Raw genomic sequence first — 288,358 nt, 5'->3', positions numbered from 1 at the left:
TGCAATTTCTGTGTTAATTCGTCATTGTGAGGGATCGACAGATGCAATAAAGAAGGAATAGTGCGTCCGAAAAGATTTACTCGCCTTCCAATATAAGATCCTGTCGTTGCCATAGAAACGTTCCTCGATTTAGAAAGAGAAGGCATAGAACCTATAGTATTTCATAGCGACGCAATGTATGTGTTAATTCGTCATTGTGAGGGATCGACGGATGCAATAAAGAACGAATAGTACATCCGAAAAGAGACAATCGCCTCCCAATAGAAGATCCTGTCGCTGCTTTAGAGACGTTCCACGATTTAGAAAGAGAAGGCATAGAACCTATACTATTTCATAGCGACGCAATTTCTGATTTAATTCGTCATTGTGAGGGATCGACATATGCAATAAAGAAGGAATAGTGCATCTGGAAAGAGATACTCGCCTCCCAATAGAAGATCTTGTCGTTGCCATAAAAACGTTGTTCGATTTAGAAAGAGAAGGCATAGAACCTACAGCATTTCATAGCGACGCAATTTCTGTGTTAATTCGTCATTGTGAGAGATCGACGGTTGCAAAAAAGAAGGAATAGTGCATCCAAAAACACATACTCGCCTCCCTATAGAAGATCCAATCCTTGCCATAGAAACGTTCCTCGATTTAGAAAGAGAAGTTATAGAACCTATAGTATTTCACAGCGACGCAATTTCTGTGTTAATACCACATTGTGACTGATCAACGGATGCAATAAAAAGGGAATACTGCATCCGAAAAGAGATACTCGCCTCCCAATATAAGATCCTGTCGTTGCCATAGAAACGTTCCTCGATTTAGAAAGAGAAGACATAGAACCAATAGTATTTCATAGCGACGCAATTTCAGTGATAATTCGTCATTGTGAGGGAATGACGGATGCAATAAAGAAGGAATAGTGCATCCGGAAAGAGATACTCGCCTCCCAATATAAGATCCGTTCGTTGCCATAGAAACGTTATTCGATTTAGAAAGCGAATGCAAAGAACCTATAGTATTGCATATTGACGCAATGTATGTGTTAATTAGTCATTGTGAGGGATCGACGGATGCAATAAAGAAGGAATATTGCATCCGAAAAGAGATACTCGCCTCCCAATATAAGGTCCTGTCGTTGCCATAGAAACGATCCTCGATATAGAAAGAGAAGGCATAGAACCTATAGTATTTCCTAGCGACGCAATTTCTGTGTTAATACGTCATTGTGTGGGATCGACGGATGCAATATAGAAGGAATAGTGCATCCGAAAAGAGAAACTCGCTTCCCAATATAAGATCCGGTCGCTGGCATAGAAATGTTACTCGATTTAGAAAGAGAAGGTATAGAACCTACAGTATGTCACTGCGACGCAATTTCTGTGTTAATTCGTTATTGTGAGGGATCGACAGATCCAATAAAGAAGGAATAGTGCATCCGAAAAGAGATACTCGTCTCCCAATGGAAGATCTTGTCGTTGCCATAGAAACATTCCTCGATTTAGTAAGAGAAGGCATAGAATGAATGGTAATTCATAGCGACGCAATTTCTGTGTTAATTCGTCATTGTGAATATGGACGGATGCAATAAATATGGAAGGTGCATCCGGAAAGGGATACTCACCTCCCAAAATAAGATCTACATCTACATCTACATCTACATCCATACTCCGCAAGCCACCTGACGGTGTGTGGCGGAGGGTACCTTCAGTACCTCTATCGGTTCTCCCTTCTATTCCAGTCTCGTATTGTTCGTGGACAGAAGGATTGTCGGTATGCCTCTGTGTGGGCTCTAATCTCTCTGATTTTATCCTCATGGTCTCTTCGCGAGATATACGTAGGAGGGAGCAATATACTGCTTGACTCTTCGGTGAAGGTAAGTTCTCGAAACTTTGACAAAAGCCCGTACTGAGCTACTGAGCGTCTCTCCTGCAGAGTCTTCCACTGGAGTTTATCTATCATCTCCGTAACGCTTTCGCGATTACTAAATGATCCTGTAACGAAGCGCGCTGCTCTCCGTTGGATCTTCTCTATGTCTTGTATCAACCCTATCTGGTACGGATCCCACACTGCTGAGCAGTATTCAAGCAGTGGGCGAACAAGCGTACTGTAACCTACTTCCTTTGTTTTCGGATTGCATTTCCTTAGGATTCTTCCAATGAATCTCAGTCTGGCATCTGCTTTACCGACAATCAACATTATATGATCATTCCATTTTAAATCACTCCTAATGCGTACTCCCAGATAATTTATGGTATTAACTGCTTCCAGTTGCTGACCTGCTATTTTGTAGCTAAATGATAAAGGATCTATCTTTCTGTGTATTCGCAGCACATTACACTTGTCTACATTGAGATTCAGTTGCCATTCCCTGCACCATGCGTCAATTCGCTGCAGATCCTCCTGCATTTCAGTACAATTTTCCATTGTTACAACCTCTCGATACACCACAGCATCATCTGCAAAAAGCCTCAGTGAACTTCCGATGTCATCCACCAGGTCATTTATGTATATTGTGAATAGCAACGGTCCTATGACACTCCCCTGCGGCACACCTGAAATTACTCTTACTTCGGAAGACTTCTCTCCATTGAGAATAACATGCTGCGTCCTGTTATCTAGGAACTCCTCAATCCAATCACACAATTGGTCTGATAGTCCATATGCTCTTACTTTGTTCAATAAACGACTGTGGGGAACTGTATCGAACGCCTTGCGGAAGTCAAGAAACACGGCATCTACCTGTGAACCCGTGTCTATGGCCCTCTGAGTCTCGTGGACGAATAGCGCGAGCTGGGTTTCACATGACCGTCTTTTTCGAAACCCATGCTGATTGCTACAGAGTAGATTTCTAGTCTCCAGAAAAGTCATTATACTCGAACACAATACGTGTTCCAAAATTCTACAACTGATCGACGTTAGAGATATAGGTCTATAGTTCTGCACATCTGTTCGACGCCCCTTCTTGAAAACTGGGATGACCTGTGCCCTTTTCCAATCCTTTGGAACGCTACGCTCTTCTAGAGACCTACGGTACACCGCTGCAAGAAGGGGGGCAAGTTCCTTCGCGTACTCTGTGTAAAATTGAACTGGTATCCCATCAGGTCCAGAGGCCTTTCCTCTTTTGAGCGATTTTAATTGTTTCTCTATCCCTCTGTCGTCTATTTCGATATCTACCATTTTGTCATCTGTGCGACAATCTAGAGAAGGAACTGCAGTGCAATCTTCCTCTATGAAACAACTTTGGAAAAAGACATTTAGTATTTCGGCCTTTAGTCTGTCATCCTCTGTTTCAGTACCATTTTGGTCACAGAGTGTCTGGACATTTTGTTTTGATCCACCTACCGCTTTGACATAAGACCAAAATTTCTTAGGATTTTCTGCCAAGTCAGTACATAGAACTTTACTTTCGAATTCATTGAACGCCTCTCGCATAGCTCTCTTCACACTACATTTCGCTTCGCGTAATTTTTGTTTGTCTGCAAGGCTTTGGCTATGTTTATGTTTGCTGTGAAGTTCCCTTTGCTTCCGCAGCAGTTTTCTAACTCGGTTGTTGAACCACGGTGGCTCTTTTCCATCTCTTACGATCTTGCTTGGCACATACTCATCTAACGCATATTGTACGATGGTTTTGAACTTTGTCCACTGATCCTCAACACTATCAGTACTTGAGACAAAACTTTTGTGTTGAGCCAACAGGTACTCTGAAATCTGCTTTTTGTCACTTTTTCTAAACAGAAAACTCTTCCTACCCTTTTTAATATTCCTATTTACGGCTGAAATCATCGATGAGGTACCACTTTATGATCACTGATTCCCTGATTTGCGTTAACTTTTTCAAATAGTTCGGGTCTGTTTGTCACCAGAAGGTCTAATATGTTATCGCCACGAGTCGGTTCTCTGGTTAACTGCTCAAGGTAGTTTTCAGATAAAGCACTTAAAAAAATTTCACTGGATTCTTTGTCCCTGCCACCCGTTATGAACATCTGAGTCTCCCAGTCTATATCCTGTCGTTGCCACAGAAATGTTCCTAAATTTAAAAAGAGAAGGCATAGAACAAATAGTATTTCATAGCGACGCAATTTTAGTGATAATACGTCATTGTGAGGGAATGACGGATGCAATAAAGAAGGAATTGTGCATCCGAAAAGAGATACTCGCCTCCCAATATAAGATCTGTTCGTTGCCATAGAAACGTTATACGATTTAGAAAGCGAATGCATAGAACCTATAGTATTGCATAGTGACGCAATGTATGTGTTAGTTCGTCATTGTGAGGGATCGACGGATGCAATAAAGAAGGAATAGTGCATCGGAAAAGAGATACTCGCCTCCCAATATAAGATGCGGACGTTGCCATAGAAAGGTTCATCGATTTAGAAAGGGAAGGCATATAACCTATAGTATTTCATAGCGACGCAATGTATGTGTTAATTCGACATTGTTAGGGATCGACGGATGCAATAAAGAGGGAATATTGCATCCGAAAAGAGATACTCGCCTCCCAATAGAATAACCTGTCGTTGCCATAGTAACGTTCCTCGATTTAGAAAGAGAAGGCATAGAACCTATAGTATTTCATATCGACGCAATTTCTGTGTTAATTCGTCATTGTGAGGGAACGACGGAAGCAATAAAGACGGAATAGTGCATCCGAAAAGAGATACTCGCCTCCCAATATAAGATCCTGTCGTTGCCATAGAAACGTTCCTCGATTTAGAAAGAGAAGGCATAGAACCAATAGTATTTTATAGCGACTCAATTTCTGTGTTAATTCGTCATTGTGAGGGACCGACGGATGCAATAAAGAGGGAATAATGCATCCGAAAAGAGATACTCGCCTCCCAATAGAATAACCTGTCGTTGCCATAGTAACGTTCCTCGATTTAGAAAGAGAAGGCAGTGAACCTATAGTATTTCATAGCAACGGAATTTCTGTGTTAATTCGTCATTGTGAGGGATCGACGGATGCAATAAAGAACGAATAGTACATCCTCCCAACAGAAGACCCTGTCGTGCCATAGAGACGTTCCACGATTTAGGAAGAGAAGGCATAGAAGCTATACTATTTCATAGCGATGCAATTTCTGAATTAATTCGTCATTGTGAGGGATCGACATATGCAATAGAGAAGGAATAGAGCCTCCAGAAAGCCATACTCACCTCCCAATGGAAGATCCTGTCGTTGCCATAGTAACGTACCTTGATTTAGAAGGAGAAGTCATAGAACCTATAGTATTTCATGACGACGCAATTTCAGTGTTAATTCGTCATTGTGAGGGATCGACGGATGCAATAAAGAAGGAATAATGCACCATAAAAGACATACTCGTCTTCCAATATAAGATCCTGTCGTTGCCATAGAAACGTTCCTCGATTTAGAAAGAGAAGGCATATAACCTATAGTATTTCATAGCGACGCAATGTATGTGTTAATTCGACATTGTGAGGGATCGACGGATGCAATAAAGAGGGAATATTGCATCCGAAAAGATATACTCGCCTCCCAATAGAATAACCTGTCGTTGCCATAGTAACGTTCCTCAATTTAGAAAGAGAAGGCATAGAACCTATAGTATTTCATATCGACGCAATTTCTGTGTTAATTCGTCATTGTGAGGGAACGACGGATGCAATAAAGAAGGAATAGTGCAACCGAAAACAGATACCCGCCTCCCAATATAAGATCCTGTCGTTGCCATAGAAACGTTCCTCGATTTAGAAAGAGAAGGCATAGAACCTATAGTATTTTATAGCGACTCAATTTCTGTGTTAATTCGTCATTGTGAGGGATCGACGGTTGCAATAAAGAAGGAATAGTGCCTCCGGAAAGAGATACTCGCCTCCCAATAGAAGATCCTGTCGTTGTCATAGAAACGTTCCTCGATTTAGAAGAACCTGACGTTGCCATAGAAACGTTCCTCGATTTAGAAAGAGAAGGCATAGAACCCATAGTATTTCATAGCAACGCAATTTCAGTGATAATACGTCATTGTGAGGGAATGACGGATGCAATAAAGAAGGAATAGTGCATCCGAAAAGAGATACTCGCCTCCCAATATAAGATCCGTTCGTTGCCATAGAAACGTTATTCGATTATAAAGCGAATGCATAGAACCTATAGTTTTGCATAGCGACGCAATGTATGTGTTAATTCGTCATTGTGAGGGATCGACGGATGCAATAAAGAAGGAATATTGCATCCGAAAAGAGATACTCGCCTTCCAATAGATCAACCTGTCGTTGCCACAGTAACGTTCCTGGATTTTGGAAGCCAAGGCATGGAACCTATAGTATTTCATAGCGACGCCATTTCTGTATTAATTCGTCACTGTGAGGGATCGAGGGATGCAATAAAGAAGGAATAGCGCATCCAAAAAGAGATGCTCGCCTCCCAATAGAAGATCCTGTCGTTGTCATAGAAACGTTCCTCGATTTAGAAACAGAAGGCATAGAACCTATAGTATTTCATAGCGACGTAATTTCTGTGTTAATTCGTCATTGTGACGTATCGACGGATGCAATAAAGATGGAATAGTGCATCCGAAAAGAGATACTCGCCTCCCAATAGAAGATCCTGTTGTTGCCATAGAAACGTTTCTCGTTATAGAAAGAGAAGGATAGACCCTATAGTGTTTCATATCTACGCAATATCTGTGTTAATTCGTCATTGTGAGGTATCGATGGATCCAATAAAGAAGGAATAGTGCTTCCGAAAAGAGATACTCGCCTCCCAATATAAGATCCTGTCGTTGCCATAGAAACGTTCGTGGCTTTTGGAAGCGAAGGCATGGAACCTATAGTATTTCATAGCGACGCAATTTCTGTATTAAATCGTCACTGTGAGGGATCGAGGGATGCAATAAAGAAGGAATAGTGCATCCAAAAAGAGATGCACGCCACCTAATAGAAGAACCTGTCTTTGCCATAGAAACGTTCCTCGATTTAGAAAGAGAAGGCATAGAACCTATAGTATTTCAATGCGACGCAATTTCTGTGTTAATGCGTCATTGTGAAGGATCGACGGATGCAATAAAGAAGGAATAGCGCATCCGAAAAGAGATACTCGCCTCCGAATGGAAGATCTTGTCGTTGCCAGAGAAACATTCCTCGATTTAGAAAGAGAAGGCATAGAACGTATGGTAATTCATAGCGACGCAATTTCTGTGTTAATTCGTAATTGTGAAGGATCGACGGATGCATTAAAGATGGATGGTGCATCCGGAAAAGGATACTAACCTCCCAAAATAAGATCTTGTAGTTGCCAGAGAAATGTTCCTAGATTTAAAAGGAGAAGGCATAGAACCTGTAGTATTTAATAGCGACACAATTTCTATGTTAATTCGTCATTGTGAGGGATCGACGGATGCAATAAAAAACGAATAGTGCATCCGAAAAGAGATACTCGCCCACCAGTAGAAGATCCTATCGTTGCCATAGAAACGTTCCTCGATTTAGGAAGAGAAGGAATGGAACCTATAGTATTTCATAGCGACGCCATTTCTGTGTTAATTCGTCATTGTTTGGGATCGACGGTTGCAAAAAAGAAGGAATAGGGCATCCGAAAAGAGATACTCGCCTCCCTATAGAAGATCCTGTCCTTGCCATAGAAACGTTCCTCGATTTAGAAAGAAAATTCATTGAACCTATAGTATTTCATAGCGACTCAATTTCTGTGTTAATACCATACTGTGAGGGATCAACGGATGCAATAAAAAGGGAATACTGCATCCGAAAAGAGATACTCGCCTCCCAATAGAAGAATCTGTCGTTGCCATAGTAACGTTCCTCGATTTGGAGAGAGATGGCATAGAAGGTATAGTAGTATGTCATTGCGACGCAATTTCTGTGTTAATTCGTCATTGTGAGGGATCGAAGGATGCTATAAAGAAGGGATATGCATCCGAAATAGATAATCGCCTCCCAATATAAGATCCAGTTGTTGCCATAGAAACGTTCCTCGATTTAGAAAGAGAAGACATACAACCTATAGTATTTCACAGCGACGCAATTTCTGTGTTAATTCGTAATTGTGGATGATCGACGGATGCAATAAAGAAGGAATAGCGCATCCGAAAAGAGATACTCGCCTCCCACTATAAGATTCTGTCGTTGCCATAGAAACGTTCCTCGATTTAGAAAGAGAAGGCATAAAAAATATAGTATTTCATAGCGACGTAATTTCTGTGTTAATTCGTCATTGTGAGGGATCGACGGATGCAATAAAGAAGGAATAGTGCATCCGAAAAGAGATACTCGCCTCCCAGTAGAAGGTCCTATCGTTGCCTTAGAAACGTTCCACGATTTAGGAAGAGACGGAATGGAACCAATAGTATCACATAGCGATGCCATTTCTGTGTTAATTCGTCATTGTGAGGGATCGAAGGATGCTATAAAGAAGGGATATGCATCCGAAATAGGTACTCGCCTCGCAATATAAGATCCTGTCGTTGCCATAGAAACGTTCCTCGATTTAGAAAGAGAACGCAATTTCTGTGTTAAATCCTCATTTTGAGGGATCGATGGATGCAATAAAGAATAAATAGTGCTTCAGAAAAGAGATACTCGCTTCCCAATAAAAGATCCTGTCGTTGCCATAGAACCGTTCCTCAATTTAGAAGGAGAAGGCATAGAACCCATACTATTTCACAGCGACGCAATGTCTGTGTAAATTCATCATTGTGAGGGATCAACGGATGCAATAAAGAAGGATTAGTGAATCCGAAAAGATAAACTCGCCTCCTAATATAAGATCCTGTCGTTGCCATAGAAACTTTCCTCGATTTAGAAATGAAGGCATAGAACCTATAGTATTTCATAGCGATGCAATTTCTGTGTTAATTCGTCATTGTGAGGGATCGACGGATGCAATAAAGAAGGAATGGGGCATCCGAAAAGAGATACTCGCCTCCCTATATAAGATCCTGTCGTTGCCATAGAAACGTACCTCGATTAAGAAAGAGAAGGCATAGAACCTACAGTATTTCATAACGACGCAATTTCTGTGTTAATTCGTCATTGTGAGGGATCGACGGCTGCAATAAAGAAGGAATGGTGCATCCGAGAAGAGATACTCGACTCCAAATAGAAGAACCTGTCGTTATCATATAAACGTTCCTCGATTTAGGAAGTGAAGGCATGGTACCTATAGTATTTCATAGCGACGCAATATCTGTGTTAATTCGTAATTGTGAGGGATCGACGGATGCTATAAAGAAGGAATAGTGCATCCGAAAAGAGATACTCGCCTCCCAATATAAGATCCTGTCGTTGCCATAGAAACGTTCCTCGATGTAGAAAGACAAGCCATAGAACCCACAGTATTTCATAGCGACGCAATTGCTGTGTTAATTTGTAATTGTGGTGGATCGACAGATGCAATAAAGAAGGAATAGTGCATCCGAAAAGGGATACCCGCCTCCCAATAAAAAATCCTTTTGTTGCCATAGAAACGTTGATCGTTTTAGAAAGCGAAGGCATAGACCCTATAGTATTTCATAGCGACGCATTTTCTGTTTTAATTCGTCATTGTGAGGGATCTACGCATGCAATAAAGAAGGAATAGTGCATCCGAAAAGAGATACTCGCATCCCAATATAAGATCCTGTCGTTGCCATAGAAACGTTTCTCGAGTAAGAAAGAGAAGGCATAGAACTTATAGTATTTCATAGCGACGCAATTTCTGTGTTAATTCTTCATTGTGAGGGATCGACGGATGCAATAAAGAAGGAATAGTGCACCCGAAATGAGATACTCGCCTCCCAATAGAAGATCCTATCATTGCAATAGAAACGTTCCTCGATTTAGAAAGAGAAGTCATAGAACCTATAGTATTTCACAGCGACGCAATTTCTGTGATAATTTGTCATTGTGAGGGATCGACGGATGCAATAAAGAAGGAATAGTGCATCCGAAAAGAGATACTCGCCCTCCAATATAAGATCCTGTCGTTGCCATAGAAACGTTCCTCGATTTAGAAAGAGAAGGCATAGAACCTACAGTATTTCATAGCGACGCAATTTCTGTGTTAATTCCATATTGTGAGGGATCGACAGATGCAATAAAGAAGGAATAGTGCATCCAAAAGAGATACGCGCCTCCCAATAGAAGATCCTGTCTTTGGCATAGAAACGTATCTCGATTTAGAAAGAGAAGGCATAGAACCTATAGTATTTCATTGCCACGCAATTTCTGTGTTAATTCGTCATTGTGATGGATCTACGAGTGAAATAAAGACGGAATAGTGCATCCGAAAAGAGATACTAGCCTGCCAATAGAAGATCCTGTCGTTGCCATAGAAACGTTCTCGATTTAGAAAGAGAAGGCATAGACCTATAGTATTTCATTGCGACGCAATTTCTGTGTTAATCCGTCATTATGAGGGATCGACGGATGCAATAAAGGAGGAATAGTGACTCCGGTAAGAGATACTCGCCTCCCAATAGAAGATCCTGTCGTTGGCATAGAAACGTTCCTCGATTTAGAAAGAGAGGGCATAGAACCTATAGTATTTCATAGCGACGCAATTTCTGTGTTATCTCGTCATTGTGAGGGATCGACGGATGCAATAAAGAAGGAATAGTGCATACAAAAATAGACACTCGCCTGCCAATATAAGATATTGTCGCTGCCATAGAAACGTTCCTCGATGTAGAAAGACAAGGCACAGAACCCATAGTATTTCACAGCGACGCAATTTATGTCTTAATTCGTCATTGTGAGGAATCGACGGGTGCAATAAAGAAAGAATAGTGCACCCGAAAAGAAACACTCGCCTCCCAATAGAAGATCCTGTCGTTGCCATTGAAACGTTCCTCGACTTAGAAAGAAAAGCCATAGAACCTATAGTATTTCAAAGCGACGAAATTTCTGTGTTAATTCGTCATTGTGAGGGATCGACGGATGCAATAAAGAAGTAATAGTGCATCCGAAAAGAGATACTCGCCTCCCAATATAAGATCCTGTCGTTGCCATAGAAACGTTCCTCGATTTAGAAAGAGAATGCATAGATCCTATAGTATTTCATAGCGACGCCATTTCTGTGTTAATTCGTCATTGTGAGGGATCGACGGATGCCATGCAATTGAGAAGGAATTGTGCACCCGAAAAGAGATACTCGCCTCCCAATAGAAGATCCTGTCGTTGCCATAGAAACGTTCCTCGAATTAGGAAGAGAAATTATGGAACCTATAGTATTTCATAGCGACGCAATTTCTGTGTTAATTCGTCATTGTGAGTGATCGACGGATGCAATAAAGGAAGACTATTTCTTCCGAAAAGAGATACTCGCCTCCTAATATAAGATCCTACCGTTGCCATAGAAACGTTCCTCGATTTAGAAAGAGAAGGCATAGAACCTATAGTATTTCATAGCGACGCAATTTATGTCTTAATTTGTCATTGTGAGGGATCGACGGATGCAATAAAGAAGGAATAGTGCATCCGAAAAAAGACACTTGCCTCCCAATAGAAGATCCTGTCGTTGCCATAGAAACGTTCCTCGATTTAGAAAGAGAAGGCATAGAACCTACAGTATTTCATAGCGACGCAATTTCTGTGTTAATTCGTCATTGCGAGGGATCGACGGATGCAATAAAGAAGGAATAGTGCATCCGAAAAGAGATACTCGCCTCCCAATAGAAGATACTGTCGTTGCCATAGAAACGTACCTCGTTTTAGAAAGAGAAGGCATAGAACCTATAGTATTTCATAGCGACGCAATTTCTGTGTTAATTCATCATTGTGAGGGATCGACGGATGCAATAATGATGGAATAGTGCATCCGAAAAGAGATACTCGCCCTCCAATATAAGATCCTGTCGTTGCCATAGAAACGTTCCTCGATTTAGGAAGAGAAGCTGTAGAACCTATAGTATTTCGTAGCGCCGCAATTTCTGTGTTAATTCGAAATTGTGAGGGTTCGACGGATGCAATAAAGAAGGAATAGTTCATCCGAGAAGAGATACTCGCCTCCCAATAGAAGATCCTGACGTTGAAAAAGAAACGTTCCTCGATTTAGAAAGAGGAGGCATAGAACCCATAGTATTTCATAGCGACGCAATTTATGTCTTAATTTGTCATTGTGAGAGATCGACGGATGCAATAAAGAAGGAATAGTGCATCCGAAAAAAGATACTTGCCTCCCAATAGAAGATCCTGTCGTTGCCATAGAAACGTTCCTCGATTTAGAAAGAGCAGGCAGAGAACCCATAGTATTTCATAGCGACGCAATTTCTGTGTTAATTCGTCATTGTGAGGGATCGACGAATGCAATAAATAATGAATATTGCATCCGAAAAGAGATACTCGCCTGCCAATAGAAGATCCTGACGTTGAAATAGAAACGTTCCTCGATTTAGAAAGAGGAGGCATAGAACCCATAGTATTTCATAGCGACGCAATTTCTGTGTTAATTCGTCATTGTGAGGGATCGACGGATACAATAAAGAAGGAATAGTGAATCCGGAAAGAGATACTCGCCTCCCAATAGAAAATCCTGTTGTTGCCATAAAAACGTTCCTCGATTGAGAAAGAGAAGGCATAGAACTTATAGGATCTTATAGCGACGCAAATTCTGTGTTATTTCGTCATTGTGAGGGATCGACGAATGAAATAAAGAGGGAATAGTGCCTCCGAAAAGAGATACTCTCCTCCCAATAGAGGATCCTGTCGTTGCCATACAAACGTTCCTCGATTTAGAAAGAGTAGGCATAGAACCTATAGTATTTCATAGCGACGCAATTTCTGTGTTAATTCGTCATTGTGAGGGATCGACGGATGCAATAAAGAAGGAATTGTGCACCCGAAAAGAAATACTAGCCTCCCATCCTGTCGTTGCCATAAAAACGTTCCTCGATTTAGAAAGAGAAGACATGGAACCCGTATTATTTCAAAGCGACGCAATTTGTGTGTTAATTCGTCATTGTCAGGGATCTACGGATGCAATAAAGAAGGAATAGTGCACCCGAAAAAAGATACTCGCCTCCCAATATAAGATCCCGCCGTTGCCATAGAAACGTTCCTCGATTTAGAAAGAGAAGGCATAGAACCTATAGTATTTCATAGCGACGCAATTTCTGTGTTAATTCGTCATTGTAAGGGATCGACGGATGCAATAAAGAAGGAATAGTGCATCCGAAAAGAGATACTCGCCTCCCAATATAAGATTTGTTCGTTGCAATAGAAACGTTCCTCGATGTAGAAAGCCAAGGCATAGAACCTATAATATTTCATAGCGACGCAATTTATGTCTTAATTTGTCATTGTGAGGGATCGACGGATGCAATAAATAAGGAATAGTGCATCCGAAAAGAGATACTTGCCTACCAATAGAAGATCTTCTCGTTGCCATTGAAAAGTTCCTTGATTTAGATAGAGAAGGCATTGAACCTATAGTATTTCATAGCGACGCAATTTCTGTGTTAATTCGTCATAGAGAGGGATCGAGGATGCAATAAGGAAGGAATAGTGCATCTGAAAGGAGTTACTCGCCTCCCAATACAAGATCCTGTCGTTGCCATTGAAAAGTTCCTTGATTTAGATATGAAGGCATAGAACCTATAGTATTTCATAGCGACGCAATTTCTGTGTTAATTCGTCATTGCGAGGGATCGACGGATGCAATAAAGAAGGAATAGAGCATCTGAAAAGAGATACTCGCTTCCCAATAGAAGATACTGTCGTTGCCATAGAAACGTACCTCGTTTTAGAAAGAGAAGGCATAGAACCTATAGTATTTCATAGCGACGCAATTTCTGTGTTAATTCATCATTGTGAGGGATCGACGGATGCAATAAAGAAGCAGTAGTGCATCCGAAAAGAGATACTCGCCCTCCAATATAGGATCCTGTCGTTGCCATTGAAAAGTTCCTTGATTTAGATATGAAGGCATAGAACCTATAGTATTTCATAGCGACGCAATTTCTGTGTTAATTCGTCATTGCGAGGGATCGACGGATGCAATAAAGAAGAAATAGAGCATCTGAAAAGAGATATTCGCTTCCCAATAGAAGATCCTGACGTTGCCATAAAACGTACCTCGATTTAGAAAAAGAAGGCATAGAACCTATAGTATTTCATAGCGACGCAATTTCTGTGTTAACTCGTCATTGTGAGGGATCGGCAGATGCAATAAAGAAGTATTAGTGCTTCCGAAAAGATTTACTCGCCTTCCAATATAAGATCCTGTCGTTGCCATAGAAACGTTCCTCGATTTAGTAAGAGAAGGCATAGAACCTATAGTATTTCATAGCGACGCAATGTATGTGTTAATTCGTCATTGTGAGGGATCGATGGATGCAATAAAGAGGGAATAATGCATCCGAAAGAGATACTCGCCTCCCAATAGAATAACCTGTCGTTGCCATAGTAACGTTCCTCGATTTAGAAAGAGAAGGCAGTGAACCTGTAGTATTTCATAGCAACGGAATTTCTGTGTTAATTCGTCATTGTGAGGGATCGACGGATGCAATAAAGAACGAATAGTACATCCGAAAAGAGACAATCGCCTCCCAATAGAAGATCCTGTCGTTGCCATAGAGACGTTCCACGATTTAGAAAGAGAAGGCATAGAGAACCTATACTATTTCATAGCGATGCAATTTCTGAATTAATTCGTCATTGTGATGGATCGACATATGCAATAAAGATGGAATAGTGCATCCGAAAAGAGATACTCGCCTCCCAATAGAAGATCCTGTTGTTGCCATAGAAACGTTTCTCGTTATAGAAAGAGAAGGAATAGACCCTATAGTGTTTCATAGCGACGCAATATCTGTGTTAATTCGTCATTGTGAGGTATCGATGGATGCAATAAAGAAGGAATAGTGCTTCCGAAAAGAGATACTCGCCTCCCATTAGCAGATCCTGTCGTTGCCATAGAAACGTTTCTCGATTTAGGATGAGAAGGCATGGAACCTATAGTATTTCATAGCGACGCCAATTCTGTGTCAATTCGTCATTGTGAGGGATCGACGGTTGTAAAAAGAAGGAATAGTGCATCCAAAAAGAGATACTCGCCTCCCAATAGAAGGTCCTGTCGTTGCCATAGAAGCGTTCCTCGATTTTGGAAGAGAAGGCATGGAACCTATAGTATTACATAGCGACGCCATTTCTGTGTTTATTCGTCACTGTGAGGGATCGAGGGATGCAATAAAGAAGGAATAGCGCATCCAAAAAGAGATGCTCGCCACCTTATAGAAGAACCTGTCGTTGCCATAGAAACGTTCCTCGATTTAGAAAGAGAAGGCATAGAACCCATAGTATTTCATAGCGACGCAATTTCAGTGATAATACGTCATTGTGAGGGAATGACGGATGCAATAAAGAAGGAATAGTGCATCCGAAAAGAGATACTCGCCTCCCAATATAAGATCCGTTCGTTGCCATAGAAACGTTATTCGATTATAAAGCGAATGCATAGAACCTATAGTATTGCATAGCGACGCAATGTATGTGTTAATTCGTCATTGTGAGGGATCGACAGATGCAATAAAGAAGGAATATTGCATCCGAAAAGAGATACTCGCCTCCCAATAGAGGAACCTGTCGTTGCCATATTTATTTATTTATTTTATTTATGCATTTATTTTACCTGGCATGATTAGGGCCTCCAGGCCCTCTCTTACACCTAACCAGGCATACTCAGATTCAACAAATTTCAGTTTCTACAGAACATTAAGGACTTATAACATGTTATACAGTATTAATGTTACAGAAAAAATTAGAGATTATAGAAGTACTACAATGATAATTATAACAATCAAAAAGTAATTATAATAATCAAGAATAATAATAATAGTAATGACTATGTATAGGAAAGTGAACATATTTTTTCTTTTATGAATGTCAGTCCTATTGCTAGTTGGGAATTTTCTCGTTATATTCTTGCAGCTTGTGAGTTATTCTCATCAAGCAGAGACATAAGACGATAGAATGGGGTGAAAGAGATATAGAAAAGGTAGATAAGTTAGAGGAGGAGAAATAGAATGGTAAAATTCGAAGCTATGATGGAGAGGAGAAAGAAAAAGATGAGAGGGGCACGACAATGGTGGCTATACCGTCCCTAATATGTAAGTCTTGAGTTCCCTCTTGTATGTTAAGCGGTTCTGGATAAGACGCAGATCACAGGGGAGCGCGTTCCATAGTCGTATGGCTGAGATGGAGAATGACACAGAGAAAGATTTTGTGTTATGTAAAGGTACAGCCAAGATGCTAGATGTATCCGATCTGGTATTGCGGTTGTGGAATGATGATAGGTGTTTAATGTGAGAAGATAAGTATTGGGGGCACCAGTGGCTAAGAAATCGTTGAAGTAAGCACATCGTGTGGAGATCGCGTGCCTTATGTGGGCGTATCCAACCTAGCTGGGAGTATGAAGGACTGATATGATCATACAACCGTATATTGCATACGTATCTAACGCAAGCATTCATCACTAGCTCGAGGCATCTCGAATTTTCACTATTTGTGCCGTGTTGAACTACATCACAGTAGTAAAGATTAGGCAAGACTAGTGTTTGGACTAATTTTTGTTTAACATGGGTTGGAAATATTTTTCTAAATTTTTGAATTGCATGTAGGGAGGAGAGCGATTTCCGGCAAGCTGTGACTGTTTGTTCTTTCCAGTTTAGGTGTTCATCCAAGATTATTCCAAGGTCTTTTACTGTTTTTTGGTATGGTAGTTGGGTACCATTGAGGAGTATTTGAGGGACTGTTTCGCGAAAGTACCGACTGATTAACTTTGGATGAGATATAAGTATGACCTGGGATTTCTTGGGGTTTAGTTTCAGACCTAGGTTCTGTGCCCATCGAGAAACAGAGCAAAGATCTGCGTTCATACTCGCTACTGCGTCAGCAATGTTCTTGGGGCTTGCACTTATGTACAGTTGGATGTCGTCGGCATATAGATGGTAGTTGCAGGAGTGAATCACTGAAGAAATATCATTAATGTGCAGTGAGAAGAGTAATGGACCAAGGACGGAGCCTTGGGGAACTCCAGAGCGCACGTTTTTCCATGAAGACTTTTCCGACCCACAAATGACTTGTTGACTTCTGTTTTTGAGGTAGCTGTCGAACCAGTGTACAGCGCTGTTTGAGAAATTCAGCTGTTTCATTTTAATTAGTAATATATCAAAGTCAACTGTATCAAAAGCCTTGCTAAAGTCAAGCAGTGTTAGGATGGTAGCTTCACGTCTGTCCATAGCATGTTTAATGTCATCAGTTACTTTGATTAATGCAGTTGCTGTACTATGGTGCTTTCGAAAGCCAGACTGATATTTGTTGTGGATGTTATGAGTTTTGAGGTAATCCGTCAGCTGTTCATGGACGATGTATTCTAGGGCTTTAGATATTGCAGGTAGTATGCTGATCGGCCTGTAATCACCTGGCGACTTAGGGTTGTCAGTCTTGGGTATAGGTTGAATTAAACTTTGCTTCCACTCAGTAGGATATGTACTACTGACAAGAGACAGGTTGAAGATGTCTGTGATAACTGGAGTAATAGTGTCTACGACGTTCTTAATCATGCCAATGCTCACTCCATCATTTCCTACTGCCTCGGAAGAGATTCTCATAATTGCCTTGTGTACTGTGCCAGTAGTTACATGTTTTAGGTAAAATATCTTGGGGCTGGTAATTTGTCGCTGCGTGGCAGTTTATAGCTGTTGAGAAGAAATCATTGAATTCTTCTGCAGACGCTTGATAAACAGCGTCAGATCTTCGCTTCCCTATACCGAAACTGCGCAGCTTTTTCCACAGTGCAGCAGGTTTTGTTATACCGCATACGACAGAGCGGGCATGTCTGATTTTGGCATTCCTCACGCTTTGCTTGGTTCTATTTCGGAGTTTCCTATAAGCTTCGTACACCTCGGGAGTTGGGTTACGCTTGAAGGCCCTATGTGCAGCATCACGTTTATTCATTAACTGGCGTAATGCAGTGGTGAGCCACGGAGCGGGAGCTCTCTTTACCTTGACAATGCGTTGAGGAGCATGTTTATCATACAGTGTAATAATTTTGCGACATAATTCCCGAATTTTTCCGTCTAAAGTCGGTTCATTGCTTATATCATGCCAAGGGATGTCTGAGCAATCCTTTTGAAGAGCGTCATGGTTAACATTTTTTAGGTTTCTGTAGGTTACCATGTGAGATTTTTCTTTGGTGGTATGCACTGACTAATTTAAGAATATCACGTAGTGAGCAGAGAGTCCTGGAGCGGATGTCTGATTGGCGCGAATTATTTTATCTGGTCGCTTTGTTGCTATTATATCTATGAGTGTATGGCTGTGTGGCGTGTGATGAGTTGGGTCCAGCGGTGTTAAACTCATATCATTGGAGTGGAACAGTCTCTTTAGTTTTTCTGCAGAGGGAGATCTTAACTGTAAGTCGATGTTTGTGTCGCCCATAATGATTATGTGTTCATACAGTGTCACGAGCGAGGACAGGGCAGACTGAAAGGAGGACATAGCACTGACGTTTGGAGGTTTATAGATTACTCCAATTAGCAGTTTCTGATTTGATGTGTTTATTTCGAAAAACAAGAACTCTGCTTCTCCTTCGCCCTTTGCATCCGATGTGCATAGTACAGTAGGTCTGAGATCAGAGCGAACATAGGCACCCACACCACCTCCCCGTCGTGTTTCACGATCTGCTCTTAGGAGAGAGTAACCATTGATTCGGATAGCGTCAGAAGAAATGTTTGGTTTCAACCAAGTTTCAGAGACGAGGATAACATATCACAGCGATTGGCAGAACAGGTCACAGAACTCGTCGAAGTGAGCCGTTAGCGACTGCACGTTCGCGTGGGCCACAAAGAGCTCGTCGCCGGAACCGGTCCGTCCCATTGTGGCCGCCTGTAGGACCGAGCGCGCTCCGTCTACCTGCTGGCCGGAAGAGGGACAAAAGCTGGATTTCGCGGGGGAAGACATATTTACAGGTGTGTCCAAGGTCGTGACTGACTCAAGCGTCTGTGAGCTAAAGGTGAAAGACAAGCTGGAGGTATCGGAGAAAGGAGCAAAAAGAAAGATGGAAAGTGGCAGTAGTGGTTACGAAAAAGATAATAGTAGTAGTAGTGGTAGTGACGAGGATGAAAATGACAGATACAGAAAGGCGGTTTTAAAGAGATTCCTGCTAATGGACAATGATAATTCCCGTTTGACTGATAATATGAATATGCATGAGAACTTATGATAGTAACGTTCCTCGATTTAGAAAGAGATGGCATAGAACCTATAGTATTTCATAGCGACGCAATTTCTGTATTAAATCGTCACTGTGAGGGATCGAAGGATGCAATAAAGAAGGAATAGTGCATCCAAAAAGAGATGCTCGCCACCTAATAGAAGAACCTGTCGTTGCCATAGAAACGTTCCTTGATTTAGAAAGAGAAGGCATAGAACCTATAGTATTTCACAGCGACGCATTTTCTGTGTTAATTCGTCATTGTGAAGGATCGACGGATGCAATAAAGAAGGAATAGTGCATCCGAAAAGAGATACTCGCCTCCCAATGGAAGATCTTGTCGTTGCCAGAGAAACATTCCTCGATTTAGAAAGAGAAGGCATAGAACGTATGGTAATTCATAGCGACGCAATTTCTGTGTTAATTCGTCATTGTGAAGAATCGACGGATGCATTAAAGATGGATGGTGCATCCGGAAAAGGATACTCACCTCCCAAAATAACATCCTGTCGTTGCCACAGAAATGTTCCTAGATTTAAAAAGAGAAGGCATAGAACCTGTAGTATTTCATAGCGACACGATTTCTATGTTAATTCGTCATTGTGAGGGATCGACGGATGCAATAAAAAACGAATAGTTCATCCGAAAAGAGATACTCGCCTCCCAGTAGAAGATCCTATCGTTGCCATAGAAACGTTCCTCGATTTAGGAAGAGAAGGCATGGAACCTATAGTATTTCATAGCGACGCCATTTCTGTGTTAATTCGTCATTGTGAGGGATCGACGGTTGCAAAAAAGAAGGAACAGTGCATCCGAAAAGAGATACTCGCCTCCCTATAGAAGATCCTGTCCTTGCCATAGAAACATTCCTCGATTTAGAAAGAGAAGTCATAGAACCTATAGTATTTCATAGCGACGCAATTTCTGTGTTAATACCATACTGTGAGGTATCAATGGATGCAATAAAAAGGGAATACTGCATCCGAAAAGAGATACTCGCCTCCCAATAGAAGAATCTGTCGTTGCCATAGTAACGTTCCTCGATTTGGAAAGAGATGGCATAGAACGTATAGTATGTCATTGCGACGCAATTTCTGTGTTAATTCCTCATTGTGCGGGATCTAAGGATGCTATAAAGAAGGGATACGCATCCGAAATAGATACTCGCCTCCCAATATAAGATCCAGTCGTTGCCATAGAAACGTTCCTCGATTTAGAAAGAGAAGACATACAACCTATAGTATTTCATAGCGACGCAATTTCTGTGTCAATTCGTAATTGTGGTTGATCGACGGATGCAATAAAGAAGGAATAGCGCATCCGAAAAGAGATACTCGCCTCCCACTACAAGATTCTGTCGTTGCCATAGAAACGTCCCACGATTTAGAAAGAGAAGGCATAGAAAATATAGTATTTCATAGCAACGCCATTTCTGTGTTAATTCGTCATTGTGAGGGATCGACGGATGCAATAAAGAAGGAATAGTGCATCCGAAATGAGATAGTCGCCTCCCAAAGGAAGATCCTGTCGTTGCCATAGAAACTTTCCTCGATTTAGAAAGAGAAGGCATAGAACCTATAGTATTTCATAGCGACGTAATTTCTGTGTTAATTCGTCATTGTGAGGGATCGACGGATGCAATAAAGAAGGAATAGTGCACCCGAAAAGAGATACTTGCCTCCCAATAGAAGATCCTGTCGTTGCCATAGAAACATTCCTTGATTTAGAAAGAGAAGACATAGAACCTATAGTATATCACAGCGACGCAATTTCAGTGTTAATTCGTCATTGTGAGGGATCGATGGATGCAACAAAGAATGAATAGTGCATCCGAAAAGAGATACTCGCCTCCCAATTAAAGATCCTGTCGTTGCCATTGAAACGTTCCTCGATTTAGGAAGAGAAGGTTAAGAATTTATAGTATATCATAGCGACGCAATTTCTGTGTTAATTGGTCATTGTGAGGGATCGATGGATGCAATAAAGAATGAATAGTGCTTCAGAAAAGAGATACTCGGCTCCCAATAAAAGATCCTGTCGTTGCCATAGAAACGTTCCTCGATTTAGAAAGAGAAGGTATAGTACCTATAGTATTTCACAGCGACGCAATTTCTGTGTTAATTCGTCATTGTGAGGGATCAACGGATGCAATAAACAAGGAATAGTGAATCCGAAAAGATATACTCGCCTCCTAATATAAGATCCTGTCGTTGCCATAGAAACTTTCCTCGATTTAGAATGAGAAGGCAAAGAACCTATAGTATTTCATAGCGACGCAATTTCTGTGTTAATTCGTCATTGTGAGGGATCGACGGATGCAATAAAGAAGGAATAGTGCATCCGAAAATAGATATTCGCCTCCCAATGGAAGATCTTGTCGTTGCCATAGAAACATTCCTCGATTTAGAAAGAGAAGGCATAGAACGTATGGTAATTTATAGCGACGCAATTTCTGTGTTGATTCGTCATTGTAAAGGATCGACGGATGCATTAAAGATGGATGGTGCTTCCGGAAAAGGATACTCACCTCCAAAAATAAGATCCTGTCGTTGCCACAGAAATGTTCATAGATTTAAAAAGGGAAGGCATAGAGCCTATAGTATTTCATAGCGACGCAATTTCTGTGTCAATTCGTAATTGTGGTTGATCGACGGATGCAATAAAGAAGGAATAGCGCATCCGAAAAGAGATACTCGCCTCCCACTACAAGATTCTGTCGTTGCCATAGAAACGTCCCACGATTTAGAAAGAGAAGGCATATAAAATATAGTATTTCATAGCAACGCCATTTCTGTGTTAATTCGTCATTGTGAGGGATCGACGGATGCAATAAAGAAGGAATAGTGCATCCGAAATGAGATAGTCGCCTCCCAAAGGAAGATCCTGTCGTTGCCATAGAAACTTTCCTCGATTCAGAAAGAGAAGGCATAGAACCTATAGTATTTCATAGCGACGTAATTTCTGTGTTAATTCGTCACTGTGAGGGATCGACGGATGCAATAAAGAAGGAATAGTGCACCCGAAAAGAGATACTTGCCTCCAAATAGAAGATCCTGTCGTTGCCATAGAAACATTCCTTGATTTAGAAAGAGAAGACATAGAACCTATAGTATATCACAGCGACACAATTTCAGTGTTAATTCGTCATTGTGAGGGATCGATGGATGCAATAAAGAATGAATAGTGCATCCGAAAAGAGATACTCGCATCCCAATTAAAGATCCTGTCGTTGCCATTGAAACGTTCCTCGATTTAGGAAGAGAAGGTTAAGAATTTATAGTATATCATAGCGACGCAATTTCTGTGTTAATTGGTCATTGTGAGGGATCGATGGATGCAATAAAGAATGAATAGTGCTTCAGAAAAGAGATACTCGGCACCCAATAAAAGATCCTGTCGTTGCCATAGAAACGTTCCTCGATTTAGAAAGAGAAGGTATAGTACCTATAGTATTTCACAGCGACGCAATTTCTGTGTTAATTCGTCATTGTGAGGGATCAACGGATGCAATAAACAAGGAATAGTGAATCCGAAAAGATAAACTCGCCTCCTAATATAAGATCCTGTCGTTGCCATAGATACTTTCCTCGATTTAGAAATGAAGGCATAGAACCTATAGTATTTCATAGCGACGCAATTTCTGTGTTAATTCGTCATTGTGAGGGATCGACGGATGCAATAAAGAAGGAATGGGGAATCCGAAAAGAGATACTCGCCTCCCTATATAAGAATCTGTTGTTGCCATAGAAACGTACCTCGATTAAGAAAGAGAAGGCATAGAACCTACAGTAATTCATAACGACGCAATTTCTGTGTTAATTCGTCATTGTGAGGGATCGACGGCTGCAAATTAGAAGGAATAGTGCACCCGAAAAGAGATACTCGCCTCCCAATAGAAGATCCTGTCGTTGCCATTGAAACGTTCCTGGATTTAGAAACAGAAGCCATAGAACCTATAGTATTTCACAGCGACGCAATTTCTGTGTTAATTTGTCATTGTGAGGGATCACCGGATGCAATAAAGAAGGAATAGTGCATCCGAAAACAGATACTCGCCTCCCAATAGATGATCCCATCGTTGCCATAGAAACGTTCCTCGATTTAGAAAGAGAAGGCATAGAACCTATAGTATTTCATTGCGACGCAATTTCTGTGTTAATTGGTCATTGTGAGGGAACAATGGATGCAATAAAGAATGAATAGTGCATCCGAAAAGAGATACTCGCCTCCCAATAAAAGATCGTCTAGTTGCCATAGAAACGTTCCTCGATTTAGGAAGAGAAGGTTTGGAACCTATAATATTTCATAGCGACGCAATTTCTGTGTTAAATCGTCATTGTGAGGGATCGACGGATGCAATAAAGAAGGAATTGTGCATCTTAAAGGAGTTACTCGCCTCTCAATACAAGATCCTGTCGTTGCCATAGAAACTACCCTCGATGTAGAAAGAGATGGCATAGAACTTATAGTATTACATAGCGACGCAATTTCTGTTTAATTTGTCATTGTGAGGGATCGACGGATGCAATAAAGGAAGAATAGTGCATCCGAAGTGAGATACTCGCTTCCCAATATAAGATCGCGTCGTTGCTATAGAAACGTTCCTCGATTTAGAAAGAGAAGGCATAGAACTTATAGTATTTCACAGCGACGCAATTTCTGTGTTAATTCGACAGTGTGAGGGATCGACGGATGCAACAATGAAGGAATAGTGCACCCGAAAAGAGATACTTGCCTCCCAACAGAAGCTCCTGTCGTTGCCATAGAAACTTTCCTCGATTTAGATAGATAAGGCATAGAACCTATAGTATTTAATAGCGACGCAATTTCTGTGTTAATTCGTCATTGTGAGGGATCGACGGCTGCAATAAAGAAGGAATGGTGCATCCGAGAAGAGATACACGACTCCAAATAGAAGAACCGGTCGTTACCATATAAACGTTCCTCGATTTAGGAAGTGAAGGCATGGTACCCATAGTATTTCATAGCGACGCAATATCTGTGTTAATTCGTCATTGTGAGGGATCGACGGATGCTATAAAGAAGGAATAGTGCATCCGAAAAGAGATACTCGCCTCCCAATATAAGATCCTGTCGTTGCCATAGAAACGTTCTTCAATGTAGAAAGAGAAGGCATAGAACCTAGAGTATTTCATAGCGACGCAATTTCTGTGTTAATTCGTAATTGTGGTGGATCGACAGATGAAATAAAGAAGGAATAGTAAATCCGAAAAGGGATACCCGCCTCCCAATAGAAGATCCTTTTGTTGCCATAGAAACGTTGATCGTTTTAGAAAGAGAAGGCATAGTCCCTATAGTATTTCATAACGACGCATTTTCTGTTTTAATTCGTCATTGTGAGAGATCTACGGATGCAATAAAGAAGGAATAGTGCATCCGAAAACAGATACTCGCCTCCCAATATAAGATCCTGTCTTTGCCATAGAAACGTTTCTCGATTTAGAAAGAGAAGACATACAACCTATAGTATTTCATAGCGACGCAATTTCTGTGTTAATTCCTCATTTTGAGGGATCGATGGATGCAATAAAGAATGAATAGTGCTTCACAAAAGAGATACTCGCCTCCCAATAAAAGATCCTGTCGTTGCCATAGAACCGTTCCTCAATTTAGAAGGAGAAGGCATAGAACCTATAGTATTTCACAGCGACGCTATTTCTGTGGTAATTCGTCATTGTGAGGGATCGACGGATGCAATAAAGAAGGAATAGAGCCCCCGAAATGAGATACACGCCTCCCAATAGAAGATCCTATCATTGCAATAGAAACGTTCCTCGATTTAGGAAGAGAAGGAATGGAACCTATAGTGTTTCATAGCGATGCAATTTCTGTGTTAATTCGTCATTGTGAGGGATCGAAGGATGCTATAAAGATGAGATATGCATCCGAAATAGATACTCGTCTCCCAATATAAGATCCTGTCGTTGCCATAGAAACGTTCCTCGATTTAGAAAGAGAAGACATACAACCTATAGTATTTCATAGCGACGCAATTTCTGTGTTAATTCCTCATTTTGAGGGATCGATGGATGCAATAAAGAATGAATAGTGCTTCAGAAAAGAGATACTCGCCTCCCAATTGAAGCTCCTTTCGTTGCCATAGAACCGTTCCTCAATTTAGAAGGAGAAGGCATAGAACCTATAGTATTTCACAGCGACGCTATTTCTGTGTTAATTCGTCATTGTGAGGGATCGACGGATGCAATAAAGAAGGAACAGTGCACCCGAAGTGAGATACTCGCCTCCCAATAGAAGATCCTATCATTGCAATAGAAACGTTCCTCGATTTAGAAAGAGAAGTCATAGAACCTATAATATTTCACAGCGACGCAATTTCTGTGTTAATTTGTCATTGTGAGGGATCGCCGGATGCAATAAAGAAGGAATAGTGCATCCGAAAAGAGATACTCGCCTCCCAATAGAAGACCCCATCGTTGCCATAGAAACTTTCCTCGATTTGGAAAGACAAGGCATAGAACCTATAGTATTTCATTGCGACGCAATTTCTGTGTTAATTGGTCCTTGTGAGGGAACAATGGATGCAATAAAGAATGAATAGTGCATCCGAAAAGAGATACTCGCCTCCCAATAAAAGATACTGTCGTTGCCATAGAAACGTTCTTCGATTTAGGAAGAGAAGGTTTGGAACCTATAGTATTTCATAGCGACGCAATTTCTTTGTGTTAAATCGTCATTGTGAGGGATCGACGGATGCAATAAAGAAGGAATTGTGCATCTTAAAGGAGTTACTCGCCTCCCAATACAAGATCCTGTCGTTGCCATAGAAACTATCCTCGATGTAGAAAGAGAAGGCATAGAATCTATAGTATTACATAGCGACGCAATTTCAGTGTTACTTCGTCATTGTGAGGGATCGACGGATGCAATACAGAAGGAATAGGGCATCCGAAAAGAGATACTTGCCTCCCAACAGAAGCTCCTGTCGTTGCCATAGAAACTTTCCTCGATTTAGATATAGAAGCATAGAACTTATAGTATTTCATAGCGACACAATTTCTGTGTTAATTCGTCATTGTGAGGGATCGACGGCTGCAATAAAGAAGGAATGGTGCATCCGAGAAGAGATACTCGACTCCAAAGAAGAACCTGTCGTTACCATATAAACGTTCCTCGATTTAGGAAGTGAAGGCATGGTACCTATAGTATTTCATATCGACGCAATATCTGTGTTAATTCGTCATTGTGAGGGATCGACGGGATGCTATAAAGAAGGAATAGTGCATCCGAAAAGATATACTCGCCTCCCAATATAAGATCCTGTCGTTGCCACAGAAACGTTCCTCGATGTAGAATGAGAACGCATAGAACCTACAGTAATTCATAGCGACGCAATTTCTGTGTTAATTCGTAGTTGTTGTGGATCGACAGATGCAATAAAGAAGGAATAGTGCATCCGAAAAGGGATACCCGCCTCCCAATAAAAGATCCTTTTGTTGCCATAGAAACGTTTATCGTTTTAGAAAGAGAAGGCATAGACCCTATAGTATTTCATAGCGACGCATTTTCTGCTTTAATTTGTCATTGTGAGGGATCAACGGATGCAATAAAGAAGGAATAGTGCATCCGAAAAGAGATACGCGCCTCCCAATAGAAGATCCTGTCGTTGGCATAGAAACGTATCTCGATTTAGAAAGAGAAGGCATAGAACCCATAGTATTTCATTGCGACGCAATTTCTGTGTTAATTCGTCATTGTGAGGGATCTACGAGTGAAATAAAGACGGAATAGTGCATCCGAAAAGAGATACTCGCCTGCCAATAGAAGATGCTGTCGTTGCCATAGAAACGTTCCTCGATTTAGAAAGAGAAGGCATAGACCTATAGTATTTCATAGCGACGCAATTTCTGTGTTAATCCGACATTGCGTAGGATCGACGGATGCAATAAAGAAGGAATAGTGCATCCAAAAATAGATACTCGCCTCCCAATATAAGATCTTGTCGCTGCCATAGAAAATTTCCTTGATGTAGAAAGACAAGGCACAGAATCCATAGTATTTCATAGCGACGCAATTTATGTCTTAATTCGTCATTGTGAGGAATCGACGGGTGCAATAAAGAAGGAATAGTGCACCCGAAAAGAAACACTCGCCTCCCAATATAAGATCCTGTCGTTGCCATAGAAACGTTGCTCGATTTAGAAAGAGAAGGCATAGAACCTATAGTATTTCAAAGTGACGCAATTTCTGTGTTAATTCGTCATTGTGAGGGACCAACGGATGCAATATAGAAGGAATAGTGCATCCGAAAAGAGATACTCGCCTCCCAATATAAGATCCTGTCGTTGCCATAGAAACTTTCTTCGACTTAGAAAGACAAGGCATAGAACCTATAGTATTTCATAGCGACGCAATTTCTGTGTTAATTTGTCATTGTGAGGGATCGAGGGATGCAATAAAGATGAAATAGTGCATCCGAAAAGAGATACTCGCCTCCCAATATAAGATCCTGTCGTTGCCATAGTAACGTTCCTCGATTTAGAAAGAGAATGCATAGATCCTATAGTATTTCATAGGGACGCCATTTCTGCGTTAATTCGAAATTGTGAGGGATCGACGGATGCAATAAAGAAGGAATAGTGAATCCGGAAAGGGATACTCGCCTCCCAATAGAAGATCTAGTTGTTGCCATAAAAACGTTCCTCGATTGAGAAAGAGAAGGCTTAGAACTTATAGGATCTTATAGCGACGCAATTTCTGTGTTAATTAGTCATTGTGAGGGATCGACGAATGCAATAAAGAAGGAATAGTGCATCCGAAAAAAGATACTCGCCTCACAATAGAAGATCCTGTCGTTGCCATAGAAACGTTGCTCGATTTAGAAAGAGAAGGCATAGAACCTATAGTATTTCATAGCGACGCAATTTCTGCGTTAATTCGTCATTGTGAGGGATCGACGGATGCAATAACGGAGGAATAGTGCATCCAAAAGAGATACTCGCCTGCCAATAGAAGATCCTGTCGTTGCCATAGAAACGTTCCTCGATTTAGAAAGAGAAGGCACAGAACCTATAGTATTTCATAGCGACGCAATTTCTGTGTTAATTCATCATTGTGAAGGATCGACGGATGCTATAAAGATGGAATAGTGCCTTCGAAATGAGATACTCGCCTCCCAATAGAGGATCCTGTCGTTGCCATAGAAACGTTCCTCGATTTAGAAAGAGAAGGCATAGAACCTATAGTATTTCATAGCGACACAATGTCTGTGTTAATTCGTCATTGTGAGGGATCGACGGATGCAATAAAGAACGAATAGTGCACCCGAGAAGAGATACTCGCCTCCCAATAGAAGATTCTGTCGTTGCCATAGAAACGTTCCTCGATTTAGAAAAAGAAGGCATAGAACCTATGGTAGTTCATAGCAACGCAATTTCTGCGTTAATTCGTCATTGTGAGGAATCGACGGATGCAATAACGGAGCAATAGTGCATCCGAAAAGACATAGTCGCCTCCCATTAGAAGATCCTGTCGTTGGCATAGAAACGTTCCTCGATTTAGAAAGAGAAGGCATAGAACCTATAGTATTTCATAGCGACGCAATTTCTGTGTTATCTCGTCATTGTGAGGGATCAACGGATGCAATAAAGAAGGAATAGTGCATCCGAAGAGAGATACTCGCCTCCCAATATAAGATCCTGTCGTTACCATATAAACGTTCCTCGATTTAGGACGAGAAGGCATGGAACATATAGTATTTCATAGCGACGCAATTTCTGTGTTATTTCGTCATTGTGAGGGATCGACGGATGCAATAAAGAAGGAATAGTGCACCCGAAAAGAGATACTCGCCTCCCAATAGAAGATTCTGTCGTTGGCATAGAAACGTTCCTCGATTGAGAAAGGGAAGTCATAGAACCTATAGTATTTCACAGCGACGCAATTTCTGTGTCAATTCGTCATTGTGAGTGATCGACGGATGCAATAAAGAAGGAATAGTGCATCCGAAAAGAGATACTCGCCTCCCAATAGAAGAGCCCGCTGTTGCCATAGAAACGTTCTTAGATTTACAAAGAGAATTCGTGGACCGTAAAATATTTCATTGCGACGCAATTTCTGTGTTAATTCGTCATTGTGAGGGATCGACGGATGCAATAAAGAAGGAACAGTGCATTCGAAAAGAGATACTCCCCTCCCAATAGGAGATCCTGTCGTTGCCATAGAAACGTTCCTCGATTTAGTAAGAAAAGGCATAAAACCTATAGTATTTCATAGCGACTCAATTTCTGCGTTAATTCTTAATTGTGGTGGATCGACGGATGCAATAAAGAAGGAATAGTGCATCCGAAAAGAGATACTCGCTTTCCAATGGAAGATCCAGTTGTTGCCATAGAAACGTTTGTCGTTTTCGAAAGAGATGACATAGACCCTATAGTGTTTCATACCGACGCAATTTCTGTGTTAATTCGTCATCGTGAGGTATCGATGGATGCAATAAAGAAGGAATAGTGCATCCGAAAAGAGATACTCGCCTCCCACTATAAGATTATGTCGTTGCCATAGAAACGTTCCTCGATTTAGAAAGAGAAGGCATAGAAAATATAGTATTTCATAGCAACGCAATTTCTGTGTTAATTCGTCATTGTGTGGGATAGACGGATGCCATAAAGACGGAATAGTGCACCCGAAAAGAGATACTGGCCAGCAAAGGAAGATCGTGACGTTGCCATAGAAACGTTCCTCGATTTAGAAAGAGAAGGCAAGGAACCTATAGTATTTCATAGCGACGCAATTTCTGTGTTAATTCGTGATTGTGAGCGATCGACGAATGCAATAAATAATGAATATTGCATCCGAAAAGAGATACTCGCCTCCCAATATAAGATTCGTTCGTTGCAATAGAAACGTTCCTCGATGTAGAAGGAAAGGCATATAACCTATAGTATTTCATAGCGACGCAATTTCTTTGTGTTAAATCGTCATTGTGAGGGATCGACGGATGCAATAAAGAAGGAATTGTGCATCTTAAAGGAGTTACTCGCCTCCCAATACAAGATCATGTCGTTGCCATTGAAAAGTTCCTCGATTTAGATAGAGAAGGCATAGAACATATAGTATTTCATAGCGACGCAATTTCTGTGTTAATTCGTCATTGCGAGGGCTCGACGGATGCAATAAAGAAGGAATAGAGCATCTGAAAAGAGATACTCGCTTCCCAATAGAAGATACTGTCGCTGCCACTCGAAACGTACCTCGTTTTAGAAAGAGAAGGCATAGAACCTATAGTATTTCATAGCGACGCAATTTCTGTGTTAATTCATCATTGTGAGGGATCGACGGATGCAATAAAGAAGGAATAGTGCATCCGAAAAGAGATACTCGCCCTCCAATATAGGATCCTGTCGTTGCCATCGAAACGTTCTTCGATTTAGAAAGAGAAGGCATAGAACCCATAGTATTTCATAGCGACGCAATTTCTGTGATAATTCGTAATTGTGAGGGATCGACGAATGCAATAAAGAAGGAATAGTGCATCCGCAAAGAGATACTCACCTCCCAATAGAAGATCCTGTCGTTGCCATAGAAACGTTCCTCGATTTAGAAAGAGAAGGCAGAGAACCCATAGTATTTCATAGCGACTTAATTTCTGTGTTAATTCGACATTGTGAGGGATCCACGAATGCAATAAAGAAGGAATAGTGCATCCGAAAAGAGATACTCGCCTGCCAATAGAAGATCCTGTCATTGAAATAGAACCGTTCCTCGATTTAGAAAGAGATGGCATAGACCCTATAATATTTCATAGCGACGCAATTTCTGTGTCAATTCGTCATTGTGAGGGATCGACGGATGCAATAAAGAAGGTACAGTGCATTCGAAAAGAGATACTCCCCTCCCAATAGAAGATCCTGTCGTTGCCATAGAAACGTTCCTCGATTTAGTAAGAGAAGGCATAGAAACTATAGTATTTCATAGCGACGCAATTTCTGTGTTAATTTGTCATTGTGAGGGATCGAGGGATGCAATAAAGATGAAATAGTGCATCCGAAAAGAGATACTCGCCTCCCAATATAAGAACCTGTCGTTGCCATAGTAACGTTCCTCGATTTAGAAAGAGAATGCATAGATCCTATAGTATTTCATAGGGACGCCATTTCTGCGTTAATTCGAAATTGTGAGGGATCGACGGATGCAATAAAGAAGGAATAGTGAATCCGGAAAGAGATACTCGCCTCCCAATAGAAGATCTAGTTGTTGCCATAAAAACGTTCCTCGATTGAGAAAGAGAAGGCATAGAACTTATAGGATCTTATAGCGACGCAATTTCTGTGTTAATTAGTCATTGTGAGGGATCGACGAATGCAATAAAGAAGGAATAGTGCATCCGAAAAAAGATACTCGCCTCCCAATAGAAGATCCTGACGTTGCCATAGAAACGTTGCTCGATTTAGAAAGAGAAGGCATAGAACCTATAGTATTTCATAGCGACGCAAATTCTGCGTTAATTCGTCATTGTGAGGGATCGACGGATGCAATAACGGAGGAATAGTGCATCCAAAAGAGATACTCGCCTGCCAATAGAAGATCCTGTCGTTGCCATAGAAACGTTCCTCGATTTAGAAAGAGAAGGCACAGAACCTATAGTATTTCATAGCGACGCAATTTCTGTGTTAATTCGTCATTGTGAAGGATCGACGGATGCTATAAAGAAGGAATAGTGCCTCCGAAATGAGATACTCGCCTCCCAATAGAGGATCCTGTCGTTGCCATAGAAACGTTCCTCGATTTAGAAAGAGAAGGCATAGAACCTATAGTATTTCATAGCGACGCAATTTCTGTGTTATCTCGTCATTGTGAGGGATCAACGGATGCAATAAAGAAGGAATGGTGCATCCGAAGAGAGATACTCGCCTCCCAATTGAAGATCCTGTCGTTACCATATAAACGTTCCTCGATTTAGGACGAGAAGGCATGGAACATATAGTATTTCATAGCGACGCAGTTTCTGTGTTATTTCGTCATTGTGAGGGATCGACGGATGCAATAAAGAGGGAATAGTGCACCCGAAAAGAGATACTCGCCTCCCAATAGAAGATTCTGTCGTTGGCATAGAAACGTTCCTCGATTGAGAAAGGGAAGTCATAGAACCTATAGTATTTCACAGCGACGCAATTTCTGTGTCAATTCGTCATTGTGAGTGATCGACGGATGCAATAAAGAAGGAATAGTGCATCCGAAAAGAGATACTCGCCTCCCAATAGAAGATCCCGCTGTTGCCATAGAAACGGTCTTAGATTTACAAAGAGAAGTCGTGGACCGTAAAATATTTCATTGCGACGCAATTTCTGTGTTAATTCGTCATTGTGAGGGATCGACGGATGCAATAAAGAAGGAACAGTGCATTCGAAAAGAGATACTCCCCTCCCAATAGGAGATCCTGTCGTTGCCATAGAAACGTTACTCGATTTAGTAAGAAAAGGCATAAAACCTATAGTATTTCATAGCGACTCAATTTCTGCGTTAATTCTTAATTGTGGTGGATCGACGGATGCAATAAAGAAGGAATAGTGCATCCGAAAAGAGATACTCGCTTTCCAATGGAAGATCCTGTTGTTGCCATAGAAACGTTTGTCGTTTTCGAAAGAGATGACATAGACCCTATAGTGTTTCATACCGACGCAATTTCTGTGTTAATTCGTCATCGTGAGGTATCGATGGATGCAATAAAGAAGGAATAGTGCATCCGAAAAGAGATACTCGCCTCCCACTATAAGATTATGTCGTTGCCATAGAAACGTTCCTCGATTTAGAAAGAGAAGGCATAGAAAATATAGTATTTCATAGCAACGCAATTTCTGTGTTAATTCGTCATTGTGTGGGATCGACGGATGCCATAAAGACGGAATAGTGCACCCGAAAAGAGATACTGGCCCCCAAAGGAAGATCGTGACGTTGCCATAGAAACGTTCCTCGATTTAGAAAGAGAAGGCATAGAACCTATAGTATTTCATAGCGACGCAATTTCTGTGTTAATTCGTGATTGTGAGCGATCGACGAATGCAATAAATAATGAATATTGCATCCGAAAATAGATACTCGCCTCCCAATATAAGATTCGTTCGTTGCAATAGAAACGTTCCTCGATGTAGAAAGACAAGGCATATAACCTATAATATTTCATAGCGACGCAATTTATGTCTTAATTTGTCATTGTGAGGGATCGACGGATGCAATAAAGAAGGAATAGAGCATCTGAAAAGAGATACTCGCTTCCCGATAGAAGATACTGTCGTTGCCATAGAAATGTACCTCGTTTTAGAAAGAGAAGGCATAGAAAATATAGTATTTCATAGCAACGCAATTTCTGTGTTAATTCGTCATTGCGAGGGATCGACGGATGCAATAAAGAAGCAATAGTGCATCCGAAAAGAGTTACTCGCTTCCCAATAGAAGATACTGTCGTTGCCATAGAAACGTACCTCGTTTTAGAAAGAGAAGGCATAGAACCCATAGTATTTCATAGCGGCGCAATTTCTGTGTTAATTCATCATTGTGAGGGATCGACGGATGCAATAAAGAAGGAATAGTGCATCCGAAAAAAGATACTCGCCCTCCAATATAAGATCCTGTCGTTGCCATAGAAACGTTCCTCGATTTAGGAAGAGAAGGCGTAGAACCTATAGTATTTCATAGCGCCGCAATTTCTGTGTTAATTCGACATTGTGAGGGATCGACGAATGCAATAAATAATGAATATTGCATCCGAAAAGAGATACTCGCCTGCCAATAGAAGATCCTTCGTTGAAATAGAAACGTTCCTCGATTTAGAAAGAGAAGGCATAGACCCTATAGTATTTCATAGCGACCCAATTTCTGTGTTAATTCGTCATTGTGAGGGATCGACGGATGCAATAAAGAAGGAATAGTGCATCCGAAAAGAGATACTCGCCTCCCAATATAAGATTCGTTCGTTGCATTAGAAACGTTCCTCGATGTAGAAAGACAAGTCATATAACCTATAATATTTCATAGCGACGCAATTTATGTCTTAAATTGTCATTGGGAGGGATCGACGGATGCAATAAAGAAGGAATAGTGCTTCCGAAAGGAGATACTTGCCTACCAATAGAAGATCCTGTCGTTGCCATAGTAACGTTCCTCGATTTAGAAAGAGAAGGCAGAGAACCCATAGTATTTCATAGCGACGCAATTTCTTTGTTAATTCGTCACAGTGAGGGATCGAGGATGCAATAAAGAAGGAATAGTGCATCTGAAAGGAGTTACTCGCCTCCCAATACAAGATCATGTCGTTGCCATTGAAAAGTTCCTCGATTTAGATAGAGAAGGCATAGAACATATAGTATTTCATAGCGACGCAATTTCTGTGTTAATTCGTCATTGCGAGGGATCGACGGATGCAATAAAGAAGGAATAGAGCATCTGAAAAGAGATACTCGCTTCCCAATAGAAGATACTGTCGCTGCCATAGAAACGTACCTCGTTTTAGAAAGAGAAGGCATAGAACCTATAGTATTTCATAGCGACGCAATTTCTGTGTTAATTCATCATTGTGAGGGATCGACGGATGCAATAAAGAAGGAATAGTGCATCCAAAAAGAGATACTCGCCCTCCAATATAGGATCCTGTCGTTGCCATAGAAACGTTCTTCGATTTAGAAAGAGAAGGCATAGAACCCATAGTATTTCATAGCGACGCAATTTCTGTGATAATTCGTCATTGTGAGGGATCGACGAATGCAATAAAGAAGGAATAGTGCATCCGAAAAGAGATACTCACCTCCCATTAGAAGATCCTGTCGTTGCCATAGAAACGTTCATCGATTTAGAAAGAGAAGGCAGAGAAACCATAGTATTTCATAGCGACTTAATTTCTGTGTTAATTCATCATTGTGAGGGATCGACGAATGCAATAAAGAAGGAATAGTACATCCGAAAAGAGATACTCGCCTGCCAATAGAAGATCCTGTCATTGAAATAGAACCGTTCCTCGATTTAGAAAGAGATGGCATAGACCCTATAATATTTCATAGCGACGCAATTTCTGTGTCAATTCGTCATTGTGAGGGATCGACGGATGCAATAAAGAAGAAATAGTGAATCCGGAAAGAAATACTCGCCTGCCAATAGAAGATCTAGATGTTGCCATAAAAACGTTCCTCGATTGAGATAGAGAAGGCATGGAACTTATAGGATCTTATAGCGACGCAATTTCTGTGTTAATTCGTCATTGTGAGGGATCGACGAATGCAATAAAGAAGGAATAGTGCATCCGAAAAGAGATACTCGCCTCCCAATAGAAGATCCTGTCGTTGCCATAGAAACGTTCCTCGATTTAGAAAGAGAAGGCATAGAACCTATAGTATTTCATAGCGACACAATTTTTGTGCTAATTCGTCATTGTGAGGGATCGACGGATGCAATAAAGAAGGAATAGTGCACCCGAGAAGAGATACTCGCCTCCCAATAGAAGTTTCTGTCGTTGCCATAGAAACGTTCCACGATTTAGAAAAAGAAGGCATAGAACCTATAGTAGTTCATAGCAACGCAATTTCTGCGTTAATTCGTCATTGTGAGGAATCGACGGATGCAATAACGGAGAAATAGTGCATTCGAAAAGACATAGTCGCCTTCCAAAAGAAGATCCTGTCGTTGGCATAGAAACGTTCCTAGATTTAGAAAGAGAAGGCATAGAACCTATAGTATTTCATAGTGACGCAATTTCGTGTTATCTCGTCATTGTGAGGGATCAACGGATGCAATAAAGAAGGAATGCTGCATCCGAAGTGAGATACTCGCCTCCCAATAGTAGATCCTGTCTTTGCCATATAAACGTTCCTCGATTTAGGAAGAGAAGGCATGGAACATATAGTATTTCATAGCGACGCAATTTCTGTGTTAATTCGTCATTGTGAGTGATCGACGGATGCAATAAAGGAAGAATAGTGCATCCGAAAAGAGACACTTGCCTCCCAATATAAGACTTGTCGTTGCCATAGAAACGTTCCTCGATTTAGAAAGAGAAGGCATAGACCCTATAGTATTTCATAGCGACGCAATTTCTGTGTTAATTCGAAATTGTGGTGGATCGACGGATGCAATAAAGAAGGAATAGTGCATCCGAAAAGGGATACCCGCCTCCCAATAGAAGATGCTGATATTGCCATAGAAACGTTTCTCATTTTAGAAAGAGAAAGCATAGACCCTATAGTATTTCATAGCGACTCAATTTCTGTGTCAATGCGTCATTGTGAGTGATCGACAGATGCAATAAAGAAGGAATAGTGCACCCGAAAAGAGATACTCGCCTCTCAGTAGAAGATCCTGTCGTTGCATAGAAACGTCCTTAGATTTACAAAGAGAAGGCATAGAACATAAAGTATTTCATTGCGACGAAATTTCTGTGTTAATTCGTCATTGTGAGGGATCGACGGATGCTATAAAGAAGGAGTAGTGCATCCGAAAAGAGATACTCCCCTCCCAATAGAAGATCCTGTCGTTGCCATAGAAACGTTCCTCGATGTAGAAAGAGAAGTCATAGAACCTATAGTATTTCACAGCGACGCAATTTCCGTGTCAACTCGTCATTGTGAGTGATCGACGGATGCAATAAAGAAGGAATAGAGCATCCGAAAAGACATACTCCCCTCTTAATAGAAGATCCTGTCGTTGCCATAGAAACGTTCCTCGATTTAGAAAGAGAAGGCATAGAACCTATAGTATTTCATAGCGACGCAATTTCTGTGTTAATTCGTCATTGTGAGGGATCGATTGATTCAATGCAATAATGAAGGAATAGTGCACCCGAAAAGAGATACTCGCCTCCCAATAGAAGATCCTGTCGTCGCCATAGAAACGTTCCTCGATTTAGAAAGATCAGGCATAGAACCTATAGTATATCACAGCGACGCAATTTCTGTGTTAATTCGTCATTGTGAGTGATCGACGGATGCAATAAAGGAAGAATAGTGCATCCGAAAAGAGATACTCGCCTCCCAATATAAGATCCTGTCGTTGCCATAGAAACGTTCCTCGATATAGAAAGAGAAGGCATAGACTCTATAGTATTTCATAGCGACGCAATTTCTGTGTTAATTCGTCATTGTAAGGATCGACGGATGCAATAAAGAAGGAATTGTGCATCCGAAAAGAGATACTCGCCTCCCAATAGAAGATCCCGCTGTTGCCATAGAAACGTTCTTAGATTTACAAAGAGAAGGCATAGACCCTAAAATATTTCATTGCGACGCAATTTCTGCGTTAATTCGTCATTTCGAGGGATCGACGGATGTAATAAAGAAGGTACAGTGCATTCGAAAAGAGATACTCCCCTCCCAATAGAAGATCCTGTCGTTGCCATAGAAACGTTCCTCGATTTAGTAAGAGAAGGCATAGAAACTATAGTATTTCATAGCCACGCAATTTCTGCGTTGATTCTTAATTGTGGTGGATCGACGGATGCAATAAAGAAGGAATAGTGCATCCGAAAAGAGATACTCGGCTCCCAATAGAAGATCCTGTTGTTGCCATAGAAACGTTTCTCGTTTTAGAAAGAGATGACAGACCCAATAGTGTTTCATACCGACGCAATTTCTGTGTTAATTCGTCATTGTCAGGTATCGATGGATGCAATAAAGAAGGAATAGTGCATCCGAAAAGAGATACTCGGCACCCACTCTAAGATTCTGTCGTTGCCATAGATACGTTTCTCGATTTAGAAAGAGAAGGCATAGAAAATATAGTATTTCATAGCAACGCAATTTCTGTGTTAATTCGTCATTGTGTGGGATCGACGGATGCCATAAAGACGGAATAGTGCACCCAAAAAGAGATACTCGCCTCCGAAAGGAAGATCGTGACGTTGCCATAGAAACGTTCCTCGATTTAGAAAGAGAAGGCATAAAACCTATAGTATTTTACAGCGACGCAATTTCTGTGTTGATTCGTCATTGTGAGGGATCAGCGGATGCAATAAAGAAGGCATAGTGCATCCGAAAAGAGATACTCGCCTCCGAATTGAAGCTCCTTTCGTTGCCATAGAAACGTTCCTCGATTTAGAAAGAGAAGGCATAGAACCTTTAGTATTACATTGCGACGCAATTGCAGTGTTATTTCTTCATTGTGCGGGATGGACGGATGCAATAAAGAAGGAATAGGGCATCCGAAAAGAGATACTCCCCTCCCAATAGAAGATCCTGTCGTTGCCATAGAAACGTTCCTCGATGTAGAAAGAGAAGTCATAGAACCTATAGTATTTCACAGCGACGCAATTTTCGTGTCAACTCGTCATTGTGAGTGATCGACGGATGCAATAGAGAAGGAATAGAGCATCCGAAAAGAGATACTCCCCTCTTAATAGAAGATCCTGTCGTTGCCATAGAAACGTTCCTCGATTTAGAAAGAGAAGGCATAGAACCTATAGTATTTCATAGCGACGCAATTTCTGTGTTAATTCGTCATTGTGAGGGATCGATTGATTCAATGCAATAATGAAGGAATAGTGCACCCGAAAAGAGATACTCGCCTCCCAATAGGAGATCCTGTCGTCGCATAGAAACGTTCCTCGATTTAGAAAGATCAGGCATAGAACCTATAGTATATCACAGCGACGCAATTTCTGTGTTAATTCGTCATTGTGAGTGATCGACGGATGCAATAAAGGAAGAATAGTGCATCCGAAAAGAGATACTCGCCTCCCAATATAAGATCCCGGCGTTGCCATAGAAACGTTCCTCGATTTAGATAGAGACGGCATAGAACCTATAGTACTTCATAGCGACGCAATTTCTGTGTTAATTAGTCATTGCGAGGGATCGACGGATGCAATAAAGAAGGAATAGCGCATCCGAAAAGGGATACTCGCTTCCCAATACAAGATACTGTCGTTGCCATAGAAACGTACCTCGTTTTAGAAAGAGACGGCATAGAACCTATAGTATTTAATAGCGACGCAATTTCTGTGTTAATTCATCATTGCGAGGGATAGACGGATGCAATAAAGAAGGAATAGTGAATCCGGTAAGAGTTACTCTCGTCCCAATAGAAGACCCTGTCGTTGGCATAGAAACGTTCCTCGCTTTAGAAAGTGAAGGCATAGAAACTATAGTATTTCATAGCGACGCAATTTCTGAGTTATCTCGTCATTGTGATTGTTCAACGGATGCAATCAAGAAGGAATGGTGCATCCGAAGAGAGATACTCGCCTCCCAATAGTAGATCCTGTCTTTACCATATAAACGTTCCTCGATTTAGGAAGAGAAGGAATGGAACATATAGTATTTCATAGCGACGCAATTTCTGTATTAATTCGTCATTGTGAGTGATCGACGGATACAATAAAGAAGAAATAGTGCATCCGAAAAGAGGCACTCGCCTCCCAATATAAGATCCTGTCGTTGCCATAGAAACGTTCCTCGATTTAGAAAAAGAAGGCATAGAACATATAGTACTTCATAGCTACGCAATTTCTGCGTTAATTCGTCATTGTGAGGGATCGATTGATGCAATGCAATAATGAAGGAATAGTGCACCCGAAAAGAGATACTCGCCTCCCAATACAAGATCCTGTCGTCGCCATAGAAACGTTCCTCGATTTAGAAAGAGAAGGCATAGAACCTATAGTATTTCACAGCGACGCAATTTCTGTGTTAATTCGTCATTGTGAGGGATCGACGGATGCAATAAAGAAGGAATGGTGCACCAGAAAAGAGATACTCGCTTCCAAAATAAGATTCGGACGTTGCAATAGAAACGTACCTCGTTTTAGAAAGAGAAGGCATAGAACCTATAGTATTTCATAGCGACGCAATTTCTGTGTTAATTCAACATTGTGAGGGATCGACGGATGCAATAAAGAAGGAATAGTGCATTTGAAAAGAGATACTCGCCCTCCAATATAAGATCCTGTCGTTGCCATAGAAACGTTCCTCGATTTAGAAAGAGAAAGCATAGAACTTGAGTAATTCATAGCGACGCAATTTCTGTGTTAATTCTTCATTGTGAGTGATCGACGGATGCAATAAAGGGAGAAGAGTGCATCCGAAAAGAGATACTCGCCTCCTAATATAAGATCCCGCCGTTGCCATAGAAACGTTCCTCGATTTAGAAGGAGAAGGCATAGAACCTATAGTATTTCATAGCGACGCAATTTCTGTGTTAATTCGTCATTGTGAGGGATCGACGGATGCAATATAGAAGGAATAGTGCACCAGAAAAGAGATACTCGCCTCCCAATATAAGATCCGGTCGTTGCAATAGAAACGATCCTCGATGTAGAAAGAGAGGGCATAGAACCTATAAAATTTCATAGCGACCCAATTTATGTCTTAATATGTCATTGTGAGGGATCGACGGATGCAATAAAGAAGGAATAGTGAATCCGAAAAGAGATACTCGCCTCCCAATAGAAGATCCTGTCGTTGCGATAGTAACGTTCCTCGATTTAGAAAGAGAAGGCATAGAACCTATGGTAATTCATAGCGACGCAATTTCTGTGTTAATTCGTCATTGTGAACGATCGACGAATGCAATAAAGAAGGAATAGTGCATCCGAAAAGAGATACTCGCCTGCGAATAGAAGATCCTGTTATTGCCATAAAAACGTTCCTCGATTTAGAGGGAGAATGCATTGAACCTATAGTATTTCATAGCGACGCAATTTCTGTGTTAATTCGTCATTGCGAGGGATCGACGGATGCAATAAAGAAGGAATAGTGCATCCCAAAAGAGATACTCGCTTCCCAATAGAAGATACTGTCGTTGCCATAGAAATGTACCTCGTTTAAGAAAGAGAAGGCATAGAACCTATAGTATTTCATAGCGACGCAATTTTTGTGTTAATTCAACATTGTGAGGGACCGACGGATGCAATAAAGAAGGAATAGTGCATTCGAAAAGAGATACCCGCCCTCCAATATAAGATCCTGTCGTTGCCATAGAAACGTTCCTCGATTTAGAAAGAAAAGGCATAGAACCTAGAGTATTTCATAGCGACGCAATTTCTGTGTTAATTCGTCATTGTGAGGGATCGACGGATGCAATAAAGAAGGAATAGTGCATCCGAAAAGAGATACTCGCCTCCCAATAGAAGATCCTGGCGTTGCCATAGAAACGTTCCTCGATTTAGAAAGGGAAGGCAGAGAACCCATAGTATTTCATAGCGACGCAATTTCTGTGTTAATTCGTCATTGTGAGGGATCGACGAATGCAATAAAGAAGGAATAGTGCATCCGAAAAGAGATACTCGCCTGCGAATAGAAGATCCTGTCGTTGAAATAGAAACGTTCCTTGATTTAGAAAGAGAAGGCATAGACCCTACAGTATTTCATAGCGACGCTAATTCTGTGTTAATTCGTCATTGTGAGGGATCGACGGATGCAATAAAGAAGGAATAGTGAATCCGGAAAGAGATACTCCCCTCCCAATAGAAGATCTTGTTGTTGCCATAAAAACGTTCCTCGATTCAGAAAGAGAAGGCATAGAACTTATAGGATCATATAGCAACGCAATTTCTGTGTTATTTCGTCATTGTGAGGGATCGACGGATGCAATAAAGAAGGAATAGTGCATCCGAAAAGAGATACTCGCCTCCAAATAGAAGATTCTGTCGTTGCCATAGAAACGTTCCTCGATTTAGATAGAGGAGGCCTAGAACCTATAGTATTTCATTGCGACGCAATTTCTGTGTTAATTCGTCATTGCGAGACATCGACGGATGCACTAAAGAAGGAATAGTGCATCCGTTAAGAGATATTCGCCTCCCAATAGAAGAACCTTTCGTTGCCATAGAAACGTTCCTCGATTTAGTAAGAGAAGGCATGGAACCTATAGTATCTCATAGCGACGCAATTTCTGTGTTATTCGTCATAGAGAGGGATCGACGGATGCAATAAAGAAGGAATAGTGCATCTGAAAGGGGATACTCGCCTCCCAATATAAGATCCTGTCGTTGCCATGGAAACGTTCCTATATTTAGATAGAGAAGGCATAGAACCTATAGTATTTCATAGCGACGCAAATTCTGTGTTAATTCGTCATTGTGAGGCATCGACGAATGCAATAAAGAAGGAATAGTGCATCCGTAAATAGATATCCGCCTCCCAATATAAGATCCGTTCGTTGCCATAGAAACGTTCCTCGATGTAGAAAGACAATGCACAGAACCTATAGCATTGAATAGCGACGCATGTTATGTCTTAATTCGTCATTGTGAGGAATCGACGGATGCAATAAAGAAGGAATAGTGCACCCGAAAAGAAATACTCGCCTCCCAATATAAGATCCCGTCGTTGCCATAGAAATTTTCCTCGATTTAGAAAGAGAAGGCATAGAACCTATAGTATTTCATAGCGACGCAATTTCTGTGTTAATTCGTCATTGTGAGGGCTCGACGGATGCAATAAAGAAGGAATGGTGCATCCGAAAAGAGATACTCGACTCCCAATAGATGATCCTGTCGTTACCATATAAACGTTCCTCGATTTAGGAAGACAAGGCATCGAACCTATAGTATATCATAGCGACGCAATTTCTGTGTTAATTCGTCATTGTGAGGGATCGACGGATGCAATAAAGAAGAAATAGTGCATCCGAAAAGAGGTACTCGCCTCCCAATATGAGATCCTGTCGTTGCCATAGAAACGTTCCTCGATTTAGAAAGAGAAGGCATAGAACCTATAGTATTTCATAGCGACGCAATTTCTGTGTTAATTCGTCATTGTGAGGAATCGATTGATGCAATGCAATAATGAAGGAATAGTGCACCCGAAAAGAGATACTCGCCTCCCAATAGAAGATCCTGTCGTCGCCATAGAAACGTTCCTCGATTTAGAAAGAGAAGGCATAGAACCCATAGTATTTAACAGCGACGCAATTTCTGTGTTAATTCGTCATTGTGAGTGATCGACGGATGCAATAAAGGAAGAATAGTGCATCCGAAAACAGATACTCGCCTCCTAATATAAGATCCCGCCGTTGCCATAGAAACGTTCCTCGTTTTAGAAGGAGAAGGCAAAGAACCTATAGTATTTCATAGCGACGCAATTTCTGTGTTAATTCGTCATTGTGAGGGGTCGACGGATGCAATAAAGAAGGAATAGTGCATCCGAAAAGAGATACTCGCCTCCCAATATACGATCCGGTCGTTGCAATAGAAACGATCCTCGATGTAGAAAGAGAAGGCATAGAACCTATAAAATTTCATAGCGACGCAATTTATGTCTTAATTTGTCATTGTGGGGGATCGACGGATGCAATAAAGAAGGAATAGTGCATCCGAAAAGAGATATTCGCCTCCCAATAGAAGATCCTGTTGTTGCCATAGTAACGTTCCTCGATTTAGAAAGAGAAGCCATAGAACCTATAGTATTTCATAGCGACGCAATTTCTGTGTTAATTCGTTATTGCGAGGGATCGAGGATGCAATAAACAAGGAACAGTGCATCTGAAAGGAGTTACTCACATCCCAATACATAAACCTGTCGTTACCATAGAAACATTCCTCGATTTAGAAAGAGAAGGCATTGAACCTATAGTATTTCATAGCGACGCAATGTCTGTGTTAATTCGTCATTGCGAGGGATTGACGGATGCAATAAAGAAGGAATAGTGCATCCCAAAAGAGATACTCGCTTCCCAATAGAAGATACTGTCGTTGCCATAGAAACGTACCTCGTTTTAGAAAGAGAAGGCATAGAACCTATAGTATTTCATAGCGACGCAATTTCTGTGTTAATTCGTCATTGCGAGGGATTCACGGATGCAATAAAGAAGGAATAGTGCATCGCAAAAGAGATACTCGCTTCCCAATAGAAGATACTGTCGTTGCCATAGAAACGTACCTCGTTTTAGAAAGAGAAGGCATAGAACCTATAGTATGTCATAGCGACGCAATTTCTGAGTTAATTCAACATTGTGAGGAATCGACGGATGCAATAAAGAAGTAATAGTGCATCCGAAAAGAGATACTCGCCTCCCAATAGAAGATCCTGTCGTTGCCATAGTAACGTTCCTCGACTTAGAAAGAGAAGGCATAGAACCTATAGTATTTCATAGCGACGCAATTTCTGTGTTAATTCGTTATTGCGAGGGATCGAGGATGCAATAAACAAGGAACAGTGCATCTGAAAGGAGTTACTCACCTCCCAATACATAAACCTGTCGTTGCCATAGAAACATTCCTCGATTTAGAAAGAGAAGGCATTGAACCTATAGTATTTCATAGCGACGCAATTTCTGTGTTAATTCGTCATTGCGAGGGATTGACGGATGCAATAAAGAAGGAATAGTGCTTCCCAAAAGAGATACTCGCTTCCCAATAGAAGAAACTGTCGTTGCCATAGAAACGTACCTCGTTTTAGAAAGAGAAGGCATAGAACCTATAGTATTTCATAGCGACGCAATTTCTTTGTTAATTCAACATTGTGAGGAATCGACGGATGCAATAAAGAAGGAATGGTGCATCATAAAAGAGATACTCAACTCCCAATATAAGATCCTGTCATTGCCATAGTAACGTTCCTCGACTTAGAAAGAGACGGCATAGAACCTATAGTATTTCATAGCGACGCAATTTCTGTGTTAATTCGTTATTGCGAGGGATCGAGGATGCAATAAACAAGGAACAGTGCATCTGAAAGGAGTTACTCACCTCCCAATACAAGAACCTGTCGTTGCCATAGAAACGTTCCTCGATTTAGAAAGGGATGACATTGATCCTATAGTATTTCATAGCGACGCAATTTCTGTGTTAATTCGTCATTGCGAGGGATTGACGGATGCAATAAAGAAGGAATAGTGCATCCCAAAAGAGATACTCGCTTCCCAATAGAAGATACTGTCGTTGCCATAGAAACGTACCTCGTTTTAGAAAGAGAAGGCATAGAACCTATAGTATTTCATAGCGACGCAATTTCTGAGATAATTCAACATTGTGAGGAATCGACGGATGAAATAAAGAAGGAATAGTGCATCATAAAAGAGATACTCGCCTCCCAATAGAAGATCCTGCCGTTGCCATAGTAACGTTCCTCGACATAGAAAGAGAAGGCATAGAACATATAGTATTTCATAGCGACGCAATTTCTGTGTTAATTCGTAATTGCGAGGGATCGAGGATGCAATAAACAAGGAAAAGTGCATCTGAAAGGAGTTACTCACCTCCCAATACAAGAACCTGTCGTTGCCATAGAAACGTTCCTCGATTTAGAAAGAGAAGGCATTGAACCTATAGTATATCACAGCGACGCAATTTCTGTGTTATTTCGTCATTGCGAGGGATCGACGGATGCAATAAAGAAGGAATAGTGCATCCCAAAAGAGATACTCGCCTGCGAATAGAAGATCCTGTTATTGCCATAAAAACGTTCCTCGATTTAGAGGGAGAATGCATTGAACCTATAGTATTTCATAGCGACGCAATTTCTGTGTTAATTCGTCATTGCGAGGGATCGACGGATGCAATAAAGAAGGAATAGTGCATCCCAAAAGAGATACTCGCTTCCCAATAGAAGATACTGTCGTTGCCATAGAAATGTACCTCGTTTAAGAAAGAGAAGGCATAGAACCTATAGTATTTCATAGCGACGCAATTTCTGTGTTAATTCAACATTGTGAGGGACCGACGGATGCAATAAAGAAGGAATAGTGCATTCGAAAAGAGATACCCGCCCTCCAATATAAGATCCTGTCGTTGCCATAGAAACGTTCCTCGATTTAGAAAGAAAAGGCATAGAACCTAGAGTATTTCATAGCGACGCAATTTCTGTGTTAATTCGTCATTGTGAGGGATCGACGGATGCAATAAAGAAGGAATACTCGCCTCCCAATAGAAGATCCTGGCGTTGCCATAGAAACGTTCCTCGATTTAGAAAGGGAAGGCAGAGAACCCATAGTATTTCATAGCGACGCAATTTCTGTGTTAATTCGTCATTGTGAGGGATCGACGAATGCAATAAAGAAGGAATAGTGCATCCGAAAAGAGATACTCGCCTGCGAATAGAAGATCCTGTCGTTGAAATAGAAACGTTCCTTGATTTAGAAAGAGAAGGCATAGACCCTATAGTATTTCATAGCGACGCTAATTCTGTGTTAATTCGTCATTGTGAGGGATCGACGGATGCAATAAAGAAGGAATAGTGAATCCGGAAAGAGATACTCCCCTCCCAATAGAAGATCTTGTTGTTGCCATAAAAACGTTCCTCGATTCAGAAAGAGAAGGCATAGAACTTATAGGATCTTATAGCAACGCAATTTCTGTGTTATTTCGTCATTGTGAGGGATCGACGGATGCAATAAAGAAGGAATAGTGCATCCGAAAAGAGATACTCGCCTCCAAATAGAAGATTCTGTCGTTGCCATAGAAACGTTCCTCGATTTAGATAGAGGAGGCCTAGAACCTATAGTATTTCATTGCGACGCAATTTCTGTGTTAATTCGTCATTGCGAGACATCGACGGATGCACTAAAGAAGGAATAGTGCATCCGTTAAGAGATATTCGCCTCCCAATAGAAGAACCTTTCGTTGCCATAGAAACGTTCCTCGATTTAGTAAGAGAAGGCATGGAACCTATAGTATCTCATAGCGACGCAATTTCTGTGTTATTCATCATAGAGAGGGATCGACGGATGCAATAAAGAAGGAATAGTGCATCTGAAAGGGGATACTCGCCCCCCAATATAAGATCCTGTCGTTGCCATGGAAACGTTCCTCTATTTAGATAGAGAAGGCATAGAACCTATAGTATTTCATAGCGACGCAATTTCTGTGTTAATTCGTCATTGTGAGGCATCGACGAATGCAATAAAGAAGGAATAGTGCATCCGTAAATAGATATCCGCCTCCCAATATAAGATCCGTTCGTTGCCATAGAAACGTTCCTCGATGTAGAAAGACAATGCACAGAACCTATAGCATTGAATAGCGACGCATGTTATGTCTTAATTCGTCATTGTGAGGAATCGACGGATGCAATAAAGAAGGAATAGTGCACCCGAAAAGAAATACTCGCCTCCCAATATAAGATCCCGTCGTTGCCATAGAAATTTTCCTCGATTTAGAAAGAGAAGGCATAGAACCTATAGTATTTCATAGCGACGCAATTTCTGTGTTAATTCGTCATTGTGAGGGCTTGACGGATGCAATAAAGAAGGAATGGTGCATCCGAAAAGAGATACTCGATTCCCAATAGATGATCCTGTCGTTACCATATAAACGTTCCTCGATTTAGGAAGACAAGGCATCGAACCTATAGTATATCATAGCGACGCAATTTCTGTGTTAATTCGTCATTGTGAGGGATCGACGGATGCAATAAAGAAGAAATAGTGCATCCGAAAAGAGGTACTCGCCTCCCAATATGAGATCCTGTCGTTGCCATAGAAACGTTCCTCGATTTAGAAAGAGAAGGCATAGAACCTATAGTATTTCATAGCGACGCAATTTCTGTGTTAATTCGTCATTGTGAGGGATCGATTGATGCAATGCAATAATGAAGGAATAGTGCACCCGAAAAGAGATACTCGCCTCCCAATAGAAGATCCTGTCGTCGCCATAGAAACGTTCCTCGATTTAGAAAGAGAAGGCATAGAACCCATAGTATTTAACAGCGACGCAATTTCTGTGTTAATTCGTCATTGTGAGTGATCGACGGATGCAATAAAGGAAGAATAGTGCATCCGAAAACAGATAGTCGCCTCCTAATATAAGATCCCGCCGTTGCCATAGAAACGTTCCTCGTTTTAGAAGGTGAAGGCAAAGAACCTATAGTATTTCATAGCGACGCAATTTCTGTGTTAATTCGTCATTGTGAGGGGTCGACGGATGCAATAAAGAAGGAATAGTGCATCCGAAAAGAGATACTCGCCTCCCAATATACGATCCGGTCGTTGCAATAGAAACGATCCTCGATGTAGAAAGAGAAGGCATAGAACCTATAAAATTTCATAGCGACGCAATTTATGTCTTAATTTGTCATTGTGGGGGATCGACGGTTGCAATAAAGAAGGAATAGTGCATCCGAAAAGAGATATTCGCCTCCCAATAGAAGATCCTGTTGTTGCCATAGTAACGTTCCTCGATTTAGAAAGAGAAGGCATAGAACCTATAGTATTTCATAGCGACGCAATTTCTGTGTTAATTCGTTATTGCGAGGGATCGAGGATGCAATAAACAAGGAACAGTGCATCTGAAAGGAGTTACTCACCTCCCAATACATAAACCTGTCGTTGCCATAGAAACATTCCTCGATTTAGAAAGAGAAGGCATTGAACCTATAGTATTTCATAGCGACGCAATTTCTGTGTTAATTCGTCATTGCGAGGGATTGACGGATGCAATAAAGAAGGAATAGTGCATCCCAAAAGAGATACTCGCTTCCCAATAGAAGATACTGTCGTTGCCATAGAAACGTACCTCGTTTTAGAAAGAGAAGGCATAGAACCTATAGTATTTCATAGCGACGCAATTTCTGTGTTAATTCGTCATTGCGAGGGATTCACGGATGCAATAAAGAAGGAATAGTGCATCGCAAAAGAGATACTCGCTTCCCAATAGAAGATACTGTCGTTGCCATAGAAACGTACCTCGTTTTAGAAAGAGAAGGCATAGAACCTATAGTATGTCATAGCGACGCAATTTCTGAGTTAATTCAACATTGTGAGGAATCGACGGATGCAATAAAGAAGTAATAGTGCATCCGAAAAGAGATACTCGCCTCCCAATAGAAGATCCTGTCGTTGCCATAGTAACGTTCCTCGACTTAGAAAGAGAAGGCATAGAACCTATAGTATTTCATAGCGACGCAATTTCTGTGTTAATTCGTTATTGCGAGGGATCGAGGATGCAATAAACAAGGAACAGTGCATCTGAAAGGAGTTACTCACCTCCCAATACATAAACCTGTCGTTGCCATAGAAACATTCCTCGATTTAGAAAGAGAAGGCATTGAACCTATAGTATTTCATAGCGACGCAATTTCTGTGTTAATTCGTCATTGCGAGGGATTGACGGATGCAATAAAGAAGGAATAGTGCTTCCCAAAAGGGATACCCGCTTCCCAATAGAAGAAACTGTCGTTGCCATAGAAACATACCTCGTTTTAGAAAGAGAAGGCATAGAACCTATAGTATTTCATAGCGACGCAATTTCTTTGTTAATTCAACATTGTGAGGAATCGACGGATGCAATAAAGAAGGAATGGTGCATCATAAAAGAGATACTCAACTCCCAATATAAGATCCTGTCATTGCCATAGTTACGTTCCTCGACTTAGAAAGAGACGGCATAAAACCTATAGTATTTCATAGCGACGCAATTTCTGTGTTAATTCGTTATTGCGAGGGATCGAGGATGCAATAAACAAGGAACAGTGCATCTGAAAGGAGTTACTCACCTCCCAATACAAGAACCTGTCGTTGCCATAGAAACGTTCCTCGATTTAGAAAGGGATGACATTGATCCTATAGTATTTCATAGCGACGCAATTTCTGTGTTAATTCGTCATTGCGAGGGATTGACGGATGCAATAAAGAAGGAATAGTGCATCCCAAAAGAGATACTCGCTTCCCAATAGAAGATACTGTCGTTGCCATAGAAACGTACCTCGTTTTAGAAAGAGAAGGCATAGAACCTATAGTATTTCATAGCGACGCAATTTCTGAGATAATTCAACATTGTGAGGAATCGACGGATGCAATAAAGAAGGAATAGTGCATCATAAAAGAGATACTCGCCTCCCAATAGAAGATCCTGCCGTTGCCATAGTAACGTTCCTCGACATAGAAAGAGAAGGCATAGAACATATAGTATTTCATAGCGACGCAATTTCTGTGTTAATTCGTTATTGCGAGGGATCGAGGATGCAATAAACAAGGAAAAGTGCATCTGAAAGGAGTTACTCACCTCCCAATACAAGAACCTGTCGTTGCCATAGAAACGTTCCTCGATTTAGAAAGAGAAGGCATTGAACCTATAGTATATCACAGCGACGCAATTTCTGTGTTATTTCGTCATTGCGAGGGATCGACGGATGCAATAAAGAAGGAATAGTGCATCCCAAAAGAGATACTCGCCTCCCAATAGAAGATACTGTCGTTGCCATAGAAATGTACTTCGTTTTAGAAAGAGAAGGCATAGAACCTATAATATTTCATAGCGACGCATTTTCTGTGTTAATTCAACATTGTGAGGAATCGACGGATGCCATAAAGAAGGAATAGTGCATTCGAAAAGAGTTACTCGCGCTCCAATATAAGATTCTGTCATTGCCATAGAAACGTTCCTCGATTTCGAAAGAGAAGGCATAGAACCTAGAGCATTTCATAGCGACGCAATTTCTATGTTAATTCGTCATTGTGAGGGATCGACGGATGCAATAACGAAGGAATAGTGCATCCGAAAAGAGATACTCGCCTCCCAATATAAGATCCTGGCGTTGCCATACAAACGTTCCTCGATTTAGAAAGGGAAGGCAGAGAACCCATAGTATTTCATAGCGACGCAATTTCTGTGTTAATTCGTCCTTGTGAACGATCGACGAATGCAATAAAGAAGGAATAGTGCATCCGAAAAGAGATACTCGCCTGCGAATAGAAGATCCTGTCGTTGAAATAGAAACGTTTCTCGATTTAGAAAGAGAAGGCATAGACCCTATAGTATTTCATTGCGACGCAATTTCTGTGTTAATTCGTCATTGCGAGACATCGACGGATGCACTAAAGAAGGAATAGTGCATCCGAAACGAAATATTCGCCTCCCAATAGAAGAACCTTTCGTTGCCATAGAAACGTTCCTCGATTTAGGAAGAGAAGGCATGGAACCTATAGTATCTCATAGTGACGCAATTTCTGTGTTATTCGTCATTGTGAGGGATCGACGGATGCAATAAAGAAGGAATAGTGCATCCGAAAAGAGATACTCGTCTCCCAACAGAAGATCCGGTCGTTGCCACAGAAACGTTCCTCCATTTAGAGAGAGAAGGCATAGAACCAACAGTATTTCATAGCGATGCTATTTCTCCGTTCATTCGTCATTGTGAGGGATCACCGGATGCAATAAAGAAGGAATAGTGCATCCGGAAAGTGATACTCGCCTCCCAATATAAGATCCTGTCGTTGCCATAGAAACGTTCCTCGATTTAGAATGAGAATGCATAGAACCTATAGTATTTCAGCGCGACGCAATTTCTGTGTTAATTCGTCATTGTGAGGGATCGACAGATGCAATAAAGAAGGAATAGTGCATCCGAAAAGAGATACTCGCCTCCCAATAGAAGATCCTGTCGTTGCCATAGAAACGTTCCTCGATTTAGGAAGAGAAGGCATAGAACCTATAGTATTTCATAGCGACGCAATTTCTGTGTTAATTCGTCATTGTGAGGGATCGACGAATGCAATAAAGAAGGAATAGTGCATCCGTAAATAGATATCCGCCTCCCAATATAAGATCCGTTCGTTGCCATAGAAACGTTCCTCGATGTAGAAAGACAATGCACAGAACCTATAGCATTGAATAGCGACGCATGTTATGTCTTAATTCGTCATTGTGAGGAATCGACGGATGCAATAAAGAAGGAATAGTGCACCCGAAAAGAAATACTCGCCTCCCAATATAAGATCCCGTCGTTGCCATAGAAATTTTTCTCGATTTAGAAAGAGAAGGCATAGAACCTATAGTATTTCATAGCGACGCAATTTCTGTGTTAATTCGTCATTGTGAGGGCTCGACGGATGCAATAAAGAAGGAATGGTGCATCCGAAAAGAGATACTTGATTCCCAATAGATGATCCTGTCGTTACCATATAAACGTTCCTCGATTTAGGAAGACAAGGCATCGAACCTATAGTATATCATAGCGACGCAATTTCTGTGTTAATTCGTCATTGTGAGGGATCGACGGATGCAATAAAGAAGAAATAGTGCATCCGAAAAGAGGTACTCGCCTCCCAATATGAGATCCTGTCGTTGCCATAGAAACGTTCCTCGATTTAGAAAGAGAAGGCATAGAACCTGTAGTATTTCATAGCGACGCAATTTCTGTGTTAATTCGTCATTGTGAGGGATCGATTGATGCAATGCAATAATGAAGGAATAGTGCACCCGAAAAGAGATACTCGCCTCCCAATAGAAGATCCTGTCGTCGCCATAGAAACGTTCCTCGATTTAGAAAGAGAAGGCATAGAACCCATAGTATTTAACAGCGACGCAATTTCTGTGTTAATTCATCATTGTGAGTGATCGACGGATGCAATAAAGGAAGAATAGTGCATCCGAAAAGAGATACTCGCCTCCTAATATAAGATCCCGCCGTTGCCATAGAAACGTTCCTCGTTTTAGAAGGAGAAGGCAAAGAACCTATAGTATATCATAGCGACGCAATTTCTGTGTTAATTCGTCATTGTGAGGGGTCGACGGATGCAATAAAGAAGGAATAGTGCATCCGAAAAGAGATACTCGCCTCCCAATACAAGATCCGGTCGTTGCAATAGAAACGATCCTCGATGTAGAAAGAGAAAGCATAGAACCTATAAAATTTCATAGCGACGCAATTTATGTCTTAATTTGTCATTGTGAGGGATAGACGGATGCAATAAAGAAGGAATAGTGCATCCGAAACGTGACACTCGCCTCCCAATAGATATCCTGTCGTTGCCATAGTAACGTTCCTCGATTTAGAATGAGAAGGCATAGAACATATAGTATTTCATAGTGACGCAATTTCTGTGTTAATTCGTCATTGCGAGGGATCGAGGATGCAATAAAGAAGGAACAGTGCATCTGAAAGGTGTTACACTCCTCCCAATAGAAGAACCTGTCGTTGCCATAGAAACGTTCCTCGATTTAGAAAGAGAAGGCATGGAACCTATAGTATTTCATAGCGACGCAATTTCTGTGTTATTTCGTCATTGCGAGGGATCGACGGATGCAATAAAGAAGGAATAGTGCATCCGAAAAGAGATACTCGCTTCCCAATAGAAGATACTGTCGTTGCCATAGAAACGTACCTCGTTTTACAAAGAGAAGGCATAGAACCTATAGTATTTCATAGCGACGCAATTTCTGTGTTAATTCAACATTGTGAAGGATCGACGGATGCAATAAAGAAGGAATAGTGCATCCGAAAAGAGATACTCGCCCTCCAATATAAGATCCTCTCGTTGCAATAGAAACGTTCCTCGATTTAGAAAGAGAAACCATAGAACCTAGAGTATTTCTTAGCGACGCAATTTCTGTGTTAATTCGTCATTGTGAGGGATCGACGGATGCAATAAAGAAGGAATAGTGCATCCGAAAGGAGATACTCGCCTGCCAATAGAAGATCCTGTCGTTGAAATAGAAACGTTCCACGATTTAGAAAGAGAAGGCATAGAACTTATAGTTTCTTATAGCGACGCAATTTCTGTGTTATTTCGTCATTGTGAGGGATCGACGGATGCAATGAAGAAGGAATAGTGCATCCGACAAGAGATACTCGCCTCCTAATAGAAGATCCTGTCGTTGCCATAGAAACGTTCCTCGATTTAGAAAGAGAAGGCATAGAAAATTTAGTATTTCATAGCGTCGCAATTTGTGTGTTAATTCGTCATTTTGAGGGATCGACGGATGCAATAAAGAAGGAATAGTGTATCCGAAAAGAGATACTCGCCTCCAAATAGAAGGTCCTGTCGTTCCCATAGAAACGTTAATAGATTTAGAAAGAGAAGGCATAGAACCTATAGTATTTCATAGCGACGCAATTTCTGTGTTAATTCGTCATTGCGAGGGATCGAGGATGCAATAAGGAAGGAACAGTGCATCTGAAAAGAGTTACTCGCCTCCCAATACAAGAACCTGTCGTTGCCATAGAAACGTTTCTCGATTTAGAAAGAGAAGGCATTGAACCTATAGTATTTCATAGCGACGCAATTTCTGTGTTAATTCGTCATTGCGAGGGATCGACGGATGCAATAAAGAAGGTATAGTGCATCCGAAAAGAGATACTCGCTTCCCAATAGAAGATACTGTCGTTGCCATAGAAACGAACCTCGTTTTAGAAAGAGAAGGCATAGAACCAATAGTATTTCCTAGCGATGCAATTTCTCCGTTCATTCGTCATTGTGAGGGATCACCGGATGCAATAAAGAAGGAATAGTGCATCCGGAAAGTGATACTCGCCTTCCAATATGAGATCCTGTCGTTGCCATAGAAACGTTCCTCGATATAGAATGAGAAGGTATAGATCCTATAGTATTTCATAGCGACGCAATTTCTGTGTTAATTCGTCATTGTGAGGGATCTATGGATGCAATAACGGAGGAATGGTGCATCCGAAAAGAGATACTCGCCTCCCAATAGAAGATCCTGTCATTGCCCTAGAAACGTTCCTCGATTTAAAAATAGAAGGCATAGAACCTATAGTTTTTTATAGCGACGCAATTTCTGTGTTAATTCGTCATTTTGAGGGATCGACGGAAGCAATAAAGAAGGAACAGTGCATCTGAAAGGAGTTACTCGCCTCCCAATATAAGAACCTGTCGTTGCCATAGAAACGTTCCTCGATTTAGGAAGACAAGGCATCGAACCTATAGTATATCATAGGGACGCAATTTCTGTGTTAATTCGTCATTGTGAGGGATCGACGGATGCAATAAAGAAGAAATAGTGCATCCGAAAAGAGGTACTCGCCTCCCAATATGAGATCCTGTCGTTGCCATAGAAACGTTCCTCGATTTAGAAAGAGAAGGCATAGAACCTATAGTATTTCATAGCGACGCAATTTCTGTGTTAATTCGTCATTGTGAGGGATCGATTGATGCAATGCAATAATGAAGGAATAGTGCACCCGAAAAGAGATACTCGCCTCCCAATGGAAGATCCTGTCGTCGCCATAGAAACGTTCCTCGATTTAGAAAGAGAAGGCATAGAACCCATAGTATTTAACAGCGACGCAATTTCTGTGTTAATTCGTCATTGTGAGTGATCGACGGATGCAATAAAGGAAGAATAGTGCATCCGAAAAGAGATACTCGCCTCCTAATATAAAATCCCGCCGTTGCCATAGAAACGTTCCTCGTTTTAGAAGGAGAAGGCAAAGAACCTATAGTATTTCATAGCGACGCAATTTCTGTGTTAATTCGTCATTGTGAGGGGTCGACGGATGCAATAAAGAAGGAATAGTGCATCCGAAAAGAGATACTCGCCTCCCAATATACGATCCGGTCGTTGCAATAGAAACGATCCTCGATGTAGAAAGAGAAGGCATAGAACCTATAAAATTTCATAGCGACGCAATTTATGTCTTAATTTGTCATTGTGGGGGATCGACGGATGCAATAAAGAAGGAATAGTGCATCCGAAAAGAGATATTCGCCTCCCAATAGAAGATCCTGTCGTTGCCATAGTAACGTTCCTCGATTTAGAAAGAGAAGGCATAGAACCTATAGTATCTCATAGCGACGCTATTTCTGTGTTAATTCGCTATTGCGAGGTATCGAGGATGTAATAAACAAGGAACAGTGCATCTGAAAGGAGTTACTCACCTCCCAATACAAGAACCTGTCGTTGCCATAGAAACGTTCCTCGATTTAGAAAGAGAAGGCATTGAACCTATAGTATTTCATAGCGACGCAATGTCTGTGTTAATTCGTCATTGCGAGGGATTCACGGATGCAATGAAGAAGGAATAGTGCATCCCAAAAGAGATACTCGCTTCCCAATAGAAGATACTGTCGTTGCCATAGAAACGTACCTCGTTTTAGAAAGAGAAGGCATAGAACCTATAGTATTTCATAGCGACGCAATTTCTGAGTTAATTCAACATTGTGAGGAATCGACGGATGCAATAAAGAAGTAATAGTGCATCCGAAAAGAGATACTCGCCTCCCAATAGAAGATCCTGTCGTTGCCATAGTAACGTTCCTCGACTTAGAAAGAGAAGGCATAGAACCTATAGTATTTCATAGCGACGCAATTTCTGTGTTAATTCGTCATTGCGAGGGATTGACGGATGCAATAAAGAAGGAATAGTGCATCCCTAAAGAGATACTCGCTTCCCAATAGAAGAAACTGTCGTTGCCATAGAAACGTACCTCGTTTTAGAAAGAGAAGGCATAGAACCTATAGTATTTCATAGCGACGCAATTTCTTTGTTAATTCAACATTGTGAGGAATCGACGGATGCAATATAGAAGGAATGGTGCATCATAAAAGAGATACTCACCTCCCAATAGAAGATCCTGTCGTTGCCATAGTAACGTTCCTCGACTTAGAAAGAGAAGGCATAGAACCTATAGTATTTCATAGCGACGCAATTTCTGTGTTAATTCGTTATTGCGAGGGATCGAGGATGCAATAAACAAGGAACAGTGCATCTGAAAGGAGTTACTCACCTCCCAATACAAGAACCTGTCGTTGCCATAGAAACGTTCCTCGATTTAGAAAGAGAAGGCATTGATCATATAGTATTTCATAGCGACGCAATTTCTGAGTTAATTCAACATTGTGAGGAATCGACGGATGCAATAAAGAAGGAATAGTGCATTCGAAAAGAGTTACTCGCGCTCCAATATAAGATTCTGTCGTTGCCATAGAAACGTTCCTCGATTTAGAAAGAGAAGGCATAGAACCTAGAGCATTTCATACCGACGCAATTTCTGTGTTAATTCGTCATTGCGAGACATCGACGGATGCACTAAAGAAGGAATAGTGCATCCGAAACGAGATATTCGCCTCCCAATAGAAGAACCTTTCGTTGCCATAGAAACGTTCCTCGATTTAGGAAGAGAAGTCATGGAACCTATAGTATCTCATAGTGACGCAATTTCTGTGTTATTCGTCATTGTGAGGGATCGACGGATGCAATAAAGAAGGAATAGTGCATCCGAAAAGAGGTACTCGTCTCCCAACAGAAGATCCGGTCGTTGTCACAGAAACGTTCCTCCATTTAGAGAGAGAAGGCATAGAACCAATAGTATTTCATAGCATGGCAATTTCTCCGTTCATTCGTCATTGTGAGGGATCACCGGATGCAATAAAGAAGGAATAGTGCATCCGGAAAGTGATACTCGCCTCCCAATATAAGATCCTGTCGTTGCCATAGAAACGTTCCTCGATTTAGAATGAGAAGGCATAGACCCTATAGTATTTCAGCGCGACGCAATTTCTGTGTTAATTCGTCATTGTGAGGGATCGACAGATGCAATAAAGAAGGAATAGTGCATCCGAAAAGAGATACTCGCCTCCCAATAGAAGATCCTGTCGTTGCCATAGAAACGTTCCTCGATTTAGAAAGAGAAGGCATAGAACCTATAGTAATTCATAGCGACGCAATTTCTGTGTTAATTCAAAATTGTGATGATCGACGGATGCAATAAAGGAAGAATAGTGCATCCGAAAAGAGATACTCGCCTCCCAATATAAGATCCCTCCGTTGCCATAGAAACGTTCCTCGATTTAGAAAGAGAAGGCATAGAACCTATAGTAATTCATAGCGACGCAATTTCTGTGTTAATTCGTCATTGTGAGGGATCGACGGATGCAATAAAGAAGGAATAGTGCATCCGAAAAGAGATACGCGCCTCCCAATACAAGATCCGGTCGTTGCAATAGAAACGATCCTCGATGTAGAAAGAGAAGGCATAGAACCTATAAAATTTCATAGCGACGCAATTTATGTCTTAATTTGTCATTGTGAGGGATAGACGGATGCAATAAAGAAGGAATAGTGCATCCGAAAAGTGACACTCGCCTCCCAATAGATATCCTGTCGTTGCCATAGTAACGATCCTCGATTTAGAATGAGAAGGCATAGAACCTATAGTATTTCATAGTGACGCAATTTCTGTGTTAATTCGTCATTGCGAGGGATCGAGGATGCAATAAAGAAGGAACAGTGCATCTGAAAGGAGTTACACTCCTCCCAATAGAAGAACCTGTCGTTGCCATAGAAACGTTCCTCGATTTAGAAAGAGAAGGAATAGAACCTATAGTATTTCATAGCGACGCAATTTCTGTGTTATTTCGTAATTGCGAGGGATCGACGGAGGCAATAAAGAAGGAATAGTGCATCCGAAAAGAGATACTCGCTACCCAATAGAAGATACTGTCGTTGCCATAGAAACGTACCTCGTTTTACAAAGAGAAAGCATAGAACCTATAGTATTTCATAGCGACGCAATTTCTGTGTTAATTCAACATTGTGAGGGATCGACGGATGCAATAAAGAAGGAATAGTATATCCGAAAAGAGATACTCGCCTCGAAATAGAAGGTCCTGTCGTTGCCATAGAAACGTTAATAGATTTAGAAAGAGAAGGCATAGAACCTATAGTATTTCATAGCGACGCAATTTCTGTGTTAATTCGTCATTGCGAGGGATCGAGGATGCAATAAGGAAGGAACAGTGCATCTGAAAAGAGTTACTCGCCTCCCAATACAAGAACCTGTCGTTGCCATAGAAACGTTTCTCGATTTAGAAAGAGAAGGCATTGAACCTATAGTATTTCATAGCGACGCAATTTCTGTGTTATTTCGTAATTGCGAGGGATCGACGGAGGCAATAAAGAAGGAATAGTGCATCCGAAAAGAGATACTCGCTACCCAATAGAAGATACTGTCGTTGCCATAGAAACGTACCTCGTTTTACAAAGAGAAAGCATAGAACCTATAGTATTTCATAGCGACGCAATTTCTGTGTTAATTCAACATTGTGAGGGATCGACGGATGCAATAAAGAAGGAATAGTGCATCCGAAAAGAGATACTCGCCCTCCAATATAAGATCCTCTCGTTGCCATAGAAACGTTCCTCGATTTAGAAAGAGAAAGCATAGAACCTAGAGTATTTCTTAGCGACGCAATTTCTGTGTTAATTCGTCATTGTGAGGGATCGACGGATGCAATAAAGAGGGAATAGTGCATCCGAAAGGAGATACTCGCCTGCCAATAGAAGATCCTGTCGTTGAAATAGAAACGTTCCTCGATTTAGAAAGAGAAGGCATAGAACTTATAGTATCTTATAGCGACGCAATTTCTGTGTTATTTCGTCATTGTGAGGGATCGACGGATGCAATGAAGAAGGAATAGTGCATCCTACAAGACATACTCGCCTCCTAATAGAAGATCCTGTCGTTGCCATAGAAACGTTCCTCGATTTAGAAAGAGAAGGCATAGAAAATTTAGTATTTCATAGCGTCGCAATTTGTGTGTTAATTCGTCATTTTGAGGGATCGACGGATGCAATAAAGAAGGAATAGTATATCCGAAAAGAGATACTCGCCTCGAAATAGAAGGTCCTGTCGTTGCCATAGAAACGTTAATAGATTTAGAAAGAGAAGGCATAGAACCTATAGTATTTCATAGCGACGCAATTTCTGTGTTAATTCGTCATTGCGAGGGATCGAGGATGCAATAAGGAAGGAACAGTGCATCTGAAAAGAGTTACTCGCCTCCCAATACAAGAACCTGTCGTTGCCATAGAAACGTTTCTCGATTTAGAAAGAGAAGGCATTGAACCTATAGTATTTCATAGCGACGCAATTTCTGTGTTAATTCGTCATTGCGAGGGATCGACGGATGCAATAAAGAAGGAATAGTGCACCCGAAAAGAGATACTCGCTTCCCAATAGAAGATACTGTCGTTGCCATAGAAACGAACCTCGTTTTAGAAAGAGAAGGCATAGAACCAATAGTATTTCCTAGCGATGCAATTTCTCCGTTCATTCGTCATTGTGAGGGATCACCGGATGCAATAAAGAAGGAATAGTGCATCCGGAAAGTGATACTCGCCTTCCAATATGAGATCCTGTCGTTGCCATAGAAACGTTCCTCGATTTAGAATGAGAAGGCATAGATCCTATAGTATTTTATAGCGACGCAATTTCTACGTTAATTCGTCATTGTGAGGGATCTATGGATGCAATAACGGAGGAATAGTGCATCCGAAAAGAGATACTCACCTCGCAATAGAAGGTCCTGTCATTGCCCTAGAAACGTTCCTCGATTTAAAAAGAGAAGGCATAGAACCTATAGTTTTTTATAGCGACGCATATTCTGTGTTAATTCGTCATTGCGAGGGATCGACGGATGCAAGAAAGAAGGAATAGTGCATCCGAAAAGAGATACTCGCTTCCCAATAGAAGATACTGTCGTTGCCATAGAAACGTACCTCGTTTTAGAAAGATAAGGCATAGAACGTATAGTATTTCATAGCGACGCAATTTCTGTGTTAATTCAACATTGTGAGGGATCGACGGATGCAATAAAGAAGGAATAGTGCATCCCAAAAGAAATACTCGCCCTCCAATATAAGATACTGTCGTTGCCATAGAAACGTTCCTCGATTTAGATAGAGAATTCAGAGAACCCATAGTATTTCATAGCGACGCAATTTCTGTGATAATTCGTCATTGTGAGGGATCGACGAATGCAATAAAGAAGGAATAGTGCATCCGAAAAGAGATACTCGCCTGCCAATAGAAGATCCTCTCGTAGAAATAGAAACGTTCCTCGATTTAGAAAGAGAAGGCATAGACCCTATAGTATTTCATAGCGACGCAATTTCTGACTTAATTCGTCATTGTGAGGGATCGACGGATGCAATGAAGAAGGAATAGTGAATCCGGAAAGAGATACTCGCCTCCGAATAGATTGTTCTGTTGTTGCCATAAAAACGTTCCTCGGTTGAGAAAGAGAAGGCATAGAACTTATTGTATCTCATAGCGTCGCAATTTCTGTGTTATTTCGTCATTGTGAGGGATCGACGGGTGCAATAAAGAAGGAATAGTGCATCTGAAAGGGGATACTCGCCTCCCAATATAAGATCCTGTCGTTGCCATAGAAACGTTCCTCGATTTAGAAAGAGAAGGCATAGAAGCTATAGTATTTATAGCGACACAATTTCTGTGTTAATTCGTCATTGTGAGGGATCGACGGATGCAATAAAGATGGAATAGTGCATCCGAAAAGAGATACTCGCCTCCCAATAGAAGATCCTGTCGTTGCCATAGAAACGTTCCTCGATTTAGAAAGAGGAGGCATAGAACCTATAGATTTTCATTGCGACGCAATTTCTGTGTTAATTCGTCATTGCGTGAGATCGACGGATGCAATAAAAAAGGAATAGAGCATCCGAAAAGAGATACTCGCCTCCCAATAGAAGAACCTGTCGTTGCCATAGAAATGTTCGTCGATTTAGGAAGAGAAGGCATGGAACCTATAGTATCACATAGCGACGCAATTTCTGTGTTATTCGTCATTGTGAGGGATCGACGGATGCAATAAAGAAGGAATAGTGCATCCGAAAAGAGATACTCGCCTCCCAATAGAAGATCCTGTCGTTGCAATTGAAACGTTCCTCGATTTAGAAAGAGGAGGCATAGAACCTATAGAATTTCATTGCGACGCAATTTCTGTGTTAGTTCTTCATTGATTGAGATCGACGGATGCAATAAAAAAAGGAATAGAGCATCCGAAAAGAGATACTCGCCACCCAATAGAAGAACCTGTCGTTGCCATAGAAACGTTCCTCGATTTAGGAAGAGAAGGCATGGAACCTATAGTATCACATAGCGACGCAATTTCTGTGTTATTCGTCATTGTGAGGGATCGACGGATGCAATAAAGAAGGAATAGTGCATCTGAAAGGGGATACTCGCCTCCCAATATAAGATCCTGTCGTTGCCATAGAAACGTTCCTCGATTTAGAAAGAAAGGCATAGAAGCTATAGTATTTAATAGCGACACAATTTCTGTGTTAATTCGTCATTGTGAGGGATCGACGGATGCAATAAAGATGGAATAGTGCACCCGAGAAGAGATACTCGCCTCCCAATAGAAGATCTTGTCGTTGCCATAGAAACGTTGATGGATTTAGGAAAAGAAGGCATAGAACCTATAGTATTTTATAGCGACGCAATTTCTACGTTAATTCGTCATTGTGAGGGATCGACGGATGCAATTAAGGAGGAATGGTGCATCCGAAGAGAGTTACTTGCCTCACAATAGAAGATCCTGTCGTTGCCATAGAAACGTTACTCGATTTAGAAAGAGAAGGCATATAACCTATAGTATTTCATAGCGACGCAATTTCTGTGATAATTCGTCATTGTGAGGGATCGACGGATGCAATAAAGAAGGAATAGTGCATCCGAAAAAGAGATACTCGCATCCCAATAGAAGATCCTGTCGTTCCTCGATTTAGAAAGAGCATGCATAGAACCTATAGTATTTCATAGCGACGAAATTTCTGTGTTAATTCGTCATTGTGAGGGATCGACGGATGCAAAAAAGAAGGAATAGTGCATCCGAAATGAGATACTCGCCTCCCAATAGAAGATCCTGTCGTTGCCATAGAAACGTTCCTCGATGAAGAAAGAGAAGGCATAGAACCTATAGCATTTCATAGCGACGCAATTTCTGTGTGAATTCGTCATTGTGAAGGATCGACGGATGAAATAAAGAAGGATGAGTGCATCCGAAAAGAGATACTCGCCTGCCAATAGAAGATCCTGTCGTTGCCATAGAAACGTTCCTTGATTTAGAAAGAGAATGCATAGAACCTGTAGTATTTCATAGCGTCGCAATTTCTGTGTTAATTCGTCATTGTGAGGGATCGACGGATGCAATAAAGAAGGAATAGTGCATCCGAAATGAGATACTCGCCTCCCAATAGAAGATCCTGTCGTTGCCATAGAAACGTTCCTCGATGAAGAAAGAGAAGGCATAGAACCTATAGCATTTCATAGCGACGCAATTTCTGTGTGAATTCGTCATTGTGAAGGATCGACGGATGAAATAAAGAAGGATGAGTGCATCCGAAAAGAGATACTCTCCTGCCAATAGAAGATCCTGTCGTTGCCATAGAAACGTTCCTTGATTTAGAAAGAGAATGCATAGAACCTGTAGTATTTCATAGCGTCGCAATTTCTGTGTTAATTCGTCATTGTGAGGGATCGACGGATGCAATAAAGAAGGAATAGTGCATCTGAAAACAGATACTCGCCCCCCAATAGAACATCCTTTCGTTGCCATAGAAACGTTCCTCGATTTAGAAAGAGGAGGCATAGAACCTATAGTGTTTCATAGCGACGCATTTTCTGTGTTAATTCACATTGTGAGGGATCGGCGGATGCAATGAAGAAGGAATAGTGCACGCGGATAGAGATATTCGCCTATTAAAAGTAGATCATGTCATTGCCATAGAAACGTTCCTCGATTTGGCAAGAGGATACATAGAACTTATAGTATCTCGTAGCGTCGCAATTTCTGTGTTAATTCACATTGTGAGGGATCGACGGATGCAATAAAGAAGGACTAGTGCACGCGAAAAGAGACGGTTGCAATAAGGAAGGAATAGTGCATCCGAAAAGAGATACACGCATCCCAATAGAAGATCCTGTCGTTGCCATAGAAACGTTCCTCGATTTAGAAAGAGAATGCATAGAACCTATAGTATTTCATAGCGACGCAAAATCTGTGTTAATTCGTCATTGTGAGAGATCGACGGATTCAATAAAGAAGGAATAGTACATCTGAAAAGGGATACTCGCCTCCCAATAGAAAATCCTGTCGTTGCCATAGAAACGTTCCTCGATGAAGAAAGAGAAGGCATAGAAGCTATAGTATTTCATAGCGGGACAATTTCTGTGTTAATTCGTCATTGTGAGGGATCGACGGATGCAATAAAGAAGGAATAGTGCACCCGAGAAGAGATACTCGCCTCCCAATAGAAGATCCTGTCGTTGCCATAGAAATGTTCTTCGATTTAGAAAGAGAAGGCATAGAACCTATAGTATTTCATAGCGACGCAATTTCTGTGTTAATTCGTCATTGTGAGGGATCGACGGATGCAATTAAGAAGGAATGGTGCACCCGAAGAGAGATACTTGCCTCACAGTAGAAGATCCTGTCGTTGACATAGAAACGTTACTCGATTTAGAAAGAGAAGGCATATAACCTATAGTATTTCATAGCGACGCAATTACTGTGATAATTCGTCATTGTGAGGGATCGACGGATGCAATAAAGAAGGAATAGTGCATCCGAGAAGAAATACTCGCGTCCCAATAGAAGATCCTGGCGTTGCCATAGAAACGTCCCTCGATTTAGAATGAGTAGTTATAGTACCTATAGTATTTCATAGCGACACAATTTCTGTGTTAATTCGTCATTGTGAGGGATCGACGGATGCAATAAAGAAGGAATACTGCATCCGAAAAGAGATACTCGCCTCCCAATATAAGATCCTGTCGTTGCCATAGAAACGTTCCTCGATTTAGGAAGGGAACATATGGATCATACAGCATTTCATAGCGACGCAATTTCTGTGTGAATTCGTCATTGTGAAGGATCGACGGATGAAATAAAGAAGGATGAGTGCATCCGAAATGAGATACTCGCCTGCGAATAGAAGATCCTGTCGTTGCCATAGAAACGTCCCTCGATTTAGAAAGAGAAGGCATAGAACCTATAGTATTTCGTAGCGACGCAATTTCTGCGTTAATTCGTCATTGTGAGGGATCGACGGATGCAATAAAGAAGGAATAGTGCATCTGAAAAGACATACTCGACGTCCAAAAAAGATCCTGTCGTTGCCATAGAAATATTCCTCGATTTAGAAAGAGAAGGCAAGGAACCTATAGTATTTCGTAGCGACGTAATGTTGTGTTAATTCGTCATTGTGAGGGATGGACAGATGCAATAAAGAAGGAATAGTGCATCCGAAAGAGATACTCGCCTCCCAATAGAAGATCCTGTCGTTGCCATAGAAACGTTCCTCGATGAAGAAAGAGAAGGCATAGAACCTATAGTATTTCATTGCGACGCAATTTCTGTGTTAATTCGTCATTGTGAGGGATCGACGAATGCAATAAAGAAGGAATAGTGCATCCGGAAAGAAATAGTCGCCTGCGAATGGAAGATCCTGTCGTCGCCATAGGAACGTTCCTCAATTTACATAGAGAATGCATAGAACCTATAGTATTTCATAGCGACGCAATTTCTGTGTTTATTCGTCATTGTGAGGGATCAACGGATGCAATAAAGAAGGAATAGTGTATCCGAAAAGAGATACTCGCCTCCCAACAGAAGATCCTGTCGTTGCCATAGAAACGTTCCTCGATGAAGAAAGAGAAAGCATAGAACCTATAGCATTTCATAGCGACGCAATTTCTGTGTTAATTCGTCATTGTGAGGGATCGACGGATGCAATAAAGAAGGAATAGTGCATCCAGACGGAGATACTCGCCTCTCAATATAAGATCCTGTCGTTGCCATAGAAACGTTCCTCGATTTAGAATGACAAGGCATAGAACTTATAGTATTTCATAGCGACGCAATTTCTGCGTTAATTCGTCATTGTGAGGGATCGACAGATGCAATAAAGAAGGAATAGTGCCTCCGAAAAGAGATACTCGCCTACCAATAGAAGATCCTGTCGTTGCCATAGAAACGTTCCTCGATTTAGAAAGAGAAGGCATAGAACCTATAGTATTTCATTGCGACGCAATTTCTGTGTTAATTCGTCATTGTGAGGGATCGACGAATGCAATAAAGAAGGAATAGTGCATCCGGAAAGAAATAGTCGCCTGCGAATAGAAGATCCTGTCGTCGCCATAGGAACGTTCCTCAATTTACATAGAGAATGCATAGAACCTATAGTATTTCATAGCGACGCAATTTCTGTGTTTATTCGTCATTGTGAGGGATCAACGGATGCAATAAAGAAGGAATAGTGTATCCGAAAAGAGATACTCGCCTCCCAACAGAAGATCCTGTCGTTGCCATAGAAAGGTTCCTCGATTTAGAAAGAGAAGTAATAGAACCTATAGCATTTCATAGCGACGCAATTTCTGTGTCAATTCGTCATTGTGAGGGATCGACGGATGCAATAAAGAAGGAATAGTGCATCCGAAAAGAGATTCTCGCCACCCAATAGAAGATCCTGTCGTTGCCATAGAAACGTTCCTCGATTTAGAAAGAGAAGGCATAGAACCTATGGTATTTCATCGCGACGCAATTTCTGTGTTAATTCGTCATTGTGAGGGATCGACGGATGCAATAAAGGTGGAATAGTGCATCCGAAATGGGATACTCGCCTCCCAATAGAAGATCCTGTCGTTGCCATAGAAAGGTTCCTCGATTTAGAAAGAGAAGTAATAGAACCTATAGCATTTCATAGCGACGCAATTTCTGTGTCAATTCGTCATTGTGAGGGATCGACGGATGCAATAAAGAAGGAATAGTGCATCCGAAAAGAGATTTTCGCCACCCAATAGAAGATCCTGTCGTTGCCATAGAAACGTTCCTCGATTTAGAAAGAGAAGGCATAGAACCTATGGTATTTCATCGCGACGCAATTTCTGTGTTAATTCGTCATTGTGAGGGATCGACGGATGCAATAAAGGTGGAATAGTGCATCCGAAATGGGATACTCGCCTCCCAATAGAAGATCCTGTCGTTGCCATAGAAACGTTCCTCGATGAAGAAAGAGAAGGCATAGAACCTATAGCATTTCATAGCGACGCAATTTCTGTGTCCCTTCGTCATTGTGAAGTTTCGACGGATACAATAAAGAAGGATGAGTGCATCCGAAAACAGATACTCTCCTCCCAATAGAAGATCCTGTCGTTGCCATAGAAACAATCCGTGATTTAGAATGAGAATGCATAGAACCTGTAGTATTTCATAGCGTCGCAATTTCTGTGTTAATTCGTCATTGTGAGGGAACGACGGATGCAATAAAGAAGGAATAGTGCATCTGAAAACAGATACTCGCCCCCCAATAGAAGATCCTTTCGTTGCCATAGAAACGTTCCTCGATTTAGAAAGAGGAGGCATAGAACCTATAGTGTTTCACAGCGACGCAATTTCTGTGATAATTCGTCATTGTGAGGGATCGACAGATGCAATAAAGAAGGAATAGTGCATCCGAAAAGAGATACTCGCATCCCAATAGAAGATCCTGTTGTTGCCATAGAAACGTTCCCCGATTTAGAAAGAGAAGTAATAGAACCTATAGTTTTTCATAGCGACGCAATTTCTGTGTTAATTCGTCATTGTGAGGGATCGACGGATGCAATAAAGGTGGAATAATGCATCCGAAATGAGATACTCGCCTCCCAATAGAAGATCCTGTCGTTGCCATAGAAACGTTCCTCGATGAAGAAAGAGAAGGCATAGAACCTATAGCATTTCATAGCGACGCAATTTCTGTGTCAATTCCTCATTGTGAAGGATCGACGGATGCAATAAACAAGGATTAGTGCATCCGAAAAGAGATACTCACCTCCCAATAGAAGATCCTGTCGTTGCCATAGAAACGTTCCTTGATTTAGAAAGAGAATGCATAGAACCTGTAGTATTTCATAGCGTCGCAATTTCTGTGTTAATTCGTCATTGTGAGGGATCGACGGATGCAATAAAGAAGGAATAGTGCATCTGAAAAAAGATACTCGCCTCCCATTAGAAGGTCCTTTCGTTGCCATAGAAACGTCCCTCGATTTAGAAAGAGGAGGCATAGAACCAATAGTGTTTCATAGCGACACAATTTCTGTGTTAATTCACATTGTGAGGGAGCATCGGATGCAATGAAGAAGGAATAGTGCACGCGGATAGAGATACTCGCCTATTAAAAGTAGATCATGTCACTGCCATAGAAACGTTCCTCGATTTAGAGACAGAAGGCATAGAACCTATAGTATTTCATAGCGACGCAATTTCTGTGTTAATTCGTCATTGTGAGGGATCGACAGATGCAATAAAGAAGGAATAGTGCATCCGAAAAGAGATACTCGCATCCCAATAGAAGATCCTGTCGTTGCCATAGAAACGTTCCTCGATTTAGAAAGAGAGGGCATAGAAAATATAGTATTTCATAACGATGCAATTTCTGTGTTAATTCGTCATTGTGAGGGATCGACGGATGCAATTAAGAAGGAATAGTGCATCCGAAAAGAGATACTTGCCTCACAATAGAAGATCCTGTCGTTGCCATAGAAACGTTACTCGCTTTAGAAAGAGTAGGCATATAACCTATAGTATTTCATAGCGACGCCATTTCTGTGATAATTCGCCATTGTGAGGGATAAACGGATGCAATAAAGAAGGAATAGTGCATCCGAGAATAGATACTCGCGTCCCAATAGAAGATCCTGGCGTTGCCATAGAAACGTTCCTCGATTTAGAAAGAGAAGGCATAGAACCTATAGCATTTCATAGCGACGCAATTTCTGTGTTAATTCGTCATTGTGAGGGATCGACGGATGCAATAAAGAAGGAATAGTGCATCCGATAAGAGATACTCGCCTCCCAATTGAAGATCCTGTCCTTGTCATAGAAACGTTCCCCGATTTAGAAAGAGAAGTCATAGAAACTATAGTATTTCATAGCGACGCAATTTCTGTGTTAATCCGTCATTGTGAGGGATCGACAGATGCAATAAAGAAGGAATAGTGCATCCGAAAACAGATACTCGCCTCCCAATAGAAGATCCTGTCGTTGCCATAGAAACGTTCCTCGATGAACAAAGAGAAGGCATAGAACCTATAGCATTTCATAGTGACGCTATTTCTGTGTTAATTCGTCATTGTGAAGGATCAACGGATGCAATAAAGAAGGATGAGTGCATCCGAAAAGAGATACTCGCCTCCAAATAGAATATCCTGTCGTTGCCATAGAAACGTTCCTTGATTTAGAAAGAGAAGGCATAGAACCTGTAGTATTTCATAGCGTCGCAATTTCTGTGTTAATTCGTCATTGTGAGGGATCGACGGATGCAATAAAGAAGAAATAGTGCATCTGAAAAGAGATACTCGCCTCCCATTAGAAGGTCCTTTCGTTGCCATAGAAACGTCCCTCGATTTAGAAAGAGGAGGCATAGAACCAATAGTGTTTCATAGCGACACAATTTCTGTGTTAATTCACATTGTGAGGGATCGACAGATGCAATAAATAAGGAATAATGCATCCGAAAAAAGATACTCGCCTCCCAATAGAAGATCCTGTCGTTGCCATAGAAACGTTCCTCGATTTAGGAAGGGATCGCATGGAACATACAGTATTTCATAGTGACGCAATTTCGGTGTTAATTAGTCATTGTGAGGGATCGACGGATGCAATAAAGAAGGAATAGTGCATCCGAAAAAAGATACTCGCCTCTCAATAGAAGATCCAGCCGTTGCCATAGAAAGGTTCCACGATTTAGAAAGAGAGCGCATAGAAGCCATAGTATTTCAAAGCGACGCAATTTCTGTGTTAATTTGTCATTGTGAGGCATCGACGGATGCAATAAAGAAGGAATAGTGCATCCGAAAAGACATTCTCGCCACCCAATAGAGGATCCTTTCGTTGCCATAGAAACGTTCTTCGATTTAGAAGGAGGATGCATAGAACGTATAGTGTTTCATAGCGACGCAATTTCTGTGTTAATTCACATTGTGAGGGATCGACGATTGCAATAAAGAAGGAATAGTGCACGCGAAAAGAGATACTCGCCTCTTAATAGTATATCATGTCATTGCCATAGAAACGTTCCTCGATTTAGAATGACAAGACATAGAACTTATACTATTTCATAGCGACGCAATTTCTGCGTTAATTCGTCATTGTGAGGGATCGACAGATGCAATAAAGAAGGAATAGTGCATCCGAAAAAAGATACTCGCCTCCCAATAGAAGATCCTGTCGTTGCCTTAGAAACGTTCCTCGATTTAGAAAGAGAAGGCATAGAACCTATAGTATTTCATAGCGACGCAATTTCTGTGTTAATTCACATTGTGAGGGATCGACGGATGCAATAAAGAAGAACTAGTGCACGCGAAAAGAGATACTCGCCTCTTAATTGTAAATCATGTCGTTGCCATAGAAACGTTACTCGATTTAGAAAGACAATACATAGAGCTTATAGTATTTAATAGCGACGAAATTTCTGCGTTAATTCCTCATTGTGAGGGATCGACGGATGCAATAAGGAAGGAATAGTGCATCCGAAAAGAGATACTCGCCTCCCAATATAAGATCCTGTCGTTGCCATAGAAACGTTACTCGATTTAGGAAGGGAACGCATGAAACATACAGCATTTCAATGCGACGCAATTTCTGTGTTAATTAGTCATTGTGAGGGATCGACAGATGCAATAAAGAAAGAATAATGCATCCGAAAAGAGATACTCGCTTCTCAATAGAAGATCCAGTCGTTGCCATAGAAAGGTTCACCGATTTAGAAAGAGAGCGCATAGAATCCATAGTATTTCAAAGCGACGCAATTTCTGTGTTAATTTGTCATTGTGAGGCATCGAGGGATGCAATAAAGAAGGAATAGTGCATCCGAAAAGACATTCTCGCCACCCAATAGAGGATCCATTCGTTGCCATAGAAACGTTCTTCGATTTAGAAGGAGGATGCATAGAACGTATAGTGTTTCATAGCGACGCAATTTCTGTGTTAATTCACATTGTGAGGGATCGACGGTTGCAATAAAGAAGGAATAGTGCACGCGAAAAGAGATACTCGCCTCTTAATAGTAGATCATGTCATTGCCATAGAAACGTTCCTCGATTTAGAAGGAGGAGGCATAGAACCTATAGTGTTTCACAGCGACGCCATTTCTGCGTTAATTCGTCATTGTGAGGGATCGACAGATGCAATAAAGAAGGAATAGTGCATCCGAAAAAAGATACTCGCCTCCCAATAGAAGATATTGTCGTTGCCTTAGATACGTTCCTCGATTTAGAAAGAGAACGCATAGAACCTATAGTATTTCATAGCGACGCAATTTCTGTGTTAATTCACATTGTGAGGGATCGACGGATGCAATAAAGAAGGACTAGTGCACGCGAAAAGAGATACTCGCCTCTTAATTGTAGATCATGTCGTTGCCATAGAAACGTTACTCGATTTAGAAAGAGAATACATAGAACTTATAGTATTTAATAGCGACGCAATTTCTGCGTTAATTCGTCATTGTGAGGGATCGACGGATGCAATAAGGAAGGAATAGTGCATCCGAAAAGAGATACTCGCCTCCCAATATAAGATCCTGTCGTTGCCATAGAAACGTTACTCGTTTCGAAAGAGAAGGCATAGAACTTATAGTATTTCATAGCGACGCAATTTATGTGTTAATTCGTCATAGTGAGGGACCGAAAGATGCAATAAAGAAGGAATAGTGCATGAGGAAAGAGATACTCAACTCCCAATAGAAAATTCTGTTGTTGCCATAAAAACGTTCCTCGATTTAGAAAGAGAAGGCATAGAACCTATAGTATTTCATAGCGACGCAATTTCTGTGTTAATTAGTCATTGTGAAGGGTCGACGGGTGCAATAAAGAAGGAATAGTGCCTCCGAAAAGAGTTACTCACCTCCCAATTGAAGGTCTTGACGTTGCCATAGAAACGTTCCTCGATTTAGAAAGGGAAAGCATAGAACCTATAGTATTTCATAGCGACGTTATTTCTGTATTAATTCGTACATTTGAGGGATCGACGGTTGTAATACAGAAGGAATAGTGCATCCGAAAAGAGATACTCGCCTCCCAATGGTAGATCCTGTCGTTGCCATAGAAACGTTCCTCGATTTAGAAAGAGAAGGTATAGAACCTACAGTATATCATAGCGACGCAATATCTGTGTTAAATCGTCATTGTGAGGGATCGACGGATGCAATAAAGAGGGAATAGTGCATCCGAAAACAGATATTCGCCTCCCAATAGAGGATCCTGTCGTTGCCATAGAAACGTACTTTGATTTAGAAAGAGAAGGCGTAGAACCTATAGTATTTCATAGCGACGTAATTTCTGAGTTAATTCGTCATTGTGAGGGATCGACGGATGCAATAAAGAAGAAATAGTGCATCCGAAAAGAGATACTCGCCTCCCAATATAAGATCCTGTCGTTGCCATAGTATCGTTCCTCGATTTAGAAAGAGAGGGCATAGAAACCATAGTATTTCACAGCGACGCGATTTCTGTGTTAATTCACATTCTGAGGGATCGACGGTTGCAATAAAGAAGGACTAGTGCACGCGAAAAGAGATACTCGCGTCTTAATTGTAGATCATGTCGTTGCCATAGAAACGTTACTCGATTTAGAAAGAGAATACATAAAACTTATAGTATTTCATAGCGACGCAATTTCTGCGTTAATTCGTCATTGTGAGGGATCGACGGATGCAATAAGGAAGGAATAGTGCATCCGAAAGGAGATACTCGCCTCCGAAAATAAGATCCTGTCGTTGCCATAGAAACGTTACTCGTTTCGAAAGAGAAGGCATAGAACTTATAGTATTTCATAGCGACGCAATTTATGCGTTAATTCGTCATAGTGAGGGACCGAAAGATGCAATAAAGAAGGAATAGTGCATCCGGAAAGAGATACTCAACTCCCAATAGAAAATTCTGTTGTTGCCATAAAAACGTTCCTCGATTTAGAAAGAGAAGGCATAGAACCTATAGTATTTCATAGCTACGCAATTTCTGTGTTAATTAGTCATTGTGAAGGGTCGACGGGTGCAATAAAGAAGGAATAGTGCCTCCGAAAACAGTTACTCACCTCCCAATTGAAGGTCTTGACGTTGCCATAGAAACGTTCCTCGATTTAGAAAGGGAAAGCATAGAACCTATAGTATTTCATAGCGACGTAATTTCTGTATTAATTCGTCCATTTGAGGGATCGACGGTTGTAATACAGAAGGAATAGTGCATCCGAAAAGGGATACTCGCCTCCCAATGGTAGATCCTGTCGTTGCCATAGAAACATTCCTCGATTTAGAAAGAGAAGGCATAGAACCTATAGTATATCATAGCGACGCAATATCTGTGTTAAATGGTCATTGTAAGGGATCGACGGATGCAATAAAGAGGGAATAGTGCATCCGAAAAGAGATATTCGCCTCCCAATAGTTGATCCTGTCGTTGCCTTGGAAACGTTCCTCGATTTAGAAAGAGAAGGCATAGAATATATAGTATTTCATAGCGACGCAATTTCTGTGTTAATTCGTCGTTGTGAGGGTTCGACAGATTCAATAAAAAAGGAATAGTGCATCCGAAAAGAGATACTCGCCTCCCAATAGAAGATCCTCTCGTTGCCATAGAAACGTTCCTCGATTTAGAAAGAGAAGGCATAGAACCTATAGTATTTCATAGCGACATAATTTCTGTGTTAATTCGTCATTGTGAGGGATCGACGGATGCTATAAAGAAGGAATAGTGCAGCGGAAAAGAGATACTCGCCTCCCAATAGAAGATCCTGTCGTTGCCATAGAAACATTCCTAGATTTAGAAAGAGAATGCATAGAACCTGTAGAATTTCATAGCGACGCAATTTCTATGTTAATTCGTCATTGTGAGGGATCGACGGATGCAATAAAGAAGGACTAGTGCATCTGAAAAGAGATACTCGCCTCCCAATAGAAGATCCTTTCGTTGCCATAGAAACGTTCCTCGATCTAGAAAGAGAAGGTATAGAACCTATAGTATTCCATAGCGACGCAATTTCAGTGTTAATTCATCATTGTGAGGGATCGACGGATGCAATAAAGATGGAATAGTGCATTCGAAAGAGATACCCGCCTCCCAATAGAAGTTCCTGTCGTTGCCATAGAAACGTACCGTGATTTAGAAAGAGAAGGCGTAGAACCAATAGTATTTCATAGTGACGTAATTTCTGTGTTAATTCTTCATTGTGAGGGTTCGACGGATGCAATAAAGAAGAAATAGTGCATCTGTAAAGAGATACTCGCCTCCCAATATAAGATCCTGTCGTTGCCATAGAAACGTTCCTCGATTTAGAAAGAGAGGGCATAGAAACCATAGTATTTCATAGCGACGCAATTTCTGTGTTAATTTGTCATTGTGAGGGATCGACGGATGCCATAAGGAAGGAATTGTGCATCCGAAAAGAGATACTCGCCTCCCAATATAAGATCCTGTCGTTGCCATAGAAACGTTCCTCGGTTTAGAAAGATATGGCATAGAACTTGTAGTATTTCATAGCGACGCAATTTCTGTGTTAATTCGTCATTGTGAGAGATCGTAGGATGCAATAAAGAAGGAATAGTGCACGCGAAAAGAGGTACTCACCTCTTAATAGTAGATCATGCCGGTGCCATAGAAACGTTCCTCGATTTAGAAGGAGTAGGCATAGGACCCATAGGATTTCTTAGCGACGCAATTTCTGTGTTAATACTTCATTGTGAGGGTCGACGGATGCAATAAAGAAGGAATAGTGCATCCGAAAAGATATACTCGCCTCCCAATTGAAGATCCTGTCCTTGTCATAGAAACGTTCTTCGATTTAGAAAGAGATGTTGTAGACCTATAGTATTTCATAGCGAAAAAATATCTGTGTAATTCGTCATTGTGAGGGATCGACGGATGCAATAAAGAAGGAATAGTGCATCCGAAAAGAGATACTCGCCACCCAATAGAAGATCCTGTCGTTGCCATAGAAACGTTTCTCGATTTAAAAAGGGAAAGCATAGAATATATAGTATTTCATAGCGACGCAATTTCTGTGTTAATTCGTCATTGTGAGGGAACGATGGATGCAATAAAGATGGAATAGTGCATCCGAAAGGAGATACTCGCCTCCCAATAGAAGTTCCTGTCGTTGCAATAGAAACTATCCTCGATTTAGGAAGAGGAGGCATAGAATCTACAGGATTTCAATGCGACGCAATTTCTGTGTTAATTCGTCATTGTGAGGGATCGACGGATGCAATATAGAAGGAATAGTGCATCCAAAAGGAAATACTCGCCCTCCAAAAAAGATCCTGTCGTTGCCACAGAAACGTTCCTCGATTTAGAAAGAGAAGGCAAAGAACCTATAGTATTTCATAGCGTCGCAATTTAGTGTTAATTCGTCGTTGTGAGGGATCGACGGATGCAATAAAGAAGGAATAGTGCATCCGGAAAGAGATACTCGCCTCCCAATAGAAGATCCCGTTGTTGCCATAAAAACGTACCTCGATTTAGAAATAGAAGGCATAGGACCTATAGCATTTCATAGCGAACCAATTTTTGTGTTAATTCGACATTGTGAGGGATCGACGGATGCAATAAAGAAGAATAGTGCCTGCAAAAAGAGATACTCACCTCCCAATAGAAGGTCCTGTCGTTGCCATAGAAACGTTCCTCGATTTTGAAAGAGAAGGCATAGAACGTGTAGCATTTCATAGCGACGCAATTTCTGTGTTAGTCTATAGTACTTCATAGCGACACAATTTCTGTGTTAATTCATCATTGTGAGGGATCGACGGATGCAATAAAGTAGGAAATGTGCATCCGAAAGGAGATACTCGCCTCCCAATGGAAGATCCTGCCGTTGACATCGAAACGTTCCTCGACATAGGAAGGGAAAGCATGTAACCTCAGGTATTTCATAGCGACGCAATTTCTGTGTTAATTCGTCATTGTGAGGGTTCGACAGATTGAACAAAGAAGGAATAGTGGATCCGAAAAGAGATACTCGCCCCCCAAAAGGAGATCCTGTCGTTGCCATACAAACGTTCCTCGATTTAGAAAGAGAAGTCGTAGAACCTATAGTATTTCAATGCGTCGTAACTTCTGTGTTCATTCGTAATTGTGAGGGATCGACGAATGCAATAAAGAAGGAATAATGCATCCGAAAAGAGATAATCGCCTCCCAATAGAAGATCCTGTTGTTGCCATAAAAACGTTCCTCGAGTTAGAAATAGAAGGCATAGAACCTATAGCATTTCATAACGACGCAATTTTTGTGTTAAATCGTCATTGTGAGGGATCGACAGATGCAATAAAGAAGAATAGTACCTCCGAAAAGAGACACTCACCTGCCAATAGAAGGTCCTGTCGTTGCCATAGAAACGTTCCTTGATTTAGAAAGAGGAGGTATAGAGCCTATAGTATGTCATAGCGACGCAATTTCTGTGTTAATTCGCCATTGTTAGGGATCGACTGATGCAATAAAAAAGGCATAGTGCACCCGAAAAGAGATACTCGCCTCCCAATAGAAGATCCGGTCGTTGCCATACAAACGTTCTTCGATTTAGAAAGAGAATGCATAGAACCTATAGTATTTCATTAGTACGCAATTTCTGAGTTAATTAATCATTGTGAGGGATCGACGGATGCAATAAAGATGGAATAGTGCATCCGAAAAGAGATACTCGCCTCCGAATAGAAGTTCCTGGCGATGCCATAGAAACGATCCTCGATTTAGAAAGAGAATTCGTAGAATCTATAGTACTTCATAGCGACGTAATTTCTGTGTTAATTCGTCATTGTGAGGGATCGACGGATGCAATATAGAAGGAATAGTGCATCCGAAAGGAGATACTCGCCTCCCAATAGAAGGTCCTGTCGTTGCCACAAAAACTTTCCTCGATTTAGAAAGAGAAGGCATAGAACCTATAGTATTTCATAGTCACGCAATATCAGTGTTAATTCGTCATTGTGAGGGATCGACCGATACAATAAAGATGGGAATAGTGCATCCGAAAAGAGATATTCAGCTCCCAATAGAAGATCCTGTCGTTGCCTTAGAAACGTTCCTCGATTTTGAAAGAGAAGGCGTAGAACCTATAGTATTTCATAGCGACGCAATTTCTGTGTTAATACGTCGTTGTGAGGGATCGACGGATGCAATAAAGATGGAATAGTGCATCCGAAAAGAGATTCTCGCCTCCCAACAGCAGATCCTGTGGTTGACATAGAAACGTTCCTCGATTTAGAAAGAGAAATCATAGAACCTATAGTATTTCATAGCGACGCAATTTATGTGTTAATTCGTCATTGTGAAGCTTCGACGGATGCAATAAAGAGGGAATAGTGCATCCGAAAAGAGATACTCGCCTCCCAATAGGAGATTCTGTCGTTGCCATACAAACGTTCCTCGATTTAGAAATAGAAGGCGTAGAACTTATAGTATTTCAATGCGCCGTAATTTCTGTGTTCATTGGTCATTGTGAGTGATCGACGAATGCAATAAAGAAGGAATAGTGCATCCGAAAAGAGATACTCGCCTCCCAATAGAAGATCCTGTTGTTGCCATAAAAACGTTCCTCCATTTTGAAATAGAAGGCATAGAACCTATAGCATTTCATAGCGATGCAATTTTTGTGTTAAATCGTCATTGTGAGGGATCGACGGATGCAATAAAGAAGAATAGTGCCTCCGAAAAGAGATACTCACCTCGCAATAGAAGGTCCTGTCGTTGCCATAGAAACGTTCCTCGATTTAGAAAGAGAAGGCATAGAACCTATAGTATTAAATAGCGACGCTATATCTGTGTTAATTCGTCATAGTGAGGGATCGACGGATGCAATAAAAAAGGCATAGTGCACCCGAAAAGAGATACTCGCCTCCCAATAGAAGATCCTGTCGTAGCCATAGAAACGTTACTCGATTTAGAAAGAGAAGGGATAGAACCTGTAGTATTTCATTCCGGCGCAATTTCTGTGTTCATTCGTCATTGTGAGGGATCGACGAATGCAATAAAGAAGGAATAGTGCATCCGAAAAGAGATACTCGCCTGCGAAGAGAAATCCTGTCGTTGCCATAGAAACGTTCCTCGATTTTGAAAGAGAAGGCATAGAACCTATAGTATTAAATAGCGACGCTATTTCTGTGTTAATTCGTCATAGTGAGGGATCGATTGATGCAATAAAGATGGAATAGTGCATCCGGAAAGAGATACTCGCCTCCCAATAGAAGATCCTGTTGTTGCCATAAAAACGTCCCTCGATTTAGAAATAGAAGGCATATTATCTGTAGCATTTCATAGTGACGCAATTTTTGTGCTAACTCGACATTGTGAGTGATCGACGGATGCAATAAAGAAGAATAGTGCCTCCGAAAAGAGATACTCACCTCCCAATAGAAGGTCCTGTCGTTGCCATAGAATCGTTCCTCGATTTAGAAAGAGAAGGCATAGAACCTGTAGTACGTCATAGCGACCCACTTTCTGTGTTAATTCGTCATTGTGAGGGATCGACGGATGCAATAAAGAAGGAATAGTGCACCCGAAAAGAGATACTCGCCTCCTAATAGAAGATCCTGTCGTTGTCATAGCAACGTTACTCGATTTAGAAAGAGAAGGCATAGAACATATAGCATTTCATAGCGCCGCAATTTCTGTGTTAATTCGTCATTGTGAGGGATCGACGGATGCAATAAAGAAGGAATAGTGCATCCGAAAAGAGATACTCGCCTCCCAATAGAAGATCCTCAAGTTGCCATAGAAACGTTCCTCGATTTAGAAAGGGAAGGCATAGAACCTATAGTATTTCATAGCGACGTAATTTCTGTATTAATTCGTTCATTTGAGGGATCGACGGTTATAATACAGAAGGATAAGTGCATCCGAAAAGATATACTCGCCTCCTAATGGTAGATACTGTCGTTGCCATAGAAACGTTCCTCTATTTAGAAAGAGAAGGCATAGAACCTATAGTATATCATAGCGACGCAATATCTGTGTTAGATCGTCATTGTGAGGGATCGACGGATGCAATAAAGAGGGAATAGTGCATCCGAAAAGAGATATTCGCCTCCCAATAGAGGATCCTGTCGTTGCCTTAGAAACGTTCCCCGATTTAGAAAGAGAAGGCATAGAATATATAGTATTTCATAGCGACGCAATTTCTGTGTTAATTCGTCGTTGTGAGGGTTCGACAGATTCAATAAAGAAGGAATAGTGCATCCGAAAAGAGATACTCGCCTCCCAACAGAAGATCCTCTCGTTGCCATAGAAACGTTCCTCGATTTAGAAAGAGAAGGCATAGAACCTATAGTATTTCATAGCGACGCAATTTCTGTGTTAATTCGTCATTGTGACGGATCGACGGATGCTATAAAGAAGGAATAGTGCAGCGGAAAAGAGATACTCGCCTCCCAATAGAAGATCCTGTCGTTGCCATAGAAACGTACCTTGATTTAGAAAGAGAAGGCGTAGAACCTATAGTATTTCATAGCGACGCAATTTCTGTGTTAATTCTTCATTGTGAGGGATCGACGGATGCAATAAAGAAGAAATAGTGCTTCCGAAAAGAGATACTCGCCTCCCAATATAAGATCCTGTCGCTGCCATAGTATCGTTCCTCGATTTAGAAAGAGAGGGCATAGAAACCATAGTATTTCATACCGACGCAATTTCTGTGTTAATTTGTCATTGTGAGGGATCGACGGATGCCATAAAGAAGGAATTGTGCATCCGAAAAGAGATACTCGCCTGCGAATAGAAGATCCTGTCGTTGCCATAGAAACGTTCCTCGTTTAGAAAGAGAAGGCATAGAACCTATAGTATTACATAGCGACGCAATGTATGTGTTATTTCGTCATAGTGAGGGACCGGCGGATGCAAAAAAGGAGGAATAGTGCATCCGGAAAGAGATACTCGGCTCCCAATATAGGATCCTGTCGTAGCCATAGAAATGTCCCTCGGTTTAGAAAGAGATGGCATAGAACGTATAGTATTTCATAGCGACGCAATTTCTGTGTTAATTCGTCATTGTGAGAGATCGACGGATGCAATAAAGAAGAATAGTGCCTCCAAAAAGAGATACTCACCTCCCAATAGAAGGTCCTGTCGTTGCCATAGAAACGTTCCTCGATTTAGAAGGAGTAGGCATAGGACCCATAGGTCTTCATAGCGACACAATTTCTGTGTTAATTCCTCATTGTGAGGGTCGACGGATGCAATAAAGAAGGAATAGTGCATCCGAAAAGAGATACTCGCCTCCCAATTGAAGATCCTGTCCTTGTCATAGAAACGTTCCTCGATTTAGAAAGAGATGTTGTAGAACCTATGGTATTTCATAGCGAAAAAATTTCTGGGTAATTCGTCATTGTGAGGGATCGACGGATGCAATAAAGAAGGAATAGTGCATCCGAAAAGAGATACTCGCCACCCAAAAGAAGATCCTGTCGTTGCCTTAGAAACGTTCCTCGATTTAGAAAGGGAAAGCATAGAATATATAGTATATCATAGCGCCGCAATTTCTGTGTTAATTCGTCATTGTGAGGGATCGATGGATGCAATAAAGATGGAATAGTTCATCCGAAAGAAGATACTCGCCTCCCAATACAAGTTCCTGTCGTTGCAATAGAAACGATCCTCGATTTAGGAAGAGGAGGCATAGAATCTATAGGATTTCAATGCGACGCAATTTCTGTGTTAATTCGTCATTGTGAGGGATCGACGGATGCAATATAGAAGGAATAGTGCATCCAAAAGGAAATACTCGAACTCCAAAAAAGATCCTGTCGTTGCCACAGAAACGTTCCTCGATTTAGAATGAGAAGGCAAAGAACCTATAGTATTTCATAGCGTCGCAATTTAGTGTTAATTCGTCGTTGTGAGGGATCGACGGATGCAATAAAGAAGGAATAGTGCATCCGGAAAGAGATACTCGCCTCCCAATTTAAGATCCTGTTGTTGCCATAAAAACGTACCTCGATTTAGAAATAGAAGGCATAGGACCTATAGCATTTCATAGCGACCCAATTTTTGTGTTAATTCGACATTGTGAGGGATCGACGGATGCAATAAAGAAGAATAGTGCCTCCAAAAAGAGATACTCACCTCCCAATAGAAGGTCCTGTCGTTGCCATAGAAACGTTCCTCGATTTAGAAAGAGTAGGCATAGAACGTGTAGTATTTCATAGCGACGCAATTTCTGTGTTAATCTATAGTACTTCATAGCGACACAATTTCTGTGTTAATTCGTCATTGTGAGGGATAGACGGATGCAGTAAAGAAGGAATAGTGCACGCGAAAAAAGATACTCGCCTCTTAATAGTAGATCATGTCGTTGCCACAGAAACGTTCCTCGATTTAGAAAGAGAATATAAAGAACCTATAGTATTTCATAGCGACGCAATTTCTGTGTTAATTCGTCATTGTGAAGCATCGACGGATGAAATAAAGAAGGAATAGTGGATCCGAAAAGAGATACTCGCCCCCCAAAGGAGATGCTGTCGTTGCCATAGTAACGTTCCTCGATTTAGAAAGAGAAGGCGTAGAACCTATAGTATTTCATAGAGACGCATTTTCTGTGTTAATTCGTCATTGTGAGGGATCAACGGATGCAATAAAGGAATAATAGTGCATCCGAAAAGAGATACTCGCCTCCAAATAGAAGATCCTGTCATTGCCCTAGAAGCGCTCCTCGATTTACAAAGAGAAGGCATAGAACCTATAGTATTTCATAGCGACGCAATTTCTGTGTTAATTCGTCATTGTAAGGGATCGACGGATGCAATAAAGGAATAATAGTGCATCCGAAAAGAGATACTCGCCTCCGAATAGAAGTTCCTGTCGTTGCCGTAGAAACGATCCTCGATTTAGAAAGAGAAGGCATAGACCCTATACTATTTCATAGCGACGTAATTTCTGTGTTAATTCATCATTGTGAGGGATCGACGGATGCAATATAGAAGGAATAGTGCATCCGAAAAAAGATACTCGCCTCCCAATAGAAGGTCCCGTCGTTGCCACAGAAACGTTCCTTGATTTAGAAAGAGAAGGCATAGAGCCTATAGTATTTCATAGCGACGCAATATCAGTGTTAATTTGCCATTGTGAGGGATCGACGGATGCAATGAAGAGGGAATAGTGCATAAGAAAAGAGATATTCACCTCCCAATAGAAGATCCTGTCGTTGCCTTAGAAACGTTCCTCGATTTAGAAAGAGAAGGCATAGAACCTATAGTATTTCATAGCGACGCAATTTCTGTGTTAATACGTCGTTGCGAGGGATCGACGGATGCAATAAAGATGGAATAGTGCATCCGAAAAGAGATTCTCGCCTCCCAAGAGAAGATCCTGTGGTTGTCATAGAAACGTTCCTCGATTTAGAAAGAGAAATCATAGAACCTATAGTATTTCAAAGCGACGCAATTTCTGTGTTAATTCGTCATTTTGAAGCATCGACGGATGCAATATAGAAGGAATAGTGCATCCGAAAAGAGATACTCGCCTCCCAATAGGAGATCCTGTCGTTGCCATACAATCGTTCCTCGATTTAGAAAGAGAAGGCATAGAACCTATAGTATTTCAATGCGTCGTAATTTCTGTGTTCATTCGTCATTGTGAGGGATCGACGAATGCAATAAAGAAGGAATAGTGCATCCGAAAAGAGATACTCGCCTCCCAATAGAAGATCCTGTTGTTGCCATAAAAACGTTCTTCGATTTAGCAATAGGAGGCATAGAACCAATAGCATTTCGTAGCGACGGAATTTTTGTGTTAAATCGTCATTGTGAGGGGTCGATGATGCAATAAAGAAGAATAGTGTCTCCGAAAAGTGATACTCACCTCCCAATAGAAGGTCCTGTCGTTGCCATAGAAACGTTCCTCGATTTAGAAAGAGAAGGCATAGAACCTATAGTATGTAATAGCGACGCAATTTCTGTGTTAATTCGCCATTGTTAGGGATCGACGGATGCAATAAAAAAGGAATAGTGCACCCGAAAAGAGATACTCGCCTCCCAATAGAAGATCCTCTCGTTGACATAGAAACGGTCTTCGATTTAGAAAGAGAAGGCATAGAACCTATAGTATTTCATAGCGACGCAATTTCTGTGTTAATCTATAGTATTTCATAGCGACACAGTTTCTGTGTTAATTCGTCATTGTGAGGGATCGACGAATGCAATAGAGAAGGAAATGTGCATCCGAAAAGAGATACTCGCCTCCCAATAGAAGATCCTGCCGTTGCCATATAAACGTTCCTCGACTTAGGAAGGGAACGCATGTAGGCTACAGTATATCATAGCGACGGAATTTCTGTGTTAATTCGAGGTTGTGAGGGTTCGACGGATTTAATAAAGAAGGAATAGTGCATCCGAAAAGAGATACTCGCCTCCCAATAGAAGATCCTCTCGTTGCCATAGAAACGTTCCTTGATTTAGAAAGAGAAGGCATAGAACCTGTAGTATTTCATACCGACGCAATTTCTGTGTTAATTCGTCATTGTGAGGGACCGACGGATGCAATGAAGACGGAATAGTGCATCTGAAAAGAGACACTCGCCTGCCAATAGAAGATCCTTTCGTTGGCATAGAAACGATCCTCTATTTACAAAGAGGAGGCATAGAATCCTATAGTGTTTCATAGCGACGCAATTTCTGTGTTAATTCACATTGTGAGGGATCGACGGATGCAATAAAGAAGGAATAGTGTACGCGAAAAGAGATACCCGCCTCTTAATAGTAGATCATGCCGTTGCCATAGAAACGTTCCACGATTTCGAAAGAGAATACATAGAACCTATAGTATTTCACAGCGACGAAATTTCTGAGTTAATTCGTCATTGTGAGGGTTCGACGGATGCAATAAAGATGGAATAGTGCATCCGAAAAGAGATACTCGCCTCCCAATAGAAGATCCTGTTGTTGCCATAAAAACGTTCTTCGATTTAGCAATAGGAGGCATAGAACCAATAGCATTTCGTAGCGACGGAATTTTTGTGTTAAATCGTCATTGTGAGGGGTCGATGGATGCAATAAAGAAGAATAGTGTCTCCGAAAAGTGATACTCACCTCCCAATAGAAGGTCCTGTCGTTGCCATAGAAACGTTCCTCGATTTAGAAAGAGAAGGCATAGAACCTATAGTATGTAATAGCGACGCAATTTCTGTGTTAATTCGCCATTGTTAGGGATCGACGGATGCAATAAAAAAGGAATAGTGCACCCGAAAAGAGATACTCGCCTCCCAATAGAAGATCCTCTCGTTGACATAGAAACGGTCTTCGATTTAGAAAGAGAAGGCATAGAACCTATAGTATTTCATAGTGACGCAATTTCTGTGTTAATCTATAGTATTTCATAGCGACACAGTTTCTGTGTTAATTCGTCATTGAGAGGGATCGACGAATGCAATAGAGAAGGAAATGTGCATCCGAAAAGAGATACTCGCCTCCCAATAGAAGATCCTGCCGTTGCCATATAAACGTTCCTCGACTTAGGAAGGGAACGCATGTAGGCTACAGTATATCATAGCGACGGAATTTCTGTGTTAATTCGAGGTTGTGAGGGTTCGACGGATTTAATAAAGAAGGAATAGTGCATCCGAAAAGAGATACTCGCCTCCCAATAGAAGATCCTCTCGTTGCCATAGAAACGTTCCTTGATTTAGAAAGAGAAGGCATAGAACCTGTAGTATTTCATACCGACGCAATTTCTGTGTTAATTCCCATTGTGAGGGACCGACGGATGCAATGAAGACGGAATAGTGCATCTGAAAAGAGACACTCGCCTGCCAATAGAAGATCCTTTCGTTGGCATAGAAACGATCCTCTATTTACAAAGAGGAGGCATAGAATCCTATAGTGTTTCATAGCGACGCAATTTCTGTGTTAATTCACATTGTGAGGGATCGACGGATGCAATAAAGAAGGAATAGTGTACGCGAAAAGAGATACCCGCCTCTTAATAGTAGATCATGCCGTTGCCATAGAAACGTTCCACGATTTCGAAAGAGAATGCATAGAACCTATAGTATTTCATAGCGACGAAATTTCTGAGTTAATTCGTCATTGTGAGGGTTCGACGGATGCAATAAAGATGGAATAGTGCATCCGAAAAGAGATACTCGCCTCCCAATAGAAGCTCCTGACGTTGCCATAGAATCGATCCTCGATTTAGAAAGAGAAAGCGTAGAAACAATAGTATTTCATAGCGACGTAATTTCTGTGTTAATTCGTCATTGTGAGGGATCGACGGATGCAATAAAGAATGAATAGTGCATCCGAAAAGAGATACTCGCCTCAAAATAGAAGGTCCTGTCGTTGCCATAGAAACGTTCAACGATTTAGAAAGTGAAGGCATAGAACCTATAGTATTTCATAGCGACGCAATTTCTGTGTTAATTCGCCATTGTGAGGGATCGACGGATGCAATAAAAAAGGAATAGAGTACCCGAAAAGAGATACTCGCCTCCCAATAGAAGATCCTGTCGTTGCCATCGAAACGTTCCTTGATTTAGAAAGAGAAGGCATAGAACCTATAGTATTTCATAGCGACGCAATTTCTGTGTTAATTCGTCATTGTGAGGGATCGACGGATGCAATAAAGAAGGAATAGTGCATTCGAAAAGAGATACTCGCCTCCCAATAGAAGATCCTGACCGTTGCCATAGAGTCGTTCCTCGATTTAGGAAGGGAACGCACGGAACCTACAGTATTTCATAGCGACGCAATTTCTGTGTTAATTCGTCGTAGTGAGGGATCGACGGATGCAATAAAGCAGGAATAGTGCTTCCGAAAAGAGATACTCGCCTCTCAATAGAAGATCCAGTTGTTGCCATAGAAACGTTCCTCGATTTAGAAAGAGAGGGCATAGAACCAATAGTATTTCATAGCGACGCAATTTCTGTGTTAATTGGTCCTTGTGAGGGATCGACGTATGCAATTAAGAGGGAATAGTGCCTCCGAAAGAAGATATTTGCCTCACAATAGGAGATCCTGTCGTTGCCATAAAAACGTTACTCGATTTACAAAGAGAAGGCATAGAACCTATAGTATTTCATAGCGACGAAATTTCTGTGATAATTCGTCATTGGGGGGATCGACGGATGCAATAAAGAAGGAATAGTGCATCCGAAAAGAGATACTCGCCTCCCAATAGAAGATGCTGTCGTTGCCATAGAAACGTTATTCGATTCAGAAAGAGAAGTACCTATAATATTTCATAGCGACACAATTACTGTGATAATTCGTCATTGTGAGGGATCGACGGATGCAATAAAGAAGGAATAGTGCATCCGAAAAGAGATACTCGCCTCCCAATAGAAGATCCTGTTGTTGCCATAAAAACGTTCTTCGATTTAGCAATAGGAGGCATAGAACCAATAGCATTTCGTAGCGACGGAATTTTTGTGTTAAATCGTCATTGTGAGGGGTCGATGATGCAATAAAGAAGAATAGTGTCTCCGAAAAGTGATACTCACCTCCCAATAGAAGGTCCTGTCGTTGCCATAGAAACGTTCCTCGATTTAGAAAGAGAAGGCATAGAACCTATAGTATGTAATAGCGACGCAATTTCTGTGTTAATTCGCCATTGTTAGGGATCGACGGATGCAATAAAAAAGGAATAGTGCACCCGAAAAGAGATACTCGCCTCCCAATAGAAGATCCTCTCGTTGACATAGAAACGGTCTTCGATTTAGAAAGAGAAGGCATAGAACCTATAGTATTTCATAGCGACGCAATTTCTGTGTTAATCTATAGTATTTCATAGCGACACAGTTTCTGTGTTAATTCGTCATTGTGAGGGATCGACGAATGCAATAGAGAAGGAAATGTGCATCCGAAAAGAGATACTCGCCTCCCAATAGAAGATCCTGCCGTTGCCATATAAACGTTCCTCGACTTAGGAAGGGAACGCATGTAGGCTACAGTATATCATAGCGACGGAATTTCTGTGTTAATTCGAGGTTGTGAGGGTTCGACGGATTTAATAAAGAAGGAATAGGGCATCCGAAAAGAGATACTCGCCTCCCAATAGAAGATCCTCTCGTTGCCATAGAAACGTTCCTTGATTTAGAAAGAGAAGGCATAGAACCTGTAGTATTTCATACCGACGCAATTTCTGTGTTAATTCGTCATTGTGAGGGACCGACGGATGCAATGAAGACGGAATAGTGCATCTGAAAAGAGACACTCGCCTGCCAATAGAAGATCCTTTCGTTGGCATAGAAACGATCCTCTATTTACAAAGAGGAGGCATAGAATCCTATAGTGTTTCATAGCGACGCAATTTCTGTGTTAATTCACATTGTGAGGGATCGACGGATGCAATAAAGAAGGAATAGTGTACGCGAAAAGAGATACCCGCCTCTTAATAGTAGATCATGCCGTTGCCATAGAAACGTTCCACGATTTCGAAAGAGAATACATAGAACCTATAGTATTTCACAGCGACGAAATTTCTGAGTTAATTCGTCATTGTGAGGGTTCGACGGATGCAATAAAGATGGAATAGTGCATCCGAAAAGAGATACTCGCCTCCCAATAGAAGATCCTGTTGTTGCCATAAAAACGTTTTCGATTTAGCAATAGGAGGCATAGAACCAATAGCATTGCGTAGCGACGGAATTTTTGTGTTAAATCGTCATTGTGAGGGGTCGATGGATGCAATAAAGAAGAATAGTGTCTCCGAAAAGTGATACTCACCTCCCAATAGAAGGTCCTGTCGTTGCCATAGAAACGTTCCTCGATTTAGAAAGAGAAGGCATAGAACCTATAGTATGTAATAGCGACGCAATTTCTGTGTTAATTCGCCATTGTTAGGGATCGACGGATGCAATAAAAAAGGAATAGTGCACCCGAAAAGAGATACTCGCCTCCCAATAGAAGATCCTCTCGTTGACATAGAAACGGTCTTCGATTTAGAAAGAGAAGGCATAGAACCTATAGTATTTCATAGCGACGCAATTTCTGTGTTAATCTATAGTATTTCATAGCGACACAGTTTCTGTGTTAATTCGTCATTGAGAGGGATCGACGAATGCAATAGAGAAGGAAATGTGCATCCGAAAAGAGATACTCGCCTCCCAATAGAAGATCCTGCCGTTGCCATATAAACGTTCCTCGACTTAGGAAGGGAACGCATGTAGGCTACAGTATATCATAGCGACGGAATTTCTGTGTTAATTCGAGGTTGTGAGGGTTCGACGGATTTAATAAAGAAGGAATAGTGCATCCGAAAAGAGATACTCGCCTCCCAATAGAAGATCCTCTCGTTGCCATAGAAACGTTCCTTGATTTAGAAAGAGAAGGCATAGAACCTGTAGTATTTCATACCGACGCAATTTCTGTGTTAATTCCCATTGTGAGGGACCGACGGATGCAATGAAGACGGAATAGTGCATCTGAAAAGAGACACTCGCCTGCCAATAGAAGATCCTTTCGTTGGCATAGAAACGATCCTCTATTTACAAAGAGGAGGCATAGAATCCTATAGTGTTTCATAGCGACGCAATTTCTGTGTTAATTCACATTGTGAGGGATCGACGGATGCAATAAAGAAGGAATAGTGTACGCGAAAAGAGATACCCGCCTCTTAATAGTAGATCATGCCGTTGCCATAGAAACGTTCCACGATTTCGAAAGAGAATGCATAGAACCTATAGTATTTCATAGCGACGAAATTTCTGAGTTAATTCGTCATTGTGAGGGTTCGACGGATGCAATAAAGATGGAATAGTGCATCCGAAAAGAGATACTCGCCTCCCAATAGAAGCTCCTGACGTTGCCATAGAATCGATCCTCGATTTAGAAAGAGAAAGCGTAGAAACAATAGTATTTCATAGCGACGTAATTTCTGTGTTAATTCGTCATTGTGAGGGATCGACGGATGCAATAAAGAATGAATAGTGCATCCGAAAAGAGATACTCGCCTCAAAATAGAAGGTCCTGTCGTTGCCATAGAAACGATCAACAATTTAGAAAGTGAAGGCATAGAACCTATAGTATTTCATAGCGACGCAATTTCTGTGTTAATTCGCCATTGTGAGGGATCGACGGATGCAATAAAAAAGGAATAGAGTACCCGAAAAGAGATACTCGCCTCCCAATAGAAGATCCTGTCGTTGCCATCGAAACGTTCCTTGATTTAGAAAGAGAAGGCATAGAACCTATAGTATTTCATAGCGACGCAATTTCTGTGTTAATTCGTCATTGTGAGGGATCGACGGATGCAATAAAGAAGGAATAGTGCATTCGAAAAGAGATACTCGCCTCCCAATAGAAGATCCTGACCGTTGCCATAGAGTCGTTCCTCGATTTAGGAAGTGAACGCACGGAACCTACAGTATTTCATAGCGACGCAATTTCTGTGTTAATTCGTCGTTGTGAGGGATCGACGGATGCAATAAAGCAGGAATAGTGCTTCCGAAAAGAGATACTCGCCTCTCAATAGAAGATCCAGTTGTTGCCATAGAAACGTTCCTCGATTTAGAAAGAGAGGGCATAGAACCAATAGTATTTCATAGCGACGCAATTTCTGTGTTAATTGGTCCTTGTGAGGGATCGACGTATGCAATTAAGAGGGAATAGTGCCTCCGAAAGAAGATATTTGCCTCACAATAGGAGATCCTGTCGTTGCCATAAAAACGTTACTCGATTTACAAAGAGAAGGCATAGAACCTATAGTATTTCATAGCGACGAAATTTCTGTGATAATTCGTCATTGGGGGGATCGACGGATGCAATAAAGAAGGAATAGTGCATCCGAAAAGAGATACTCGCCTCCCAATAGAAGATGCTGTCGTTGCCATAGAAACGTTATTCGATTCAGAAAGAGAAGTCCCTATAATATTTCATAGCGACACAATTACTGTGATAATTCGTCATTGTGAGGGATCGACGGATGCAATAAAGAAGGAATAGTGCATCCGAAAAGAGATACTCGCCTCCCAATAGAAGATCCTGACCGTTGCCATAGAGACGTTCCTCGATTTAGGAAGGGAACGCACGGAACCTACAGTATTTCATAGCGACGCAATTTCTGTGTTAATTCGTCGTTGTGAGGGATCGACGGATGCAATAAAGCAGGAATAGTGCTTCCGAAAAGAGATACTCGCCTCTCAATAGAAGATCCAGTTGTTGCCATAGAAACGTTCCTCGATTTAGAAAGAGATGGCATAGAACCAATAGTATTTCATAGCGACGCCATTTCTGTGTTAATTGGTCATTGTGAGGGATCGACGTATGCAATTAAGAGGGAATAGTGCATCCGAAAAGAGATATTCGCCCCCCAATAGAAGATCCTGTCGTTGCAATAGAAACGTTACTCGATTTAGAAGGAGAAGCATAGAACCTATAGTATTTCAAAGCGACGCTAAAATTTGTGTTAATTCGTCATTGTGAGGGATCGACGGATGCAATAAGGAAGGAATAGTGCATCCGAAAAGAGGTACCCGCTTCCCAATAGAAGATCCTCTCGCTGCCATAGAAGCGTTCCTCGATTTAGAAAGAGAAGGCATAGAACCTATAGTATTTCATAGCGACGCAATTTCTATGTTAATTCGTCATTGTGAGGGATCGACGGATGCAATAAAGAAGAAATGCTGCATCCGAAAAGAGATACTCAACTCCCAATATAAGATTCTCTCGTTGCCATAGAAACGTTCCTCGATTTAGAAAGAGAAGGCATAGAACCTATAGTATTTCATAGCGACGCAATTTCTATGTTAATTCGTCACTGTGAGGGATCGACGGATGCAATAAAGAAGGAATAGTGCATCCGAAAAGAGATACTGGCCTCGCAATAGAAGATCCTGTCGTTACCATAGAATCGTTCCTCAATTTAGAAGGAGAAGGCATAGAACCTATAGTATTTTTTTTAGCGAAGCAATTTCTGTGTTAATTCGATATTGTGAGGGATCTACGGATGCAATGAAGAAGGAATAGTGCACCCGAAAAGAGATACTCGCCTCCCAATAGAAGGGCCTGTCGTTCCCATAGAAACGTTCCTCGATTTAGATAGAGAAGTCATAGAACCTATAGTACTTCATAGCGACAAAATTGCTGTGTTAATTCGTCACTGTGAGGGATCGACGTATGCAATAGAGAAGGAATAGTGCATCCGAAAAGAGATACTCGCCTCCCAATAGAAGATCCTGTCGTTGCCATAGAAACGTTCCTCGATTTAAAAAGAGAACGCATAGAACCTATAGTATATCATAGCGACGCAATTTCTGTGTTAATTCGTCATTGTGTGAGATCGACGGATGCAATAAAGAAGGAATAGTGCATCCGAAAAGAGATACACGCCTCCCAATTTAACATCCTGTCGTGGCCATAGAAACGTCCCTCGATTTAGAAAGTCAAGGCATAGAGCCTATACTATTTCATAGCGACGCAATTTCTGTGTTAATTCGTCATTGTGAGGGATCGACGGATGCAATAAAGAAGAAATAGTGCATCCGAAAAGAGATACTCGCTTCCCAATAGAAGATCCTGTCGTTCCGATAGAAACGTTCCTCGATTTAGAAAGAGAAGGCATAGAACCTATAGTGTTTCATAGCCACGCTTTTTCTGTGTTAATTCGTCATTGGGAGGGATCGACGGATGCAATAAACAAGGAATAGTGCATCCGAAAAGAGATATTCGCCTCCCAAGACAGGATCCTGTCGTTGCCATAGAAACGTTCCTCGATTTAGAAAGAGAAGGCATAAAACCTATAGTATTTCATAGCGACGAAATTTCTCTGTTGATTCGTCATTGTGAGGGATCGACGGATGCAATAAAGAAGGAATAGTGCATCCGAAAAGAGATACTCACTTCCCAATAGAATCGCCTGTCGTTGCCATAGAAACGTTCCTCGATTTAGGAAGAGATTGGATAGAAACTATAGTATTTCATAGCGACACAAATTCTGTTTTAATTCGTCATTGTGAGGGATCGACGGATGCAATAAAGAAGGAATACTGCATCGAAAAGTGTTACCCGCCTCCCAATGGAAGATCCAGTCGTTGCCACAGAAACGTTCCTCGATTTAGAAAGAGAAGGCATAGAACCTATAGTATTTCATAGCGACGCAATTTCTATGTTAATTCGTTATTGTGAGGGATCGACGGATGCAATAAAGAAGGAATAGCGCATCCGAAAAGAGATACTGGCCTCGCAATAGAAGATCCTGTCGTTACCAGAGAAACGTTCCTCAATTTAGAAGGAGAAGGCATAGAACCTATAGTATTTTTTTTAGCGAAGCAATTTCTGTGTTAATTCGATATTGTGAGGGATCTACGGATGCAATGAAGAAGGAATAGTGCACCCGAAAAGAGATACTCGCCTCCAAATAGAAGATCCTGTCGTTGCCATAGAAACGTTCCTCGATTTAGAAAGAGAAGGCATAGAACGTATAGTATTTCATAGCGACGCAATTTCTGTGTTAATACGTCGTTGTGAGGGATCGACAGATGCGGTATAGAAGGAATACTGCATCCGAAAAGAGATTCACGCCTCCCAATAGAAGGTACTGTCGTTGCCATAGAAACGTTCCTCGATTTAGAAAGAGAAGTCATAGAACCTATAGTATTTCATAGCGATAAAATTGCTGTGTTAATTCGTCACTGTGAGGGATCGACGTACGCAATAGAGAAGGAATAGTGCATCCGAAAAGAGATACTCGCCTCCCAATAGAAGATCCTGTCGTTGCCATAGAAACGTTCCTCGATTTAAAAAGAGAACGCATAGAACCTATAGTATTTCATAGCGACGCAATTTCTGTGTTAATTCGTCATTGTGAGGGATCGACGGATGCAATAAAGAAGGAATAGTGCATCCGAAAAGAGATACTCGCTTCCCAATAGAAGATCCTGTCGTTCCGTTAGAAACGTTCCTCGATTTAGAAAGAGAAGGCATAGAACCTATAGTGTTTCATAGCCACACAATTTCTGTGTTAATTCGTCATTGTGAGGGATCGACGGATGCAATAAAGAAGGAATAGTGCATCCGAAAACAGATATTCGCCTCCCAAGACAAGATCCTGTCGTTGCCATAGAAACGTTCCTCGATTTAGAAAGAGAAGGCATAAAACCTATAGTATTTTATAGCGACGAAATTTCTCTGTTGATTCGTCATTGTGAGGGATCGACGGATGCAATAAAGAAGGAATAGTGCATCCGAAAAGAGATACCCGCCTCCCAATAGAAGGGCCTGTCGTTGCTATAGAAACGTTCCTCGATTTAGAAAGAGAAGGCATTGAACGTATCGTAATTCATAGCGACGGAATTTCTGTGTTAACTCGTCATTGAGAGGGATCGACGGATGCAATAAAGAAGGAATACTGCATCGAAAAGTGTTACCCGCCTCCCAATGGAAGATCCAGTCGTTGCCACAGAAACGTTCCTCGATTTAGAAAGAGAAGGCATAGAACCTATAGTATTTCATAGCGACGCAATTTCTATGTTAATTCGTTATTGTGAGGGATCGACGGATGCAAAAAAGAAGGAATAGTGCATCCGAAAAGAGATACTGGCCTCGCAATAGAAGATCCTGTCGTTACCATAGAAACGTTCCTCAATTTAGAAGGAGAAGGCATAGAACCTATAGTATTTTTTTTATCGAAGCAATTTCTGTGTTAATTCGATATTGTGAGGGATCTACGGATGCAATGAAGAAGGAATAGTGCACCCGAAAAGAGATACTCGCCTCCAAATAGAAGATCCTGTCGTTGCCATAGAAACGTTCCTCCATTTAGAAAGAGAAGGCATAGAACGTATAGTATTTCATAGCGACGCAATTTCTGTGTTAATACGTCGTTGTGAGGGATCGACAGATGCAATAAAGAAGGAGTAGTGCATCCGGAAAGAGATACTCGCCTCCCAAAATATGATCCTGCCGTTGCCATAGAAACGTTATTCGATTTAGAAAGAGAAGGCATAGAACCTATAGTATTTCATAGCGACGCAATTTCTGTTTTAATTCGTCATTGCGAGGGATCGACGGATGCAATAAAGTTGGAACAGTGCATCCGAAAAAGAGATATTCGACTCCCAATAGAAGAACCTGTCGTTGCCATAGAATCGTTCCTCGATTTAGAAATAGAAGGCATAGAACCTATAGTATTTCATAGCCACTCAATTTCTGTGTTAATTCGTCATCGTGAGGGATCGACAGATGCAATAAAGAAGGAATAGTGCATCAGCAAAGAGATATTCGCCTCCCAATAGAAGATCCTGTCGTTGCCATAGAAACGTCACTCGATTTAGAAAGAGAAGGCACAGAACCTATATAATTTCATAGCGACGCAATTTCTGTGTTAATTTGTCATTGTGAGGTGTCGACGGATGCAATAAAGAAGGAATAGTGCATCCGAAAAGAGAAGCTCGCCTCCCAATAGAAGGTCCTGTCGTTGCCATAGAAACGTTCCTCGAATTAAAAAGAGAACGCAATGAAGCTATAGTATTTCATAGCGACGCAATTTCTGTGTTAATTCGTCATTGTGAGGGATCGACGGATGCAATAATGAAGTAATAGTGCATCCGAAATGAGATACTCGCCTCCCAATAGAAGATCCAGTCGTTGCCATAGAAACGTTCCTCGATTTAGGAAGACAAGGCATAGAACCTATAGTATTTCATAGCGACGCAATTTCTGTGTTAATCCGTCATTGTGAGGGATCGACAGATGCAATAAAGAAGGAGTAGTGCATCCGGAAAGAGATACTCGCCTCCCAAAATAAGATGCTGCCGTTGCCATAGAAACGTTATTCGATTTAGAAAGAGAAGGCATAGAACGTATAGTATTTCATAGCGACGCAATTTCTGTTTTAATTCGTCATTGCGAGGGATCGACGGATGCAATAAAGAAGTAATAGTGCATCCGAAATGAGATAGTCGCCTCCCAATAGAAGATCCTGTCGCTGCCATAGTAACGTTCCTCGATTTAGAAAGAGAAGGCATAGAACCTATAGTATTTCATAGCGACGCAATTTCTTTGTTAATTCATCAATGTGGGGGATCGACGGATGCAATAAAGAAGGAATAGTGCATCCGAAAAGAGATACTCGCCTCCCAATAGAAGGACCATCAGACCAATTGTGCGATTGGATTGAAGAGTTCCTAGATAACAGGACGCACACATGTTATTCTCAATGGAGAGAAGTCTTCCGAAGTAAGAGTGGTTTGAGGTGTGCCGCAGGGGAGTGTCATAGGACCATTGCTATTCACAACATACATAAATGACCTGGTGGATTACATCGGAAGTTGACTGAGGCTTTTTGCAGATGATGCAGTGGTGTATCGAGAGGTTGTAACAATGGAAAATTGTACTGCAATGCAGGAGGATCTGCAGCGAATTGACGCATGGTGCAGGGAATGGCAAATGAATCTCAATGTAGACAAGTGTAATGTGCTGCGAATAAACAGAAAGATAGATCCTTTATCATTTAGCTACAAAATAGCAGGTCTGCAACTGGAAGCAGTTAATACCATAAATTATCTGGGAGTACGCAATCGGAGTGATTTAAAATGGAATGATCATATAATGTTGATTGTCGGTAAAGCAGATGCCAGACTGAGATTCATTGGAAGAATCCTAAGGAAATGCAATCCGAAAACAAAGGAAGTAGGTGCCAGTACGCTTGTTCGCCCATTGCTTGAATACTGCTCAGCAGTGTGGGATCCGTACCAGGTAGGGTTGATACAAGACATAGAGAAGATCCAACGGAGAGCAGCGCGCTTCGTTACAGGATCATTTAGTAATCGCGAAAGCGTTACGGAGATGATAGATAAACTCCAGTGGAAGACTCTGCAGGAGAGACGCTCAGTAGCTCGGTACGGGCTTTTGTCAAAGTTTCGAGAACATACCTTCACCGAAGGGTCAAGCAGTATTATGCTCCCTCCTACGTATATCTCGCGAAGAGACCATGAGTATAAACTCAGAGAGATTAGAGCCCACACAGAGGCATACCGACAATCCTTTCCACGAACAATACGAGACTGGAATAGAAGGGAGAACCGATAGAGGTACTGAAGGTACCCTCCGCCACACACCGTCAGGTGGCTTGCGGAGTGTGGATGTAGATGTAGATGTAGATCCAGTCGTTGCATTAGAAACGTTCCTCGATTTAGAAAGAGAAGACATAGAACCTACAGTATTTCATAGCGACGCAATTTCTGGGTTAATTCGTCATTATGAGGGATCGACGGATGCATTAAAGAAGGAATAGTGCATCCGAAAAGAGATACTCGCCTCCCAATATAGGATCCTATCGTTGCCATAGAAACGTTCCTCGATTTAGAAAGAGAAGGCATAAAACCTATAGTATATCATAGCGATGCAATTTCTGTGTTAATTCGTCATCGTGAGGGATCGACAGATGCAATAAAGAAGGAATAGTGTATCCGAAAAGAGATACTCGCCTCCCAATAGAAGATCCTGTCGTTGCCATAGAAACGCTCCTCGATTTAGAAAGAGAAGGCATAGAACCTATAGTATTTCATAGCGACGCAAATTTTTGTGTTAATTCGTCATTGTAAGGGATCGACGGATGCAATAAAGATGGAACAGTGCATCCGAAAAAGAGATACTCGACTCCCAATAGAAGAACCTGTCGTTGCCATAGAATCGTTCCTCGATTTAGAAATAGAAGGCATAGAACCTATAGTATTTCATAGCCACTCAATTTCTGTGTTAATTCGTCATTGTGAGGGATCGACGGATGCAATAAAGAAGGAATAGTGCATCAGCAAAGATATATTCGCCTCCCAATAGAAGATCCTGTCGTTGCCATAGAAACGTCACTCGATTTAGAAAGAGAAGGCATAGAACCTATATAATTTCATAGCGACGCAATTTCTGTGTTAATTTGTCATTGTGAGGTGTCGACGGATGCAATAAAGAAGGAATAGTGCATCCGAAAAGAGAAACTCGCCTCCCAATAGAAGGTCCTGTCGTTGCCATAGAAACATTCCTCGATTTAGGAAGAGAAGGCATAGAACCTATAGTATTTCATAGCGATAAAATTGCTGTGTTAATACGTCATTGTGAGGCATCGACGCATGCAATAAAGAAGGAATAGTGCATCCGAAAAGAGATACTCGCCTCCCAATATAATATGCTGTCACTGCATTGGAAACGTTCCTCGATTTAGAAAGACAAGGCATACAACCTATAGTATTTCATAGCGACGCAATTCCTGTGTTAATTCGTCACTGTGAGGGATCGACGAATGCAATAAAGAAGGAATAGTGCATCCGAAAAGAGATACTCGCCACCCAATAGAAGATCCTGTCGTTGCCATAGAAACGTTCCTCGGTTTAGAAAGAGAAGGCATAGAACCTATAGCATTTCATAGCGACGCAATTTCTGTGTTATTTCGTCATTGTGAGAGATCGACGGATGCAATAAAGAAGGAATAGTGCATCCGAAGTGAGATACACCCCTACCAGTATAACATCCTGTCGTGGCCAGATATACGTTCCTCGATTTAGAAAGAGAAGGCATAGAACCTATAGTATTGTATAGCGACGCAATTTCTGTGTTAATTCGTCATTGTGAGGGATCGACGGATGCAATAAAGAAGGAATTGTGCATCCGAAAAGAGATACTCGCCTCGCAATAGAAGATCCTGTCGTTGCCATAGAAACGTTCCTCGATTTAGAAGGAGAAGCATAGAACCCATAGTATTTCATTGCGAAGCAATTTCTGTGTTAATTCGACATTGTGAGGGATCGACGGATGCAATAAAGAAGGAATAGTGCACCCGAAAAGAGATTTTCGCCTCCCAATAGAAGATCCTGTCGTTGCCATAGAAACATTCCTCGATTTAGAAAGAGAACGCATAGAACCTATAGTATTTCATAACCACGCAATTTCTGTGTTAATTCGTCATTGTGAGGGATCGACGGATGCAATAAAGAATGAATACTGCATCCGAAAAGAGATACTCGCCTCCTAGTAGAAGATCCTGTCGTTGCCATAGAAACGTTCCTCGATTTATAAAGAGAAGGCAAAGAACCTATAGTATTTGATAGCGACGCAATTCCTGTGTTGATTCGTCACTGTGAGGGATCGACGGATGCAAAAAAGAAGGAGTAGTGCATCCGAAAAGAGATACTCGCCTCCCAATAGAAGATCCTGTCGTTGCCATAGACACGTTCCTCGATTTAGAAAGAGAAGGCATAAAACCTATAGTATTTCATAGCGACGCAATTTCTGTGTTAACTCGTCATTGTGAGGGATCGACAGATGCAATAAAGAAGGAATAGTGCGTCCGAAAAGAGATACTCGCCTTCCAACAGAAGATCCTTTCCTTGTCATAGAAACGTTCCTCGATTTAGAAAGAGAAGGTATAGAACCTATAGTATTTCATAGCGACAAAATTTCTGTGTTAATTCGTCATTGTGAGGGATCGACGGATGCATTAAAGAAGGAATAGCGCATCCGGAAAGAGATGCTTGCTTCCCAATAGAAGATCCTGTCGTTCCGATAGAAACGTTCCTCGATTTAGGAAGAGAAGGCATAGAACCTATAGTATTTCATAGCCACGCATTTTCTGTGCTAATTCGTCATTGTGAGGGATCGACGGATGCAATAAAGCAGGAATAGTGCATCCGAAAAGAGATATTCGCCTCCGAATAGAAGATCCTGTCGTTGCCATAGAAACGTTCCTCGATTTAGAAAGAGAAGGCATAAAACCTATAGTATTTCATAGCGACGAAATTTCTCTGTTGATTCGTCATTGTGAGGGATCGACGAATGCAATAAAGAAGGAATAGTGCATCCGAAAAGAGATACTCGCCTCCCAATAGAAGGGCCTGTCGTTGCCATAGAAACGTTCCTCGATTTAGAAAGAGAAGGCATAAAACCTATAGTATTTCATAGCGACGAAATTTCTCTGTTGATTCGTCATTGTGAGGGATCGACGAATGCAATAAAGAAGGAATAGTGCATCCGAAAAGAGATACTCGCCTCCCAATAGAAGGGCCTGTCGTTGCCATAGAAACGTTCCTCGATTTAGAAAGAGAAGTCATAGAACCTATAGTATTTCATAGCGACAAAATTGCTGTGTTAATTCGTCACTGTGAGGGATCGACGGATGCAATAGAGAAGGAATAGTGCATCCGAAAAGAGATACTCGCCTCCCAATAGAAGAACCTGTCGTTGCCATAGAAACGTTCCTCGAATTAAAAAGAGAACGCATAGAAGCTATAGTATTTCATAGCGACGCAATTTCTGTGTTAATTCGTCATTGTGAGGGATCGACGGATGCAATAAAGAAGTAATAGTGCATCCGAAATGAGATACTCGCCTCCCAATAGAAGATCCTGTCGTTGCCATAGAAACGTTCCTCGATTTAGGAAGACAAGGCATAGAACCTATAGTATTTCATAGCGACGCAATTTCTGTGTTAATCCGTCATTGTGAGGGTTCGACGGATGCAATATAGAAGGAATAGTACATCCGAACAGCGATATTTGGCTCCCAATAGAAGGTCCTGTCGTTGCTATAGAAACGTTCCTCGATTTAGAAAGAGAAGGCATAGAACTTGTAGTATCTCATAGCGACGCAATTTCTGTGTTAATTCGTCATTGTGAGGGGTTAACGGATGCAATAAAGAAGGAATAGTGCATCCGAACAGTGATATTCGCCTCCCAATATAAGAACCTGTCGTTGCCATAGAAACGTTCCTCGATTTAGAAAGAGAAGGCATAGAACATATAGTATTTCATAGCGACGCAATTTCTGTGTTAATTCGTCTTTGTGAGCGATCGACGGATGCAATAAAGAGGGAATACTGCATCCGAAAAGAGTTACCCGCCTCCCAATGGAAGATCCAGTCGTTGCCACAGACACGTTCCTCGATTTAGAAAGAGAAGGCATAGAACCCATAGTATGTCATAGCGACGCAATTTCTGTTATAATTCGTCATTGTGAGGGATCGACGGGTGCATTAAAGAAGGAATAGTGCATCCGAAAAGAGATACTCGCCTCCCAATAGAAGGACTATCAGACCAATTGTGCGATTGGATTGAAGAGTTCCTAGATAACAGGACGCATCATGTTATTCCCAATGGAGGGAAGTCTTCCGAAGTAAGAGTGGTTTCAGGTGTGCCGCAGGGGAGTGTCATAGGACCATTGCTATTCACAACATACATAAATGACCTGGTGGATTACATCGGAAGTTGACTGAGGCTTTTTGCAGATGATGCTGTGGTGTATCGAGAGGTTGTAACAATGGAAAATTGTACTGAAATGCAGGAGGATCTGCAGCGAATTGACGCATGGTGCAGGGAATGGCAAATGAATCTCAATGTAGACAAGTGTAATGTGCTGCGAATAAACAGAAAGATAGATCCTTTATCATTTAGCTACAAAATAGCAGGTCTGCAACTGGAAGCAGTTAATACCATAAATTATCTGGGAGTACGCATTAGGAGTGATTTAAAATAGAATGATCATATAATGTTGATTGTCGGTAAAGCAGATGCCAGACTGAGATTCATTGGAAGAATCCTAAGGAAATGCAATCCGAAAACAAAGGAAGTAGGTGCCAGTACGCTTGTTCGCCCATTGCTTGAATACTGCTCAGAAGTGTGGGATCCGTACGAGGTAGTGTTGATACAAGACATAGAGAAGATCCAACGGAGAGCAGCGCGCTTCGTTACAGGATCATTTAGTAATCGCGAAAGCGTTACGGAGATGATAGATAAACTCCAGTGGAAGACTCTGCAGGAGAGACGCTCAGTAGCTCGGTACGGGCTTTTGTCAAAGTTTCGAGAACATACCTTCACCGAAGGGTCAAGCAGTATATTGCTCCCTCCTACGCATATCTCGCGAAGAGACCATGAGTATAAACTCAGAGAGATTAGAGCCCACACAGAGGCATACCGACAATCCTTTCCACGAACAATACGAGACTGGAATAGAAGGGAGAATCGATAGAGGTACTGAAGGTACCCTCCGCCACATACCGTCAGGTGGCTTGCGGAGTGTGGATGTAGATGTAGATGTAGATCCTGTCGTTGCATTAGAAACGTTCCTCGCTTTAGAAAGAGAAGACATAGAACCTACAGTATTTCATAGCGACGCAATTTCTGGGTTAACTCGTCATTGTGAGGGATCGACGGATGCAATAAAGAAGGAATAGTGCATCCGAAAAGAGATACTCGCCTCCCAATATAGGATCCTGTCGTTGCCATAGAAACGTTCCTCGATTTAGAAAGAGAAGGCATAGAACCTATAGTATATCATAGCGACTCAATTTCTGTGTTAATTCTTTATCGTGAGGGATCGACAGATGCAATAAAGAAGGAATAGTGTATCCGAAAAGAGATACTCGCCTCCCAATAGAAGATCCTGTCGTTGCCATAGAAACGTTCTTCGATTTAGAAAGAGAAGGCATAGAACCTATAGTATTTCATAGCGACGCAAATTTTTGTGTTAATTCGTCATTGTGAGGGATCGACGGATGCAATAAAGATGGAACAGTGCATCCGAAAAAGAGATACTCGACTCCCAATAGAAGAACCTGTCGTTGCCATAGAATCGTTCCTCGATTTAGAAATAGAAGGCATAGAACCTATAGTATTTCATTGCCACTCAATTTCTGTGTTAATTCGTCATTGTGAGGGATCGACGGATGCAATAAAGAAGGAATAGTGCATCAGAAAAGAGATATTCGCCTCCCAATAGAAGATCCTGTCGTTGCCATAGAAACGTCACTCGATTTAGAAAGAGAAGGCATAGAACCTATATAATTTCATAGCGACGCAATTTCAGTGTTAATTTGTCATTGTGAGGTGTCGACGGATGCAATAAAGAAGGAATAGTGCATCCGAAAAGAGAAACTCGCCTCCCAATAGAAGGTCCTGTCGTTGCCATAGAAATATTCCTCGATTTAGGAAGAGAAGGCATACAACCTATAGTATTTCATAGCGACGCAATTCCTGTGTTAATTCGTCACTGTGAGGGATCGACGGATGCAATAAAGAAGGAATAGTTCATCCGAAAAGAGATACTCGCCACCCAATAGAAGATCCTGTCGTTGCCATAGAAACGTTCCTCGGTTTAGAAAGAGAAGGCATAGAACCTATAGCATTTCATAGCGACGCAATTTCTGTGTTAATTCGTCATTGTGAGAGATCGACGGATGCAATAAAGAAGGAATAGTGCATCCGAAGTGAGATACACCCCTCCCAGTATAACATCCAGTCGTGGCCATAGATACGTTCCTCGATTTAGAAAGAGAAGGCATAGCACCTATAGTATTGTATAGCGACGCAATTTCTGTGTTAATTCGTCATTGTGAAGGATCGACGGATGCAATAAAGAAGGAATAGTGCATCCGAAAAGAGATACTCGCCTCGCAATAGAAGATCCTGACGTTGCCATAGAAACGTTCCTCGATTTAGAAGGAGAAGCATAGAACCTATAGTATTTCATTGCGAAGCAATTTCTGTGTTAATTCGACATTGTGAGGGATCGACGGATGCAATAAAGAAGGAATAGTGCACCCGAAAAGAGATTTTCGCCTCCCAATAGAAGATCCTGTCGTTGCCATAGAAACATTCCTCGATTTAGAAAGAGAACGCATAGAACCTATAGTATTTCATAGCCACGCAATTTCTGTGTTAATTCGTCATTGTGAGGGATCGACGGATGCAATAAAGAAGGAATACTGCATCCGAAAAGAGATACTCGCCTCCTAATAGAAGATCCTGTCGTTGCCATAGAAACGTTCCTCGATTTATAAAGAGAAGGCTAAGAACCTATAGTATTTGATAGCGACGCAATTCCTGTGTTGATTCGTCACTGTGAGGGATCGACGGATGCAAAAAAGAAGGAGTAGTGCATCCGAAAAGAGATACTCGCCTCCCAATAGAAGATCCTGTCGTTGCCATAGAAACGTTCCTCGATTTAGAAAGAGAAGGTATAGAACCTATAGTATTTCATAGCGACAAAATTTCTGTGTTAATTCGTCATTGTGAGGGATCGACGGATGCAATAAAGAAGGAATAGTGCATCCGAAAAGAGATATTCGCCTCCCAATAGAAGATCCTGTCGTTGCCATAGGAACGTTCCTCGATCTAGAAAGAGAAGGCATAAAACCTATAGTATTTCATAGCGACGAAATTTCTCTGTTGATTCGTCATTGTGAGGGATCGACGGATGCAATAAAGAAGGAATAGTGCATCCGAAAAGAGATACTCGCCTCCCAATAGAAGGGGCTGTCGTTGCCATAGAAACGTTCCTCGATTTAGAAAGAGAAGTCATAGAACCCATAGTATTTCATAGCGACAAAATTGCTGTGTTAATTCATCAATGTGGGGGATCGACGGATGCAATAAAGAATGAATACTGCATCCGAAAAGAGATACTCGCCTCCCAATAGAAGATCCTGTCGTTGCCATAGAAACGTTCCTCGATTTAGGAAGACAAGCATAGAATCTATACTATTTCATAGCGACGCAATTTCTGTGCTAATCCGTCATTGTGAGGGTTCGACGGATGCAGTATAGAAGGAATAGTGCATCCGAAAAGAGATATTCGCCTCCCAATAGAAGATCCTGTCGTTGCCATAGAAACGTTACTCGATTTAGAAAGAGAAAGTATAGAACCTATAGTATTTCATAGCGACAAAATTTCTGTGTTAATTCGTCATTGAGAGGGATCGACGGATGCAATAAAGAAGGAATAGTGCATCCGAAAAGAGATTCTCGCTTCCCAATGGAAGCTCCAGTCGTTGCCATAGAAACGTTCCTCGATTTAGGAAGAGATTGGATAGAAACTATAGTATTTCATAGCGACGCAATTTCTGTGTTAATTCGTCATTGAGAGGGATCGACGGATGCAATAAAGAGGGAATACTGCATCCGAAAAGAGTTACCCGCCTCCCAATGGAAGATCCAGTCGTTGCCACAGACACGTTCCTCGATTTAGAAAGAGAAGGCATAGAACCCATAGTATGTCATAGCGACGCAATTTCTGTTATAATTCGTCATTGTGAGGGATCGACGGGTGCATTAAAGAAGGAATAGTGCATCCGAAAAGAGATACTCGCCTCCCAATAGAAGGACTATCAGACCAATTGTGCGATTGGATTGAAGAGTTCCTAGATAACAGGACGCAGCATGTTATTCTCAATGGAGAGAAGTCTTCCGAAGTAAGAGTGGTTTCAGGTGTGCCGCAGGGGAGTGTCATAGGACCGTTGCTATTCACAACATACATAAATGACCTGGTGGATTACATCGGAAGTTGACTGAGGCTTTTTGCAGATGATGCTGCGGTGTATCGAGAGGTTGAAACAATGGAAAATTGTACTGAAATGCAGGAGGATCTGCAGCGATTTGACGCATGGTGCAGGGAATGGCAAATGAATCTCAATGTAGACAAGTGTAATGTGCTGCGAATAAACAGAAAGATAGATCCTTTATCATTTAGCTACAAAATAGCAGGTCTGCAACTGGAAGCAGTTAATACCATAAATTATCTGGGAGTACGCATTAGGAGTGATTTAAAATGGAATGATCATATAATGTTGATTGTCGGTAAAGCAGATGCCAGACTGAGATTCATTGGAAGAATCCTAAGGAAATGCAATCCGAAAACAAAGGAAGTAGGTGCCAGTACGCTTGTTCGCCCACTGCTTGAATACTGCTCAGCAGTGTGGGATCCGTACCAGATAGGGTTGATACAAGACATAGAGAAGATCCAACGGAGAGCAGCGCGCTTCGTTGCAGGATCCTTTAGTAATCGCGAAAGCGTTACGGAGATGATAGATAAACTCCAGTGGAAGACTCTGCAGGAGAGACGCTCAGTAGCTCGATACAGGCTTTTGTCAAAGTTTCGAGAACATACCTTCACCGAAGGGTCAAGCAATATATTGCTCCCTCCTACGTATATCTCGCGAAGAGGCCATGAGTATAAAATCAGAGAGATTAGAGCCCACACAGAGGCATATCGACAATCCTTTCCACGAACAATACGAGACTGGAATAGAAGGGAGAACCGATAGAGGTACTGAATGTACCCTCCGCCACACACCGTCAGGTGGCTTGCGGAGTGTGGATGTAGATGTAGATGTAGATCCTGTCGTTGCATTAGAAACGTTCCTCGATTTAGAAAGAGAAGACATAGAACCTACAGTATTTCATAGCGACGCAATTTCTGGGTTAATTCGTCATTGTGAGGGATCGACGGATGCAATAAAGAAGGAATAGTGCATACGAAAAGAGATACTCGCCTCCCAATATAGGATCCTGTCGTTGCCATAGAAACGTTCCTCGATTTAGAAAGAGAAGGCATTAAACCTATAGTATTTCATAGCGACGCAATTTCTGTGTTAATTCGTCATCGTGAGGGATCGACAGATGCAATAAAGAAAGAATAGTGTATCCGAAAAGAGATACTCGCCTCCCAGTAGAAGATCCTGTCGTTGCCATAGAAACGTTCATCGATTTAGAAAGAGAAGGCATAGAACCTATAGTATTTCATAGCGACACAATTTCTGTGTTAATTCGTCATTGTGAAGGATCGACGGATGAAATAAAGGAAGAATAGTGCAGCCGAAAAGAGATACTCGCATCCCAATTTAACATCCTGTCGTTGCCATAGAAACGTTCCTCGATTTAGAAAGAGAAGGCATAGAACCTATAGTTTTTCATAGCGACGCAATTTCTGTGTTAATTCGTTAATGTGTGGGATCGACGGATGCAATAAAGAAGGAATAGTGCATCCGAAAAGAGATACTCGCCTCCCAGTAGAGGATCCTGTCGTTGCCATAGAAACGTTCCTCGATTTAGAAGGAGAAGGCATAAAACCTATAGTATTTCATAGCGACGCAATTTCTGTGTTAATTCGTCTTCGTGAGGGATCGACAGATGCAATAAAGAAGGAATAGTGTATCCGAAAGGAGATACTCGCCTCCCAATAGAAGATCCTGTCGTTGCCATAGAAACGATCCTCGATTCAGAAAGAGAAGGCATAGAAAGTACAGTATTTCATAGCGACGCAATTTCTGTGTTAATTCGTCATTGTGAGGGACCGACGGATGCGCTAAAGAAGGAATAGTGCATCCGAAAAGAGATAGTCGCCTCCCAATAGGAGATCTTGTCGTTGCCATAGAATCGCTCCTCGATTTAGAAAGAGAAGACATAGAACCTATAGTATTTAATAGCGACGCTAATTTTTGTGTTAATTCGTCATTGTGAGGGATCGACGGATGCAATAAAGAAGGAATAGTGCATCCAAAAAAGAGATACTCGACTCGCAATAGAAGCTCCTGTCGTTCCCATAGAAACGTTCCTCGATTTAGAAACAGAAGGCATAGAACCTATAGTATTTCATAGCGACGCAATCTCTGTGTTAATTCGTCATTGTGAGGGATCGACGGTTGCTATAGAGAAGGAATAGTGCATCCGAACAGAGATATTCGCCTCCCAATAGAAGATCCTGTCGTTGCTATAGAAACATTCCTCGATTTAGAAAGAGAAAGCATAGAACCTATAGTATTTCATAGCGACGCAATTTCTGTGTTAATTCGTCGTTCTGAGGGATCGACGGATGCAATAAAGAAGTAATACTGTATCCGGAAAGAGATTATCGCCTCCCAACATAGGCTCCAGTCGTAGCCATAGAAACGTTGCTCGATTTAGGAAGAGAAGGCATAGAACCTATAGTATTTCATAGCGACGCAATTTATGTATTAATTCGTCATTATGAGGGATCGACGGATGCAATAAAGAACGAATAGTGCATCCGAAAAGAGATACTCGCCTCTTAATAGAAAATCATGTCGTTGCCATAGAAACGTTCTTCGATTTTGAAAGAGAAGGCATTGAACATATATTATTTCATAGCGACGCAAATTTTTGTGTTAATTCGTCATTGTGAGGGATCGACGGATGCAATAAAGAAGGAATAGTGCATCCGAAAAAGAGATTTTCGCCTCCCAATAGAAGATCCTGTCGTTGCCGTAGAAACGTTCCTCGATTTAGAAAGAGAAGCATACAACATATAGTATTTCTTAGCGACGCAAATTTTTGTGTTAATTCACCATTGTGAGGGATCGACGGATGCAATAAAGAAGGAATAGTGCATTCGAAAAAGAGATATTCGCCTCCCAGTAGAAGATGCTGTCGTTGCCATAAAAACGTTCCTCCATTTAGAAAGAGTAGGCATGAAACCTATAGTATTTCATAGCGTCGCAATTTCTGTGTTAATTCGTCGTAGTGAGGTATCGACGGATGCAATAAAGTAGGAATACTTCATCCGAAATGAGATACTCGCCTCCCAAAATAAGATCCTGTCGTTGCCATGGTAACGGACCTCGATTTTGAAGGAGAAGGCATAGAACCTACAGTATTTCATAGCGACGTAATTTCTGGGTTAATTCGTCATTGTGAGGGATCGACGGATGCAATAAAGAAGGAATAGTGTATCCGAAAAGAGATACTCGCCTCCCAATTGAAGATCCTGTCGTTGCCATGGTAACGGACCTCGATTTTGAAAGAGAAGGCGTAGTACCTACAGTATTTCATAGCGACGCAATTTCTGTGTTAATTCGTCATTGTGAGGGACCGACGGATGCAATAAAGAAGGAATAGTGCATCCGAAAAGAGATAGTCGCCTCCCAATAAGAGATCTTGTCGTTGGCATAGAAACGCTCCTCGATTTAGAAAGAGAAGACATAGAACCTATAGTATTTAATAGCGACGCTAATTTTTGTGTTAATTCGTCATTGTGAGGGATCGACAAATGCAATAAAGAAGGAATAGTGCATCCGAAGAGAAATACTCTCCTCCCAATATAAGATCCTGTCGTTGCCATAGAATCGTTCCTCGATTTAGAAGGAGTAGGCATAGAACCTATAGTATTTCATAGCGACGCAATTTCTGTGTTAATTCGTCATTGTGAGGGATCGACGGTTGCTATAGAGAAGGAATAGTGCATCCGAACAGAGATATTCGCCTCCCAATAGAAGATCCTGTCGTTGCTATAGAAACGTTCCTCGATTTAGAAAGAGAAAGCATAGAACCTATAGTATTTCATAGCGACGCAATTTCTGTGTTAATTCGTCATTGTGAGGGATCGACGGAGGCAATAAAGAAGGAATAGTGCATCCGAAAAAGAGATTTTCGCCTCCCAATAGGAGATCCTGTCGTTGCCGTAGAAACGTTCCTCGATTTAGAAAGAGAAGCATAGAACCTATAGTATTTCATAGCGACGCAATTTCTGTGTTAATTCGTCGTAGTGAGGTATCGACGGATGCAATAAAGTAGGAATAGTTCATCCGAAAAGAGATACTCGCCTCCCAAAATAAGATCCTGTCGTTGCCATAGAAACGTTCCTCGATTTAGAAAGAGAAGGCATAGAACCTGTAGTATTTCAGATGACGCAATTTCTGTGTTAATTCGTCATTGTGAGGGATCGACGGATGCAATAGAGAAGGAATAGTTCATCCGAAAAGAGGTACTCGCCTCCCAACAGAAGATCCTGTCGTTGCCATGGTAACGGACCTCGATTTTGAAAGAGAAGGCATAGAACCTATAGTATTTCACAGTGACGCAATTTCTGTATTAATTCGTCAATGTAAGGGATCAACGGATGCAATAAAGAAGGAATACTGCATTCGAAAATAGATACTCGCCTCGCAATAGAAGATCCTGTCGTTGACATAGAAACGTTCCTCGATTTAGAAAGAGAAGGCATAGAAAGTACAATATTTCATAGCGACGCAATTTCTGTGTTAATTCGTCGTAGTGAGGTATCGACGGATGCAATAAAGTAGGAATAGTTCATCCGAAAAGAGATACTCGCCTCCCAAAATAAGATCCTGTCGTTGCCATAGAAACGTTCCTCGATTTAGAAAGAGAAGGCATAGAACCTGTAGTATTTCAGATGACGCAATTTCTGTGTTAATTCGTCGTAGTGAGGTATCGACGGATGCAATAAAGTAGGAATAGTTCATCCGGAAAGAGATACTCGCCTCCCAAAATAAGATCCTGTCGTTGCCATAGAAACGTCAATCGATTTAGAAAGAGAAGGGATAGAACCTATAGTATTTCATAGCGACGCAATTTCTGTGTTAATTCGTCATTGTGAGGGATCGACGGATGCAATAAAGAAGGAATAGTGCATCCGAAAAGAGATACTTGCCTCCCAATAGAAGATCCTGTCGTTGCCATAGAAACGTTCCTCGATTTAGAAAGAGAAGGCATAGAACCTATAGTACTTAATAGCGACACAATTTCTGTGTTAATTCGTCATTGTGAGGGATCGACGGATGCAATAAAGAAGGAATATCGCATACGAAAGGAGACACCCGCCTCCCAATAGAAGATCCTTTCGTTGCCATAGAAACGTTCCTTGATTTAGAAAGGGAAGGCATAGAACCTGTAGTATGTCATGGCGACGCAATTTCTGTGTTAATTCGTCGTTGTGAGGGATCGACGGATGCAATAAAGAAGTAATACTGCATCCGAAAAGAGATACTCGCCTCCCAATATAGGATCCTGTCGTTGCCATAGAAACGTTGCTCGATTTAGAACGAGAAGGCATAGAACCTATAGTATTTCATAGCGACGCAATTTCTGTGTTAATTCGTCATTGTGAGGGATCGACGGATGCAATAAAGAAGGAATAGTGCATCCGAAAAGAGATACTAGCCTCCCAATAGGAGATCCATTCGTTGCCATAGTAACGCTCCTGTATTTATAAAGAGAAGGCATAGAAACTATAGCATTTAATAGCGAAGCAATTTCTGTGTTAATTCGACATTGTTAGGGCTCGACAGATGCAATAAAGAAGAATAGTGCATCCGACAAGAGATACTCGCCTCTTAATAGGAGATCATGTCGTTGCCATAGAAAAGTTCCTCGATTTAGAAAGAGAAGGCATAGGACATATAGTATTTCATAGCGACGCAAATTTTTGTGTTAATTCGTCATTGTGAGAGATCGCCGGATGCAATAAAGAAGGAATAGTGCATCCGAAAAAGCGATATTCGCCTCCCAATAGAAGATCCTCTCGTTGCTATAGAAACGTTCCTCGATTTAAAAAGAGAAGGCATAGAACCTATAGTATTTCATAGCGACGCAATTTCTGGGTTAATTCGTCATTGTGAGGGATCGACGGATGCAATAAAGAAGGAACAGTCCATCCAAAAAGTGATACACGCCTCCCAATAGAAGATCCTGTCGTTGCCATAGAAACGTTCCTCGATTTAGAAAAAGAAGGCATAGAACATATAGTATGTCTTAGCGACGCAAATTTTTGTGTTAATTCGTCATTGTGACGGTTCGACGGATACAACAAAGAAGGAATAGTGCATCCGAAAAAGAGATACTCGCCACCCAATATAAGATCTTGTCGTTGCCATCGAAACGTTCCTCGATTTAGAAAGAGAAGCATAGAACCTATAGTATTTCATAGCGACGAAATTTCTGTGTTAATTCGTCATTGCTTGGGATCGACGGATGCAATAAAGAAGGAATAGTGCATCCGAAAAGAGATACTCGCCTCCCAATAGGAGATCCATTCGTTGCCATAGAAACGCTCCTGGATTTATAAAGAGAAGGCATAGAATCTATAGTATTTCATAGCGAAGCAATTTCTGTGTTAATTCGTCATTGTGAGGGATCGACAGATGCAATAAAGAAGGAATAGTGCATCCGAAAAGAGATACTCGCCTCTTAATAGAAGATCCTGTCGTTGCCATAGAAACGTTCCTCGATTTAGAAAGAGAAGGCATAAAACATACAGTATGTCTTAGCGACGCAAATTTTTGTGTTAAATCGTCATTGTGAGGGTTCGACGGATGCAACAAAGAAGGAATAGTGCATCCGAAAAAGAGATACTCGCCTCCCAATATAAGATCTTGTCGTTGCCATAGAAACGTTCCTCGATTTAGAAAGAGAAGCATAGAACCTTTTGTATTTCATAGAGACGCAATTTCTGTGTTAACTCGTCATTGTGAGGGATTGACGGATGCAATAAAGAAGGAATAGTGCATCCGAAAAGAGATACTCGCCTCTCAACGGAAGATCCTGTCGTTGCCATAGAAACGTTCCTCGATTTAGTGAGAGTGGTCATAGAACCTATAGTACTTCATAGCGACGCAATTTCTGTGTTAACTCGTCATTGCCAAGGATCGACGGATGCCACAGAAACGTTCCTCGATTTAGAAAGAGAAGGCATAGGACCTATAGTATTTCATAACGACGCAATTTCTGTGTAAATTCGTCATAGTGAGGGATCGACGGATGCAATAAAGTAGGAATAGTTCATCCGAAAAGAGATACTCGCCTCCCAAAATAAGATCCTGTCGTTGCCATAGAACTGTTCCTCGATTTAGAAAGAGAAGGCATAGAACCTGTAGTATATCATAGAGACGCAATTTCTGTGTTAATTCGTCATTGTGAGGGATCGACGGATGCAATAAGGAAGGAATAGTGCATCCGAAAAGAGATACTCGCCTCCCAATTGAGATCCTGTCGTTGCCATGGTAACGGACCTCGATTTTGAAGGAGAAGGGATAGAACCTATAGTATTTCATAGCGAAGCAATTTCTGTGTTAATTCGTCATTGTGAGGGATCGACGGATGCAATAGAGAAGGAATAGTGCATCCGAAAAGAGATACTCGCCTCCCAATTGATGATCCTGTCGTTGCCATGGTAACGGAACTCGATTTTGAAAGAGAAGGCGTAGTACCTACAGTATTTCATAGCGACGCGATTTCTGTGTTAATTCGTCATAGTGAGGGATCGACGGATGCAATAAAGAAGGAATAGTGCATCCGAAAAGAGATATTCGCCTACCAATATAAGATCCTGTGGTTGCCATAGAAACGTTCCTCGATTTAGAAAGAGAAGGCATTGAACCTACAGTATTTCATAGCGACGCAATTTCTGTGGTAATTGGTCATTGTGAGGGATCGACAAATGCAATAAAGAAGGAATAGTGCATCCGAAGAGAAATACTCTCCTCCCAATATAAGATCCTGTCGTTGCCATAGAATCGTTCCTCGATTTAGAAGGAGTAGGCATAGAACCTATAGTATTTCATAGCGACGCAATTTCTGTGTTAATTCGTCATTGTGAGGGATCGACGGTTGCTATAGAGAAGGAATAGTGCATCCGAACAGAGATATTCGCCTCCCAATAGAAGATCCTGTCGTTGCTATAGAAACGTTCCTCGATTTAGAAAGAGAAAGCATAGAACCTATAGTATTTCATAGCGACGCAATTTCTGTGTTAATTCGTCATTGTGAGGGATCGACGGATGCAATAAAGAAGGAATAGTGGATCCGAAAAAAGAGATACTCGACTCGCAATAGAAGATCCTGTCGTTCCCATAGGAACGTTCCTCGATTTAGAAACAGAAGGCATAGAACCTATAGTATTTCATAGCGACGCAATATGTGTGTTAATTCGTCGTAGTGAGGTATCGACGGATGCAATAAAGTAGGAATAGTTCATCCGAAAAGAGATACTCGCCTCCCAAAATAAGATCCTGTCGTTGCCATAGAAACGTTCCTCGATTTAGAAAGAGAAGGCATAGAACCTGTAGTATTTCAGACGACGCAATTTCTGTGTTAATTCGTCATTGTGAGGGATCGACGGATGCAATAGAGAAGGAATAGTTCATCCGAAAAGAGGTACTCGCCTCCCAACAGAAGATCCTGTCGTTGCCATGGTAACGGACCTCGATTTTGAAAGAGAAGGCATAGAACCTATAGTATTTCACAGTGACGCAATTTCTGTATTAATTCGTCAATGTAAGGGATCAACGGATGCAATAAAGAAGGAATACTGCATCCGAAAATAGATACTCGCCTCGCAATAGAAGATCCTGTCGTTGACATAGAAACGTTCCTCGATTTAGAAAGAGAAGGCATAGAAAGTACAATATTTCATAGCGACGCAATTTCTGGGTTAATTCGTCATTGTGAGGGATCGACTAATGCAATAAAGAAGGAATAGTGAATCCGAAAAGAGATACTCGCCTCCCAATAGAAGATCCTGTCGTTGCCATAGAAACGTTTCCCGATTTAGAAAGGGAAGTCATAGAACATATAGTACTTCATCGCGACGCAATTTCTGTGTTTATTCGAAATTGTGAGGGATCGACAGATGCAATAAAGAAGGAATAGTGCATCCGGAAAGAGATACTCGCCTCCCAAAATAAGATCCTGTCGTTGCCATAGAAACGTCAATCGATTTAGAAAGAGAAGGGATAGAACCTATAGTATTTCATAGCGACGCAATTTCTGTGTTAATTCGTCATTGTGAGGGATCGACGGATGCAATAAAGAAGGAATAGTGCATCCGAAAGTAGATACTTGCCTCCCAATAGAAGATCCTGTCGTTGCCATAGAAACGTTCCTCGATTTAGAAAGAGAAGGCATAGAACCTATAGTACTTAATAGCGACACAATTTCTGTGTTAATTCGTCATTGTGAGGGATCGACGGATGCAATAAAGAAGGAATATCGCATACGAAAGGAGATACCCGCCTCCCAATAGAAGATCCTTTCGTTGCCATAGAAACGTTCCTTGATTTAGAAAGGGAAGGCATAGAACCTATAGTATTTCATGGCGACGCAATTTCTGTGTTAATTCGTCGTTGTGAGGGATCGACGGATGCAATAAAGAAGTAATACTGCATCCGAAAAGAGATACTCGCCTCCCAATATAGAATCCTGTCGTTGCCATAGAAACGTTGCTCGATTTAGAACGAGAAGGCATAGAACCTATAGTATTTCATAGCGACGCAATTTCTGTGTTAATTCGTCATTGTGAGGGATCGACGGATGCAATAAAGAAGGAATAGTGCATCCGAAAAGAGATACTAGCCTCCCAATAGGAGATCCATTCGTTGCCATAGTAACGCTCCTGGATTTATAAAGAGAAGGCATAGAAACTATAGCATTTCATAGCGAAGCAATTTCTGTGTTAATTCGACATTGTTAGGGCTCGACAGATGCAATAAAGAAGAATAGTGCATCCGACAAGAGATACTCGCCTCTTAATAGAAGATCATGTCGTTGCCATAGAAAAGTTCCTCGATTTAGAAAGAGAAGGCATAGGACATATAGTATTTCATAGCGACGCAAATTTTTCTGTTAATTCGTCATTGTGAGAGATCGCCGGATGCAATAAAGAAGGAATAATGCATCCGAAAAAGCGATATTCGCCTCCCAATAGAAGATTCAGTCGTTGCCACAGAAACGTTCCTCGATTTAGAAAGAGAAGTCATAGAACCTATAGTATTTCATAGCGGCGCAATTTCTGTGTTCATTCGTCATTGTGAGGGATCGACAGATGCATTAAAGAAGGAATAGTGCATCCGAAAAGAGATACTCGCCTCCCAATAGAAGATCCTGACGTTGCCATAGAAACGTTACTCGATTTTGAAAGAGAAGGCATAGAACTTATAGTATTCCATAGCGTCGCAATTTCTGTGTTAATTCGTCATTGTGAGGGATCGACGGATGCAATAAAGAAGGAATAATGCATCCGAAAAGAGATACTCGCCTCTCAATGGAAGATCCTGTCGTTGCCATAGAAACGTTCCTCGATTTAGTAAGAGAGGGCATAGAACCTATAGTACTTCATAGCGACGCAATTTCTGTGTTAATTCGTCATTGTGAGGGATCGACGGATGAAATAAGGAAGGAATAGTGCATCCGAATGGAGATACTCGCCTCCCAATAGAAGATCATGTCGTTGCCATAGAAACGTTCCTCGATTTAGAAAGAGAATGCATATAACCAATAGTATTTCTAAGCGACGCAATTTCTGTGTTATTTCGTCATTGTGAGGGATCGACAGATGCAATAAAGAAGGAATAGTGCATCCGAAAAGAGATACTCGCCTCCCAATAGAAGATCCTGTCGTTGCCATAGAAACGTTCCTCGATTTAGAAAGATAAGGCACAGAACCTATAGTATTTCATAGCGACACAATTTCTGTGTTAATTCGTCATTGTGAAGGATCGACGGATGCAATAATGAAGTAATAGTGGATCCGGAAATAGATACTCGCCACCCAATATAAGATCCTGTCGTTGCCATAGAAACGTTCCTTGACTTAGAAAGAGAAGGCATAGAATCTATAGTATTTCATAGCGACGCAATTTCTGTGTTAATTCGTCATTGTGAGGGACCGACGGATGCAATAAAGAAGGAATAGTGCATCCGAAAAGAGATAGTCGCCTCCCAATAGGAGATCTTGTCGTTGCCATAGAAACGCTCCTCGATTTAGAAAGAGAAGACATAGAACCTATAGTATTTAATAGCGACGCTAATTTTTGTGTTAATTCGTCATTGTGAGGGATTGACGGATGCAATAAAGAAGGAATAGTGCATCCGAAAAGAGATACTCGCCTCCCAATGTAAGATCCTGTCGTTGCCATAGAAACGTTGCTGTATTTAGAAAGAGAAGGCATAGAACCTATAGTATTTCATAGCGACACAATTTCTGTGTTAATTCGTCATTGTGAGGGGTCGACGGAAGCAATAAAGAAGGAATATCGCATCCGAAAAGAGATACTCGCCTCCCAATAGAAGATCCTGTCGTTGCCATAGAAAAGTTCCTTGATTTAGAAAGAGATGGCATAGAACCTATAGTATTTCATAGCGACGCAATTTTTATGTTAATTCGTCGTTGTGAGGGATCGACGGATGCAATAAAGAAGGAATAGTGCATCCGAACAGAGATGTTCGTCTCCCAATAGAAGATCCTGTCGTTGCTATAGAAACGTTCCTCGATTTAGAAAGAGAAGGCATAGAACCTTTAGTATTTCATAGCGACGCAATTTCTGTGTTAATTCGTCGTTGTGAGGGATCGACGGATGCAATAAAGAAGTAATACTGCATCCGAAAAGAGATACTCGCCTCCCAATATAGGATCCTGTCGTTGCCGTAGAAACGTTGCTCGATTTAGAAAGAGAAGACATAGAACCTATAGTATTTCATAGCGACGCAATTTCTGTGTTAATTCGTCATTGTGAGGGATCGACGGATGCAATAAAGAAGGAATAGTGCATCCGAACAGAGATACTCGCCTCCCAATAGAAGATCCTGTCGTTGCCATGGTAACGGGCCTCGATTTTGAAAGAGAAGGCATAGAACCTATAGTATTTCATAGCGACGCTATTTCTGTGTTAATTCGTCAATGTATAAAATAAATAAAATAAAAAATATTATTTAAATATTAATTTTATTCTATCTGTATGATGGTGATTGTGATTGTAATTGTAATAAATATTTGCTTATTTGGAATGTGGACGTTTAATTATTCGGTATCAGACGCTTGACAATGGCTTTCTCGTAAAGGCAATGTTACTCGTAGTTGACCGCGAAATAAAACTGAAATAATCGGACTTCGTAAATAAATCGTTTCCAAAGACTGCTGCGGTAGGTGCGGACTCATAATCTAAATCTCAATATTTCAATAATTTGCCAGCCATGCCAATACGTCGTACAGAGGTGATTGTCTACTAAACATAAAAAAGTTACACAGTTAGTTAAATCAGATATATTCCATGAATAAGCCTACAGTTCATAATCCTACTTACTTTTATAAATATAAATTCTTTACAGAATCGAGTGCCTAGTCTGGTTGCAACTCGCAGTATTCTTCTATCACATGAAATATGGCGGTGTGCCAGACAATAGAATAAAATACGTGCTTCTCGCACCACTTCTACCAGAGCTCTGTCCTTTCTTAATCAAACATAAGAGTAACGTAATTGTGCTTTTGTTTTATCAGCGACACAGCGCTGCAGTTGTGTGCCATAGGCTTTATTTATTTGTCACTGATTATTTATTTAATTAATATTTCGCGTTTCCGAGGAAACTCACGCTCGGCATGCCAATGTGCCTTAATATTGCCCCCTGAATTGCGAGGCGAAAGGACACACCTGCAGGCGAGCAATTCACCTAAAGGCACAAGAAAATCTAAGTTATCTACAACTATTTACATGACTTACATTGTACACATTATATACAAAATTTGAATGACGCGGGTGCGCCGTAAAAGTTCTTATGTTGGCAGATAGAGTGCGCGCATGCGCAGAAGCGTCTGTGTGACTCCGGCACTGCCGTTATATCGTACAGTTAGATCACGCGGCACAGTATTGCAGTTCATATTGTTCGTGTGCACGCGTTTCTCAGTCGTTGCACAAAGAAAATATACAACCAAGATTACATATGAAGACTACATTCTATGACAGGTAACTTAGTTTTAAATTTACAATATTTGTTATAACATAATACAACTTAGATTGTTGAATGTTCTTAGTTACATAGTATTGTTTTGAAATACTTCAAAGAAAAATGTCCGTATGTTTCAGGTGCGTTGACCTATACACATCGTGTCGTTATTACAGTTCATATTCATCTGCTGCACAATAATTTTTTTTTTTTTACAGGTTAGTATCGTCGTGGTAAAGTTTTTTTTTTGATCACAGTAACATCGTTGTATAACAACGTGATTAATACATAAGCGTGTCCATTTCCCATTTCCATTATAGTCGTTGTGATGCAGTTCGTTGTGACTAAAGGCATTGCTCATTACAGATCAGACGTGACCCGTCGAGTAATTGGTCCACGTGCAGTTCGTTTTTTATTTTTACATTCCGTGGAAGCTTGGTTGCAGAACCTCGGACGGCACATAGCTGGCGTCGATCCTTGGACAGTCCAGGTAAGAGTGTCCGTCACATTTCGAGAACATTTCATTCCCTGAAGTTCCAACCAAAATTCTTCCACCCGTCGTGTTGTTTTCTGGACAGGCACTTTGTGTCCATTTAATCCAGTTAACATCTTGAAGTTAGGTACTGTAGTAATGTCACTAGACGATGCAGGAATTATGCACTTCACATTTTCAGTTTTTTTTTTTTTTTTTGCTGAATATAGCTCACCTAAATGTTCGTAGTTATTAATCAAGGAAATCATTCATCGCGTTTACATAGATACGCTGCATAATGAATGGCATTAACCGTTTCTTTCACATAGGTTTCTGCGTAGTTACAGAGTTAGTAATGTTCGTTAATGTCCGTGAACAGAGGTTCACTATGCAACGTCTTTTTGGCACTCGTTTTGTTCAAATTTTTTACATAGTAACAGTTACATGATACATCAGTTAAAAAAATAAGTAATTATACATACACACGTCACATATTTTCTTAGCATAAACATAATACAGTTGCACATAAACATGTTTGCATCATCATTACATAGCTATAGGTTATTACATTGTGTCACGTGATGTCATCTGAAATTAAGATAGGTTAGACACAACATTCATTACATCAGTAGGCAAGACCAGGCGTTTTCACTACTCAATAAATATTCAAAATAGTAAGAGAGAAAAAATGTTTGATTCCTCGCGTTTTGTGCGTGTGTGTAGAGTGTCTGTGTGGCCTTGACTACTGATAGATGCTTTTCGTGTTGAGAGATGGGCGTCTAATCTATTTCTCAAAGTAAAAGATCGCTTCACAGATGACGTCTGTCGGTTCGTCAGGTGTCATACCAAGTCAGTGGTACCTACAATAACAAATGTTCCGTGAAAAATTAATATATTATTCACTGCTACGTAATCATAAATTTTATTTTGATATTCCGTCTTCCAGGTGGTGGCGCGCGCTGAAAGAAGAGTTCTTCTGCCTTCAACTGCGACTCTGGAACCGCTGAAATGAAAATTTCTACACCACTTATTATCTGTGTTGTAACAACAGAGTTTTTCGAGTTGCTTAGCAATATTTCGATGGGTATGACTTTGACATTATTCAGCATGAAATGCTCTAAGATCTCGGTGTGCGTATAGCCCAATAATTTTGTTAGTTCTACGATGTTGTAACAGATACGCACCAGGATGCGGTATGTTAACAATTATATAAGGTCCTTCATATAGCAGACGCCACTTAGCGTTGCGTCGTTTGAGTGCTACTGATTTATGATGAGTACGAAGTAGTACAAGCATTCCTACCTCGAATTTTTGTTTTCTTTTTATTATGTTTCTGTGATGTTTGTTTCGTATCTGTGCGTGATGTGTCAGCGTAGTCAATACTTCTTTTATTTTTTGTTCAGGTGTGATTTCCTTGTCTGACAACTTAGGTTCTGTTTGCAATTGAACATGATCTCGTTAGGTGTGTAATTTGTATCATAAATATTTAAGTTATTGTGTACGTCTTCGAAAAGACTTAGGTAGGACACCCAATTAGTATGTTTTGATGAAATATAGGTCCTCATGAATCGATTTAATTCTCGGAAAAGTCTCTCAGTCGTGTTACATTGTGGACTTAACCTCGAAATAAATATACTTTTAATGTTATTGTCCTTCAAGAAATTTCTCCATTTGTACCCAGAGTAGTATGCTGCATTATCTGACAGAATTGCTTTAGGTTTTCCCACGTGCGTCAGGTAATCACTTGAGAATCTTCGTATTATAGCACTTGCAGTGGCGGATTTTAAAGCATAAAGTTTGACATGTTTAGAAAATATATCGTAAAAAGCTAAGATATATTTGACGCCTCCAGAGCTTGCTGGATGCGGTCCACTGATGTCAGTACACAGAATTTCCAGGGGTTTACTAGGTAAAATAGAATGTAAATCTGTTTTTGTGGATAAATTCTGAGGTTTTGATTTTTGACATATGACACATGTTTTCAGTTCCCTGTAAATTTTTCTTCTCATATTGCTAAAATAACAGTATGTGCTGAGCTTTGCCAAACACTTTTTCGTCCCATAATGACCCCAAACTAAGTGTGTGTGCCAAATTAAATTACGTTCAGACTCTTTGGGAATGCATACACACCAGTTAGTAGCATTTGGATGTCGGCGGTAAAATAACACATCATTGTGTAACTTGTAATACTTAGTCGAAGGGTGATTGTGTTTTTCTACCAGTAATGTTATTATCTTATACCAGTGAGGGTCAGATTTTTGTAATTTAGCCATGTTTCTGCACATATCAATATAATATTGGTGATACTGCTTGTCTTGCATTAAGAGAATCCTGTAGTCATTTATATTTTCTAAGTCACTGTTGGTATCATTCATACCTTGTGGAAGTCTAGACAAAGCGTCTGCAATGGTGTTGTCCTTACCTTTTATGTACTTAATTTCAAAAGAGTAGTTCTGAAGTGTAACTGCCCATCGTGATAGTCTAGGATGTACAAGTTTACAAGTTAACAAAAATGTCAGGGCCTGGTGATCGATGTAAATTACTGTATGTTTTCCAAATAAATAATAATTGAATTTCTTGAATGCCCATACTATGGAAAGTGTTTCTAACTCAGTAGTGGAGTATGTATGCTCACATTCAGTTAGAGTATGACTTGCAAACCCAATAATTCTTATCTGTTCCTTTTCTTTATTCTTTACAACTTGAAATAAGCAACATCCCAAGCCAGTTCGTGAAGCGTCACAAGTCATACAAAAGTCTAAATTGAAATCTGGATGGCTCAATAAGTTTGCACCCACTAAAGCATGTTTAATTGTATTAAAGTCATTCTGGCACTGTTCCGACCAGATCCAAACTTGATTCTTTCTGAGTAGATTTAGCAGATGTTTACTGTTCAAAAGTGGTTGTGGCAAAAAACGTCTGAAAAATGAACATAGCCCAAGGAATGATTTTAACTGCTTTTTAGTACGAGGGCTAGGAAAGTTTCTGATAGCATCTAATTTACTGGGATCCGGACGTATGCCCTGCGAATTAATGATATGTCCTAAATACTTTATCTCACTGCAACCAAACTTTGATTTTCTAAGATTGGCTGTGACTCCAGCTTGTGCAAATTTTTCTAAAATTCTTTGAAGTGTGTCAACGTGTTCCTTCCAAGACTGTGTAGCTATCAGTATATCATCTACATAGTGTGTGACTGTCTCAACTAAATCATCGCCAAGCACGGTATCCAGGGCTGTAATGAATACCCCAGAGCTGACATTCAGTCCGAAAGGTAGAACACAAAACTGATAGGTTCGCCCCCCGAACATAAATGCAGTATATTTCCGTGAATCAGGAGTGATACCCACCTGCCAAAACGAATTAGCGAGATCTATTGTGGAAAAATATTTTGCATCTAGAAATTTCTGTAATTGCTCTTCTAAATTTTCGGGTTTTGTGTGAACCGGTAAAATTATTTCATTAATTGCTCGTGCGTCTAACACTAACCTAATGCTTCCATTTAATTTTTTGACAACAAGTAGAGGACTACAATAAGGTGAGGTGGATGGTTCAATGACCTTCCAGTCTAACATTTGTTTTAATTCTTGCCACACAGCAGGTCGTTGAGATAACGGTACGTTATATGTCTTGTGGTAGAAGATCTTGTGAGGCTTAACTTCAATCTTGTATACATACGTGTTGATAACACCTAATCGTTTGGTAAAAACTTGTAAATATTTGGATAACACTTCCTGTAGTTTTATACGTTCATGTACACTGAGAGCTGTAGCTTCACTTATCTTATGATCAAGCAATGTTTTCAAGTCCAATAGCTCTGTGTCAGATGAGTGTGTTTGCATATCTTGAATGTCATTGTCAAGTACTAACTGAACCTTGTACCCTGTAAAGTGTTTGTCATGCTTTAGAGTTCTCCTGTCCAAATCAATAATAATTACACTGCCTTTATCATTTAAAATACATTTACCTTTGGAGAAGTCTATAATAGAGTCCTTCTCGCTCATAATATCTATTCCTAATATGCAATTTGTCGCAAGGTTTTGTACAACCAGGAATGGCCATTGTATGGTTCCATTACCTATTTTAATGTTTACAAAAACTTGCTTCGTAACCCTACATGACTTATTACCTAGTGCAGTAGTTATTTTACAGTTTTGGGCAGGAAACTCAGGCACAGGTTCCAATTCACACATCTTTTTATAGAAATTAAAAGACAAAACGCTCACAGCTGCACCTGTATCTAGGATAATAGTAGTTGGAATCCCACCTACTACACAAGTAGTAGATGCTAAAACAATTTCATTTGTGTTTGAACGACATTGTGTACTGTCTTGTAAAAGTTCATCTGATATATTGTTATTGTAGTTTTATCTTATAAATAAAACAGGTAATTTTTGTTTAGAATTATTCGGCATATCATTATTCTGTTGTTCAAGTGTGGTGTCAAATAACTGATTAACATTGCAGTCGCCCCGCAAGAATTCTTCAGCCACGACCTGGGGCATAGAAGTGACTGTTTCTAGTTTGTTGGATTAGCATTTGTACTAGGTACTGACACAGATTGAGGTTGTGCATCAGGTGTCATTTCTATTATATTCACATTCGGATATTGCCTATTATGATCTCCAAACTTTTGCGGTTGTTGTTGCTGTTGCGCATTATAACTTACCTGTCGGTCGTAAGGTATGCTCCAATTTTGTCCTGGTGGCTGCTGTGGTAAAGCAGAGTTTGAATGGAAGTACTGATCGTTACGAGTCCAACCTTGATGCTGTCTTGGCTCGTAGTTATTATTATTTCTATTTCTGTTTGTGTTTTTGTTGTTGCCTTTGTATCCGTTGTTAACGTTGTAGTTATTACCGCGGTGCCTTTTGTATGGATTGCCGCATGAAGTGTTATTACTGTTGTAACTATTGTTTGTATTGGAATACGCGTGTTGATTTTGATTTTCGTATTGAAACGGCATGTGAGTTTGCTGTTTTTGCTGTACCGCGTATCCAACTGTGGGCGCGCCAGAATTGGGTTGGCAAGCCTGCATGTTTTGCATAGCACTAGTGTAAACATTGTAGCTGCTGTTTTGCCGCGCGAAGCGCTGATCTTCAAGTACCATGTCAACCGAATCTAAGGCTGTTAAAAAATAATCTGAATCGTCATCCGGGATATGTAGGAGTTTTTCTTTAATGTTGAAAGGCAATTTGGCCTTCAACGCACGGAGTATATCACGCGTTGCGACTGGTTCGTCTAAAAAGTGTCCCATGTTCAAGTATTTTTCAAAATATCTGCGTAAGTTGCCATTTTTACTGTTAAAAGTTTCAGGTTCTAAAATTTGTCTTCTGAGTCGCTCCTGGACGGATTGCGACCAGAATTAGTTCAGAAAAGCACGCTCAAACTCACTGTACGTGGTACATACGTCAGCTTGACTGTATGCCCAGACAGCTGCATCGCCTTGGATGTAACCGACAATATATGAAATCTTTTTCCGGTCACTCCAAGTGCGTGGAAATGCGTTACTAAAAGATTTAAGAAAAATCACCGGATGAATGGTTCGTTTTTCTGGGATAAAAATCTGAAATTGCCTGTGTTTCATTAAGCTTTCTTCTTCCTTCGTATTGTGATATGGATTTATTCCACTGTAATTACTGGTATGTTCAGCTGGCGAGTAACTACGATAATGTTGCTGTGGTTTACCATGATAATAGCTTGTGTTTGTGTTTGCACATCGTGGTATGTGTTGTAGTCGTGGTGTGTTTTGTTCTTGTGTGTTTGTCGTGTGCGGTATGTGTGTGTCATACTCGAATGTATATTGGTTCCTGAACTGTGCATTTTGACTGATATTTTCGTTACATTCAGACTGTGGTCGATCGGTGAATTGTCTCATGGGTGCAGTGACGGATTGTACTGCGTCACTGATCAGCTGTTTGTTATTAGTAATGTATTGCGCTACGGAGTCGTGCACAATTGTTGGTAAATTTTCACGTAAGCATCTATCAAAATGTTTGTCTTTGTTCACTACCCAATCATGAAATTCTTTATTAATATTTTGAAAATGAGCTGTGGCATCAGATTGTAAGATGTCAGTCAGGTGTTGTTCAACATTGTCAAATTTATTCTGTACGTCAGTAATTCGTTTTTCAAGGTTGTCATGTACTGAAGGATATGTTTGAATTTGTTCAGTAAGAACTTCACACGTGACATTGAGGTTTTTTACTTGTGTCTGTAAAAGTGCTACGTCAGTTGTAGTCTTTTCTTGTCTCGTATTAAGCTGGGAAAATTTAGTACTGAGTTCAGTCATCTGTTTGGTCAGTGTGGCCTCTATAAGTTCCACACGTTTACATAAAGTGTCATTACCTGTCTTGAGTGCTATGAGGTCAGATTTAATTGCGTCATTTTGTGTCTGTAAGGTTGCCATGTTTTCGGCGTTTTGTTTCATTAGCATTTGTAACATGTCGGCAATGTTTACTGTTTGCAAGGTCTGTGCCCCCGTCGCGTCATTAGACGTGACGTCATGCATCAACATGGGCTCTGACTGAGACTTTGAAATTTTTGTAGTGGACGGCCTATTGCCAAAATTTCCGTCAACACTTGCGTCAATGTTTGATAAATCGTCACTACCGGTTGCTGTCGTAAAGTCATTTTCTAACATTTGTCTCTCGTCCGAGTCGGATTGCGTCTGAATAGTACGTCTTTGCTGTTCCATTTTTGCGTATTGATTTCTAGTTATTACCATGCCACACGTGATATATGTTTCAAGAAAATATTTGACACTGATTTTAAAATAAAATGCAGTTGAGCATGAATCGCTCGTAGCAACAATGGCTGTCTGTTAATTTAAAAATATAAATTGAATTTGAGATTATTGGTAATGGCTGCTGTCCATGTTACTACGTATCGTACAGAAGTCGGCCACATTGTACACTCGTGTATTGGTATTGTTGCATACGTTATTGTTTAAGGAAAAGTACTGAGAATGAAATTTATCACTGAAAACTGTTATGCACGAAAGAAACACTACAGAATCTACTGAAAAGCTAATACACTGAATTATACGTCTGGTCAAGCCTGCTAATGCAAAGATGCTGCGTCTTACCTTATTTTGCTGGAGGTTTCATTGCGTCTTCCCGCAAAATTTTAGAATTGCAAAATATCTTCAGATTTTTTGTTATCTCTCATACATTCACGTCCAGGTCCAGAAAGTTGATTTTTCACATGAAACAAAGATAACAATGTAACAAATGACAAAATAACAAGTCCGACATGCAGTCGCCAATATAAAATAAAAAAAATAAAAAATATTATTTAAATATTAATTTTATTCTATCTGTATGATGGTGATTGTGATTGTAATTGTAATAAATATTTGCTTATTTGGAACGTGGACGTTTAATTATTCGGTATCAGACGCTTGACAATGGCTTTCTCGTAAAGGCAATGTTACTCGTAGTTGACCGTGGAATAAAACTGAAATAATCGGACTTCGTAAATAAATCGTTTCCAAAGACTGCTGCGGTAGGTGCGGACTCATAATCTAAATCTCAATATTTCAATAATTTGCCAGCCATGCCAATACGTCGTACAGAGGTGATTGTCTACTAAACATAAAAAAGTTACACAGTTAGTTAAATCAGATATATTCCATGAATAAGCCTACAGTTCATAATCCTACTTACTTTTATAAATATAAATTCTTTACAGAATCGAGTGCCTAGTCTGGTTGCAACTCGCAGTATTCTTCTATCACATGAAATATGGCGGTGTGCCAGACAATAGAATAAAATACGTGCTTCTCGCACCACTTCTACCAGAGCTCTCTCCTTTCTTAATCAAACAAAAGAGTAACGTAATTGTGCTTTTGTTTTATCAGCGACACAGCGCTGCAGTTGTGTGCCATAGGCTTTATTTATTTGTCACTGATTATTTATTTAATTAATATTTCGCGTTTCCGAGGAAACTCACGCTCGGCATGCAAATGTGCCTTTATAAATGTAAGGGATCGACGGATGCAAGAAAGAAGGAATACTGCATCCGAAAAGAGATTCTCGCCTCCCAATAGAGGAACCTGTCGTTGCCATAGAAACGTTCCTCTATTTAGAAAGAGAAGGCATAGAACCTATAGTATTTCATAGCGACGCATTTTCTGTGTTAATTCGTTATTGTGGGGGATCGACGGTTGCAATAATGAAAGAAAAGTGCATCCGAAAAGAGATACTCGCCTCCCAATATAACATCCTGTCGTTCCCATAGAAACGTTCCTCGATATAGAAAGAGAAGGCATAGAAACTATAGTATTTCATAGCGACGCAATTTCTCTGTTAATTCGTCATTGTGAGGGATCGACGGATGCAATAAAGAAGGAATACTCCATCCAGAAAGAGATACTCGCCTCCCAATAGAAGATCCTGTCGTTGCCATAGAAACGTTCCTCGATTTAGAAAGAGAAGGCATAGAACATATAGTATTTCTTAGCGACGCAAATTTTTGTGTTAATTCGTTATTGTGATGGATCGATGGATGCAATAAAGAAGGAATAGTGCAACCGAAAAAGAGATACTCGCCTCCGAATATAAGATCCAGTCGTTGCCATAGAAACGTTCCTCGATTTAGAAAGAGAAGGCATAGAACCTATAGTATTTCATAGCGACGCAATTTCTCTGTTAATTCGTCATTGTGAGGGATCCACGGATGCAATAAAGGAGGAATAGTGCATCAAAAAGTAGATACTCGCCTCCCAATAGATGATCCTATCGTTGCCATAGAAACGTTCCTCGATTTAGAAAGAGAAGGCATAGAGCCTACTGTATTTCATAGCGACGCAATTTCTGTGTTAATTCGACATTGTGAGTGATCGACGGATGCAATATAGAAGGAATAGTGCATCCGAAATGAGATACTCACCTCCCAATATAAGATCCTGTCGTTGCCCTAAAAAAGTTCCTAGATTTAGAAAGAGAAGGCATAAAACCTATAGTATTTCATTGCGACGCATTTTCTGTTTTAATTCGTCATTATGAGGGATCCATGGATGCAATAAAGAAGGAATAGTGCATCCGAAAAGAGATACTCTCCTCCCTGTCGTTGCCATAGAAACGTTCATCGATTTAGAAAGGGAAGTCATAGAGCCTATAGTATTTCATAGCGACGCAATTTCTGTGTTAATTCGTCATTGTGAGGGATCGACAGATGCAATAAAGAAAGAATTGTGCATCCGAAAAAAGATACGCGCCTCCCTATAGAAGGTCCTGTCAGTGCCATAGAAACGTTCCTCGATTTAGAAAGAGAAGTCATGGAACCTATAGTATTTCATAGCGAAGCAATTTCTGTGTTAATTCGTCATTGTGAGGGATCGACGGATGCAATAAAGAAGGAATAGTGCATCCGAAAAGAGATATTCGCCTCCCAATATAAGATCCTGTCGTTGCCATAGAAACGTTCCTCGATTTAGAAAGAGAAGGCATAGAACCTATAGTATTTCATAGCGACGCAATTTCTCTGTTAATTCGTCATTGTGAGGGATCGACGGATGCAATAAAGAAGGAATAGTACATCCGAAAAGAGATACTCGCCTCCCAATAAAATATCCTGTTGTTGCCAGAGAAACGTTCCTCGATTTAGAAAGAGAAGGCATAGAACCTATAGTATATCATAGCGACGCAATTTCTCTGTTAATTCGTCATTGTGAGGGACCGACGGATGCAATAAAGTAGGAATAGTGCATCCAAAAAGAGATACTCGCCTCCCAATAAAATATTCTGTTGTTGCCATAGAAACGTTCCTCTATTTAGAAAGAGAAGGCATAGACCCTATAATATTTCATAGCGACGCAATTTCTTTGTTAATTCGTCATTGTGAGGGATCCACGGATGCAATAAAGGAGGAATAGTGCATCAAAAAGTAGATACTCGCCTCCCAATAGATGATCCTATCGTTGCCATAGAAACATTCCTCGATTTAGAAAGAGAAGGCATAGAACATATAGTATTTCATAGCGACGCAATTTCTGTGTTAATTCGACATTGTGAGTGATCGACGGATGCAATATAGAAGGAATAGTGCATCCGAAATGAGATACTCACCTCCCAATATAAGAGCCTGTCGTTGCCCTAAAAAAGTTCCTAGATTTAGAAAGAGAAGGCATAAAACCTATAGTATTTCATTGCGACGCAATTTCTGTGTTAATTCGTCATTATGAGGGATCCATGGATGCAATAAAGAAGGAATAGTGCATCCGAAAAGAGATACTCTCCTCCATGTCGTTGCCATAGAAACGTTCATCGATTTAGAAAGGGAAGTCATAGAGCCTATAGTATTTCATAGCGACGCAATTTCTGTGTTAATTCGTCATTGTGAGGGATCGACAGATGCAATAAAGAAAGAATAGTGCATCCGAAAAAAGATACGCGCCTCCCTATAGAAGGTCCTGTCGTTGCCATAGAAACGTTCCTCGATTTAGAAAGAGAAGGCATCGAACCTATAGTATTTCATAGCGAAGCAATTTCTGTGTTAATTCGTCATTGTGAGGGATCGACGGATGCAATAAAGAAGGAATAGTGCATCCGAAAAGAGATACTCGCCACCCAATAGAAGATCCTGTCGTTGCCATAGAAACGTTCCTCGATTTAGTAAGAGAGGGCATAGAACCTATAGAACTTCATAGCGACGAAATTTCTGTGTTAATTCGTCATTGTGAGGGATCGACGGATGAAATAAGGAAGGAAAAGTGCATGCGAATGGAGATACTCGCCTCCAAATAGAAGATCATGTCGTTGCCATAGAAACGTTCCTCGATTTAGATAGAGAATGCATTGAACCCGTAGTATTTCATAGCTACGCAATTTCTGTGTTAATTCGTCATTGTGAGGGATCGACGGATGCAATAAAGTAGGATTAGTGCATCCGAAAAGAGATACTTGCCTGCCAACAGAAGATCCTGTCGTTGCCATAGTAACGTTCCTCGATTTTGAAAGAGAAGGCATAGGACCTATAGTATATCATAGCGGCGCAATTTCTGTGTTAATTCGTCAATGTGAGGGATCGACGGATGCAATATAGAAGGAATAGTGCATCCGAAAAGAGATATTCGCCTCCCAATATAAGATCCTGTCGTTGCCATAGAAACGTTCCTCGATTTAGAAAGAGAAGGCATAGAACCTATAGTATTTCATAGCGACGCAATTTCTCTGTTAATTCGTCATTGTGAGGGATCGACGGATGCAATAAAGAAGGAATAGTACATCCGAAAAGAGATACTCGCCTCCCAATAAAATATCCTGTTGTTGCCATAGAAACGTTCCTCGATTTAGAAAGAGAAGGCATAGAACCTATAGTATATCATAGCGACGCAATTTCTCTGTTAATTCGTCATTGTGAGGGACCGACGGATGCAATAAAGTAGGAATAGTGCATCCAAAAAGAGATACTCGCCTCCCAATAAAATATCCTGTTGTTGCCATAGAAACGTTCCTCTATTTAGAAAGAGAAGGCATAGACCCTATAATATTTCATAGCGACGCAATTTCTTTGTTAATTCGTCATTGTGAGGGATCCACGGATGCAATAAAGGAGAAATAGTGCATCAAAAAGTAGATACTCGCCTCCCAATAGATGATCCTATCGTTGCCATAGAAGCATTCCTCGATTTAGAAAGAGAAGACATAGAACATATAGTATTTCATAGCGACGCAGTTTCCGTGTTAATTCGACATTGTGAGTGATCGACGGATGCAATATAGAAGGAATAGTGCATCCGAAATGAGATACTCACCTCCCAATATAAGATCCTGTCGTTGCCCTAAAAAAGTTCCTAGATTTAGAAAGAGAAGGCATAAAACCTATAGTATTTCATTGCGACGCAATTTCTGTGTTAATTCGTCATTATGAGGGATCCATGGATGCAATAAAGAAGGAATAGTGCATCCGAAAAGAGATACTCTCCTCCCTGTCGTTGCCATAGAAACGTTCATCGATTTAGAAAGGGAAGTCATAGAGCCTATAGTATTTCATAGCGACGCATTTTCTGTGTTAATTCGTCATTGTGAGGGATCGACAGATGTAATAAAGAAAGAATAGTGCATCCGAAAAAAGATACGCGCCTCCCTATAGAAGATCCTGTCGTTGCCATAGAAACCTTCCTCGATTTAGAAAGAGAAGGCATAGAGCCTACTGTATTTCATAGCGACGCAATTTCTGTGTTAATCCGTCATTGTGAGGGATCGACAGATGCAATAAATATGGAATAGTGCATCTGAAGAGAAATACTCGCCTCCCAATATAAGATCCTGTCGTTGCCATAGAATCGTTCCTCGATCTAGAAGGAGTAGGCATAGAACCTATAGTATAACATAGCGACGCAATTTCTGTGTTAATTCGTAGTTGCGAGGGATAGACGGATGCAATGAAGGTGGAATAGTGCATCCGAAAAGAGATACTTGCCTCCCAACAGAAGATTCTGTCGTTGCCATAGAAACGTTGCTCGATTTAGAAAGAGAAGGCATAGAACCTATAGCATCTCATAGCGACGCCATTTCTTTGTTAATTCGTCATTGTGAGGGATCGACGGATGCAATAAAGAAGGAATAGTGCATCCGAAAAGAGATACTCGCCACCCAATAGAAGATCCTGTCGTTGCCAAAGAAACGTTCCTCGATTTAGTAAGAGAGGGCATAGAACCTATAGAACTTCATAGCGACGAAATTTCTGTGTTAATTCGTCATTGTGAGGGATCGACGGATGAAATAAGGAAGGAATAGTGCATCCGAATGGAGATACTCGCCTCCCAATAGAAGATCATGTCGTTGCCATAGAAACGTTCCTCGATTTAGATAGAGAATGCATTGAACCCGTAGTATTTCATAGCTACGCAATTTCTGTGTTAATTCGTCATTGTGAGGGATCGACGGATGCAAAAAAGTAGGATTAGTGCAACCGAAAAGAGATACTTGCCTGCCAACAGAAGATCCTGTCGTTGCCATAGTAACGTTCCTCGATTTATAAAGAGAAGGCATAGAACAAATAGTATTTCATAGCGACGCAATTTCTGTGTTAATTCCTCATTGTGAGAGATCGACGGATGCAATAAGGAAGGAATAGTGCTTCCGAAAAGAGATACTCGCCTCCCAATAGAAGATCATTTTGTTGCCATAGAAACGTTCGTGATTTAGAAAGAGAAGGCATAGAAACTATAGTATTTCTTTGCGAAGCAATTTCTGTTTTAATTCGTCATTGTGAGGGATCGACGGATGCAATAATGAAGGAATAGTGCATCCGAAAAGAGATACCCGCCTCCCAATATAAAATCCTGTCGTTGCCATAGAAACGTTCCTCGATTTAGAAAGAGAAGTTATAGAATCTATAGTGTTTCATAGCGACGGAATATCTGTGTTAATTTGTCATTGTGAGGGATCGACGGTTGCAATAAAGAAGGAATAGTGCATCCGTAAAGAGATACTCGCCTCTCAATATAGGATCCTTTCGTTGCCATAGCAACGTTCCTCGATTTAGAAAGAGAAGGCATAGAACCTATAGTATTTCATAGCGACGCAATTTCTGTGTTAATTCGTCATTTTGAGTGATCGACGCATGCAATAAAAAAGGAATAGTGCATCGGAAAAGAGTTACTCGCCTCTTAATATAAGATCATGTCGTTGCCATAGAAACGTTCCTCGATTTAGAAAGAGAAGGCATAGAACCTATAGTTTTTCATAGCGACGCAAATTTTCGTGTTATTTCGTCATTGTGAGGGATCGACGGATGCAATAAAGAAGGAATAGTGCATCCGAAAAAGAGATACTCGACTCCCAATAGAAGATCCTGTCATTGCCATAAAACGTACCTCGATTTAGAAAGAGAAGGCATAGAACCAATAGTATCTCATAGCGACGCAATTTCTGTGTTTATTCGTCACTGTGAGGGATCGACGGATGCAATAAAGAAGGAATATTGCATCCGGAAAGAGATACTTGCCTCCCAAAATAAGATCCTTTCGTTGCCAAAGAATCGTTCCTCGATTTAGATAGAGATGCATTGAACCCGTAGTATTCCATAGCGACGCAATTTCTGTGTTAATTCGTCATTGTGAGGGATCGACGGATGCAATGAAGGTGGAATAGTGCATCCGAAAAGAGATACTTGCCTCCCAATAGAAGATTCTGTCGTTGCCATAGAAACGTTGCTCGATTTCGAAAGAGAAGGCATAGAACCTATAGCATCTCATAGCGCCGCCATTTCTATGTTAATTCGTCATTGTGAGGGATCGACGGATGCAATAAAGAAGGAATAGTGGATCCGAAAAGAGATACTCGCCATCCAATAGAAGATCATGTCGTTGCCATAGAAACGTTCCTCGATTTAGTAAGAGAGGGCATAGAACCTATAGAACTTCATAGCGACGAAATTTCTGTGTTGATTCGTCATTGTGAGGGATCGACGGATGAAATAAGGAAGGAATAGTGCATCCGAAAAGAGATACTCGCCACCCAATAGAAGATCCTGTCGTTGCCATAGAAACGTTCCTCGATTTAGAAAGAGAATGCATAGACCTATAGCTTTTCATAGCGACGCAATTTCTGTGTTAATTCGTCATTGTGAGGGATTGACGGATGCAATAAAAAGGAATAGTGCATCCGAAAAGAGATACTCGCCTCCCAATAGAAGATCCTGTCATTTCCATAGAAACGTTCCTCGATTTAGAAAGAGAAGGCATAGAACAAATAGTATTTCATAGCGACGCAATTTCTGTGTTAATTCGTCATCGTGAGGGATCGACGGATGCAATAAAGAAGGAATAGTGAATCCGAAAAGAGATACTCGCCTCCCAATAGATGTTCCTGTCGTTGCCATAGAAACGTTCCTCGATTTAGAAAGACAAGGCATAGATCCTATAGTATCGCATAGCGACGCAATTTCTGTGTTAATTCGTCATTGTGAGGGATCGACCGATGCAATACAGAAGGAATAGTGCATCCAAGAAGAGATACACGTCTCCCAATAGAAGATCCTGTCGTTGCCATAGAAACGTTCCTCGATTTAGAAAGAGAAAGCATAGAACCTATATTATTTCATAGCGACGCAATTTCTGTGTTAATTCGTCATTGTGAGGGATCCACGGATGCAATAAAGAAGAAATAGTGCATTCGAAAATAGATACTCGCCTCCGAAAAAAAATCCTGTCGTTGCCTAGAAACGTTCGTCAATTTAGAATGAGAAGTCATAGAACCCATAGTATTTCATAGCGACGCAATTTCTGTGTTAATTCGTCAATGTGAGGGATCGACGGATGCAGTAAAGAAGGAATACTGTATCCGAAAAGAGATAGTCGCCTTTCAATAGGAAATTCTGTCGTTGCCATAGAAACGTTCCTCGATTTAGAAAGACAAGGCATAGAACCTATAGTAGTTAATAGTGACGCAATTTCTGTGTTAATTCGTAATTGTGGGGGATCGACGGATGCAATTAAGAAGGAATAGTGCATCCGAAATGTGATACTTGCCTCCCAATATAAGATCCTGTCGTTGCCATAGAAACGTTTCTCGGTTTAGAAAGAGAAGGCATAGAACCTATAGTATTTCATAGCGACGCAATTTCTGTGTTAATTCGTCATTGTGAAGGATCGACAGATGCAATAAAGAAGGAATAGTGCATTCGAAAAGAGATGCTCGCCTCACAATATAAGATCCTGTCGTTGCCATAGAAACGTTCCTCGATTTTGAAAGAGAAGGCATACAACATATAGTATTTAATAGCGACGCAATTTCTGTGTTAATTCGTCATTGTGATCGATCGACGGATGCAAAAGAGAAGGAATAGTGCATCCGAAAAGAGATACTCGCCTCCCAATAGTAGATCCTGTCGTTGCCATAGAAACGTTCTTCGATTTAGAAAGAGAAGGCATAGAACCTATAGTATTTCATAGCGACGCAATTTCTGTGTTAATTCGTCATTGTGAGGGATCGAAGGATGCAATAAAGAAGGAATAGTGCATTCGAAAATAGATACTCGCCTCCCAAAATAAGATCCTGTCGTTGCCATAGAACCGTTCCTCGATTTAGAAAGAGAAGTCATAGAACCCATAGTATTTCATAGCGACGCAATTTCTGTGTTAATTCGTCAATGTGAGGGATCGACGGATGCAAGAAAGAAGGAATACTGTATCCGAAAAGAGATAGTCGTCTTTCAATAGAAAATTCTGTCGTTGCCATAGAAACGTTCCTCGATTTAGAAAGACAAGGCATAGAACCTATAGTATTTAATAGCGACGCAATTACTGTGTTAATTCGTAATTGTGGAGGATCGACGGATGCAATTAAGAAGGAATAGTGCATCCGAAATGAGATTCTCGCCTCCCAATATAAGATCCTGTCGTTGCCATAGAAACGTTTCTCGATTTAGAAAGAGAAGGCATAGAACCTATATTATTTCATAGCGAAGCAATTTCTGTGTTAATTCGTCATTGAGAAGGATCGACGGATGCAATAGCGAAGGAATAGTGCATCCGAAAAGAGATACTCGCATCCCGATATAAGATCCTGTCGTTGCAATAGAAACGTTCCTCGATTTAGAAAGAGACTTCATAGAACCTATAGTATTTCATATCGACGCAATTTATGTGTTAATTCGTCATTGTGTGGGATCGACGGATGCAATAATGAAGGAATAGTGCATCCGAAAAAAGATACGCGCCTCCCAATGGAAGATCCTGTCGTTGCCATAGAAATGTACCTTGATTTTGAAAGAGAAGGCATAGAACCTACAGTATTTCATAGAGACGCAATTTCTGTGTTAATTCGTCATTGTGAGGGATCGACAGATACAATAAAGAAGGAATAGTGCATCCGAAAAGAGATAATCGCCTCCCAATATAAGATCCTGTCGTTGCCATAGAAACGTTCCTCGATTTAGAAGGAGAAGGGATAGAACCTGTAGTATTTCATAGCTACGCAATTTCTGTGTTAATTCGTCATTGTGAGGGATCGACGGATGCAATAAAGAAGGAATAGTGCATCCGAAAGGAGATACTCGTCTCCCAATAGTAGATCCTGTCTTTGCCATAGAAATTTTTCCTCGATTTAGGAATAGAAGGCATAGAACCTATAGTATTTCATAGTGTCGCAATTTCTGTGTTAATTCGTCATTGTGAGGGCTCGACGGATGCAATAAAGAAAGAGTAGTTGCATCCGAAAGGAGATCCTCGCCTCCCAATATAAGATCCTGTCGTTGCCATAGAAACGTTCCTCGATTTAGAAGGAGAAGGGATAGAACCTGTAGTATTTCATAGCTACGCAATTTCTGTGTTCATTCGTCATTGTGAGGGATCGACGGATGCAATAACGAAGGAATAGTGCATCCGAAAAGAGATACTCGCCTCCCAATAGAAGATCCTGTCGTTGCCATAGAAATGTTCCTCGATTTAGAAAGAGAAGGTATAGAAACTATACTATTTCATAGCGACGCAATTTCAGTGTTAATTCGTCATTGTAAGGGATCGACGGATGCAATAAAGAAGGAATAGTGCATTTGAAAAGAAATACTCGCCTCCAAATGTAAGATCCTGTCGTTGCAATAGAAATGTTCCTTGATTTAGAAAGAGAAGGCATACAACCTGTAGCATTTCATAGCGACGCATTTTCTGTGTTAATTCGTCATTGTGAGGGATCGACGGATGGAATAAAGAAGGAATAGTGCATCCGAAAATAGATACTCGCCTACCCAATTGAAGATCCTGTCGTAGACGTAGAAACGTTCCTCGATTTAGAAAGAAAAGGCATAGAACATATAGTATTTCATAGCGACGCAATTTCTGTGTTAATTCGTCATTGTGAGGGATCGACGGATGCAATAAAGAAGGAATAGTGCATTCGAAAAGAGATACTCGCCTCCAAATAGAAGATCCTGTCGTTGTCATAGAAACGTTCCTCGATTTAGAAAGAGAAGTCATAGAACCTATAGTATTTTATAGCTACGCAATTTCTGTGTTTATTCGTGGTTGTAAGGGATCGATGGATGCAATAAAGAAGGAATAGTGCATCTGGAAATAGATAATCGCCTCCCAAAATATAATCCTGTCGTTGCCATAGAAACGTTCCACGATTGAGAAAGAGAAGATATAGAACCTATAGTGTTTCATAGCGACGCAATTACTGTGTCAATTCGTCATTGTGAGGGATCGACGGATGCAATAAAGAAGGAATAGTGCATCCGAAAGGAGAAACTCGCCTCCCAATATAAGATCCTGTCGTTGCCATTGAAACGTTCCTCGATTTAGAAAGAGAAGGCATAGATCCTATAGCATTTCATAGCGACGCAGTTTACTTGTTAATTCGTCATTGTGAGGGATCGACGGATGCAATAAAGAAGGAATAGCGCATCCGAAAAGAGATAATCGCCTCCCAATATAAGATCCTGTCGTTTCCATAGAAACGTACCTCGATTTAGAAAGAGAAGGCATAGGTCCTATAGTATTTCATAGCGACGCAACTTCTGTGTTAATTCGTCATTGTGAGGGATCGACGGATGCAATAAAAGAGAATAGTGCATTCGAAAAGAGATACTCGCCTCCCAATGGAAGATCCTGTCGTTGCCATGGAAACGTTCCTCGATTTAGAAAGAGAAGGCATAGAACCTATAGTATTTCATAGCGACGCAATTTCTGTTTTAATTCGCCATTGTGAGGAATCGACAGATGCAATAAAGTAGGAATAGTGCATCCGAAAAGAGACACTCGCCTCCCAATAGAAGATCCTGTCGTTGCCATAGAAACGTTTCTCGAGTTAGACAGAGAGGCCATAGGACCTATGGTATTTCATAGCGACGCAATTTCTGCGTTACTTCGTTATTGTGAGCGATCGACGGATGCAATAAAGTAGGAATAGAGCATCCGAAAAGAGATACTCGCCTGTCAATAGAAGATCCTGTCGTTGCCATAGAAACTTTCCTCGATTTAGAAAGAGAAGGCATAGAAACTGTAGTATTTCATAGCGACACAATTTCTGTGTTAATTCGTCATTGTGAGGGATCGACGAATGCAATAAAGTAGGAATAGTGCATCCGAAAAGAGATACTCGCCTCGCAATAGAAGATCCTGTCGTTGCCATAGAAACGTTTCTCGATTTAGAAAGAGAGGCCATAGGACCTATGGTATTTCATAGCGACGCAATTTCTGTGTTAATTTGTCATTGTGAGCGATCGACGGATGCAATAAAGAAGGAATAGTGCACCCGAAAAGAGATACTCGCCTCCCAATATAACATCCTGTCGTTGCAGTAGAAACGTTCCTCGATTTAGAAAGAGAAGGCATAGAACCTATAGTAATTCATAGCGACGCAATTTCTGTTTTAATTCGCCATTGTGAGGAATCGACGGATGCAATAAAGAAGGAATAGTGCATCCGAAAAGAGATACACGCCTCCCAATAAAGGATCCTGTCGTTGCCATAGAAACGTTCCTCGATTTAGTAAGAGAAGGCATATAACCTATAGTATTTCGTAGCGACACAATTCCTGTGTTAATTCGCCATAGTGAGGGATCGACGGATGCAATTAATTAGGAATAGTGCATCCGGAAAGAGATACTCGCCTCCCAAAATGAGTTCCTGTCGTTGCCATAGAAACGTTCATCGATTTAGAATGAGAAGGCATAGAACCTATAGTATTTCATGGCGACGCAATTTCATTGTTAATTGGTCAATGTGAGGGATCGTCGGATGCAATAAAGAAGGAATAGTGCATCCGATAAGTGATACTTGCCTCCCAATAGTAGATCCTATCGTTGCCATAGTAACGTTCCTCGATTTAGAAAGAGAAGGCATAGAACGTATAGTATTTCATAGCGACGCAATTTCTGTGTTAATTCGTAAATGTGAACGATCGACGGATGGAATAAAGAAGGAATACTGCATCCGAAAAGAGATACTCGCCTCCCAATATATAATCCTGTCGTTGTGATAGAAATCTTTCTCGATTTAGAAAGAGAAGGCATAGAACCTATAGTATTTCATAGCGACGCAATTTCTGTGTTAATTTGTCATTGTGAGGGATCGACGGATGCAATAAGGAAGGAATAGTGCACCCGAAAAGAGATACTCGCCTCCGAAAATTACATCCTGTCGTTGCAGTAGAAACGTTCCTCGATTTAGAAAGAGAAGTCATAGAACCTATAGTATTTCATAGCGACGCAATTTCTGTGTTAATTGGTCAATGTGAGGGATCGACGGATGCAATAAAGAAGGAATAGCGCATCCGAAAAGAGATACTCACCTCCCAATAGAAGATCCTATCGTTGCCATAGTAACGTTCCTCGATTTAGAAAGAGAAGGCATAGAACCTATAGTATTTCATAGCGACGCAATTTCTGTGTTAATTCGTCATAGTGAGGGATCGACGGATGCAATAAAGTAGGAATAGTGCATCCGAAAAGAGATACTCGCCTCCCAATAGAAGATCCTGTCTTTGTCATAAAAACGTTCCTCGATTTAGAAAGAGAAGGCATAGAACCTATAGTATTTCATAGCGACACAATTCCTGTGTTAACTCGTCATTGTGAAGGATCGACGGATGCAATAAAGAAGGAATAGTGCATCCGGAAAGAGATACTCGACACTCAAAATAAGTTCCTGTCGTTGCCATAGATACGTTCCTCGATTTAGAAAGAGAAGGCATAGAACCTATAGTATTTCATAGCGACGCAATTTCTGTGTTAATTGGTCAATGTGAGGGATCGACGGATGCAATAAAGAAGGAATAGCGCATCCGAAAAGAGATACTCACCTCCCAATAGAAGATCCTATCGTTGCAGTAGAAACGTTCCTCGATTTAGAAAGAGAAGGCATAGAACCTATAGTAATTCATAGCGACGCAATTTCTGTTTTAATTCGCCATTGTGAGGAATCGACGGATGCAATAAAGAAGGAATAGTGCATCCGAAAAGAGATACACGCCTCCCAATAAAGGATCCTGTCGTTGCCATAGAAACGTTCCTCGATTTAGTAAGAGAAGGCATAGAACCTATAGTATTTCGTAGCGACACAATTCCTGTGTTAATTCGCCATAGTGAGGGATCGACGGATGCAATTAATTAGGAATAGTGCATCCGGAAAGAGATACTCGCCTCCCAAAATGAGTTCCTGTCGTTGCCATAGAAACGTTCATCGATTTAGAATGAGAAGGCATAGAACCTATAGTATTTCATGGCGACGCAATTTCATTGTTAATTGGTCAATGTGAGGGATCGTCGGATGCAATAAAGAAGGAATAGTGCATCCGATAAGTGATACTTGCCTCCCAATAGTAGATCCTATCGTTGCCATAGTAACGTTCCTCGATTTAGAAAGAGAAGGCATAGAACGTATAGTATTTCATAGCGACGCAATTTCTGTGTTAATTCGTAAATGTGAACGATCGACGGATGGAATAAAGAAGGAATACTGCATCCGAAAAGAGATACTCGCCTCCCAATATATAATCCTGTCGTTGTGATAGAAATCTTTCTCGATTTAGAAAGAGAAGGCATAGAACCTATAGTATTTCATAGCGACGCAATTTCTGTGTTAATTTGTCATTGTGAGGGATCGACGGATGCAATAAGGAAGGAATAGTGCACCCGAAAAGAGATACTCGCCTCCGAAAATTACATCCTGTCGTTGCAGTAGAAACGTTCCTCGATTTAGAAAGAGAAGTCATAGAACCTATAGTATTTCATAGCGACGCAATTTCTGTGTTAATTGGTCAATGTGAGGGATCGACGGATGCAATAAAGAAGGAATAGCGCATCCGAAAAGAGATACTCACCTCCCAATAGAAGATCCTATCGTTGCCATAGTAACGTTCCTCGATTTAGAAAGAGAAGGCATAGAACCTATAGTATTTCATAGCGACGCAATTTCTGTGTTAATTCGTCATAGTGAGGGATCGACGGATGCAATAAAGTAGGAATAGTGCATCCGAAAAGAGATACTCGCCTCCCAATAGAAGATCCTGTCTTTGCCATAAAAACGTTCCTCGATTTAGAAAGAGAAGGCATAGAACCTATAGTATTTCATAGCGACACAATTCCTGTGTTAACTCGTCATTGTGAAGGATCGACGGATGCAATAAAGAAGGAATAGTGCATCCGGAAAGAGATACTCGACACTCAAAATAAGTTCCTGTCGTTGCCATAGATACGTTCCTCGATTTAGAAAGAGAAGGCATACAACCTATAGTATTTCATAGCGACGCAATTTCTGTGTTAATTGGTCAATGTGAGGGATCGACGGATGCAATAAAGAAGGAATAGCGCATCCGAAAAGAGATACTCACCTCCCAATAGAAGATCCTATCGTTGCCATAGTAACGTTCCTCGATTTAGAAAGAGAAGGCATAGAACCTATAGTATTTCATAGCGACGCAATTTCTGTGTTAAGTCTTCAATGTGAGGGATTGACGAATTCAATAAAGAAGGAATACTGCATCCGAAAAGAGATACACGCCTCCCAATATAAGATCCTGTCGTTGCCATAGAAACGTTGATCGATTTAGAAAGAGAAGGCATAGAACCTATAGTATTTCATAGCGACGCCATTTCTGTGTTAATTTGTCATTGTGAGGGATCGACGGATGCAATAAAGAAGGAATAGTGCATCCGAAAAGAGATACTCACCTCCCAAAATAACGTCCTGTCGTTGCAGTAGATACGTTCCTCGATTTAGAAAGAGAAGGCATAGAACCTAAAGTATTTCATAGCGACGCAATTTCTGTTTTAATTCGCAATTTTGAGGAATCGACGGATGAAATGAGGAAGGAATAGTGCATCCGAAAAGAGATACACGCCTCCCAATAGAAGATCCTGACGTTGCCATAGAAACGTTCCTCGATTTAGAAAGAGAAGGCATAGAACCTATAGTATTTCATAGCGACCCAATTCCTGTGTTAATTCGTCATTGTGAAGGATCGACGGATGCAATAAAGAAGGAATAGTGCATCTGGAAAGAAATACTCGTCTCCCAAAATAAGTTCCTGTCGTTGCCATAGAAACGTTCCTCGATTTAGAAAGAGAAGGCATAGAACCTATAGTGTTTCATAGCGACACAATTCCTGTGTTAATTCGTCATTGTGAAGGATCGACGGATGCAATAGAGAAGGAATAGTTCATCCGAAAAGAAATAGTCGCCTCCCAAAATAAGTTCCTGTCGTTGCCATAGTAACGTTCCTCGATTTAGAAAGAGAAGGCATAGAACGTATAGTATTTCATAGCGACGCTATTTCTGTGTTAAATGGGCAATGTGAGGGATCGACGGATGCTTAAAAGAAGGAATAGTGCATCCGAAAAGAGATACACGCCTCCCAATAGAAGATCCTGTCGTTGCCATAGAAACGTTTCTTGATTTAGAAAGAGAAGCCATAGGACTTATAGTATTTCATAGCGACGCAATTTCTGTTTTAATTCGCCATTGTGAGGAATCGACGGATGTAATAAAGAAGGAATAGTGCATCCGAAAAGAGATACACGCCTCCCAATAGAAGATCCTGTCGTTGCCATAGAAACGTTCCTCGATTTAGTAAGAGAAGGCATAGAACCTATAGTATTTCATAGCGACACATTTCCTGTGTTAATTCGCCATAGTGAGGGATCGACGGATGCAATAAAGAAGGAATAGTGCCTCCGGAAAGAGATACTCGCCTCCCAAAATGAGTTCCTGTCGTTGCCTTAGAAACGTTCATCGATTTAGAAAGAGAAGCCATAGAACCTATAGTATTTCATAGCGACGCAATTTCATAGTTAATTGGTCAATGTGAGGGATCGTCGGATGCAATAAAGAAGGAATAGTGCATCCGATAAGTGATACTTGCCTCCCAATAGAAGATCCTGTCGTTGCCATAGTAACGTTCCTCGATTTAAAAAGAGAAAGCATAGAACGTATAGTATTTCATAGCGACGCAATTTCTGTGTTTATTCGTCAATGTGAACGATCGACGGATGCAATAAAGAAGGAATACTGCATCCGAAAAGAGATACTCGCCTCCCAATATAAGATCCTGTCGTTGCCATAGAAACCTTTCTCGATTTGGAAAGAGAAGGCATAGAACCTATAGTATTTCATAGCGACGCAATTTCTGTTTTAATTCGCCATTCTGAGGAATCGACGGATGCAATAAAGAAGGAATAGTGCATCCGAAAAGAGATACACGCCTCTCAATAGAAGATCCTGTCGTTGCCATAGGAACAATCCTCGATTTAGAAAGAGAAGGCATAGAACCTATAGTATTTCATAGCGACACAATTTCTGTGTTAATTCGTCATAGTGAGGGATCGACGGATGCAATAAAGTAGGAATAGTGCATCCGAAAAGAGATACTCGCCTCCCAATAGAAGATCCTGTCTTTGCCATAGAAACGTTCCTCGATTTATCAAAAAGAGAAGGCATAGAACCTATAGTATTTCATAGCGACGCAATTTCTGTGTTAATTCGTCAATGTGAGGGATTGACGAATTCAATAAAGAAGGAATACTGCATCTGAAAAGAGATACACGCCTCCCAATATAAGATCCTGTCGTTGCCATAGAAACGTTGATCGATTTAGAAAGAAAAGGCATAGAACCTATAGTATTACATAGGGACGCCATTTCTGTGGTAATTTGTCATTGTGAGGGATCGACGGATGCAATAAAGAAGGAATAGTGCATCCGAAAACAGATACTCGCTTCCGAAAATAACATCCTGTCGTTGCAGTGGATACGTTCCTCGATTTAGAAAGAGAAGGCATTGAACCTATAGTATTTCATAGCGACGCAATTTCTGTGTTAATTCGTCAATGTGAGGGATTGACGAATTCAATAAAGAAGGAATACTGCATCCGAAAAGAGATACACGCCTCCCAATATAAGATCCTGTCGTTGCCATAGAAACGTTGATCGATTTAGAAAGAGAAGGCATAGAACCTATAGTATTTTATAGCGACGCCATTTCTGTGTTAATTTGTCATTGTGAGGGATCCACGGATGCAATAAAGAAGGAATAGTGCATCCGAAAAGAGATACTCGCCTCCCAAAATAACATCCTGCCGTTGCAGTAGATACGTTCCTCGATTTAGAAAGAGAAGGCATAGAACCTATAGTATTTCATAGCGACGCAATTTCTGTTTTAATTCGCAATTTTGAGGAATCGACGGATGAAATGCAGAAGGAATAGTGCATCCGAAAAGAGATACACGCCTCCCAATAGAAGATCCTGTCGTTGTCATAGAAACGTTCCTCGATTTAGAAAGAGAAGGCATAGAACCTATAGTATTTCATAGCGACACAATTCCTGTGTTAATTCGTCATTGTGAAGGATCGACGGATGCAATAAAGAAGGAATAGTGCATCCGGAAAGAGATACTCGTCTCCCAAAAGAAGTTCCTGTCGTTGCCATAGAAACGATCCTCGATTTAGAAAGAGATGGGATAGAAAATATAGTATTTCATAACGACACAATTCCTGTGTTAATTCGTCATTGTCAAGGATCGACGGATGCAATAAAGAAGGAATAGTTCATCCGAAAAGAAAAAGTCGCCTCCCAAAATAAGTTCCTGTCGTTGCCATAGTAACGTTCTTCGAATTAGAAAGAGAAGGCATAGAACGTATAGTATTTCATAGCGACGCTATTTCTGTGTTAATTGGGCAATGTGAGGGATCGACGGATGCTTAAAAGACGGAATAGTGCATCTGAAAAGAGATACTCTCCTCCCAATAGAATATCCTGTCGATGCCATAGTAACGTTCCTCGATTTATAAAAAAAGAAGTCAGAGAACCTATAGTATTTCATCGCCATGCAATTTCTGTGTTAATTTGTCAATGTGAGGGATCGAAGGATGCAATAAAGAAGGAATACTGCATCCGAAAATAGATACTCGCCTCCCAATATAAGATCCTGTCGTTGCCATAGAAATGTTTTCTCGATTTAGAAAGAGAAGGCATAGAACCTATAGTATTTCATAGCGACACAATTTCTGTGTTAATTCGTCATTGTGAAGGATCGTCGGATGCAATAAAGAAGTAATAGTGCATCCGGAAAGAGATTCTCGCCTCCCAAAATAACATCCTGTCGTTGCAGTAGAAACGTTCCTCGCTTTGGAAAGAGAAGGCATAGAACCTATAGTATTTCATAGCGACGCAATTTCTGTTTTAATTGGCCGTTGTGAGGAATCGACGGATGCAATAAAGAAGGAATAGTGCATCCGAAAAGATATACACGCCTCCCAATAGAAGATCCTGTCGTTGCCATAGAAACGTTGCTCGATACAGAAAGAGAAGCATAGAACCTATAGTATTTCATAGCGACGCAATTTCTATCATAATTCGTCAATGTGAGGTATCGACGGATGCAATAAATATGGAATACTGCATCATAAAAGAGATACTCGCCTCCCAATATAAGATCCTGTCGTTGCCATAGAAACGTTTCTCGATTTAGAAAGAAAAGCCATAGGACCTATAGTATCTCATAGCGACGCAATTTCTGTGTTAATTTGTCATTGTGAGGGATCGACGGATGCAATAACGAAGGAATAGTGGACCCGAAAAGAGACACTCGCCTCCCAAAATAACATCCTGTCGTTGCAGTAGAAACGTTCCTCGATTTAGAAAGAGAAGGCATAGAACCAATAGTATTTCATAGCGACTTAATTTCTGTTTTAATTCGCCATTGTGAGGAATCGACCGATGCAATAAAGAAGGAATAGTGCATCCGGAAAGAAATACTCGTCTCCCAAAATAAGTTCCTGTCGTTGCCATAGAAACGTTTCTCGATTTAGAAAGAGAAGGCATAGAACCTATAGTATTTCATAGCGACACAATTTCTGTGTTAATTCGTCATTGTGAAGGATCGTCGGATGCAATAAAGAAGGAATAGTGCATCCGGAAAGAGATACTCGCCTCCCAAAATGAGTTCCTGTCGTTGCCTTAGAGACGTTCATCGATTTAGAAAGAGAAGCCATAGAACCTATAGTATTTCATAGCGACGCAATTTCATTGTTAATTGGTCAACGTGAGGGATCGTCGGATGCCATAAAGAAGGAATAGTGCATCCGATAAGTGATACTTGCCTCCCAATAGAAGATCCTGTCGGTACCATAGTAACGTTCCTCGATTTAGAAAGAGAAGGCATAGAACGTATAGTATTTCATAGCGGCGCAATTTCTGTGTTAATTTGTCAATGTGAACGATCGACGGATGCAATAAAGAAGGAATACTGCATCCGAAAAGAGATACTCGCCTCCCAATATAAGATCCTGTCGTTGCCATAGAAACCTTTCTCGATTTAGAAAGAGAAGGCATAGAACCTATAGTATTCCATAGCGACACAATTTCTGTGTTAATTCGTCATAGTGAGGGATCGACGGATGCAATAAAGTAGGAATAGTGCATCCGAAAAGAGATACACGCCTCCCAATAGAAGATCCTGTCGTTGCCATAGGAACAATCCTCGATTTAGAAAGAGAAGGCATAGAACCTATAGTATTTCATAGCGACACAATTTCTGTGTTAATTCGTCATAGTGAGGGATCGACGGATGCAATAAAGTAGGAATAGTGCATCCGAAAAGAGATACTCGCCTCCCAATAGAAGATCCTGTCGTTGCCATAGAAACGTTCCTCGATTTAGAAAGAGAAGGCATAGAACCTATAGTATTTCATTGCGACACAATTCCTGTGTTAACTCTTCATTGTGAAGGATCGACGGATGCAATAAAGAAGGAATAGTGCATCCGGAAAGAGATACTCGACACTCAAAATAAGTCCCTGTCGTTGCCATAGAAACGTTCCTCGATTTAGAAAGAGAAGGCATAGAACCTATAGTATTTCATAGCGACGCAATGTCTGTGTTAATTGGTCAATGTGAGGGATCGACGGATGCAATAAAGAAGGAATAGTGCATCCGAAAAGAGATACACGCCTCCCAATAGAAGATCCTGTCGTTGCCATAGGAACAATCCTCGATTTAGAAAGAGAAGGCATAGAACCTATAGTATTTCATAGCGACACAATTTCTGTGTTAATTCGTCATAGTGAGGGATCGACGGATGCAATAAAGTAGGAATAGTGCATCCGAAAAGAGATACTCGCCTCCCAGTAGAAGATCCTGTCTTTGCCATAGAAACGTTCCTCGATTTAGAAAGAGAAGGCATAGAACCTATAGTATTTCATAGCGACGCAATTTCTGTGTTAATTCGTCAATGTGAGGGATTGACGAATTCAATAAAGAAGGAATACTGCTTCCGAAAACAGATACACGCCTCCCAATATAAGATCCTGTCGTTGCCATAGAAACGTTGATCGATTTAGAAAGAGAAAACATAGAACCTATAGTATTACATAGCGACGCCATTTCTGTGTTAATTTGTCATTGTGAGGGATCGACGGATGCAATAAAGAAGGAATAGTGCATCCGAAAACAGATACCCGCTTCCGAAAATAACATCCTGTCGTTGCAGTAGATACGTTCCTCGATTTAGAAAGAGAAGGCATAGAACCTATAGTATTTTATAGCGACGCCATTTCTGTGTTAATTTGTCATTGTGAGGGATCGACGGATGCAATAAAGAAGGAATAGTGCATCCGAAAAGAGATACTAGCCTCCCAAAATAACATCCTGTCGTTGCAGTAGATACGTTCCTCGATTTAGAAAGAGAAGGCATAGAACCTATAGTATTTCATAGCGACGCAATTTCTGTTTTAATTCGCAATTTTGAGGAATCGACGGATGAAATGCAGAAGGAATAGTGCATCCGAAAAGAGATACACGCCTCCCAATATAAGATCCTGTCGTTGCCATAGAAACGTTGATCGATTTAGAAAGAGAAGGCATAGAACCTATAGTATTTTATAGCGACGCCATTTCTGTGTTAATTTGGCATTGTGAGGGATCGACGGATGCAATAAAGAAGGAATAGTGCATCCGAAAAGAGATACTCGCCTCCCAAAATAACATCCTGTCGTTGCAGTAGATACGTTCCTCGTTTTAGAAAGAGAAGGCATTGAACCTATAGTATTTCATAGCGACGCAATTTCTGTTTTAATTCGCAATTTTGAGGAATCGACGGATGAAATGCAGAAGGAATAGTGCATCCGAAAAGAGATACACGCCTCCCAATAGAAGATCCCGTCGTTGCCATAGAAACGTTCCTCGATTTAGAAAGAAAAGGCATAGAACCTATAGGATTCCATAGCGACACAATTCCTGTGTTAATTCGTCATTGTGAAGGATCGACGGATGCAATAAAGAAGGAATAGTGCATCCGGAAAGAGATACTCGTCTCCCAAAATAAGTTCCTGTCATTGCCATAGAAACGTTCCTCGATTTAGAAAGAGAAGGCATAGAACGTATAGTATTTCATAGCGACGCTATTTCCGTGTTAATTGGGCAATGTGAGGGATCGACGGATGCTTAAAAGACGGAATAGTGCATCTGAAAAGAGATACTCTCCTCCCAATAGAATATCCTGTCGTTGGCATAGTAACGTTCCTCGATTTATAAAAAAAGAAGTCATAGAACCTATAGTATTTCATAGCAATGCAATTTCTTTGTTAATTCGTCAATGTGAGGGATCGACGGATGCAATAAAGAAGGAATACTGCATCCGAAAATAGATACTCGCCTCCCAATATAAGATCCTGTCGTTGCCATAGAAACGTTTTCTCGATTTAGAAAGAGAAGGCATAGAACCTATAGTATTTCATAGCGACACAATTTCTGTGTTAATTCGTCATTGTGAAGGATCGTCGGATGCAATAAAGAAGTAATTGTGCATCCGGAAAGAGATACACGCCTCCCAATAGAAGATCCTGTCGTTGCCATAGGAACAATCCTCGATTTAGAAAGAGAAGGCATAGAACCTATAGTATTTCATAGCGACACAATTTCTGTGTTAATTCGTCATTGTGAGGGATCGACGGATGCAATAAAGTAGGAATAGTGCATCCGAAAACAGATACTCGCCTCCGAAAATAACATCCTGTCGTTGCAGTAGATGCGTTCCTCGATTTAGAAAGAGAAGGCATAGCACCTATAGTATTTCATAGCGACGCAATTTCTGTGTTAATTCGTCATTGTGAGGGATCGACGGATGCAATAAAGAAGGAATAGTGCATCCGAAAACAGATACTCGCCTCCGAAAATAACATCCTGTCGTTGCAGTAGATACGTTCCTCGATTTAGAAAGAGAAGGCATAGAACCTATAGTATTTCATAGCGACGCAATTTCTGTGTTAATTCGTCAATGTAAGGGATTGACGAATTCAATATCGAAGGAATACTGCATCCGAAAAGAGATACACGCCTCCCAATATAAGATCCTGTCGTTGCCATAGAATCGTTGATCGATTTAGAAAGAGAAAACATAGAACCCATAGTATTACATAGCGACGCCATTTATGTGTTAATTTGTCATTGTGAGGGATCGACGGATGCAATAAAGAAGGAATAGTGCATCCGAAAACAGATACTCGCCTCCGAAAATTACATCCTGTCGTTGCAGTAGATACGTTCCTCGATTTAGAAAGAGAAGGCATAGCCACTATAGTATTTCATAGCGACGCAATTTCTGTGTTAATTCGTCAATGTGAGGGATTGACGAATTCAATAAAGAAGGAATACTGCATCCGAAAAGAGATACACGCCTCCCAATATAAGATCCTGTCGTTGCCATAGAAACGTTGATCGATTTAGAAAGAGAAAACATAGAACCCATAGTATTACATAGCGACGCCATTTCTGAGTTAATTTGTCATTGTGAGGGATCGACGGATGCAATAAAGAAGGAATAGTGCATCCGAAAACAGATACTCGCCTCCGAAAATAACATCCTGTCGTTGCAGTAGATACGTTCCTCGATTTAGAAAGAGAAGGCATAGAACCTATAGTATTTCATAGCGACGCAATTTCTGTGGTAATTCGTCAATGTGAGGGATTGACGAATTCAATAAAGAAGGAATACTGCATCCGAAAAGAGATACTCGCCTCCCAATAGAAGATCCTGTCGTTGCCATAGAAACCTTTCTCGATTTAGAAAGAGAAGGCATAGAACCTATAGTATTCCATAGCGACACAATTTCTGTGTTAATTCGTCATAGTGAGGGATCGACGGATGCAATCAAGTAGGAATAGTGCATCCGAAAAGAGATACACGCCTCCCAATAGATGATCCTGTCGTTACCATAGGAACAATCCTCGATTTAGAAAGAGAAGGCATAGAACCTATAGTATTTCATAGCGACACAATTTCTGTGTTAATTCGTCATAGTGAGGGATCGACGGATGCAATAAAGTAGGAATAGTGCATCCGAAAAGAGATACTCGCCTCCCAATAGAAGATCCTGTCGTTGCCATAGAAACGTTCCTCGATTTAGAAAGAGAAGGCATAGAACCTATAGTATTTCATTGCGACACAATTCCTGTGTTAACTCTTCATTGTGAAGGATCGACGGATGCAATAAAGAAGGAATAGTGCATCCGGAAAGAGATACTCGACACTCAAAATAAGTTCCTGTCGTTGCCATAGAAACGTTCCTCGATTTAGAAAGAGAAGGCATAGAACCTATAGTATTTCATAGCGACGCAATGTCTGTGTTAATTGGTCAATGTGAGGGATCGACGGATGCAATAAAGAAGGAATAGTGCATCCGAAAAGAGATACACGCCTCCCAATAGAAGATCCTGTCGTTGCCATAGGAACAATCCTCGATTTAGAAAGAGAAGGCATAGAACCTATAGTATTTCATAGCGACACAATTTCTGTGTTAATTCGTCATAGTGAGGGATCGACGGATGCAATAAAGTAGGAATAGTGCATCCGAAAAGAGATACTCGCCTCCCAGTAGAAGATCCTGTCTTTGCCATAGAAACGTTCCTCGATTTAGAAAGAGAAGGCATAGAACCTATAGTATTTCATAGCGACGCAATTTCTGTGTTAATTCGTCAATGTGAGGGATTGACGAATTCAATAAAGAAGGAATACTGCTTCCGAAAACAGATACACGCCTCCCAATATAAGATCCTGTCGTTGCCATAGAAACGTTGATCGATTTAGAAAGAGAAAACATAGAACCTATAGTATTACATAGCGACGCCATTTCTGTGTTAATTTGTCATTGTGAGGGATCGACGGATGCAATAAAGAAGGAATAGTGCATCCGAAAACAGATACCCGCTTCCGAAAATAACATCCTGTCGTTGCAGTAGATACGTTCCTCGATTTAGAAAGAGAAGGCATAGAACCTATAGTATTTTATAGCGACGCCATTTCTGTGTTAATTTGTCATTGTGAGGGATCGACGGATGCAATAAAGAAGGAATAGTGCATCCGAAAAGAGATACTAGCCTCCCAAAATAACATCCTGTCGTTGCAGTAGATACGTTCCTCGATTTAGAAAGAGAAGGCGTAGAACCTATAGTATTTCATAGCGACGCAATTTCTGTTTTAATTCGCAATTTTGAGGAATCGACGGATGAAATGCAGAAGGAATAGTGCATCCGAAAAGAGATACACGCCTCCCAATATAAGATCCTGTCGTTGCCATAGAAACGTTGATCGATTTAGAAAGAGAAGGCATAGAACCTATAGTATTTTATAGCGACGCCATTTCTGTGTTAATTTGGCATTGTGAGGGATCGACGGATGCAATAAAGAAGGAATAGTGCATCCGAAAAGAGATACTCGCCTCCCAAAATAACATCCTGTCGTTGCAGTAGATACGTTCCTCGTTTTAGAAAGAGAAGGCATTGAACCTATAGTATTTCATAGCGACGCAATTTCTGTTTTAATTCGCAATTTTGAGGAATCGACGGATGAAATGCAGAAGGAATAGTGCATCCGAAAAGAGATACACGCCTCCCAATAGAAGATCCCGTCGTTGCCATAGAAACGTTCCTCGATTTAGAAAGAAAAGGCATAGAACCTATAGGATTCCATAGCGACACAATTCCTGTGTTAATTCGTCATTGTGAAGGATCGACGGATGCAATAAAGAAGGAATAGTGCATCCGGAAAGAGATACTCGTCTCCCAAAATAAGTTCCTGTCATTGCCATAGAAACGTTCCTCGATTTAGAAAGAGAAGGCATAGAACGTATAGTATTTCATAGCGACGCTATTTCCGTGTTAATTGGGCAATGTGAGGGATCGACGGATGCTTGAAAGACGGAATAGTGCATCTGAAAAGAGATACTCTCCTCCCAATAGAATATCCTGTCGTTGCCATAGTAACGTTCCTCGATTTATAAAAAAAGAAGTCATAGAACCAATAGTATTTCATAGCAATGCAATTTCTTTGTTAATTCGTCAATGTGAGGGATCGACGGATGCAATAAAGAAGGAATACTGCATCCGAAAATAGATACTCGCCTCCCAATATAAGATCCTGTCGTTGCCATAGAAACGTTTTCTCGATTTAGAAAGAGAAGGCATAGAACCTATAGTATTTCATAGCGACACAATATCTGTGTTAATTCGTCATTGTGAAGGATCGTCGGATGCAATAAAGAAGTAATTGTGCATCCGGAAAGAGATACACGCCTCCCAATAGAAGATCCTGTCGTTGCCATAGGAACAATCCTCGATTTAGAAAGAGAAGGCATAGAACCTATAGTATTTCATAGCGACACAATTTCTGTGTTAATTCGTCATTGTGAGGGATCGACGGATGCAATAAAGTAGGAAAAGTGCATCCGAAAACAGATACTCGCCTCCGAAAATAACATCCTGTCGTTGCAGTAGATGCGTTCCTCGATTTAGAAAGAGAAGGCATAGCACCTATAGTATTTCATAGCGACGCAATTTCTGTGTTAATTCGTCATTGTGAGGGATCGACGGATGCAATAAAGAAGGAATAGTGCATCCGAAAACAGATACTCGCCTCCGAAAATAACATCCTGTCGTTGCAGTAGATACGTTCCTCGATTTAGAAAGAGAAGGCATAGAACCTATAGTATTTCATAGCGACGCAATTTCTGTGTTAATTCGTCAATGTAAGGGATTGACGAATTCAATATCGAAGGAATACTGCATCCGAAAAGAGATACACGCCTCCCAATATAAGATCCTGTCGTTGCCATAGAATCGTTGATCGATTTAGAAAGAGAAAACATAGAACCCATAGTATTACATAGCGACGCCATTTATGTGTTAATTTGTCATTGTGAGGGATCGACGGATGCAATAAAGAAGGAATAGTGCATCCGAAAACAGATACTCGCCTCCGAAAATAACATCCTGTCGTTGCAGTAGATACGTTCCTCGATTTAGAAAGAGAAGGCATAGCCACTATAGTATTTCATAGCGACGCAATTTCTGTGTTAATTCGTCAATGTGAGGGATTGACGAATTCAATAGAGAAGGAATACTGCATCCGAAAAGAGATACACGCCTCCCAATATAAGATCCTGTCGTTGCCATAGAAACGTTGATCGATTTAGAAAGAGAAAACATAGAACCCATAGTATTACATAGCGACGCCATTTCTGAGTTAATTTGTCATTGTGAGGGATCGACGGATGCAATAAAGAAGGAATAGTGCATCCGAAAACAGATACTCGCCTCCGAAAATAACATCCTGTCGTTGCAGTAGATACGTTCCTCGATTTAGAAAGAGAAGGCATAGAACCTATAGTATTTCATAGCGACGCAATTTCTGTGGTAATTCGTCAATGTGAGGGATTGACGAATTCAATAAAGAAGTAATACTGCATCCGAAAAGAGATACTCGCCTCCCAATAGAAGATCCTGTCTTTGCCATAGAAACGTTGATCGATTTAGAAAGAGAAGGCATAGAACCTATAGTATTTCATAGCGACGCAATTTCTGTGTTAATTCGTCAATGTGAGGGATTGACGAATTCAATAAAGAAGGAATACTGCATCCGAAAAGAGATACACGCCTCCCAATATAAGATCCTGTCGTTGCCATAGAAACGTTGATCGATTTAGAAAGAGAAAAGATAGAACCTATAGTATTACATAGCGACGCCATTTCTGTGTTAATTTGTCATTGTGAGGGATCGACGGATGCAATAAAGAAGGAATAGTGCATCCGAAAACAGATACTCGCCTCCGAAAATAACATCCTGTCGTTGCAGTAGATACGTTCCTCGATTTAGAAAGAGAAGGCATAGAACCTATAGTATTTCATAGCGACGCAATTTCTGTTTTAATTAGCAATTTTGAGGAATCGACGGATGAAATGCAGAAGGAATAGTGCATCCGAAAAGAGATACACGCCTCCCAATAGAAATCCCGTCGTTGCCATAGAAACGTTCCTCGATTTAGAAAGAAAAGGCATAGAACCTATAGTATTCCATAGCGACACAATTCCTGTGTTAATTCGTCATTGTGAAGGATCGACGGATGCAATAAAGAAGGAATAGTGCATCCGGAAAGAGATACTCGTCTCCCAAAATAAGTTCCTGTCGTTGCCATAGAAATGTTCCTCGATTTAGAAAGAGAATGCATAGAACGTATAGTATTTCATAGCGACGCTATTTCTGTGTTAATTGGGCAATGTGAGGGATCGACGGATGCTTGAAAGACGGAATAGTGCATCTGAAAAGAGATACTCTCCTCCCAATAGAATATCCTGTCGTTGCCATAGTAACGTTCCACGATTTATAAAAAAAGAAGTCATAGAACCTATAGTATTTCATAGCCATGCAATTTCTTTGTTAATTCGTCAATGTGAGGGATCGACGGATGCAATAAAGAAGGAATACTGCATCCGAAAATAGATACTCGCCTCCCAATATAAGATCCTGTCGTTGCCATAGAAACGTTTTCTCGATTTAGAAAGAGAAGGCATAGAACCTATAGTATTTCATAGCGACACAATTTCTGTGTTAATTCGTCAATGTGAGGTATCGACGGATGCAATAAATAAGGAATACTGCATCATAAAAGAGATACTCGCCTCCCATTAGGAGATCCTGTCGTTGACATAGAAACGTTTCTCGATTTAGAAAGAGAAGCCATAGGACCTATAGTATTTCATAGCGACGCAATTTCTGTGTTAATTTGTCATTGTGAGGGATCGACGGATGCAATAAGGAAGGAATAGTGCACCCGAAAAGAGATACTCGCCTCCCAAAATTGCATCCTGTCGTTGCAGTAGAAACGTACCTCAGATTTAGAAAGAGAAGGCATAGAACCTATAGTATTTCATAGCTACGCAATTTCTGTTTTAATTCGCCATTGTGAGGAATCGACGGATGCAATAAAGAAGGAATAGTGCATCCGAAAACAGATACTCGCCTCCGAAAATAACATCCTGTCATTGCAGTAGATATGTTCCTCGATTTAGAATGAGAAGGCATAGAACCTATAGTATTTCATAGCGACGCAATTTCTGTGTTAATTCGTCAATGTGAGGGATTGACGAATTCAATAAAGAAGGAATACTGCATCCGAAAAGAGATACACGCCTCCCAATATAAGATCCTGTCGTTGCCATAGAAACGTTGATCGATTTAGAAAGAGAAGGCATAGAACCTATAGTATTTCATAGCGACGCGATTTCTGTGTTAATTCGTCAATGTGAGGGATTGACGAATTCAATAAAGAAGGAATACTGCATCCGAAAAGATATACACGCCTCCCAATAGAAGATCCTGTCGTTGCCATAGGAACAATCCTCGATTTAGAAAGAGAAGGCATAGAACCTATAGTATTTCATAGCGACACAATTTCTGTGTTAATTCGTCATAGTGAGGGATCGACGGATGCAATAAAGTAGGAATAGTGCATCCGAAAAGAGATACTCGCCTCCCAATAGAAGATCCTGTCTTTGCCATAGAAACGTTCCTCGATTTAGAAAGAGAAGGCATAGAACCTATAGTATTTCATAGCGACGCAATTTCTGTGTTAATTCGTCAATGTGAGGGATTGACGAATTCAATAAAGAAGGAATACTGCATCCGAAAAGAGATACACGCCTCCCAATATAAGATCCTGTCGTTGCCATAGAAACGTTGATCGATTTAGAAAGAGAAAACATAGAACCTATAGTATTACATAGCGACGCCATTTCTGTGTTAATTTGTCATTGTGAGGGATCGACGGATGCAATAAAGAAGGAATAGTGCACCCGAAAACAGATACTCGCCACCGAAAATAACATCCTGTCGTTGCAGTAGATACGTTCCTCGATTTAGAAAGAGAAGGCATAGAACCTATAGTATTTCATAGCGACGCAATTTCTGTGTTAATTCGTCAATGTGAGGGATTGACGAATTCAATAAAGAAGGAATACTGCATCCGAAAAGAGATACACGCCTCCCAATATAAGGTCCTGTCGTTGCCATAGAAACGTTGATCGATTTAGAAAGAGAAAACATAGAACCTATAGTATTACATAGCGACGCCATTTCTGTGTTAATTTGTCATTGTGAGGGATCGACGGATGCAATAAAGAAGGAATAGTGCATCCGAAAACAGATACTCGCCTCCGAAAATAACATCCTGTCGTTGCAGTAGATATGTTCCTCGATTTAGAATGAGAACGCATAGAACCTATAGTATTTCATAGCGACGCAATTTCTGTGTTAATTCGTCAATGTGAGGAATTGACGAATTCAATAAAGAAGGAATACTGCATCCGAAAAGAGATACACGCCTCCCAATATAAGATCCTGTCGTTGCCATTGAAACGTTGATCGATTTAGAAAGAGAAGGCATAGAACCTATAGTATTTCATAGCGACACGATTTCTGTGTTAATTCGTCAATGTGAGGGATTGACGAATTCAATAAAGAAGGAATACTGCATCCGAAAAGAGATACACGCCTCCCAAAATAAGATCCTGTCGTTGCCATAGAAACGTTGATCGATTTAGAAAGAGAAAACATAGAACCTATAGTATTACATAGCGACGCCATTTCTGTGTTAATTTGTCATTGTGAGGGATCGACGGATGCAACCAAGAAGGAATAGTGCATCCGAAAACAGACACTCGCCTCCCAATATAAGATCCTGTCGTTGCCATAGAAACGTTTTCTCGATTTAGAAAGAGAAGGCATAGAACCTATAGTATTTCATAGCGACACAATTTCTGTGTTAATTCGTCATTGTGAAGGATCGTTGGATGCAATAAAGAAGTAATAGTGCATCCGGAAAGAGATTCCCGACTCCCAAAATAACATCCTGTCGTTGCAGTAGAAACGTTCCTCGATTTAGAAAGAGAAGGCATAGAACCTATAGTATTTCATAGCGACGCAATTTCTGTTTTAATTGGCCATTGTGAGGAATCGACGGATGCAATAAAGAAGGAATAGTGCATCCGAAAAGATATACACGCCTCCCAATAGAAGATCCTGTCGTTCCCATCGAAACTTTCCTCGATTTAGAAAGAAAAGGCATGGAAACTATAGTATTTCATAGCGACACAATTTCTGTGTTAATTCGTCATAGTGAGGAATCGACCGATGCAATAAAGTAGGAATAGTGCATCCGAAAAGAGATACTCGCCTCCCAATAGAAGATCCTGTCGTTGCCATAGAAACGTTGCTCGATATAGAAAGAGAAGCATAGAACCCATAGTATTTCATAGCGACGCAATTTCTATCTTAATTCGTCAATGTGAGGTATCGACGGATGCAATAAATAAGGAATACTGCATCATAAAAGAGATACTCGCCTCCCATTAGGAGATCCTGTCGTTGACATAGAAACGTTTCTCGATTTAGAAAGAGAAGCCATAGGACCTATAGTATTTCATAGCGACGCAATTTCTGTGTTAATTTGTCATTGTGAGGGATCGACGGATGCAATAAGGAAGGAATAGTGCACCCGAAAAGAGATTCTCGCCTCCCAAAATTGCATCCTGTCGTTGCAGTAGAAACGTACCTCAGATTTAGAAAGAGAAGGCATAGAACCTATAGTATTTCATAGCTACGCAATTTCTGTTTTAATTCGCCATTGTGAGGAATCGACGGATGCAATAAAGAAGGAATAGTGCATCCGAAAACAGATACTCGCCTCCGAAAATAACATCCTGTCATTGCAGTAGATATGTTCCTCGATTTAGAATGAGAAGGCATAGAACCTATAGTATTTCATAGCGACGCAATTTCTGTGTTAATTCGTCAATGTGAGGGATTGACGAATTCAATAAAGAAGGAATACTGCATCCGAAAAGAGATACACGCCTCCCAATATAAGATCCTGTCGTTGCCATAGAAACGTTGATCGATTTAGAAAGAGAAGGCATAGAACCTATAGTATTTCATAGCGACGCGATTTCTGTGTTAATTCGTCAATGTGAGGGATTGACGAATTCAATAAAGAAGGAATACTGCATCCGAAAAGATATACACGCCTCCCAATAGAAGATCCTGTCGTTGCCATCGAAACTTTCCTCGATTTAGAAAGAGAAGGCATGGAAACTATAGTAATTTTTAGCGACACAATTTCTGTGTTAATTTGTCATAGTGAGGGATCGACATATGCAATAAAGTAGGAATAGTGCATCCGAAAAGAGATACTCGCCTCCCAATAGAAGATCCTGTCTTTGCCATAGAAACGTTCCTCGATTTAGAAAGAGAAGGCATAGAACCTGTAGTATTTCATAGCGACGCAATTTCTGTGTTAATTCGTCAATGTGAGGGATTGACGAATTCAATAAAGAAGGAGTACTGCATCCGAAAAGAGATACACGCCTCCCAATATAGGATCCTGTCGTTGCCATAGAAACGTTGATCGATTTAGAAAGAGAAAACATAGAACCTATAGTATTACATAGCGACGCCATTTCTGTGTTAATTTGTCATTGTGAGGGATCGTCGGATGCAATAAAGAAGGAATAGTGCATCCGATAAGTGATACTTGCCTCCCAATAGAAGATCCTGTCGTTGCCATAGTAACGTTCCTCGATTTAGAAAGAGAAGGCATAGTACGTATAGTATTTCATAGCGACGCGATTTCTGTGTTAATTCGTCAATGTGAGGGATTGACGAATTCAATAAAGAAGGAATACTGCATCCGAAAAGAGATACTCGCCTCCCAATATAAGATCCAGTCGTTGCCATAGAAACCTTTCTCGATTTAGAAAGAGAAGGCATAGAACCTATAGCATTTCATAGCGACGCAATTTCTGTGTTAATCTGTCATTGTGAGGGATCGACGGATGCAATAAGGAAGGAATAGTGCACCCGAAAAGAGATACTCGCCTCCCAAAATTACATCCTGTCGTTGCAGTAGAAACGTTCCTCAGATTTAGAAAGAGAAGGCATAGAACCTATAGTATTTCATAGCTACGCAATTTCTGTTTTAATTCGCCATTGTGAGGAATCGACGGATGCAATAAAGAAGGAATAGTGCATCCGAAAAGAGACACTCGCCTCCTATTAGGAGATCCTTTCGTTGCTATAGAAACGTTCTTCGATTTTGAAAGAGAAGGCATAGAACCTATAGTATTTCACAGCGACGCAATTTCTGTGTTAAATCGTCGTTATGTGGGATCGACGGATGCAATAAAGAAGGAAGAGTGCATCCGAAAAGAGATACTCGCCTCCCAATAGTCGATCCTGTCGTTGCCATAGAAACGTTCCTCGATTTAGAAAGAAAAGGCATAGAACGTATAGTATTACATAGCGACGCAATTTCTGTGTTAATTCGTCATTGTGAGGGATCGACGGATGCAATAAAGAAGGAATAGTGCATCCGAAAAGAGATACGCGCCTCCCAATACAAGATCCTGTCGTTGCCACAGAAACATTTATCTATTTAGAAAGAGAAGGCATAGATCCTATAGTATTTCATAGCGACGCAATTTCTGTGTTAATTCGTCATTGTGAGTGATCGACGGATGCAATAAAGAAGGATTAGTGCATCTGAAAAGAGATACTCGCGTCCCAATAGAAGATCCTTCCGTTGCCATGGAAAGGTCCTCGATTTAGAAAGAGAAGGCATAGAACCTATAGTGTTTCATAGCGACGCAGTTTCTTAGTTAATTCGTCGTTGTGAGGATTCGATGGATGAAAAAAACAAGGAATAGTGCATCCGAAAAGAATTACTCGCCTCCCATTAGGAGATCCTGTCGTTGCCATAGAAACGTTACTCGATTTAGAAAGAGAAGGCATAGAACCTATAGTGTTTTATAGCGACGCAGTTTCTTATTTAGATCGCCATTGTAAAGATTCGACGGTTGAAAAAAACAAGGAATAGTGCATCCGGAAAGAGATACCCGCCTCCCAATAGAACATCCTGACGTTGACATAGAAACGTTCCTCGATTTAGTTGGATTAGGCATAGAACCTATAGTATTTCATAGCGACACAATTCCCGTGTTAATTCGTCATAGTGAGGCATCGACGGATTAATAAAGAAGGAATAGTGCATCCGGATAGAGATACTCGCCTCCCAAAATGAATTCCTGTCGTTGCCATAGAAACGTTCATCGATTTAGAAAGAGAAGGCATAGAACCTATAGTATATCATAGCGACGTAATTTCATTGTTAATTGGTCAATGTGAGGGATCGTCGGATGCAATAAAGAAGGAATAGTTTATCCGATAAGTGATGCTTGCCTCCCAATAGAAGATCCTGTCGTTGCCATAGTAACGTTCCTCGATTTAGAAAGAGAAGGCATAGAACGTATAGTATTTCATAGCGACGCAATTTCTGTGTTAATTCGTCAATGTGAACGATCGACGGATGCAATAAAGAAGGAATACTGCATCCGAAAAGAGATACTCGCCTCCCAATATAAGATCCGGTCGTTGCCATAGTAACCTTTCTCGATTTGGAAAGAGAAGGCATAGAACCTATAGTATTTCATAGCGACGCAATTTCTGTGTTAATTTGTCAATGTGAGGGATCGACGGATGCAATAAGGAAGGAATAGTGCACCCGAAAAGAGATACTAGCCTCAGAATAGAAGATCCTCTCGTTGCCATAGTAACGTTCCTCGATTTAGAAAGAGAAGAAATAGAACCTATAGTATTTCATTGCGACGCAATTTCTGTGTTAATTCCTCATTGTGAGGGATCGACTGATTAAAGAAAGAAGGAATAGTGCATCCGAAAAGAGATACACTCCTCCCAATAGAAGAACCTGTCGTTGCCATAGAAACGTTCCTCGATTTAGAAAGAGAAGGCATAGAACCTATAGTATATCATAGCGACGCAATTTCTGTGTTAATTCGTCATTGTGAGTGATCGACGGATGCAATAAAGAAGGAATAGTGCATCTGAAAAGAGATACTCGCCTCCCAATAGAAGATCCTGCCGTTGCCATGGAAAAGTTCCTCGATTTAGAAAGAGAAGGCATAGAACCTACAGTATTTCATAGCGACGCAACTTCTTAGTTAATTCGTCATTGTGAGGATTCGACGGATGAAAAAAACCAGGAATAGTGCATCCGAAAAGAGACACTCGCCTCCCATTAGTAGATCCTTTCGTTGCTATAGAAACGTTCTTCGATTTTGAAAGAGAGGGCATAGAACCTATAGTATCTCATAGCGACGCAGTTTCTGTGTTAATTCGTGATTTTGAGGGATCGACGGGTGCAATTAAGAAGGAGTCATCCAGCGAAAATGAGATACTAGTCTCCCAATAGAAGATCCTGTCGTTGCCATTGAAACGTTCCTCCATTTCGAAAGAGAAGTCATAGAAACTATAGTATTTCACAGCGACGCAATTTCTGTGTTAAATCGTCATTATGTGGGATTGACGGATGCAATAAAGAAGGAAGAGTGCATCCGAAAAGAGATACTCGCCTCCCAATAGTCGATCCTGTCGTTGCAATAGAAACGTTCCTCGATTTAGAAAGAAAATGCATAGAACGTATAGTATTACATAGCGACGCAATTTCTGTGTTAATTCGTCAATTTGAGGGATCGACGGATGCAATAAAGAAGGAATAGTGCATCCGAAAAGAGATACTCGCCTCCCATTAGGAGATGCTGTCGTTGCCATAGAAACGTTCCTCGATATAGAAAGAGAAGGCATAGAACCTATAGTGTTTCATAGCGACGCAGTTTCTTAGTTAGATCGCCATTGTGAGGATTCGACGGTTAAAAAAACAAGGAATAGTGCATCCGAAAAGGGATACCCGCCTACCAATAGAACATCCTGACGTTGACATAGAAACGTTCCTCGATTTAGTTGGAGTAGGCATAGAACCTATAGTATTTCATAGCGACGCAATTTCTGTGTTAATTCGACAATGTTAACGATCGACGGATGCAATAAAGAAGAAATAGTGCATCCGGAAAAAGATACTCGCCTCCCAAAATGAGTTCCTGTCGTTGCCATAGAAAAGTTCATCGAATTAGAAAGAGAAGGCATAGAACCTATAGTATTTCATAGCGACGCAATTTCATTGTTAATTGGTCAATGTGAGGGATCGACGGATGCAATAAAGAAGGTATACTGCATCAGAAAAGAGATACTCGCCTCCCAATAGAAGATCCTGTCGTTGCCATAGAAACGTTTCTCGATTGAGAAAGAGAAGGCATAGAACCTATAGTATTTCATAGCGACGCAATTTATGTGTTAATTTGTCATTGTGAGTGATCGACGGATGCAATAAAGAAGGAATAGTGCATCCGAAAAGAGATACTCGCCTCCCAATAGAAGATCCTCTCGTAGCCATGGAAAAGTTCCTCGATTTAGAAAGAGAACGCATAGAACCTATAAAATTTCATAGCGACGCAATTTCTGTTTTAATTCGCCATTGTGAGGAATCGACGGATGCAATAAAGAAGGAATAGTGCATCCGAAAAGAGATACACGAATCCCAATAGAAGATCCTGTCGTTGTCATAGATAAGTTCCTCGATTTAGAAAGAGAAGGCATAGAACCCATAGTATTACATAGCGACGCAATTTCTGTTTTAATTCGCCATTGTGAGGAATCGACGAATGCTATAAAGAAGGAATAGTGCATCCGAAAAGAGATACACGCCTCCCAGTAGAAGATCCTGCCGTTGCCATGGAAAAGTTCCTCGATTTAGAAAGAGAACGCATAGAACCTATAGTATTTCATAGCGACGCAATTTCTGTTTTAATTCGCCATTGTGAGGAATCGACGGATGCAATAATGAAGGAATAGTGCATCTGAAAAGAGATACTCGCCTCCCAATAGAAGATCCTGCCGTTGCCATGGAAAAGTTCCTCGATTTAGAAAGAGAAGGCATAGAACCTATATTATTTCATAGCGACGCAAATTCTTAGTTAATTCGTCATTGTGAGGATTCGACGGATGAAAAAAATCAGGAATAGTGCATCCGAAAAGAGATACTCGCCTCCCATTAGGAGATCCTGTCGTTGCTATAGAAACGTTCTTCGATTTTGAAAGAGAGGGCATAGAACCTATAGTATCTCATAGCGACGCTGTTTCTGTGTTAATTCGTGATTTTGAAGGATCGACGGGTGCAATTAAGAAGGAATAGACCAGCCAAAATGAGATACTAGCCTCCCAATAGAAGATCTTGTCGTTGCCACTGAAACGTTCCTCGATTTAGAAACAGAAGTCATAGAAACTATAGTATTTCACAGCGACGCAGTTTCTGTGTTAAATCGTCATTATGTGGGATCGACGGATGCAATAAAGAAGGAAGAGTGCATCCGAAAAGAGATACTCGCCTCCCAATAGAACATCCTGTCATTGCGATAATAACGTTCCTTGATTTAGAAAGAGAAAGCATAGAACCTATAGTATTTCATAGATACGAAATTTCTGTATTTATTCGTCAATGTGAGGGATCGACGGATGCAATAAAAAAGGAATACTGCATCTGAAAAGAAATACTCGCCTCCCAAGAGAAGATCCTTTCGTTGCCATAGAAACTTGCCTCGATTGAGAAAGAGAAGGGATAGAACCAATAGCATTTCATAGCGACGCATTTCTGTGTTAATTCGTCATTGTGAGGGATCGACGGATGCAATAAAGAAGGAATAGTGCATCTGAAAAGAGATACTCGCCTCCCAATAGAAGATCCTGCCGTTGCCTTAGAAAAGTTCCTCGACTTAGAAAGAGAAGGCATAGAACCTATAGTATTTCATAGCGACGCAATTTCCGTGTTAATTCGTCATTGTGAGGGATCGACGGATGCAATAAATAAGTAATACTGCATCATAAAAGAGATACTCGCCTCCCAATATAAGATCCTGTCGTTGCCATAGAAACGTTCCTCGATTTAGAAAGAGAGGGCATAGATCCTATAGTGTTTCATAGCGACGCAGTTTCTTAGTTTATTCGTCATTGTGAGGATTGAACGGATGAAAAAAACAAGGAAAAGTGCATCGGAAAAGAGATACTCGACTCCCATTAGGAGATCCTGTCGTTGCCATAGAAACGTTCCTCGATTTTGAAAGAGAGGGCATAGAACCTATACTATCTCATAGCGACGCAATTTCTGTGTTAATTCGTCAATGTGAGGGATCGACGGATGCAATAAAGAAGGAATAGTGCATCTGAAAAGAGATACTCGCCTCCACATATAAGATCCTTTCGTTGCCATAGAAAAGTTCCTCGATTTAGAAAGAGTAGGCATAGAACATATAGTATTCCATAGGGACGCAATTTCTGTGTTAATTCGTCATTGTGAAGGATCGACGGATGCAATAAAGAAGGAATAGTGCATCCGAAAAGAGATACTCGCCTCCAAATAGAAGATCCTGTCGTTGCCATAGAAACGTTCCTCGATTTAGAAAGAGAAGGCTTAGAACCTATAGTATTTCATAGCGACTCAATTTCTGTGTTAATTCGTCATTGTGAGGGATCGACGGATCCGATAATGTAGGAATAGTGCATCCGAAAAGAGATAGTCGCCTCTTAATATAAGATCATGTCGTTGCCATAGAAACGGTCCTCGATTTAGAAAGAGAAGTCATAGAACCTATAGTATTTCATAGCGACACTAATGTTTGTGTTAATTCGTCGTTGTGTGGGATCGACGGATGCCATAAAGATGGTATACTACATCCGAAAATAGATACTTGAATCCCAATAGAAGATCCTGTCGTTGCCATAGAAACGTTCCTTGATTTAGCAAGAGAAGGCATAGACCCTATAGTGTTTCATAGCGACGCAATTTCTTAGTTAATTCGTCATTGTGAGGGATTGACGGATGCAATAAACAAGGAATAGTGCATCCTGAAAGAGATACTCGCTTCCCAATATAAGATCCTGTCGTTGCCAAAGATAAGTTCCTCGATTTAGAAAGAGAAGGCATAGAACCTATAGTATTACATATGGACGCAATTTCTCCGTTAATTCGTCATTGTGGGGGATCGACGGATGCAAATGAAGATGGATTAGTCCATCCATAAAGAGAAACTCGCAACGCAATACCAGATCCTTCCGTTGCCATAGAAACGTTCCTTGATTTAGAAAGAGAAGGCGTAGAACCTATTGTATTTCATAGCGACGCAATTTCCGTGTTAATTCGCCATTGTGAGGGATCGACGGATGCAATAAAGAAGGAATAGTGCATCCGAAAAGAGATACTCGCCTCCCAATAGAGGATCCTGTCGTTGCCATAGAAACGTAACTCGATTTACAAAGAGAAGGCATAGAACCAATAGTATTTCATAGCGACGCAAATTTTTATGTTAATTCTACATTGTGAGGGGTCGACTGTTACAATAAGGAAGCAATAGTGCATCCGAAAAGAGAAACTCGCCTCGCAATAGAAGATCCTGCCGTTGCCATAGAAACGTTTCTCGATTTAGAAAGAGAAGGCATAGAACATATAGTATTTCATAGCTACGCAATTTCTGTGTTAATTCGGCATTGTAAGGGATCGACGGATACAATAAAGAGGGAATAGTGAATCCGGAAAGAGATACTCGTCACCCAATAGAAGATCCTGTCGTTGCCATAGAAACTTTCCTCGATTTAGAAAGAGAAGCCATAGAACCTATAGTATTTCATAGCGACGCAATTTCTGTTTTATTCGTCATTCTGAGTGATCGACGGATGCAATAAAAAAGGAATAGTGCATCCGAAAAGAGATATTCGCCTTCCAATAGAAGATCCTGTCGTTGCCATAGAAACGTTCCTAGACTTAGAAAGAGAAGGCATAGAACCTATAGTATTTCATAGCGACGTAATTTCTGTGTTATTTCGTCGTTGTGAGGGATCGACGGATGCAATAAAGAAGGAATACTGCAACCGAAAAGATACTCGTCTCCCAATATAGGATCCAGTCGTTGCCATAGAAACGTTCCTCGATTTAGAAAGAGAAGGCATAGAACCTATAGTATTTCATAGCGATGCAATTTCTGTGTTAATTCGTCATTGTGAGGGATCGACGGATGCAATAAATAAGGAATAGTGCATCCGAAAAGAGATACTCGCTTCCCAATAGAAGATCCTGTCGTCGCCATAGAAACGTTCCTCGATTCAGAAAGAGTAGGCATAGAACCTATTGTATTTCATAGCGTCGCTATTTATGTGTTTATTCGTCATTGTGAGGGATCGACGGATGCAATAAAGAAGGAATAGTGCATCTGGAAAGAAATACTCGCCTCACAAAATAAGATCCTGTCGTTGCCATAGAAACGTTCCTCGATTTAGAAAGAGAAGCCATAGAAACTATAGTATTTCACAGCGACGCAATTTCTGTGTTAATTCGTCATTGTGAGGGATCGACGGATGCAATAAAGAAGGAATAGTGCTTCCCAAAGGAGATACTCGCCTCCCAATAGTAGTTCCTGTCGTTGCCACAGAAACGTTCCTCGATTTAGAAAGAGAAGGCATAGAACCTATGGTATTTCATAGCAACGCAATTTCTGTGTTAATTCGTCATTGTGAGGGATCGACGGATTCAATAAGGAAGGAATAGTGCATCCGAAAAGGGATACTCGCCTCCCAATAGAAGATCCTTTCGTTGCCGTAGAAACGTTCCTCGATTTAGAAAGAGAAGTCACAGAACCTATAGTATTTCATAGCGACACAAATTTTTGTGTAAATTCGTCATTGTGTGGGATTGACGGATGCCATAAAAGAAAAATAGTGAATTCGAAAAGAGAAACTCGAATCGCAATTGAGGATCCTGTCGTTGCCACAGAAACGTTCCTCGATTTAGAAAGAGAAGGCATAGAACCTATAGTATTTCATAGCAACGCAATTTCTGTGTTAATTCGTCATTGTGAGGGATCGACGGATTCAATAAGGAAGGAATAGTGCATCCGAAAAGGGATACTCGCCTCCCAATAGAAGATCCTGTCGTTGCCGTAGAAACGTTCCTCGATTTAGAAGAGAAGTCACAGAACCTATAGTATTTCATAGCGACACAAATTTTTGTGTAAATTCGTCATTGTGTGGGATTGACGGATGCCATAAAAGAAAAATAGTGAATTCGAAAAGAGAAACTCGCCTCGCAATTGAGGATCCTGTCGTTGACATTGAAACGTTCCTCGATTTAGAAAGAGAAGGCATAGAACCTATAGTATTTCATAGCGACGCAATTTCTGTGTTAATTCCGCATTGTGTGGGATCGACGGATGCAATAAAGAAGGTATACTACATCCGAAAAGAGATACTTGACTCCCAATAGAAGATCCTGTCGTTGCCATTGGAACGTTCCTTGATTTAGCAAGAGAATGCATAGACCCTATAGTGTTCAATAGCGACGCAATTTCTTAGTTAATTCGTCATTGTGAGGGATCGACGGATGCAATAAACAAGAAATAGTGCATCCTAAAAGAGATACTCGCTTCCCAATATAAGATGCTGTCGATGCCAAAAAAAAGTTCCTCGATTTAGAAAGAGAAGGCATAGAACCTATAGTATTACATAGGGACGCAATTCCTCTGTTAATTCGTCATTGTGAGGGATCGACGGATGCAACAAAGAAGGAATAGTCCATCCATAAAGAGAAACTCGCAACGCAATACCAGATCCTGCCGTTGCCATAGAAACGTTTCTCGATTTAGAAAGAGAAGGCGTAAAACCTATAGTATTGAATAGCGACGCAATTTCTGTGTTAATTCGTTATTGTGAGGGATAGACGGATGCAATAATGAAGGAATAGCGCATCCGAAAAGAGATACTCGCCTGCCAATAGAAGATCCTGTCGTTGCTATAGAAACGTTCCTCGATTTAGAAAGAGAAGGCATAGAAACTATAGTATTACATAGGGACGCAATTTCTCTGTTAATTCGCCATTGTGAGGGATCGACGTATGCAATAAAGAAGGAATAGTGCATCCGAAAAGAGATACTCGCCTGGCAATAGAAAATCCTGCCGTTGCCATAGAAACGTTTCTCGATTTAGAAAGTGAAGGCATAGAACATATAGTATTTCATAGCTACGCAATTTCTGTGTTAATTCGGCATTGTAAGGGATCGACGGATACAAAAAAGAGGGAATAGTGAATCCGGAAAGAGATACTCGTCACCCAATAGAAGATCCTGCCGTTGACATAGAAACATTCCTCGATTTAGAAAGAGAAGGAATAGAACCTATAGTATTTCATAGCGATGCACTTTCTGTTTTATTCGTCATTCTGAGGGATCAACGGATGCAATAAAGAAGGAAGAGTGCAACCGAAAAGAGATATTCGCCTTCCAATAGAAGATCCTGTCGTTGCCATAGAAACGTTCCTAGAGTTTCAAAGAGAAGGCATAGGACCTATAGTATTTCATAGCGCCGCAGTTTCCGTGTTATTTCGTCGGTGTGAGGGATCGACGGATGCAATAAAGAAGGAATACTGCATCCGAAAAGATATACACGCCTCCCAATAGAAGATCCTGTCGTTGCCATCGAAACTTTCCTCGATTTAGAAAGAGAAGGCATGGAAACTATAGTAATTTTTAGCGACACAATTTCTGTGTTAATTTGTCATAGTGAGGGATCGACATATGCAATAAAGTAGGAATAGTGCATCCGAAAAGAGATACTCGCCTCCCAATAGAAGATCCTGTCTTTGCCATAGAAACGTTCCTCGATTTAGAAAGAGAAGGCATAGAACCTGTAGTATTTCATAGCGACGCAATTTCTGTGTTAATTCGTCAATGTGAGGGATTGACGAATTCAATAAAGAAGGAGTACTGCATCCGAAAAGAGATACACGCCTCCCAATATAGGATCCTGTCGTTGCCATAGAAACGTTGATCGATTTAGAAAGAGAAAACATAGAACCTATAGTATTACATAGCGACGCCATTTCTGTGTTAATTTGTCATTGTGAGGGATCGTCGGATGCAATAAAGAAGGAATAGTGCATCCGATAAGTGATACTTGCCTCCCAATAGAAGATCCTGTCGTTGCCATAGTAACGTTCCTCGATTTAGAAAGAGAAGGCATAGTACGTATAGTATTTCATAGCGACGCAATTTCTGTGTTAATTCGTCAATGTGAACGATCGACGGATGCAATAAAGAAGGAATAGTGCATCTGAAAAGAGATACTCGCCTCCCAATAGAAGATCCTTCCGTTGCCATGGAAAGGTCCTCGATTTAGAAAGAGAGGGCATAGAACCTATAGTATTTCATAGCGACGCGATTTCTGTGTTAATTCGTCAATGTGAGGGATTGACGAATTCAATAAAGAAGGAATACTGCATCCGAAAAGAGATACTCGCCTCCCAATATAAGATCCAGTCGTTGCCATAGAAACCTTTCTCGATTTAGAAAGAGAAGGCATAGAACCTATAGCATTTCATAGCGACGCAATTTCTGTGTTAATCTGTCATTGTGAGGGATCGACGGATGCAATAAGGAAGGAATAGTGCACCCGAAAAGAGATACTCGCCTCCCAAAATTACATCCTGTCGTTGCAGTAGAAACGTTCCTCAGATTTAGAAAGAGAAGGCATAGAACCTATAGTATTTCATAGCTACGCAATTTCTGTTTTAATTCGCCATTGTGAGGAATCGACGGATGCAATAAAGAAGGAATAGTGCATCCGAAAAGAGACACTCGCCTCCTATTAGGAGATCCTTTCGTTGCTATAGAAACGTTCTTCGATTTTGAAAGAGAAGGCATAGAACCTATAGTATTTCACAGCGACGCAATTTCTGTGTTAAATCGTCGTTATGTGGGATCGACGGATGCAATAAAGAAGGAAGAGTGCATCCGAAAAGAGATACTCGCCTCCCAATAGTCGATCCTGTCGTTGCCATAGAAACGTTCCTCGATTTAGAAAGAAAAGGCATAGAACGTATAGTATTACATAGCGACGCAATTTCTGTGTTAATTCGTCATTGTGAGGGATCGACGGATGCAATAAAGAAGGAATAGTGCATCCGAAAAGAGATACGCGCCTCCCAATACAAGATCCTGTCGTTGTCACAGAAACATTTATCGATTTAGAAAGAGAAGGCATAGATCCTATAGTATTTCATAGCGACGCAATTTCTGTGTTAATTCGTCATTGTGAGTGATCGACGGATGCAATAAAGAAGGATTAGTGCATCTGAAAAGAGATACTCGCGTCCCAATAGAAGATCCTTCCGTTGCCATGGAAAGGTCCTCGATTTAGAAAGAGAAGGCATAGAACCTATAGTGTTTCATAGCGACGCAGTTTCTTAGTTAATTCGTCGTTGTGAGGATTCGATGGATGAAAAAAACAAGGAATAGTGCATCCGAAAAGAATTACTCGCCTCCCATTAGGAGATCCTGTCGTTGCCATAGAAACGTTACTCGATTTAGAAAGAGAAGGCATAGAACCTATAGTGTTTTATAGCGACGCAGTTTCTTATTTAGATCGCCATTGTAAAGATTCGACGGTTGAAAAAAACAAGGAATAGTGCATCCGGAAAGAGATACCCGCCTCCCAATAGAACATCCTGACGTTGACATAGAAACGTTCCTCGATTTAGTTGGATTAGGCATAGAACCTATAGTATTTCATAGCGACACAATTCCCGTGTTAATTCGTCATAGTGAGGCATCGACGGATTAATAAAGAAGGAATAGTGCATCCGGATAGAGATACTCGCCTCCCAAAATGAATTCCTGTCGTTGCCATAGAAACGTTCATCGATTTAGAAAGAGAAGGCATAGAACCTATAGTATATCATAGCGACGTAATTTCATTGTTAATTGGTCAATGTGAGGGATCGTCGGATGCAATAAAGAAGGAATAGTTTATCCGATAAGTGATGCTTGCCTCCCAATAGAAGATCCTGTCGTTGCCATAGTAACGTTCCTCGATTTAGAAAGAGAAGGCATAGAACGTATAGTATTTCATAGCGACGCAATTTCTGTGTTAATTCGTCAATGTGAACGATCGACGGATGCAATAAAGAAGGAATACTGCATCCGAAAAGAGATACTCGCCTCCCAATATAAGATCCGGTCGTTGCCATAGTAACCTTTCTCGATTTGGAAAGAGAAGGCATAGAACCTATAGTATTTCATAGCGACGCAATTTCTGTGTTAATTTGTCAATGTGAGGGATCGACGGATGCAATAAGGAAGGAATAGTGCACCCGAAAAGAGATACTAGCCTCAGAATAGAAGATCCTCTCGGTGCCATAGTAACGTTCCTCGATTTAGAAAGAGAAGAAATAGAACCTATAGTATTTCATTGCGACGCAATTTCTGTGTTAATTCCTCATTGTGAGGGATCGACTGATTAAAGAAAGAAGGAATAGTGCATCCGAAAAGAGATACACTCCTCCCAATAGAAGAACCTGTCGTTGCCATAGAAACGTTCCTCGATTTAGAAAGAGAAGGCATAGAACCTATAGTATATCATAGCGACGCAATTTCTGTGTTAATTCGTCATTGTGAGTGATCGACGGATGCAATAAAGAAGGAATAGTGCATCTGAAAAGAGATACTCGCCTCCCAATAGAAGATCCTGCCGTTGCCATGGAAAAGTTCCTCGATTTAGAAAGAGAAGGCATAGAACCTACAGTATTTCATAGCGACGCAACTTCTTAGTTAATTCGTCATTGTGAGGATTCGACGGATGAAAAAAACCAGGAATAGTGCATCCGAAAAGAGACACTCGCCTCCCATTAGTAGATCCTTTCGTTGCTATAGAAACGTTCTTCGATTTTGAAAGAGAGGGCATAGAACCTATAGTATCTCATAGCGACGCAGTTTCTGTGTTAATTCGTGATTTTGAGGGATCGACGGGTGCAATTAAGAAGGAGTCATCCAGCGAAAATGAGATACTAGTCTCCCAATAGAAGATCCTGTCGTTGCCATTGAAACGTTCCTCGATTTCGAAAGAGAAGTCATAGAAACTATAGTATTTCACAGCGACGCAATTTCTGTGTTAAATCGTCATTATGTGGGATTGACGGATGCAATAAAGAAGGAAGAGTGCATCCGAAAAGAGATACTCGCCTCCCAATAGTCGATCCTGTCGTTGCAATAGAAACGTTCCTCGATTTAGAAAGAAAATGCATAGAACGTATAGTATTACATAGCGACGCAATTTCTGTGTTAATTCGTCAATTTGAGGGATCGACGGATGCAATAAAGAAGGAATAGTGCATCCGAAAAGAGATACTCGCCTCCCATTAGGAGATGCTGTCGTTGCCATAGAAACGTTCCTCGATATAGAAAGAGAAGGCATAGAACCTATAGTGTTTCATAGCGACGCAGTTTCTTAGTTAGATCGCCATTGTGAGGATTCGACGGTTAAAAAAACAAGGAATAGTGCATCCGAAAAGGGATACCCGCCTACCAATAGAACATCCTGACGTTGACATAGAAACGTTCCTCGATTTAGTTGGAGTAGGCATAGAACCTATAGTATTTCATAGCGACGCAATTTCTGTGTTAATTCGACAATGTTAACGATCGACGGATGCAATAAAGAAGAAATAGTGCATCCGGAAAAAGATACTCGCCTCCCAAAATGAGTTCCTGTCGTTGCCATAGAAAAGTTCATCGAATTAGAAAGAGAAGGCATAGAACCTATAGTATTTCATAGCGACGCAATTTCATTGTTAATTGGTCAATGTGAGGGATCGACGGATGCAATAAAGAAGGTATACTGCATCAGAAAAGAGATACTCGCCTCCCAATAGAAGATCCTGTCGTTGCCATAGAAACGTTTCTCGATTGAGAAAGAGAAGGCATAGAACCTATAGTATTTCATAGCGACGCAATTTATGTGTTAATTTGTCATTGTGAGTGATCGACGGATGCAATAAAGAAGGAATAGTGCATCCGAAAAGAGATACTCGCCTCCCAATAGAAGATCCTCTCGTAGCCATGGAAAAGTTCCTCGATTTAGAAAGAGAACGCATAGAACCTATAAAATTTCATAGCGACGCAATTTCTGTTTTAATTCGCCATTGTGAGGAATCGACGGATGCAATAAAGAAGGAATAGTGCATCCGAAAAGAGATACACGAATCCCAATAGAAGATCCTGTCGTTGTCATAGATAAGTTCCTCGATTTAGAAAGAGAAGGCATAGAACCCATAGTATTACATAGCGACGCAATTTCTGTTTTAATTCGCCATTGTGAGGAATCGACGAATGCAATAAAGAAGGAATAGTGCATCCGAAAAGAGATACACGCCTCCCAGTAGAAGATCCTGCCGTTGCCATGGAAAAGTTCCTCGATTTAGAAAGAGAACGCATAGAACCTATAGTATTTCATAGCGACGCAATTTCTGTTTTAATTCGCCATTGTGAGGAATCGACGGATGCAATAATGAAGGAATAGTGCATCTGAAAAGAGATACTCGCCTCCCAATAGAAGATCCTGCCGTTGCCATGGAAAAGTTCCTCGATTTAGAAAGAGAAGGCATAGAACCTATATTATTTCATAGCGACGCAAATTCTTAGTTAATTCGTCATTGTGAGGATTCGACGGATGAAAAAAATCAGGAATAGTGCATCCGAAAAGAGATACTCGCCTCCCATTAGGAGATCCTGTCGTTGCTATAGAAACGTTCTTCGATTTTGAAAGAGAGGGCATAGAACCTATAGTATCTCATAGCGACGCTGTTTCTGTGTTAATTCGTGATTTTGAAGGATCGACGGGTGCAATTAAGAAGGAATAGACCAGCCAAAATGAGATACTAGCCTCCCAATAGAAGATCTTGTCGTTGCCACTGAAACGTTCCTCGATTTAGAAACAGAAGTCATAGAAACTATAGTATTTCACAGCGACGCAGTTTCTGTGTTAAATCGTCATTATGTGGGATCGACGGATGCAATAAAGAAGGAAGAGTGCATCCGAAAAGAGATACTCGCCTCCCAATAGAACATCCTGTCATTGCGATAATAACGTTCCTTGATTTAGAATGAGAAAGCATAGAACCTATAGTATTTCATAGATACGAAATTTCTGTATTTATTCGTCAATGTGAGGGATCGACGGATGCAATAAAAAAGGAATACTGCATCTGAAAAGAAATACTCGCCTCCCAAGAGAAGATCCTTTCGTTGCCATAGAAACTTGCCTCGATTGAGAAAGAGAAGGGATAGAACCAATAGCATTTCATAGCGACGCATTTCTGTGTTAATTCGTCATTGTGAGGGATCGACGGATGCAATAAAGAAGGAATAGTGCATCTGAAAAGAGATACTCGCCTCCCAATAGAAGATCCTGCCGTTGCCTTAGAAAAGTTCCTCGACTTAGAAAGAGAAGGCATAGAACCTATAGTATTTCATAGCGACGCAATTTCCGTGTTAATTCGTCATTGTGAGGGATCGACGGATGCAATAAATAAGTAATACTGCATCATAAAAGAGATACTCGCCTCCCAATATAAGATCCTGTCGTTGCCATAGAAACGTTCCTCGATTTAGAAAGAGAGGGCATAGATCCTATAGTGTTTCATAGCGACGCAGTTTCTTAGTTTATTCGTCATTGTGAGGATTGAACGGATGAAAAAAACAAGGAAAAGTGCATCCGAAAAGAGATACTCGACTCCCATTAGGAGATCCTGTCGTTGCCATAGAAACGTTCCTCGATTTTGAAAGAGAGGGCATAGAACCTATACTATCTCATAGCGACGCAATTTCTGTGTTAATTCGTCAATGTGAGGGATCGACGGATGCAATAAAGAAGGAATAGTGCATCTGAAAAGAGATACTCGCCTCCACATATAAGATCCTTTCGTTGCCATAGAAAAGTTCCTCGATTTAGAAAGAGTAGGCATAGAACATATAGTATTCCATAGGGACGCAATTTCTGTGTTAATTCGTCATTGTGAAGGATCGACGGATGCAATAAAGAAGGAATAGTGCATCCGAAAAGAGATACTCGCCTCCAAATAGAAGATCCTGTCGTTGCCATAGAAACGTTCCTCGATTTAGAAAGAGAAGGCTTAGAACCTATAGTATTTCATAGCGACTCAATTTCTGTGTTAATTCGTCATTGTGAGGGATCGACGGATCCGATAATGTAGGAATAGTGCATCCGAAAAGAGATAGTCGCCTCTTAATATAAGATCATGTCGTTGCCATAGAAACGGTCCTCGATTTAGAAAGAGAAGTCATAGAACCTATAGTATTTCATAGCGACACTAATGTTTGTGTTAATTCGTCGTTGTGTGGGATCGACGGATGCCATAAAGATGGTATACTACATCCGAAAATAGATACTTGAATCCCAATAGAAGATCCTGTCGTTGCCATAGAAACGTTCCTTGATTTAGCAAGAGAAGGCATAGACCCTATAGTGTTTCATAGCGACGCAATTTCTTAGTTAATTCGTCATTGTGAGGGATTGACGGATGCAATAAACAAGGAATAGTGCATCCTGAAAGAGATACTCGCTTCCCAATATAAGATCCTGTCGTTGCCAAAGATAAGTTCCTCGATTTAGAAAGAGAAGGCATAGAACCTATAGTATTACATATGGACGCAATTTCTCCGTTAATTCGTCATTGTGGGGGATCGACGGATGCAAATGAAGATGGATTAGTCCATCCATAAAGAGAAACTCGCAACGCAATACCAGATCCTTCCGTTGCCATAGAAACGTTCCTTGATTTAGAAAGAGAAGGCGTAGAACCTATTGTATTTCATAGCGACGCAATTTCCGTGTTAATTCGCCATTGTGAGGGATCGACGGATGCAATAAAGAAGGAATAGTGCATCCGAAAAGAGATACTCGCCTCCCAATAGAGGATCCTGTCGTTGCCATAGAAACGTTCCTCGATTTACAAAGAGAAGGCATAGAACCAATAGTATTTCATAGCGACGCAAATTTTTATGTTAATTCTACATTGTGAGGGGTCGACTGTTACAATAAGGAAGCAATAGTGCATCCGAAAAGAGAAACTCGCCTCGCAATAGAAGATCCTGCCGTTGCCATAGAAACGTTTCTCGATTTAGAAAGAGAAGGCATAGAACATATAGTATTTCATAGCTACGCAATTTCTGTGTTAATTCGGCATTGTAAGGGATCGACGGATACAATAAAGAGGGAATAGTGAATCCGGAAAGAGATACTCGTCACCCAATAGAAGATCCTGTCGTTGCCATAGAAACATTCCTCGATTTAGAAAGAGAAGCCATAGAACCTATAGTATTTCATAGCGACGCAATTTCTGTTTTATTCGTCATTCTGAGTGATCGACGGATGCAATAAAAAAGGAATAGTGCATCCGAAAAGAGATATTCGCCTTCCAATAGAAGATCCTGTCGTTGCCATAGAAACGTTCCTAGACTTAGAAAGAGAAGGCATAGAACCTATAGTATTTCATAGCGACGTAATTTCTGTGTTATTTCGTCGTTGTGAGGGATCGACGGATGCAATAAAGAAGGAATACTGCAACCGAAAAGATACTCGTCTCCCAATATAGGATCCAGTCGTTGCCATAGAAACGTTCCTCGATTTAGAAAGAGAAGGCATAGAACCTATAGTATTTCATAGCGATGCAATTTCTGTGTTAATTCGTCATTGTGAGGGATCGACGGATGCAATAAATAAGGAATAGTGCATCCGAAAAGAGATACTCGCTTCCCAATAGAAGATCCTGTCGTCGCCATAGAAACGTTCCTCGATTCAGAAAGAGTAGGCATAGAACCTATTGTATTTCATAGCGTCGCTATTTATGTGTTTATTCGTCATTGTGAGGGATCGACGGATGCAATAAAGAAGGAATAGTGCATCTGGAAAGAAATACTCGCCTCACAAAATAAGATCCTGTCGTTGCCATAGAAACGTTCCTCGATTTAGAAAGAGAAGCCATAGAAACTATAGTATTTCACAGCGACGCAATTTCTGTGTTAATTCGTCATTGTGAGGGATCGACGGATGCAATAAAGAAGGAATAGTGCTTCCCAAAGGAGATACTCGCCTCCCAATAGTAGTTCCTGTCGTTGCCACAGAAACGTTCCTCGATTTAGAAAGAGAAGGCATAGAACCTATGGTATTTCATAGCAACGCAATTTCTGTGTTAATTCGTCGTTGTGAGGGATCGACGGATTCAATAAGGAAGGAATAGTGCATCCGAAAAGGGATACTCGCCTCCCAATAGAAGATCCTGTCGTTGCCGTAGAAACGTTCCTCGATTTAGAAAGAGAAGTCACAGAACCTATAGTATTTCATAGCGACACAAATTTTTGTGTAAATTCGTCATTGTGTGGGATTGACGGATGCCATAAAAGAAAAATAGTGAATTCGAAAAGAGAAACTCGAATCGCAATTGAGGATCCTGTCGTTGCCACAGAAACGTTCCTCGATTTAGAAAGAGAAGGCATAGAACCTATAGTATTTCATAGCAACGCAATTTCTGTGTTAATTCGTCATTGTGAGGGATCGACGGATTCAATAAGGAAGGAATAGTGCATCCGAAAAGGGATACTCGCCTCCCAATAGAAGATCCTGTCGTTGCCGTAGAAACGTTCCTCGATTTAGAAGAGAAGTCACAGAACCTATAGTATTTCATAGCGACACAAATTTTTGTGTAAATTCGTCATTGTGTGGGATTGACGGATGCCATAAAAGAAAAATAGTGAATTCGAAAAGAGAAACTCGCCTCGCAATTGAGGATCCTGTCGTTGACATTGAAACGTTCCTCGATTTAGAAAGAGAAGGCATAGAACCTATAGTATTTCATAGCGACGCAATTTCTGTGTTAATTCCGCATTGTGTGGGATCGACGGATGCAATAAAGAAGGTATACTACATCCGAAAAGAGATACTTGACTCCCAATAGAAGATCCTGTCGTTGCCATAGGAACGTTCCTTGATTTAGCAAGAGAATGCATAGACCCTATAGTGTTCAATAGCGACGCAATTTCTTAGTTAATTCGTCATTGTGAGGGATCGACGGATGCAATAAACAAGAAATAGTGCATCCTAAAAGAGATACTCGCTTCCCAATATAAGATGCTGTCGATGCCAAAAAAAAGTTCCTCGATTTAGAAAGAGAAGGCATAGAACCTATAGTATTACATAGGGACGCAATTCCTCTGTTAATTCGTCATTGTGAGGGATCGACGGATGCAATAAAGAAGGAATAGTCCATCCATAAAGAGAAACTCGCAACGCAATACCAGATCCTGCCGTTGCCATAGAAACGTTTCTCGATTTAGAAAGAGAAGGCGTAAAACCTATAGTATTGAATAGCGACGCAATTTCTGTGTTAATTCGTTATTGTGAGGGATAGACGGATGCAATAATGAAGGAATAGCGCATCCGAAAAGAGATACTCGCCTGCCAATAGAAGATCCTGTCGTTGCTATAGAAACGTTCCTCGATTTAGAAAGAGAAGGCATAGAAACTATAGTATTACATAGGGACGCAATTTCTCTGTTAATTCGCCATTGTGAGGGATCGACGTATGCAATAAAGAAGGAATAGTGCATCCGAAAAGAGATACTCGCCTGGCAATAGAAAATCCTGCCGTTGCCATAGAAACGTTTCTCGATTTAGAAAGTGAAGGCATAGAACATATAGTATTTCATAGCTACGCAATTTCTGTGTTAATTCGGCATTGTAAGGGATCGACGGATACAAAAAAGAGGGAATAGTGAATCCGGAAAGAGATACTCGTCACCCAATAGAAGATCCTGCCGTTGACATAGAAACATTCCTCGATTTAGAAAGAGAAGGAATAGAACCTATAGTATTTCATAGCGATGCACTTTCTGTTTTATTCGTCATTCTGAGGGATCAACGGATGCAATAAAGAAGGAAGAGTGCATCCGAAAAGAGATATTCGCCTTCCAATAGAAGATCCTGTCGTTGCCATAGAAACGTTCCTAGAGTTTCAAAGAGAAGGCATAGGACCTATAGTATTTCATAGCGCCGCAGTTTCCGTGTTATTTCGTCGGTGTGAGGGATCGACGGATGCAATAAAGAAGGAATACTGCAACCGAAAAGAGATACTCGCCTCCCAATAGTAGATCCAGTCGTTGCCATAGAAACGTTCTTCGATTTGGAAGAGAAAGCATAGAACCTATAGTGTTTCATAGCGACCCAATTTCTTAGTTAATTCGTCATTATGAGGGATCGACGGATGCAAAATACAAGGAATAGTGCATCCGAAAAGAGATACTCGCCTCCCAATAGTAGATCCAGTCGTTGCCATAGAAACGTTCTTCGATTTGGAAGAGATGCCATAGAACCTATAGTATTTCATAGCGAGGCTATTTCTGTGTTTATACGTCATTGTGAGGGATCGACGGATGCAATCAAGAAGGAAATGTGCATCCGGAAATAGATACTCGCTTCACAAAATAAGATCCTGTCGTTGCCATAGAAACGTTACTCGATTTAGAAAGAGAAGCCATAGACCCTATATTATTTCATAGCGACGCAATTTCTGTGTTAATTCGTCATTGTGAGGGATCGTCGGATCCAAGAAATTAGGAATAGTGCATCCGAAAAGAGATACTTGCCTCTTAATAGAAGATCATGTCGTTGTCATAGAAACGTTCCTCGATTTAGAAAGAGAAGGCATAGAACCTATAGTATTTCATAGCGACGCAAATTTTTGTGTTAATTCGTCATTGTGAGGGATCGACGGATGCAATAATGGAAAAATAGTGAATCCGAAAAGAGAAATTCGCCTCGCAATTGAAGATCCTATCGTTGCCATAGAAACGTTCCTCGATTTAGGAAGAGAAAGCGTAGAACCTATAGTAATTCATAGCGACGCAATTTCTTTGTTAATTCTGCATTATGTGGGATCGACGGATGCAATAAAGAAGGAACACTACATCCGAAAAGAGATACTCGCCTTTTAATAGAAGATCCTATCGTTGCCATAGAAACGTACCTCGATTTAGAAAGAGAAGTCATAGAACTTATAGTGTTTCATACCGACGCAATTTCTTAGTTAATTCATCATTGTGAGGGATCGACGGATACAATAAAGACGGAATAGTGCATCCGAAAAGAGATACTCGCCTCCCACAGAAGATAATGTAGGTGCCATAGAAACGTTCCTCGCTTTAGAAAGAGAAGCCATAGAACCTATATCATTTTATAGCGACGCAATTTCTGTGTTAATTCGTCATTGTGAGGAATTGATTGATGCAATAAAGCAGGAATAGTGCATCTGAAAAGAGATACTCGCGTCCCAATAAAAGATCCTGTCGTTGCCACAGAAACAGTCCTCGATTTAGAAAGAGAAGGGATAGAACCTATAGTATTTCATAGCGACGCAATTTCTGTGTTAATTCGTCATCGTGAGGGATCGTCGGATGCAATAAAGAAGGAATAGTGCATCCGAAAAGAGATACTCGCCTCCCAATAAAAGATCCTGTCGTTGCCATAGAAACGTTCCTCGATTTAGAAAGACAAGGCATAGAACCTATAGTATTTCATAGCGATGCAATTTCTGTGTTAATTCGTCATTGTGAGGGATCGACGGATGCAATAAATAAGGAATAGTGCATCCGAAAAGAGATACTCGCTTCCCAATAGAAGATCCTGTCGTCGCCATAGAAACGTTCCTCGATTCAGAAAGAGTAGGCATAGAACCTATTGTATTTCATAGCGACGCTATTTATGTGTTTATTCGTCATTGTGAGGGATCGACGGATGCAATAAAGAAGGAATAGTGCATCTGGAAAGAAATACTCGCCTCACAAAATAAGATCCTGTCGTTGCCATAGAAACGTTCCTCGATTTAGAAAGAGAAGCCATAGAAACTATAGTATTTCACAGCGACGCAATTTCTGTGTTAATTCGTCATTGTGAGGGATCGACGGATGCAATAAAGAAGGAATAGTGCTTCCCAAAGGAGATACTCGCCTCCCAATAGTAGTTCCTGTCGTTGCCACAGAAACGTTCCTCGATTTAGAAAGAGAAGGCATAGAACCTATGGTATTTCATAGCAACGCAATTTCTGTGTTAATTCGTCATTGTGAGGGATCGACGGATTCAATAAGGAAGGAATAGTGCATCCGAAAAGGGATACTCGCCTCCCAATAGAAGATCCTGTCGTTGCCGTAGAAACGTTCCTCGATTTAGAAAGAGAAGTCACAGAACCTATAGTATTTCATAGCGACACAAATTTTTGTGTAAATTCGTCATTGTGTGGGATTGACGGATGCCATAAAAGAAAAATAGTGAATTCGAAAAGAGAAACTCGAATCGCAATTGAGGATCCTGTCGTTGCCACAGAAACGTTCCTCGATTTAGAAAGAGAAGGCATAGAACCTATAGTATTTCATAGCAACGCAATTTCTGTGTTAATTCGTCATTGTGAGGGATCGACGGATTCAATAAGGAAGGAATAGTGCATCCGAAAAGGGATACTCGCCTCCCAATAGAAGATCCTGTCGTTGCCGTAGAAACGTTCCTCGATTTAGAAGAGAAGTCACAGAACCTATAGTATTTCATAGCGACACAAATTTTTGTGTAAATTCGTCATTGTGTGGGATTGACGGATGCCATAAAAGAAAAATAGTGAATTCGAAAAGAGAAACTCGCCTCGCAATTGAGGATCCTGTCGTTGACATTGAAACGTTCCTCGATTTAGAAAGAGAAGGCATAGAACCTATAGTATTTCATAGCGACGCAATTTCTGTGTTAATTCCGCATTGTGTGGGATCGACGGATGCAATAAAGAAGGTATACTACATCCGAAAAGAGATACTTGACTCCCAATAGAAGATCCTGTCGTTGCCATAGGAACGTTCCTTGATTTAGCAAGAGAATGCATAGACCCTATAGTGTTCAATAGCGACGCAATTTCTTAGTTAATTCGTCATTGTGAGGGATCGACGGATGCAATAAACAAGAAATAGTGCATCCTAAAAGAGATACTCGCTTCCCAATATAAGATGCTGTCGATGCCAAAAAAAAGTTCCTCGATTTAGAAAGAGAAGGCATAGAACCTATAGTATTACATAGGGACGCAATTCCTCTGTTAATTCGTCATTGTGAGGGATCGACGGATGCAATAAAGAAGGAATAGTCCATCCATAAAGAGAAACTCGCAACGCAATACCAGATCCTGCCGTTGCCATAGAAACGTTTCTCGATTTAGAAAGAGAAGGCGTAAAACCTATAGTATTGAATAGCGACGCAATTTCTGTGTTAATTCGTTATTGTGAGGGATAGACGGATGCAATAATGAAGGAATAGCGCATCCGAAAAGAGATACTCGCCTGCCAATAGAAGATCCTGTCGTTGCTATAGAAACGTTCCTCGATTTAGAAAGAGAAGGCATAGAAACTATAGTATTACATAGGGACGCAATTTCTCTGTTAATTCGCCATTGTGAGGGATCGACGTATGCAATAAAGAAGGAATAGTGCATCCGAAAAGAGATACTCGCCTGGCAATAGAAAATCCTGCCGTTGCCATAGAAACGTTTCTCGATTTAGAAAGTGAAGGCATAGAACATATAGTATTTCATAGCTACGCAATTTCTGTGTTAATTCGGCATTGTAAGGGATCGACGGATACAAAAAAGAGGGAATAGTGAATCCGGAAAGAGATACTCGTCACCCAATAGAAGATCCTGCCGTTGACATAGAAACATTCCTCGATTTAGAAAGAGAAGGAATAGAACCTATAGTATTTCATAGCGATGCACTTTCTGTTTTATTCGTCATTCTGAGGGATCAACGGATGCAATAAAGAAGGAAGAGTGCATCCGAAAAGAGATATTCGCCTTCCAATAGAAGATCCTGTCGTTGCCATAGAAACGTTCCTAGAGTTTCAAAGAGAAGGCATAGGACCTATAGTATTTCATAGCGCCGCAGTTTCCGTGTTATTTCGTCGGTGTGAGGGATCGACGGATGCAATAAAGAAGGAATACTGCAACCGAAAAGAGATACTCGCCTCCCAATAGTAGATCCAGTCGTTGCCATAGAAACGTTCTTCGATTTGGAAGAGAAAGCATAGAACCTATAGTGTTTCATAGCGACCCAATTTCTTAGTTAATTCGTCATTATGAGGGATCGACGGATGCAAAATACAAGGAATAGTGCATCCGAAAAGAGATACTCGCCTCCCAATAGTAGATCCAGTCGTTGCCATAGAAACGTTCTTCGATTTGGAAGAGATGCCATAGAACCTATAGTATTTCATAGCGAGGCTATTTCTGTGTTTATACGTCATTGTGAGGGATCGACGGATGCAATCAAGAAGGAAATGTGCATCCGGAAATAGATACTCGCTTCACAAAATAAGATCCTGTCGTTGCCATAGAAACGTTACTCGATTTAGAAAGAGAAGCCATAGACCCTATATTATTTCATAGCGACGCAATTTCTGTGTTAATTCGTCATTGTGAGGGATCGTCGGATCCAAGAAATTAGGAATAGTGCATCCGAAAAGAGATACTTGCCTCTTAATAGAAGATCATGTCGTTGTCATAGAAACGTTCCTCGATTTAGAAAGAGAAGGCATAGAACCTATAGTATTTCATAGCGACGCAAATTTTTGTGTTAATTCGTCATTGTGAGGGATCGACGGATGCAATAATGGAAAAATAGTGAATCCGAAAAGAGAAATTCGCCTCGCAATTGAAGATCCTATCGTTGCCATAGAAACGTTCCTCGATTTAGGAAGAGAAAGCGTAGAACCTATAGTAATTCATAGCGACGCAATTTCTTTGTTAATTCTGCATTATGTGGGATCGACGGATGCAATAAAGAAGGAACACTACATCCGAAAAGAGATACTCGCCTTTTAATAGAAGATCCTATCGTTGCCATAGAAACGTACCTCGATTTAGAAAGAGAAGTCATAGAACTTATAGTGTTTCATACCGACGCAATTTCTTAGTTAATTCATCATTGTGAGGGATCGACGGATACAATAAAGACGGAATAGTGCATCCGAAAAGAGATACTCGCCTCCCACAGAAGATAATGTAGGTGCCATAGAAACGTTCCTCGCTTTAGAAAGAGAAGCCATAGAACCTATATTATTTTATAGCGACGCAATTTCTGTGTTAATTCGTCATTGTGAGGAATTGATTGATGCAATAAAGCAGGAATAGTGCATCTGAAAAGAGATACTCGCGTCCCAATAAAAGATCCTGTCGTTGCCACAGAAACGTTCCTCGATTTAGAAAGAGAAGGGATAGAACCTATAGTATTTCATAGCGACGCAATTTCTGTGTTAATTCGTCATCGTGAGGGATCGTCGGATGCAATAAAGAAGGAATAGTGCATCCGAAAAGAGATACTCGCCTCCCAATAAAAGATCCTGTCGTTGCCATAGAAACGTTCCTCGATTTAGAAAGACAAGGCATAGAACCTATAGTATTTCATAGCGACGCAATTTCTGTGTTAATTCGTCATTGTGAGGGATCGACGGATGCAATAAAGAAGGAATAGTGCATCCGTAAAGAGATACTCGCCTCCCAATAGAAGAACCTGTCGATGCTATAGAAACGGTCATCGATTTAGAAAGAGAAGGCATAGAACCTATAGTATTTCATAACCACACAATTTCTGTGTTAATTCATCATCGTGAGGTATCGACGGATGCAATAAAGAAGGAATAGTGCATCCGAAAAGAGATACTCGCCTCCCAATAGAAGATCCTGTCGTTTCCATAGAAACGCTCCTCGATTTAGAAAGAGAAGGCATTGGACGTATAGTATTTCATAGCGACGCAATTTCTGTGTTAATTCGTCATTATAAAGGATCGACGGATGCAATTAAGAAGGAATAGTGCATCCGAAAAGAGATACTCGCCTCCCAATAGTAGATCCTGACGTTTCCATAGAAACGTTCTTCGATTTGGAAGAAAAGGCATAGAACCTATAGTGTTTCAATGCGACCCAATTTCTTAGTTAATTCGTCATTGTGAGGGATCGACGGATGCAAAATACAACGAATAGTGCATCCGAAAAGAGATACTCGCCTCCCTTTAGAGATCCTGTCGTTATCATAGAAACGTTCTTCGATTTTGAAAGAGAGGGCATAGAACCTACAGTATTTCATAGCGCCGCAATTTCTGTGTTATTTCGTCGGTGTGAGGGATCGACGGATGCAATAAAGAAGGAATACTGCAACCGAAAAGAGATACTCGCCTCCCAATAGTAGATCCTGTCGTTGCCATAGAAACGTTCTTCGATTTGGAAGAGAAGGCATAGAACCTATAGTGTTTCATAGCGACCCAATTTCTTAGTTAATTCGTCATTGTGAGGGATCGACGGATGCAAAATACAAGGAATAGTGCATCCGAAAAGAGATATTCTCCTCCCATTAGGAGATCCTGTCGTTATCATAGAAACGTTCTTCGATTTTGAAAGAGAGGGCATAGGACCTATAGTATCTAATAGCGACGCAATTTCTGTGTTAAATCGTCATTTTGAGGGATCGACGGGTGCAATTAAGAAGGAATAGTCCAGCCAAAATGGAATATCAGCCTCCTAATAGAAGATCCTGCCGTTGCCATAGAAACGTTCGTCGATTTCGAAAGAGAAGGCATAGAACCTATAGTGTTTCATAGTGAGGCAATTTCTGTGTTAATTCGGTATGGTGAGGGGTCGACGGATGCAATAAAGAAGGAATAGTGAATCCGGAAAGAGATAGTCGTCACCCAATAGAGGATCTTCCGTTGCCATAGAAACATTCCTCGATTTAAAAAGAGGAGCCATAGAACCTATAGTATTTCATAGCGACGCACTTTCTGTTTTATTCGTCATTGTGAGGAATCGACGGATGCAGTAAAAAATGAATAGTGCATCCGAAAAGAGATATTCGCCTTCCAATAGAAGATCCTGTCGTTGCCATAGAAATGTTCCTAGATTTTGAAAGAGAAGGCATAGGACCTATAGTATTTCATAGCGCCGCAATTTCTGTGTTATTTCGTCGGTGTGAGGGATCGACGGATGCAATAAAGAAGGAATAGTGCATCCGAAAAGATATACTCGCCTCCCAATAGAAGATCCGGTCGTTGCCATAGAAAAGTTCCTTAATTTAGAAAGAAAAGGCATAGAACCTAGAGTATTTCATAGCGACGCAATTTCTGTGTTAATTCGGCATTGTGAGGGATCGACGGATGCAATAAAGAAGGAATAGTAAATCTGGAAAAAGATACTCGTCACCCAATAGATGATCCTGTGGTTGCCATAGAAACACTCCTCGATTTAGATAGAGAAGCCATAGCACCTATAGTATTTCATAGCGACGCAATTTCAGTTTAATTCGTCATTATAAGGGATCGACGGATGCAATAAAGAAGGAATAGTGCATCCGAAAAGAGATACCCGCCTCCCAATAGAAGATCCTGTCGTTGCCGTAGAAACGTTCCTCGATTTAGAAAGAGAACGCATAGAACCAATAGTATTTCATAGCGACGCAATTTCTGTTTAATTCGTCATTATGAGGGATCGACGGATGCAATAAAGAAGGAATAGTGCATCCGAAAAGAGATACTCGCCTCCCAATAGAAGATCCTGTCGTTGCCATAGAAACGTTCCTCGAATTAGAAAGAGAAGTCATAGAACCTATAGTGTTCCATAGCGACGCAATTTGTTAGTTAATTCTTCATTGTAAGGGATCGACGGATGCAATATACAAGGAATAGTGCATCCGAAAAGAGATACTCACCTCCCAATAGAAGATCCTGTCGTTGGCATAGAAACGTTTCTCGATTTCGGAAGAGAAGGCATAGAACCTATAGTGTTTCATAGCGACGCAATTTCTGTGTTAATTCGTCATTGTGAGGGATCGACATGTGCAATAAAGAAGGAATAGTGCATCTGAAAAGAGATACTCGCCTCCTAATATAAGATCTTGTTTTTGCCATAGAAAAGTTTTTCGATTTAGAAAGAGAAGGCATAAAACATATAGTATTTCATAGGGACGCAATTTCTGTGTTAATTCGTCATTGTGAGGGATCGGCGGATGCAATAAAGAAGGTATAGTGCATCCGAACGCAGATACTCGCCTCCCAATAGAAGATCCTGTCGTTTCCATAGAAACGTTCCTCGATTTAGAAAGAGAAGGCATAGAACCTATAGTATTTCATAGCGACGCAATTTCTGTGTTAATTCGTCATTGTGAGGGATCGTCGGATCCAATAAATTAGGAATAGTGCATCCGAAAAGAGATACTCGCCTCTTAATAGAAGATCATGTCGTTGTTATAGAAACGTTCCTCGATTTAGAAAGAGAAGGCATAGAACCTATAGTATTTGATAGCGACGCAAATTTTTGTGTTAATTCGTCATTGTGAGGGATCGACGGATGCAATAAAGGAAAAATAGTGAATCAGAAAAGAGAAACTCGCCTCGCAATTGAAGATCCTGTCGTTGCCATAGAAACGTTCCTCGATTTAGAAAGAGAAAGCATAGAACCTATAGTAATTCATAGCGACGCAATTTCTTTTTTAATTCTGCATTATGTGGGATCGACGGATGCAATAAAGAAGGAATGCTACATCCGAAAAGAGATACTCGCCTTTTAATAGAAGATCCTATCGTTGCCATAGAAACGTTTCTCGATTTAGAAAGAGAACTCATAGAACCTATAGTGTTTCATACCGACGCAATTTCTTAGTTAATTCGTCATTGTGAGGGATCGACGGATGCAATAAAGAAGGAACAGTGCATCCGAAAAGAGATACTCGCCTCCCAATAGAAGATAATGTAGTTGCCATAGAAACGTTCCTCGATTTAGAAAGACAAGCCATAGAACCTATATTATTTTATAGCGACGCAATTTCTGTGTTAATTCGTGATTGTGAGGAATTGACGGATGCAATAAAGCAGGAATAGTGCATCTGAAAAGAGATACTCGCCTCCCAATAAAAGTTCCTGTCGATGCCATAGAAACGTTCATCGATTTAGAAGGAGAAGGCATAGAACCTATAGTATTTCATAGCGACGCAAATTTTTGTGTTAATTCGTCATTGTGCGGGATCGACAGACGCAATAAGGAAGCAATTGTGCATCCAAATAGAGAAACTCGCCTCGCAAATGAAGATCCTGCCGTTGCCATAGAAACGTTTCTCGATGTAGAAAGAGAAGGCATTGAACCTATAGTATTTCATAGCGACGCAATTTCTTTGTTAATTCGGCATTGTGAGGGATCGACGCATGCAATAAAGAAGGAATAGTGAATCCGGAAAGAGATACTCGTGACCTAATAGAAGATCCTGTCGTTGCCATAGAAACATTCCTCGATTTAGAAAGAGAAGCCATAGAACCTATAGTATTTCATAGCGACGCAATTTCTGTTTTATTCGTCATTGTGAGGGATCGACGGATGCAATAAAGAAGGAATAGTGCATCCGAAAAGAGATACTCGTTTCCCAATAGAAGATACTGTCGTTGCCATAGAAACGTCCCTCGATTCTGAAAGAGAAGACATAGAACCTATTGTATTTCATAGCGACGTTATTTCTGTGTTTATTCGTCATTGTGAGGGATCGACGGATGCAATAAAGAAGGAATAGTGCATTTGAATAGAGATACTCGCCTCCCAATAAAAGTTCCTGTCGATGCCATAGAAACGTTCATCGATTTAGAAGGAGAAGGCATAGAACCTATAGTATTTCATAGCGACGCAAATTTTTGTGTTAATTCGTCATTGTGCGGGATCGACGGACGCAATAAGGAAGCAATTGTGCATCCAAATAGAGAAACTCGCCTCGCAAATGAAGATCCTGCCGTTGCCATAGGAAAGTATCTCGATTTGGAAAGAGAAGGCAAAGAACCTATAGTATATCATAGCGACGCAATTTCTGTTTTAATTCGTCATTGTGAGGGATCGACGGATGCAATAAAGAAGGAATAGTGCATCCGAAATGAGATACTCGCTTCCCAATACAAGATCCTGTAGTTGCCATAGAAACGTTCCTCGATTTAGAAGCAGAAGGCATAGGACCTATCGTATTTCGTAGCGACGCAATTTCTGTGTTATTTCGTCGTTGTGAGGGATCAACGGATCCAATAAAGATGGAATAGTGCATCCGAAAAGTGATAATCGCTTCCCAATAGAAGATCCTGTCGTTGCCATAGAGACGTTCCTCGATTTAGAAAGAGAAGGCATACGACCTATAGTATTTCATAGCGACGCAATTTCTGTGTTATTACATCGTTGTGAGGGATCGACGGATGCAATAAAGATGGAATACAGCAACCGAAAAGAGAAACTCGCCTCCCAATATAGGATCCTGTCGTTCCCATAGAAATGATCCTCGATTTAGAAAGACAAGGCATCGAACCTATAGCATTTCATAGCGACGCAATTTCTGTGTTAATTCGACATTGTGAGGGATCGACGGATGCAATAAAGATGAAATAGTGCATCCCAAAAGAGATACTCGCCTCCCAATAGAAGGTCCTGTCGGTGCCATAGAAACGTTCCTCGATTTAGAAAGAGAAGGCATAGGACCTATAGTATTTCATAGCGACGCAATTTCTGTGTTAATTCGTCATTGTGAAGGATCGACAGATGCAATAAAGAAGGAAAGTGCATCCGAAAAAGATACTCGCCTCCCAATAGGAGATACTGTCGTTGACATAGAAACGCTCCTCGATTTAGAAAGAGAAGGCATAGAACCTATAGCATTTCATAGCGACGCAATTTCTGTGTTAATTCGTCATTGTGAAGGATCGACAGACGCAATAAAGAAGGAAAGTGCATCCGAAAAAGATACTCGCCTCCCAATAGGAGATACTGTCGTTGACATAGAAACGTTCCTCGATTTAGAAAGAGAAGGCATAGGACCTATAGTATTTCATAGCGACGCAATTTCTGTGTTAATTCGGCATTGTGAGGGATCGACGGATGCAATAAAGAAGAAATAGTGCATCCAAAAAGAGATACTCGCCTCCCAATAGAAGATCCTGTCGGTGCCATAGAAACTTTCCTCGATTTCGAAAGAGAAGGCATAGGACCTATAGTATTTCATAGCGACGCAATTTCTGTGTTAATTCGTCATTGTGAGGGATCGACGGATGCAATAAAGAAGAAATACTGCATTCAAAAAGAGATACTCGCCTCCCAATAGAAGATCCTGTCGGTGCCATAGAAACTTTCCTCGATTTCGAAAGAGAAGGCATAGAACCTACAGTATTTCATAGCGACGCAATTTCTGTGTTAATACGTCATTGTGAGGGATCGACGGATGCAATAAAGAAGAAATAGTGCATCCAAAAAGAGATACTCGCCTCCCAATAGAAGATCCTGTCGGTGCCATAGAAAGTTTCCTCGATTTCGAAAGAGAAGGCATAGGACCTATAGTATTTCATAGCGACGCAATTTCTGTGTTAATTCGTCATTGTGTGGGATCGACGGATGCAATAAAGAAGAAATACTGCATTCAAAAAGAGATACTCGCCTCCCAATAGAAGATCCTGTCGGTGCCATAGAAAATTTCCTCGTTTTCGAAAGAGAAGGCATAGGACCTATAGCATTTCATAGCGACGCAACTTCTGTGTTAATTCGTCATTGTGAGGGATCGTCGGATGCAATAAAGAAGGAAAGGGCATCCGAAAAATATACTCGCCTCCCAATAGGAGAACCTGTCGTTGACATAGAAACGCTCCTCGATTTAGAAAGAGAAGGCATAGGACCTATAGTATTTCATAGCGACGCAATTTCTGTGTTAATTCGTCATTGTGAAAGATCGACAGATGCAATAAAGAAGGAAAGTGCATCCGAAAAAGATACTCGCCTCCCAATAGGAGATACTGACGTTGACATAGAAACGCTCCTCGATTTAGAAAGAGAAGGCAGAGAACCTATAGCATTTGATAGCGACGCAATTTCTGTGTTAATTCGTCATTGTGAAGGATCGACAGATGCAATAAAGAAGGAAAGTGCATCCGAAAATGATACTCGCCACCCAATAGGAGCTACTGTCGTTGACATAGAAACGCTCGTCGATTTAGAAAGAGAAGGCATAGAACCTATAGCATTTCATAGCGGCGCAATTTCTGTGTTAATTCGTCATTGTGAAGGATCGACAGATGCAATAAAGAAAGAAAGTGCATCCGAAAAAGATACTCGCCTCCCAATAGGAGATACTGTCGTTGTCATAGAAACGCTCCTCGATTTAGAAAGAGAAGGCATAGAACCTATAGCATTTCATAGCGACGCAATTTCTGTGTTAATTCGTCATTGTGAAGGATCGACAGATGCAATAAAGAAGGAAAGTGCATCCGAAAAAGATACTCGCCTCCCAATAGGAGATCCCGTCGTTGCCATAGAAACGCTTCTCGATTTAGAAAGAGTAGGCATAGAACTTATAGCATTTCATAGCGACGCAATTTCTATGTTAATTCGTCATTGTGAGGGATCGACGGATGCAATAAAGATGGAATAGTGCTTCCGAAAAGAGATACTCGCGTCCCAATAGAAGATCCTGTCGTTGATATAGAAACGTTCCTCGATTTAGAAAGAGAAGGCATCGAACCTATAGGATTTCATGGCGACGCAATTTCTGTGTTAATTCTGCATTGTGCGGGATCGACGGATGCAATAAAGAAGGAATACTGCATCCGAAAAGAGATACTCGCGTCCCAATAGAAGATCCTGTCGTTGCCATAGAGACAATACTCGATTTAGAAAGAGAAGGCATAGGACCTATAGTATTTCATAGCGACGCAATTTCTGTGTTAATTCGTCATTGTGAGGGACTGACGGATGCAATAAAGTAGGAAAGTGCATCCGAAAAAGATACTCGCCTCCCAATAGGAGATCCCGTCGTTGCCATAGAAACGCTTCTCGATTTAGAAAGAGTAGGCATAGAACTTATAGCATTTCATAGCGACGTAATTTCTATGTTAATTCGTCATTGTGAGGGATCGACGGATGCAATAAAGAAGGAATAGTGCTTCCGAAAAGAGATACTCGCGTCCCAATAGAAGATCCTGTCGTTGCCATAGGAACGTTCCTCGATTTAGAAAGAGAAGGCATAGAACATATAGTATTTCAGAGCGACACAATTTCTGTGTTAATTCGTCATTGTGAGGGATCGACGGATTAAATAAAGATGGATTAGTGCATCCGAACAGAAATATTCGCCTCCCAATAGAGGTATCCTGTCGTTGCTATTGAAACGTTCCTCGATTTAGAAAGAGAAGGCATAGAACTTATAGTATTTCATAGCGACGTGATTTCTGTGTTAACTCGTCATTGTGGGGGATCGACGGATGCAATAAAGAAGGAATAGTCCATCCGAAAAGAGAAACTCGCCTCGCAATACAAGATCCTGCCGTCGAGATAGAAACGTTTCTCGATTTAGAAAAAGAAGGCGTAGAACTTATAGTATTTCATAGCGAGGCGATTTCTGTGTTAATTCGTCATTGTGAGGGATCTACGGATGCAATAAAGAAGGAATAGTGAATCCAAAAAGAGATACTCGCCTCCCAATGGAAGATCCTATCGTTGCCTTTGAAGCGTTTCTCGATTTAGAAAGGGAAGGCATTGAACCTATAGTATTTTATAGTGACGCAATTTCTGTGTCAATTCGTCATTGTGAGGAATCGAAGGATGCAATAAAGAAGGAATAGTGCATCCGAAAAGAGATACTCGCCTCCGAATAGAAAATCCTGTCGTTGCCATAGAAACGTTCCTTGATTTAGAAAGAGAAGGCATAGAACCTATAGTATTTCATAGCGACGCAATTTCCGCGTTAATTCGTCATTGTGAGGGATCGACGGATGCAATAAAGAAGGAATAGTGCATCCGATAAGAGATACTCGCCTCCCAAAAGAAGATCCTGTCGTTGCCATAGGAAAGTACCTCGATTCGGAAAGAGAACGCATAGAACCTATAATATTTCATAGGGACGCAATTTCTGTGTTAATTCGTCATTGTGAGGGATCGACGGATGCAATAAAGAAGAAATAGTTAGTCCGAAAAGAGATACTCGCCTCGCAATAGAAGATCCTGTCGTTGCCATAGGAACGTTCCTCGATTTAGAAGAGAAGGCATAGAGCATATAGTATTTCAGAGCGACGCAATTTCTGTGTTAAATCGTCATTGTGAGGGACCGACGGATTAAATAAAGAAGGAATAGTGCATCCGAACAGAGATATTCCCCTCCCAATAAAAGATCCTGTCGTTGCTGTAGAAACGTTTCTCGATTTAGAAAGAGAAGAAATAGAACCCATAGTATTTCATAGCGACGTGATTTCTGTGTTAATTCGTCATTGTGAGGGATCGACTGATGCAATAAAGAAGGAAAAGTCCATCCGAAAAGAGATACTCGCCTCCCAATATAAGATCCTGTGGTTGCCATAGAAACGATCTCGATTTAGAAAGAGAAGGCATAGAACCCATAGTATTTCATAGCGACGCAATTTCTGTGTTAATTCGTCATTGTGAGGGATCGACGGATTAAATAAAGAAGGAATAGTGCATCAGATCAGAGATATTCGCCTCCCAATAGAAGATCCTGTCGTTGCCATTGAAAAGTTCCTCGATTTAGAAAGAGAATGCATAGAACCTATAGAATTTCATAGCGACGCAATTTCTGAGTTAATTCGTCATTGTGAGGGATAGACGGATGCAATAAAGAAGTAAAAGTGCATCCGAAATGAGATACTCGCCTCCCAACATAAGATCCTGACGTTCCCATAGAAACGATACTCGATTTAAAAAGAGGTGGCATATAACCTATAGTATTTCATAGCGACGCAATTTCTGTGTTAATTCGTCATTGTGAGGGATCGACGGATTAAATAAAGAAGGAATAGTGCATCCGAACAGAGATATTCGCCTCCCAATAGAAGATCCTGTCCTTGCTACAGAAACGTTCCTCGATTTAGAAAGAGAAGGCATAGAACCAATAGTATTTCATAGCGACGTGATTTCAGTGTTAATTCGTCATTGTGAGGGATCGACGGATGCAATAAAGAAGGAATACTGCATCCGAAAAGAGATACACGCCACACAATGGAAGATCCTATCGTTGCCATAGAAACGTTTCTCGATTTAGAAACAGAAGGCATAGAACCAATAGTATTTCATAGCGACGCAATTTCTGTGTTAATTCGTCATTGTGAGGGATCGACGGATTCAATAAAGAAGGAATAGTGCATCCGAAAGAGATACTCGCCTCCCAATATAAGATCCTGTCGTTGCCATAGAAATGTACCTCGATTTAGAAAGAGAAGGCATAGAACCTATAGTGTTTCATAGCGACGCAATTTGTGTGTTTATTCGTCATTGTGTGGGATCGACGGATGCAATAAAGAAGGAATAGTGTATCCGAAAAGAGATACTCGCCTCTGAATAGAAGATCATGTCGTTGCCACAGAAACGTTCCTCGATTTAGACAGAGAAGTCATAGAACCTATAGTATTTCATAGCGACGCTATTTCTGTGTAATTCGTCATTGTGAGGGATCGACGGATGCAATGAAGGACAAATAGTGCATCCAAAAAGAGATACTCGCCTCCCAATAGAAGATCCTGTCGTTGCCATAGAATCGTTTACCGATTTAGAATGATGATGCATAGAACCTATAGTATTTCATAGCGACGCAATTTCTGTGTTAATTCGTCATAGTGAGGGATCGACGAATGCAATAAAGAAGGAAAGTGCATCCGAAAAAGATACTCGCCTCCCAATAGGAGATTCTGTCGTTGCCATAGAAACGCTCCTCGATTTAGAAAGAGAAGGCATAGAAAGTATAGTATTTCATAGCGAAGCAATTTCTGTGTTAATTCGTCATTGTGAGGGATCGACGGATGCAGTAAAGAAGGAATAGTGCATCCGAAAAGAGATACTCGCCTCCCAATAGAAGATCCTGTCGTTGCCATAGAAACGATCCTCGATATAGAAAGAGAAGCCATAGAACCTATAGTATTTCATAGCGACGCAATTTCTGTGTTAATTCGTCATAGTGAGGGATCGACGGATGCAATAAAGAAGGAATAGTGCATCCGAAAAGAGATACTCGCCTCCCAATATAAGATCCTGTCGTTGCCATAGAAACGTTCCTCGATTTAGAAAGAGAAGGCATAGAACCTATAGTATTTCATAGCGACGCTATTTCTGTGTAATTCGTCATTGTAAGGGATCGACTGATGCAATAAGGAAGGAGTAGTGCATCCGAAAGAAGATACTCGCCCCCCAATATAAGATCCTGCCGTTGCCATAGAAACGTTCCTCGATTTAGAAAGAGAAGGCATAGAACCTATAGTATTTCATAGCGACGCAATTTCTGTGTTAATTCTGCATTGTGTGGGATCGACGGATACAATAAAGAAGGAATACTGCATGCGAAAAGAGATACTCGCCTCCCAATATAAGTTACTGTCGTTGCCATAGAAACGTTCCTCGATTTAGAAAGAAAAGGCATAGAACCTATAGTATTTCATAGCGACGCAATTTCTGTGTTAATTCGTCATTGTGAGGGATAGACGGATGCAATAAAGAAGTAAAAGTGCATCCGAAATGAGATACTCGCCTCCCAACATAAGATCCTGACGTTGCCATAGAAACGATACTCGATTTAAAAAGAGGTGGCATATAACCTATAGTATTTCATAGCGACGCAATTTCTGTGTTAATTCGTCATTGTGAGGGATCGTCGGATGCAATAAAGGAAAAATAGTGAATCCGAAAAGAGAATCTCGCCTCGCAATTGAAGATCCTATCGTAGCCACAGAAACGTTCCTCGATTTAGAAAGAGAAAGCTTACAACCTATAGTATTTCATAGCGACGCAATTTCTGTGTTAATTCTGCATCGTGTGGGATCGACGGATGCAATAAAGAAGGAATACTGCATCTAAAAAGAGATACTCGCCTCCCATTAGAAGATCCTGTCGTTCCCATAGAAACGTTCCTCGATATAGAAAAAGAAGGCATACATCCTATAGTATTTCATAGCGACGCAATTTCTGTGTTAATTCTGCATTGTGCGGGATCGACGGATGCAATAAAGAAGGAATACTGCATCCGAAAAGAGATACTCGCCTCCCAATATAAGACCCTGTCGTTGCCATAGAAACGTTCCTCGATTTAGAAAGAGAAGGCATAGAACCTATAGTATTTCATGGCGACGCAATTTCATTGTTAATTCGTCATTGTGAGGGATCGACGGATGCAATAAAGAAGGAATAGTGAATCCGAAACGTGATACTCGCCTCCCAATATAAGATCCTGTCGTTGCCATAGAAACGTTCCTCGATTTAGAAAGAGAAGGCGTAGAAACCATGGTAATTGATAGCGACGCTATTTCTGTGTTAATTCGTCATTGTGAGGGGTCGACGTATGCAATAAAGAAGGAATAGTGCATCCGAAAAGAGATACACGCCTCACAATGGAAGATCCTGTCGTTGCCATGGAAACGTTTCTCGATTTAGAAAGAGAAGGCATAGAACCTATAGCATTTCATAGTGACGCAACTTCTGTGTTAATTCGTCATTGTGAGGGATCGACGGATTCAATAAAGAAGGAATAGTGCATCCGAAAGGAGATACATGCCTCCCAATATAAGATCCTGTCGTTGCCATAGAAATGTTCCTCGATTTAGAAAGAGAAGGCATAAAACCTATAGTATTTCATGGCGACGCAATTTCTTTGTTAATTCGTCATTGTGACGGATCGACGGATGCAATAAAGGAGGAAAGTGCATCCGAAAAAGATACTCGCCTCCTAATAGGAGATTATGTCGTTGCCATAGAAACACTCCTCTATTTAGAAAGAGAAAGCTAGAACCTATAGTATTTCATAGCGAAGCAATTTCTGTGTTAATTCGTCATTTTGAGGGATCGACGGATGCAATAAAGAAGGAATAGTGCATCCGAAAAGAGATACTCGCCTCCCAATAGAAGATCCTGTCGATGCCATGGAAACGTTCTTCGATTTAGAAAGAGAAGGCATAGAACCTATAGTATTTCATAGTGACGCAACTTCTGTGTTAATTCGTCATTGTGAGGGATCGACGGATTCAATAAAGATGGAATAGTGCATCCGAAAGGAGATACATGCCTCCCAATATAAGATCCTGTCGTTGCCATAGAAATGTTCCTCGATTTAGAAAGAGAAGGCATAGAACCCATAGTATTTCATAGCGACGCAATTTCTGTGTTAATTCTGCATTGTGTGGGATCGACGGATGCAATAAAGAAGGAATACTGCATCCGAAAAGTGATACTCGCCTCCCATTAGAAGATCCTGTCGTTCCCATAGAAACGTTCCTCGATATAGAAAAAGAAGGCATACATCCTATAGTATTTCATAGCGACGCAATTTCTGTGTTAATTCTGCATTGTGCGGGATCGACGGATGCAATAAAGAAGGAATACTGCATCCGAAAAGAGATACTCGCCTCCCAATATAAGACCCTGTCGTTGCCATAGAAACGTTCCTCGATTTAGAAAGAGAAAGCTTACAACCTATAGTATTTCATAGCGACGCTATTTCTGTGTTAATTCGTCATAGTGAGGGATCGACGGATGCAATAAAGAAGGAATGGTGCATCCGAAAAGAGATACACGCCTCACAATGGATGATCCTGGCGTTGCCATAGAAATGTTTCTCGATTTAGAAAGAGAATGCATAGAACATATAGTATTTCATAGCGACGCAATTTCTGTGTTAATTCGTCATTGTGAGGGATCGACGGATGCAATAAAGAAGAAATAGTGCATCCGAAAAGAGATACTCACCTCCCAATAGAAGATCCTGTCGTTGCCATAGAAACGTTCCCCGATTTAGAAAGGGAAGGCACGGAACCTATAGGTTTTCATAGCGGCGCAATTTCTGTGTTAATTCGTCTTTGTGAGGGATCGACGGATGCAATAAAGAAGGAAAGTGCATCCGAAAAAGATACTCGCCTCCCAATAGGAGATCCTGTCGTTGCCATAGATACGCTCCTCAATTTAGAAAAAGAAGGCATAGAACCTATAGTATTTCATAGCTAAGAAATTTCGGTGTTAATTCGTCATTGTGAGGGATCGACGGATACAATAAAGAAGGAATAGTGCATCCGAAAAGAGATACTCGCCTCCCAATATACGATCCTGCCGTTGCCATAGAAACGTTCCTCGATTTAGAAAGAGAAGGCATAGAACCGATAATATATCACAGCGACGCTATTTCTGTGTTAATTCGTCATTGTGAGGGATCGACGGATGCAATAAATAAGGTATAGTGCATCCGAAAAGAGATACTCGCCTCCCAATAGAAGATCCTGTCGTTGCCATAGAAACGTTCCTCGATTTAGGAAGAGAAGGCATAGAACCTATAGTTTTTAATAGCGACGCAATTTTTGTGTTAATTCGTCATTGTGAGGGATCGACGGATGCAATAAAGGAAAAATAGTGAATCCGAAAAGTGAAACTCTCCTCGCAATTGAAGATCCTGTCGTTGCCATAGAAGCGTTCCTCGATTTAGAAAGAGAAAGCATAGAACCTATAGTATTTCATAGCGACGCAATTTCTGTGTTAATTCCGCATTGTGTGGGATCGACGGATGCAATAAAGAAGGAATACTACATCCGAAAAGAGATACTTGACTCCCAATAGAAGATCCTGTCGTTGGCATAGAAACGTTCCTCGAATTAGAAAGAGAAGGCATAAAACATATAGTGTTTCATAGCGACCCAATTTCTTAGTTAAATCGTCATTGTGAGGGATCGACGGATGCAATAAACAAGGAACAGTGCATCCTAAAAGAGATACTCGCTACCCAATATAAGATCCTGTCGTTGCCAAAGAAAAGTTCCTCGATTTAAAAAGAGAAGGAATAGAACCTATAGCATTACATAGGGACGCAATTTCTCTGTTCATTCGTCATTGTGAGGGATCGACGGATGCAATAAAGAAAGGAATAGCCCATCCGAATAGAGGAACTCGCCTCGCAATACAATATCCTGCCGTTGCCATAGAAACGTTTCTCGATTTAGAAAGAGAAGGCGTAGAACCTATAGTATTTCATAGCGACGCAATTTCTGTGTTATTTCGTGGTGGTGAGGGATCGACGGATGCAATAAAGAAGGAATACTGCAACCGAAAAGAGATACTCGCCTCCCAATATAGGATCCTGTCATTGCCATGGAAACCTTCCTCGATTTAGAAAGAGGAGGCATAGAACCTATAGTAGTTCATGGCGACGCCAATTTTTGTGTTGATTCGTCATTGTGAGGGATCGACGGATGCAATAAAGAAAGGAATAGCCCATCCGAATAGAGGAACTCGCCTCGCAATACAATATCCTGCCGTTGCCATAGAAACGTTTCTCGATTTGGAAAGAGAAGGAATAGAACCCATAGTATCTCATAGCGACGCTATTTCTGTGTTAATTCGTCATTGTGAGGGGTCGACGTATGCAATAAAGAAGGAATAGTGCATCCGAAAAGAGATACACGCCTCACAATGGAAGATCCTGTCGTTGCCATAGAAACGTTTCTCGATTTAGAAAGAGAAGGCATAGAACCTATAGTATATCATAGTGACACAATTTCCGTTTAATTCGTCATTGTGAGGGATCGACGGATTTAATAAAGGAGGAATAATGCATCCTAAAGGAGATACTCGCCTCCCAATATAAGATCCTGTCGTTGCCATAGAAATGTTCCTCGATTTAGAAAGAGAAGGCATAAAACCTATAGTATTTCATGGCGACGCAATTTCTATGATTATTCTGCATTGTGCGTGATCGACGGATGCAATAAAGAAGGAATACTGCATCCGAAATGTGATGCTCGCCTCCAAATAGAAGATCCTGTCGTTGCCATAGAAACGTACCTCGATATAGAAAGAGAAGGCATACAACCTATAGTATTTCATAGCGACGCAATTTCTGTGTTAATTCGTCATTGTGAGGGATCGACGGATGCAATAAAGAAGGAAAGTGCATCCGAAAAAGATACTCGCCTCCCAATAGGAGATCCTGTCGTTGCCATAGATACGCTCCTCGATTTAGAAAGAGAAGGCATAGAACCTATAGTATTTCATAGCTAAGCAATTTCGGTGTTAATTCGTCATTGTGAGGGATCGACGGATGCAATAAAGAAGAAATAGTGCATCCGAAAAGAGATACTCACCTCCCAATAGAAGATCCTGTCGTTGCCATAGAAACGTTCCCCGATTTAGAAAGGGAAGGCACGGAACATATAGGATTTCATAGCGGCGCAATTTCTGTGTTAATTCGTCTTTGTGAGGGATCGACGGATGCAATAAAGAAGGAAAGTGCATCCGAAAAAGATACTCGCCTCCCAATAGGAGATCCTGTCGTTGCCATAGATACGCTCCTCGGTTTAGAAAGAGAAGGCATAGAACATATAGTATTTCATAGCTAAGCAATTTCGGTGTTAATTCGTCATTGTGAGGGATCGACGGATGTAATAAAGAAGGAATAGTGCATTCGAAACGAGATACTCGCCTCCCAATATAAGATCCTGCCGTTGCCATAGAAACGTTCCTCGATTTAGAAAGAGAAGGCATAGAACCGATAATATATCACAGCGACGCTATTTCTGTGTTAATTCGTCATTGTGAGGGATCGACGGATGCAATAAAGAAGGTATAGTGCATCCGAAAAGAGATACTCGCCTCCCAATAGAAGATCCTGTCGTTGCCATAGAAACGTTCCTCGATTTAGAAAGAGAAGGCATAGAACCTATAGTATTTAATAGCGACGCAATTTCTGTGTTAATTCGTCATTGTGAGGGATCTACGGATGCAATAAAGTAGGAATAATGCATCCGAAAAGAGATACTCGCCTCTTAATAGAAGATCATGTCATTGCCATAGAAATGTTCTTCGATTTAGAAAGAGAAGGCATAGAACCTATAGTATTTCATAGCGACGCAAATTTTTGTGTTAATTCGTCATTGTGAGGGATCGACGGATGCAATAAAGGAAAAATAGTGAATCCGAAAAATGAAACTCGCCTCGAATTGAAGATCCTGTCGTTGCCATAGAAGCGTTCCTCGATTTAGAAAGAGAAAGCATAGAACCTATAGTATTTCATAGCGACGCAATTTCTGTGTTAATTCCGCATTGTGTGGGATCGACGGATGCAATAAAGAAGGAATACTACATCCGAAAAGAGATACTTGACTCCCAATAGAAGATCCTGTCGTTGGCATAGAAACGTTCCTCGATTTAGAAAGAGAAAGCATAGAACATATAGTGTTTCATAGCGACGCAATTTCTGTGTTAATTCGTCATTGTGAGAGATCGACGGATGCAATAAAGAAGAAATAGTGCATCCGAAAAGAGATACTCACCTCCCAATAGAAGATCCTGTCGTTGCCATAGAAACGTTCCCCGATTTAGAAAGGGAAGGCACGGAACCTATAGTATTTCATAGCGGCGCAATTTCTGTGCTAATTCGTTTTTGTGAGGGATCGACGGATGCAATAAAGAAGGAAAGTGCATCCGAAAAAGATACTCGCCTCCCAATAAGAGATCCTGTCGTTGCCATAGATACGCTCCTCGATTTAGAAAGAGAAGGCATAGAACCTATAGTATTTCATAGCTAAGCAATTTCGGTGTTAATTCGTCATTGTGAGGGATCGACGGATGCAATAAAGAAGGAATAGTGCATCCGAAGCGAGATACTCGCCTCCCAATATAAGATCTTGCCGTTGCCATAGAAACGTTCCTCGATTTAGAAAGAGAAGGCCTAGAACCGATAATATATCACAGCGACTCTATTTCTGTGTTAATTCGTCATTGTGAGGGATCGACGGATGCTATAAAGAAGGTATAGTGCATCCGAAAAGAGATACTCGCCTCCCAATAGAAGATCCTGTCGTTGCCATAGAAACGTTCCTCGATTTAGAAAGAGAAGGCATAGAACCTATAGTATTTAATAGCGACGCAATTTCTGTGTTAATTCGTCATTGTGAGGGATCGACGGATGCAATAAAGAAGGTATAGTGCATCCGAAAAGAGATACTCGCCTCCCAATATAAGATCCTGCCGTTGCCATAGAAACGTTCCTCGATTTAGAAAGAGAAGGCATAGAACCGATAATATATCACAGCGACTCTATTTCTGTGTTAATTCGTCATTGTGAGGGATCTACGGATGCAATAAAGTAGGAATAATGCATCCGAAAAGAGATACTCGCCTCTTAATAGAAGATCATGTCATTGCCATAGAAATGTTCCTCGATTTAGAAAGAGAAGGCATAGAACCTATAGTATTTCATAGCGACGCAAATATTTGTGTTAATTCGTCATTGTGAGGGATCGACGGATGCAATAAAGGAAAAATAGTGAATCCGAAAAGTGAAACTCGCCTCGCAATTGAAGATCCTGTCGTTGCCATAGAAGCGTTCCTCGATTTAGAAAGAGAAACCATAGAACCTATAGTATTTCATAGCGACGCAATTTCTGTGTTAATTCCGCATTGTGTGGGATCGACGGATGCAATAAAGAAGGAATACTACATCCGAAAAGAGATACTTCACTCCCAATAGAAGATCCTGTCGTTGGCATAGAAACGTTCCTCGATTTAGAAAGAGAAAGCATAGAACATATAGTGTTTCATAGCGACGCAATTTCTTAGTTAAATCGTCATTGTGAGGGATCGACGGATGCAATAAACAAGAAATAGTGCATCCTAGAAGAGATACTCGCTACCCAATATAAGATCCTGTCGTTGCCAAAGAAAAGTTCCTCGATTTAGAAAGAGAAGGCATAGAACCTATAGTATTACACAGGGACGCAATTTCTCTGTTCATTCGTCATTGTGAGGGATCGACGGATGCAACAAAGAAGGAATAGCCCATCCGAATAGAGGAACTCGCCTCGCAATACAATATCCTGCCGTTGCCATAGAAACGTTTCTCGATTTAGAAAGAGAGGGCGTAGAACCTATAGTATTTCATAGCGACGCAATTTCTGTGTTATTTCGTGGTTGTGAGGGATCGACGGATGCAATAAAGAAGGAATATTGCAACCGAAAAAAGATACTCGCCTCCCAATATGGGATCCTGTCATTGCCATGGAAACGTTCCTCGATTTAGAAAGAGATGGCATAGAACCTGTAGTATTTCATAGCGACGCTATTTCTGTGTTAATTCGTCATTGTGAGGGATCGACGGAGGCAATAAAAAAGGAATAGTGCATCCGAAAGGAGATACTCGCCTCCCAATAGAAGATCCAGTCGTTGCCATAGAAACGGTCCTCGGTATAGTAAGAGAAGGCATAGAACCTATAGTACTTCATAGCGACGCAATTTCTGTGTTAATTCGTCATTGTGAGTGATCGACGGATGCAATAAAGAAGGAATAGTGCATCCATAAAGAGATACACGCCTCACAATGGATGATCTTTTCGTTGCCATATAAACGTTCCTCGATTTAGAAAGAGAAAGCATAGAACCTATAGTATTTCATAGCGACGCAATTTCTGTGTTAATTCGTCATTGTGAGGGATCGACGGATGCCATAAAGAAGGAAAGTGCATCCGAAAAAGATACTCGCCTCCCAATATGAGATCTTGTCGTTGCCATAGAAACGTTTCTCGTTTTAGAAAGAGAAGGCATAGAACCTGTAGTATTTCATTGCGACGCAATTTCTGTGTTATTTCGTCGTTGTGAGGGATCGACGGATGCAATAAAGAAGGAATACTGCAACCGAAAAGAGAAACTCGCTTCCCAATAGAAGATCCTGTCGTTGCCATAGAAACGTTCCTCGATTTAGAAAGAGAAGGCATAGAACCTATAGTGTTTCATAGCGACGCAATTTCTGTGGTAATTCGTCATTGCGAGGGATCGACGGATGCAATAAACAAGGAATAGTGCATCCTAAAAGAGATACCCTATTCCCAATATAAGATCCTGTCGTTGCCAAAGAAAAGGTCCTCGATTTAGAAAGAGAAGGCATAGACCCTATAGTATTACATAGGGACGCAATTTCTCTGTTCATTCGTCATTGTGAAGGGATCGACGGATGCAATAAAGAAGGAATAGCCCATCCAAAAAGAGAAACTTGCCTCGCAATACAAGATCCTGCCGTTGCCATAGAAACGTCTCTCGACTTAGAAAGAGAAGGCTTAGAACCTATAGTATTTCATAGCGTGGCAATTTCTGTTTTAATTCTGCATTGTGTGGGATCGACGGATGCAATTAAGAAGGAATACTACATCCGAAAAGAGATACTTGACTCCCAATAGAAATTCCTAACGTTGCCATGGAAACGTTCCTGGATTTAGAAAGAGAAGGCATACAACCTATAGTATTTCATAGCGACGAAATTTCTGTGTTAATTCGTCATTGTGAGGGATCGAAGGATGCAATAACGAAGGAATAGTGCATCCGAAAAGAGATTCACGCCTCCCAATAGAAGATCCTGTCGTTGCCATAGAAACGTTCCTCCATTTAGAAAGAGAAGGAACAGATACTATACTATTTCATAGCGACGCAATTTACGTGTTAATTCGTCATTCTGAGGGATCGACGGATGCAATAAAGAAGGTATAGTGCATCCGAAAAGAGATACTCGCCTCCCAATATAAGATCCTGTCGTTGCCATAGAAACGTTCCTCGATTTAGATAGAGAAGGCATAGAACCTATAGTATTTAATAGAGACGCAATTTCTGTGTTAATTCGTGATTGTGAGGGATCTACGGATGCAATAAAGTAGGAATAATGCATCCAAAAAAAAAATATACTCGCCTCTTAATAGAAGATCATGTCGTTGCCATAGAAATGTTCCTCGATTTAGAAAGAGAAGGCATAGAACCTATAGTATTTCATAGCGACGCAAATTTTTGTGTTAATTCGTCATTGTGATGGATCGACGGATGCAATAAAGGAAAAATAGTGAATCCAAAAAGTGAAACACGCCTCGCAATTGAAGATCCTGTCGTTGCCATAGAAGCGTTTCTCGATTTAGAAAGAGAAAGCATAGAACCTATAGTATTTCATAGCGACGCAATTTCTGTGTTAATTCCGCATTGTGTGGAATCGACGGATGCAATAAAGAAGGAATACTACATCCGAAAAGAGATACTTGACTCCCAATAGAAGAACCTGTCGTTGGCATAGAAACCATCCTCGATTTAGAAAGAGAAGGCATAGAACATATAGTGTATCATAGCGACGCAATTTCTGTGTTATTTCGTGGTTGTGAGGGATCGACGGATGCAATAAAGAAGGAATACTGCAACCGAAAAGAGATACTCGCCTCCCAATATAGGATCCTGTCATTGCCATGGAAACGTTCCTCGATCTAGAAAGAGAAGGCATAGAACCTATAGTATTTCATAGCGACGCAATTTCTGTGTTAATTCGTCATTGTGAGGGATCGACGGATGCAATAAAGGAAAAATAGTGAATCCGAAAAGAGAAACTCGCCTCGCAATTGAAGATCCTGTCGTTGCCATAGAAACGTTCCTCGATTTAGAAAGGGAAAGCATAGTACCTATAGTATTTCATAGCGACGCAATTTCTGTATTAATTCGTCATTGTGAGGGATCGACGGATGCCATAAAGAAGGAAAGTGCATCCGAAAAAGATACTCGCCTCCCAATAGAAGATCCTGTCGTTGCCATAGAAACGTTTCTCGTTTTAGAAAGAGAATGCATAGAACCTGTAGTATTTCATAGCGACGCTATTTCTGTGTTAATTCGTCATTGTGAGGGATCGACGGATGCAATAAAGAATGTATAGTGCATCCGGCAAGAGATACTCGCCTCCCAATAGAAGATCCTGTCGTTGCCATTGAAACGTTCCTCGATTTAGAAAGAGAAGGCATAGAACCTATAGTATTTCATAGCGACGCAATTTCTGTGTTAATTCGTCATTGTGAGGGATCGACGGATGCAATAAAGGAAAAATAGTGAATCCGAAAAGAGAATCTCGCCTCGCAATTGATGATCCTATCGTTGCCACAGAAACGTTCCTCGATTTAGAAAGAGAAAGCTTACAACCTATAGTATTTCATAGCGACGCAATTTCTGTGTTAATTCTGCATCGTGTGGGATCGACGGATGCAATAAAGAAGGAATACTACATCCGAAAAGAGATGCTTGACTCCCAATAGAAGATCCTGTCGTTGCCATAGAAACGTTCCTCGATTTAGAAAGAGAAGTTATAGAACCTATAGTGTTTCATAGCGACTCTATTTCTTAGTTAATTCGTCGTTGTGAGGGATCGACGGATGCAATAAACAAGGAATAGTGCATCCTAAAAGAGATACTCGCTTCCCAATATAAGATAATGTCGTTGCCAAAGAAAAGTTCATGGATTTAGAAAGAGAAGACATAGAACCTATAGTATTACACAGGGACGCAATTTCTCTGTTAATTCGTCATTGTGAGGGATCGACGGATGCAATAAAGTAGGAATAGTCCATCCGAAAAGAGAAACTCGCCTCGCAATACAAGATCCTGCCGTCGCCATTGAAACGTTTCTCGATTTAGAAAAAGAAGGCGTGGAACTTATAGTATTTCATAGCGAGGCAATTTCTCTGTTAATTCATTATTGTGAGGGAACGACGGATGCAATAAAGAAGGAATAGTGCATCCGAAAAGAGATACACGCATCATAATAGAAGATCCTGTCGTTGCCATAGGAACGTTCCTCGATTTAGAAAGAGAAGGAATAGAAACTATATTATTTCATAGCGACGCTAATTTTTGTGTTAATTCGTCATTTTGAGGGATCGACGGATGCAATAAGGAAGCAATAGTGCATCCGAAAAGAGAAACTCGCCTCGCAATAGAAGATCCTGTCGTTGCCATAGAAACATACCTCGATTTAGAAAGAGAAGCGATACAACCTATAGTATTTCATAGCGACGCAATTTCTGTTTTATTCGTCATTGTGAGGGATCGACGGATGCAATAAAGAAGAAATAGTGCATCCCAAAAGAGAGACTCGCCTCCCAATAGAAGGTCCTGTCGGTGCCATAGAAACGTTCCTCGATTTAGAAAGAGAAGGCATAGGACCTATAGTATTTCATAGCGACGCAATTTCTGTGTTAATTCGTCATTGTGAAGGATCGACAGATGCAATAAAGAAGGAAAGTGCATCCGAAAAAGATACTCGCCTCCCAATAGGAGATACTGTCGTTGACATAGAAACGCTCCTCGATTTAGAAAGAGAAGGCATAGAACCTATAGCATTTCATAGCGACGCAATTTCTGTGTTAATTCGTCATTGTGAAGGATCGACAGATGCAATAAAGAAGGAAAGTGCATCCGAAAAAGATACTCGCCTCCCAATAGGAGATACTGTCGTTGACATAGAAACGTTCCTCGATTTAGAACGAGAAGGCATAGAACCTATAGCATTTCATAGCGACGCAATTTCTGTGTTAATTCGTCATTGTGAAGGATCGAGAGATGCAATAAAGAAGGAAAGTGCATCCGAAAAAGATACTCGCCTCCCAATAGGAGATACTGTCGTTGACATAGAAACGCTCCTCGATTTAGAAAGAGAAGGCATAGGACCTATAGTATTTCATAGCGACGCAATTTCTGTGTTAATTCGGCATTGTGAGGGAACGACGGATGCAATAAAGAAGAAATAGTGCATCCAAAAAGAGATACTCGCCTCCCAATAGAAGATCCTTTCGGTGCCATAGAAACTTTCCTCGATTTCGTAAGAGAAGGCAAAGGAGCTATAGTATTTCATAGCGACGCAATTTCTGTGTTAATTCGTCATTGTGAAGGATCGACAGATGCAATAAAGAAGGAAAGTGCATCCGAAAAAGATACTCGCCTCCCAATAGGAGATACTGTCGTTGACATAGAAACGCTCCTCGATTTAGAAAGAGAAGGCATAGAACCTATAGCATTTCATAGCGACGCAATTTCTATGTTAATTCGTCATTGTGAAGGATCGACAAATGCAATAAAGAAGGAAAGTGCATCCGAAAAAGATACTCGCCTCCCAATAGGAGATCTTGTCGCTGACATAGAAACGCTCCTCGATTTAGAAAGAGAAGGCATAGAACCTATAGCATTTCATAGCGACGCAATTTCTGTGTTAATTCGTCATTGTGAAGGATCGACAGAAGCAATAAAGAAGGAAAGTGCATCCGAAAAAGATACTCGCCTCCCAATAGGAGATACTGTCGTTGACATAGAAACGCTCCTCGATTTAGAAAGAGAAGGCATAGGACCTATAGTATTTCATAGCGACGCAATTTCTGTGTTAATTCGTCATTTTGTAGGATCGACAGGTGCAATAAAGAAGGAAAGTGCATCCGAAAAAGATACTCGCCTCCCAATAGGAGATACTGTCGTTGACATAGAAACGCTCCTCGATTTAGAAAGAGAAGGCATAGAACCTATAGCATTTCATAGCGACGCAATCTCTGTGTTAATTCGTCATTGTGAAGGATCGACAGATGCAATAAAGAAGGAAAGTGCATCCGAAAAATATACTCGCCTCCCAATAGGAGATCCTGTCGTTGACATGGAAACGCTCCTCGATTTAGAAAGAGAAGGCATAGGACCTATAGTATTTCATAGCGACGCAATTTCTGTGTTAATTCGTCATTGTGATGGATCGACGGATGCAATAAAGAAGAAATAGTGCATCCAAAAAGAGATACTCGCCTCCCAATAGAAGATCCTATCGGTGCCATAGAAACTTTCCTCGATTTCGAAAGAGAAGGCATAGGACCTATAGTATCTCATAGCGACGCAATTTCTGTGTTAATTCGTCATTGTGAGGGATCGACGGATGCAATAAAGAAGAAATACTGCATTCAAAAAGAGATACTCGCCTCCCAATAGAAGATCCTGTCGGTGCCATAGAAACTTTCCTCGATTTCGAAAGAGAAGGCGTAGAACCTACAGTATTTCATAGCGACGCAATTTCTGTGTTAATACGTCATTGTGAGGGATCGACGGATGCAATAAAGAAGAAATAGTGCATCCAAAAAGAGATACTCGCCTCCCAATAGAAGATCCTGTCGGTGCCATAGAAACTTTCCTCGATTTCGAAAGAGAAGGCATAGGACCTATAGTATTTCATAGCGACGCAATTTCTGTGTTAATTCGTCATTGTGAGGGATCGACGGATGCAATAAAGAAGAAATACTGCATTCAAAAAGAGATACTCGCCTCCCAATAGAAGATCCTGTCGGTGCCATAGAAAATTTCCTCGTTTTCGAAAGAGAAGGCATAGGACCTATAGCATTTCATAGCGACGCAACTTCTGTGTTAATTCGTCATTGTGAGAGATCGTCGGATGCAATAAAGAAGGAAAGTGCATCCGAAAAATATACTCGCCTCCCAATAGGAGAACCTGTCGTTGACATAGAAACGCTCCTCGATTTAGAAAGAGAAGGCATAGGACCTATAGTATTTCATAGCGACGCAACTTCTGTGTTAATTCGTCATTGTGAAAGATCGACAGATGCAATAAAGAAGGAAAGTGCATCCGAAAAAGATACTCGCCTCCCAATAGGAGATACTGACGTTGACATAGAAACGCTCCTCGATTTAGAAAGAGAAGGCAGAGAACCTATAGCATTTGATAGCGACGCAATTTCTGTGTTAATTCGTCATTGTGAAGGATCGACAGATGCAATAAAGAAGGAAAGTGCATCCGAAAATGATACTCGCCACCCAATAGGAGATACTGTCGTTGACATAGAAACGCTCGTCGATTTAGAAAGAGAAGGCATAGAACCTATAGCATTTCATAGCGGCGCAATTTCTGTGTTAATTCGTCATTGTGAAGGATCGACAGATGCAATAAAGAAAGAAAGTGCATCCGAAAAAGATACTCGCCTCCCAATAGGAGATACTGTCGTTGTCATAGAAACGCTCCTCGATTTAGAAAGAGAAGGCATAGAACCTATAGCATTTCATAGCGACGCAATTTCTGTGTTAATTCGTCATTGTGAAGGATCGACAGATGCAATAAAGAAGAAAAGTGCATCCGAAAAAGATACTCGCCTCCCAATAGGAGAATCCGTCGTTGCCATAGAAACGCTTCTCGATTTAGAAAGAGTAGGCATAGAACTTATAGCATTTCATAGCGACGCAATTTCTATGTTAATTCGTCATTGTGAGGGATCGACGGATGCAATAAAGATGGAATAGAGCATCCGAAAAGAGATACTCGCGTCCCAATAGAAGATCCTGTCGTTGATATAGAAACGTTCCTCGATTTAGAAAGAGAAGGCATCGAACCTATAGGATTTCATGGCGACGCAATTTCTGTGTTAATTCTGCATTGTGCGGGATCGACGGATGCAATAAAGAAGGAATACTGCATCCGAAAAGAGATACTCGCGTCCCAATAGAAGATCCTGTCGTTGCCATAGAGACAATACTCGATTTTGAAAGAGAAGGCATAGGACCTACAGTATTTCATAGCGACGCAATTTCTGTGTTAATTCGTCATTGTGAGGGACTGACGGATGCAATAAAGTAGGAAAGTGCATCCGAAAAAGATACTCGCCTCCCAATAGGAGATCCCGTCGTTGCCATAGAAACGCTTCTCGATTTAGAAAGAGTAGGCATAGAACTTATAGCATTTCATAGCGACGCAATTTCTATGTTAATTCGTCATTGTGAGGGATCGACGGATGCAATAAAGAAGGAATAGTGCTTCCGAAAAGAGATACTCGCGTCCCAATAGAAGATCCTGTCGTTGCCATAGGAACGTTCCTCGATTTAGAAAGAGAAGGCATAGAACATATAGTATTTCAGAGCGACACAATTTCTGTGTTAATTCGTCATTGTGAGGGATCGACGGATTAAATAAAGATGGATTAGTGCATCCGAACAGAAATATTCGCCTCCCAATAGAGGTATCCTGTCGTTGCTATTGAAACGTTCCTCGATTTAGAAAGAGAAGGCATAGAACTTATAGTATTTCATAGCGACGTGATTTCTGTGTTAATTCGTCATTGTGGGGGATCGACGGATGCAATAAAGAAGGAATAGTCCATCCGAAAAGAGAAACTCGCCTCGCAATACAAGATCCTGCCGTCGAGATAGAAACGTTTCTCGATTTAGAAAAAGAAGGCGTAGAACTTATAGTATTTCATAGCGAGGCGATTTCTGTGTTAATTCGTCATTGTGAGGGATCTACGGATGCAATAAAGAAGGAATAGTGAATCCGAAAAGAGATACTCGCCTCCCAAAGGAAGATCCTATCGTTGCCTTTGAAGCGTTTCTCGATTTAGAAAGGGAAGGCATTGAACCTATAGTATTTTATAGTGACGCAATTTCTGTGTCAATTCGTCATTGTGAGGAATCGAAGGATGCAATAAAGAAGGAATAGTGCATCCGAAAAGAGATACTCGCCTCCGAATAGAAAATCCTGTCGTTGCCATAGAAACGTTCCTTGATTTAGAAAGAGAAGGCATAGAACCTATAGTATTTCATAGCGACGCAATTTCCGCGTTAATTCGTCATTGTGAGGGATCGACGGATGCAATAAAGAAGGAATAGTGCATCCGATAAGAGATACTCGCCTCCCAAAAGAAGATCCTGTCGTTGCCATAGGAAAGTACCTCGATTCGGAAAGAGAACGCATAGAACCTATAATATTTCATAGGGACGCAATTTCTGTGTTAATTCGTCATTGTGCGGGATCGACGGATGCAATAAAGAAGAAATAGTTAATCCGAAAAGAGATACTCGCCTCGCAATAGAAGATCCTGTCGTTGCCATAGGAACGTTCCTCGATTTAGAATAGAAGGCATAGAGCATATAGTATTTCAGAGCGACGCAATTTCTGTGTTAAATCGTCATTGTGAGGGACCGACGGATTAAATAAAGAAGGAATAGTGCATCCGAACAGAGATATTCGACTCCCAATAAAAGATCCTGTCGTTGCTGTAGAAACGTTTCTCGATTTAGAAAGAGAAGGAATAGAACCCATAGTATTTCATAGCGACGTGATTTCTGTGTTAATTCGTCATTGTGAGGGATCGACTGATGCAATAAAGAAGGAATAGTCCATCCGAAAAGAGATACTCGCCTCCCAATATAAGATCCTGTGGTTGCCATAGAAACGATCTCGATTTAGAAAGAGAAGGCATAGAACCCATAGTATTTCATAGCGACGCAATTTCTGTGTTAATTCGTCATTGTGAGGGATCGACGGATTAAATAAAGAAGGAATAGTGCATCAGATCAGAGATATTCGCCTCCCAATAGAAGATCCTGTCGTTGCCATTGAAAAGTTCCTCGATTTAGAAAGAGAATGCATAGAACCTATAGAATTTCATAGCGACGCAATTTCTGAGTTAATTCGTCATTGTGAGGGATAGACGGATGCAATAAAGAAGTAAAAGTGCATCCGAAATGAGATACTCGCCTCCCAACATAAGATCCTGACGTTGCCATAGAAACGATACTCGATTTAAAAAGAGGTGGCATATAACCTATAGTATTTCATAGCGACGCAATTTCTGTGTTAATTCGTCATTGTGAGGGATCGACGGATTAAATAAAGAAGGAATAGTGCATCCGAACAGAGATATTCGCCTCCCAATAGAAGATCCTGTCCTTGCTACAGAAACGTTCCTCGATTTAGAAAGAGAAGGCATAGAACCAATAGTATTTCATAGCGACGTGATTTCAGTGTTAATTCGTCATTGTGAGGGATCGACGGATGCAATAAAGAAGGAATACTGCATCCGAAAAGAGTTACACGCCTCACAATGGAAGATCCTGTCGTTGCCATAGAAACGTTTCTCGATTTAGAAACAGAAGGCATAGAACCAATAGTATTTCATAGCGACGCAATTTCTGTGTTAATTCGTCATTGTGAGGGATCGACGGATTCAATAAAGAAGGAATAGTGCATCCGAAAGAGATACTCGCCTCCCAATATAAGATCCTGTCGTTGCCATAGAAATGTACCTCGATTTAGAAAGAGAAGGCATAGAACCTATAGTATTTCATAGCGACGCAATTTGTGTGTTTATTCGTCATTGTGTGGGATCGACGGATGCAATAAAGAAGGAATAGTGTATCCGAAAAGAGATACTCGCCTCTGAATAGAAGATCATGTCGTTGCCACAGAAACGTTCCTCGATTTAGACAGAGAAGTCATAGAACCTATAGTATTTCATAGCGACGCTATTTCTGTGTAATTCGTCATTGTGAGGGATCGACGGATGCAATGAAGGACAAATAGTGCATCCAAAAAGAGATACTCGCCTCCCAATAGAAGATCCTGTCGTTGCCATAGAATCGTTTACCGATTTAGAATGATGATGCATAGAACCTATAGTATTTCATAGCGACGCAATTTCTGTGTTAATTCGTCATAGTGAGGGATCGACGAATGCAATAAAGAAGGAAAGTGCATCCGAAAAAGATACTCGCCTCCCAATAGGATATTCTGTCGTTGCCATAGAAACGCTCCTCGATTTAGAAAGAGAAGGCATAGAAAGTATAGTATTTCATAGCGACGCAATTTCTGTGTTAATTCTGCATTGTGTGGGATCGACGGATACAATAAAGAAGGAATACTGCATCCGAAAAGTGATACTCGCCTCCCAATATAAGATACTGTCGTTGCCATAGAAACGTTCCTCGATTTAGAAAGAAAAGGCATAGAACCTATAGTATTTCATAGCGACGCAATTTCTGTGTTAATACGTCATTGTGAGGGATAGACGGATGCAATAAAGAAGTAAAAGTGCATCCGAAATGAGATACTCGCCTCCCAACATAAGATCCTGACGTTGCCATAGAAACGATACTCGATTTAAAAAGAGGTGGCATATAACCTATAGTATTTCATAGCGACGCAATTTCTGTGTTAATTCGTCATTGTGAGGGATCGACGGATGCAATAAAGGAAAAATAGTGAATCCGAAAAGAGAATCTCGCCTCGCAATTGAAGATCCTATCGTTGCCACAGAAACGTTCCTCGATTTAGAAAGAGAAAGCTTACAACCTATAGTATTTCATAGCGACGCAATTTCTGTGTTAATTCTGCATCGTGTGGGATCGACGGATGCAATAAAAAAGGAATACTGCATCCGAAAAGAGATACTCGCCTCCCATTAGAAGATCCTGTCGTTCCCATAGAAACGTTCCTCGATATAGAAAAAGAAGGCATACATCCTATAGTATTTCATAGCGACGCAATTTCTGTGTTAATTCTGCATTGTGCGGGATCGACGGATGCAATAAAGAAGGAATACTGCATCCGAAAAGAGATACTCGCCTCCCCATTTAAGACCCTGTCGTTGCCATAGAAACGTTCCTCGATTTAGAAAGAGAAGGCATAGAACCTATAGTATTTCATAGCGACGCAATTTCTGTGTTAATTCGTCATTGTGAGGGATCGACGGATGCAATAAAGAAGGAATAGTGAATCCGAAAAGTGATACTCGCCTCCCAATATAAGATCCTGTCGTTGCCATAGAAACGTTCCTCGATTTAGAAAGAGAAGGCGTAGAACCCATGGTATTTGATAGCGAAGCAATTTCTGTGTTAATTCGTCATTTTGAGGGATCGACGGATGCAATAAAGAAGGAATAGTGCATCCGAAAAGAGATACTCGCCTCCCAATAGAAGATCCTGTCGATGCCATGGAAACGTTCTTCGATTTAGAAAGAGAAGGCATAGAACCTATAGTATTTCATAGTGACGCAACTTCTGTGTTAATTCGTCATTGTGAGGGATCGACGGATTCAATAAAGAAGGAATAGTGCATCCGAAAGGAGATACATGCCTCCCAATATAAGATCCCGTCGTTGCCATAGAAATGTTCCTCGATTTAGAAAGAGAAGGCATAGAACCCATAGTATTTCATAGCGACGCAATTTCTGTGTTAATTCTGCATTGTGTGGGATCGACGGATGCAATAAAGAAGGAATACTGCATCCGAAAAGTGATACTCGCCTCCCATTAGAAGATCCTGTCGTTCCCATAGAAACGTTCCTCGATATAGAAAAAGAAGGCATACATCCTATAGTATTTCATAGCGACGCAATTTCTGTGTTAATTCTGCATTGTGCGGGATCGACGGATGCAATAAAGAGGGAATACTGCATCCGAAAAGAGATACTCGCCTCCCAATATAAGACCCTGTCGTTGCCATAGAAACGTTCCTCGATTTAGAAAGAGAAAGCTTACAACCCATAGTATTTCATAGCGACGCTATTTCTGTGTTAATTCGTCATTGTGAGGGATCGACGGATGCAATAAAGAAGGAATGGTGCATCCGAAAAGAGATACACGCCTCACAATGGATGATCCTGGCGTTGCCATAGAAATGTTTCTTGATTTAGAAAGAGAATGCATAGAACATATAGTATTTCATAGCGACGCAATTTCTGTGTTAATTCGTCATTGTGAGGGATCGACGGATGCAATAAAGCAGAAATAGTGCATCCGAAAAGAGATACTCACCTCCCAATAGAAGATCCTGTCGTTGCCATAGAAACGTTCCCCGATTTAGAAAGGGAAGGCACGGAACCTATAGGTTTTCATAGCGGCGCAATTTCTGTGTTAATCCGTCTTTGTGAGGGATCGACGGATGCAATAAAGAAGCAAAGTGCATCCGAAAAAGATACTCGCCTCCCAATAGGAGATCCTGTCGTTGCCATAGATACGCTCCTCAATTTAGAAAAAGAAGGCATAGAACCTATAGTATTTCATAGCTAAGAAATTTCGGTGTTAATTCGTCATTGTGAGGGATCGACGGATACAATAAAGAAGGAATAGTGCATCCGAAAAGAGATACTCGCCTCCCAATATACGATCCTGCCGTTGCCATAGAAACGTTCCTCGATTTAGAAAGAGAAGGCATAGAACCGATAATATATCACAGCGACGCTATTTCTGTGTTAATTCGTCATTGTGAGGGATCGACGGATGCAATAAATAAGGTATAGTGCATCCGAAAAGAGATACTCGCCTCCCAATAGAAGATCCTGTCGTTGCCATAGAAACGTTCCTCGATTTAGAAAGAGAAGGCATAGAACCTATAGTATTTAATAGCGACGCAATTTCTGTGTTAATTCGTCATTGTGAGGGATCTACGGATGCAATAAAGTAGGAATAATGCATCCGAAAAGAGATACTCGCCTCTTAATAGAAGATCATGTCATTGCCATAGAAATGTTCCTCGATTTAGAAAGAGAAGGCATAGAACCTATAGTATTTCATAGCGACGCAAATTTTTGTGTTAATTCGTCATTGTGAGGGTTCGACGGATGCAATAAAGGAAAAATAGTGAATCCGAAAAGTGAAACTCGCCTCGAATTGAAGATCCTGTCGTTGCCATAGAAGCGTTCCTCGATTTAGAAAGAGAAAGCATAGAACCTATAGTATTTCATAGCGACGCAATTTCTGTGTTAATTCCGCATTGTGTGGGATCGACGGATGCAATAAAGAAGGAATACTACATCCGAAAAGAGATACTTGACTCCCAATAGAAGATCCTGTCGTTGGCATAGAAACGTTCCTCGATTTAGAAAGAGAAAGCATAGAACATATAGTGTTTCATAGCTAAGCAATTTCTGTGTTAATTCGTCATTGTGAGAGATCGACGGATGCAATAAAGAAGAAATAGTGCATCCGAAAAGAGATACTCACCTCCCAATAGAAGATCCTGTCGTTGCCATAGAAACGTTCCCCGATTTAGAAAGGGAAGGCACGGAACCTATAGTATTTCATAGCGGCGCAATTTCTGTGCTAATTCGTTTTTGTGAGGGATCGACGGATGCAATAAAGAAGGAAAGTGCATCCGAAAAAGATACTCGCCTCCCAATAAGAGATCCTGTCGTTGCCATAGATACGCTCCTCGATTTAGAAAGAGAAGGCATAGAACCTATAGTATTTCATAGCTAAGCAATTTCGGTGTTAATTCGTCATTGTGAGGGATCGACGGATGCAATAAAGAAGGAATAGTGCATCCGAAGCGAGATACTCGCCTCCCAATATAAGATCCTGCCGTTGCCATAGAAACGTTCCTCGATTTAGAAAGAGAAGGCCTAGAACCGATAATATATCACAGCGACTCTATTTCTGTGTTAATTCGTCATTGTGAGGGATCGACGGATGCAATAAAGAAGGTATAGTGCATCCGAAAAGAGATACTCGCCTCCCAATAGAAGATCCTGTCGTTGCCATAGAAACGTTCCTCGATTTAGAAAGAGAAGGCATAGAACCTATAGTATTTAATAGCGACGCAATTTCTGTGTTAATTCGTCATTGTGAGGGATCGACGGATGCAATAAAGAAGGTATAGTGCATCCGAAAAGAGATACTCGCCTCCCAATATAAGATCCTGCCGTTGCCATAGAAACGTTCCTCGATTTAGAAAGAGAAGGCCTAGAACCGATAATATATCACAGCGACTCTATTTCTGTGTTAATTCGTCATTGTGAGGGATCTACGGATGCAATAAAGTAGGAATAATGCGTCCGAAAAGAGATACTCGCCTCTTAATAGAAGTTCATGTCATTGCCATAGAAATGTTCCTCGATTTAGAAAGAGAAGGCATAGAACCTATAGTATTTCATAGCGACGCAAATATTTGTGTTAATTCGTCATTGTGAGGGATCGACGGATGCAATAAAGGAAAAATAGTGAATCCGAAAAGTGAAACTCGCCTCGCAATTGAAGATCCTGTCGTTGCCATAGAAGCGTTCCTCGATTTAGAAAGAGAAACCATAGCACCTATAGTATTTCATAGCGACGCAATTTCTGTGTTAATTCCGCATTGTGTGGGATCGACGGATGCAATAAAGAAGGAATACTACATCCGAAAAGAGATACTTCACTCCCAATAGAAGATCCTGTCGTTGGCATAGAAACGTTCCTCGATTTAGAAAGAAAAAGCATAGAACATATAGTGTTTCATAGCGACGCAATTTCTTAGTTAAATCGTCATTGTGAGGGATCGACGGATGCAATAAACAAGGAATAGTGCATCCTAGAAGAGATACTCGCTACCCAATATAAGATCCTGTCGTTGCCAAAGAAAAGTTCCTCGATTTAGAAAGAGAAGGCATAGAACCTATAGTATTACACAGGGACGCAATTTCTATGTTCATTCGTCATTGTGAGGGATCGACGGATGCAACAAAGAAGGAATAGCCCATCCGAATAGAGGAACTCGCCTCGCAATACAATATCCTGCCGTTGCCATAGAAACGTTTCTCGATTTAGAAAGAGAGGGCGTAGAACCTGTAGTATTTCATAGCGACGCAATTTCTGTGTTATTTCGTGGTTGTGAGGGATCGACGGATGCAATAAAGAAGGAATACTGCAACCGAAAAGAGATACTCGCCTCCCAATATGGGATCCTGTCATTGCCATGGAAACGTTCCTCGATTTAGAAAGAGATGGCATAGAACCTGTAGTATTTCATAGCGACGCTATTTCTGTGTTAATTCGTCATTGTGAGGGATCGACGGAGGCAATAAAAAAGGAATAGTGCATCCGAAAGGAGATACTCGCCTCCCAATAGAAGATCCTGTCGTTGCCATAGAAACGGTCCTCGGTATAGTAAGAGAAGGCATAGAACCTATAGTACTTCATAGCGACGCAATTTCTGTGTTAATTCGTCATTGTGAGTGATCGACGGATGCAATAAAGAAGGAATAGTGCATCCATAAAGAGATACACGCCTCACAATGGATGATCTTTTCGTTGCCATATAAACGTTCCTCGATTTAGAAAGAGGAAGCATAGAACCTATAGTATTTCATAGCGACGCAATTTCTGTGTTAATTCGTCATTGTGAGGGTTCGACGGATGCCATAAAGAAGGAAAGTGCATCCGAAAAAAATACTCGCCTCCCAATAGGAGATCTTGTCGTTGCCATAGAAACGTTTCTCGTTTTAGAAAGAAAAGGCATAGAACCTGTAGTATTTCATTGCGACGCAATTTCTGTGTTATTTCGTCGTTGTGAGGGATCGACGGATGCAATAAAGAAGGAATACTGCATCCGAAAAGAGATACTCGCTTCCCAATAGAAGATCTTGTCGTTGCCATAGAAACGTTCCTCGATTTAGAAAGAGAAGGCATAGAACCTATAGTGTTTCATAGCGACGCAATTTCTGTGGTAATTCGTCATTGCGAGGGATCGACGGATGCAATAATCAAGGAATAGTGCATCCTAAAAGAGATACCCCCTTCCCAATATAAGATCCTGTCGTTGCCAAAGAAAAGTTCCTCGATTTAGAAAGAGAAGGCATAGACCCTATAGTATTACATAGGGACGCAATTTCTCTGTTAATTCGTCATTGTGAAGGGATCGACGGATGCAATAAAGAAGGAATAGCCCATCCAAAAAGAGAAACTTGCCTCGCAATACAAGATCCTGCCGTTGCCATAGAAACGTCTCTCGACTTAGAAAGAGAAGGCTTAGAACCCATAGTATTTCATAGCGTGGCAATTTCTGTTTTAATTCTGCATTGTGTGGGATCGACGGATGCAATTAAGAAGGAATACTACATCCGAAAAGAGATACTTGACTCCCAATAGAAATTCCTAACGTTGCCATGGAAACGATCCTGGATTTAGAAAGAGAAGGCATACAACCTATAGTATTTCATAGCGACGAAATTTCTGTGTTAATTCGTCATTGTGAGGGATCGAAGGATGCAATAACGAAGGAATAGTGCATCCGAAAAGAGATTCACGCCTCCCAATAGAAGATCCTGTCGTTGCCATAGAAACGTTCCTCCATTTAGAAAGAGAAGGAACAGATACTATACTATTTCATAGCGACGCAATTTACGTGTTAATTCGTCATTCTGAGGGATCGACGGATGCAATAAAGAAGGTATAGTGCATCCGAAAAGAGATACTCGCCTCCCAATATAAGATCCTGTCGTTGCCATAGAAACGTTCCTCGATTTAGATAGAGAAGGCATAGAACCTATAGTATTTAATAGAGACGCAATTTCTGTGTTAATTCGTGATTGTGAGGGATCTACGGATGCAATAAAGTAGGAATAATGCATCCAAAAAAAGAATATACTCGCCTCTTAATAGAAGATCATGTCGTTGCCATAGAAATGTTCCTCGATTTAGAAAGAGAAGGCATAGAACCTATAGTATTTCATAGCGACGCAAATTTTTGTGTTAATTCGTCATTGTGATGGATCGACGGATGCAATAAAGGAAAAATAGTGAATCCAAAAAGTGAAACACGCCTTGCAATTGAAGATCCTGTCGTTGCCATAGAAGCGTTCCTCGATTTAGAAAGAGAAAGCATAGAACCTATAGTATTTCATAGCGACGCAATTTCTGTGTTAATTCCGCATTGTGTGGGATCGACGGATGCAATAAAGAAGGAATACTACATCCGAAAAGAGATACTTGACTCCCAATAGAAGAACCTGTCGTTGGCATAGAAACCATCCTCGATTTAGAAAGAGAAGGCATAGAACATATAGTGTATCATAGCGACGCAATTTCTGTGTTATTTCGTGGTTGTGAGGGATCGACGGATGCAATAAAGAAGGAATACTGCAACCGAAAAGAGATACTCGCCTCCCAATATAGGATCCTGTCATTGCCATGGAAACGTTCCTCGATCTAGAAAGAGAAGGCATAGAACCTATAATATTTCATAGCGACGCAATTTCTGTGTTAATTCGTCATTGTGAGGGATCGACGGATGCAATAAAGGAAAAATAGTGAATCCGAAAAGAGAAACTCGCCTCGCAATTGAAGATCCTGTCGTTGCCATAGAAACGTTCCTCGATTTAGAAAGAGAAAGCATAGTACCTATAGTATTTCATAGCGACGCAATTTCTGTGTTAATTCGTCATTGTGAGGGATCGACGGATGCAATAAAGGAAAAATAGTGAATCCGAAAAGAGAAACTCGCCTCGCAATAGAAGATCCTGTCGTTGCCATAGAAACATACCTCGATTTAGAAAGAGAAGCGATACAACCTATAGTATTTCATAGCGACGCAATTTCTGTTTTATTCGTCATTGTGAGGGATCGACGGATGCAATAAAGAAGGATTAGTGCATCCGAAAAGAGATATTCGCCTTCCAATAGAAGATCCTGTCGTTGCCATAGAAACGTTCCTCGATTTAGAAAGAGAAGGCATAGAACCTATAGTATTTCATAGCGACGCAATTTCTGTGTTATTTCGTCGTTGTGAGGGATCGACGGATGCAATAAAGAAGGAATACTGCAACCGAAAAGAGATACTCGCCTCCCAAAATAGGATCCTGTCATTGCCATAGAAACGTTCTTCGATTTAAAAAGAGAAGGCATAGAACCTATAGTATTTCATAGCGACGCAATTTCTGTGTTAATTCTTCATTGTGAGGGATCGACGGATGCAATAAAGAAGGAATAGTGCATCCGAAAAGAGATAATCGCTTCCCAATAGAAGATCCTGTCGTTGCCATAGAAACGTTCCTCGATTTAGAAAGAGAAGGCATAGAACCTATAGTGTTTCATAGCGACGCAATTTCTTAGTTAATTCGTCATTGTGAGGGATCGACGGATGCAATAAACAAGGAATAGTGCATCCGAAAAGAGATACTCGTCTCCCATTAGGAGATCCTGTCGTTGCCATAGAAACGTTCCTCGATTTTGAAAGAGAGGGCATAGAACCTATAGTATCTCATAGCGACGCAATTTCTGTGTTATTCGTCATTTTGAGGGAACAACGGATGCAATGAAGGAAAAATAGTGAATCCGAAAAGAGAAACTCGCCTCGCAATTGAAGATCCTGTCGTTGCCATAGAAACGTCCCTCGATTTTGAAAGAGAAAGCATTGAACCTATAGTATTTCATAGCGACGCAATTTCAGTGTTAATTCTGCATTGTGTGGGATCGACGGATGCAATAAAGAAGGAATACTACATCCGAAAAGAAATACTTGACTCCCAATAGAAGATCCTGTCGTTGCCATAGAAACGTTCCTCGATTTAGAGAGAGAAGGCATAGAACCTATAGTATTTCATAGCGACGCAATTTCAGTGTTATTTCGTCGTTGTGAGGGATCGACGGATGCAATAAAGAAGGAATACTGCAACCGAAAAGAGATACTCGCCTCCCAAAATAGGATCCTGTCATTGCCATAGAAACGTTCTTCGATTTAGAAAGAGAAGGCATAGAACCTATAGTATTACATAGCGACGCAATTTCTGTGTTAACTCGTCATTGTGAGGGATCGACGGATGCAATAAACAAGGAATAGTGCATCCAAAAACAGATACCCCCTTCCCAATATAAGATCCTGTCGTTGCCAAAGAAAAGTTCCTCAATTTAGAAAGAGAAGGCATAGACCCTATAGTATTACATAGGGACGCAATTACGCTGTTAATTCGTCATTGTGAAGGATCGACGGATGCAATAAAGAAGGAATAGTGCATCCGAAAAGAGATTCACGCCTCCCAATAGATGATCCTGTCGTTGCCATAGAAACGTTCCTCCATTTAGAAAGAGAAGTAATAGATACTATAGTATTTCACAGCGACGCAATTTACGTGTTAATTCGTCATTCTGAGGGATCGACGGATGCAATAAAGAAGGAATAGTGCATCCGAAAAGAGAAACTCGCCTTCCAATAGAGGATCCTGTCGTTGCCATAGAAACGTTCCTCGATATAGAAAGAGAAGGCATAGAAACTATAGTATTTCATAGCGACGCTAATTTTTGTGTTAATTCGTCATTGTGAGGGATCGACGGATGCAATAAGGAAGCAATAGTGCATCCGCAAAGAAATACTCGCCTCGCAATAGAAGATCCTGCCGTTGTCATAGAAACGTTTCTCGATTTAGAAAGAGAAGGCATAGAACCTATAATATTTCATAGTGACGCAATTTCTCTGTTAATTCGGCATTGGGAGGGATCGACGGATGCAACAAAGAAGGAATACTGCAACCAAAAAGAGATACTCGCCTCCCCAAATAGGATCCTGTCATTGCCATAGAAACGTTCCTCGATTTAGAAAGAGAAGGCATAGAACCTATAGTATTTCATAGCGACGCAATTTCTACGTTAATTCGTCATTGTGAGGGATCGACGGATGCAATAAACAAGGAATAGTGCATCCGAAAAGATATACTCGCCTCCCATTAGGAGATCCTGTCGTTGCCATAGAAACGTTCCTCGGTTTTGAAAGAGAGGGCATAGAACCTATAGTATCCCATAGCGATGCAATTTCTGTGTTAATTCGTCATTTTGAGGGATCGACGGGTGCAATTAAGAAGGAATAGTGCATCCAAAATGAGATACTAGCCTCCCAATAGAAGATCCTGTCGTTGCCATAGAAACGTTACTCGATTTCGAAAGAGGAGGTATAGAACCTATAGTGTTTCATAGCGACGCAATTTCTGTGTTAATTCGTCATTGTGACGGATCGACTGATGCAATAAAGAAGGAATAGTGCATCTGAAAAGAGATACTCGCCTCCCAATATAAGATCCTGTCGTTGCCATAGAAAAGTTCCTCGATTTATAAAGAGAAGGCATAGAACATATAGTATTTCATAGGGACGTAATTTTTGTGTTAATTCGTCATTGTGAGGGATCGACGGATGCAATAAAGAAGGAATAGTGCATCCGAAAAGAGATACTCGCTTCCCAATAGAAGATCCTGTCGTTGCCATCGAAGCGTTCCTCGATTTAGAAAGAGAAGGCATAGAACATATAGTATTACATAGCGACGCAATTTCTGTTTTAATTCGTCATTGTGAGGGATCGACGGATGCAATGAAGGAAAAATAGTGAATCCGAAAAGAGAAACTCGCCTCGCAATTGTAGATCCTGTCGTTGCCATAGAAACGTTCATCGATTTAGAAAGAGAAAGAATAGAACCTATAGTATTTCATACCGAGGCAATTTCTATGTTAATTCTGCATTGTGTGGGATCCGGATGCAATAAAGAAGGAATACTACATCCGAAAAGAGATACTTGACTCCCAACAGAAGATCCTAACGTTGCCATAGAACCGTTCCTCGATTTAGAAAGAGGAGGCATAGAACCTATAGTATTTCATAGCGACGCAATTTCTGTGTTAATTCGTCATTGTGAGGAATCGACGGATGCAATAAAGAAGGAATAGTGTATCCGAAAAGAGATTCACTCCTCCCAATAGAAGATCCTGTCGTTGCCATAGAAACGTTCCTCGATTTAGAAAGAGAAGGAATAGAAACTATAGTATTTCATAGCGACGCAATTTCCGTGTTAATTCGGCATTGTGAGGGATCGACGGATGCAATAAAGAAGGACTAGTGCATCCGAAAAGAGGTACTCGCCTCCCAATAGAGGATCCTGTCGTTGCCATAGAAACGTTCCTCGATTTAGAAAGAGAAGGCATATAACCTATTGTATTTTATAGCGACGCTAATTTTTGTGTTAATTCGTCATTGTGAGGGATCGACGGATGCTATAAGGAAGCAATAGTGCATCCGAAAAGAGAAACTCGCCTCGCAATAGAAGATCCTGCCGTTGCCATAGAAACGTTTCTCGGTTTAGAACGAGAAGGCATAGAACCTATGGTATTTCATAGCGTCGCAAATTCTCTGTTAATTCGGCATTGTGAGGGATCGACGGATGCACTAAAGAAGGAATAGTGAATCCGGAAAGAGATACTCGTCACCCAAAACAAGATCCTGTCGTTGCCATAGAAACATTCCTCGATTTTGAAACAGAAGACATAGACCTATAGTATTTCATAGCGACGCAAGTTCTGTTTTATTCGTCATTCAGATGGATCGACGGATGCAATGAGGAAGGAATACTGCAATCGAAAAGAGATACTCGCCTCCCATTAGGAGATCCTGTCAATGCCATAGAAACGTTCCTCGATTTTGAAAGAGAGGACATAGAACCTATAGCTCATAGCGATGCAATTTCTGTGTTAATTCGTCATTTTAAGGGATCGACGGATGCAATAAAGAAGGAATAGTGCATCCGAAAAGAGACACTCGGCCTCCCAATATAGGATCCTGTCATTGCCATAGAAACGTTCCTCGATTTAGAAAGAGAAGGCATAGAACCTATAGTATTTCATAGCGACGCAATTTCCGTGTTAATTCGTCATTGTGAGGGATCGACGGATGCAATAAGGAAGGTATAGTGCATCCGAAAAGAGATACTCGCCTCTTAATAGAAGATCCTGTCGTTGCCATAGAAACGTTCCTCGATTTAGAAAGAGAAGGCATAGAACCTATAGTATTTCGTAGCGACCCAATGTCTGTGTTATTTCGTCATGTGATGGATCGGCGGATGCATTACAGAAGGGATAATGCATCTGAAAAGAGATACTCGCCTCTTAACAGAAGATCATGTCGTTGCCATAGAAACGTTACTCGATTTAGAAAGGGAAGGCATAGAACCTATAGTATTTAATAGCGACGCAAATTTTTGTGTTAATTCGTCATTGTGAGGGATCGACGGATGCAATAAACAAGGAATAGTGCATCCGAAAAGAGAAACTCGCCTCGCAATTGAAGATCCTGTTGTTGCCATAGAAACGTTCCTCGATTTAGAAAGAGAAAACGTAGAACCTGTAGTATTTCATAGCGTCGCAATTTCTGTGTTAATTCTGCATTTTGTGGGATCGACGGATGCAATAAAGAAGGAATACTACATCCAAAAAGAGATACTTGACTCCCAATAGAACATCCTAACGTTGCCATAGAAACGTTCCTCGATTTAGAAAGAGAAGGCATAGAACCTATAGTATTTCATAGCGACGCAATTTCTGTGTTAATTCGTCATTGTGTGGGATCGACGCATGCAATAAAGAAGGAATAGTGCATCCGAAAAGAGATACTCGCTTCCCAATAGAAGATCCTGTCGTTGCCATAGAAACGTTCCTCGATTTAGAAAGAGAAGGCATAGAACCTATAGTGTTTCATAGCGACGCAATTTCTTAGTTAATTCGTAATTGTGAGGGATAGACGGATGCAATGAACAAGGAATAGTGCATCCGAAAAGAGATACTCGCCTACCATTAGGAGATCCTGTCGTTGCCATAGAAACGTTCCTCAATTTTGAAAGAGAGGGCATAGAACCTATAGTATCTCATAGCGACGCAATTTCTGTGTTAATTCGTCATTGTGAGGGATCGACGGATGCAATAAAGAAGGAATAGTGAATCCGAAAAGAGTTATTCGCTTCGCAATAGAAGATCCTGTCGTTGCCATAGAAGCGTTCCTCGATTTAGAAAGAGAAGGCATAGAACCTATAGTATTTCATAGCGACGCAATTTCTGTGTTAATTCGTCATTGTGAGGGATCGACGGATGTAATAAAGAAGGTATAGTGCACCCGAAAAGAGATACTCGCCTTTTAATAGAAGATCATGTCGTTGCCATAGAAACGTTCCTCGGTTTAGAAAGAGAAGGCATAGAACCTATAGTATTTCATAGCGACGCAATTTTTGTCTTAATTCTTCATTGTGATGGATCGACGGATGTAATGAAGGAAAAATAGTGAATCCGAAAAGAGAAAGTCGCCTCGCAATTGAAGATCCTGTCGTTGCCATTGAAACATTCCTCGATTTAGAAAGAGAAAGCATAGAACCTATAGTGTTTCATAGCGACGCAATTTCTTAGTTAATTCGTTATTGTGAGGGATCGGCGGATGCAATAAAGAAGGAATTGTGCATCCGAAAATAGATACTCGCCTCCAAATAGAAGATCCTGTCGTTGCCATAGAAACGTTCTTCGATTTAGAAGGAGAAGGCATTGAACCTATAGTATTACATAGCGACGCAATTTCTGTGTTAATTCGTCATTGTGAGGGATCGACGGATGCAATAAACAAGGAATAGTGCATCCGAAAAGAGATACTCGCCTCCCATTAGGAGATCCTGTCGTTGCCATAGAAACGTTCCTCGGTTTTGAAAGAGAGGGCATAGAACCTATAGTATCCCATAGCGATGCAATTTCTGTGTTAATTCGTCATTTTGAGGGATCGACGGGTGCAATTAAGAAGGAATAGTGCATCCAAAATGAGATACTCGCCTCCCAATATAAGATCCTGTCGTTGCCATAGAAAAGTTCCTCGATTTATAAAGAGAAGGCATAGAACATATAGTATTTCATAGGGACGTAATTTTTGTGTTAATTCGTCATTATGAGGGATCGACGGATGCAATAAAGAAGGAATAGTGCATCCGAAAAGAGATACTCGCTTCCCAATAGAAGATCCTGTCGTTGCCATCGAAGCGTTGCTCGATTTAGAAAGAGAAGGCATAGAACACATAGTATTACATAGCGACGCAATTTCTGTTTTAATTCGTCATTGTGAAGGATCGACGGATGCAATGAAGGAAAAATAGTGAATCCGAAAAGAGAAACTCGCCTCGCAATTGTAGATCCTGTCGTTGCCATAGAAACGTTCATCGATTTAGAAAGAGAAAGAATAGAACCTATAGTATTTCATACCGTGGCAATTTCTATGTTAATTCTGCATTGTGTGGATCCGGATGCAATAAAGAAGGAATACTACATCCGAAAAGAGATACTTGACTCCCAACAGAAGATCCTAACGTTGCCATAGAACCGTTCCTCAATTTAGAAAGAGGAGGCATAGAACCTATAGCATTTCATAGCGACGCAATTTCTGTGTTAATTCGTCATTGTGAGGAATCGACGGATGCAATAAAGAAGGAATAGTGTATCCGAAAAGAGATTCACTCCTCCCAATAGAAGATCCTGTCGTTGCCATAGAAACGTTCCTCGATTTAGAAAGAGAAGGAATAGAAACTAAAGTATTTCATAGCGACGCAATTTCCGTGTTAATTCGGCATTGTGAGGGATCGACGGATGCATTAAAGAAGGACTAGTGCATCCGAAAAGAGGTACTCGCCTCCCAATAGAGGATCCTGTCGTTGCCATAGAAACGTTCCTCGATTTAGAAAGAGAAGGCATAGAACCTATGGTATTTCATAGCGTCGCAAATTCTCTGTTAATTCGGCATTGTGAGGGATCGACGGATGCACTAAAGAAGGAATAGTGAATCCGGAAAGAGATACTCGTCACCCAAAACAAGATCCTGTCGTTGCCATAGAAACATTCCTCGATTTTGAAACAGAAGACATAGACCTATAGTATTTCATAGCGACGCAAGTTCTGTTTTATTCGTCATTCAGATGGATCGACGGATGCAATGAAGAAGGAATACTGCAATCGAAAAGAGACACTCGCCTCCCATTAGGAGATCCTGTCGTTGCCATAGAAACGTTCCTCGATTTTGAAAGAGAAGGCATAGAACCTATAGTATTTCATAGCGACGCAATTTCCGTGTTAATTCGTCATTGTGAGGGATCGACGGATGCAATAAGGAAGGTATAGTGCATCCGAAAAGAGATACTCGCCTCTTAATAGAAGATCCTGTCGTTGCCATAGAAACGTTCCTCGATTTAGAAAGAGAAGGCATAGAACCTATAGTATTTCGTAGCGACCCAATGTCTGTGTTATTTCGTCATGTGAGGGATCGGCGGATGCAATACAGAAGGGATAGTGCATCTGAAAAGAGATACTCGCCTCTTAACAGAAGATCATGTCGTTGCCATAGAAACGTTACTCGATTTAGAAAGGGAAGGCATAGAACCTATGGTATTTCATAGCGTCGCAAATTCTCTGTTAATTCGGCATTGTGAGGGATCGACGGATGCACTAAAGAAGGAATAGTGAATCCGGAAAGAGATACTCGTCACCCAAAACAAGATCCTGTCGTTGCCATAGAAACATTCCTCGATTTTGAAACAGAAGACATAGACCTATAGTATTTCATAGCGACGCAAGTTCTGTTTTATTCGTCATTCAGATGGATCGACGGATGCAATGAAGAAGGAATACTGCAATCGAAAAGAGACACTCGCCTCCCATTAGGAGATCCTGTCGTTGCCATAGAAACGTTCCTCGATTTTGAAAGAGAGGGCATAGAACCTATAGCTCATAGCGATGCAATTTCTGTGTTAATTCGTCATTTTGAGGGATCGACGGATGCAATAAAGAAGGAATAGTGCTTCTGAAAGGCGATACTCGCCTCCCAATAGAAGACCCTGTCGTTGCCATAGGAAAGTACCGCGATTTGGAAAGAGAAGGCAAGAAACCTATAGTATTTCATAGGGACGCAATTTCTGTGTTAATTGGTCATTTTGAGGGATCGACGGATGCAATAAAGAAGGAATAGTGCATCCGATAAGAGGTACTCGCCTCCCAATATAGGATCCTGTCATTGCCATAGAAACGTTCCTCGATTTAGAAAGAGAAGGCATAGAACCTATAGTATTTAATAGCGACGCAATTTCTGTGTTAATTCGTCATTGTGTGGGATCGACGCATGCAATAAAGAAGGAATAGTGCATCCGAAAAGAGATACTCGCTTCCCAATAGAAGATCCTGTCGTTGCCATAGAAACGTTCCTCGATTTAGAAAGAGAAGGCATAGAACCTATAGTGTTTCATAGCGACGCAATTTCTTAGTTAATTCGTAATTGTGAGGGATAGACGGATGCAATGAACAAGGAATAGTGCATCCGAAAAGAGATACTCGCCTACCATTAGGAGATCCTGTCGTTGCCATAGAAACGTTCCTCAATTTTGAAAGAGAGGCCATAGAACCTATAGTATCTCATAGCGACGCAATTTCTGTGTTAATTCGTCATTGTGAGGGATGGACGGATGCAATAAAGAAGGAATAGTGAATCCGAAAAGAGTTATTCGCTTCCCAATAGAAGATCCTGTCGTTGCCATAGAAGCGTTCCTCGATTTAGAAAGAGAAGGCATAGAACCTATAGTATTTCATAGCGACGCAATTTCTGTGTTAATTCGTCATTGTGAGGGATCGACGGATGTAATAAAGAAGGTATAGTGCACCCGAAAAGAGATACTCGCCTTTTAATAGAAGATCATGTCGTTGCCATAGAAACGTTCCTCGGTTTAGAAAGAGAAGGCATAGAACCTATAGTATTTCATAGCGACGCAATTTTTGTCTTAATTCTTCATTGTGATGGATCGACGGATGTAATGAAGGAAAAATAGTGAATCCGAAAAGAGAAAGTCGCCTCGCAATTGAAGATCCTGTCGTTGCCATTGAAACATTCCTCGATTTAGAAAGAGAAAGCATAGAACCTATAGTGTTTCATAGCGACGCAATTTCTTAGTTAATTCGTTATTGTGAGGGATCGGCGGATGCAATAAAGAAGGAATAGTGCATCCGAAAATAGATACTCGCCTCCAAATAGAAGATCCTGTCGTTGCCATAGAAACGTTCTTCGATTTAGAAGGAGAAGGCATTGAACCTATAGTATTACATAGCGACGCAATTTCTGTGTTAATTCGTCATTGTGAGGGATCGACGGATGCAATAAACAAGGAATAGTGCATCCGAAAAGAGATACTCGCCTCCCATTAGGAGATCCTGTCGTTGCCATAGAAACGTTCCTCGGTTTTGAAAGAGAGGGCATAGAACCTATAGTATCCTATAGCGATGCAATTTCTGTGTTAATTCGTCATTTTGAGGGATCGACGGGTGCAATTAAGAAGGAATAGTGCATCCAAAATGAGATACTCGCCTCCCAATATAAGATCCTGTCGTTGCCATAGAAAAGTTCCTCGATTTATAAAGAGAAGGCATAGAACATATAGTATTTCATAGGGACGTAATTTTTGTGTTAATTCGTCATTATGAGGGATCGACGGATGCAATAAAGAAGGAATAGTGCATCCGAAAAGAGATACTCGCTTCCCAATAGAAGATCCTGTCGTTGCCATCGAAGCGTTGCTCGATTTAGAAAGAGAAGGCATAGAACACATAGTATTACATAGCGACGCAATTTCTGTTTTAATTCGTCATTGTGAGGGATCGACGGATGCAATGAAGGAAAAATAGTGAATCCGAAAAGAGAAACTCGCCTCGCAATTGTAGATCCTGTCGTTGCCATAGAAACGTTCATCGATTTAGAAAGAGAAAGAATAGAACCTATAGTATTTCATACCGTGGCAATTTCTATGTTAATTCTGCATTGTGTGGGATCCGGATGCAATAAAGAAGGAATACTACATCCGAAAAGAGATACTTGACTCCCAACAGAAGATCCTAACGTTGCCATAGAACCGTTCCTCAATTTAGAAAGAGGAGGCATAGAACCTATAGTATTTCATAGCGACGCAATTTCTGTGTTAATTCGTCATTGTGAGGAATCGACGGATGCAATAAAGAAGGAATAGTGTATCCGAAAAGAGATTCACTCCTCCCAATAGAAGATCCTGTCGTTGCCATAGAAACGTTCCTCGATTTAGAAAGAGAAGGAATAGAAACTAAAGTATTTCATAGCGACGCAATTTCCGTGTTAATTCGGCATTGTGAGGGATCGACGGATGCATTAAAGAAGGACTAGTGCATCCGAAAAGAGGTACTCGCCTCCCAATAGAGGATCCTGTCGTTGCCATAGAAACGTTCCTCGATTTAGAAAGAGAAGGCATAGAACCTATGGTATTTCATAGCGTCGCAAATTCTCTGTTAATTCGGCATTGTGAGGGATCGACGGATGCACTAAAGAAGGAATAGTGAATCCGAAAAGAGATACTCGTCACCCAAAACAAGATCCTGTCGTTGCCATAGAAACATTCCTCGATTTTGAAACAGAAGACATAGACCTATAGTATTTCATAGCGACGCAAGTTCTGTTTTATTCGTCATTCAGATGGATCGACGGATGCAATGAAGAAGGAATACTGCAATCGAAAAGAGACACTCGCCTCCCATTAGGAGATCCTGTCGTTGCCATAGAAACGTTCCTCGATTTTGAAAGAGAAGGCATAGAACCTATAGTATTTCATAGCGACGCAATTTCCGTGTTAATTCGTCATTGTGAGGGATCGACGGATGCAATAAGGAAGGTATAGTGCATCCGAAAAGAGATACTCGCCTCTTAATAGAAGATCCTGTCGTTGCCATAGAAACGTTCCTCGATTTAGAAAGAGAAGGCATAGAACCTATAGTATTTCGTAGCGACCCAATGTCTGTGTTATTTCGTCATGTGAGGGATCGGCGGATGCAATACAGAAGGGATAGTGCATCTGAAAAGAGATACTCGCCTCTTAACAGAAGATCATGTCGTTGCCATAGAAACGTTACTCGATTTAGAAAGGGAAGGCATAGAACCTATGGTATTTCATAGCGTCGCAAATTCTCTGTTAATTCGGCATTGTGAGGGATCGACGGATGCACTAAAGAAGGAATAGTGAATCCGGAAAGAGATACTCGTCACCCAAAACAAGATCCTGTCGTTGCCATAGAAACATTCCTCGATTTTGAAACAGAAGACATAGACCTATAGTATTTCATAGCGACGCAAGTTCTGTTTTATTCGTCATTCAGATGGATCGACGGATGCAATGAAGAAGGAATACTGCAATCGAAAAGAGACACTCGCCTCCCATTAGGAGATCCTGTCGTTGCCATAGAAACGTTCCTCGATTTTGAAAGAGAGGGCATAGAACCTATAGCTCATAGCGATGCAATTTCTGTGTTAATTCGTCATTTTGAGGGATCGACGGATGCAATAAAGAAGGAATAGTGCTTCTGAAAGGCGATACTCGCCTCCCAATAGAAGACCCTGTCGTTGCCATAGGAAAGTACCGCGATTTGGAAAGAGAAGGCAAGAAACCTATAGTATTTCATAGGGACGCAATTTCTGTGTTAATTGGTCATTTTGAGGGATCGACGGATGCAATAAAGAAGGAATAGTGCATCCGATAAGAGGTACTCGCCTCCCAATATAGGATCCTGTCATTGCCATAGAAACGTTCCTCGATTTAGAAAGAGAAGGCATAGAACCTATAGTATTTAATAGCGACGCAATTTCTGTGTTAATTCGTCATTGTGTGGGATCGACGCATGCAATAAAGAAGGAATAGTGCATCCGAAAAGAGATACTCGCTTCCCAATAGAAGATCCTGTCGTTGCCATAGAAACGTTCCTCGATTTAGAAAGAGAAGGCATAGAACCTATAGTGTTTCATAGCGACGCAATTTCTTAGTTAATTCGTAATTGTGAGGGATAGACGGATGCAATGAACAAGGAATAGTGCATCCGAAAAGAGATACTCGCCTACCATTAGGAGATCCTGTCGTTGCCATAGAAGCGTTCCTCGATTTAGAAAGAGAAGGCATAGAACCTATAGTATTTCATAGCGACGCAATTTCTGTGTTAATTCGTCATTGTGAGGGATCGACGGATGTAATAAAGAAGGTATAGTGCATCCGAAAAGAGATACTCGCCTTTTAATAGAAGATCATGTCGTTGCCATAGAAACGTTCCTCGGTTTAGAAAGAGAAGGCATAGAACCTATAGTATTTCATAGCGACGCAATTTTTGTCTTAATTCTTCATTGTGATGGATCGACGGATGTAATGAAGGAAAAATAGTGAATCCGAAAAGAGAAAGTCGCCTCGCAATTGAAGATCCTGTCGTTGCCATTGAAACGTTCCACGATTTAGAAAGAGAAAGCATAGAACCTATAGTATTTCATAGCGATCTAATTTCTGTGTTAATTCTGCATTGTGGTGGATCGACGGATTCAATAAAGAAGGAATACTACATCCGAAAAGAGATACTTGACTCCCAATAGAAGATCCTGTCGTTGCCATAGAAACATTCCTCGATTTAGAAAGAGAAAGCATAGAACCTATAGTGTTTCATAGCGACGCAATTTCTTAGTTAATTCGTTATTGTGAGGGATCGGCGGATGCAATAAAGAAGGAATAGTGCATCCGAAAATAGATACTCGCCTCCAAATAGAAGATCCTGTCGTTGCCATAGAAACGTTCTTCGATTTAGAAGGAGAAGGCATTGAACCTATAGTATTTCATAGCGACGCAATTTCTGTGTTAATTCGTCATTGTGAGGGATCGACGGATGCAATAAACAAGGAATAGTGCATCCGAAAAGTGATACTCGCCTCCCATTAGGAGATCCTGTCGTTGCCATAGAAACGTTCCTCGGTTTTGAAAGAGAGGGCATAGAACCTATAGTATCCCATAGCGATGCAATTTCTGTGTTAATTCGTCATTTTGAGGGATCGACGGGTGCAATTAAGAAGGAATAATGCATCCAAAATGAGATACTAGCCTCCCAAAAGAAGATCCTGTCGTTGCCATAGAAACGTTACTCGATTTCGAAAGAGGAGGTATAGAACCTATAGTGTTTCATAGCGACGCAATTTCTGTGTTAATTCGTCATTGTGAGGGATCGACTGATGCAATAAAGAAGGAATAGTGCATCTGAAAAGAGATACTCGCCTCCCAATATAAGATCCTGTCGTTGCCATAGAAAAGTTCCTCGATTTATAAAGAGAAGGCATAGAACATATAGTATTTCATAGGGACGTAATTTTTGTGTTAATTCGTCATTATGAGGGATCGACGGATGCAATAAAGAAGGAATAGTGCATCCGAAAAGAGATACTCGCTTCCCAATAGAAGATCCTGTCGTTGCCATCGAAGCGTTACTCGATTTAGAAAGAGAAGGCATAGAACACATAGTATTACATAGCGACGCACTTTCTGTTTTAATTCGTCATTGTGAGGGATCGACGGATGCAATGAAGGAAAAATAGTGAATCCGAAAAGAGAAACACGCCTCGCAATTGTAGATCCTGTCGTTGCCATAGAAACGTTCATCGATTTAGAAAGAGAAAGAATAGAACCAATAGTATTTCATACCGTGGCAATTTCTATGTTAATTCTGCATTGTGTGGGATCCGGATGCAATAAAGAAGGAATACTACATCCGAAAAGAGATACTTGACTCCCAACAGAAGATCCTAACGTTGCCATAGAACCGTTCCTCGATTTAGAAAGAGGAGGCATAGTACCTATAGTATTTCATAGCGACGCAATTTCTGTGTTAATTCGTCATTGTGAGGAATCGACGGATGCAATAAAGAAGGAATAGTGTATCCGAAAAGAGATTCACTCCTCCCAATAGAAGATCCTGTCGTTGCCATAGAAACGTTCCTCGATTTAGAAAGAGAAGGAATAGAAACTATAGTATTTCATAGCGACGCAATTTCCGTGTTAATTCGGCATTGTGAGGGATCGACGGATGCATTAAAGAAGGACTAGTGCATCCGAAAAGAGGTACTCGCCTCCCAATAGAGGATCCTGTCGTTGCCATAGAAACGTTCCTCGATTTAGAAAGAGAAGGCATATAACCTATTGGATTTTATAGCGACGCTAATTTTTGTGTTAATTCGTCATTGTGAGGGATCGACGGATGCTATAAGGAAGCAATAGTGCATCCGAAAAGAGAAACTTGCCTCGCAATAGAAGATCCTGCCGTTGCCATAGAAACGTTTCTCGGTTTAGAAAGAGAAGGCATAGAACCTATGGTATTTCATAGCGTCGCAAATTCTCTGTTAATTCGGCATTGTGAGGGATCGACGGATGCACTAAAGAAGGAATAGTGAATCCGGAAAGAGATACTCGTCACCCAAAACAAGATCCTGTCGTTGCCATAGAAACATTCCTCGATTTTGAAACAGAAGACATAGACCTATAGTATTGCATAGCGACGCAAGTTCTGTTTTATTCGTCATTCAGATGGATCGACGGATGCAATGAAGAAGGAATACTGCAATCGAAAAGAGATACTCGCCTCCCATTAGGAGATCCTGTCGTTGCCATAGAAACGTTCCTCGATTTTGAAAGAGAGGGCATAGAACCTATAGCTCATAGCGATGCAATTTCTGTGTTAATTCGTCATTTTGAGGGATCGACGGATGCAATAAAGAAGGAATAGTGCTTCTGAAAGGCGATACTCGCCTCCCAATAGAAGACCCTGTCGTTGCCATAGGAAAGTACCTCGATTTGGAAAGAGAAGGCAAGAAACCTATAGTATTTCATAGGGACGCAATTTCTGTGTTAATTCGTCATTGTGGGTCATCGACGGATGCAATAAAGAAGGAATGCTGCAACCGAAAAGAGATACTCGCCTCCCAATATAGGATCCTGTCATTGCCATAGAAACGTTCCTCGATTTAGAAAGAGAAGGCATTGAACCTATAGTATTTCATAGCGACGCAATTTCTGTGTTAATTCGTCATTTTGAGGGATCGACGGATGCAATAAAGAAGGAATAGTGCATCCGATAAGAGATACTCGCCTCCCAATAGAAGATCCTGTCGTTGCCATAGGAAAGTACCTCGATTTGGAAAGAGAAGGCAAGGAACCTATAGTATTTCATAGGGACGCAATTTCTGTGTTAATTCGTCATTGTGAGGGATCGACGGATGCAATAAGGAAGGTATAGTGCATCCGAAAAGAGATACTCGCCTCTTAATAGAAGATCCTGTCGTTGCCATAGAAACGTTCCTCGATTTAGAAAGAGAAGGCATAGAACCTATAGTATTTCGTAGCGACCCAATGTCTGTGTTATTTCGTCATGTGAGGGATCGGCGGATGCAATACAGAAGGGATAGTGCATCTGAAAAGAGATACTCGCCTCTTAACAGAAGATCATGTCGTTGCCATAGAAACGTTACTCGATTTAGAAAGGGAAGGCATAGAACCTATAGTATTTAATAGCGACGCAAATTTTTGTGTTAATTCGTCACTGTGAGGGATCGACGGATGCAATAAACAAGGAATAGTGCATCCGAAAAGAGAAACTCGCCTCGCAATTGAAGATCCTGTCGTTGCCATAGAAACGTTCCTCGATTTAGAAAGAGAAAGCGTAGAACCTGTAGTATTTCATAGCGTCGCAATTTCTGTGTTAATTCTGCATTTTGTGGGATCGACGGATGCAATAAAGAAGGAATACTACATCCAAAAAGAGATACTTGACTCCCAATAGAACATCCTAACGTTGCCATAGAAACGTTCCTCGATTTAGAAAGAGAAGGCATAGAACCTATAGTATTTAATAGCGACGCAATTTCTGTGTTAATTCGTCATTGTGTGGGATCGACGCATGCAATAAAGAAGGAATAGTGCATCCGAAAAGAGATACTCGCTTCCCAATAGAAGATCCTGTCGTTGCCATAGAAACGTTCCTCGATTTAGAAAGAGAAGGCATAGAACCTATAGTGTTTCATAGCGACGCAATTTCTTAGTTAATTCGTAATTGTGAGGGATAGACGGATGCAATGAACAAGGAATAGTGCATCCGAAAAGAGATACTCGCCTACCATTAGGAGATCCTGTCGTTGCCATAGAAACGTTCCTCGATTTTGAAAGAGAGGGCATAGAACCTATAGTATCTCATAGCGACGCAATTTCTGTGTTAATTCGTCATTGTGAGGGATCGACGGATGCAATAATGAAGGAATAGTGAATCCGAAAAGAGTTATTCGCTTCCCAATAGAAGATCCTGTCGTTGCCATAGAAGCGTTCCTCGATTTAGAAAGAGAAGGCATAGAACCTATAGTATTTCATAGCGACGCAATTTCTGTGTTAATTCGTCATTGTGAGGGATCGACGGATGTAATAAAGAAGGTATAGTGCATCCGAAAAGAGATACCCGCCTTTTAATAGAAGATCATGTCGTTGCCATAGAAACGTTCCTCGGTTTAGAAAGAGAAGGCATAGAACCTATAGTATTTCATAGCGACGCAATTTTTGTCTTAATTCTTCATTGTGATGGATCGACGGATGTGATGAAGGAAAAATAGTGAATCCGAAAAGAGAAAGTCGCCTCGCAATTGAAGATCCTGTCGTTGCCATTGAAACGTTCCTCGATTTAGAAAGAGAAAGCATAGAACCTATAGTATTTCATAGCGATCTAATTTCTGTGTTAATTCTGCATTGTGGTGGATCGACGGATGCAATAAAGAAGGAATACTACATCCGAAAAGAGATACTTGACTCCCAATAGAAGATCCTGTCGTTGCCATAGAAACATTCCTCGATTTAGAAAGAGAAAGCATAGAACCTATAGTGTTTCATAGCGACGCAATTTCTTAGTTAATTCGTTTTTGTGAGGGATCGGCGGATGCAATAAAGAAGGAATAGTGCATCCGAAAATAGATACTCGCCTCCAAATAGAAGATCCTGTCGTTGCCATAGAAACGTTCTTCGATTTAGAAGGAGAAGGCATTGAACCTATAGTATTTCATAGCGACGCAATTTCTGTGTTAATTCGTCATTGTGAGGGATCGACGGATGCTATAAAGAAGGAATAGTGCATCCGAAGTGCGATACTCGCCTCCCAATAGAAGATCCTGTCTTTGCAATAGAAACGTTCCTCGATTTAGAATGAGAAGGCTTAGAACCTATAGTATTTCATAACGAAGCAATTTCTGTGTTAATTCGTCATTGTGAGGGATCGACGGTTGCTATAAACAAGGAATAGTGCATCCGAAAAGAGATAATCGCCTCCCATTAGAAGATCCTGTCGTTGCCATAGAAACGTTCACCGATTTAGAAAGAGAAAGCATAGAACCTATAGTATTACATAGCGTCGCAATTACTGTGTTAATTCTGCATTGTGTGGGATCGACGGATGCAATAAAGAAGGTATACTACATCCGAAAAGAGATACTTGACTCGCAATAGAAGATCCTAACGTTGCCATAGAAACTTTCCTCGATTTAGAAAGAGAAGGCATAGAACCTATAGTATTTCATAGCGACGCAATTTCTGTGTTAATTCGTCATTGTGACGGATCGACGGATACAATAAGGAAGGAATAGTCCATCCGAAAAGAGATACTCTTTTCCAAATAGAAGATCCTGTCGCTGCCATAGAAACGATCCTCGATTTAGAAAGAGAAGACATAGAACCTATAGTATCTCATTGCGATGCAATTTCTGTGTTAATTTGTCATTTTGAGGGATCGACGGGTGCAACTAAGAAGGAATAGTGCATCCAAAATGAGATACTAGCCTCCCAATAGAAGATCCTGTCGTTGCCACAGAAACGTTCTGCGATTTCGAAAGAGAAGGCATAGAACCTATAGTGTTTCATAGCGACGCAACTTCTGTGTTAATTCGTCATTGTGAGGGATCGACGGATGCAATAAAGAAGGAATAGTGCATCTGAAAAGAGATACTCGCCTCCCAATATAAGATACTGTCGTTGCCATATAAAAGTTCCTCGATTTAGAAAGAGAAGGCATAGAACATATAGTATCTCATAGGGACGCAATTTCTGTGTTAATTCGTCATTGTCAGGGATTGACGGATGCAATAAAAAAGGTATAGTGCATCCGAAAAGAGATACTCGCCTCCCAATAGAAGATCCTGTCGTTGCCATAGGAAAGTACCTCGATTTGGAAAGAGAAGGCTAAGAACCTATAGTGTTTCATAGGGACGCAATTTCTGTGTTAATTCGCCATTGTGAGTGATCGTCGGATGCAATAAAGAAGGAATAGTGAATCCGAAAAGAGATACTCGCCTCTTAATAGAAGATCATTTCGTTGCCATAGAAACGTTCCTCGATTTAGAAAGAGAAGGCATATAACCTATAGTATTTCATAGCGTCGCAATTTCTGTGTTAATTCTGCATTGTGTGGGATCGACGGATGCAATAAAGAAAGTATACTACATCCGAAAAGAGATACTTGACTCCCAATAAAAGATTCTAACGTTGCCATAGAAACGTTCCTCGATTTAGAAAGAGAAGGCATAGAACCTATAGTATTTCATAGCGACGCAAATTTTTTTGTTAATTCTTCATTGTGAGAGATCGACGGATGCTATAAAGAAGGCATAGTGCATCCGAAGTGTGATACTCACCTCCCAATAGAAGATCCTGTGTTTGCCATAGAAACGTTCCTCGATATCGAGCGAGAAGGCATAGAACCTATAGTATCTAATAGCGACGCAATTTCTGTGTTAATTCGTCATTTCGAGGGATCGACGGGAGCAATTAAGAAGGAATAGTGCATCCAAAATGAGATACGAGCCGCCCAATAGAAGTTCCAGTCGTTGCCATAGAAACGTTCCTCGATTTAGAAAGAGAACGCATTGTACTTATAGTATTTCATAGCGACGCAATTTCTGTGTTAATTCGTCATTGTGAGGGATCGACGGATGCTATAAAGAAGGCATAGTGCATCCGAAGTGTGATACTCGCCTCCCAATAGAAGATCCTGTCGTTTCAATAGAAACGTTCCTCGATTTAGAATGAGAAGGCATAGAACCTATAGTATTTCATAGCGACGCAATTTCTGTGTTAATTCGTCGTTGTGTGAGATTGACGGATGCAATAAACAAGGAATAGTGCATCCGAAAAGAGATACTCGCCTCCCAGTAGGAGATCCTGTCGTTGCCATAGAAACGTTCCACGATATCGAAAGAGAAGGCATAGAACCTATAGTGTTTCATAGCGACGCAATTTCTTATTTAATTAGTCATTGTGAGAGATCGACGGATGCAATAAACAAGGAATAGTGCATCCGAAAAGAGATACTCACCTCCCATTAGGAGATCCTGTCGTTGCCATAGAAACGTTCCTCGATTTTGAAAGAGAGGGCATAGAACCAATAGTATCTCATAGCGACGCAACTTCTGTGTTAATTCGTCATTGTGAGGGATCGACGGATGCTATAAAGAAGGGATATGCATCCGATAAGAGATACTCGCCTCCCAATATAAGATCCTGTAGTTGCCATAGAAACGTTCCTCGATTCAGAAAGAGAAGGCATACAACCTATAGTATTTCATAGCGACGCAATTTCTGTGTTAATTCGTAATTGTGGTGGATCGACGGATCCAATAAAGAAGGAATAGCGCATCCGAAAAGAGATAATCGCCTCCCACTATAAGATTCTGTCGTTGCCATAGAAGCGTTCCTCGATTTAGAAAGAGAAGGCATTGAAAATATAGTATTTCATAGCAACGCCATTTCTGTGTTAATTTGTCATTGTGAGGGATGGACGGAGGCAATAAAGAAGGAATAGTGCATCCGAAATGAGATAGTCGCCTCCCAAAGGAAGATCCTGTCGTTGCCATAGAAGCGTTCCTCGATTTAGAAAGAGAAGGCATAGAAAATATAGTATTTCATAGCAACGCCATTTCTATGTTAATTCGTCATTGTGAGGGATCAAAGGATGCAATAAAGAAGGAATAGTCCATCCGAAATGAGATAGTCGCCTCCCAAAGGAAGATCCTGTCGTTGCCATAGAAACGTTCCTCGATTTAGAAAGAGAAGGCATACAACCTATAGTATTTCATAGCGACGCAATTTCTGTGTTAATTCGTAATTGTGGTGGATCGACGGATCCAATAAAGAAGGAATAGCGCATCCGAAAAGAGATACTCGCCTCCCACTATAAGATTCTGTCGTTGCCATAGAAGCGTTCCTCGATTTAGAAAGAGAAGGCATAGAAAATATAGTATTTCATAGCAACGCCATTTCTGTGTTAATTCGTCATTGTGAGGGATCAAAGGATGCAATAAAGAAGGTATAGTGCATCCGAAATGAGACAGTCGCCTCCCAAAGGAAGATCCTGTCGTTGCCATAGAAACGTTCCTCGATTTAGAAAGAGAAGGCATACAACGTATAGTATTTCATAGCGACGCAATTTCTGTGTTAATTCGTAATTGTGGTGGATCGACGGATCCAATAAAGAAGGAATAGCGCATCCGAAAAGAGATACTCGCCTCCCACTATAAGATTCTGTCGTTGCCGTAGAAGCGTTCCTCGATTTAGAAAGAGAAGGCATAGAAAATATAGTATTTCATAGCAACGCTATTTCTATGTTAATTCGTCATTGTGAGGGATCAAAGAATGCAATAAAGAAGGAATAGTGCATCCGAAATGAGATAGTCGCCTCCCAAAGGAAGATCTTGTCGTTGCCATAGAAACGTTCCTCGATTTAGAAAGAGAAGGCATACAACCTATAGTATTTCATAGCGACGCAATTTCTGTGTTAATTCGTAATTGTGGTGGATCGACGGATCCAATAAAGAAGGAATAGCGCATCCGAAAAGAGATACTCGCCTCCCACTATAAGATTCTGTCGTTGCCATAGAAGCGTTCCACGATTTAGAAAGAGAAGGCATAGAAAATATAGTATTTCATATCAACGCCATTTGTATGTTAATTCGTCATTGTGAGGGATCAAAGAATGCAATAAAGAAGGAATAGTGCATCCGAAATGAGATAGTCGCCTCCCAAAGGCAGATCCTGTCGTTGCCATAGAAACGTTCCTCGATTTAGAAAGAGAAGGCATACAACCTATAGTATTTCATAGCGACGCAATTTCTGTGTTAATTCGTAATTGTGGTGGATCGACGGATCCAATAAAGAAGGAATGGCGCATCTGAAAAGAGATACTCGCCTCCCACTATAAGATTCTGTCGTTGCCATAGATGCGTTCCTCGATTTAGAAAGAGAAGGCATAGAAAATATAGTATTTCATAGCAACGCCATTTCTGTGTTAATTCGTCATTGTGAGGGATGGACGGAGGCAATAAAGAAGGAATAGTTCATCCGAAATGAGATAGTCGCCTCCCAAAGGAAGATCCTGTCGTTGCCATAGAAACGTTCCTCGATTTAGAAAGAGGAGGCATACAACCTATAGTATTTCATAGCGACGCAATTTCTGTGTTAATTCGTAATTGTGAGGGATCAAAGGATGCAATAAAGAAGGAATAGTCCATCCGAAATGAGATAGTCGCCTCCCAAAGGAAGATCCTGTCGTTGCCATAGAAACGTTCCTCCATTTAGAAAGAGAAGGAACAGATACTATACTATTTCATAGCGACGCTATTTACGTGTCAATTCGTCATTGTGAGGGATCGACGGATGCAATAAAGAAGGAATAGTGCATCCGAAAAGAGATACTCGCCTCACAATATAAGATCCTGCCGTTGCCATAGAAACGTTCCTCGATTTAGAAAGAGAAGGCATAGAACCTATAATATATCACAGCGACGCCATTTCTGTGTTAATTCGTCATTGTGAGGGATCTACGGATGCAATAAAGAAGGTATAGTGCATCCGAAAAGAGATACTCGCCTCCCAATATAAGATCCTGTCGTTGCCATAGAAACGTTGCTCGATTTAGAAAGAGAAGGCATAGAACCTATAGTATTTAATAGAGACGCAATTTCTGTGTTAATTCGTGATTGTGAGGGATCTACGGATGCAATAAAGTAGGAATAATGCATCCAAAAAAAAAGGTACTCGCCTCTTAATAGAAGATCATGTCGTTGCCATAGAAATGTTCCTCGATTTAGAAAGAGAAGGCATAGAACCTATAGTATTTCATAGCGACGCAAATTTTTGTGTTAATTCGTCATTGTGAGGGATCGACGGATGCAATAAAGGAAAAATAGTGAATCCAAAAAGTGAAACACGCCTCGCAATTGAAGATCCTGTCGTTGCCATAGAAGCGTTCCTCGATTTAGAAAGAGAAAGCATAGAACCTATAGTATTTCATAGCGACGCAATTTCTGCGTTAATTCCGCATTGTGTGGGATCGACGGATGCAATAAAGAAGGAATACTACATCCGAAAAGAGATACTTGACTCCCAATAGAAGAACCTGTCGTTGGCATAGAAACCATCCTCGATTTAGAAAGAGAAGGCATAGAACATATAGTGTATCATAGCGACGCAATTTCTGTGTTATTTCGTGGTTGTGAGGGATCGACGGATGCAATAAAGAAGGAATACTGCAACCGAAAAGAGATACTCGCCTCCCAATATAGGATCCTGTCATTGCCATGGAAACGTTCCTCGATTTAGAAAGAGAAGGCATAGAACCTATAGTATTTCATAGCGACGCAATTTCTGTGTTAATTCGTCATTGTGAGGGATCGACGGATGCAATAAAGGAAAAATAGTGAATCCGAAAAGAGAAACTCGCCTCGCAATTGAAGATCCTGTCGTTGCCATAGAAACGTTCCTCGATTTAGAAAGAGAAAGCATAGTACCTAAAGTATTTCATAGCGACGCAATTTCTGTATTAATTCGTCATTGTGAGGGATCGACGGATCCCATAAAGAAGGAAAGTGCATCCGAAAAAGATACTCGCCTCCCACTATAAGATTCTGTCGTTGCCATAGAAACGTTTCTCGTTTTAGAAAGAGAAGGCATAGAACCTGTAGTATTTCATAGCGACGCTATTTCTGTGTTAATTCGTCATTGTGAGGGATCGACGGATGCAATAAAGAATGTATAGTGCATCCGGTAAGAGATACTCGCCTCCCAATAGAAGATCCTGTCGTTGCCATAGAAACGTTCCTCGATTTAGAAAGAGAAGGCATAGAACCTATAGTATTTCATAGCGATGCAATTTCTGTGTTAATTTGTCATTGTGAGGGATCGACAAATGCAATAAAGTAGGAATAGTGCATCCGAAAAGAGATACTAACCTCTTAATAGAAGATCATGTCGTTGCCATAGAGACTTTCCTCGATTTAGAAAGAGAAGGCATAGAACCTATAGTAATTCATAGCGACGCAAATTTTTGTGTTGATTCGTCACTGTGAGGGATCGACGGATGTAATAAGGGAAAAATAGTGAATCCGAAAAGAGAATCTCGCCTCGCAATTGAAGTTCCTATCGTTGCCACAGAAACGTTCCTCGATTTAGAAAGAGAAAGCTTACAACCTATAGTATTTCATAGCGACGCAATTTCTGTGTTAATTCTGCATTGTGTGGGATCGACGGATGCAATAAAGAAGGAATACTACATCCGAAAAGAGATGCTTGACTCCCAATAGAAGATCCTGTCGTTGCCATAGAAACGTTCCTCGATTTAGAAAGAGAAGGTATAGAACCTATAGTGTTTCATAGCGACTCTATTTCTTAGTTAATTCGTCGTTGTGAGGGATCCACGGATGCAATAAACAAGGAATAGTGCATCCTAAAAGAGATACTCGCTTCCCAATATAAGATAATGTCGTTGCCAAAGAAAAGTTCATGGATTTAGAAAGAGAAGACATAGAACCTATAGTATTACACAGGGACGCAATTTCTGTGTTAATTCGTCATTGTGAGGGATCGACGGATGCAATAAAGTAGGAATAGTCCATCCGAAAAGAGAAACACGCCTCGCAATACAAGATCCTGCCGTCGCCATAGAAACGTTTCTCGATTTAGAAAAAGAACGCGTGGAACTTATAGTATTTCATAGCGAGGCAATTTCTGTGTTAATTCATTATTGTGAGGTAACGACGGATGCAATAAAGAAGGAATAGTGCATCCGAAAAGAGATACTCGCCTCCCAAAATAGGATCCTGTCATTGCCATAGGAACGTTCCTCGATTTAGAAAGAGAAGGAATAGAAACTATATTATTTCATAGCGACGCTAATTTTTGTGTTAATTCGTCATTTTGAGGGATCGACGGATGCAATAAGGAAGCAATAGTGCATCCGAAAAGAGAAACTCGCCTCGCAATAGAAGATCCTGTCGTTGCCATAGAAACATTCCTCGATTTAGAAAGAGAAGCGATACAACCTATAGTATTTCATAGCGACGCAATTTCTGTTTTATTCGTCATTGTGAGGGATCGACGGATGCAATAAAGAAGGATTAGTGCATCCGAAAAGAGATATTCGCTCCCAATAAAAGATCTTGTCGTTTCCATAGAAACATTCTTCGATTTAGAAAGAGAAGGCATACAACCTATAGTATTTCATAGCGACGCAATTTCTGTGTTATTTCGTCGTTGTGAGGGATCGACGGATGCAATAAAGAAGGAATACTGCAACCGAAAAGAGATACTCGCCTCCCAAAATAGGATCCTGTCATTGCCATAGAAACGTTCTTCGATTTAGAAAGAGAAGGTATAGAACCTATAGTATTTCATAGCGACGCAATTTCTGTGTTAATTCGTCATTGTGAGGGATCGACGGATGCAATAAAGAAGGAATAGTGCATCCGAAAAGAGATACTCGCTTCCCAATAGAAGATCCTGTCGTTGCCATAGAAACGTTCCTCGATTTAGAAAGAGAAGGCATAGAACCTATAGTGTTTCATAGCGACGTAATTTCTTAGTTAATTCGTCATTGTGAGGGATCGACGGATGCAATAAACAACGAATAGTGCATCCGAAAAGAGATACTCGTTTCCCATTAGGAGATCCTGTCGTTGCCATAGAAACGTTCCTCGATTTTGAAAGAGAGGGCATAGAACCTATAGTATCTCATAGCGACGCAATCTCTGTGTTATTCGTCATTTTGAGGGAACGACGAATGCAATGAAGGAAAAATAGTGAATCCGAAAAGAGAAACTCGCCTCGCAATTGAAGATCCTGTCGTTGCCATAGAAACGTCCCTCGATTTTGAAAGAGAAAGCATTGAACCTATAGTATTTCATAGCGACGCAATTTCAGTGTTAATTCTGCATTGTGTGGGATCGACGGATGCAATAAAGAAGGAATGCTACATCCGAAAAGAGATACTTGACTCCCAATAGAAGATCCTGTCGTTGCCATAGAAACGTTCCTCGATTTAGAAGGGGAAGGCATAGAACCTATAGTATTTCATAGCGACGCAATTTCTGTGTTATTTCGTCGTTGTGAGGGATCGACGGATGCAATAAAGAAGGAATACTGCAACCGAAAAGAGATACTCGCCTCCCAAAATAGGATCCTGTCATTGCCATAGAAACGTTCTTCGATTTAGAAAGAGAAGGCATAGAACCAATAGTATTTCATAGCGACGCAATTTCTGTGTTAATTCGTCATTGTGAGGGATCGACGAGAGCAATAAACAAGGAATAGTGCATCCTAAAACAGATACCCCCTTCCCAATATAAGATCCTGTCGTTGCCAAAGAGAAGTTCCTCGATTTAGAAAGAGAAGGCATAGACCCTATAGTATTACATAGGGACGCAATTACGCTGTTAATTCGTCATTGTGAAGGATCGACGGATGCAATAAAGAAGGAATAGTGCATCCGAAAAGAGATTCACGCCTCCCAATAGATGATCCTGTCGTTGCCATAGAAACGTTCTTCCATTTAGAAAGAGAAGTAATAGATACTATAGTATTTCACAGCGACGCAATTTACGTGTTAATTCGTCATTCTGAGGGATCGATGGATGCAATAAAGAAGGAATAGTGCATCCGAAAAGAGAAACTCGCCTTCCAATAGAGGATCCTGTCGTTGCCATAGAAACGTTCCTCGATATAGAAAGAGAAGGCATAGAAACTATAGTATTTCATAGCGACGCTAATTTTTGTGTTAATTCGTCATTGTGAGGGATCGACGGATGCAATAAGGAAGCAATAGTGCATCCGCAAAGAAATACTCGCCTCGCAATAGAAGATCCTGCCGTTGCCATAGAAACGTTTCTCGATTTAGAAAGAGAAGGCATAGAACCTATAATATTTCATAGTGACGCAATTTCTCTGTTAATTCGGCATTGGGAGGGATCGACGGATGCAACAAAGAAGGAATACTGCAACCAAAAAGAGATACTCGCCTCCCCAAATAGGATCCTGTCATTGCCATAGAAACGTTATTCGATTTAGAAAGAGAAGGCATAGAACCTATAGTATTTCATAGCGACGCAATTTCTACGTTAATTCGTCATTGTGAGGGATCGACGGATGCAATAAACAAGGAATAGTGCATCCGAAAAGAGATACTCGCCTCCCATTAGGAGGTCCTGTCGTTGCCATAGAAACGTTCCTCGGTTTTGAAAGAGAGGGCATAGAACCTATAGTATCCCATAGCGATGCAATTTCTGTGTTAATTCGTCATTTTGAGGGATCGACGGGTGCAATTAAGAAGGAATAGTGCATCCAAAATGAGATACTAGCCTCCCAATAGAAGATCCTGTCGTTGACATAGAAACGTTACTCGATTTCGAAAGAGGAGGTATAGAACCTATAGTGTTTCATAGCGACGCAATTTCAGTGTTAATTCGTCATTGTGAGGGATCGACTGATGCAATAAAGAAGGAATAGTGCATCTGAAAAGAGATACTCGCCTCCCAATATAAGATCCTGTCGTTGCCATAGAAAAGTTCCTCGATTTATAAAGAGAAGGCATAGAACATATAGTATTTCATAGGGACGTAATTTTTGTGTTAATTCGTCATTGTGAGCGATCGATGGATGCAATAAAGAAGGAATAGTGCATCCGAAAAGAGATACTCGCTTCCCAATAGAAGATCCTGTCGTTGCCATCGAAGCGTTCCTCGATTTAGAAAGAGAAGGCATAGAACATATAGTATTACATAGCGACGCAATTTCTGTTTTAATTCGTCATTGTGAGGGATCGACGGATGCAATGAAGGAAAAATAGTGAATCCGAAAAGAGAAACTCGCCTCGCAATTGTAGATCCTGTCGTTGCCATAGAAACGTTCATCGATTTAGAAAGAGAAAGAATAGAACCTATAGTATTTCATACCGTGGCAATTTCTATGTTAATTCTGCATTGTGTCGGATCCGGATGCAATAAAGAAGGAATACTACATCCGAAAAGAGATACTTGACTCCCAACAGAAGATCCTAACGTTGCCATAGAACCGTTCCTCGATTTAGAAAGAGGAGGCATAGAACCTATAGTATTTCATAGCGACGCAATTTCTGTGTTAATTCGTCATTGTGAGGAATCGACGGATGCAATAAAGAAGGAATAGTGTATCCGAAAAGAGATTCACTCCTCCCAATAGAAGATCCTGTCGTTGCCATAGAAACGTTCCTCGATTTAGAAAGAGAAGGAATAGAAACTATAGTATTTCATAGCGACGCAATTTCCGTGTTAAATCGGCATTGTGAGGGATCGACGGATGCAATAAAGAAGGACTAGTGCATCCGAAAAGAGGTACTCGCCTCCCAATAGAGGATCCTGTCGTTGCCATAGAAACGTTCCTCGATTTAGAAAGAGAAGGCATAGAACCTATGGTATTTCATAGCGTCGCAAATTCTCTGTTAATTCGGCATTGTGAGGGATCGACGGATGCACTAAAGAAGGAATAGTGAATCCGGAAAGAGATACTCGTCACCCAAAACAAGATCCTGTCGTTGCCATAGAAACATTCCTCGATTTTGAAACAGAAGTCATAGACCTATAGTATTTCATAGCGACGCAAGTTCTGTTTTATTCGTCATTCAGATGGATCGACGGATGCAATGAAGAAGGAATACTGCAATCGAAAAGAGATACTCGCCTCCCATTAGGAGATCCTGTCGTTGCCATAGAAACGTTCCTCGATTTTGAAAGAGAGGGCATAGAACCTATAGCTCATAGCGATGCAATTTCTGTGTTAATTCGTCATTTTGAGGGATCGACGGATGCAATAAAGAAGGAATAGTGCATCTGAAAGGCGATACTCGCCTCCCAATAGAAGATCCTGTCGTTGCCATAGGAAAGTACCTCGATTTTGAAAGAGAAGGCAAGAAACCTATAGTATTTCATAGGGACGCAATTTCTGTGTTAATTCGTCATTGTGGGTCATCGACGGATGCAATGAAGAAGGAATACTGCAATCGAAAAGAGATACTCGCCTCCCAATAGAAGATCCTTTCGTTGCCATATAAACGTTCCTCGATTTAGAAAGAGAAGGCATAGAACCTATAGTATTTCATAGCGACGCAATTTCCGTGTTAATTCGTCATTGTGAGGGACCGACGGATGCAATAAGGAAGGTATAGTGCATCCGAAAAGAGATACTCGCCTCTTAATAGAAGATCCTGTTGTTGCCATTGAAACGTTCCTCGATTTAGAAAGAGAAGGCATAGAACCTATAGTATTTCGTAGCGACCCAATGTCTGTGTTATTTCGTCATGTGAGGGATCGGCGGATGCAATACAGAAGGGATAGTGCATCTGAAAAGAGATACTCGCCTCTTAACAGAAGATCATGTCGTTGCCATAGAAACGTTACTCGATTTAGAAAGGGAAGGCATAGAACCTATAGTATTTAATAGCGACGCAAATTTTTGTGTTAATTCGTCATTGTGAGGGATCGACGGATGCAATAAACAAGGAATAGTGCATCCGAAAAGAGAAACTCGCCTCGCAATTGTAGATCCTGTCGTTGCCATAGAAACGTTCCTCGATTTAGAAAGAGAAAGCGTAGAACCTGTAGTATTTCATAGCGTCGCAATTTCTGTGTTAATTCTGCATTTTGTGGGATCGACGGATGCAATAAAGAAGGAATACTACATCCAAAAAGAGATACTTGACTCCCAATAGAACATCCTAACGTTGCCATAGAAACGTTCCTCGATTTAGAAAGAGAAGGCATAGAACCTATAGTATTTCATAGCGACGCAATTTCTGTGTTAATTCGTCATTGTGTGGGATCGACGCATGCAATAAAGAAGGAATAGTGCATCCGAAAAGAGATACTCGCTTCCCAATAGAAGATCCTGTCGTTGCCATAGAAACGTTCGTCGATTTAGAAAGAGAAGGCATAGAACCTATAGTGTTTCATAGCGACGCAATTTCTTAGTTAATTCGTAATTGTGAGGGATAGACGGATGCAATGAACAAGGAATAGTGCATCCGAAAAGAGATACTCGCCTACCATTAGGAGATCCTGTCGTTGCCATAGAAACGTTCCTCGATTTTGAAAGAGAGGGCATAGAACCTATAGTATCTCATAGCGACGCAATTTCTGTGTTAATTCGTCATTGTGAGGGATCGACGGATGCTATAAAGAAGGCATAGTGGATCCGAAGTGTGATACTCGCCTCCCAATAGAAGATCCTGTCGTTGCAATAGAAACGTTCCTCGATTTAGAATGAGAAGGCATAGAACCTATAGTATTTCATAGCGACGCAATTTCTGTGTTAATTCGTCGTTGTGTGGGATTGACGGATGCAATAAACAAGGAATAGTGCATCCGAAAAGAGATACTCGCCTCCCAGTAAGAGATCCTGTCGTTGCCATAGAAACGTTCCACGATATCGAAAGAGAAGGCATAGTACCTATAGAGTTTCATAGCGACGCAATTTCTTTTTTACCTCGTCATTGTGAGGGATCGACGGATGCTATAAAGTAGGAGTAGTGCATCCGAAGTGTGATACTCGCCTCCCAATAGAAGATCCTGTCGTTGCAATAGAAACGTTACTCGATTTAGAAAGAGAAGGCAGAGAACCTATAGTGTTTCATAGCGACGCAATTTCTTAGTTAATTAGTCATTGTGAGAGATCGACGGATGCAATAAACAAGGAATAGTGCATCCGAAAAGAGATACTCACCTCCCATTAGGAGATCCTGTCGTTGCCATAGAAACGTTCCTCGATTTTGAAAGAGAGGGCATAGAACCTATAGTATCTCATAGCGACGCAATTTCTGTGTTAATTCGTCATTGTGAGGGATCGACGGATGCTATAAAGAAGGGATATGCATCCGATAAGAGATACTCGCCTCCCAATATAAGATCCTGTAGTTGCCATAGAAACGTTCCTCGATTTAGAAAGAGAAGGCATACAACCTATAGTATTTCATAGCGACGCAATTTCTGTGTTGATTCGTAATTGTGGTGGATCGACGGATCCAATAAAGAAGGAATAGCGCATCCGAAAAGAGATACTCGCCTCCCACTATAAGATTCTGTCGTTGCCATAGAAGCGTTCCTCGATTTAGAAAGAGAAGGCATAGAAAATATAGTATTTCATAGCAACGCCATTTCTGTGTTAATTCGTCATTGTGAGGGATCAAAGGATGCAATAAAGAAGGTATAGTGCATCCGAAATGAGACAGTCGCCTCCCAAAGGAAGATCCTGTCGTTGCCATAGAAACGTTCCTCGATTTAGAAAGAGAAGGCATACAACCTATAGTATTTCATAGCGACGCAATTTCTGTGTTAATTCGTAATTGTGGTGGATCGACGGATCCAATAAAGAAGGAATAGCGCATCCGAAAAGAGATACTCGCCTCCCACTATAAGATTCTGTCGTTGCCATAGAAGCGTTCCTCGATTTAGAAAGAGAAGGCATAGAAAATATAGTATTTCATAGCAACGCCATTTCTGTGTTAATTCGTCATTGTGAGGGATCAAAGGATGCAATAAAGAAGGAATAGTGCATCCGAAATGAGATAGTCGCCTCCCAAAGGAAGATCCTGTCGTTGCCATAGAAACATTCCTCGATTTAGAAAGAGAAGGCATACAACCTATAGTATTTCATAACGACGCAATTTCTGTGTTAGTTCGTAATTGTGGTGGATCGACGGATCCAATAAAGAAGGAATGGCGCATCCGAAAAGAGATACTCGCCTCCCACTATAAGATTCTGTCGTTGCCATAGATGCGTTCCTCGATTTAGAAAGAGAAGGCATAGAAAATATAGTATTTCATAGCAACGCCATTTCTATGTTAATTCGTCATTGTGAGGGATCACAGGATGCAATAAAGAAGGAATAGTCCATCCGAAATGAGATAGTCGCCTCCCAAAGGAAGATCCTGTCGTTGCCATAGAAACGTTCCTCGATTTAGAAAGAGAAAGCATACAACCTATAGTATTTCATAGCGACGCAATTTCTGTGTTAATTCGTAATTGTGGTGGATCGACGGATCCAATAAAGAAGGAATAGCGCATCCGAAAAGAGATACTCGCCTCCCACTATAAGATTCTGTCGTTGCCATAGAAGCGTTCCTCGATTTAGAAAGAGAAGGCATAGAAAATATAGTATTTCATAGCAACGCCATTTCTATGTTAATTCGTCATTGTGAGGGATCAAAGGATGCAATAAAGAAGGAATAGTGCATCCGAAATGAGATAGTCGCCTCCCAAAGGAAGATCCTGTCGTTGCCATAGAAACGTTCCTCGATTTAGAAAGAGAAGGCATACAACCTATAGTATTTCATAGCGACGCAATTTCTGTGTTAATTCGTAATTGTGGTGTATCGACGGATCCAATAAAGAAGGAATAGCGCATCCGAAAAGAGATACTCGCCTCCCACTATAAGATTCTGTCTTTGCCATAGAAGCGTTCCTCGATTTAGAAAGAGAAGGCATAGAAAATATAGTATTTCATAGCAACGCCATTTCTGTGTTAATTCGTCATTGTGAGGGATCAAAGGATGCAATAAAGATGGAATAGTGCATCCGAAATGAGATAGTCGCCTCCCAAAGGAAGATCCTGTCGTTGCCATAGAAACGTTCCTCGATTTAGAAAGAGAAGGCATACAACGTATAGTATTTCATAGCGACGCAATTTCTGTGTTAATTCGTAATAGTGGTGGATCGACGGATCCAATAAAGATGGAATAGCGCATCCGAAAAGAGATACTCGCCTCCCACTATAAGATTCTGTCGTTGCCATAGAAGCGTTCCTCGATTTAGAAAGAGAAGGCATAGAAAATATAGTATTTCTTAGCAACGCCATTTCTGTGTTAATTCGTCATTGTGAGGGATCAAAGGATGCAATAAAGATGGAATAGTGCATCCGAAATGAGATAGTCGCCTCCCAAAGGAAGATCCTGTCGTTGCCATAGAAACGTTCCTCGATTTAGAAAGAGAAGTCATACAACCTATAGTATTTCATAGCGACGCAATTTCTGTGTTAATTCGTAATTGTGGTGGATCGACGGATCCAATAAAGAAGGAATAGCGCATCCGAAAAGAGATACTCGCCTCCCACTATAAGATTCTGTCGTTGCCATAGAAGCGTTCCTCGATTTAGAAAGAGAAGGCATAGAAAATATAGTATTTCATAGCTACGCCATTTCTGTGTTAATTCGTCATTGTGAGGGATCAAAGGATGCAATAAAGAAGGAATAGTGCATCCGAAATGAGATAGTCGCCTCCCAAAGGAAGATCCTGTCGTTGCCATAGAAACGTTCCTCGATTTAGAAAGAGAAGGCATACAACGTATAGTATTTCATAGCGACGCAATTTCTGTGTTAATTCGTAATTGTGGTGGATCGACGGATCCAATAAAGAAGGAATAGCGCATCCGAAAAGAGATACTCGCCTCCCACTATAAGATTCTGTCGTTGCCATAGAAGCGTTCGTCGATTTAGAAAGAGAAGGCATTAAAAATATAGTATTTCATAGCAACGCCATTTCTGTGTTAATTCGTCATTGTGAGGGATCAAAGGATGCATTAAAGAAGGAATAGCGCATCCGAAATGAGATAGTCGCCTCCCAAAGGAAGATCCTGTCGTTGCCATAGAAACGTTCCTCGATTTAGAAAGAAAAATCATACAACCTATAGTATTTCATAGCGACGCAATTTGTGTGTTAATTCGTAATTGTGGTGGATCGACGGATCCAATAAAGAAGGAATAGCGCATCCGAAAAGAGATACTCGCCTCCCACTATAAGATTCTGTCGTTGCCATAGAAGCGTTCCTCGATTTAGAAAGAGAAGGCATAGAAAATATAGTATCTCATAGCAACGCCATTTCTGTGTTAATTTGTCATTGTGAGGGATCAAAGGATACAATAAAGATGGAATAGTGCATCCGAAATGAGATAGTCGCCTCCCAAAGGAAGATCCTGTCGTTGCCATAGAAACGTTCCTCGATTTAGAAAGAGAAGGCATACAACGTATAGTATTTCATAGCGACGCAATTTCTGTGTTAATTCGTAATTGTGGTGGATCGACGGATCCAATAAAGAAGGAATAGCGCATCCGAAAAGAGATACTCGCCTCCCACTGTAAGATTCTGTCGTTGCCATTGAAGCGTTCCTCGATTTAGAAAGAGAAGGCATAGAAAATATAGTATTTCATAGCAACGCCATTTCTGTGTTAATTCGTCATTGTGAGCGATCAAAGGATGCTGTAAAGAAGGAATAGTGCATCCGAAATGAGATATTCGCCTCCCAAAGGAAGATCCTGTCGTTGCCATAGAAACGTTCCTCGATTTATCGATTTAGAAAGAGAAGGCATACAACCTATAGTATTTCATAGCGACGCAATTTCTGTGTTAATTCGTAATTGTGGTGGATCGACGGATCCAATAAAGAAGGAATAGCGCATCCGAAAAGAGATACTCGCCTCCCACTATAAGATCCTGTCGTTGCCATAGAAGCGTTCCTCGATTTAGAAAGAGAAGGCATAGAAAATATAGTATTTCATAGCAACGCCATTTCTGTGTTAATTCGTCATTGTGAGGGATCAAAGGATGCTATAAAGAAGGAATAGTGCATCCGAAATGAGATATTCGCCTCCCAAAGGAAGATCCTGTCGTTGCCATTTAAACGTTCCTCGATTTATCGATTTAGAAAGAGAAGGCATACAACGTATAGTATTTCATAGCGACGCAATTTCTGTGTTAATTCGTAATTGTGGTGGATCGACGGATCCAATAAAGAAGGAATAGCGCATCCGAAAAGAGATACTCGCCTCCCACTATAAGATTCTGTCGTTGCCATAGAAGCGTTCCTCGATTTAGAAAGAGAAGGCATAGAAAATATAGTATTTCATAGGAACGCCATTTCTGTGTTAATTCGTCATTGCGAGGGATCAAAGGATGCAATAAAGATGGAATAGTGCATCCGAAATGAGATAGTCGCCTCCCAAAGGAAGATCCTGTCGTTGCCATAGAAACGTTCCTCGATTTAGAAAGAGATGGCATACAACCTATAGTATTTCATAGCGACGCAATTTCTGTGTTAATTCGTAATTGTGGTGGATCGACGGATCCAATAAAGAAGGAATAGCGCATCCGAAAAGAGATACTCGCCTCCCACTATAAGATTCTGTCGTTGCCATAGAAGCGTTCCTCGATTTAGAAAGAGAAGGCATAGAAAATATAGTATTTCATAGCAACGCCATTTCTGTGTTAATTCGTCATTGTGAGGGATCAAAGGATGCAATAAAGAAGGAATAGTGCATCCGAAATGAGATAGTCGCCTCCCAAAGGAAGATCCTGTCGTTGCCATAGAAACGTTCCTCGATTTAGAAAGAGTATTTCATAGCGACGCAATTTCTGTGTTAATTCGTAATTGTGGTGGATCGACGGATCCAATAAAGAAGGAATAGCAAATCCGAAAAGAGATACTCGCCTCCCACTATAAGATTCTGTCGTTGCCATAGAAGCGTTCCTCGATTTAGAAAGAGAAGGCATAGAAAATATAGTATTTCATAGCAACGCCATTTCTGTGTTAATTCGTCATTGTGAGGGATCAAAGGATGCATTAAAGAAGGAATAGCGCAGCCGAAATGAGATATTCGCCTCCCAAAGGAAGATCCTGTCGTTGCCATAGAAACGTTCCTCGATTTAGAAAGAGAAGGCATACAACGTATAGTATTTCATAGCGACGCAATTTCTGTGTTAATTCGTAATTGTGGTGGATCGACGGATCCAATAAAGAAGGAATAGCGCATCCGAAAAGAGATACTCGCCTCCCACCATAAGATTCTGTCGTTGCCATAGAAGCGTTCCTCGATTTAGAAAGAGAAGGCATAGAAAATATAGTATTTCATAGGAACGCCATTTCTGTGTTAATTCGTCATTGTGAGGGATCAAAGGATGCAATAAAGAAGGAATAGTGCATCCGAAATGAGATAGTCGCCTCCCAAAGGAAGATCCTGTCGTTGCCATAGAAACGTTCCTCGATTTAGAAAGAGAAGGCATACAACCTATAATATTTCATAGCGACGCAATTTCTGTGTTAATTCGTAATTGTGGTGGATCGACGGATCCAATAAAGAAGGAATAGCGCATCCGAAAAGAGATACTCGCCTCCCACTATAAGATTCTGTCGTTGCCATAGAAGCGTTCCTCGATTTAGAAAGAGAAGGCATAGAAAATATAGTATTTCATAGGAACGCCATTTCTGTGTTAATTCGTCATTGTGAGGGATCAAAGGATGCAATAAAGATGGAATAGTGCATCCGAAATGAGATAGTCGCCTCCCAAAGGAAGATCCTGTCGTTGCCATAGAAACGTTCCTCGATTTAGAAAGAGAAGGCATACAACCTATAGTATTTCATAGCGACGCAATTTCTGTGTCAATTCGTAATTGTGGTGGATCGACGGATCCAATAAAGAAGGAATAGCGCATCCGAAAAGAGATACTCGCCTCCCACTATAAGATTCTGTCGTAGCCGTAGAAGCGTTCCTCGATTTAGAAAGAGAAGGCATAGAAAATATAGTATTTCACAGCAACGCTATTTCTATGTTAATTCGTCATTGTGAGGCATCAAAGAATGCAATAAAGAAGGAATAGTGCATCCGAAATGAGATAGTCGCCTCCCAAAGGAAGATCCTGTCGTTGCCATAGAAACGTTCCTCGATTTAGAAAGAGAAGGCATACAACCTATAGTATTTCATAACGACGCAATTTCTGTGTTAATTCGTAATTGTGGTGGATCGACGGATCCAATAAAGAAGGAATGGCGCATCCGAAAAGAGATACTCGCCTCCCACTATAAGATTCTGTCGTTGCCATAGATGCGTTCCTCGATTTAGAAAGAGAAGGCATAGAAAATATAGTATTTCATAGCAACGCCATTTCTGTGTTAATTCGTCATTGTGAGGGATGGACGGAGGCAATAAAGAAGGAATAGTTCATCCGAAATGAGATAGTCGCCTCCCAAAGGAAGATCCTGTCGTTGCCATAGAAACGTTCCTCGATTTAGAAAGAGAAGGCATACAACCTATAGTATTTCATAGCGACGCAATTTCTGTGTTAATTCGTAATTGTGGTGGATCGACTGATCCAATAAAGAAGGAATAGCGCATCCGAAAAGAGATACTCGCCTCCCACTATAAGATTCTGTTGTTGCCATAGAGGCGTTCCTCGATTTAGAAAGAGAAGGCATAGAAAATATATTATTTCATAGCAACGCCATTTCTATGTTAATTCGTCATTGTGAGGGATCACAGGATGCAATAAAGAAGGAATAGTCCTTCCGAAATGAGATAGTCGCCTCCCAAAGGAAGATCCTGTCGTTGCCATAGCAACGTTCCTCGATTTAAAAAAAGAGAAGGCATACAACGTATAGTATTTCATAGCGACGCAATTTCTGTGTTAATTCGTAATTGTGGTGGATCGACGGATCCAATAAAGAAGGAATAGCGCATCCGAAAAGAGATACTCGCCTCCCACTATAAGATTCTGTCGTTGCCATAGAAGCGTTCCTCGATTTAGAAAGAGAAGGCATAGAAAATATAGTATTTCATAGCAACGCCATTTCTATGTTAATTCGTCATTGTGAGGGATCAAAGGATGCAATAAAGAAGGAATAGTGCATCCGAAATGAGATAGTCGCCTCCCAAAGGAAGATCCTGTCGTTGCCATAGAAACGTTCCTCGATTTAGAAAGAGAAGGCATACAACCTATAGTATTTCATAGCGACGCAATTTCTGTGTTAATTCGTAATTGTGGTGTATCGACGGATCCAATAAAGAAGGAATAGCGCATCCGAAAAGAGATACTCGCCTCCCACTATATGATTCTGTCTTTGCCATAGAAGCGTTCCTCGATTTAGAAAGAGAAGGCATAGAAAATATAGTATTTCATAGCAACGCCATTTCTGTGTTAATTCGTCATTGTGAGGGATCAAAGGATGCAATAAAGATGGAATAGTGCATCCGAAATGAGATAGTCGCCTCCCAAAGGAAGATCCTGTCGTTGCCATAGAAACGTTCATCGATTTAGAAAGAGAAGGCATACAACCTATAGTATTTCATAGCGACGCAATATCTGTGTTAATTCGTAATTGTGGTGTATCGACGGATCCAATAAAGAAGGAATAGCGCATCCGAAAAGAGATACTCGCCTCCCACTATAAGATTCTGTCGTTGCCATACAAGCGTTCCTCGATTTAGAAAGAGAAGGCATAGAAAATATAGAATTTCATAGCAACGCCATTTCTATGTTAATTCGTCATTGTGAGGGATCTAAGGATGCAATAAAGAAGGAATAGTGCATCCGAAATGAGATAGTCGCCTCCCAAAGGAAGATCCTGTCGTTGCTATAGAAACGTTCCTCGATTTAGAAAGAGAAGGCATACAACCTATAGTATTTCATAGCGACGCAATTTCTGTGTTAATTCGTAATAGTGGTGGATCGACGGATCCAATAAAGAAGGAATAGCGCATCCGAAAAGAGATACTCGCCTCCCACTATAAGATTCTGTCGTTGCCATAGAAGCGTTCCTCGATTTAGAAAGAGAAGGCATAGAAAATATAGTATTTCTTAGCAACGCCATTTCTGTGTTAATTCGTCATTGTGAGGGATCAAAGGATGCAATAAAGATGGAATAGTGCATCCGAAATGAGATAGTCGCCTCCCAAAGGAAGATCCTGTCGTTGCCATAGAAACGTTCCTCGATTTAGAAAGAGAAGTCATACAACCTATAGTATTTCATAGCGACGCAATTTCTGTGTTAATTCGTAATTGTGGTGGATCGACGGATCCAATAAAGAAGGAATAGCGCATCCGAAAAGAGATACTCGCCTCCCACTATAAGATTCTGTCGTTGCCATAGAAGCGTTCCTCGATTTAGAAAGAGAAGGCATAGAAAATATAGTATTTCATAGCTACGCCATTTCTGTGTTAATTCGTCATTGTGAGGGATCAATGGATGCAATAAACAAGGAATAGTGCATCCGAAATGAGATAGTCGCCTCCCAAAGGAAGATCCTGTCGTTGCCATAGAAACGTTCCTCGATTTAGAAAGAGAAGGCATACAACGTATAGTATTTCATAGCGACGCAATTTCTGTGTTAATTCGTAATTGTGGTGGATCGACGGATCCAATAAAGAAGGAATAGCGCATCCGAAAAGAGATACTCGCCTCCCACTATAAGATTCTGTCGTTGCCATAGAAGCGTTCGTCGATTTAGAAAGAGAAGGCATAGAAAATATAGTATTTCATAGCAACGCCATTTCTGTGTTAATTCGTCATTGTGAGGGATCAAAGGATGCATTAAAGAAGGAATAGCGCATCCGAAATGAGATAGTCGCCTCCCAAAGGAAGATCCTGTCGTTGCCATAGAAACGTTCCTCGATTTAGAAAGAAAAATCATACAACCTATAGTATTTCATAGCGACGCAATTTGTGTGTTAATTCGTAATTGTGGTGGATCGACGGATCCAATAAAGAAGGAATAGCGCATCCGAAAAGAGATACTCGCCTCCCACTATAAGATTCTGTCGTTGCTCTAGAAGCGTTCCTCGATTTAGAAAGAGAAGGCATAGAAAATATAGTATCTCATAGCAACGCCATTTCTGTGTTAATTTGTCATTGTGAGGGATCAAAGGATGCAATAAAGATGGAATAGTGCATCCGAAAAGAGATAGTCGCCTCCCAAAGGAAGATCCTGTCGTTGCCATAGAAACGTTCCTCGATTTAGAAAGAGAAGGCATACAACGTATAGTATTTCATAGCGACGCAATTTCTGTGTTAATTCGTAATTGTGGTGGATCGACGGATCCAATAAAGAAGGAATAGCGCATCCGAAAAGAGATACTCGCCTCCCACTGTAAGATTCTGTCGTTGCCATTGAAGCGTTCCTCGATTTAGAAAGAGAAGGCATAGAAAATATAGTATTTCATAGCAACGCCATTTCTGTGTTAATTCGTCATTGTGAGCGATCAAAGGATGCTGTAAAGAAGGAATAGTGCATCCGAAATGAGATATTCGCCTCCCAAAGGAAGATCCTGTCGTTGCCATAGAAACGTTCCTCGATTTATCGATTTAGAAAGAGAAGGCATACAACCTATAGTATTTCATAGCGACGCAATTTCTGTGTTAATTCGTAATTGTGGTGGATCGACGGATCCAATAAAGAAGGAATAGCGCATCTGAAAAGAGATACTCGCCTCCCACTATAAGATCCTGTCGTTGCCATAGAAGCGTTCCTCGATTTAGAAAGAGAAGGCATAGAAAATATAGTATTTCATAGCAACGCCATTTCTGTGTTAATTCGTCATTGTGAGGGATCAAAGGATGCTATAAAGAAGGAATAGTGCATCCGAAATGAGATATTCGCCTCCCAAAGGAAGATCCTGTCGTTGCCATTTAAACGTTCCTCGATTTATCGATTTAGAAAGAGAAGGCATACAACGTATAGTATTACATAGCGACGCAATTTCTGTGTTAATTCGTAATTGTGGTGGATCGACGGATCCAATAAAGAAGGAATAGCGCATCCGAAAAGAGATACTCGCCTCCCACTATAAGATTCTGTCGTTGCCATAGAAGCGTTCCTCGATTTAGAAAGAGAAGGCATAGAAAATATAGTATTTCATAGCAACCCCATTTCTGTGTTAATTCGTCATTGTGAGGGATCAAAGGATGCTATAAAGAAGGAATAGTGCATCCGAAATGAGATATTCGCCTCCCAAAGGAAGATCCTGTCGTTGCCATTTAAACGTTCCTCGATTTATCGATTTAGAAAGAGAAGGCATACAACGTATAGTATTACATAGCGACGCAATTTCTGTGTTAATTCGTAATTGTGGTGGATCGACGGATCCAATAAAGAAGGAATAGCGCATCCGAAAAGAGATACTCGCCTCCCACTATAAGATTCTGTCGTTGCCATAGAAGCGTTCCTCGATTTAGAAAGAGAAGTCATAGAAAATATAGTATTTCATAGCAACGCCATTTCTGTGTTAATTCGTCATTGTGAGGGATCAAAGGATGCAATAAAGAAGGAATAGTGCATCCGAAATGAGATAGTCGCCTCCCAAAGGAAGATCCTGTCGTTGCCATAGAAACGTTCCTCGATTTAGAAAGAGTATTTCATAGCGACGCAATTTCTGTGTTAATTCGTAATTGTGGTGGATCGACGGATCCAATAAAGAAGGAATAGCAAATCCGAAAAGAGATACTCGCCTCCCACTATAAGATTCTGTCGATGCCATAGAAGCGTTCCTCGATTTAGAAAGAGAAGGCATAGAAAATATAGTATTTCATAGCAACGCCATTTCTGTGTTAATTCGTCATTGTGAGGGATCAAAGGATGCATTAAAGAAGGAATAGCGCAGCCGAAATGAGATATTCGCCTCCCAAAGGAAGATCCTGTCGTTGCCATAGAAACGTTCCTCGATTTAGAAAGAGAAGGCATACAACGTATAGTATTTCATAGCGACGCAATTTCTGTGTTAATTCGTAATTGTGGTGGATCGACGGATCCAATAAAGAAGGAATAGCGCATCCGAAAAGAGATACTCGCCTCCCACTATAAGATTCTGTCGTTGCCATAGAAGCGTTCCTCGATTTAGAAAGAGAAGGCATAGAAAATATAGTATTTCATAGGAACGCCATTTCTGTGTTAATTCGTCATTGTGAGGGATCAAAGGATGCAATAAAGATGGAATAGTGCATCCGAAATGAGATAGTCGCCTCCCAAAGGAAGATCCTGTCGTTGCCATAGAAACGTTCCTCGATTTAGAAAGAGAAGGCATACAACCTATAGTATTTCATAGCGACGCAATTTCTGTGTTAATTCGTAATTGTGGTGGATCGACGGATCCAATAAAGAAGGAATAGCGCATCCGAAAAGAGATACTCGCCTCCCACTATAAGATTCTGTCGTTGCCATAGAAGCGTTCCTCGATTTAGAAAGAGAAGGCATAGAAAATATAGTATTTCATAGCTACGCCATTTCTGTGTTAATTCGTCATTGTGAGGGATTAAAGGATGCAATAAAGAAGGAATAGTGGATCCGAAATGAGATAGTCGCCTCCCAAAGGAAGATCCTGTTGTTGCCATAGAAACGTTCCTCGATTTAGAAAGAGAAGGCATACAACCTATAGTATTTCATAGCGACGCAATTTCTGTGTTAATTCGTAATTGTGGTGGATCGACGGATCCAATAAAGAAGGAATAGCGCATCCGAAAAGAGATACTCGCCTCCCACTATAAGATTCTGTCGTTGCCATAGAAGCGTTCCTCGATTTAGAAAGAGAAGGCATAGAAAATATAGTATTTCATAGCAACGATATTTCTGTGTTAATTCGTCATTGTGAGGGATCAAAGGATGCATTAAAGAAGGAATAGCGCATCCGAAATGAGATATTCGCCTCCCAAAGGAAGATCCTGTCGTTGCCATAGAAACGTTCCTCGATTTAGAAAGAGAAGGCATACAACGTATAGTATTTCATAGCGACGCAATTTCAGTGTTAATTCGTAATTGTGGTGGATCGACGGATCCAATAAAGAAGGAATAGCGCATCCGAAAAGAGATACTCGCCTCCCACTATAAGATTCTGTCGTTGACATAGAAGCGTTCCTCGATTTAGAAAGAGAAGGCATAGAAAATATAGTATTTCATAGCAACGCCATTTCTGTGTTAATTCGTCATTGTGAGGGATCAAAAGATGCAATAAAGAAGGAATAGTGCATCCGAAATGAGATAGTCGCCTCCCAAAGGAAGATCCTGTCGTTGCCATAGAAACGTTCCTCGATTACAAAGAAAAGGCATACAACCTATAGTATTTCATAGCGACGCAATTTGTGTGTTAATTCGTAATTGTGGTGGATCGACGGATCCAATAAAGAAGGAATAGCGCATCCGAAAAGAGATACTCGCCTCCCACTATAAGATTCTGTCGTTGCCATAGAAGCGTTCCTCGATTTAGAAAGAGAAGGCATAGAAAATATAGTATTTCATAGCAACGCCATTTCTGTGTTAATTCGTCATTGTGAGGGATCAAAGGATGCTATAAAGAAGGAATAGTGCATCCGAAATGAGATATTCGCCTCCCAAAGGAAGATCCTGTCGTTGCCATAGAAACGTTCCTCGATTTAGAAAGAGAAAGCATACAACGTATAGTATTTCATAGCGACGCAATTTCTGTGTTAATTCGTAATTGTGGTGGATCGACGGATCCAATAAAGAAGGAATAGCGCATCCGAAAAGAGATACTCGCCTCCCACTATAAGATTCTGTCGTTGCCATTGAAGCGTTCCTCGATTTAGAAAGAGAAGGCATAGAAAATATAGTATTTCATAGCAACGCCATTTCTGTGTTAATTCGTCATTGTGAGGGATCAAAGGATGCTATAAAGAAGGAATAGTGCATCCGAAATGAGATATTCGCCTCCCAAAGGAAGATCCTGTCGTTGCCATAGAAACGTTCCTCGATTGATCGATTTAGAAAGAGAAGGCATACAACCTATAGTATTTCATAGCGACGCAATTTCTGTGTTAATTCGTAATTGTGGTGGATCGACGGATCCAATAAAGAAGGAATAGCGCATCCGAAAAGAGATACTCGCCTCCCACTATAAGATTCTGTCGTTGCCATAGAAGCGTTCCTCGATTTAGAAAGAGAAGGCATAGAAAATATAGTATTTCATAGCAACGCCATTTCTGTGTTAATTCGTCATTGTGAGGGATCAAAGGATGCTATAAAGAAGGAATAGTGCATCCGAAATGAGATATTCGCCTCCCAAAGGAAGATCCTGTCGTTGCCATAGAAACGTTCCTCGATTTATCGATTTAGAAAGAGAAGGCATACAACCTATAGTATTTCATAGCGACGCAATTTCTGTGTTAATTCGTAATTGTGGTGGATCGACGGATCCAATAAAGAAGGAATAGCGCATCCGAAAAGAGATACTCGCCTCCCACTATAAGATTCTGTCGTTGCCATAGAAGCGTTCCTCGATTTAGAAAGAGAAGGCATAGAAAATATAGTATTTCATAGCAACGATATTTCTGTGTTAATTCGTCATTGTGAGGGATCAAAGGATGCATTAAAGAAGGAATAGCGCATCCGAAATGAGATATTCGCCTCCCAAAGGAAGATCCTGTCGTTGCCATAGAAACGTTCCTCGATTTAGAAAGAGAAGGCATACAACGTATAGTATTTCATAGCGACGCAATTTCAGTGTTAATTCGTAATTGTGGTGGATCAACGGATCCAATAAAGAAGGAATAGCGCATCCGAAAAGAGATACTCGCCTCCCACTATAAGATTCTGTCGTTGCCATAGAAGCGTTCCTCGATTTAGAAAGAGAAGGCATAGAAAATATAGTATTTCATAGGAACGCCATTTCTGTGTTAATTCGTCATTGTGAGGGATCAAAGGATGCAATAAAGAAGGAATAGTGCATCCGAAATGAGATAGTCGCCTCCCAAAGGAAGATCCTGTCGTTGCCATAGAAACGTTCCTCGATTTAGAAAGAGAAGGCATACAACCTATAATATTTCATAGCGACGCAATTTCTGTGTTAATTCGTAATTGTGGTGGATCGACGGATCCAATAAAGAAGGAATAGCGCATCCGAAAAGAGATACTCGCCTCCCACTATAAGATTCTGTCGTTGCCATAGAAGCGTTCGTCGATTTAGAAAGAGAAGGCATAGAAAATATAGTATTTCATAGGAACGCCATTTCTGTGTTAATTCGTCATTGTGAGGGATCGAAGGATGCAATAAAGATGGAATAGTGCATCCGAAATGAGATAGTCGCCTCCCAAAGGAAGATCCTGTCGTTGCCATAGAAACGTTCCTCAATTTAGAAAGAGAAGGCATACAACGTATAGTATTTCATAGCGACGCAATTTCTGTGTTAATTCGTAATTGTGGTGGATCGACGGATCCAATAAAGAAGGAATAGCGCATCCGAAAAGAGATACTCGCCTCCCACTATAAGATTCTGTCGTTGCCATTGAAGCGTTCCTCGATTTAGAAAGAGAAGGCATAGAAAATATAGTATTTCATAGCAACGCCATTTCTGTGTTAATTCGTCATTGTGAGGGATCAAAGGATGCTATAAAGAAGGAATAGTGCATCCGAAATGAGATATTCGCCTCCCAAAGGAAGATCCTGTCGTTGCCATAGAAACGTTCCTCGATTTATCGATTTAGAAAGACAAGGCATACAACCTATAGTATTTCATAGCGACGCAATTTCTGTGTTAATTCGTAATTGTGGTGGATCGACGGATCCAATAAAGAAGGAATAGCGCATCCGAAAAGGGATACTCACCTCCCACTATAAGATTCTGTCGTTGCCATAGAAGCGTTCCTCGATTTAGAAAGAGAAGGCATAGAAAATATAGTATTTCATAGCAACGCCATTTCTGTGTTAATTCGTCATTGTGAGGGATCAAAGGATGCATTAAAGAAGGAATAGCGCATCCGAAATGAGATATTCGCCTCCCAAAGGAAGATCCTGTCGTTGCCATAGAAACGTTCCTCGATTTAGAAAGAGAAGGCATACAACGTATAGTATTTCATAGCGACGCAATTCCTGTGTTAATTCGTAATTGTGGTGGATCGAAGGATCCAATAAAGAAGGAATAGCGCATCCGAAAAGAGATACTCGCCTCCCACTATAAGATTCTGTCGTTGCCATAGAAGCGTTCCTCGATTTAGAAAGAGAAGGCATAGAAAATATAGTATTTCATAGCAACGCCATTTCTGTGTTAATTCGTCATTGTGAGGGATCAAAGGATGCAATAAAGAAGGAATCGTGCATCCGAAATGAGATAGTCGCCTCCCAAAGGAAGATCCTGTCGTTGCCATAGAAACGTTCCTCGATTTAGAAAGAGAAGGCATACAACGTATAGTATTTCATAGCGACGCAATTTCTGTGTTAATTCGTAATTGTGGTGGATCGACGGATCCAATAAAGAAGGAATAGCGCATCCGAAAAGAGATACTCGCCTCCCACTATAAGATTCTGTCGTTGCCATAGAAGCGTTCCTCGATTTAGAAAGAGAAGGCATAGAAAATATAGTATTTCATAGCAACGCCATTTGTATGTTAATTCGTCATTGTGAGGGATCAAAGGATGCAATAAAGAAGAAATAGTGCATCCGAAATGAGATAGTCGCCTCCCAAAGGAAGATCCTGTCGTTGCCATAGAAACGTTCCTCGATTTAGAAAGAGAAGGCATACAACCTATAGTATTTCATAGCGACGCAATTTCTGTGTTAATTCGTAATTGTGGTGGATCGACGGATCCAATAAAGAAGGAATAGCGCATCCGAAAAGAGATACTCGCCTCCCACTATAAGATTCTGTCGTTGCCATAGAAGCGTTCCTCGATTTAGAAAGAGAAGGCATAGAAAATATAGTATTTCATAGGAACGCCATTTCTGTGTTAATTCGTCATTGTGAGGGATCAAAGGATGCAATAAAGATGGAATAGTGCATCCGAAATGAGATAGTCGCCTCCCAAAGGAAGATCCTGTCGTTGCCATAGAAACGTTCCTCGATTTAGAAAGAGAAGGCATACAACCTATAGTATTTCATAGCGACGCAATTTCTGTGTTAATTCGTAATTGTGGTGGATCGACGGATCCAATAAAGAAGGAATAGCGCATCCGAAAAGAGATACTCGCCTCCCACTATAAGATTCTGTCGTTGCCATTGAAGCGTTCCTCTATTTAGAAACAGAAGGCATAGAAAATATAGTATTTCATAGCTACGCCCTTTCTGTGTTAATTCGTCATTGTGAGGGATCAAAGGATGCAATAAAGAAGGAATAGTGGATCCGAAATGAGATAGTCGCCTCCCAAAGGAAGATCCTGTCGTTGCCATAGAAACGTTCCTCGATTTAGAAAGAGAAGGCATACAACCTATAGTATTTCATAGCGACGCAATTTCTGTGTTAATTCGTAATTGTGGTGGATCGACGGATCCAATAAAGAAGGAATAGCGCATCCGAAAAGAGATACTCGCCTCCCACTATAAGATTCTGTCATTGCCATAGAAGCGTTCCTCGATTTAGAAAGAGAAGGCATAGAAAATATAGTATTTCATAGCAACGATATTTCTGTGTTAATTCGTCATTGTGAGGGATCAAAGGATGCATTAAAGAAGGAATAGCGCATCCGAAATGAGATATTCGCCTCCCATAGGAAGATCCTGTCGTTGCCATAGAAACGTTCCTCGATTTAGAAAGAGAAGGCATACAACCTATAGTATTTCATAGCGACGCAATTTCTGTGTTAATTCGTAATTGTGGTGGATCGACGGATCCAATAAAGAAGGAATAGCGCATCCGAAAAGAGATACTCGCCTCCCACTATAAGATTCTGTCGTTGCCATAGAAGCGTTCCTCGATTTAGAAAGAGAAGGCATAGAAAATATAGTATTTCACAGCAACGCCATTTCTGTGTTAATTCGTCATTGTGAGGGATCAAAGGATGCAATAAAGAAGGAATAGTGCATCCGAAATGAGATAGTCGCCTCCCAAAGGAAGATCCTGTCGTTGCCATAGAAACGTTCCTCGATTTAGAAAGAAAAGGCATACAACCTATAGTATTTCATAGCGACGCAATTTGTGTGTTAATTCGTAATTGTGGTGGATCGACGGATCCAATAAAGAAGGAATAGCGCATCCGAAAAGAGATACTCGCCTCCCACTATAAGATTCTGTCGTTGCCATAGAAGCGTTCCTCGATTTAGAAAGAGAAGGCATAGAAAATATAGTATTTCATAGCAACGCCATTTCTGTGTTAATTCGTCATTGTGAGGGATCAAAGGATGCAATAAAGAAGGAATAGTGCATCCGAAATGAGATAGTCGCCTCCCAAAGGAAGATCCTGTCGTTGCCATAGAAACGTTCCTCGATTTAGAAAGAGAAGGCATACAACGTATAGTATTTCATAGCGACGCAATTTCTGTGTTAATTCGTAATTGTGGTGGATCGACGGATCCAATAAAGAAGGAATAGCGCATCCGAAAAGAGATACTCGCCTCCCACTATAAGACTCTGTCGTTGCCATTGAAGCGTTCCTCGATTTAGAAAGAGAAGGCATAGAAAATATAGTATTTCATAGCAACGCCATTTCTGTGTTAATTCGTCATTGTGAGGGATCAAAGGATGCTATAAAGAAGGAATAGTGCATCCGAAATGAGATATTCGCCTCCCAAAGGAAGATCCTGTCGTTGAAATAGAAACGTTCCTCGATTTATCGATTTAGAAAGAGAAGGCATACAACCTATAGTATTTCATAGCGACGCAATTTCTGTGTTAATTCGTAATTGTGGTGGATCGACGGATCCAACAAAGAAGGAATAGCGCATCCGAAAAGAGATACTCGCCTCCCACTATAAGATTCTGTCGTTGCCATAGAAGCGTTCCTCGATTTAGAAAGAGAAGGCATAGAAAATATAGTATTTCATAGCAACGCCATTTCTGTGTTAATTCGTCATTGTGAGGGATCAAAGGATGCTATAAAGAAGGAATAGTGCATCCGAAATGAGATATTCCCCTCCCAAAGGAAGATCCTGTCGTTGCCATAGAAACGTTCCTCGATTTATCGATTTAGAAAGAGAAGGCATACAACCTATAGTATTTCATAGCGACGCAATTTCTGTGTTAATTCGTAATTGTGGTGGATCGACGGATCCAATAAAGAAGGAATAGCGCATCCGAAAAGAGATACTCGCCTCCCACTATAAGATTCTGTCGTTGCCATAGAAGCGTTCCTCGATTTAGAAAGAGAAGGCATAGAAAATATAGTATTTCATAGCAACGCCATTTCTGTGTTAATTCGTCATTGTGAGGGATCAAAGGATGCAATAAAGATGGAATAGTGCATCCGAAATGAGATAGTCGCCTCCCAAAGGAAGATCCTGTCGTTGACATAGAAACGTTCCTCGATTTAGAAAGAGATGGCATACAACCTATAGTATTTCATAGCGACGCAATTTCTGTGTTAATTCGTAATTGTGGTGGATCGACGGATCCAATAAAGAAGGAATAGCGCATCCGAAAAGAGATACTCGCCTCCCACTATAAGATTCTGTCGTTGCCATAGAAGCGTTCCTCGATTTAGAAAGAGAAGGCATAGAAAATATAGTATTTCATAGCAACGCCATTTCTGTGTTAATTCGTCATTGTGAGGGATCAAAGGATGCAATAAAGAAGGAATAGTGCATCCGAAATGAGATAGTCGCCTCCCAAAGGAAGATCCTGTCGTTGCCATAGAAACGTTCCTCGATTTAGAAAGAGTATTTCATAGCGACGCAATTTCTGTGTTAATTCGTAATTGTGGTGGATCGACGGATCCAATAAAGAAGGAATAGCGCATCCGAAAAGAGATACTCGCCTCCCACCATAAGATTCTGTCGTTGCCATAGAAGCGTTCCTCGACTTAGAAAGAGAAGGCATAGAAAATATAGTATTTCATAGCAACGCCATTTCTGTGTTAATTCGTCATTGTGAGGGATCAAAGGATGCATTAAAGAAGGAATAGCGCATCCGATATGAGATATTCGCCTCCCAAAGGAAGATCCTGTCGTTGCCATAGAAACGTTCCTCGATTTAGTATTTCATAGCGACGCAATTTCTGTGTTAATTCGTAATTGTGGTGGATCGACGGATCCAATAAAGAAGGAATAGCGCATCCGAAAAGAGATACTCGCCTCCCACTATAAGATTCTGTCGTTGCCATAGAAGCGTTCCTCGATTTAGAAAGAGAAGGCATAGAAAATATAGTATTTCATAGCAACGCCATTTCTGTGTTAATTCGTCATTGTGAGGGATCAAAGGATGCAATAAAGAAGGAATAGTGCATCCGAAATGAGATAGTCGCCTCCCAAAGGAAGATCCTGTCGTTGCCATTGAAACGTTCCTCGATTTAGAAAGAGAAGGCATACAACGTATAGTATTTCATAGCGACGCAATTTCTGTGTTAATTCGTAATTGTGGTGGATCGACGGATCCAATAAAGAAGGAATAGCGCATCCGAAAAGAGATACTCGCCTCCCACTATAAGATTCTGTCGTTGCCATAGAAGCGTTCCTCGATTTAGAAAGAGAAGGCATAGAAAATATAGTATTTCATAGCAACGCCATTTCTGTGTTAATTCGTCAATGTGAGGGATCAAAGGATGCAATAAAGAAGGAATAGTGCATCCGAAATGAGACAGTCGTCTCCCAAAGGAAGATCGTGTCGTTGCCATAGAAACGTTCCTCGATTTAGATAGAGAAGGCATACAACGTATAGTATTTCATAGCGACGCAATTTCTGTGTTAATTCGTAATTGTGGTGGATCGACGGATCCAATAAAGAAGGAATAGCGCATCCGAAAAGAGATACTCGCCTCCCACTATAAGATTCTGTCGTTGCCATAGAAGCGTTCCTCGATTTAGAAAGAGAAGGAATAGAAAATATAGTATTTCATAGCAACGCCATTTCTATGTTAATTCGTCATTGTGAGGGATCAAAGGATGCAATAAAGATGAAATAGTGCATCCGAAATGAGATAGTCGCCTCCCAAAGGAAGATCCTGTCGTTGCCATAGAAACGTTCCTCGATTTAGAAAGAGAAGGCATACAACCTATAGTATTTCATAGCGACGCAATTTCTGTGTTAATTCGTAATTGTGGTGGATCGACGGATCCAATAAAGAAGGAATAGCGCATCCGAAAAGAGATACTCGCCTCCCACTATAAGATTCTGTCGTTGCCATAGAAGCGTTCCTCGATTTAGAAAGAGAAGGCATAGAAAATATAGTATATCATAGAAACGCCATTTCTATGTTAATTCGTCATTGTGAGGGATCAAAGGATGCAATAAAGAAGGAATAGTGCATCCGAAATGAGATAGTCGCCTCCCAAAGGAAGATCCTGTCGTTGCCATAGAAACGTTCCTCGATTTAAAAAGAGAAGGCATACAACCTATAGTATTTCATAGCGACGCAATTTCTGTGTTAATTCGTAATTGTGGTGGATCGACGGATCCAATAAAGAAGGAATAGCGCATCCGAAAAGAGATACTTGCCTCCCACTATAAGATTCTGTCGTTGCCATAGAAGCGTTCCTCGATTTAGAAAGAGAAGGCATAGAAAATATAGTATATCATAGAAACGCCATTACTATGTTAATTCGTCATTGTGAGGGATCAAAGGATGCAATAAAGAAGGAATAGTGCATCCGAAATGAGATAGTCGCCTCCCAAAGGAAGATCCTGTCGTTGCCATAGAAACGTTCCTCGATTTAAAAAGAGAAGGCATACAACCTATAGTATTTCATAGCGACGCAATTTCTGTGTTAATTCGTAATTGTGGTGGATCGACGGATCCAATAAAGAAGGAATAGCGCATCCGAAAAGAGATACTCGCCTCCCACTATAAGATTCTGTCGTTGCCATAGAAGCGTTACTCGATTTAGAAAGAGAAGGCATAGAAAATATAGTATTTTTTAGGAACGCCATTTCTGTGTTAATTCGTCATTGTGAGGGATCAAAGGATGCAATAAAGATGGAATAGCGCATCCGAAATGAGATAGTCGCCTCCCAAAGGAAGATCCTGTCGTTGCCATACAAACGTTCCTCGATTTAGAAAGAGATGGCATACAACAAATAGTATTTCATAGCGACGCAATTTCTGTGTTAATTCGTAATTGTGGTGGATCGACGGATCCAATAAAGAAGGAATAGCGCTTCCGAAAAGAGATACTCGCCTCCCACTATAAGATTCTGTCGTTGCCATAGAAGCGTTCCTCGATTTAGAAAGAGAAGGCATAGAAAATATAGTATTTCATAGCAACGCCATTTCTGTGTTAATTCGTCATTGTGAGGGATCAAAGGATGCAATAAAGAAGGAATAGTGCATCCGAAATGAGATAGTCGCCTCCCAAAGGAAGATCCTGTCGTTGCCATAGAAACGTTCCTCGATTTAGAAAGAGAAGGCATACAACCTATAGTATTTCATAGCGACGCAATTTGTGTGTTAATTCGTAATTGTGGTGGATCGACGGATCCAATAAAGAAGGAATAGCGCATCCGAAAAGAGATACTCGCCTCCCACTATAAGATTCTGTCGTTGCCATAGAAGCGTTCCTCGATTTAGAAAGAGAAGGCATAGAAAATATAGTATTTCATAGCAACGCCATTTCTGTGTTAATTCGTCATTGTGAGGGATCAAAGGATGCATTAAAGAAGGAATAGCGCATCCGAAATGAGATATTCGCCTCCCAAAGGAAGATCCTGTCGTTGCCATAGAAACGTTCCTCGATTTAGAAAGAGAAGGCATACAACGTATAGTATTTCATAGCGACGCAATTTCTGTGTTAATTCGTAATTGTGGTGGATCGACGGATCCAATAAAGAAGGAATAGCGCATCCGAAAAGAGATACTCGCCTCCCACTATAAGATTCTGTCGTTGCCATAGAAGCGTTCCTCGATTTAGAAAGAGAAGGCATAGAAAATATAGTATTTCATAGCAACGCCATTTCTGTGTTAATTCGTCATTGTGAGGGATCAAAGGATGCATTAAAGAAGGAATAGCGCATCCGAAATGAGATATTCGCCTCCCAAAGGAAGATCCTGTCGTTGCCATAGAAACGTTCCTCTATTTAGAAAGAGAAGGCATACAACGTATAGTATTTCATAGCGACGCAATTTCTGTGTTAATTCGTAATTGTGGTGGATCGACGGATCCAATAAAGAAGGAATAGCGCATCTGAAAAGAGATACTCGCCTCCCACTATAAGATTCTGTCGTTGCCATAGAAGCGTTCCTCGATTTAGAAAGAGAAGGCATAGAAAATATAGTATTTCATAGCAACGCCATTTCTGTGTTAATTCGTCATTGTGAGGGATCAAAGGATGCATTAAAGAAGGAATAGCGCATCCGAAATGAGATATTCGCCTCCCAAAGGAAGATCCTGTCGTTGCCATAGAAACGTTCCTCGATTTAGAAAGAGAAGGCATACAACGTATAGTATTTCATAGCGACGCAATTTCTGTGTTAATTCGTAATTGTGGTGGATCGACGGATCCAATAAAGAAGGAATAGCGCATCCGAAAAGAGATACTCGCCTCCCACTATAAGATTCTGTCGTTGCCATAGAAGCGTTCCTCGATTTAGAAAGAGAAGGCATACAAAATATAGTATTTCATAGCAACGCCATTTCTGTGTTAATTCGTCATTGTGAGGGATCAAAGGATGCAATAAAGAAGGAATAGTGCATCCGAAATGAGATAGTCGCCTCCCAAAGGAAGATACTGTCGTTGCCATAGAAACGTTCCTCGATTTAGAAAGAGAAGGCATACAACGTATAGTATTTCATAGCGACGCAATTTCTGTGTTAATTCGTAATTGTGGTGGATCGACGGATCCAATAAAGAAGGAATAGCGCATCCGAAAAGAGATACTCGCCTCCCACTATAAGATTCTGTCGTTGCCATAGAAGCGTTCCTCGATTTAGAAAGAGAAGGCATAGAAAATATAGTATTTCATAGGAACGCCATTTCTGTGTTAATTCGTCATTGTGAGGGATCAAAGGATGCAATAAAGATGGAATGGTGCATCCGAAATGAGATAGTCGCCTCCCAAAGGAAGATCCTGTCGTTGCCATAGAAACGTTCCTCGATTTAGAAAGAGAAGGCATACAACGTATAGTATTTCATAGCGACGCAATTTCTGTGTTAATTCGTAATTGTGGTGGATCGACGGATCCAATAAAGAAGGAATAGCGCATCCGAAAAGAGATACTCGCCTCCCACTATAAGATTCTGTCGTTGCCATAGAAGCGTTCCTCGATTTAGAAAGAGAAGGCATAGAAAATATAGTATATCATAGAAACGCCATTTCTATGTTAATTCGTCATTGTGAGGGATCAAAGGATGCAATAAAGAAGGAATAGTGCATCCGAAATGAGATAGTCGCCTCGCAAAGGAAGATCCTGTCGTTGCCATAGAAACGTTCCTCGATTTAAAAAGAGAAGGCATACAACCTATAGTATTTCATAGCGACGCAATTTCTGTGTTAATTCGTAATTGTGGTGGATCGACGGATCCAATAAAGAAGGAATAGCGCATCCGAAAAGAGATACTCGCCTCCCACTATAAGATTCTGTCGTTGCCATAGAAGCGTTCCTCGATTTAGAAAGAGAAGGCATAGAAAATATAGTATTTCATAGGAACGCCATTTCTGTGTTAATTCGTCATTGTGAGGGATCAAAGGATGCAATAAAGATGGAATAGTGCATCCGAAATGAGATAGTCGCCTCCCAAAGGAAGATCCTGTCGTTGCCATAGAAACGTTCCTCGATTTAGAAAGAGAAGGCATACAACCTATAGTATTTCATAGCGACGCAATTTCTGTGTTAATTCCTAATTGTGGTGGATCGACGGATCCAATAAAGAAGGAATAGCGCATCCGAAAAGAGATACTCGCCTCCCACTATAAGATTCTGTCGTTGCCATAGAAGCGTTCCTCGATTTAGAAAGAGAAGGCATAGAAAATATAGTATTTCATAGCAACGCCATTTCTGTGTTAATTCGTCATTGTGAGGGATCAAAGGATGCAATAAAGAAGGAATAGTGCATCCGAAATGAGATAGTCGCCTCCCAAAGGAAGATCCTGTCGTTGCCATAGAAACGTTCCTCGATTTAGAAAGAGAAGGCATACAACCTATAGTATTTAATAGCGACGCAATTTCTGTGTTAATTCGTAATTGTGGTGGATCGACGGATCCAATAAAGAAGGAATAGCGCATCCGAAAAGAGATACTCGCCTCCCACTATAAGATTCTGTCGTTGCCATAGAAGCGTTCCTCGATTTAGAAAGAGAAGGCATAGAAAATATAGTATTTCATAGCAACGCCATTTCTGTGTTAATTCGTCATTGTGAGGGATCAAAGGATGCAATAAAGAAGGAATAGTGCATCCGAAATGAGATAGTCGCCTCCCAAAGGAAGATCCTGTCGTTGCCATAGAAACGTTCCTCGATTTAGAAAGAGAAGGCATACAACGTATAGTATTTCATAGCGACGCAATTTCTGTGTTAATTCGTAATTGTGGTGGATCGACGGATCCAATAAAGAAGGAATAGCGCATCCGAAAAGAGATACTCGCCTCCCACTATAAGATTCTGTCGTTGCCATAGAAGCGTTCCTCGATTTAGAAAGAGAAGGCATAGAAAATATAGTATTTCATAGCAACGACATTTCTATGTTAATTCGTCATTGTGAGGGATCAAAGGATGCAATAAAGAAGGAATAGTGCATCCGAAATGAGATAGTCGCTCCCAAAGTAAGATCCTGTCGTTGCCATAGAAACGTTCCTCGATTTAGAAAGAGAAGGCATACAACCTATAGTATTTCATAGCGACCCAATTTCTGTGTTAATTCGTAATTGTGGTGGATCGACGGATCCAATAAAGAAGGAATAGCGTATCCGAAAAGAGATACTCGCCTCCCACTATAAGATTCTGTCGTTGCCATAGAAGCGTTCCTCGATTTAGAAAGAGAAGGCATACAACCTATAGTATTTCATAGCGACGCAATTTCTGTGTTAATTCGTCATTGTGAGGGATCAAATCATGCAATAAAGAAGGAATAGTGCATCCGAAATGAGATAGTCGCCTCCCAAAGGAAGATCCTGTCGTTGCCATAGAAACGTTCCTCGATTTAGAAAGAGAAGGCATACAACCTATAGTATTTCATAGCGACGCAATTTGTGTGTTAATTCGTAATTGTGGTGGATCGACGGATCCAATAAAGAAGGAATAGCGCATCCGAAAAGAGATACTCGCCTCCCACTATAAGATTCTGTCGTTGCCATAGAAGCGTTCCTTGATTTAGAAAGAGAAGGCATAGAAAATATAGTATTTCATAGCAACGCCATTTCTGTGTTAATTCGTCATTGTGAGGGATCAAAGGATGCAATATAGAAGGAATAGTGCATCCGAAATGAGATAGTCGCCTCCCAAAGGAAGATTCTGTCATTGCCATAGAAACGTTCCTCGATTTAGAAAGAGAAGTCATACAACCTATAGTATTTCATAGCGACGCAATTTCTGTGTTAATTCGTAATTGTGGTGGATCGACGGATCCAATAAAGAAGGAATAGCGCATCCGAAAAGAGATACTCGCCTCCCACTATAAGATTCTGTCGTTGCCATAGAAGCGTTCCTCGATTTAGAAAGAGAAGGCATAGAAAATATAGTATTTCATAGCAACGCCATTTCTGTGTTAATTCGTCATTGTGAGGGATCAAAGGATGCAATAAAGAAGGAATAGTGCATCCGAAATGAGATAGTCGCCTCCCAAAGGAAGATCCTGTCGTTGCCATAGAAACGTTCCTCGATTTAGAAAGAGAAGGCATACAACCTATAGTATTTCATAGCGACGCAATTTCTGTGTTAATTCGTAATTGTGGTGGATCGACGGATCCAATAAAGAAGGAATAGCGCATCCGAAAAGAGATACTCGCCTCCCACAATAAGATTCTGTCGTTGCCATAGAAGCGTTCCTCGATTTAGAAAGAGAAGGCATAGAAAATATAGTATTTAATAGCAACGCCATTTCTATGTTAATTCGTCATTGTGAGGGATCAAAGGATGCAATAAAGAAGGAATAGTGCATCCGAAATGAGATAGTCGCCTCCCAAAGGAAGATCCTGTCGTTGCCATAGAAACGTTCCTCGATTTAGAAAGAGAAGGCATACAACCTATAGTATTTCATAGCGACGCAATTTCTGTGTTAATTCGTAATTGTGGTGGATCGACGGATCCAATAAAGAAGGAATAGCGCGTCTGAAAAGAGATACTCGCCTCCCACTATAAGATTCTGTCGTTGCCATAGAAGCGTTCCTCGATTTAGAAAGAGAAGGCATAGAAAATATAGTATTTCATAGAAACGCCATTTCTATGTTAATTCGTCATTGTGAGGGATCAAAGGATGCAATAAAGAAGGAATAGTGCATCCGAAATGAGATATTCGCCTCCCAAAGGAAGATCCTGTCGTTGCCATAGAAACGTTCCTCGATTTAGTATTTCATAGCGACGCAATTTCTGTGTTAATTCGTAATTGTGGTGGATCGACGGATCCAATAAAGAAGGAATAGCGCATCCGAAAAGAGATACTCGCCTCCCACTATAAGATTCTGTCGTTGCCATAGAAGCGTTCCTCGATTTAGAAAGAGAAGGCATAGAAAATATAGTATTTCATAGAAACGCCATTTCTATGTTAATTCGTCATTGTGAGGGATCAAAGGATGCAATAAAGAAGGAATAGTGCATCCGAAATGAGATAGTCGCCTCCCAAAGGAAGATCCTGTCGTTGCCATAGAAACGTTCCTCGATTTAGAAAGAGAAGGCATACAACCTATAGTATTTCATAGCGACGCAATTTCTGTGCTAATTCGTAATTGTGGTGGATCGACGGATCCAATAAAGAAGGAATAGCGCATCCGAAAAGAGATACTCGCCTCCCACTATAAGATTCTGTCGTTGCCATAGAAGCGTTCCTCGATTTAGAAAGAGAAGGCATAGAAAATATAGTATTTCATAGGAACGCCATTTCTGTGTTAATTCGTCATTGTGAGGGATCAAAGGATGCAATAATGATGGAATAGTGCATCCGAAATGAGATAGTCGCCTCCCAAAGGAAGATCCTGTCGTTGCCATAGAAACGTTCCCCGATTTAGAAAGAGAAGGCATACAACCTATAGTATTTCATAGCGACGCAATTTCTGTGTTAATTCCTAATTGTGGTGGATCGACGGATCCAATAAAGAAGGAATAGCGCATCCGAAAAGAGATACTCGCCTCCCACTATAAGATTCTGTCGTTGCCATAGAAGCGTTCCTCGATTTAGAAATAGAAGGCATAGAAAATATAGTATTTCATAGCAACGCCATTTCTGTGTTAATTCGTCATTGTGAGGGATCAAAGGATGCAATAAAGAAGGAATAGTGCATCCGAAATGAGATAGTCGCCTCCCAAAGGAAGATCCTGTCGTTGCCATAGAAACGTTCCTCGATTTAGAAAGAGAAGGCATACAACCTATAGTATTTCATAGCGACGCAATTTCTGTGTTAATTCGTAATTGTGGTGGATCGACGGATCCAATAAAGAAGGAATAGCGCATCCGAAAAGAGATACTCGCCTCCCACTAAAAGATTCTATCGTTGCCATAGAAGCGTTCCTCGATTTAGAAAGAGAATGCATAGAAAATATAGTAATTCATAGAAACGCCATTTCTATGTTAATTCGTCATTGTGAGGGATCAAAGGATGCAATAAAGAAGGAATAGTGCATCCGAAATGAGATAGTCGCCTCCCAAAGGAAGCTCCTGTCGTTGCCACAGAAACGTTCCTCGATTTAGAAAGAGAAGGCATACAACCTATAGTATTCCATAGCGACGCAATTTCTGTGTTAATTCGTAATTGTGGTGGATCGACGGATCCAATAAAGAAGGAATAGCGCATCCGAAAAGAGATACTCGCCTCCCACTATAAGATTCTGTCGTTGCCATTGAAGCGTTCCTCGATTTAGAAAGAGAAGGCATAGAAAATATAGTATTTCATAGCAACGCCATTTCTGTGTTAATTCGTCATTGTGAGGGATCAAAGGATGCTATAAAGAAGGAATAGTGCATCCGAAATGAGATATTCGCCTCCCAAAGGAAGATCCTGTCGTTGAAATAGAAACGTTCCTCGATTTATCGATTTAGAAAGAGAAGGCATACAACCTATAGTATTTCATAGCGACGCAATTTCTGTGTTAATTCGTAATTGTGGTGGATCGACGGATCCAATAAAGAAGGAATAGCGCATCCGAAAAGAGATACTCGCCTCCCACTATAAGATTCTGTCGTTGCCATAGAAGCGTTCTTTGATTTAGAAAGAGAAGGCATAGAAAATATAGTATTTCATAGCAACGCCATTTCTGTGTTAATTCGTCATTGTGAGGGATCAAAGGATGCAATAAAGAAGGAATAGTGCATCCGAAATGAGATAGTCGCCTCCCAAAGGAAGATTCTGTCATTGCCATAGAAACGTTCCTCGATTTAGAAAGAGAAGGCATACAACCTATAGTATTTCATAGCGACGCAATTTCTGTGTTAATTCGTAATTGTGGTGGATCGACGGATCCAATAAAGAAGGAATAGCGCATCCGAAAAGAGATACTCGCCTCCCACTATAAGATTCTGTCGTTGCCATAGAAGCGTTCCTCGATTTAGAAAGAGAAGGCATAGAAAATATAGTATTTCATAGCAACGCCATTTCTGTGTTAATTCGTCATTGTGAGGGATCAAAGGATGCAATAAAGAAGGAATAGTGCATCCGAAATGAGATAGTCGCCTCCCAAAGGAAGATCCTGTCGTTGCCATAGAAACGTTCCTCGATTTAGAAAGAGAAGGCATACAACCTATAGTATTTCATAGCGACGCAATTTCTGTGTTAATTCGTAATTGTGGTGGATCGACGGATCCAATAAAGAAGGAATAGCGCATCCGAAAAGAGATACTCGCCTCCCACAATAAGATTCTGTCGTTGCCATAGAAGCGTTCCTCGATTTAGAAAGAGAAGGCATAGAAAATATAGTATTTAATAGCAACGCCATTTCTATGTTAATTCGTCATTGTGAGGGATCAAAGGATGCAATAAAGAAGGAATAGTGCATCCGAAATGAGATAGTCGCCTCCCAAAGGAAGATCCTGTCGTTGCCATAGAAACGTTCCTCGATTTAGAAAGAGAAGGCATACAACCTATAGTATTTCATAGCGACGCAATTTCTGTGTTAATTCGTAATTGTGGTGGATCGACGGATCCAATAAAGAAGGAATAGCGCATCTGAAAAGAGATACTCGCCTCCCACTATAAGATTCTGTCGTTGCCATAGAAGCGTTCCTCGATTTAGAAAGAGAAGGCATAGAAAATATAGTATTTCATAGAAACGCCATTTCTATGTTAATTCGTCATTGTGAGGGATCAAAGGATGCAATAAAGAAGGAATAGTGCATCCGAAATGAGATATTCGCCTCCCAAAGGAAGATCCTGTCGTTGCCATAGAAACGTTCCTCGATTTAGTATTTCATAGCGACGCAATTTCTGTGTTAATTCGTAATTGTGGTGGATCGACGGATCCAATAAAGAAGGAATAGCGCATCCGAAAAGAGATACTCGCCTCCCACTATAAGATTCTGTCGTTGCCATAGAAGCGTTACTCGATTTAGAAAGAGAAGGCATAGAAAATATAGTATTTCATAGAAACGCCATTTCTATGTTAATTCGTCATTGTGAGGGATCAAAGGATGCAATAAAGAAGGAATAGTGCATCCGAAATGAGATAGTCGCCTCCCAAAGGAAGATCCTGTCGTTGCCATAGAAACGTTCCTCGATTTAGAAAGAGAAGGCATACAACCTATAGTATTTCATAGCGACGCAATTTCTGTGCTAATTCGTAATTGTGGTGGATCGACGGATCCAATAAAGAAGGAATAGCGCATCCGAAAAGAGATACTCGCCTCCCACTATAAGATTCTGTCGTTGCCATAGAAGCGTTCCTCGATTTAGAAAGAGAAGGCATAGAAAATATAGTATTTCATAGGAACGCCATTTCTGTGTTAATTCGTCATTGTGAGGGATCAAAGGATGCAATAAAGATGGAATAGTGCATCCGAAATGAGATAGTCGCCTCCCAAAGGAAGATCCTGTCGTTGCCATAGAAACGTTCCTCGATTTAGAAAGAGAAGGCATACAACCTATAGTATTTCATAGCGACGCAATTTCTGTGTTAATTCCTAATTGTGGTGGATCGACGGATCCAATAAAGAAGGAATAGCGCATCCGAAAAGAGATACTCGCCTCCCACTATAAGATTCTGTCGTTGCCATAGAAGCGTTCCTCGATTTAGAAAGAGAAGGCATAGAAAATATAGTATTTCATAGCAACGCCATTTCTGTGTTAATTCGTCATTGTGAGGGATCAAAGGATGCAATAAAGAAGGAATAGTGCATCCGAAATGAGATAGTCGCCTCCCAAAGGAAGATCCTGTCGTTGCCATAGAAACGTTCCTCGATTTAGAAAGAGAAGGCATACAACCTATAGTATTTCATAGCGACGCAATTTCTGTGTTAATTCGTAATTGTGGTGGATCGACGGATCCAATAAAGAAGGAATAGCGCATCCGAAAAGAGATACTCGCCTCCCACTATAAGATTCTGTCGTTGCCATAGAAGCGTTCCTCGATTTAGAAAGAGAAGGCATAGAAAATATAGTATTTCATAGCAACGCCATTTCTGTGTTAATTCGTCATTGTGAGGGATCAAAGGATGCAATAAAGAAAGGAATAGTGCATCCGAAATGAGATAGTCGCCTCCCAAAGGAAGATCCTGTCGTTGCCATAGAAACGTTCCTCGATTTAGAAAGAGAAGGCATACAACCTATAGTATTTCATAGCGACGCAATTTCTGTGTTAATTCGTAATTGTGGTGGATCGACGGATCCAATAAAGAAGGAATAGCGCATCCGAAAAGAGATACTCGCCTCCCACTATAAGATTCTGTCGTTGCCATAGAAGCGTTCCTCGATTTAGAAAGAGAAGGCATAGAAAATATAGTATTTCATAGCAACGCCATTTCTATGTTAATTCGTCATTGTGAGGGATCAAAGGATGCAATAAAGAAGGAATAGTGCATCCGAAATGAGATAGTCGCTCCCAAAGTAAGATCCTGTCGTTGCCATAGAAACGTTCCTCGATTTAGAAAGAGAAGGCATACAACCTATAGTATTTCATAGCGACGCAATTTCTGTGTTAATTCGTAATTGTGGTGGATCGACAGATCCAATAAAGAAGGAATAGCGTATCCGAAAAGAGATACTCGCCTCCCACTATAAGATTCTGTCGTTGCCATAGAAGCGTTCCTCGATTTAGAAAGAGAAGGCATAGAAAATATAGTATTTCATAGCAACGCCATTTCTGTGTCAATTCGTCATTGTGAGGGATCAAAGGATGCAATAAAGAAGGAATAGTGCAGCCGAAATGAGATAGTCGCCTCCCAAAGGAAGATCCTGTCGTTGCCATAGAAACGTTCCTCGATTTAGAAAGAGAAGGCATACAACCTATAGTATTTCATAGCGACGCAATTTCTGTGTTAATTCGTAATTGTGGTGGATCGACGGATCCAATAAAGAAGGAATAGCGCATCCGAAAAGAGATACTCGCCTCCCACTAAAAGATTCTATCGTTGCCATAGAAGCGTTCCTCGATTTAGAAAGAGAAGGCATAGAAAATATAGTAATTCATAGAAACGCCATTTCTATGTTAATTCGTCATTGTGAGGGATCAAAGGATGCAATAAAGAAGGAATAGTGCATCCGAAATGAGATAGTCGCCTCCCAAAGGAAGCTCCTGTCGTTGCCACAGAAACGTTCCTCGATTTAGAAAGAGAAGGCATACAACCTATAGTATTCCATAGCGACGCAATTTCTGTGTTAATTCGTAATTGTGGTGGATCGACGGATCCAATAAAGAAGGAATAGCGCATCCGAAAAGAGATACTCGCCTCCCACTATAAGATTCTGTCGTTGTCATAGAAGCGTTCCTCGATTTAGAAAGAGAAGGCATAGAAAATATAGTATTTCATAGCAACGCTATTTCTGTGTTAATTCGTCATTGTGAGGGATCAAATGATGCAATAAAGAAGGAATAGTGCATCCGAAATGAGATAGTCGCCTCCCAAAGGAAGATCCTGTCGTTGCCATAGAAACGTTCCTCGATTTAGAAAGAGAAGGCATACAACCTATAGTATTTCATAGCGACGCAATTTGTGTGTTAATTCGTAATTGTGGTGGATCGACGGATCCAATAAAGAAGGAATAGCGCATCCGAAAAGAGATACTCGCCTCCCACTATAAGATTCTGTCGTTGCCATAGAAGCGTTCCTTGATTTAGAAAGAGAAGGCATAGAAAATATAGTATTTCATAGCAACGCCATTTCTGTGTTAATTCGTCATTGTGAGGGATCAAAGGATGCAATAAAGAAGGAATAGTGCATCCGAAATGAGATAGTCGCCTCCCAAAGGAAGATTCTGTCATTGCCATAGAAACGTTCCTCGATTTAGAAAGAGAAGGCATACAACCTATAGTATTTCATAGCGACGCAATTTCTGTGTTAATTCGTAATTGTGGTGGATCGACGGATCCAATAAAGAAGGAATAGCGCATCCGAAAAGAGATACTCGCCTCCCACTATAAGATTCTGTCGTTGCCATAGAAGCGTTCCTCGATTTAGAAAGAGAAGGCATAGAAAATATAGTATTTCATAGCAACGCCATTTCTGTGTTAATTCGTCATTGTGAGGGATCAAAGGATGCAATAAAGAAGGAATAGTGCATCCGAAATGAGATAGTCGCCTCCCAAAGGAAGATCCTGTCGTTGCCATAGAAACGTTCCTCGATTTAGAAAGAGAAGGCATACAACGTATAGTATTTCATAGCGACGCAATTTCTGTGTTAATTCGTAATTGTGGTGGATCGACGGATCCAATAAAGAAGGAATAGCGCATCCGAAAAGAGATACTCGCCTCCCACAATAAGATTCTGTCGTTGCCATAGAAGCGTTCCTCGATTTAGAAAGAGAAGGCATAGAAAATATAGTATTTAATAGCAACGCCATTTCTATGTTAATTCGTCATTGTGAGGGATCAAAGGATGCAATAAAGAAGGAATAGTGCATCCGAAATGAGATAGTCGCCTCCAAAGGAAGATCCTGTCGTTGCCATAGAAACGTTCCTCGATTTAGAAAGAGAAGGCATACAACCTATAGTATTTCATAGCGACGCAATTTCTGTGTTAATTCGTAATTGTGGTGGATCGACGGATCCAATAAAGAAGGAATAGCGCATCTGAAAAGAGATACTCGCCTCCCACTATAAGATTCTGTCGTTGCCATAGAAGCGTTCCTCGATTTAGAAAGAGAAGGCATAGAAAATATAGTATTTCATAGAAACGCCATTTCTATGTTAATTCGTCATTGTGAGGGATCAAAGGATGCAATAAAGAAGGAATAGTGCATCCGAAATGAGATATTCGCCTCCCAAAGGAAGATCCTGTCGTTGCCATAGAAACGTTCCTCGATTTAGTATTTCATAGCGACGCAATTTCTGTGTTAATTCGTAATTGTGGTGGATCGACGGATCCAATAAAGAAGGAATAGCGCATCCGAAAAGAGATACTCGCCTCCCACTATAAGATTCTGTCGTTGCCATAGAAGCGTTACTCGATTTAGAAAGAGAAGGCATAGAAAATATAGTATTTCATAGAAACGCCATTTCTATGTTAATTCGTCATTGTGAGGGATCAAAGGATGCAATAAAGAAGGAATAGTGCATCCGAAATGAGATAGTCGCCTCCCAAAGGAAGATCCTGTCGTTGCCATAGAAACGTTCCTCGATTTAGAAAGAGAAGGCATACAACCTATAGTATTTCATAGCGATGCAATTTCTGTGTTAATTCGTAATTGTGGTGGATCGACGGATCCAATAAAGAAGGAATAGCGCATCCGAAAAGAGATACTCGCCTCCCACTATAAGATTCTGTCGTTGCCATAGAAGCGTTCCTCGATTTAGAAGGAGAAGGCATAGAAAATATAGTATTTCATAGCAACGCCATTTCTGTGTTAATTCGTCATTGTGAGGGATCAAAGGATGCAATAAAGAAGGAATAGTGCATCCGAAATGAGATATTCGCCTCCCAAAGGAAGATCCTGTCGTTGCCATAGAAACGTTCCTCGATTTAGAAATAGAAGGCATACAACCTATAGTATTTCATAGCGACGCAATTTCTGTGCTAATTCGTAATTGTGGTGGATCGACGGATCCAATAAAGAAGGTATAGCGCATCCGAAAAGAGATACTCGCCTCCCACTATAAGATTCTGTCGTTGCCATAGAAGCGTTCCTCGATTTAGAAAGAGAAGGCATAGAAAATATAGTATTTCATAGAAACGCCATTTCTATGTTAATTCGTCATTGTGAGGGATCAAAGGATGCAATAAAGAAGGAATAGTGCATCCGAAATGAGATAGTCGCCTCCCAAAGGAAGATCCTGTCGTTGCCATAGAAACGTTCCTCGATTTAGAAAGAGAAGGCATACAACCTATAGTATTTCATAGCGACGCAATTTCTGTGCTAATTCGTAATTGTGGTGGATCGACGGATCCAATAAAGAAGGTATAGCGCATCCGAAAAGAGATACTCGCCTCCCACTATAAGATTCTGTCGTTGCCATAGAAGCGTTCCTCGATTTAGAAAGAGAAGGCATAGAAAATATAGTATTTCATAGAAACGCCATTTCTATGTTAATTCGTCATTGTGAGGGATCAAAGGATGCAATAAAGAAGGAATAGTGCATCCGAAATGAGATAGTCGCCTCCCAAAGGAAGATCCTGTCGTTGCCATAGAAACGTTCCTCGATTTAGAAAGAGAAGGCATACAACGTATAGTATTTCATAGCGACGCAATTTCTGTGTTAATTCGTAATTGTGGTGGATCGACGGATCCAATAAAGAAGGAATAGCGCATCCGAAAAGAGATACTCGCCTCCCACAATAAGATTCTGTCGTTGCCATAGAAGCGTTCCTCGATTTAGAAAGAGAAGGCATAGAAAATATAGTATTTAATAGCAACGCCATTTCTATGTTAATTCGTCATTGTGAGGGATCAAAGGATGCAATAAAGAAGGAATAGTGCATCCGAAATGAGATAGTCGCCTCCCAAAGGAAGATCCTGTCGTTGCCATAGAAACGTTCCTCGATTTAGAAAGAGAAGGCATACAACCTATAGTATTTCATAGCGACGCAATTTCTGTGTTAATTCGTAATTGTGGTGGATCGACGGATCCAATAAAGAAGGAATAGCGCATCTGAAAAGAGATACTCGCCTCCCACTATAAGATTCTGTCGTTGCCATAGAAGCGTTCCTCGATTTAGAAAGAGAAGGCATAGAAAATATAGTATTTCATAGAAACGCCATTTCTATGTTAATTCGTCATTGTGAGGGATCAAAGGATGCAATAAAGAAGGAATAGTGCATCCGAAATGAGATATTCGCCTCCCAAAGGAAGATCCTGTCGTTGCCATAGAAACGTACCTCGATTTAGTATTTCATAGCGACGCAATTTCTGTGTTAATTCGTAATTGTGGTGGATCGACGGATCCAATAAAGAAGGAATAGCGCATCCGAAAAGAGATACTCGCCTCCCACTATAAGATTCTGTCGTTGCCATAGAAGCGTTACTCGATTTAGAAAGAGAAGGCATAGAAAATATAGTATTTCATAGAAACGCCATTTCTATGTTAATTCGTCATTGTGAGGGATCAAAGGATGCAATAAAGAAGGAATAGTGCATCCGAAATGAGATAGTCGCCTCCCAAAGGAAGATCCTGTCGTTGCCATAGAAACGTTCCTCGATTTAGAAAGAGAAGGCATACAACCTATAGTATTTCATAGCGACGCAATTTCTGTGTTAATTCGTAATTGTGGTGGATCGACGGATCCAATAAAGAAGGAATAGCGCATCCGAAAAGAGATACTCGCCTCCCACTATAAGATTCTGTCGTTGCCATAGAAGCGTTCCTCGATTTAGAAAGAGAAGGCATAGAAAATATAGTATTTCATAGCAACGCCATTTCTGTGTTAATTCGTCATTGTGAGGGATCAAAGGATGCAATAAAGAAGGAATAGTGCATCCGAAATGAGATATTCGCCTCCCAAAGGAAGATCCTGTCGTTGCCATAGAAACGTTCCTCGATTTAGAAATAGAAGGCATACAACCTATAGTATTTCATAGCGACGCAATTTCTGTGCTAATTCGTAATTGTGGTGGATCGACGGATCCAATAAAGAAGGTATAGCGCATCCGAAAAGAGATACTCGCCTCCCACTATAAGATTCTGTCGTTGCCGTAGAAGCGTTCCTCGGTTTGGAAAGAGAAGGCATAGAAAATATAGTATTTCATAGAAACGCCATTTCTATGTTAATTCGTCATTGTGAGGGATCAAAGGATGCAATAAAGAAGGAATAGTGCATCCGAAATGAGATAGTCGCCTCCCAAAGGAAGATCCTGTCGTTGCCATAGAAACGTTCCTCGATTTAGAAAGAGAAGGCATACAACCTATAGTATTTCATAGCGACGCAATTTCTGTGCTAATTCGTAATTGTGGTGGATCGACGGATCCAATAAAGAAGGAATAGCGCATCCGAAAAGAGATACTCGCCTCCCACTATAAGATTCTGTCGTTGCCATAGAAGCGTTCCTCGATTTAGAAAGAGAAGGCATAGAAAATATAGTATTTCATAGCAACGCCATTTCTGTGTTAATTCGTCATTGTGAGGGATCAAAGGATGCAATAAAGAAGGAATAGTGCATCCGAAATGAGAAAGTCGCCTCCCAAAGGAAGATCCTGTCGTTGCCATAGAAACGTTCCTCGATTTAGAAAGAGAAGGCATACAACCTATAGTATTTCATAGCGATGCAAATTCTGTGTTAATTCGTAATTGTGGTGGATCGACGGATCCAATAAAGAAGGAATAGCGCATCCGAAAAGAGATACTCGCCTCCCACTATAAGATTCTGTCGTTGCCATAGAAGCGTTCCTCGATTTAGAAAGAGAAGGCATAGAAAATATAGTATTTCATAGCAACGCCATTTCTGTGTTAATTCGTCATTGTGAGGGATCAAAGGTTGCAATAAAGAAGGAATAGTGCATCCGAAATGAGATATTCGCCTCCCAAAGGAAGATCCTGTCGTTGATATAGAAACGTTCCTCGATTTAGAAATAGAAGGCATACAACCTATAGTATTTCATAGCGACGCAATTTCTGTGCTAATTCGTAATTGTGGTGGATCGACGGATCCAATAAAGAAGGTATAGCGCATCCGAAAAGAGATACTCGCCTCCCACTATAAGATTCTGTCGTTGCCATAGAAGCGTTCCTCGATTTAGAAAGAGAAGGCATAGAAAATATAGTATTTCATAGAAACGCCATTTCTATGTTAATTCGTCATTGTGAGGGATCAAAGGATGCAATAAAGAAGGAATAGTGCATCCGAAATGAGATAGTCGCCTCCCAAAGGAAGATCCTGTCGTTGCCATAGAAACGTTCCTCGATTTAGAAAGAGAAGGCATACAACCTATAGTATTTCATAGCGACGCAATTTCTGTGCTAATTCGTAATTGTGGTGGATCGACGGATCCAATAAAGAAGGAATAGCGCATCCGAAAAGAGATACTCGCCTCCCACTATAAGATTCTGTCGTTGCCATAGAAGCGTTCCTCGATTTAGAAAGAGAAGGCATAGAAAATATAGTATTTCATAGAAACGCCATTTCTATGTTAATTCGTCATTGTGAGGGATCAAAGGATGCAATAAAGAAGGAATAGTGCATCCGAAATGAGATAGTCGCCTCCCAAAGGAAGATCCTGTCGTTGCCATAGAAACGTTCCTCGATTTAGAAAGAGAAGGCATACAACGTATAGTATTTCATAGCGACGCAATTTCTGTGTTAATTCGTAATTGTGGTGGATCGACGGATCCAATAAAGAAGGAATAGCGCATCCGAAAAGAGATACTCGCCTCCCACAATAAGATTCTGTCGTTGCCATAGAAGCGTTCCTCGATTTAGAAAGAGAAGGCATAGAAAATATAGTATTTAATAGCAACGCCATTTCTATGTTAATTCGTCATTGTGAGGGATCAAAGGATGCAATAAAGAAGGAATAGTGCATCCGAAATGAGATAGTCGCCTCCCAAAGGAAGATCCTGTCGTTGCCATAGAAACGTTCCTCGATTTAGAAAGAGAAGGCATACAACGTATAGTATTTCATAGCGATGCAAATTCTGTGTTAATTCGTAATTGTGGTGGATCGACGGATCCAATAAAGAAGGAATAGCGCATCCGAAAAGAGATACTCGCCTCCCACTATAAGATTCTGTCGTTGCCATAGAAGCGTTCCTCGATTTAGAAAGAGAAGGCATAGAAAATATAGTATTTCATAGCAACGCCATTTCTGTGTTAATTCGTCATTGTGAGGGATCAAAGGTTGCAATAAAGAAGGAATAGTGCATCCGAAATGAGATATTCGCCTCCCAAAGGAAGATCCTGTCGTTGATATAGAAACGTTCCTCGATTTAGAAATAGAAGGCATACAACCTATAGTATTTCATAGCGACGCAATTTCTGTGCTAATTCGTAATTGTGGTGGATCGACGGATCCAATAAAGAAGGTATAGCGCATCCGAAAAGAGATACTCGCCTCCCACTATAAGATTCTGTCGTTGCCATAGAAGCGTTCCTCGATTTAGAAAGAGAAGGCATAGAAAATATAGTATTTCATAGAAACGCCATTTCTATGTTAATTCGTCATTGTGAGGGATCAAAGGATGCAATAAAGAAGGAATAGTGCATCCGAAATGAGATAGTCGCCTCCCAAAGGAAGATCCTGTCGTTGCCATAGAAACGTTCCTCGATTTAGAAAGAGAAGGCATACAACCTATAGTATTTCATAGCGACGCAATTTCTGT

Source organism: Schistocerca cancellata, chromosome 12 (genome assembly GCF_023864275.1).
Source record: "Schistocerca cancellata isolate TAMUIC-IGC-003103 chromosome 12, iqSchCanc2.1, whole genome shotgun sequence".
NCBI lineage: Eukaryota > Metazoa > Arthropoda > Insecta > Orthoptera > Acrididae > Schistocerca > Schistocerca cancellata.
This window is presented reverse-complemented; position numbering follows the sequence as displayed.